At 40.7% G+C, this 288,358-nt stretch overlaps 7 protein-coding genes, 4 long non-coding RNA genes and 3 pseudogenes across 16 annotated transcripts; 7 read left to right on the top strand and 7 right to left on the bottom strand.

The window, feature by feature from the left end:
- Positions 1-16,860: 16,860 nt before the first annotated feature.
- On the bottom strand, positions 16,861-31,851 carry LOC118493268. Its single transcript, XR_004895272.1, has 3 exons — positions 31,759-31,851; positions 30,024-30,027; positions 16,861-16,871 (listed from the first exon to the last, which is right to left on the bottom strand). It is a non-coding gene; the product is annotated as an uncharacterized LOC118493268 (long non-coding RNA).
- LOC116061763 lies at positions 20,898-42,806 on the top strand. Its single transcript, XR_004107806.1, has 3 exons — positions 20,898-20,984; positions 27,384-27,387; positions 42,796-42,806. It is a non-coding gene; the product is annotated as an uncharacterized LOC116061763 (long non-coding RNA).
- A 30,307-nt stretch (positions 42,807-73,113) lies between these two features.
- LOC116061809 lies at positions 73,114-73,428 on the bottom strand. Of its 2 annotated transcripts, none has more exons than XR_004895217.1 (2): positions 73,280-73,428; positions 73,114-73,228 (listed from the first exon to the last, which is right to left on the bottom strand). It is a non-coding gene; the product is annotated as an uncharacterized LOC116061809 (long non-coding RNA). The 2 variants fall into 2 exon arrangements; XR_004107816.1 differs by having other exon boundaries at positions 73,114-73,239.
- Positions 73,429-78,485: 5,057 nt separating this feature from the next.
- On the bottom strand, positions 78,486-135,121 carry LOC116061698 (kinesin-like protein KIF20B). Of its 5 annotated transcripts, XM_035992280.1 has the most exons (36): positions 134,981-135,121; positions 133,944-134,052; positions 132,109-132,198; positions 131,682-131,804; positions 131,271-131,409; positions 130,397-130,581; positions 129,328-129,379; positions 128,928-129,134; positions 128,121-128,232; positions 127,608-127,679; positions 127,295-127,441; positions 125,854-126,016; positions 125,168-125,320; positions 124,896-125,021; positions 124,154-124,293; positions 123,824-123,944; positions 122,366-122,537; positions 121,489-121,673; positions 119,239-119,715; positions 118,515-118,936; positions 117,756-118,475; positions 115,986-116,124; positions 114,193-114,315; positions 113,538-113,592; positions 112,948-113,073; positions 112,596-112,729; positions 112,059-112,214; positions 111,276-111,452; positions 108,507-108,632; positions 106,795-106,902; positions 105,979-106,188; positions 92,914-92,955; positions 84,202-84,276; positions 82,279-82,396; positions 81,172-81,326; positions 78,486-79,951 (listed from the first exon to the last, which is right to left on the bottom strand). In XM_035992280.1, exons 2-36 carry the CDS (start codon positions 134,049-134,051, stop codon positions 79,871-79,873), a joined length of 5,739 nt encoding a protein of 1,912 aa, XP_035848173.1. In that variant the 5' UTR covers position 134,052; positions 134,981-135,121; the 3' UTR covers positions 78,486-79,870. The 5 variants fall into 5 exon arrangements, with proteins under 5 accessions (XP_035848173.1, XP_035848175.1, XP_031171869.2 ...); XM_035992282.1 differs by having other exon boundaries at positions 117,756-118,936; positions 124,938-125,021; XM_031316009.2 differs by having other exon boundaries at positions 106,795-106,906; positions 108,538-108,632; positions 117,756-118,936.
- On the top strand, positions 116,325-137,836 carry LOC116061700. Its single transcript, XR_004107782.1, has 3 exons — positions 116,325-116,335; positions 121,710-121,719; positions 137,785-137,836. It is a non-coding gene; the product is annotated as an uncharacterized LOC116061700 (long non-coding RNA).
- Positions 137,837-138,972: 1,136 nt separating this feature from the next.
- On the top strand, positions 138,973-153,620 carry LOC116061699 (high-affinity choline transporter 1-like). The gene is made up of 8 exons (XM_031316011.2): positions 138,973-139,208; positions 140,329-140,445; positions 150,042-150,197; positions 150,428-150,576; positions 150,715-150,858; positions 151,088-151,241; positions 152,586-152,803; positions 153,001-153,620. The coding sequence occupies exons 1-8, from the start codon at positions 139,025-139,027 to the stop codon at positions 153,490-153,492; spliced, it is 1,614 nt and encodes a 537-aa protein (XP_031171871.1). The 5' UTR covers positions 138,973-139,024; the 3' UTR covers positions 153,493-153,620.
- Positions 153,621-155,938: 2,318 nt separating this feature from the next.
- On the top strand, positions 155,939-162,698 carry LOC116061652 (high affinity choline transporter 1-like). The gene is made up of 6 exons (XM_035992030.1): positions 155,939-156,212; positions 160,189-160,311; positions 160,651-160,806; positions 161,022-161,170; positions 161,313-161,456; positions 162,183-162,698. The coding sequence occupies exons 1-6, from the start codon at positions 156,029-156,031 to the stop codon at positions 162,696-162,698; spliced, it is 1,272 nt and encodes a 423-aa protein (XP_035847923.1). The 5' UTR covers positions 155,939-156,028.
- A 10,862-nt stretch (positions 162,699-173,560) lies between these two features.
- Positions 173,561-181,788, top strand: LOC116044136 (high-affinity choline transporter 1-like). The gene is made up of 8 exons (XM_035992610.1): positions 173,561-173,744; positions 174,911-175,027; positions 177,806-177,961; positions 178,192-178,340; positions 178,483-178,626; positions 180,276-180,429; positions 180,754-180,971; positions 181,169-181,788. The coding sequence occupies exons 1-8, from the start codon at positions 173,561-173,563 to the stop codon at positions 181,664-181,666; spliced, it is 1,620 nt and encodes a 539-aa protein (XP_035848503.1). The 3' UTR covers positions 181,667-181,788.
- Positions 181,789-184,160: 2,372 nt separating this feature from the next.
- LOC116036164 lies at positions 184,161-200,885 on the top strand (annotated as a pseudogene).
- A 7,860-nt stretch (positions 200,886-208,745) lies between these two features.
- On the top strand, positions 208,746-217,602 carry LOC116036160 (high-affinity choline transporter 1-like). The gene is made up of 8 exons (XM_031279654.2): positions 208,746-208,999; positions 210,228-210,344; positions 213,192-213,347; positions 213,573-213,721; positions 213,864-214,007; positions 215,874-216,027; positions 216,351-216,568; positions 216,766-217,602. Exons 1-8 carry the CDS (start codon positions 208,816-208,818, stop codon positions 217,291-217,293), a joined length of 1,650 nt encoding a protein of 549 aa, XP_031135514.2. The 5' UTR covers positions 208,746-208,815; the 3' UTR covers positions 217,294-217,602.
- A 4,792-nt stretch (positions 217,603-222,394) lies between these two features.
- Positions 222,395-242,799, bottom strand: LOC116036163 (high-affinity choline transporter 1-like). Its single transcript, XM_031279656.2, has 8 exons — positions 242,552-242,799; positions 241,311-241,427; positions 239,321-239,476; positions 238,990-239,138; positions 238,720-238,863; positions 238,432-238,585; positions 223,460-223,677; positions 222,395-222,955 (listed from the first exon to the last, which is right to left on the bottom strand). The coding sequence occupies exons 1-8, from the start codon at positions 242,733-242,735 to the stop codon at positions 222,395-222,397; spliced, it is 1,683 nt and encodes a 560-aa protein (XP_031135516.1). The 5' UTR covers positions 242,736-242,799.
- A 6,568-nt stretch (positions 242,800-249,367) lies between these two features.
- Positions 249,368-270,939, bottom strand: LOC116036161 (high-affinity choline transporter 1-like). Its single transcript, XM_031279655.2, has 8 exons — positions 270,692-270,939; positions 269,451-269,567; positions 267,517-267,672; positions 267,186-267,334; positions 266,916-267,059; positions 266,628-266,781; positions 250,433-250,650; positions 249,368-249,928 (listed from the first exon to the last, which is right to left on the bottom strand). Exons 1-8 carry the CDS (start codon positions 270,873-270,875, stop codon positions 249,368-249,370), a joined length of 1,683 nt encoding a protein of 560 aa, XP_031135515.1. The 5' UTR covers positions 270,876-270,939.
- Positions 270,940-280,649: 9,710 nt separating this feature from the next.
- LOC116036162 lies at positions 280,650-285,533 on the bottom strand (annotated as a pseudogene).
- Positions 285,534-286,997: 1,464 nt separating this feature from the next.
- The window catches only part of LOC116036165, an 11,472-nt pseudogene continuing 10,111 nt past the window's right edge, over positions 286,998-288,358 (bottom strand).

Consider the following 288,358-nt stretch of genomic DNA (forward strand, 5'->3'; position numbering starts at 1 on the left):
TGAGTTTTGTTCAGTCAGGGTGAAGCTCATATTCAGTCCCTGGACAAATGTCCTGTTGATGTGTGAATAACAATTTCACACACCGGATATTACACCTCACATCAGTCCTCATCACCAACCCTCTGTTTGTGTGTGTGTGTGTGTGTGTGTGTGTGTGTGTGTGTGTGTGTGTGTGTGTGTGTCTGGGCGTGCGTGCGTGCATGTGTGTTTTTGGCACAGTGCAGCTACTTCACAGTTTGCTGCTGCGGTCAACTCTGTTGCATGTCACACTGCCTGCAGCACACACTCAGGGTTGTAACTTTGGGAGAGGGGTGGGGGGTGTGAGATTAAGGTTGTGAATCTTCACTAATCCAGAGACGGTTTAGAACCGAGACGCCCCAACTCGGAGTAGTTTCCTGTATCTCTGTCACGTGGGCTCTGCCAAGGCCACGCTTCTTTAGGAGACTAGCGGCAGGTAGAGCTGTAATCAGGCCTTAAAAGTTAGGCCCGACAAGGCCCGAGCCCGACAAGTACATTTTGATTGACAGCTTTTTAAAAGCCATTATTGTCATGTGTTGATGTCATGACATTATTCAAATGTGCGCACGCACACAGCTCTTTTGCCTTTTGTCAAGAATGAGTCATTTATACATGTTTTAACATCATTTATTCATGACTAACGGAGGCTATAGGCCACTTGGAAGTTAGATCAAAGAAATAAAATAAGTCCTCCAGAGGCCAGCCTCTGTTTCACCTCCTCAGCATCCATTTTCGCGCTTATCGGAACGCATCACCTGACCACTCATTTACCGCGCAACCCAGAGCCCAGCCTGAGCCCAAGTAAAATGATAGAAATTAAGACAGACCGAACCCGTCGGGTCCTGTCAGGTTCGGGCAAAGATCTTCAGCTCTAGCGGCAGGTCCTGAGTGTGTTGATTCCAATGGGAGAAGTCAAGGTGAACACAGATTATATGAGCAATCCTTTCGTAGTCAGCAAAGTAAATATTGGACCAATTTGTCACGAGCCACATATCTCCAGAACATTCTGACACTAAAATGGCATTTTTCAGACAGACACATCAGGAGGAAATTAACTTTGTTTGAGACCGGTTTCTGTCTCAGGACCAAACTCTCGCGAGATCTGGCAACATCAGCTAACGTTCGTGATCACCCCAACAAAACTAATCTCCGTGATGATAAATACATCTTTTAGCTCTGTAAATATCTAACGTTAGCAAAAGAATATACTAATAAATTATTCAAATATAACTTTTCATCCATCAAACACAACGTTCACTACACGTTCAAATGAGGCCACGCCCCTTTAGGAGACAGGAAGTGTGTATCTTTAGTATAAAGGATCTTTGACTGGTCCCACGATTCAATTCGATAACGATTATCCTGTCAACGATTGGTATCGATATCACGATGCCTCACGATGCGTCACCTCCTCAATATTATTATTATATATTGCTAGGAATGGTTTTCATCTACAAATTTAAGCAGTCAGACATGTATGAGCTCCCCTTTTTATTGTATCAGCTCTTAAAAAAAGACAGTAGTGTAGCGAAGTCTTAACACAGCAGACAACAGACAAAAGGTGGAAACAACCTTCCTCCACAGCGCTGCGTAGGAGGGTCTGGCTAGTCCACACAGCATTTTGGGATGGGAGAAAAACATGCTCTGGTTTGTTGGCATTTCTTTAAACCAATCACAATCGTCTTGGGCGGCGCTAAGGGACCGTTCAGTATTTATGGAATGGACCATCAGAGGAAAATAGGGGAGGGTCATGTCTTTTTATTCTTTGCTGAGGGGAGGGTCATCCAACATTTTTCAGTCCAGAGGGGGGGGTCACCCAACTTTTGTATTCATGAAACAGCAACATTTCAAAGTGGCTTGTTTGGTGCATATGTATCCATGTATCTCTATAGTCTCGGCCCTCCTTCGCTACCAGATGGGTCTGACCGCATACGTGGAGTTTGCTGTGGGGCAGGGGGAGCTGCCCCCTGGTGACTGAAACGGATAATTGCATTGTTTAAAAAATGACTAAAACAACTAAATGGTGGTAGGTAATACATCTGATTTCATATACGGCTTTAGTAAAAAAAATATTACCTGGGTGACGATGGAAGCAGCAGGACGAAAAAAACGAAAGTTACTGTTGCACTATGTCTGGACATCTTGCCGTGCCAACCTTGCAATAAAGTTTTCCTAAATGCCACATTTGATGTCAGCTTACTAATTAATTGCGGGTTTTGTGTCGATTTTGACTTTTATAGTTTATATATATATTCCTCATAGGCGTCGATTTCAGTGGGGACGGTGGGTACACGTACCTACCAGATTTCGTCATGAGTCATTTTGTACCCACCACTTTTTTGGAAAACCTTGAGCTCAATTTAGTTAAAAAAAAAAAAAAAAAGTCCATAAGACATATAATTCTTGAGCGACAGATGCCAAAAAATCCACAACAATCTCTATCCCCACAGGGCAGACACATACACACACACACACACACACACACACACACACACACACACACACACACACACACACACACACACACCCACACACACACACACACACACACACACACACACACACACAGCCGCTCTGCTGCTGCGCTTCTCTGTTCACTACACTGCCTGTCAAGACATTCCGCTTAACATGAAAAAAAGCTTAACGTGGTTTAATGTACCTAAACAACGGGCAATCATCACTAAATTTCTCATGGCCATATCTTGTAATGAACACTTAAGCCTGTCAAAAGAACTAAACTGAAATCCAACGATTATAGAAGTTATCTCACATTAGCGTTGTCTTCTTCATTGGCGCCTATGGCGAGGAAAAAGCTTGTACCTAAACAATGATCAATGATTACCAAATTTCTCTCTCATATTGCTCCTCACAACCACTGAAAAAATGTGGTGATGACTGATCGTTGTTTAGGTACATTAAACCACGTTAAGCCTTTTCATGTTATGACTTATAAACCCCATGAGAACCGTGGGGAGTCAACCCACAGCTGCTCTGCTGCCCTGCTGAAAATGTGAAGCAGAAACGCTTAATGTCAGATAACGTCCATAATAATTGGAGTTTGGGTTCAATTTTTTGTCAGTTTTCAGTGGTTATGAGGAGCAATATGAGAGAGACATTTGGTAATCATTGATCATTGTTTACGTACATGAAACCACGTTTTTATTCATTAATAAGCTACAGGACAGCGTCTTACAAAACATGATCTGCGCAAAAGAGAAAAAAAAAATGAATGCGTCATTGTACCCACCACTTCTGGAAATGTACTTCCGAATGCGTCTCTGTCCCAAGCACATTTCAAACCAAACTGACGCCCATTATTCCACTTTGTTTAAACGTGTGACTAGTGACGAGTCCATAGCAACCAGTTTGTGTGTTGAATGTTACCCAGAATGCCTTGCTGACTGGTCTCAATGTTTTATTGTTTTATTTCACATGAATACTAGTTTACTAGAGGAGTAACTTAGTATTTGAAGTAGTGCAGTAATGCAGGAAGTGTGTTTGTGTCCATGCTTATTGTGTTTCCACAACAATGTTAGTGAGTATATCTACTGAAATGGCCACCACACCATAACAGAGGAGTGGGATGTGTAAGATGAGAATGCAGAGGTTTAGACACATAAGTCATGGCTGTAAATAAAACAATGTGAATCTGTATATCTTTGCCAAGCGCAAAAAAGTACAGAAGGCATCCCTAAATAACTTGGGGGCGGGTCATCCCTTTATTCTAAATTGTTTTGGAGGGTCATAGAATTTTTTTTTACTGGTGAGGGGAGGGTCATGTCTTTTTTGGCTTGAGGTCCCAAAACTCCTCCGGTGGCCCCTTAATTAAATAACGAACAGTCTGTAAGTGCCGGGCAATGGTGCCCCTGCATAATAGCGTCGGGAAGGAACTTGTTTTGGTGGATCATGTGTAACGTTCAAAAGTTGTTTTAGTCGTGCAACAGAAAACTCAGATTGGACATATAGTCTAGCTAGCTGTCTGGATTTACCCTGCAGAGATCTGAGGAGCAGTTAACCATGATAGATTTTTTGATTGTTAACCAAGATTGGTCAGCTTCTTCCCATGATCCTCCAGAAACACACAAACAGTTTTGGTTGTTGCTCTTCAGAGATGTGTGTATTTGTAATTTTTATTTGACTGACTTTAGGCATGCCTATATAATGTTATAGACCAAGTTTTGAAGGGGATCTGTGCATCAGGATGACTGATCTTATTGAAGAAACTTCAAATCAATAAACACAGTTCATGTTGCTCCAACTGGGTCAACTGGGGGTTTTATAGAAAGCCTCCACGTTGCCCTGTGAGTGGGCAGACCAGACATAAACCAAACAAGAAGTCAAACAGAGAAACAGGATGACCAGCTGAGGGTTTCTGCTGTGAGAGGAACAGACAACCACCATCGCTGTGCCAGTCTGGAGACCACGGGGGTTCGGACTGCAGGGTCCTGATCAGGATTCATGTAACACTTCCAAAATACAGAAATACGATATCAGTCACAGTCCTGCATTAAGAACTCACATACAACAGGCTGAGAAACTCTAGACATTTTCAGAAACAGCTTAACTTGAAGAGCATGGCAAAATGGACAATGGGATATGAAATTAATTTCATATCCCATATATTGCTCATTTTAGTACGGCCTCAGGAGGGCTTTGTCACATGTGCGTACAGATGTCACATGTCATTTTGAGGTAACTCACCAAAATAACTGATTGCGTCTCGAAAGAGAAGACCAAGGCCCGCTTAAGCGGTCAGCTCTCCACACAGTAACAAACAGCAATAAAAGGAAAGCCTTTCAGGAAATCTTTCTAATATCTGTTGACCTCTGTTCAGTATGTGAAACAATAAGAAATAGTTGAATTGGCAGCTACTTTTGATAAGTTGTTGTGAATAGATCCCCCTCTGCAGTTAGCAGGAGGCATGTTTAGTTCGTCTGACCTTTTGAGAATAAGACCCAGCACATTTCAGCAGCTACTGTATGGGAAATACAATAACCTTTTAGATTTTGTACAACACTTTCATGGATCACGTTTAATTTTCATCACCCTGCTGCTGCCAGGATAAAGACGCAGGATGAATATGATTACACAGAATGGCTTCATATTTGGTTTCACTTTCATATGGCTCTTGGGGTGTTCAGTGGCCCAAAACCATGACTGGCCAACCGTTTCCTATCCTTTAAAACACTACAGCAGCTGAACCAAAAGTATTTTGATCTGTGTAGTGTTTGGTTGGAATGAAACCATGCATGCTCTTCTCCCTCAGAAGTCGCTCATATCTGACCAACACCATGCCAAGAAAACACAGCCGGGATCATGGCAGCACTGTCAGCTCTCTCTGTGGGAAACAAGCACTCAGGTCTGTTGACTTCTCTTGGTAAGCACCGTGGATGCACTCATTCACTTGAGAACATGACTCATCTGTCATACAAAACAAACATAAACACACACACTGAACTGGCACATATGAGAGTGAAAGCGCACCTGGATTCACTTTTTTACAGCAGATAGGTCTAGTCCATTCACTTCAGAGTTTGTTTTCACTCAAGCTTGTTCTTGGTAATCATTCAAATTAAAATCACATTTCAAATAAATAAGTTACATAATATAATTTGGGCAACCAGTGCAAAAGGTTAATTGCATTGAGCCCCCCAGCTCTCCTCTACAGACCCTTGACATCAGGCGATTTCACATTACATTTTTAGTTGAACAAACATTTGCCCCAAAGCAGCAGAGCGGCTGTCAAGTGGAAATAAAAATCTGGAGGCAGAATTTGTTGAAGCTCGGCCAACTAGGACACCTGGCAAACTTGAGCGACATGAGGGGGACTCCGGCCCAAAGTATAATTAAGTTGTAAATGTCAGGAACATATTTTTCCAACTAACTAACCTAGAAAACATCACATTTATGTTTTTTTTTTAATTTTTTTTTTTTTATTTCCAATAATAATAGAATTTCTAATAATCAACAACATATTTGGATTTTTCTTTTCATTTACTACAAGATTTTTGGAGACATGGAGGACCTATAATAGTGACAATAACACACTTTATACGGCACAAACAATGTTACAAAGTCTTTTATGTGATTGAACCGGGATTAAAACATTTCCTGACTGCAATTAGGCAAATAGAATCAAATAATAAAAATGATTCACAACGGAATAAAATGTCCAACGGATAAAAACAATAATGATACTAATAAACAGATTAAACAAATACAAAAGTACAGCACATACAACAGTATGCTAGCATTAATAATAGGCTTTAAAAAAAAAGATGTGTTTTGATGAGTGATAAAAAATGCCACCGGTTCAGCGAGTCTCTTCATCGGTGGAGGAATTTTCAGATGTGGAGGGAAAGTCAAGAAAACTGTCTTGCCCTGAAATTTGAAAGCATATTGAGGAGTCATATATAAGCTGTAGGTGATTTCCACATATTGACCCAGGGAAACATACAATGAACATTTGACCTATATGAAAAGCATTGCTGAGAACATAAAACAGTTTGAAAGGTCTACTTAATGTGTCATATTATGAGGATATTAAGCTGGGGAACATAGATACACTCCCAATGCTGAGTTCCAGTGCTGAGGGGTCCTGACTGCAAAAGCCCAGTCTACTTTAGTCTTAAACCGCAATTTCAGAACAAAGGAGAAAAAAATCTCAAAAAAGAGTTTTAAGATGCTCTTCAGTTGATAAAAATACGATTGAGAGACGTTGGCTGCAGGTTTGACATTTGTAGACAGGGAGCAAAGCTGTTTCTGTAAAATCTGGGATAGACTTTTGGAGGACCAAAAATTAATACTTTTAGGAAATTTGATATGATGATATGTCTCAGTGGCAGCATGTATACAAAGAACAACAGGGGGCCAAGGATGGAGCCCTGGAGAACACCACAGGTCAGAGGGGACACAGAAGATGAAGCATGTCAGTTAATCTCTGTCCAACACTCAGCCTTCACTTTCTCAAACTGAAATTCGAACAAAATAACATTACATATAATGGGCTGCTGGATTCACCTGCCTTGTTTATACCCTGAACATGATGATATGGATTGCTTCATTATCTCAGGGACAATGACAGTGTAAAAAACGCAGGCCTTGATATACGCATGAGGAATATGGTGCCAACCGGTCAGTTTGTCATTTTGTGGCAACACACACACACACACACACACACACACACACACACAAATACACAACAAAAAAGTATTCTCCCATGATGATAGTCATTCCTCACAAACTCACTGCTGTACTGTTCACTCACACTGTCTGTCTGTGTGTGTGTTTGTGTGTGTGTGTGTGTGTGTGTGTGTGTGTGTGTGTGTGTGTAACACAGTGGGTGGCCGGCTTTGTGTGGGCCCCATAATCTTTTAGCAGGATCACAGTGAAGAGAGACACATATCCTGCTGTGAACCGAGAGCTCCGCCATGTGCCACACACACACACACACACACACACACACACACACACACACACACACACACACACACACACACACACACGTTTGCTCCTTGCTGTTAAACATGGATGTCTCCAACTCATTAGTCAACCAACAACAAGTGACTGGGATGCATCAGACCCCCTCGACATTCCTCATGTACAGTATGCTCAAAGCTAGCAGTTTAAGGCAACTTTAATGAACATAGCGTTTTCTGTTTAAAAGTGAGGATAATGTGGTCCCCAGTTCCTCAGAGACTTTGACAGATTGTCTGTTTTCTGCTCTCTGGGCTTCATTCCCTCCTGGTGTTGACCTCAAGCTCAGTTTGCCTCCCTACCTGCTGAGCCCTTGTTGGATTGGCCAGACCTCGCTGTTTGCCTGCCTGATTTTCACTCACAGCTCATAGTATTTGAAGTAAAGACAAATTTTATCTTTTGTTACTAAAATATGTGTCCAAACTCATTTTGCCTTCCATGTCATATTTTTTATCTGAGGATGATGGTCTGAATCTTTGATAGGTCTATCTGTATTAAGAAGGAAAACTACATTTCCAAGAGTCTGAGGTGATGTCTTCAGTGTGCCTGTTATGTCACTAACCGTCCAAAACCCAAAGATATTCTATTTACATAAATATAAAACAGGGAAAAGAAAAACATACTCTTAACATATGAAAACAGAAAAAAGTACACAAGACTTAGTGATTTAGTGTCAATGTGTGAGAGAAAGAAAGACCAGATAAAGAGAGGAAACACTATAAGGGAACAGCAGACGTGTTTTTTTAGTCTCTTCCCCTTCCATCGAGATTGCATTAACACCATTTCTCATCATTAGCGCGTCCCACTTTTCCTTTAGATCACTGATCATCCCATTAGGCCAACTGCATCCTCTTCTCATGGCATCAATCTCATTATCTAGTCCATCCCCGTCCTCCTCATCCCCGTCCTTCTCTGTGTCCTCGTCCTCCTCTTTGTCTTTCTCATTCTCAGCTGGACTCTGGACTCTGAGCCTAAATCTCCGACGTCCCATTGAGCCTCCTGACATCCAAAAATAATCCCAGTAACAGGAAAGGGATGAGGGATGGTCGGAGGGGAGAGGAGAGGGGGAAGAGAGGCTATGATATGGCTCCAGCAGAATAATGAGGGAGTGAACGAAAGAGTGAAGTGGCATTGGGAAAATAAGTGTATAATGAACAGGAGTCAGTGTGAGAGGAAAAGAGAGAACAGATGGATACTTGAAAAGAGAGAACAGATGGATAATTGGCACTCATCTATGCCCAAGTCATTATATATATATATTTTTACATTTTCACCACTTTACTTCATCAACTTTATTTTCCCAGGGACACTTCATCTCATCAGCATTTCTGTGATTCTGCCAGTTTTTCTCAGCTGGGCTCTTTCTCACTGTATAGTCCCACGGCAAAATGTTAATGCTGCCGAAATCTGCCTAATTCATCAAGTGGGGCTTCACCGGGGAAGAGAATCCAATCTGCACTGCCTGAAACACAAGAGATTCACCTCATTTCCTAAAATTAAATGTAAATGTCTGTTTGAATTAGTCAGAAAATGACAATCCTGTGTAGATTATTAATATGCAGTAGCTCAGTCAGTAGGGAGTTGGGTTGAGAACCGGAGGGTTGATAGTTCAAGTCCCCATACAGACCAAAGTATGGAGGTGGACTGGTAGCTGGAGACCTGGGCACTGCCAAGGTGCTCTTGAGAAAGGCACTGAACCCCCTACTGCTCGGGGCCCCTTTCCATGGGCAGCCCCCTCACTCTGACATCTCTCCATTAGTGCATGTAGAGGTACTGAGCATGTGTGAGTAATACAGGCCTGTGTGTAATGTATGTAATAACAACAGAGTGAAAACATTGTAATTTCCCCTTGCGGGATTAATAAAGTATACATTATTATTATTATTATTTCAGCCGTTTGGAGGCCACTGGGGTGCAAAGTTACCTGTGTCCCGTTTGTAATTTTTTGAACCTCTCATTTCAAGTAATGGAAAACACCTCTCAAGTAAAGACAAAAAAACTGTCGGCGCGTCCACATGATACAAGTTATCTTCACTCGAGTTTCTACGCGGGAAAGTCACCGGACGCCACAATCTTCTGAACGTAGTCACACTGAGAAATCCAGAGAGAGTTGTGTGGAGCTGATAGTCTTAATTAGCTTGTAGCAACTCATTTGACAATGGCTTGAATGTAACAGACGTTCATTAACATCAAAAAGTTACGCACTAAAGTTTCAGTGAAGTTGAACTTTGTTTCTGGTCTATGTTTTTATATGAAGCACCTTTGTTGAGTTTTGTTCTTTCACAACAGAGTAATGTCTCAATCCTATGAGACTAAAACCAATTTGGTCTGTTTTTTAATAGTCATCCTTTTCAATCCTTCAAACTGCAGACTGCAGAGAGTTAATTTCCGGCTTTCCAAAGATTCTTAGACTCTCTGAGCACGGGGGCTGTTTTCAGTCTCTTTAGTCCAGCCCTGTGGCCCACACTCATTACCAACCATCACTCTTCATCATCATCACCAGAAACTACCCTACAGCTCAGTTTACATCCCCAAATTCCAAAGCTATATAAAACATTTCAAACTGCTCTGTAGAATTGCCTCATTTAATCAGCTTTTGAATTAGAGACATTTTAGACAATATCCTGATTTTTTTTTTTAATAAGTCATCATGAACCTTTGGGGTTTTTAAGCCACAATCAGAGGTACATCACAGACATAGTGTAATCTTATATTCAGTTTGTGGATGTGGGACCTGTAGACAGCGAGCTATACATACCTTCCACATCTACATTTTTGCCATGATATTCAGGTTGTGCGTCATGCTGTAGCCGGAAGCCGTACAGGTGTAAGTCCATCAGCGCAGCAAAAGCCACCATGAAATAGTTGCACTGAGTTGCACTGAGTTAGGTGGAAATGTATGGAATAAATTGTCAGCCTGTGATGCATGTAGCGCATTTGGCCTGAAGCCACGAGGTATGGAATACATTTCTGTTCTCACACCGTCCCATGAAGACTTTTTTGTTGGAATTCTTTTTTGAAACAGAGTTTAATGTCTGTGTCTGTAAACAGCTACTGCTCCATTCATGCAGGGCAGAGTGAAAGTAAATTCAGATTTATTTATCTTTGCTGAGGGACCTGCACACACACTACCACCCCTGTCAGCAACACTCTCAATGGTCTAGATGCCTAGATGGTAGTCTATATCGACGACAATTCATTTAGGGGATTGCTCCGGTGACGCCGGAAGATCCACCGGACGTCCCTCACCTTCCTCTTTCTTTGTGTTGGCGTTCTAAACTCCGGTGGATTCCTGAGGACTATGGTTAACTGCTCCTCAGATCTCTGCAGGGTAAATCCAGACAGCTAGCTAGACTATCTGTCCAATCTCAGTTTTCTGTTGCGCGACTAAAAAAAAACGTTTTAACGTACACATGTTCCACCAAAACAAGTTCCTTCCTGAGACTATTTTGCAGAGGCGCCGTCATTGCATCCAGTGCTTAGCACCGCCCATGAGGATTGTGATTGGATTAAAGAAATGCCAATAAACCAGAGTACGTTTTTCTCCAATCCCGGAATGCAGTGTGGACTAGCCAGACCCTTCCTGGGAGAATTTCTGCACACAAAGTTAGTTTAAATTACATCATACTGTATGACCTCTTTAAAGTCAAACAAATCCAGCTCACACACACCTTTGGGCTTAATACAAAAAGCAATAATGCCTCTCTGGAGACTTTGAACTTTCCAAAGTGGTTAGTGCTTAAAGTCTCATTTCATGGCCCACAGCCAAGCTATAAAGCGCAAACCCTCTCCATTTTGGGAGGATTAATGGAGGACTTCAAAGCAGATTAAATCAAATTTGAATCAGCGTTATAAACATAATGAGTGTTGTCTTATATTGTGTTCTGCAGAGGAGTGCTGGTGTCTAAAGGGTGGGTCCTAATGGCTGGGTTTGACAGCTGAGTTAATTACCAATCTGTTCACTCCCGCTCCTCTCTTTTTTTTGTTCCTCTAACAGAGGAATGACAGTGCCTGTTCTTTGTAGGAAAATATGAAGAGCGATTTAAATTTCACGCATCATGAGAGATATTTGTTCAACGCTTTTGGTCAAAGACTTTAGGGCAAAATATGAGTCAGTTTATTAAACAATCATAATATTTGCATGGAGTTACAGACTTTTTTTAATGGGCTTATTTGCAGACTTTCCCTAAACAATAGTTTAAATTGAGACAGCTTTGCAGTGAGTGATGCGAAGTGCCCTGTGGACGGCCTCCAGCATGCTTTCTCCGGTTACTGTTTGCAAATTAAGTTTAGACTGTTATACTGTCATGAATTGCATGTTTTCCCCAGGAACACATGTGGAAAGTCATTTAAGCAATAAGAAAATGTCTTGTTTTGTGCTTTCTGCTGTGCTTGTGTTGTCTATCTTTCTTGTTTATTTTGATTTTAAAAAGACGTCTTAAAAATCGAGACCAGACCTTTTTTTTAGGTCTTCATTACATAGGACAGCTGAAGACAGTAAAGGCGGAGAGAGAGAGAGAGGAAATGACATGCACCAAAGAGCTGCATGTAGGAATTGAACCTGCAGCCGCTGTGGCAAGGATATGTATATGGGGCGCACACTCAACCAGGTGAGCTATCCAGACACCATCACTTTCCTCTTCTTAAATAAACTGAATTGAACCATGCTGTGGCTAGTCTCGCATGTCCAAACCTTCCTCCACCGCTCACAAAGTCTGTGTGATCATTCCTGCCTTCAAATGAGAAAACTGTTTCAGTACATTTCTGACAACAACAACAACAACAACTACTGATCACTCTGTTTTCAATTTGCATGCTTGTTTATCACATTTATCATCTATCCATTTTCATCAAACTACTGCTGTTGTTTCCATCACTTTCTCCCTCAGCTTCCTCTTTATTACCTTTAATGCCTTCTTGTCCTGATTATGATTTGACTTTCACAGTGTGTTTGACGCTGATAATTGTAAAATGCTGGTTCCTGTAAATTTCCCAAATCCCCAAAAAGCCTTAGTTTTACTAAATTTCATTTTTGTGATTCTAGACTTTGCAGTTCTTGTTTGCCTGTTACATCCCTTTCTATGGTACTGGGGACAATAACATGACAGTCAAAATGAGTGACAGAGCCAGGGTGGAAGTAGTCTATATCAACAACGTTTCATTTCCGGGATTGTTCAGGCGCCGCAGGAAATTCCGCCAGATGTCCCTTATTTTCAGACCCTCTTCCACAGCACTGTGGAGGAAGGTGTGGCAATGCGAGACTATTGTGGAAGTGGAAGGGTTTTATTTTTAAATATATGGCGCTATGACTTCAGAAAAGTTTCTACAAAAACTCCTACACTTTGCGCATGGTAATTGGATACTGATTGGATACTTTTCTCAGGCCCTGCTCTAGCAAGAGGGCCGTCACAACTACAGACCGGCTTCCTAATTTGTTCAAGCTTGTTGCACTTCATCCAAACTTTTCTCAGACTTTATGTGAGCCTCTGCTGGCTGTAAGTGCAGTTATCAGAGCTGAGGCAGAGGATGCTGTAATATATACGCCTCAGCTGAAAGGAAGAGATAACACTGAGAAACACTTGTTTTAGTTTTTTATCATCCTTTATTTTGACACAAAAAACACATCACATCTTAACTGTCATTTTCAAGAAGAATTCAATTATTATGGCCCAGACAGTAACTAAAATGTGAGATTTTCTCTCTATGATGGTTTTAATGCACAGTCACTTTTAAGGATACAGAGATACTATCTGATTCACTTAGATTACTGTCTATTTGTTCTCATACAGCCCTGACTGCATTACAATGTGACAACTAAATTAAAGATAGTCCTTTGCACTTGGGACATCAGGAAAAATAGACAGATACAACAGATCTAAATTAGAGTACATTTCCAATTCACTGAATAAAATGAAATTTATGAACCAGCCACTTCCTAGAAATAAATCTAAACTCTTGAGGACATGAAGCGGTGGTGGTGATGGTGCAGTGGATATGACACATGCCTTTGGTGTGGGAGATCTGGGTTTAATTCCCACTGTGATACATCAACCAATGTGTCCCTGAGCAAGACACTTAAGCCCTAGTTGCTCCAGAGGAGTGCAACCTCTGACATATGTGTCAGCGTCAGCTAAATGGCATGTAAAGTAACCTGATGCACAAATGGTTTGTTAACACAGAACTATCTGAGGAGCCGTTATAGGAAACTGTTTGGAAGCGGGCAGGCAAAGAAATACCTGGCAGGTGATTGGATGAACCATCTGTCTATCATTGTTGTTTTGAATGAAAGGTCACGGCCATCACACACACCTAAACCGCTGCCAGTCGCTCCTCAACGGACGCTGATTGGTTCGGTCCGAACCAGAAATAATGGTTATGCAACAAAATATTAGTGCAGTGATTCAAAGTAAAGCAAACCCTTGAGACATTTTTCAGTTTATACAGTAAATGTTTGAGTTTCTAAAGAAAAATGCAAATACTGCCTAACATTCCTTTTTCTTCACTTTCTGTAAAGGTATAACACAAACTTGATCAATTTTGGTCATGTTTGGATTTGGAATTGAATGTGCAGTGTTCCCAGTGCATTGATATTATGAAATTAAAAGCTATTCTAAGGATTTTGAGCATTATTCACTTTTTTAAATCACATTGCTATTATTTTGAACACAACTGTATAAATCCTTAGGGCTAACAGATCCAATATCTATACCATGTGTAAAAACAAGGTCCAAGGTATGCCCACCAGCATGTATGGGGCCAGATATGTGTTGCTTAAAATGAAAAGACTCAGTAAGATTGAGGAAATCAGTGGCATAAGTACTTGTAGAGTCATCGATATGAAGATTAAAGTCCCCAACCATTAGTACCTTGTCCAGCTTTATAAAAGATAATAATAGGTCTGCAAAATCTGATAAAAATGAGCCTATTGGGCCTGGTCGTCTGTAAATTAAAATACAAAACATAGGATTTAGCCGCCCAACTCTGCACACTTGCAGTTCAAAAGACAAGTAAGGCTGGATGCTCACCAGTTGGCATGTAAACTTGTTTCTAAAAACAGTGGCAAGTCCACCACCACAGCCTATTTGCCTGGGTGTACTGATAAAAGAGCAATCAGCAGGACAAAGCTTAATCAAGAGAGAGTAATACATATTTTGCTGAAAAAGAAGTCCTTGCTTTCATTAAAAAATAGGTCATTGAGGATAAATGACTTGTTTCCAAAAGGCCGTGCATTGATCAGAGCCGTCTTGACTGGTGAGGGTGGCACAGCAGCAGAGCAAACAGGAGCACAAGGTAGCTAGCGAAGGTTCTCAGTGCACACATCTTTAATATTGCTTCAGCCTTTTTAACTTTCTCTTGCTCATGAGAACCAACCAACTGATCACCTGAACCCTAACATCTGGTGAATATATTGTGGCAATGTAACTTCACAAGTGGAGGAGGATCGCTTGGATGCCCCATGGAACAATTAATCGATGCACTTTGGTTTGACCGATACACCTGTTCTTTCCTTTCAGCAGAAGGAAAGTGATTCTCAGATGCACTGGACAAGCCTTGTCAGCTCAATTTGATGCAGTCAGTGTAGAAATGCAGCATTTAAAGGTTGTAGCTACATGTGCTTAATATTGGACAAATTGAAAATAATCAATTAATCTGGCAGTTGCTTGACAGCCGCAGCGTGGGCACATTTGTTACAGCTGTCCGTCGCGGTCCTTCTGCACCACATGGGTGAAGTGTCGACCAGGCACAGTTGTTGTTTGAAATATCCAGTTCTCTCTCACAGACATTAACACAGAGAGCTTGACACATTTTTTAAGTTTTGTGGAGGTGACGAGTGTGATCTTCTCAGGGGTCTCAGACTAAAAGACTTAAAATCAGAGGGCTGTGAAATGCGTGCGCTTCTTGACGGATTGAGCTGTCTGCGTTTATTGATGACCTGCTCCAAATGACTTCAGCTGTGAGATACGAGTTACTTTCAGCCTTTGAGAGAGACTCTGACTGACTGCATACAGTTTTAACGCAGTAGAGAGTTAGTAAGGCATCTGTTCAGTTGTGCATTTCTCAAGACTAATCATGGGCATATTGAGGTAGATTTAGAGGGGAGATCATTTCATTTTTGAATGTTAAGATGAATGTCCTCCATGGTTAACAAGTGGTACACAGCAATGTATTGGTATTTAAAAGTGATAGTGTTTTAAAATTAAACAAAACAAATAATCATTGTTTCTGAATCTTTATTTTTCTTTTTTATTGGCTTATGATTGTTCTTATTGCACTACTGCTGTTGATTATGAAATTATGCTGTAAATGTATCCTCATAATAACATAACTAAAGGCCTATTGTCTCACTAATGTCCCTGAGAGGCTGCAGTGCTAATTAAACTCCAATACAAAAGTGTTAGATGGAGAGAAACAATATAGTGATGATTGAGGTGTTCTAAGGTGTGTACCAAGGTGTACTGACGTCATAAGACAAAAACACTAACACTGAGGACACAGAGGAAGGACTACACCCAGAGAGAATAAAAAGGAGTTTGTAGCATTTGCACATAACTGGGAGACACAAGGAGGTGTCAGTTGTGTAGCCCGCATGTAAAGGCCTGCATGTGTATTTGTATATATTTTAAAATGTTGTTACTAAAGAAGTGTTGACTTTATTCTATCGTCTCAGTAATTTATTTCAGTCCACTGGTTAAGTGATCATCAATACGAATACACTTAAGAGGGATAGTTTAGAGTTTAGAGTGTAAGGCAATTGGAATCAGAATCTGGGGATTCCAGATCTTATTTTATCCCTCTTCATTACCTAAAACACAGTTTGTGTGAATGAAAGACCAAATTGCAGATAACAATATAAATATATATGTACTACTTCCATCTTAGCTTTGAGGAGGGCGGCAGCATGAAAAAGATTTTTTACTTAAATTAGATGCTCATTATTGCTTTAGTTACTCTTACTCTGCTCATAATTTAACTCAACATCTGAGAGTAATGCTTCTATCAACATCCACAGGTGAGGATTTTTCCTGCCACAGTTTACTTGTTTATTTATACCCTTCCGTTAATACAGATAGGCCTCCACAGCTGCAATAGTGACATTAATTCAGAGTGACACTGTGTGGTAAAGGAGTAGTGGGACGAGTAGTGCTGGGCTTCTCCATGTGCACCTGAGACCTCATGTCTTATTAAGAAACAAAATGTCGTTTCTGGTTGCACTTCTCTCTGTCATGCGTGAGCATTCAGGAGAAATAGTTTATTTGTTAGTTGCCCTGAAAAAAGCAGTCAAGCTATCTCTTGTGTGTTTCTGTCTGTTTCTCAGGCTGACAGCATGCAGCTGAATGTGACCTGTTCTTGAAAATCTGTCACACTGCTGTGGATTACTGTATCTCCCTGCAGGGACATGTTGATGCACTCACTGGAACTCCTCTTCCAGGAGGAAGGTGAGCTATAACGAGGACAGGATGCAACTCACAGGCTCCTCCAAACCAGAAGTAAACAGCCAACATTTGGTCAACAGGATTTTCTAAAGAATTCAGCTAAAGACAGTGTTGCCCACTGGCAGTTAAGGTGAGCCACATTTATTTGTATAGCACGATTCACACACTGAGGTATGGGAGTTTTTATTTTATTTAGTTGTTAACGTTGGAATTTAACATCATGACAGTTCAATCTGTGCGTAGTATCTAAATGCAGCTTCACAAAATTTTGGTTCTGACTGGAGGCACACCAACTAATGACTAATGTCCAGGGACTAAAACTGGCCAGGGACAACAGATGAAAATTTGCCTGCTGAGCTAACTCTGGCTCATTTACAGTTACTTTGCTGTTGATTAATGATCACTGTCCCTGTCAAAATTAAAAAAAAAAAATTAAAAAAAAGATCTGCTGGGTTTATATTCTTTAAGCATAAATAAAGCATTAATGTATTTTGGCTGTGTGAGCCAGTGTAAAGCTCAAAGAATAGAAGAAATATACTCTGTCCAAACTTCAGCCAAGTGTGTCAGCAGGGATGCACTGGAGGGAGGGAATGAATGAGGGTTGTGTGAAGTATCAAAAGAGTTTGGCTCTTTGGTCGACCAGCTTGAAGACACATACCGCAGTGAACTTAGTTGTAAACCCACACTTTCTCCAGTGCAAATGTGCCAAGTTTGATTCTGTTTAGCGTATCAAGCCTGCGGCGTAAAAACATGAAATGTGAGAAAGTAACAAAGCAAACAGACTTGGCTGACATTCAGTGGCTGGATACAATTTGGCCTCAAGATCTGTTAGATTTTAGAAGCAGTTGTGATCTGGGATTTCTGCCATTAGAGAAGATCAGTTGTCATCCGTAACTGTATACATTTGGTTTATGTGCTGCTGTTAAGGGCCAATGCACAGGATTAGCGTGTTAGCTGCCAAACAGCATTGCTTTACCTGCTATTTAAAATGATAATAAACCTGGAACAAACAGGATAAGCAGATAGAAACTACTGCAGGGGCTTCAGAGTTATACTTGTATTTACTTTCTAAGGGTTCTAGTAGTCTACTGAGTGTTAGAAGTTACTGCTGTAACAACCTGATACTCTCATTAAAGGCAGGATTGGTTATGTAGAAAAGCTAGCAAGGAGTAGCATTATCCTCGGGGCTCCGACCCACGCACAGACGTGCACAAGCATCGCTGCTTCAGAACAGAGCGAGGAAAGGACCGCAATTTTGTTTCATGTCTCATTCATATATTATCATACCAAATGTCAAATTTGACCCTGTCTTTTATATCAGAAATATGGGTTTCTTTTAACCAAAAATAACATGGATGTATGGATGTCCTTTGCAGGTACAATTAATGATTACTACTGAATACAACTTTAGGTGTTTTATTCAATTTTATAGCATTTGAAAACATTTTTTAAATGGTTTCAAAACAGTATCCTGACTAAACTAGACAGTGTGATTCACTCAACATCCTCTGATCATAACTATTAGGCAAAATAATTCATAACTTTTGCATTTTTTTAACTCAAACATTAGGTATAATATCATATAAACTACGTTTATTGACCATGAATTTAAAAAAAAAAGCATTACAAAAAGTGACAAAAACATTTAAAAAAGCGACAAAAAAAGTTAATTTTCTATTTTGACCTGGAAGGATAACTAGTTCATGGTCGACGGGAAGACAACACAAGGGTTAAAACAAACATGACTACTGTTAGTAGGGCTGGGTATGGTTAAAAAAATATTCAATCCAGGTACCAATACCAATACCATGACTTCCATACCGGTTCCTAAAGGGTACTTTTTTCAATACCAATTTTATAAAAGAAAATTAAATTACAACATTACATATCATGGGCACAAATCTTTTATTTATCTTTGTAACCTAGAGTTTTTCCTGTCTGTCTCTGCAACATGTAACGTTAAACAGCCAATCGCAGACATATAAGATCTTGGTAAAAGCATGCTGCGTGCTTATTGGCTCAATGACTCTGATGAGATATACTCCTGTCAGGTTCAGCTCCTACTTTTATTCTGTGTTTTGTTTGTTTATTTGCACTTCCTGTTTTATTTTGAAAATATCATCTATTCTCATTTCAGGTCTCTTGCCTTCCTCCCTTTGTCTGCTTTCCCACCTGTGTGATTACCGTCCCCGCCCCTAATGTGTTTCACCTGTTTGTTTTCAGCTTCCCCAGTTCCCATGCTTAAATACTCACCATTCCCACTTACCTGTGCCAGATTGTAGTTGTACGTAAGTCACTCTCTCCAGCGTTTATTCCTAATGTTTGTTTTCCCAGTGTTTATCTGACTATTGCTTTGTTCCTGACTACGATTATTGCCTGCCACTTTCTGTACCTTCGCCTGCATTGTTCTCTAAACAATAAACTACTTACCTGTGATTCCCTGTCTGAGTCCACCATTGTACCGTGATACTAAGGTATTGAAATTGGGTATTGAATGAAGAGTAATTTTTCGATACTCGATACTTTAGAGGCAATTCGGTCGGTGCTTCAAAAGTATTGAATTCGGTACCCAGCCCTAACTCATTGCGACGATACGCACTGAGCTAAGGCTCGTACATACTTGGGAAGGGTAGAGTACGCGCAGCGGGGCAAGGAGGCATTTCATTGGTTCTTTCCAAGCGGACCACAAGGCAGTGATTGGTGGGTGTTTTTACAGGATTGCAGCACCTACATGTGACAGATCTTTGAAGAACCTTTTTTTCAGAGCCCATATGTTATTTTATTGCTGTTTAAAGAATTTTAATTGAGAAAAGAAATCCATTAACAATCACTTTCCTTTTACACAGCAATCCTTAACTGTCAGTGTCACTGATTTGATCTGGTCCGACTGATAGTGACGGCCTCAACTGTGAACATGAGCAGCAACCCTCTTGTTACACAACCCGATACATTCTCTTAATATCCCCCTGTGTTACCTCTGCATAGTCTCGTAGACAGGTATTCCCTGACGAGGCTCTTTTGCCATGAGTCTGACTGGGCATGTTTTCAAATCACTTTCTTTGACAGACTGCTTCTGAAGTTTGCTGCTGTGCATGAGCTGATGCTGACACAAGTTACATTTACACTACTATCAGCATATGTAGCATCCAGGTCCCTGGACCCAGGTCGTTTTCTACTTAAAGGGTGACTACCGCTTTTTTTTTTTCAACCTGGACCCTATTTTCCTATTTTTTTGTGTCTGACAACATTGTGTAAAGGATTTCTAAGCAGGTCAACCTTTCTGTTGAATAGTAAGATCCTTTTTTTAAACATAAAAACATCCACGAAATTGCGTTCGCTAAACCAACCTGACTCCATGTAAACAAACTCATTCAAAGTCGCTTTATTTAACCTGAATAAATAAAGGTTAAATAAAAAAAAATAAAAAAATAAAAAAGGCGACAGAAACAAAAGAACTCAGAACTCTAGTTTTGGTTGAAATAAACACATAGTTTACCGATTTACATGTGAAAATATGTTGGCCCTATACACGCTAAAAGTATTGCTTTTTTAAATGGAGTCTGGTGTGTTTAGCGCTAGAGACTTCAGAGCTGTTTCTGGTTAAACAGAAAGGTCTCAAAGAGGTTTTAAAGGTCTATCTCTGTAGGGATCCTTTCCATAATGTTGTCAGACACTTAGAATATTAATCCGAGCCTGTCAGTGGCAAAATGAGCACTTTTGTGAAGGTGCTGGACAATTGCCCTATTAACTTACATTGTAGCTTGTTTCTCCGCTGCCGACTGCAGCGATCTTGCTTAATACTGGACCAATGTCAAAGATTGTTGTTCCCATCAGTCACTTAGACACAAAAACATAGGAAAATAGGGTCCAGGTTGAAAAAAAACGGTAGTTACCCTTTAACTTCCATTCCTCCCTCCAGCAACATGAAACAATATAACAAACCATATTATGACCCTAATGGTGTGTAACACACAACATGGTGTCAAGCAGTGCATAGTTAAACATTACTCCAAATATAAATAATAACAATGAATAAATATCAGTGCAACAATAACAGTGCAAAAGCGCAAATCACTATCATCAACCGGGGCCTGTTCTGGCTTTTATCCGCAGCTTTTTAGATGCAGGAATAAATCAGTTTTTGAATTGGTTAGGTTTGCAGCGAGGAACTGTGTGTGTGTGTGTGTGTGTGTGTGTGTGTGTGTGTGTGTGTGTGTGTGTGTGTGTGTGTGTGTGTGTGTGTGTGTGCGCGTGAAAAACAAGCAGATTTAGAGACTCAAGTTTCCTGAAGATTGAGCGATGAGAGTTTGATCAGATCTATAAAAGAATTAAGCAGGTTTTGCTTAAATGCATTGAAGATTACAACCTGAATGATGTGATAAATTGGTTTTTAATGTGTCGCAACTATCTTTTTGAGTTCAGGTGACATGTAATTGAAAAGGCCGCCTTTGGAAGATGAGTAGATCATTTCAATGGCAGTTATTGTAAATTAATTCTTGAAAATTGCTGAATGAATTTATGAACATATTGTGAAAACATTTCTTTTTTTAACTGAGAAAAAAGCATTCTGTGTCCATGTTCCACTTACACCATAGGGCATCAGTGCACAGCAGACTCTAACCGATCGCTCCCGGGAGAGACGATGCAGCATCTGGGGCCAATGTAGGAGGGTCAGTGCGGGTGAAAAAACAGAAGAAAATACTCTGGGTCACTGTGACAGTCCTCAACTTGTTGAGTCCAGGCCTAATGGGGAGGAGGACAAAAGAGTGGGGTCATAGATGATTAGATTAGATTAGATAAGATTAGATTAGATTCAACTTTATTGTCATTGTGCAGAGTACAACTACAAAGACAATGAAATGCAATTTGCATCTAACCAGAAGTGCAAAAAAGCAGAAAAGTGTAATGTGATATACAAAGTATAGACAGGTGGTGCATAGGCAAGGCAAGGCAATTTGTATAGCACATTTCAGCAACAGGGCAATTCAAAGTGCTTTACTAAAAAAAACAAGCAGGACCATATTTCTTTACCATCTCATCCACCACGGGCCCTGCAGGAACCTGTGACTTTGTACTGTTGTTACCCATAACAAGAGTGGAAGTACTTCTCTTTACCTACAATATAGCCGTCTCTATAAGGCTTAGTTTAATCAGGCAAACTTTGCAAAATCCTAAACAGTTCCAACTGTTTTCCTTTAGATTTTATCATAAAAGAAACATATTGCAGTGTTATAAGAGCAGAATAAATATGTAATATGAACAATGTATGAACAACATGTACAGATATGTGCAATGTAGTAGCAGTGACATTATACTAGTAGTAAGGATAATATAGATATATGCAGTGTATTAACAGAATATATAATAAGAAAAACAGAATAAATATGGATATTCTGAATGAACCAGACAGATATGTGCAGTATGTACAGCAATGTGCAGTGTGGTAACATTATAAGAGTAGTAAGAATAAGTGTATGTACAGGATGAATAGTACGAAGAGCAGAAGAATATGGCTATGTATAGGTGTAATTACAGTATGTACATTTCTCATTTGTAAATAAATAAATAGAACAGTATGGGTGGGGAAGGGTAGTGCAAATTGTCCGGGGGGGGATAAACACGGGTACTGAAGCCATTCATCTGCATGTAGGATGGAACAGAACACTGGCAAACTTTCCCTTAAGGTACCCACTAATGCTAGCAGTAGCTAGCTAGCTTGGTTAAATTTTTCTAAACAAATCTAGTTGTAGTCTTGCAATGTGTGACTTGCAAGATCCCCTTTACGTCTTTACGTATTATGAAAGTCTTTAACGTTAGATGTGAGATGGTTGTCTTTAGATGTGAGCTGGTGTGAGTCTGTTCAAAGTCTTCTAGTGTCTGGTAGGCATTAGTTGAAAGTGTTTGGGTGAAGCTCTTGATACCCTGCCATCGGGCTGTCCCGGCGCCACAAATACACAGAACAGAATTCTCTTATCCGCAAAACAGTGTTGGGAGCAAAAGCCACAAGTTTTCCGCTCGGAAAGGAGCTCAGGACAAGTTTACTTCCAAATACAAAACAATACGAAAACAATAGGACCCCAGCGTAACAGCAGCAGGAAGTGCTCAGAGTCTGGAGTTAACATTTTGGCCCATTTGATCTAATTTATCATTAGCATGAAAAAGTGTATTTACTCTCCTGCGTGATTGTGGCGATGTCTTCTGCCTTCATAGGAAAGTTTCCTCTTCAATGCTGTAACATCTATCTCTATTTATTTGCATTGGTATTGAATGGGAGATAATTTAATATGATGTAACACTTGAGCTATGTCTTATGTTATCGGTGGTTGTTTGGCACATGCTAAATGCTTTAGGCTACCGATGTCCTCAGTAGGTAAAATATTTGTTGTGTTTATACTTCTGAATTGCTTACCGGATATGGTCTGTAGAATATTTCCCCTTGGTGGTGGGGTTAGTGTTGTTTAAGGGGGTCATATTAAATATTGCTCTAATATTTTCATGTAACATTGGCCTAATTTTGTCACGTATTAAACAAGTTGTAACATTTGGTCAAACCTTTATGTTCAGCTAAGCAAGAGAAGATGTTTGCATTACTATAAGTTACATTTTAATTGGAACAGCCGAGCGCCTCTGGCTCTACCGTCACGGTCAGTGCTATTTTGACTGTTTTTTAGGCGAGAGAGCTTTGCTTGTATCTAAGGGCAACATGCATTGCTCTACGTAGGGGTTAGGGTTAGCACATGCACAGGCTTATCGGCTTTCATGTTTCACCTTCATTGGCTCATACATCGGTGGATTGTCTTTCTGCGGACTAGCAACTTTCAAGCATGTTTTTTCTCGTCAAGAGTCTACTCCCATGCTCAGGATGAACACTTGTATTTTCAACACAATGTTGATAAATAAAGAGATTTTTCAAGATTATGTTTCAGTATTTTCTCTCACTGGAATATTCAAAAGTAGAGAGAAAACTTGAGGAGAGTGAGGGAGATTGTACGAAACGAAGGTCGCCAGTCTGAACTGAATCAGAGATGCCATGCCGTTCGATGCACCATGTAGCATTCGCCGCATTCTCCTTGGGGTGGCTTTGAGTGGTCGCTAAGAGTTGTGCCATTTACAGTAAATGCAGGTCATTGATTGGCATTACTCCTGCTCAGTCACAGCTCTTGTTGGCTAATCTGTCAATAAGTAGCCCTGTTTGTTGGATATCACATCTTGGAAACAGAATACCAGAAACACTATGCAGTTTTTAACCCTCTAATATCAGTATCTTTTGTATAAATTATCCATACACATCTGGTTTGGGTGTAGCGCTAACAAACCAAGAGAATCATCCATCCGTCTTCTCAGAGCACTGATCCAGACCTCCTCGCTCCATCACACATGTTAGCACTTTTCTTACCGCTGACCTAGAAACACTGAGGTACTTTCAGGTGTCTGCACTACCAGTGGAGAGTGTGTGTGTGTGTGTGTGTGTGTGTGTGTGTGTGTGTGTGTGTGTGTGTGTGTGTGTGTGTGTGTGTGTGTGTGTGTGTGTGTGCGCGTGTGCATGCTTTCATAAAACTTTGCATAAAACCTTGCATAAAACCTTGCATAATGGTGTTTTTTGCAACAAAAAAGAGACAGAGACTAAAGAGAGCTACAGGGATAAAGGCTTGTTTTTGTTCACCATCAGGGACGATGTTACCACATATCAAATTATCACATTCAGTCTCTTTATGCCTTTCGTTCTCCTTCTGTACCTTGTACAGGGTCAGCAGTGTGTGTGTGTTTCTATTTTGGATGGGGGAGGTTGTCCTTTAAGCAAAGTTTCATTGGAGTACAGTAGGTGAATACTATGTCCAGGCTTAGCATACACTGGTGCAAACCTGATGGCAGTTAGTACAAAATAATGACTTAAAGCTTGAATTCATACTGTGTTTGTGATGGCAGCAATGCCTGAGGACACTGGCTCCAATCAGTTTGTCCATTCATCCAATTCAAGACACTGACAGGTGATGGATGAGATTGCCTTTTCTGAGGCCGATTACCATTTTGTAATGCCTAATAACATCTCTTGAAGCACTGCTATTGCTACCCCTTCGTGGAAAGTCAAAGACGATGGATCCTAATGATTTTAGTGACCACTTATACTGAAAAAAAACAACTCGTGGGCAGGTTGTCATGAAATGTACGGAGCTCCTTTACACTATTTTTATTTTAAGGATCTTGTGACCTTTCCTTTAGCATATAACTATTTTGTATGTGGGGTGTAATGAACATTCAGCACCTTTAGGTCATGTTAATGTTGTTCTTTAACCTTTTCAATATGATGGCACGTTGCAAAACTTAGCTGGAGCGTTTTTTGGGGTTGAAACGCTTTGCATGTCTAGAAATGTTGATCAGGTTTTTTTAGAAATGTTGATCAGGTTTTCAGGTTGCACTTGTCCTGGTTGACAATGAGCGCCAATAACTCAAATAATACATCAGTTACATGCTACCTGTTCAGTACATGATATTTGAGTCTGCAACAGTTGCATACCAACAACAATGAAGGGAACTAGGTGAGCGCAGACCACTGACAAGGCAATGGTATTTCTCCGAATGTTAAAGAAAGTGAAAATGATTAAAATTCACTACAAAATGAAATGGGTTCTTGCTTGGCATATGGGGCACTCTTCAACCAAGTTTCTTGAAAATCGGGCCAGTCGTTTTTCAGTGATCATGCTAATTGACAGACAGACAAACAAACCAAACCGAAAACATAACCTCCTTAGTGGAATGAAGAGAGATGCAACTTTATCTTTGTTGTAGTTTTAGGATGAAAGTAACAGATTTAGTTTTAAATTAAGTTATTGAACACTGTTGGCAGTTAGAGGAAACTATCTAAATTGATAGCACTGATTTTCAAAAGCGTATTGTACACATGTACAATGTGTATTACGTGATGACCTTATTTGGCGACTTTCACTGTCGCAACTGAATCTAATTTTTTAAGGGCTGGCCATAAATCATACATTGGTCAAATGTTGGAACAGTGTAGCGGATCACAGGCCTTCGACTCACATTTACAATAATGCCTATAATGAAACCGAAACAAACTGTAATGGAAGCTGAAAGAAACATAGACGTTGGGTCATATACTGATCTTAGTCGGTGCTTTTAGAAACAAGCATCTCACACGGTTTATATTTCTGTTTCAGTGGTACTTTAGTGCCAGTGCTGCTCAGAGTTGTCACCATGTAGAAAATGACAAACTTGGCAAGGGATTGTAGGAATTATGGCAGCTTTATGTCACTTGTTCAGACAAGTGACATAAAGCTGCCATAATTCTTCATATTGTTTCTAGTGAAATCATCTCAGTGCATGTTGCTTATCCGTTTTGGGAAACCTTACTTGACTTTCTATTTCCCAGGTAAAGATAAAGATACATTTTCAAATGTCAGCTTGTTTCGGGACAAAGTGAAACTGTCTTCTAGTATTTTCTTTTTTGCAAGGCTTTCATGTGCTAAGAGGTAATATTGGCATGTTTCAAGTGAAATTAATTGAAATGAGCAAGATTAATGGATCATATCGATGTACTGGAAAGAATAATGTAATAGTTCTGGGCACAGGACAATATTTTTTTAGTTTTTTGTGCACTTCCAGCATATATATTTTTTATATCTGAAGCTGTAAAAAACGTTAATTAAAAAGTTTCTACTTGTTTTGGTCTATGAGAGGTGAAAACTGTAATGCTCATTATCTAAAAGCTGTAACATTGTATTACAATGCTATGCCATGTAATTCTCGCTCTTCCTGTCCCCCTCACTCTGTCTCATATCATTTCCTTTATTCATAGCTTTCTGGGAGCCGGCACAGCATAAACAACTCGCAAGTAATTTAGAAAAACATGAATGAGTGCATCAGCTGAGAAATTGTTCGAACAGAAAGTGTGCATGCATGTGATTCAGAGATAAGGTGAGACCCAGAAAAAAATGAAACATCCTTTCATCACCATCCGGGACATGTTGTATCTGATATAGACTTGTTCTATTTTTTATATCTGAAGCTGTAAAAAATATTAATTAAAAAGTTTCTACTCGTTTTGGTCTATGAGAGGTGAAAACTGTAATGCTCATTATCTAAAAACTACACTGAACCCAGCTGTAACATTGTAATTACAATGCTATGCCATGTAACTCTCTCTCTTCCTGTCCCCGTCACTCTGTCTCATATAATTTCCTTTATTCACAGCTTTCGGGGAGCCGGCACAGCATAAACAACTCGCAAGTAATTTAGAAAAACATGAATGAGTGCATCAGCCGAGAAATTGTTCGAACAGAAAGTGTGCATGCATGTGATTCAGAGATAAGGTGAGACCCAGAAAAAAATGAAACCTCCTTTCATCACCATCCGGGACATGTTGTATCTGATATAGACTTGTTATAAGTCTGTCTTTCTGTTCCCCAGCGTACGGAGCATGGGGCCAGCACTGCTCAGAGCAGTGATGCTCAAACGCAACGCCACTCAGTGAAAACAAAGCGGTGGTGAAATATGAAACCAACATTAGATTTTCATCTCCTATTTTCATGCTACTTGCTGTATCAATTACCACATAGCATACCTCTAAAATATGCAAATATTCAACATATATATACTGTAAAGTGAGAGCGGATCGCAACGTGTCATAAGCTACTCTAAAAAACACGCCTACCGGAAGCGCCACAATATGCTGAAACGCTAACAAAGTGCCTGTAGGTAGCTAAAAACATCAGATTTAAGAATGTCAACGGATTATTTTACCAACCTATGGCCAACCTGTCGTCTAGCAGGGGACAAGTCAGCTGTTAGTAAGCTAATGTTAGCTATGTGTTAGCAAGCTAAGGCACTTGCAAACATAGGCTAATACTGCATAGCTTTCTGATTTTCCTCATTCCACTATAACACAAGCTGCATACTGTCAAAATGCTTTAACTTACTTAGAGAAATATAGTTAGCCTAAAACTTACATTTGGATATTTGACTTAGTAACAAAATGCTTGCTGCATACGTAACATTGGGCATAACGTTAGCTTAGTGTCTTCCCATTCTTCCTGGTGATTCTTCCTGGTGATTCCTTACATCTGTATCTACTTTTGTCTTGCGAAAAGGTGAGTTTTTAGTGTTGGCAGCTTATAAAAATGTAACCCTGTTGGTAGTGCATCCCACAACACAGCCATTGTTAGGCAATTTTCTGTTGTTTGCTAGCAGACGAATTGACAAGGAGGCACCTTCCCGCAATACAAGTCAATGAAGAGCTCTATTTCGACAGGATGTGGCTACAAATTAGTAATATGTCAATAAAGCAGAACATGGATTTGTTCACAAATCAAAGAAACAAGACACATTTCATTCTGATCACATAAATCATATTGCAGCCTCTCTAACATCTTCTTGCGTCTGCCTGGTGGGTCTCGGCCCCCGAGGCTTAGAACCTGCTCAGTTTCTTCCCTCTGTCTCTTAGTTTTAGTGCCTCTTTGGGAAAACACATCTATCATGAGTGTCATGACAATTTCCTGAAGCCAAATTCAAAAGTTTGCCCTTTCTTTCTTTGTGAGGCCATTTTCTTTTTCATCCAGAATTCATTTGTTCATGTAAATTTGAAGGTGGATTCACCCACTCGCTCCCCCGGCACTCACAAAACGAATACATGCAGGACAAATGAGGTCCTGTCGTCTCTCTAATATGAGTCACAGTGTGTGGTGGTGCTGTATTTAAATGACAATGCCTCTAAATGTCATGAAGAATATTTCCTCTTGTATAAACCCATTGAGTTCTATTTAATTATTTGTTAAAAAAAATTGAGAAATCAGGACACATTTAAACCTCCACAGCCTTGAACAAAGCACACAAATACCATTTAGATTCCACATATTATCAAGCATCACAACAAAGTACAGCTTAGATCGGGCCCAAAAAATCAAGCCCGACCCTACCCGAGCCCGTGCACGTTGTGTCCAAGCCCGGCCCGACCCGACACATTAACTGTAATTATGAGCCCAAGCCCAATTTAAACCCAACGCAATGCAACAAGGACAAAGCATGTAAACTGCACTGTTTGTTTATTCAGAATAGAATGGATCGCAGATGGACCCGAATGAAGAAATGTAAAAAAAAAAAAACTCGACCCTAGCTGCTCCCTCAGCTGAATAGTGTAGGTAACAGATCAAGGCAGCAACATAATCAAAGCCCTGGAACCATATAGGAGACTTTCTTGTCTCGATCACCAAATTGGCCGACAACAGTGCTGCAGGGGGGGGGGACGCAATGTAGCCCAGTTTACCTCACACTCAAGTCAGTGCAGGACATCCACCCAGAGCTACGGGAGAAGCTGGAGAGGCATAGCTTTCTCCCCAGCGAATAAGGCTAATAAAGTAATGATTAAAAAAACACAAATGCTTGTTTAAAGGCCCGGCCCAATCCTAGCGGCATAAAATGTCGGCCCGGTTTGGGCTCGGGCAGAGGATCTAAACTCTACAACAAAGTTTAGAATATTAAACATACTTTTGGCAGACTTTTGTCCTAGTTTTTAGAAGTCTTTGTATATGTAGTGATATATGCCAACAAAACAGGAAGTTGTATTTAAATATTATATAATCCACCTTATTGAAATGTTTTATCTTGCACTCTGAGGTGTATACATACATTTATCCAATTAAATGGGGTTTGGGGCGACTAGCTAACCTTTAAAACTACCTGATTTCATTAGCTTGTGGGTTGCAGAAGCTAAAAACATAATGGGAGCGATATCACGGGCTGACCGTTGTCCAAAACCTTGTGTACATTTCCAAAAGTGACAAGTTCTCCACTTCTTGAGCACATATCCTGTGTGAGGGAGGCGTGAAGCATGTGTTGAAGTGTTGCAGCAAACAGTCCTCTAGAACAGATCAATGAGTGATGATAACAGCTCTGAGTCACCGTGGTTGTCCAGAGATGCCATGTCACTTACAAGTACTCAAATGAAATCCCTCCTGAAATGATGCCCTGCACATGCACATATATTTTTTGTTGTTCCTATTAAAGGTTGATGATGTTCTAACTAGCATTTTAACCCTCAGAGGACAAAAGACGCACCGGCGAGTCCAAGCGATGTTTGACAACACTCCTACTCAAAAAGCGATATTACAAAATTTCATTTCAGACATTTATTAACTATTTTATTCATATATTACGCTACTTTTGTGAAGCCAAGACTTTTGTAAACTCATTTCAAACACCAAAACAATTGAGCATATTGTATATCTGGTATGTTTACACAAGAGATTTGAGAAATATTTCTGCTTTAGGGTCAAATTATCTCTTTATACATTGCTCTGGAACAATTTTGGGCATCACTATTCAGAGAGCTGAGATTGTTCTGAAAATGTTGATATATAACACTTGGGAATGAGGTTATATGCAAATACCAATTAAAGGAGAATTCAAAAAGATATCTAAAAACATCCCTTAGACCCCAGGGGGTTTTTAATTGGCAGGTGGCATGTGACAAGTAATTGCAAAAGATTTTAAATAAACAGATGTGTGATTAAAAAAGAGCTTCAGGGCAGAATGTACAAAGTTTGAGGTTTAGATTTTTTAACCTTGATTGGTAGAGCTTTTGGGGGCCAGAGCATGGCTTGCAAGAAACCTCTGCTTTGAGGAATCAGGGGGGTTATTTTATCCGGAGTTGAGCCTCCCAGACTGGATGTAAATCCTGCCTCGTTTGCTGGACTCAAAACTAACTACCCGTAGCCTCTAACTCTATCCTTAAACATCTACATCCTAAAGCATTTGATCAAAAGAGTTTGTAGACAATGTTGGCAGAAGTCCTCCCTGAGAGAATTAAGTCCCTTACCTCTGAGGATTATATATATATATATATATATATATATATATATATATATATATATATATATATATATATATATATATATATACATAATTGTGTCCAGTGTTTAAAAAGGGGGTTTCATACTGAGGTTACAGGAGAAAAGAGCTCACATTCTCACACACACACACACACACACACACACACACACACACACACACACACACACACGTTTACTAAAGTTTAATAGACAATGCAAAGGAAGTAGGTCTAGATTATATGTAATTTGAGTGGTTTATTTTAGAGGTTTTTGTTGCAGGAAACTTACTTAAGGGAATGGATCACACCGAGACATCTTAGCAACATCTCCTCATTTGAAGTGTCTGCTAACCTGAGTGTGATATTATGTGGAGTTGGTCCTCACGTTCATTTTTATACGCCTTTTAGTGTGTAAAACATTACAGTCAATGGCGCGATCACTTCCCGCTGCCTCAAGGTAGCAATACGCCAAGAATTCACCTGAACACACCTCCCTGTAAGACCAGCACGCCCATGGGCGCACAGATGGGCGCAGGTGCGTTTGCTATTTAAACGACGCGGGCGCTGGCCGGGAAACTGACAACTGCGTCGGTCTTAAACTAGCAAAGACACTTGCGTCGGGCTTTGCGTCGGGCTTTGCGCTGCGCTGCGCCAGGTGCAAGATAGGTCCCTATAACTCACTTGTCCATAAAGACGAGAGCCCTCATCAGTTTGAAATCACAGAGGTTTCTGCAGCATTAAAACCATGGTTGAAATGCCTCACCGACACTCTTCCTCCTTTCCCGGTCGTACAACTTCTTTTTGTTTTCTTAATCCTTTTCCTCTTTTGCTGACATCTCCTCTTGCTGATGACTCCTGGCCGGCCGCTGCCTCCCCCCTCTCCCCCCGCCCCCATCCCTTGCTTGCAGGCGCCACCTGGTGCTGATAGGCTGGAATAATGTTGTTTGGCTCGAGCGCACCTTTTCTGTTTGTTTTGCATTTACACAGCACCGGATTTTTTTTTCAGCGCACACAGAAAATAGAGAGCTAGGTGGCCGTGAGGAGATATTCACTAAATTCGACACAAAGTGTAGTGGATTAACATTGCTTGCTATACCCTTAAAGCTTTCAAAACAGTGCCGAGAAAACGTAGTGATGTGTCACAATGTCTCACAGGTAACAGAACAGAAAATCCAACCCCGGTAACAACAACAGAGATACATTAACAAAAAATGTAAGCACGGTTAGTACAGGACCACGGCTGCTGGCGCCACTGGTACTAGTTATTGGTTTCTTTGAAGAGAAAAAATATGTTACATCCTGATGTTGAGACAAAACCCTTGTGAAAAGTCGAGTTGAAAAGGATGTGATTGGACTTGAGTTGTATTCCCCACAGACGTTCTCGCTCCCTCAGTGCCTCCTTCAGACGGAGATAAGAGGGGAGAAGCAGGGCAAAGACAGAGGGTCAAAAAAGAGAACAGACTGAAGTGATCCAACTTGACTCGAGTTTACTGAATTCACGCTTGGAGTCGTTCACCAAGTGAGAGCGGAGCTGACGTTTGACCGCTAGGCCTCATATCTCACGAGAGAGAGAGAGGGAGAAGAAAGTTGTCGAGCCGAGGCCGACCTCGACTATTGATTTCCGGGGAGAATATATGAGCGCTGCAGCCAAGAGTCGCTTCCCTATAGAAAGGAAGAAATATGGAGGCCATTGTGGAGGCTCGTTGGTCGTTATTCCTTCTGGGTCTCGGGTTTAAAAAAGTCTTTCAATGATGTAACAGTGCTGAAAAGTGATATCATGGGAGATGTGTTTTGAAAGAGGTTATTGCTGAGGGAGAAGTGGTCGTATTCAAGGTGGATTCAGTAGAATATAATCGCTGTGCAACCTTTTAATGATGCAACAGTATGAGGAGTGCATCTCCTCCTGCACATGTGCCTGGTGGGAATCTCACCAGACTCCAAGTAATGGTTTAGTTATTGGTATTCATCAGGCGTCCAATAAACTTCTTGCACACGTAAAGTGGTCATTAAGTATATACGGTGGGTAATGAAAATACTCAATTTCTGTCCCCTGTAAAATAGTTCTGTAAGTTTTTCTCTCCTTGAAGCCAGTGTTGAAACATAACTGAGTGTATTAACTAAAGTACGGTATGTACGGAACAATTGTTTTGAGCTAACTGTACTTTATTACTTAGTTATCGATTATATCCACTTGATGCTGCTTTATGCCTAATATAATTTTTTTGAAAGCTTGTATTACTAGATATTTAAACATCTTTATACATATTTCATGTTGTTAAAATGAGCACATAAAATGTAATCTGTTGTAATAATAAGCATGTAAAATGTGATACCGTTGTGATGCATTATACATTACATTAAACTAACCAACAGTAACATTAGGAACTTTAAAAACCTGCTCTACAATATTAAATGTTTTATGAGCATATAGCTCCAAACCTGACCTTAATATTAAAATTATTATTAAAATGCTGCCTACATGCTGATGTCTACGATGTCTAATAATAATAATAATAGGGCTGGGCTAAAATACTTCATTCTCCAATTAAAATCAATATTTGTTTGAGTGGTCTGATGTGGATTTAATAAATCCAGAAATCGATCTTTTAATATGTTAAAAATGTTAATATAATGTTGGTCCTGTTAAGTTAAAAGTAACTGAGAAAGGGGCAAGTGTTAATTTATAATTAGCTTTGCAAAGTGTTTTGTGAATACATTGTACGCCATTGCCTACTGATATGTAATATTTTGGTATTTCTGCTTTCACTCAAGTTAAGATTGTAGAATATTGATAGTTAAAATTGTTTAGTGTTCATGGCAAAAGAGATGCGTGCAGTCATTGAGGAAGAGAAAGTTAGTTTAGGCCTTACATTGCATAAAAGTGCATTGTGCACCAGACAGATAAGCAGAAAAACAGGAAAGTTAAAGTTACGAGAAAGGACGAGGAAGTTGCACCACACAGAGGCCCCAATCCTGGCATGTGTGTGCGTGTGTGTGTGTGTGTGTGTGTGTGTGTGTGTGTGTGTGTGTGTGTGTGTTGAGATAACAGTTTCTTGCTAGAAACACGAAGACACCCCCCTGTGAGGGGAGGATAAAAGCTTAGGGAAATTTAGTCTCCATTTGTGAACCCACAGCTGTGTTGTAACTCTTATGTTGGACTCAGTAAACTTGGCTGACTGAACCCATCGTCTCTGATTGATCCTTGTGTATGGTGAACGTAATTCCAATAAAAGAAGACGCCGGAATTTAATAACAGGAGTCAAATTAATACGGCCTTAGGTTTTGGACAATTCCCACTAGAAGATTCAGAATATTGAACCGCTTAACTCCAATTCCATTTCATGTCCCTGTATCTTTTTAAACAGTTTAATTGAAGCACATCCACTATTCTCTTAAAACAATCCAGCTATCTTCAAAGGAAAAGCACTCTTCAACCCAGATACAACCCCATTCCAAACCGAAAACGATTCGAACTTCACAACTTTGGCGGTTTGGCTTCCAGTGGCTGTTCAACGCAGGCAAATGATTAATTAGTTGTGATATGATTAATTAGAAGTTACACCAAGTAAACAAAGAGGGAATGCAGATTGAAAGCTTACCCTCCATTGCCTCATTAACTAGATCCTTCTTTCCCTTTTGTGTGTGTGTGTGTGTGTGTGTGTGTGTGTGTGTGTGTGTGTGTGTGTGTGTGTGTGTGTGTGTGTGTGTGTGTGTGTGTGTGTGTGTTTGGAATTCATATAAGCATGCAACGTTCTTTAAAATAGTTTGCAAGTTTATGCATGGGATGATGCACAATTACATGCTCGTCTAAACGTGATTTATAGCATTTGTGACTTTGCATATGCAGCATGTAGGTGTGTTTGTGACCATACATTTGTTATCTAATTATTGACACTGTGTGTGTGACATGGCATGATTATGTATGTGCATGCGCTGATAAGCATGTCTGGAGAGACTGCAGTCGTTAATCTATATGTCCGGATCACACATGCTGATTAATGAGTTGCTGGTTATTTTAAAGATCTGAGGCTAAGATACCGTAAGACGGTCTGATTGTGGAGCTTTGGAAACCAACTCATCCTCAAAGATCGGGTAAGAGAGCAAAAAATTACATCTTGCCGGATCAGAGACTACAGGACTACAAAGAGTAGAAGCACTAATTGCTCAGAGGGGGAAGATAGCCTTGATGTCTTTTTTCTTTCCGGTCTAGTCTAACGACGCACAAGGAAATCTCTGTTCCCTTAGAAAGACTTTATTCCTTATCCACGTGAGCTAAAATTTCACCCTCAGTCTTGATTCTCAAAAGGGAAATTGTCTTTTTGTGTCTTTGTATAGAGAAAGGGGCACACAGTTGTGTTGACCTGTGGAAATCCTGAGAGGTGTCCCCTCTATCGCCTTTAACTTGATACTTGAATTCAAAACTGTAGTTTTTGTTGCTCCCGCACTTTTTCTCCGTCTGCCATGTTTCTTTGAGGTAAACTGCGCTTTGCGTGTATTGTCTGTTGTGTCAAGGTCTTTCTATGGATAACTCAATGGGGAAAAAAACTCCCTTTTTCCTTTCCTTGAATGTGTAGTGGATAAATTATTTCTACATGCTTGAGTTCCATGCTCAATATTATCTTTATATTAGGCAATTAAGGCTTTCATGTGCCAAATCTCAGAACACGTGCTATTGGTCTGATGAAGATTTTTCCTTTGGGGGCTATGGGCAATATTTCGGGGGTTCTGGTGTAGCCAGTGTATATCCTCTATAGCAACTTGAGACGTGAGAATGGAGTTGGATTTGAGAGACGATGTCTCTATGAACAGATATCTGCACATGTATGCAGATAACTTTTTTTAGAAAAGCTAATGAAAAGCTATATCGTTATCAGACGAGAGCCGATGGCATTTCGGTCAATGCGTTCTGCCTCTTTTGCTCCCCACACAGACTGTTTACCTGCATGCAACCAAAGTCCACTCAAACACGATTGCTCAATACTACTTGGACTACTAACAGGAACCAGAACGCTTCCGATACCAAAGCCTTGTCCCGTTGCCCACAGGTTCTGCATTCATATGCAGATATCTGTTTATAGAGATTACCCTGCCCCTATTTCATGACAATAAACTATAAAGCTGTGATATAAGTTTAGGTGTAAAGGCAGGTTTCACCCATTTTACACGATTGCACACAACAATCTCTTTGAAATTCAACATGGAATTGCACCAAAAAAGCCCTTTCGGGACTTTGTTTTCGGGATCACTTTGACTATTTTTATTTATTTTCTTGAATAGTTTTTCAAATCAATAAAATGTCATGAAGCTCAAATGATGGCAGATGCTCCACTATTTACATTATCTCGCATGTAAATAATGTCAGTTACCTTTATTTGTCGGAAAGACCATCTGCATTAATTCTGCTTTAAATTCAGCCTGGGGCCTGTTTCACAAAACCAAGATAAGGGATTAAGCCGGGATTCATCATTTATCCTGGATGATTTAAGCCTTGACTCTGTTTCACGAAAGTGGAGGCACATAAATCACCATGGAGATTTATTCTGTGCAGCTAGCCTGCTCCTGACCAGACTAACAGCCAGGATTTATTTAATCCTGGAGCCTTTTCTGATCACCCAGCAGTGGTTTTACCCTATTGTTATCAGCCTGGATCAAAATACAACAGGTGCATATTGCTGTTCATTTAAGTACTGTTATTATTTAAAGTTGGGACCATAATTCTTTTTAATAATTATTCATGTGACAGTCATCGTTACTGTTATATTGCTGTATGAAGACTGCTTTTCATATTGTTGTTAGAAGTTTGATGAATATATTATGGCAGTTGTTGAGATAATTAGATAAAATTTCAAATGTGTTTTAAATGAAGTCTGTTACTAAGGGCAATAAACACAACGCTGTACATTTCTATAGTTGACCAATGCACCTTGAATTAATTTAGTTGATTCATTTTTTTTAATTCTTTAACAATGAGGATCATGTTTGTTCTGCTTCCATGTGCATTGTATTTGGCATTCTTAGCACACAAAGTGTGTTGTCCAGTAAACTGGGACTATAATTTGGGAGGATTGTACAATTTAAAGAACATATCCTAATTGTACAATCCTCCCAAATTATAGTCTTAGTTCACTGGACCAGTAACTATCTAGTGATGTAGGCTACTGTACATTCATGTAACAACAGGGAGAGGACACCCCAATGGTTTTTGACCTTATGTTTTGCTGGGGGGGAAATAACTGATGAATATACTCTGTTCCATTCATGTTTACAGTGTGCATGGAATGTATCACTTAATTATCTTTATAGTTTCTAGATTTTAGAGTCAAATTTCTTCAGTGTCTTTATTTTCTATGTCCACACGGGAGCAAGGCATATAATATGTAGAGAAGGAAACTCATCCTCTATAAAAAATAAAAAATAAAAAAACACAAGAAAAATCGTGGCAGATAATAGCGGACAGACTGAATGAAAGTCTAAAAATATACATGTATGAACTACTGCTCTTAACTGAAACCATTCAATGAGTCACTGTCATTTGCAAAAACGAGCAGTTGTACACTTTGCATTAAAAGCGAGCAGTGGAAGTTAATATGACTTAGGACATTTATATTTTAGCCCATGAGAGAGAGGGAGGAACAGAGTGAAAGAGATAATTACGCGTCACACTATAGCGTGGTAGAAAATTGGTGGTAATGGTAAATTACCTGAGTAACATTATCTTCTGCTTACTTTTGAGGCAAAGAGTACAACTGTTAATGTGTGCAAATGATTAGTAGTCTAATCTTTGAATGGTATGATTATGACGGTTTCAGTTCAGAGCAGTGGTCAGTTAATGTATATTTTTAGGCTACTTACGCATTCAGTCGGTCCGTGATCGTCTGCTACGCTTTCTCTCGCTGTTTCATTACAGCGGCCATGTTTCTTTTCTTTTTATACAAATAATGTGTTTAACGTTATTATACTTCCACAAGAAGCTGCTGCTCACTCTGTATAAAGTATGTACAATGCGTATTCTCCATTTTGGCATCAGTAAATCTGTGATTGACCTCGCAGTCTTTTGAGGAAAGCCGTGGACGCGCATCTATCTGAATTACTTCAGCCTGGCTCAACCTAGTCGCTCCTCCTCAGCCTGGCTTGGCCTTCGTGAAACGCACCAAGCCCGGCTTCACAGATTAGACCAGGTCAAGCCTCGCTTTATCGGTTATCCTGAATTTATATATTCTGCTTTTGTGAAACAGGCCCCTGGTCTCTGAACACGTATGAAATCAATGTTATGTCTTAACCCAACTTTTTCTGCATCGGACACATATTTCTACGAATATCATGCTCGTCCCATGAACTTTGAGGAGGTTTAATTTCTTGAGTCTCTAACCTTTATGCCTTCCTGCCACCTCACTGCTCTCACTGTTAAGGCTGATGATATCCTACAAAATTAGGCGACCACTGGCTGGTCACGTGACACCAGCTGATGGTTGTTTTTAGCAGACATTACAGTTAAGTTTAGCCTACAAAAAGTGAGCGTCATGCGGCGACAACAGTTATGTTAAGGCACCAAAACCGACGAGTTAAGTTTAGCAAAAACATCGTGGTTTAGAATAAAACACCCACCCCGGTGCCCTTGGTGAAAGTATTTTGTTTTCGCCAAAAAAACAAACCCCGCTCACCAGCTTGAAAGCGTTGTGTTATGACCCAAACATCTACCGCAATCTCCTCCCTACGCGTTCTACAGCTTTCTTTTACAGGAGCAGTCAATGTGGTGCATGCAGTAAAAATACATGGAATTCATACGAATTACAGTGCTTTACGTTTCATAGCTATATGTACGAATGGTTCATGAAAACGGTGCCATGTCATTTCTCCGACGCTCCATTGTTCCGACCTCTCAATAACCCAAAAAATTCCCTTTGGTCCTACAGCCCACTAGTCCGACGTCCACCTGCGATATTACGAATCCCACTATGGCCACGCCAAGACCCGCCCTTCAATAGCATTTATTGGCCAGGCGTCCATACTTACGCAAGGTAACGTAACCCCATTTGTTCAGGTCCTATCCCCTGACCAATCGGCTATCCTAACCTTAACCACTCGAGGTCAAATGCTTAACCCCAACCAATCGAGCTGCTTCGTAGGGTGGGTCTTGGCGTGGCCATAGTGGGATTCGTAATTTCGCCACCAAAGGGAAAATGCTGTGTTCAAATAAATGTGTTCAATATGAGTAATTCCTGCTGTTGCATGTTGTGTATCCTCATCCTTCCACTCTTGGAACCTGTTTGAACCCAATACCATTATTTTTAAAATGGCAGGGCATCGGAGAGTGAAAATGAACATTTAAAAACTTTTTCCTAGGTGCCTCTTTCCTGACTGAAGTGTTATTTTATTGAGATTTAGCTGAAGAGGTTCATAGGTTTGAAAAGTCATCTCAGGATTAACAGCCATTTGTAGGGCGGCAACAGCCTGGACTTACAGGCCAAAGTGGAATACAGTGAACATTAAGCTGGATGCATGGGAGAGCATTATGCCTTTTTCATTAGATTCAGCAGTCTGGCCAAAATAGACTTGTATTAATCCATACAGCTGCTAAACTCACACACAAAACCCACATACACATACTATATCAGCAAGCAAATATCACATATTTTAACAGGCCAGAGGAAATGTTTTGGTTGACGGGTTGCCAGACATGTTGGTTTACAACCCTATTTTTTTTTAACAGTAATACGGTGGTTGCATCATTGTGGCGAGAGCAGGCCAGCTGGCTCCAGCTCAAATCTTTCCTCTTTAATAAACACTTTTCCTCCTTAATAAACTGCCGCTGCTTTTCTTTCTTGTGTTTACCAGCAATCCCGTAAGTACAACACACACACCGGCCACGCAGCAGAGTATCATGTCTTTAAATGTGTATTGATTGACGCCTTTAGCACACACCCAACTCGTTATGCAAAGTATGTTAGTTGGGATGGACAGGGATGTGCCCTTTCAAGTTGACGCTGCTGGTGTGTATGCTTACTTCAGAAAGTAACTATTGCGTTACTTTCAAGTACATTTTTAAATGCTCAAATGTGACCCCACCTCCACCTACCCCTCTTTAATGGAACTTGAAATACAGTAGATATTATGTTTATATAGTGGATCGATACAAATAACACAACACCTCAACAGGCCACAACTGGGCAAAATTAAATTATGCTTGTTAAGCACCATACCAAAAATAAATAATAACTATATACACTCTTTGTAGTGCAAATAACGTAAGTGGTCTGATGTTTATACTTGTGCGCTGGTGTGTGCGTCGAGCCGGCGTGTGTGTGTGTGCGTGTGTGCGTGTGTGCGCGGGTGTGTGTGTGTGTGTGTGTGTGTGTGTGTGTGTGTGTGTGTGTGTGTGTGTGTATGTGTGTGTGTGTGTGTGGGGAGTAAGTGATAGAGCGAGGGAGAAGTGAGAGAGTGACGGCGATAAGCTTTTGAGCGAGTAGCGACTCTGGAGTCATATAGTAAGAGAAACAAAGAGTCTCCCCTGTTCTTTCTGACCACGGTGGGAAATCTGTAGCAGGAAAAGTTAACCCTCTCCTTGATTTCATAACGCCATACCTGTCTCTCTTGTTGACTGACTCGCTTGTGTTGTTCTTGCAACATGTCTTCTGTGTCTACTACTATGCATGCTTTCAAACACCCGCCCAACTCTACCTCTGATTGGCTCACCATGACATTTTACTCAACCTCAGCCAATCATCAGCATTTATGCGCTTGCGTCGTGCACTGCCCACTAACCAAGGAAGAACAGTAAAAAAAAGTCTTTGCCTCTCAGCTCAGACTCAGAGATCTAGTTGGTCTGATGAAAAAAAAACAGCTTCAAATATAGTAACGTGCCGCATTTTTTGGCAGTAACGTTAATGCCGTTATTAAGATGGGAAGAGTAATCAATTAGATTACTCGTTACTGAAAAAAAGTAACGCTGTTATTTGTAACGGCGTTATTCCCATCACTGGTCATCTACGACTGCCGCTGCTGTGTTGCCCTTTAGATTTCTAGCTGACAGTTTGTTTATGTTAACTTAGCTGATTCTTCTCTACGTCTAACTAAAGTGTTTGGAGTAGAGATTAGACAAGACACTTTTCAGTCTCACAGTACTCATGAGACTTGGGTTATTTTAACACTTGAGCTGTTTGGTCTGTTTTAACTGAACCCTAGTCTATATCCACAATGTTTTTGCGATTTTGCTCCAGTGCTGCTGGGAAATTCCACCGGATGTCCCTCTTTAACTTCTGCTTTCTTTGTGTTGGAATTCTAAACTCTGGTGGATTTATGAGGACTATGGTTAACTGCTCCTCAGATCTCTGCAGGGTAAATCCAGCTAGACTGTCCAATCTGAGTTTTCTGTTGCACGACTGGAACAACTTTTGAACGTACACGTTCCACCAAAACAAGTTTCTTCCCGAGGCTATTTTGCAGAGGCACCGTGGCTCTGTCCGGTGCTTAGCGCCGCCCAAGATTATTGTGATTGGATTAAAGAAATGCCACTAAACCAGAGCATGTTTTTCTCCCATCCCGGAATGCTGTGTGGACTAGCCAGACCCAAGGTCTGGCAAAGCAAGACTAACCGAACCCTGGAGCGTTTCATCAGATAGTCCGGTTTCGTTTGGGCCGCTGTGAAAGCTCATTCAAACTCTGATGCGAACCAAACAACCGAACTCCGCTTAAAAACAGCAGTGTCGTAGTACTCAAGATTGGTCTTGGTCTCAAGACCACTTGAAGGTCTCGGAATCGGCCACATTTTTACTCTGTCTCGGATAAAGACGACTCAGGATTTTATTTCAAGACCACAGCTGCAGGGATATCACTAAACCGCCTGTGCATTGTCTTGATTTATGTGTTAACACCATTACTGTAATTGGATGTAAAACGTCCTGCTTTAAATGCAGCCAATGACTTGGCTCATTTCTAATTTGCAATTTGTTATGGTTAATCCCTTCTTCCTGGCCCTTTAACACCCACACACAAGAAAGTGAATATGAGAGACAGGAGAAGAAGCTCTAGCTGTCTGGCACTGGTCTGGTCTTGGTCTTGGTCATGACTCGGTCTTGCCATGCCTTGGTCTTGGTCTTGACTCTGTCTCAACCCCTCAAAGTCTTGGTCTTGGTCTTAACTTGGTGTCGATACACTATGGTCTTGGTGTTGACTTGGTTTTAGTTTCAGTGGTATTGACTACATCACTGGAAAACGGGGTCTCAATTCGCTTACAAAGTTTGATTTGCTTTAGGAGAGAACGCAATCCAACCCAAATATAAGAAGTGAACCAAAAACACCCTGCCGTTGCACGAAATTAATAGACCTATGACTCAAGGGATGACAACTTAAGATCCATAAGGTTTTCTGAGCACGCATCGCTGGTCGTCTGTGTGACAACACATCATCTCTCTCTCATCAGGGCCGCCCTCTCCTTCACTCGTTGTCTATCAGCTGCTAACATTGTTCACACTCTGAGAACAGAAGTCATTGAGTTTCACTCTGTTATTCTGTCCAATAGACAGTGACAGTTTCCACTGTGTGACATTTGTTTTCAACGTTTGGTGCGCTTGACAAAGGGAAGTGTAAACGCACACCGAACTAAATAAAAAAATGGAACAATGATGCAACTTCACTCCCAAATCGCAGTAAGTCTACCTAGATATAGGTGTGAAAGCATCCTTTCTCTTACTTCTATTTTTACTGTCCACACACAGTTGTTCCAGGTGTTACCCAGGCTGGATTATCAACAGGGCAAAGTGGGCAGCTGCTCTGGGACCTCAGATCCTCTGGCTTCCCTGTCATCCCCTTGGGTGCCCAAACAGGCTAATCCAAGGTCTCTTTTGCATGTTGGCATGCAGTCAGTTCCCTTTTTTGTGCCTGTGTGATGTTTGCCAGATGTGGCTGCTTGAAGATGTGTGATGCAGCTGCAAATTTAACCTAAATTATTAATTTTTCTAAAGGAAAACAAAAAAAGATGGTCTCATAGGCCCAGAGGGGACAATGATTCTGCATCTGTAGTAAACACAGCAGCAATAACAGTGGGGAAGAGAAAGTAATTATTCTTTTCAGACGAGAGTAAAGTACATTTTATTTATTTATCCCAACATCAGAAATCACAAAGAGGGCTTTACAAAAGATAAAGTTAAATACAGTAGAACACATTTTACTTACCGCACACTCATGCAGATGTTTAATACTCGGCAGATTTCTACAAAATTATCAATTCACACAGAAGCATTCACTATTTCTACATTTATCACAAGAACAGGCAACGGCAAAGAGAAACAATGCCACACCCTGCAACGCTAAAATAAATAACCTTCCAAAATCTTTACACAAAATTGAAAGACTGTTCTCTGAATAAATAGAATAAGAAACCAACCAACCAATCTACCCTACACACTAGGCCTATGTTCAGTTGCAACATTTAGGCTAAACCATACCTGCCAACACTCCCATTTTTTCCCGGGTTTCTCCCGTTTTTTTTAGCCCTATATCCCGGACCCCTCCCGGTTTGTTATTTCTTCCGGGAAACTCCCGTAATTTACATGGCCCAAACTCCTTTATAAATAATCGGACCAATATGTTTGTCTAATGTTGCCAGATCTTGTATGAAACGCATCCTATTCATACAATCCACACACCATATACAATTTTCAACCCATTTGTCACTTCAACCTGGCAACCTATAACCCAGTTGCGCAGTTGATCTCTGCACATGCTTCGCGGAAAGTTCAGACCAGAAAGCGAGCCGATAAAAAAGGCAGGTGAAGGCGGTGTTCCCGCAAAGGAATCGAAATATAGCTGTAAATTTCAACAGTGTTGGGCGCAACAATTTACATGCATCTTACCTAGTCATATCGACAACCTCCACGCTTTTCGTAAGGTGCGTCGCATCGATTTTAATGTAGCGCACGGTGGGAAAAATGACATTACCCAGCACATTAAAACACAGCGGCACCATCACGCAAAAACGTGATGCAAGTCCCCCCCCCCCCCCCCCGGTCGCGCTACCATGCCCCCGCACAAATCTCCCGGATTTTGAAAACCTAATGTTGGCAGGTATGGGCTAAGTGTGTTTCTCCTATCCACACATCACACCAAGAATCTCCCCGGGACAGCTCCCCAGCTGCTATGCTCTATCTTCTCCTATCGCACACACACACACACACACACACACACACACACACACACTTCTTAAATATACAGACAGGGAATAAATCTATTTGTTTCCTGACAAAAGAACTAAACTAGCCTACCGGAGTTTACTTGCTTTCATTGGCGACGCTATTTTACACCAGACTAGCTCGCTTGTTTTTTAAGCCAACAGGATAGCTTGGATATTTTAAAGGGGGCTTGTGTGATGGTGGTCGGCCCACCCTCAGTTTGTAGAAGCCGGCAGGAGTATCGACATGGAAGCGTTGAGTGGTTAATTGGCATTTCTTTAAACCAATCAAAATCTAAGACCCAGATGGAGCAAAGGTGCCTCTGCAAAATAGTCTCGGGAAGGAACTTGTTTTGGTGGAACATGTGTACGTTCAAAGGTTGTTTTAGTCATGCAACAGAAAACTCAGATTGGACAGATAGTCTAGCTAGCTGTCTGGATTTACCCTGCAGAGATCTGAGGAGCAGTTAACCATAGTCCTCAGAAATCCACCGGAGTTTTAAATTATAACACAAAGGAAGCGGAAGGTAAAGGACATCTGGCCGAAATGAGGGACATTCGGCGGAATTTCCGGCGGCACCAGAACATTCCCGGGAATGAAAGGTCGCCGATATTGACTAGGGTGCATCATAAAACACAGTGCTTTCGAGCAGGGGAGCAGAGTTTGTGTTGCAGGAGTACTACTTAAGGGGATTGTTGTTTTAACCCAAACCACAGTCTTCTTTTAATTCTTAACTAGTCGTTTTAGTGGCTAAACTTAAGTTGTCGTCACGTTTTTTTTTACCAACAGTTAATATCAAATCTGTCACCTTTATTCTACATATAAATGCAATCCCATTATCAAATTATTGTGATGCGAGTGCGACTGTCATTCTGTGATGTGAGTGCGACTGTCATTCTTCATTTAAAGACCTTAAAAAAATAATGCCAATAACTGATTAGTCAGCTAACTGGCTACAAAGGGGGCAGCTACACTCCGTCCACCTTATTTATTGAAGCAAAAACTGCTGATGTCACCCTGAACTGCACACAGTATACAGTGCCTAGTGAAAGTCTATTTATTTCCAGTGCCCGCCTGGCTGCTGCTCTGTTCATCTGTTTGGCAGGTGGAACACAATCAGACCGAATGTTTCATCATAAAAGAATTCAGAGGATGAGATAAAAGCCATTCAGTTTGATTTCTCTCGAGGGGGGGGGAATAAAGTTTAGAGTTAGAGTGCATCGTGTCTTCTCTGGGCCTCTGGGGTGTTTTCAGAGGGCAGGTGGCTTCTACAGCCTGGATGTCACAGTCCTTCTCTCGCTTTTGGATGCTGAAGGCAACGGGGACAATATATCTGTTTGCCACATGCTGCATGATGACATCCAAACTGCAAGAGTTTTTTTTTTTTCCACTGTTGTTTTGGCACTCTAGAAACTTTGCACAAAATTGGGCTTTTATTCCTCAGTGCCCTGTGTCAAAGTGTAAATAATAACCTACAACTTATTTGTAACTACATGTAGGTGGTTAAAAGAGACCAAATATGGATGTAGTCTATATCTTCGACGTTTTATTTCTGGGAGGCACCCCAGCCTCCTCCTTGGACGGACCACAACGGTCTTATACAGCAGCAGTCAATGTGGTGCATACGGCAATAAATACGTGGCATACATATGGATTACATTGCATCACTTTTCTGAGGCTGGAGAGGAGCCTTTTCAACCTCTGCTGGGCTGATTGGAGATGAGCTACAGCTGATTCTCACCGTGATTGAAGTATGTGGGGGAGAGGACTGATTACCTGTTATGATCCGCAGCTGGTATGTGTTCCTGCAGGGACAAAGCATTCTCATGAATAGGTTCGTATGATATCATACGAAAAGTTATGCACACTAAAACATATGATATCATACGAAAACTAAGAGACTGCCGGCTGGTCACGTGACATCGGCTACAGAGCTCCGTCAAAGCCAGTCTACGGAAAGCCTTTCCACTCCCTATTCAGCCCCATTGTACCGAATGTGGTTGCAGTTCCACCAGAGTTCCACTGGGGGTGATCACGGTCCAGTGCAAAATGAATGGGAGTCTATGGAGCTAGACGGCTAAATTTGTCTCTTTCGCCTGATTGCCGTTGAGAAATCTCAGATTTGATTGTAGTTTTTGCAAGTTCAACATGGATTATAGGTCGAAAGTTGAATGAACGAGCACTTAATGCCCTTTCGATTTGTTACAGGTTGAGTCGTTGTTGCCCATAACACGCTAGCATTCTGCTAATGAATGCTGATTGGTCAGTGAAGGACTGATTACGATCGGAGATCCCGCTTGACGGCATCCGAAGCAGAACCAGAATGTCAGAGTGAATATTTCGGCGTGGTCTTTAAAACATTAGCAAACCTCTTTCTAGCACGTGTATTGACAGGGAGAGACTAACCTGTCAGCTGTGTTGTCGTGTATTAACAGGGAGAGACTAACCTGTCAGCTGTGTTGTTGTGTATTAACAGGGAGAGACTAACCTGTCAGCTGTGTTGTCGTGTATTGAAAGGGAGAGCCTAACCTGTCAGCCGTGTTGTCGTGTATTGAAAGGGAGAGCCTAACCTGTCAGCTGTGTAGTATTAACAGGGAGAGCCTAACCTGTCAGCTGTGTTGTCGTGTATTAACAGGGAGAGCCTAACCTGTCAGCTGTGTAGTATTAACAGGGAGAGCCTAACCTGTCAGCTGTGTTGTCGATGCCTCGAGAGAACAAAGGAAGCGACTCAGAGCTTGCCGTAAAGCAGTATCTCTGGCCGTATATGTGTATGACGTCATTGACATTTTAAAAGGCTTTTTAGAACAAAAAAGTAATTAAAAAAAAATCTAACACCCAGCAGTGTGTATTTTCTTAGCCTCCCCTTTCGAATGCAACATTCAAATTACTACACAAAAAATTATATCCTGAGAAAAGTGGATTTTGAGTGGTATAGCTCCATAGAGTCCCATTCAGTCTGCACTCGCCTGTGAGCGCCCCCTATGTGGATCAAGAGTGGAACTGCAACCAGTTCAGAAGCCGGAAGTAACAAAAGAGTGGAACTTCTTCCCTTATTAAAAATTATTTGGCTCCATGCTAGAGAGTGGCAGTTGCTAGCTGTTCAAACCGCTACAGAGCCTTGTGACGCCGGCTACAGACCTCCATCACAGCTCGTCTTTTCAGCAGCAGTTAGTAGATGTGTTTAGCCGCTACAGAGCTCTGTGACGCCGGCTACGGTGGTCCACATGGTGCTCCACATGGTCAGTGGTAGTTGGTGGTTTAATACAGTATGTAATGCCCAGGCATACAGCAAACCTTCAATAAATATGGCAAAAATTATGACTTTCAGACCAGTACCATGGATTGTCCAATAATAATTATACAAAAATTTCTGCTATACTTTTTTCTTTCTATATTCTAATTATATATTTTTTTAAAAGGATCTTAATACTTTTTGCTGCACAAATGAGTGAACCTCTCTCATGAGTTCAGTACTGCCTTGAGTCTGGAGTTCATTACAGCTTCCTCCCCACAGGCTGTACAAATCCTGCTCTCTGCGCCCCCCACCCTACCTACTTCCCTTTTTTAATGCTGTTTCAAGGTTAGCTACGTTGTCTTGTGAATGTATATTAACAGAAAGTCTGCTATTTGGTGGCCTCTTTGATCCCATGTGCCATATAGTTACAATTAATGCGTTTTTAGCATTCATGCCACTTTGTAAATCCACTAGGAATGGAAATTTGTAACCCTGAAAGTGTCAATGCTGTGCAAAATGCAGAATATCATCCTGCAATTTCCAAACATCTGCGCTGAAGTAAATTCTGCCACTTCAGGTATGAAAATAAAAAGGTAAGTAAATTACTTGTTCACTTCACATTCTATCCATCTATTTGAGGCTGGCCTTAAAAGACAGACAGTATGTAGGAAAGCGGGACAAAAGGGAGTTTTAACTCAAACACTGAAGGCCTGTTGTCATCCGCATAACACTTTCCTGTGGCATTATGTTTCCTAATAGTTTTAAGCTGTAAATCCAGCAGCATGTGCAGACAGAATCCATCTTACATTGTGACCTTAGATTTGCTGTATTTTTTTCTCCCAGAATTGACATTGTCGTTGTAATCTCCATGTCATCTCAGGGGTGTGGGGGTGTGGGGGGGGGGGGGTCGGTGTCCTGCTCAAGGGCACATTTGCATGGATATAATCATGGACTGTTAAAAATAATGGCGAAAAGCTTCCAGGGCTGAAAGCTGAAGTCAAAGTGGAAGTGCCTTAAACCTGCCATCTATCTCATTTCCAGCAGGGGGCGACTCCACTGGCTCCAAAAAGAAGTCTCTTTCTATAGAAATCTACGGGAAAATGACCTTACTTCTCTCTTGATTTATTACCTCAGTAAACATTTTCATAATGAGTTTAGCTTCTCAATCACTAGTTTCAAGTCTTCAATACAGCAAGATGTTCATTTTGTAAATTATGGCCCCATTTATTTCAGAATAGACGATAAAGCAGATGATGCTTTAGGGGCGTGGCTACACACCGACCTGTCAATCCGGACAGAGGCTTAGCCTTGCTAACCATGGCACTTTAAAATAGTGTTTTCATCTTATACTTTGACCCTGTCACTGTGTATTTTCACTTCATCAAAGTTAACTGGAACATTTTGGACGCCAAACAATCAAAAAGTCTTGTTCAGCGATCTACCAATCAAACAAGATAGCTAGCGCCTGCCGCCCGGTTTCAAAAAACCAAGATGGCAACACCTGTATCACCAAACTCGAGGCTTCAAAACAGCAGTTCACAAACCAATGGATATAATCTAGCTGTGATTGAGATTGTGAAGGTCTTTCTAACAAGCAGATTTCTACCACTTCAATCAATGTTAGTAGATGTTTACCAGAAACATATAAAACATAAAAACTCATGCAGAGCTTAAACTCTGCTGTATTGGGCGTATTGGAAATCATCTTAATGGATCTAGAGCACTTTTCTTCAAGGGCACAGACAACAAGTCTGCATGATTTACACAAAGCCAGATAAGGATGCGCACAACACAAACACACACTCCATCTGAAAATCCTGAGGCCTCGGGGATTGACAAACTGTATCGGGAGCTGGAGTGAGCTCCGAGCAGTTTGTTAGGATTATACAAGATGAAGCTACTGAAAATATCAATAGACTAGATTAGTTATAGTCATTCCTGAGGGAAAATCAAAGCAACAGCAGCAGCAGGTAGTAATGGGATAAATCAAAGAGGAATAGGAGATAAATAAGAGAAGGGCAAATGGGGGTTTTGTAAACATACACAGACAATTTCTGTCAACAGTAGCAGCAGAGCAGAGACTAAATGAGAAATATGTAATATAAATATATAATTATGAAGGAGGAATCGCAAGCGGTAGAGGTTTAAAGTTTTGCAGAACGAGCTAAAATACTGCACTGACATGATACAGTTTAAAAACATTAATTAGCATATCATGTAAAGTTCACTGATGCAAAACTAGAGAATATGAAATTAACAGCAGCGTTGATCATCCGGGTAATTATATACGCGGAAGTTGGAACTTTTTGGGCTTCACGCGCCACTGAGCAACTTTCATAGTAACAAACGAGGCTCCGCCTCCAACGCTCTATCCAGTTCTCTTTACATCCATGATTAAACCGGGAAAAAGAATCAAAGGAAACCAAAGTGTGCGTACAAACAAATAAGGATTTATGAAGGATAAAATAAAAGTATCTACAAAAAGTCGAAAAAGATAAATGAAAACTACTTTCCAGGAGAGGAAAGCAGCACTAAATACACCCAAGCTCTAAGAAACGCGTAATCTTTTTAACGGAACAATAGACAGTAGTAAATACCCTCCCTCCGGATGGGAGCAAGATTACACACACCGGTACACCAGAATTCATTACATTTTACTTTACAGTGTCAAATCATAACAGGAATGATCTCAGGACACTTTACAGGTAAAGTAGGTCTAGACAACACTCTATAATTTACGAAGACCCAATAATTTCCCCCGAGAGCAAGCATTTGGTGCGACAGTTTAAAACTTCCTTTAAACAGGCAGAAATCTCGGGCGGACCCTGGCTCTTACACAGAGACACTGATACAGATATACAGAATTATAATTCATAATAATTATAGCAGTTTGATGAACAATGGCAATTATATTAACTATAGTAACAATTATAGTAATTATTATTATTATTATTTGTTAATTAATTAGGATAATAAAACTATGACTCAAAATAATAGTAGCAGCAGTTCAGGGCGTAGCCGTGCAGGGCGTAGCCGGGCGTCGAGCAGGACCACGGCAGCAGCTGCATACACGATTTAGGTGCCACCACAATCCAAGGAAATCTGTGAGGCCTGAAACATAAGGTGCATCTCACTTTCCTTAAATTGCATCCCCGACTCCTCCACTTGCCTCCCTGTCTCGTGACTTAGTCCCTCCCACCGAGGAAGCATGGGAGAGACGCGAGGAAATTATGGGAGAAGAGAGGAAACGAGGAAATGGGTTTTAGTGGGATAAGATGTCCTTTCCTCTGAAGCATCACATGAATTCATCAGCTGTATGGGCGGAGTTAGCAGCGGCTTTCAGCTGCACGGCTTCTGGGATGGCTGCTCTCGTGTGTCCTCACATATAGCTCCTCGGTGATCCCTCCTCAATCCTCGCTCCTCAGGGCAGAAATAAGAGCTTTGAGATGGCCTTCAAGAAGGAGGGCCAGAACAGCTTCCGGTTCAGCCGAGGACGGAGGACCGGGCAGCTATCAAATAAGGGTATGAGATACACCTAAGGACTACGGGGAAAAGCTCCCCAGAGAACACACAGCTTGGAAGCGACCAAAATGGTCCACACTCTCCAGCTTCTTATACTCCAGACCCTGATTAGCAACGAGCCACACGTGCATGCCACCACTCACTGCAGCAGGGGAGTGCAGCACCTAAAAGCACACAGAAGAGAGAGAGAGAGAGACACACACTAGGGAATGTATATATCATAGCCCCTAATCCTTACTTTAATCATCACATCAACATGCCTAAGCCCAAACCTTACCTTAAAAAGTACCCTTATAACAAGTCTAAACCCTCAAATAGACCTCTTAAAACATGACAACTGGACAAAATGTTCTCATTTTCTAAACATGTCCTGACTATCAAAGTGTGAAACTGAAATTGGTCCAAAACTGTTATCACTCTTTTGGACAGATACACTTGTGATCACTTTGTAAAAGCATCGCAACATTTTTACATCTAAATTATTAAGTAATGATCATTCAGGCTTAAACTACCTGATGAATAATGTCTCTTTACTGTCGTTCTTTTCATGGAAAGTCGACGGCAAACAGGTTTTAGGTTTTTCCCTGACTGAAGCAATATCGTAAGGCAGTAAGGCTGTAATATTACAGCATTTATGCAGGGTGTGCAAACAATATGCTGGTATACAAATGAACAGGGCAAAGTTGTTGAGGAGTGGTGTAAAAATGATAACGCAGTACTGTACCCACGCTGCTTTAAATCTGTATTCTGCATTATTGGATGGAGGACATTAATGAGCGTTAGACGGTGACTTGATTGTTTCAGGACTCTCTTCCTCTCACTTCTTTCTCTGTGACTTTAGGTGAAAAGTGTTTGTCATTGCTCTAATTAAAAATGCTGTTGTGGCTCACTCTATTGGAAAAGAAATTAGCCATCTCAATGGAACTAACCTGAATAAATGAAGCTGAAATTAAATGAAAAATAAATGCATGAATATATTTTCTTTAAGCCTCCTTAAAACCCTCCAAAAACTGATTGTCATTGACTAAGTACAAAATACTGCACAGGGGTCTGTAAAACTTATACTTGATAAACTGAGTTAGTTCTTTATGGATTAGCCAATCGATTAAACGGATCAATCATTTGTCATTAAACAAGTAGACAACTCTGTAGTCTCTTGGCAGGACACTTCACAGCAAGAATTTCACCCGATCTGATACTGTGACCCAGGGGCGGAATGAGGCGGGAGGGGGGGGGGGCTTCTGGGACCACAGCCCCGCATTTGTTTCTCACAAACTCCAACTCTGTGTCATTTCCCCTCAGTCTCTCTGACTACTGGCAAATCAATGGAGCAAAAGTTTTATTACTGGGGAAATAATTATTCCGTGAACTCTACTAAAAATTAGGGTTGGGGAGAAAAAAAATTGATGCAGCATAGTATCGCGATATTTTCTGTGGCAATACTGTATAGATACACAGACGCCAAGTATCGATCTTTTATTATATAAATTGCACATGAGAATATAACCTTTTGGTACTAGAATAATGATAATTGCTTTTTCAGTCCACTAGATGGAAAATTGAAGTGAGATGAACAAACCAGACCTTTTTTCAACAGATGTTGACAAAGTTTTGCTTTGGGGACATAATTTGAAGTTGGAAAAAAAGGTAATGAATTGTAATATATCGCAGAATATCGCAATATGTTTAAAATCGCAGTAATACCGTATTGTGACATAAGCATCGTGATGATATCGTATCGTGGGGCCTCTGGTGATTCCCACCCCTACTAAAGATAGGGTTGTAAGATCAGTAATGCTGTTTACACCAAATTCCTACCCTACCTACGTTATGCAACTTAAAAATAGAATCATCAGACATTTTTTGGAGTGAAAATTAATCTTTCTCAACATGTGTTGTGTTCTCGTTTCAGAATGATGAAGACAGTTGGAGAACAGTTAGATACAAAATAGGATGTCGGCTCTACAGGATTCTTTTAGTTGCTGACTGTCATGTTTTTCCCAAATGATGTACACATTTTAGGCCTTCTATTATCAAATGGCTTGAAAAATAGTGCACGTAGCTGCCAAAAATGGAGCATGAACCCCAAAAGGTTTGGGCTGAGCCCTGAATGTTCACAATGTCTGGCTCCACCCCTGCAGTGACCATCTGGAAAGACTAACCTTGTACAGTCTGTACTGTACCTGCATAGGAAAAAATAAATCATCGCTGAGCACACATGTCAGTATCTTAGTTTCACATTTACACTGCGTTTTCACTTCAAAAAGGGACTTGTCTAACGTATGTGTAGGTGCAAACTACACTGTGTACTTTACCCTTGTTTCTATTTACCCACTGCCTCCACACTCGTCACGATGATGTAGAGCAAAGCAGCACCATGTACGAGAGTTTTACCGCTGAACAGATGGCCGCGCTCCGCCAGAGGCTAAAATAATATAGATTTATTCCAGAAGGATCTGACACCTTTGCAGTGTGATGTTCTCACAAGTGGGAGAACCGCTAATGCACTTGAAGCAGCGAACGGCACATTTTTATTCACACCAGGCGCCGGCACTATTCAAGAAAGAAGGTCAGGGTCAGAGATTGAATGGAATTGCAGTAATTAAGTACATTGAATCACATTAGCATTTATTTTTCAAAAGGAAGAGGATTGCGGAGAATGTTCAGAACCCCAAATTACTCCGACGGAAATGGTTAGAGTTCAACAGCAGACGAAGGAAAGAAGCGCCATATATGATGTTTGCTGGTAATGACTTGTCTCTTTTTCAGTATTATACATTTTTATCTGCTTGAATCAATCATTCAATTCATCGGATAAATGATATTAAAAAAAGATAGATGAAAAAAAAGATGTTGATAAAAAATGTAAGCCAATGTGAAAAAGATTGCTGTCACAACTACCAGATACAAGTCATCAACATAAGATTGCTCCCAGATCAGGACTTGACCCTTGATGTTAAATGTGTTGTGTTTTATAAAAACACTGGTTACAAGCGTGCCTATGTTCCCACAGCCCTGTGTTCCCACATTTCTAAGATTTTTTTCAAAATTAGGCTCTATGTTCCCACATTTCATTTGTCATAAATTTGTATCAGATTGTATCCCCCTAACCCTAACCCCTAACCCTTACCCTTTTGTGGGAGGATTGGGCTTAAATTGAAGGGAAATGTAGGAACAAAAGACCTCATTTTGAAAATGTCCTAGAAATGTGGGAACATAGGGCTGTGGGAACATAGGGCTGACCCCTCCTGAAATAGGGTCAGTGGCATTTGAGCAGTAAGGTTTATTTTACAGTTTTACAAACAGCATGAAAGATTTCTGACGTTGCTTTCACACCTACCTCATTTGGTCCGTTTAAAACTAGTCTATATCCTTGACATTCCACTTCTGGGATTGCTCCGTTGCCGCTGGAAAATCCGCCGGATTTCACTAATTTAAGCCGGATATCCATTGCCTTGGGCTTCCTTTGTGTTGTAATTCTAAACTCCGGTGGATTTATAAGGACTATGGTTAACTGCTCCTCAGATCTCTGCAGAGTAAATCCAGACAGCTAGCTAGACTATCTGTTCAATCTGAGTTTTCTGTTGCACGACTAAAACAACCTTTAAAACGTACACGTTCCACCAAAACAAGTTCCTTCCAAGCCTATTTTGCAGAGGCACTGCTGCTTTTCTCCGGTGCTTAGCACCGCCCAAGACTATTGTGATTGGTTTAAAGAAATGCCAATAAACCAGAGCACGTTTTTCTCCCATCCCCCGAATAATATGTGTAGTAGCCAGACTCTCCTCCAGCGCGCTTAGGAGGAGAGTCTGGCAAAGCGAGACTAGTTTAACACCAACGCTCATCTGAACTCTGGTGCGGATCAAACAAACAAACTCTGGTCCGTTTGAAAACGGGGGTCTCGGTTCGTTTCCAAGTGAACTAGAGTTAGGTTCACTTCAGGTGAGAACGCGATCCGACCCAAATACAGGAAGTGAACCAAAAACAGAGCATTACACAAGCATTTACTAGCCTGCTATTTCAACCTCGCACTCAATTTACAGACTTCTATATGATTTAAGGGATGATAACTTTCAGATCCATAAGCTGTTCAGAGCACACATCGCTGGTCGTCTGTGTGACATCATCATCATCTCCCACTCCTTCACTCGCTGTCTGTCAGCTGATCATTGTTCACCTTCTTCTAAAATATTAGAAACACTAACGCAGAACCAGAAAACCCAAGATGTTATAAATTTGGTGTTTGACAAAATGCAGTGTGAAAGCATACCCAACTAAATGAAAAATGCAACAATGTTGCAACTTTACCCCTGAATGGCACAGAGTCCACCGAACTACAGGTGTGAAAGCGCCCCTGAGAGTGTGTAAGTCTGCTCCAACATTTCCCTCCCCCATCACTGTACCCTTCTCATGCTCCGTGGAGTATGATGAGACACTCTTTATGGATGAAAGCTGATGGGAATGGAGGTCATGTAGAGTGAAACGACAAGTACGGCTGCCCTGAAGCATTGTTGTGAAGCTACAGACATGAAATTAACTTTCCGATGGGAGGCTTAGAAATCTGGACCAAACATGAGTTCATGGTATCTAACAGAGGCAAGGAGATTGTGTTTTGGTTCCTGTGTACACTCAATGCATGCTGGCACGGTGGGAGTGTTTTTTCACAGCACTGCAAGGTAAAAGCTGTTGTCTGTTTCTGCTCGTACTATTCCTCGCCGCAATATTTAACCCTTGTGTTATATTCGGGTCAAATTTGACCCGATGTCTAAATGTTTATATCAGAAATATGGGTTTCTTTGTTACTACCTAATTTGGATTACCCAAAAAATAACACCGATGATTCGCGAGTACAACAAAAGATCAGATCTTTACTTTCATTGAATTTGGGGTGTTTTGTTAAATTTTTTTGCATTTGAAAAAAAATAAACTGAAATGTTTTGAAACAGAATCCCGACTGAACGTTGACCCTTCTGTGATTATCCTTTCTTTAATATTAGTCTAACTAATTCACAATTTCTGCTTTTTTAACTCAAGAATTAGGTATAATTTCCTATAAATGAGGTTTTTTATTGACCATAAATTCCAAAAATAAATAATAAGTGTAAAACTACTAACAACTATGAGTTGGTGTTGGTGGCGTTTATACATGGTAGTGAAAAGAAGCATTAAATGCCAAAAAAGCGCCAAAAAACATTGAAATAAAGTGCCAAAAGTGTCGAAAAAAGAGACAAAAACGTCTCAAAAAGTGTTGATTTTCTTGATTTTCTTATTGAATATGTAGGTCACCCATATTCTATGTTAACTTTATTTAATATGGACATTTACAGTCAATTTCAACTATTCCATCTCCAGACCAGAGTGAAAAAAACAGAATAAGCAGCCAAATATTCTGGATGATGGAAGATGTAGCACTCTGATTGTCGATGTAACACATTAACACATGACTAGATTCATCCATATCTATAATAAGATCTTGTGATCAAACATTTGAAAGTGTAAGATGGAGAGAGATAAGAAACGAATAGCAGCTTGAAAATTTAAAACTAAAATATTTTGTTTTTCTTTTCTTATAATTCTAGAGACGATGAAGGGGAACAGCATGTGACAAACTCATGAATGATGATGAATTGTCATTTGTTTGATTAACTTTTGATTTGGATTCTTTAATGGACTCTGGAGATAATAGGAACATGCTGCGAGTCATCACACAAACTTCTGCTGTTTGATCAGATCTTCTGTTCACGGCTTTTGTTTTGGAACTTTTCTAAAGACTCTTTTCTTTTTTACATGAATTAATAACTTTTTCTATTGTCTGTCTAGTTAACTAATCACCTTCAGATGAACTGAAAGGTTTTTGCGATATTGCTACTTAGCCAGATTCTAGGATCAGACCTTTAGGGGGGCTCAGCCCCTAATGCGAATGTGACACGGATATAGTGCATGCAACCCCGCTAAATCAGTCATTTCAATAGCCGATAATTTGATGTTCACTGTGATGGATTACTTAGGCAAGTTTCAAGAGGGATTTTTTTTAACTGAAACAAAAGGTTGCTTGAGAGGAAGACAAACACATTGAAAATCTAAATATGTGTGCAGATTAGATAATGGATTTAAATATGTAGATTGTTCTTTAACCATCTGCAGTCCAGGCTGATTTTCATTCATATTTTTCTTTGTTTAGCACAGTCCTCACCCCAGATGCATGGTATGCTATTTTTTCAGCACAAACTAAGCTGTGAGTCTGACTCATTTTGTCATTTAAACAAAGTATAATTCTGCCAGGAACCCAAAGATCATGAACTATGATTCAGGTGCCTGTTAAAAGATTCCAAATCTTATACTAATCACCAGAACCAAACGGAATCTGCAGATATTTTTAGGGGTGATCCCGAAAGAAAAACTGCAGGATTTAGCAGACTATATTTTTGCTTGGGGTGGAGATGTGTTAACATTTCGTGTTTTACTAACATTTTTTTAATTTGTTTAAAATCTGTGAAGACTATGCCGTAAATTCGATGAAATTCTGCAACTGCAGATTCTGTGTGGCCGAGATAATCACTCAAAATATCATTAAGGAACAGTTGAACTAGAAAACACAAGACCCATTCCAGTCTGAGGTTCCATACCGTGAGTCTCTGGAAGCCTGGAGTCTTTATGCCACAGGTAATGAGGCGATAGGATCCAGGTGTGCAGTCCAATCAGGAAACACACCCACACAGCAACATAATGCATTCCCTAGCCACTTAACCTAACCTTAACCATCACAACTAAAGGCCTAACCTTAACCCTTACCCTCACCCTAACATAACCTAATTCTAACCCTAATCCTAAAACCAAGTCTTAACCCTCAAACAGCCATTTAAAGTTGTGGGGTCCAGCATTTTGGCCCCACAAAGCTGTCTGGACCCCACAAGTATATTGTATTCCCTGTTTCTGGACCCCACGAATATAGTTAAACAAGAACACACACACACACACACACACACACACACACACACACACACACACACACACACACACACACACACACACACACACACACACACACACACACACACACACACATATTATACCACAGGTAATGAGGAGATAGGATCCAGGTGTGCAGTCCAATCACCAGACACATCGACACAGCAACACACACACACACACACATACACACACACACACACACACACACACATACACATAATATACCACAAGTAATGAGATAGGATCCACGTGGTCAGTCTAATCAACCGGCAACATCTACACAGCAACACACACACACACACACACACACACACACACACACACACACACACAACAGAAAAAAGCGAGAGACAAAAACAAAACAAGAACCATAGCACTGGCTGTGACTCATATTGCTATAAGTAAGCACTTCACACACTCAAAAATGTATTAACAAGATGTTATACAGAAATAAATTACAAGCTGTGTAAAAGCCAACTGGTTTTCATCATATATAAATAACGTTACTGTAAATAAAACATTACGTTCAGCCTATTCACCGATGAATTAGACGGACTCCAGAGGGTTAAATATGTAGGTCACCCATATTCTATGTTAACTTTATTTAATATGGACATTTACAGTCAATTTCAACTACTCCATCTCCAGACCAGAGTGAAAAAAACAGAATAAGCAGCCAAATATTCTGGATGATGGAAGATGTAGCACTCTGATTGTCGATGTAACACATTAACACATGACTAGATTCATCCATATCTATAATAAGATCTTGTGATCAAACATTTGAAAGCGTAAGATGGAGAGAGATAAAAAAATAAAAAAATAAATAGCAGCTAGAAAATTAAAACTAAAATATTCTGTTTTTCTTTTCTTATAATTCTAGAGACGATGAAGGGGAACATAATCAAAAGTTTTTCCCTCAGCATGTGACAAACTCATAAATGAATTGTCATTTGTTTGATTAACTTTTGATTTGGATTCTTTAATGGACTCTGGAGATAATAGGAACATGCTGCGAGTCATCACCCAAACTTCTGCTGTTTGATCAGATCTTCTGTTCACGGCTTTTGTTTTGGAACTTTTCTAAAGACTCTTTTCTTTTTTACATGAATTAATAACTTTTTCTATTGTCTGTCTAGTTAACTAATCACCTTCAGATGAACTGAAAGGTTTTTGCGAATATTGCTACTTAGCCAGGGGCAATTCTAGGATCAGACTTTTAGGGGGCTCAGCCCCTAATGAGAATGTGACACGGATATAGTGCATACGCCCCCCTCAATCTCAATCATTCCCAATCTTGTGGATAAAGTGGATCGTGGATAAATGTTACTTTATATGAATTCACTTGCTATGTACGGAAGTATTTCCAATCCATCAAAACGTTGCTGAACTATTTTGTTCCGCTGCTTTCATGGACTCTCTATGGGCTTCTCCCTTGACTGTATGCCTCCATGTCCCCCCAATTGCCTGCGAGCTTCTCCTGACTTTACGGTAATTTCTCTACTGTGCGACAGAAAGTCGCGTGGTGATGACACAATCGTTAGCCTATTTTTACAAAAACGTCTGCTACGGAGCCATAATGTGAGGTACAAGGTAATGGAGCCTTTTATACATTGTTGTGTTTCTTTAGAAATAAACAATGGACAAATAGAGTCTTTAAACGCTTCAGATGTAAAGTTATTCGCTGTCAAAGTGACGCCAAAATGAATAGCAGTCAATGGAATGCTGGCGGCAGGTGATGGCTTGTTAGCCTCAGAATCTCCCCATAGGAGGTACGCTTTCTGGATGCTCACTTACCCCCTTGGAAATGACCAACTTCTTCTCTTGTGACTACCAACGTTAAACTTCACAACCGCACTCCTGCTCTCCCTCTGATAGATTAGATAGAGACTCAGCCAAAGGTGGGAGTCTGGCACAACCTCCTCCGATTGGCCACTTTTCTGTTAACCCTTTCCTTGACTGGGTTACAGGTGGATAGCATCGGCGAAAGACACAGGTTATTAAACCTGTTTCAAGCCCTTTGAACCTGTAATTGTTTATCCTCTGTCACTAACAAACTCTGTAAACTCTGACTTGAAGCACTAAAATTGATTTTTTTATTTTTTATTTTTTTATATTATAATTTTTAGGGGGGCTGAGATGAAATTTAGGGGGGCTTGAGTCTCCCTGAAAAAGGGTCTAAAATCGCCAATGTACTTAGACAAGAAAGTCTCCGAGTGTATACTGAGCTCAGTGTCCTCTGCATGTACAGTTCCACTTACAGATAAAGAGGGAGTCTCCAGACACAGGTGACCTTTTAATAATTCCACCCAGATGATGACATCAGTCTGACAAGGGTTTCAGAATGGCCGCGTTCCCTTTTGATCCTTAAATCTTTAGGGACTTTACAGTACAATGTGATGACAATCTGGTGACTTTTCACAGCTTTTACTGAGCTCAAGTGAACACGTTTGAGTTCAGATAGGCCGGCAAAAAAGCTGCAGGAGCGTGCGCGCACACACACACACACGCACACACGCACACACACGCACACACACACACACCTTCCTCCTGACATTGAAGCACTTTTGGTGAATATTGGATGGAGTGATTGGGATGCTTTTTGGGGAAGATCTCTGAGAGAGAGAGAGAGAGAGAGAGAGAGAGAGAGAGAGAGAGCACGGATGAAGCCAGGGGGAAAATGCAATGTGACAGAGGCTTTCTCTTTGTCTTCTGTCCTTAAGTGCTAAAGTCCATTCAGTTTAGCTGAATTTAACTACAGGCAGGTTCAGTCTGACAGAGCTTCACATGGACTCCAGTACTGCTGATTAACATGGACGGAGCTTCACAGTAGTCCGGAATCAAAGTAATTGAAGATGGCACATTCATTTCCTCAGTGGAATAACCTGAAAGGTTATTGCTGGAAAACGGATAATCTATCAGTCAATCTTTATTCGAAGGAATTTTAGACATGAACACACTTACTGTTTTTGCCCATTGCTTGGACACTGAAATCTAAAGTATTACACAATTATCAAAACCTTACATTCAAGGAGCAAAACATTGGCCCAGATGTGCACCACTATAAATAAGCACAATGTCAGGCTCACACTTTTTGCAAAACAATACACACAGTGATTTGCAAAACACTAAACACACTTTTATACATAGGCGCCGATTTATGTTTTCCTCCGTGGGTGCTCACGGGCACACGCCCTTTAAAAAAAAAAGTAGTCTGATCAAAAATGTTTGCATTTCAGAACCGTAGGAAATGGATAGCGTCCGACACGAACACACACGCCTATTAACTCGATAATAAAGCCGTAAAGTAGGCTATCTTTCAACTCAGGACAGCGCCACTTCTCACAAATACAGATCGGATTGGAGATGAGAAGTTTAACTGACACATAATCGCGATCAGCTTCGTGGGAAATTAAGAACCAATGCCACCTCTAGTAGCCTAGGCACTGGTGGAACTCGCTGGTGGTGGATATCGATGCACTTGCATCATTAGGTTCTGCTTTTTTTAATAACAAATCTGTCCATTTTAGTCTCACTCTGATTACCTAATGCACATGCACGCACTGTATAGTGGGGGGATGTAGGGGGTTCATTAAAGAGGCGTTTTCATCCGAGAGACGCTGTGATTGGCGGATAGGATATGGAGCAGGGGACTGACAGCAACATAACCAAGCACACTATGACAGACGCTCCACTTAGCACCAACTGCAATGTTTAATTTTAAATGAATGTAGCCTACTGGCAGTCTGGCACACGTGGGTACTCAGTATTTTCCGTGGGTGCTCGAGCTCCGAAGCACCCACAGCAGAGGCGCGGGAACTAGGGGTGCTGCTGGCAAACTGCGCTGACAATAAAATAATAGGTTATAAATATCTCTGGTTGTTGTTTCTGTTCCACAACATTTTGTATGTCATGTTTGGGGTGTGGGATGAAGAGAGGGATAATTTTAGTAATTATTGTATCAGCTCTACATCCACAAACAAGAGGGCTTTTCACTGAGGCGGAACAGCTGATCCACTTGTGCCTCTGTTTACCAGTGTCTTCGCCGCCTGAAAAGCTGGCTCCGTAGCACTATCACTCAGAGTAAACGTTCACACATGGCACTGCTTCATGTCCACAAAGACATTTTGGATGATCTGGATATTCAGGGTCTCATGGTAGAGTTTATCAGCCGAACTCCAGAGCGCAAATCTACGTTTGGTGTACCGAAATCATTGTGATTTATGTATGCCTATTATAAAGAAACAAATAGTCTGTAACTTTGTAGAATTTGTCACATACTGACGGAAAAGAAAGATTTTGCATAGTCTGTTACTTTGTGGCACTTAGGCCTTATTTGGGCCGTTATGCGGTTTATGAACACTTAATCTACTTGTGGTTGTTTTAAAATAAACATACATTGTCATCTAGACAACCGATAACCCCCCCCCCACCCGCCAGCACCCCCTGCCGAAAATGACTTCCCGCGCGTCTGACCCACGGTATCGGCTCCTATGCTTTTATACATTAGACACAGAAGTATATCATGATGTCACTTCCTTGCAATTCCAATGCACTGACTGTCACATTACCACACCTATGAGCCAATCTGTGAAACACAGCCATCAGGTGACATGATTGTTTAGTTGTAGACACACCAATCAGGTTTAAGCACTATAACAATGCAGCAGGTAGGTCTAGTATTTTCTCTACTGTATTTTCAGATCTTTTTTTGTTTTAGTTTTTTACTGTAATTGTAACCTGTACTGGATACAGTATGTTATGTTTGCAGTAGCTTGAAAACTGGGACATGTTTTGTTGTGATTCTCCATGTTGATATGTTGACTGATTTGGGTATATGGAGAGAAATAAATTATATTCTCCTTATATTACCAACAGGGCAACTGCGCCATGGCCAAGGGGGGGGCCACAGTCTTAGAGAGTTTAGATTTAATTTAATTTAATTTAATTAATTTAGGTTTCATGTTTGGGTTTCATTATTTGGGCTTCAGGGTGGATTTGGGCTTCTTCAGTGTAGGAACGTTCTGACCTTATATGACTTATAATCCTGTGTGTGGTCGTTGATTATCATGTTTGAGCTTCTTCCCCATCCACAACTATATGTATGATGATATGACCAATATCTGGAAAACGTGACGTGAGATTGATATGGACTGTTGTGAATCTGTTATATTTCATTCTGTAAAAAAACTCTGAACAAAGTTTCTCTCATGTGTTTTAAATGGTATCATAAATTTGTTTCATAAATTGATACACTGTTTTCCTTCCTGAAGATTTATCTACATGAACGGACCTTGAATGCTCCTTTCCTCTGGAGCCTCTTTCCTATCTACTACTCTCACGTCATCGAAGTGAACGGAGCCATTGGTGTTTGTGTGTCTCATTCAACCTTTAGAGCAGGGGTGTCAACTTCACAAAGGGTCACAATGGAAAATGAGAATTACATTAAAGGCCAGACATGTATAGTTTATTGACATGCTTTTATTTCAAAAAGTAAAATATTTTTGACTGTATTATTGCATGTCTCCTATAGTCTTCTCACTTACAGTTTGGCCCACATAAAGCCCTAAAAACGTCAGCTCAAGAGTTCCTTAGCCATCATAGAGTAGCAAATCAAACGTCAACTAACAGAGGTCAAGCCAGTAGATGATAGGATTCCAACCACAAAACAATGATCAGATTGTTTCGCGCACGCACGCACGCACGCACACTTTATCAATAAGCCAATTTATCAGGCCTAGTTGTATGTCAGCTCTCAAGGATTTTTATTTTAAATATTTGTTCTCACACACACACACATATACATACACACATATACATACACACACATACATACACACACACACACACACACACACACACACTTAAAGACGTGGATACCCCCAGACATTTCATCAATAAAGCATTTTAATGTGGCTGGTTTTTCTGCAGTCAAAGATTTGGCACACACACACACACACACACACACACACACACACACACACACACACACACAGCCAGCCCATTCAGTGCAGCCAATATCCAGGTCTGGGCGGTGAAAGAGACACAAGCATCTTGCCCTGGATTCACTGCCATCCAACATTCACCTCTCGCCGACAATTTTACCATTTGAGAGTCTAATTAATGCAGAACTGTACAGGTTTGTTACTTGAATGGAGGAGATCTCCCGGTTTGAAAAGAAGTGAAACTGACAAAAACAACAAAAAGACTTCAGCGGAGGGTTTATTAATTTAAATAGCTATCCTTCCCCTTTAGTATGATCTTGTTTTCCAACATGGAAAAAAAGTAAAATGACATGTACTTGTGCGTGATCGATTGCACAATTTGTTTTTCAGCAGAGATAAAAAGATTCACGGTTTCGGGGGTGGACTACTTGAATGACAGCTTGTAACTCTCCTGTGTTGGAAACGTTTGAGTCAAACCACTCACAATGTTTTTTGAAAAATGTCAGAAATAATTGGATTTTAATGGGAATTGTCAAGCACCTCTCCCTCCATCTCTGCAGTCATGCAGCCCGTTAGAGAGCGGCGCACACACACACACACACACACACACACACACACACACACACACAGCTCCGCTGGAGGAGGCTGTTCAGTCCCACTCAGGCCACCCACAGGGACCGTGTGTTCAATCCTCGCCATGTTTGCTCCTGTGCTGTTTTTTTTTTGCTTGTCCATGTGAAAACAATGTAATTTAAACTGTGGCACCGGAGAACAACACCTGAAAATGAGAGTCTCTAGCCGTATCTTTGGGGGGGGGGGGGGCTGTCACAGAGTATGTGGTGACGGATCAGCAAGGCCTGTTTAGCTATAAAAAACTTCTGTTATCAGTCCTCTGTATCCCAGAACCATTGTGCGCCGCTTCGAGCTAAAAAGAAAAGGTCACAACAAATTAGCTGTAACGCAAATGCAGTAATCAGAAACCGGGTTACTAGTATTTATCATGTTTACTGGGAATATGAATAACCTTCTCGGTGCTTATGTAAACACAGTATCCCAAATATGATCATACATGCATCATTGCATGCACACCAATATTCTGAATATGACATGTAGTTTTTTCCCGATTAAGACATGTGTGATATGCCGATATTATTCAAGTTGTAGAAGCGTTATTTGGACATGTATACAGCATATTCAGAATCTGTGTCTCAATCGGGGGTTTTACGGCGGTTTGTGACAGTTTACGGCCTCTTGCCCGTTACGGTCAGCTCTGTGCTTTACTATGGTTACTGTACACAACCCAACCAGCCAACAGTTTGAAGTGCTGCGGTAGAGATGCATGGCCAAAAAGAAAAGAAGGAGAAACACAGCTCCTTTTAAACATTATGAAAGACTTCAACAGGTTTTTTGGATATGCACAGACATCGCTACGCTGACGTTTTCAAGAAGCTGGTTGAAGGAATGAAAGAGGGAGGCTGTGTTCACCACCGGAGGAAAAGGTTGAAAAAGTCCTATTTTGCACGGTTGCATGTAAAAGGGAATATTAATGGAAAATTTGCTTTCATTAGCCATGTAAACAGCTTAGTAAGAAAATGTGCGGAGTATTATTGTCTATAGAGCTAAGGGGAAGTACAGATTAGAGTGAAAAATGTTCACTGTTGCAGCTTTAAAGTTTATATTTCAAACTAATCGTAAAACTTATTGAAGAAACAACTCGCATATCCAAACACATTCTTCTATGCAGGTGCATTGGACGATAACATCAACTTAGAAACAAAGGAAAAAATCCCGCACTGATGCTATAGCAAGAGCAGAGTGAGGGATTTAAAGGTCCCATGGCATGAACATTTCACTTTATGAGGTTTTTTAACATTAATATGAGTTCCCCCAGCCTGCCTATGGTCCCCCAGTGGCTAGAAATGGCACTAGGTGTAAACCGAGCCCTGGGTATCCTGCTCTGCCTTTGAGAAAATGAAAGCTCAGATGGGTCGATCTGGAATCTTCCCTTTATGACGTCATAAGGAGCAAGGTTACCTCCCCTTTCTCTGCTTTGCCCACCCAGAGAATTTGGCCCACCCATGAGAAAGAAAGAGACATCATGGCTTGAAAACAAGCGAGGCATGGCAGTTGGTAAAGGCCACACCCCCACCCTCCACCTTGCCCCCCCCCTCTCCTCCTCAATAGCATTTAAAGCTACAGACACAGAAATGGCACATTCTAAGGAAAGCTCATTGTGGGACTGGCTCTAGTGGCTGTAATTCTGCACCAAGGCTGAATTTCAGGAAAGAGACTTCAGATACAGTATTAGGGAACCACTAAGACCTATATAAAAGAGACTTCAGATACAGTATTAGGGGACCACTGAGGCCTATATAAAAGAGACTTCAGATACAGTATTAGGGGACCACTAAGGCCTATATAAAAGAGACTTCAGATACAGTATTAGGGGACCACTAAGGTCTATATAAAAGAGACTTCAGATACAGTATTAGGGGACCACTAAGGTCTATATAAAAGAGACTTCAGATACAGTATTAGGGGACCACTAAGGTCTATATAAAAGAGACTTCAGATACAGTATTAGGGGACCACTAAGGTCTATATAAAAGAGACTTCAGATACACTATTAGAGGACCACTGAGGCCTATATAAAAGAGACTTCAGATACAGTATTAGGGGACCACTGAGGCCTATATAAAAGAGACTTCAGATACAGTATTAGGGGACCACTAAGGCCTATATAAAAGAGACTTCAGATACAGTATTAGGGGACCACTAAGGCCTATATAAAAGAGACTTCAGATACAGTATTAGGGGACCACTAAGGCCTATATAAAAGCATTCAAAAAGCAGCATGTTACAGGACCTTTAAAGTAATCGTTCTCTCTAAATAAAAACCATAACAGTAAAGACTATATAGTGTTAAACAATTACACAAATCAGCGCCTGGGTAGCTCACCTGGTAGAGTGTGTGACCCATGTACAGAGGCTCAGTCCTTGCCGCAGCGGCCGCAAGGTCAGGTTCCAACTTGCGGCCCTTTCTGCATGTCATTCCCGCGTTGTTATGGAACCCACGCAACTAGGCAAGACCCGCCCTTCAATAGCATTCACACACTACTATTGGCCAGGCGTCCATGCTTACGCAAGGTAACGTAACGTCTCCCCTTTCATGTCTAAGCTCTCCTATCAGAATAAAGGCCTAAAATGCCACCAAAAAATCCAAACCAATGCTGCTTTTTTTTTTGTTCTTTTGTTTTTTTGCTTATTCTGTTGATGTTGTGCAGCCCCTCCAGTCCTTTCACAGAGAGGCTGCTTGGTGCCTTGCAGGCTAACCTGCACACTCATCCAAATTCATGTGAGAACAACCTGGCTGGGCGTCACCTTCAATGGTAAACGCCGACTCCCCTTTCTTCTTGTTGATGTCAAGGTTTTCCAACTTCTTTTTGCACTCCTCTACCAGATACTCCTCTTCCAGATCGTGGATGTGCTTTCGTTGCTCCTCCACCAGTCTGTGCAGCTTCTCATTTTCTACGTTCAGTTGGTCTTGGCCAAGGTTGTGGATGGTCGTTTGCACGTCCCTGACTTCTTTAAGTAAGACCGTATTTCCAAGGCACAGGCAAATGTTGTCGTCAATGATATTTTGGAATCTGTTGCAGAGTTCCTCAAATAGTCTGCGGAGCAGCTTGCTGTCTTGGAAAAGTCCCTCTCGTTGCAGAGACAGTCTGGCTTTCAGAATAAACTTCCATCTGCTCGGGATCCATCTTCTTTGTTGTTGGTGCCTTTAACAAACAAACCAGTCGGTTATTTCTTCTGAACACCGAGTGACTGAGGGGTTTGCGAGTTTTGCTGCTCTGAACTCTGGAGTCTTCGTTGAGATTGTGAAGCTAAAACCGGGGGATGCTACATTTACGTGACTATGATGTCACATGGAATCAGAGATCAATGCCAATGGGAAATTGTCATGATGACATCATAGATCAAAGAAAAAGACAAAATGCAAATCTGTATTTTTTGTCAGACTATGCTAACAAGTGCAGTCAGAACGTAGTATGTATTGTATTAGTCTCGCATTGCCAGACCTTTGTTCACAGCGCTGCGGAGGAGGGTCTGGCTAGTCCACACAACATTCCTGGATGGGAGAAAAACGTGCTCTGGTTAATTGGCATTTCATTAAACCAATCACAATCGTCTTGGGCGGTGCTAAATAGCCTCGGGAAGTAACTTGTTTTGGTGGAACATATGCACATAGGGAGGTGAGCAAAAAAAAAAAAAGATAAATATAATTTTATTGTCGGCTCTAGCTATGTTTCCCATATCAACCGGAGTTTAGAACACCAACACAAAGAAAGCGGAAGGTGACGGACATCCAGTTGAACCTCCGGCGACAGCGGAGCGGTCCTGTGAATGCAAACTGGATTCATACAGCCACACAAGAACACAGAAAAAACAGAATATGAAGATAAGATAATCAGTGTATCATTGTGGGACTGCAAGTGTGACAATCATAAGAATGATATGTTTAGATTAGATTCAAAGCACACAGATGTAAGCTGAATACAAATGCACAGAAACAATCTTCCATTCCTTTACTGCTTTTGACTGTGTGTGTGTGTGTGTGTGTGTGTGTGTGTGTGTGTGTTTCAGCAAACCCCATGCTTTGTTTTAATCAAATCCTTTCTTCTTTCTCAAATCTTTCTTTTGATTTTAATCATCTGGTGCGAGAGGGACAAAGGATTTAATATTGCACAAATACTTCTCTAAGAAGCAGCTCATCAATTGAATTGATGGAGGAATCCTCTGTTGTAAACAGTCTTAATGCCCGTGGTTGAAATAGAAAATATACATGACAATAGTTTCATTTGGCAATGGGTGACCTGTAATGAATTTTCAGACAGATGAACTGAAACCAATGGTTGTCTGGAAGACAGAAAATGATAAAGATAAAACAGTCTGCGGTTAAAGAGATAAAACATGAAAAAGCACACATACTGCTGTACACAGATCGACAAAGTAGTTGACTGCAAAATAACAATATGTGCCGTTTTTGAAAATACATAATGCAACATTTTATTTTTTAGGACAGCTTTAGACATGAAAGGGGAGAGAGAGGGGAAACAACATGCAGCAAAGGACCGCAGGTCGGAATCGAACCTGTGATCGCTGCGTCAAGGACCAAGCCTCTGTATATGGGCGCACGCTCTACCAGGTGAGCTACTCAGGGACCCAGGATGCAACTTTAAGTCCTTAGATGATAGAATAATTTTGTCACATAAAAATGCTTAGAGTAAATCTTTGGGGTGTCTTTTATGATACTGCTACTGGGGGTGCCAAAGTCCGAAATCCTAAACTTTCCCTACTTTATTATGATACATATATCATTGTTCAAACTGTGTCTTCAATTTTAAAAAATAAATAAAATCTGATTGCAGATGCAGCGTGACACAGTTCAACTACATTCATATTTGTAATTCAAGAAGTAGCATAACTTTTTTTTGCCATTTTTTTGTAGGGCTACGTGTTTGATGGTATAGTTTCTTAAGTCTTAAATCTTGGTAGTAAAATGTTCTAGGCTGTGACTAAAAACTCCATGACATGACAGATTGTCTTCAGATGTGAGATTGTGTCAGACCTTTCAAAGTCTTTCGGTGCGTGGTAGGCATTATTTACATATTGGAAGGGAGGGTGGTAACGAGGGGCAGGAGAAACACACCAGGGACTAATCAGCCTCAACAGGAAACAAAGCTAGAAAAAGATACATGGAACCAAACACTACAAAATAAAACAGGAAGCAAAGTATGCAAACATACACAAGGAATGGATCTAGGGAAACAAAACAGAGAACAAATGAACACGGGCAAAAGAAAACATAACTACATACAAGGAAGGAAAGTACAGAGACAGGGAGAGAAGAGTCAGAAATGGGAGTGAACGAAATGAATGCAAAAAAAAAAAGGAAACGGAGAACAACTAACAGGGAAACATGAAGCAAGCAAACTTATCAAACCACAACCATGACAGTTACTGTACATCTTCAACGCTGCACACGCTTACACAAGTTACACAGGCTGTTCTCATGAACCATACGTTCGAAAAGCTACGAAAAGTTAAGCACTGTAATTTGTATGATTTACACGTTTTTTTGGCTGTGTGCACCACATTGACTGCCGCTGCGTAGGTGAGGAGGTCGAGGTGGGCGTTAACATACAGAACTTTTAAGCCAGGGAGCGGAGTTCACTTCCCAGGGAAAACTAAAGACTTTCAACCAGGAAATGTGAGTTCCTTGGGAGTGTTTTAAACAGCTAGCAACTGCCGCTCTGTAGCACGGAGCTCTGTAGCCGATGTCACGTGACCAGTCGGCGGCCTCCTAGTTTTAGTGTGCATAACTTTTTGTACGATATCATACAAACCCGTTCATTAGAATATGTTGAGTTACACTATGTACTCAGGGTGTGGTCAGTACGTGCTGACACCACAGTTGGTTTTAGTAAAGATTAGATGTGATTAGAATAGATTCAAATTAAATACAATTTTTAAATCTCTGCTTCCGCATTTCAATCATTTGGATTCTGTTTGAACAGTTCCACATCAGAGCCTCAGGTCCTTTTTTCCGTGATGTCGCCAGCGTTCAGTGTATTAAATGTACCTTTAAAATGCCTCTGTGGCGTCAATCCATTATACAAGAACTGCCTCCTTTCTTCCTCTCTCCATGTTGTAATAACGCACACAGGGCACCTTTAGAAAAGCGGAATGGTCAAAGACTTGAAAGCACTTTTGATCAGAACATGATTTGAGTTTTTCTTCTAAATTTGAATAGCGCACTGATCAAATCACCAGGAAAAATATTCCTGTTGTGAATCCCACCTCATGTTTCAAAGACAGGTGTAGAATAAAAGTTTGAATGTTCAGGACGACATGCAATAAGTCCAGGGTTTGACATCAACTTTTCTGCTCACCAGCCACTGAGGTTACTGGTTTTCCAAAAAGTTCCAAGCCACTTTCACAAGCCACAACTTTTGTGGGAAAATTTACGTTTTATTTGATTAAAGTTGCATATGGTGTGCAACCATTTTCTTGAAGAACTAGATTTACAACCCTTTTAGAAGTGAATGACCATTGTAAACACCCAAATCAAGACTACATAAAATTCAGCTTTGATAAGATTGTGTAAAGGTCCTTTAGTATGCAAACATACAACCGATTAAGCAACCCGTTCTCACTCCCAACTCGTAAAATACTGATGCTTGGTCAGTGTCTCTCAGCGCCAGATAACGATGCAAAAATCCCCCTTTAGCGTCTGTATAGAACGCACCGGGCAGAGCAGCAGCTCGACGTGCTGCTATTAGATGACATAGTATTAAGAGCGACAATGGTAGTGAGTAGTATGAAAGGAAAGTAGGGAGGTTGATTGGAGTGGTGGATGGGTAAAATAACACAGGACATTCACCCAGGTGACCGGGGTTCATGTCCCATTATTGTCCCGCGTGTCACTGAAACTTACATTTAATAAACCCACCCACGATCTTTTTCTTAGTTTTCTGTCTCTTTCCATCCACAGTGGTTATCACTGCTCCTGGTAACCACCCACTTCTTTTTTTCACATTGCTCTTTTTAGAGCTTAGAAGACAGCATGTTTCTCACTGGAAATGATTCACATGTCAACATAGCAACAAGTCCTCCAAAACAAACAGGCTGTTTATTCATACCCTCTAATACGACCCATGGGAGCGTTTCATAATTTAGCAACCTGAGCAGGAAATAAAACGGTCCACAGGAACTTTTTCCATCCTCACATCTTGCAACGGTCACAGTTTTAAAAACGTTTCTAAAGCCGTAGTGCGAAGTTTCTGTCTCCCACATGAGGAATTCTAAGTAATGACAACAATTCTGTCGGTGCATCCACATGATACAAGCCTTCTGTGATCGTGTCAGCTTACTTCCAGCTCTGCTCCGGTCATAATTAAATTACTACGGTCACTACGGCGCCGCTTAACAATAAACATAAATATGGGTCGTAATAGCTGCTTGTACAACAATGAACGATGGGTCATTTTTCGGGGGTCGACAGTCTCCAATAAAGTGAGTAATGAACCAACTTGTTAAAAAGACAAGTTACACACAGGAACATGAGTGTGTGTGAATGTGTGTGTGTGTTTCAGTATACATTTAATTTATAACCTTGTGTGTGTGTGTGTGTGTGTGTGTGTGTGTGTGTGTGTGTGTGTGTGTGTGTTGCGAACAGGGCTGTTCAGACAGCACAAAGGCCCCAGCTGTGTGGGAAGTGATTGCTAAAATTGAATCATGGCAGCCTCTCCATCATTCACAGAATACACGACTGCTTCTCCTTTCTCTCCGGCCTCGGAAAGAGTTCCTGGGCTGCATGGGGGGGCGGGGGAGGAAAAGGAAAAAGCTGCGGATGGACGTGTCCTAATTTGAATTCTCACCTTCGCTGCCATCCTTGCTCACTCTCGTCCTCTCGTCTCACATGTCCTTTGTTCTGTCAGCTCTTTGTCGTCCTGCTTCCCTGATTTATTTTGCACCCTGTCTGCCTTGGCTTTCCTCCCAATGTACCCTCTGTGGGTGTCATTCTCTCTTTCCCTCCATTGTACGGTGATTATGACGCTTTCTCCTAATGATGTCCCTGGATTAAAGTCTTCCTGACACGCGTATAGAATCTGCACTCTGCTGTATGAAGGGTTTCTGGCAGCGCTAATCTGATACAGAGGCGGAAAAATGCAGACTGCAGCCATTTCCAAAACCACAATTCATACCTTAATGATCACAATTGAACTGTTCGGCAGAACCACATGCAGAACCCCAGCATTAAAGCTGCTGTGTGTTTTGAAAGTTTAACCTTCCTCCTGTTCGTTCGGCTAATTTCACACTCCGACACTTGTCACTCCTCTTGATGAGCTGTCTAATGAACTCTGTGCAATCACATAATAATGAAGCGGTTGACATAGTATGGGTACCCGATCTGATGAGCCGTTTAGCGGCCTTGTTTTTATCGTGTTGGCCGATGTTTGTGTTGGTCATAGTCTATATACACGACCTTCCACTTCCCGGGATTGTTCAGGTGCCGCCGGAAATTCCGCCGAATGTCCCTCATTTCGGCCGGATGTCCGTTATTTTGGGCTTTCTTTTTGTTGGCGTTCTAACCTCTGTTAGATTTCTGAGGACTATGGTTAACTGCTCCTCAGATCTCTGCAGGGTAAATCCAGACAGCTAGCTAGACTATCTGTCCAATCTGAGTTTTCTGTTGCTATACTCACACTTGGCGTGTTTTCTAGAAGCCACCAGCGTTTACATTATAATCCTGTGGAGTAAACCGTGTTTTAAAAAAAAGTGTGAGCATTTAAACGCCACCGGCGACTTTTTTACTGCAGCTCGAAGCGTCGTTTTGAAGTTGAAAAAAGTTCAACATTTCTCAAAAAAAACGCCCGACGTCAAGTGCTTTTTGACAGCCGACCAATGACAGGCAGAGTAGCCAGACCTGTTGTTTCCATGACAACAAGAAAAAATGGAGTCGGAGCACAGCGAGTTATACGATATGACCGGGTGCTCCCTGTACAGGGAACTCGCTTTGTTTTATCTAACGTTAGAACCTCTCTCTCTCTCTCTCTCTGTTCTTTCTCTAGCTCGCTCCACCACTTTGTTTTATCTAACGTTAGCACCTCTCTCTCTCTCTCTGTTCTTTCTCTAGCTCGCTCCACCACTTTGTTTTATCTAACGTTAGCACTGCTCCACATAGCGCTCTAGCTAGGATACTGTGGCAGTAGCTGTTGTTATAGCAACAAAAGACACTTTTGGCTGCTTTTTGAAACCAAAAGCTTTCACTACAAAAGCACCCTAGTCAACTTTTTCTTGTCAAAAAATACGTCAAGTGTGAACACAGCCTAAAACAACTTTTGAACGTACACGTTCCACCAAAACAAGTTCCTTCCCGAGGCTATTTTGCAGAGGTGCGTGGCTCCGTCTGGTGCTTAGCAGCGCCCAAGACAGTTGTAATTGGTTTAAAGAAATGCCAATGAACAAGAGCATGTTTTTCTCCCATCCCAGAATGCTCTGTGGACTAGCCAGACCCTCCTCCACAGAATCGAGTATTCACCCAGACCATGGTATAAAACAGGGTAATTGCTAAGATCTGGTAACAAATTGGGTGTCACACAAAAACCACAGTTTACAGCACTTTAATGTAAAATTGGTCCTTTCATTCCCTTCAGCTTGTGTCTGCACACGCTCAGCATATTTAGAGAGATCAGGGCTTGTTAAAGGATTTAAAAAATGTATTTAGCTTCATTAAGTTATGTTCACACAGAATATTTAATTGTTTAAAAAAGTGCTGTCATTTCTTGTCACGAGAAACAGCACACAGTGCACATTGTTTCCATAAAAGAAGGGGAAAAAAAAGGTCATAGTTTATTATTAAATTATTACAACAGATCTTTTCCTCCATGTTTGCAAAGATGAAACGCAAATCCAGGCATCTTGATTATTGTGATTGACAAGCGAAGTAAAAAGGCGGTGGACGTCACTCAAATCTGATGAGCTGAACTGAAGATAATGACGGTGCGGAGTTCTCCAAGGATAATTTTTAAAAATGGTAAGTAACGAAGATTGCATGGCCGAGAAGGACAATGTAATTGGGCTCAATTTTGAACTCGCACTTTTGGAAAACGCTCTGCTCTACCGGATAAAAGCCTGTGGGCGCGAAGCCTTTCGAAAACACATCAAATCACACCCTCAGATAGTTAGTAACACTGTCAGTGTTTGGACAAATGGCCTGAACATCTCTGACATCAGCAACAGCAGATGTGAAACGGACAGACAGACAGAGACACACACACACACACACCTGACAGTCATCCAAAGCAAGTAGATCTGTAATTCATCAATCATCAGTGAGGACTGTGAGGTTAAAGACTGCACATGTAATAACTAAAATAGTCTTAAGGTAATGAAAGAGGGCAATAGGTCCACTGATAATGATGATAATTTGCTCACTGTGAAGCAGCGCTGATTCTTTGAACTAAATTGTCTGAAAATTACAGCCCACACTAAAAGCAGAAGAATTGTTGGAGACGAGCGTGACGCAAAATACTACCGCTCTAAAAGCAACGGATTAAAGCCTTGCTTACAAAAGCTGGAATAAACTGAAGGCTTAATTCTTGGATATTAAGTTATTTTAATCTGTCCTTACATCCATATCCATAGTCAGTGTATTACCTACAGTCACGGATGTATAAATATTTTTTTTTTCATTCATTCCTATGAGAGCTGCTCAGTGGTGCATGAAGCCAAAAAACATCGGCGCTGCTTCCACACTATGATACCCATAGAGCAGGCGCACTACAGACTTCCGCCAGCTACTTCCAGTTTAGCACACTCTAGTCTATATCCATGACGTTCCACTTCCGGGATTGCTCTGGAGCCGCTGGAAATTCCGCCGGATGTCCTTCTTTTCGGCCGGATGTCTGTTACCTTCCTCTTTCTTTGTGTTGGTGTTCTAAACTCCGGTGGATTTCTGAGGACTATGGTTAAAAGCTCCTCAGATCTCTGCAGGGTAAATCCAGACAGCTAGCTAGACTATCTGTCCAATCTGAGTTTTCTGTTGCACGACTAAAACTACTTTAGAACATACACGTTCCACCAAAACAAGTTCCTTCCCGACGCTATTATGCAGCGGCACCGTGCCTCCGTCCCGCGCCGCCCATGACGATTGTGATTGGTTTAAAGAAATGCCAATAAACCAGAGCACGTTTTTCTCCCATCCCAAAGTGCTGTGTGCACTGGCCAGACCCTCCTCCGCAGCGCTGTGGAGGAAGGTCTGGAATGTGAGACTAGGACTCCGCTAACTTGAATAGGAATTAAATGATTTAATCATGCAGCTCTTCTGGACTTCCCAAATGTTATCGGGCCAAATGGATCAAATTCTGATAGTGAAACGAGTCATTTTGCGGAAGTTGTGATGCTCAAAAAAAATTATCCACTGATTTACATAAGTCTCTTTCCCCATGTATATCTATGCGGGAAAAGTCTTTTTGGGCCAGAGGGCATCACGCGACAGACACAAAAGTTGTAATTCCACTGTTTGGCTGCTATGTCAAATTGGCTTCAAAGCCCAGCGCACTTCCAGGGGCCCTGACTACAGTAGATGGCGGTCGGCACGCCCCCAGTTTGGAGAAGCAGGCAGACGTCCCAACATGGAGGCTAAGCAATGTACCGCTGTGGACGGAGGCAGCAGCTAAACGTATATTGTTGAAGTTATAGCTAGCCTGGATGCCAGCCGAACTTAACCCCGCCCACAACATTTGAGGTCGGGAAGTTCGGTCTGGACTTGATCTGTTGTTGAGCAACTACGCTCGAACCAGAGCAGTTTGGACCAATCAAATTGTCAGGGTGGGATTTATAAGATGATGGATAGATGATCAACAGTAACGTAATCAACCACGTCACCAAAGAGCGCTTGGGTTGAATTAATTTACACAAAGATGGCTGCCGCTGGAGAATTGTGATGTGCAGATTCTGCCATCGCATCCGTTATAGAAGATATCGACAGCGCCAGTGCTTAATTTGTAAAGTGGGAGGTCCCGGAGCGCAGAGGAGGGGTGGATCTGGCAACTCAAAATTATTTCAGAACATGCACTGCATGGGTACGAAATGTAAAAAAAATAAAAACAATACACTGCAACAATCGTTTTCACAAGCAGCAATTATCCATTATTAAATTAACCAAAAAACCCACCGTGGTCTCCACATTCTTGATCGGCAGAAGCGTTTTTTGCTTGTTTGGGATCCGACTGGTAAGCTTTTTTGTTAGTTAATTTAAGCAGTTTGGCTCCCTTTAATTTAAGCTCCCTCAGTCCCTCTCCCCCCTCCATCTTACCCTGAAAATTCACCTCAAAACGCATCGAAAATATAAACACAAGATTTTTGTGGAACTTCAATGGGGAATAAAGACTAACAAGACAGATAACAACATTGAACACTACACAAACAGTAATTTGTTCTTTTCATAGGCGATTCATTTTTGAGTGACACAGGATCCAATAAAAAAGGTTCCGGATCCAATGTCGGAGGTGCTGGAACATGTTCTGGCGTGTTCTGGCTCAAATTAAGCCATGGACAGCGCATTCATTTTAAAAGAGGAACAGAGAACCGCGATCAAGGCATTTGTCGATCGGAAAGATGTTTTTGCCGTCCTTCCTACGGGATTGGGCAAAAGTTTAATTTATCACCTGGCCCCGATGGTCGCTAAGAAGCTGGAGCGTCACATACTCCGTTGCTCTGATTGGTTGTAGATCTATCCAATTGAGTGCAGAGGCATTTTCTTTCCTGGTTCGGTTGAAACACGCCCCTTAATCACAGCCCAATGGAGCAGTATCAGATTCATATTCTGACTAGAATCTGAGTATGACCACGTCAGGCTAAGTTTTAGCACCAAAACGTTGCAAATAAATATTTTTTTGCAAGATAGTTTGCGGAAATTTGTTGGCAACGTACGACCTACTCGTCCCTCTCCAACGCGACTGTATTCTACAGCTATATTTCTATAAATCACTAGTTATGGTTTAGTGGCTTTCCCTAAACAATTGTCAATGCAAATGTCTTTATTTGTGCCCACACACACCAAATCAACTCTGAAACTGTTCATCTCCGACACAAGCCCCCTGGGGCACTCGCCGTCAGCAACAAGCTTTCCCACCTCGACACAGTCTTTAATTGCAAACATCAAGGTGCAGAAAGCAAAGTTATACTTGTCTGGTTGTGCAGGTAATTGATATATTGCCTAATTTTAGTACTCTATATGAGTGATTAGTGTTGACAGGCTTTCAGAGTGACGGCGTCCCACTGAGGCTGGCCTACTTTAGAGTAGCAAAATATTTTCAACAGACGATCGCAGGTCTTGAACACGTTTATCAACCAAAGACAAATGTGTATGAATGCATATACATGACATGTGGAACTGCTACTACTTATTTTCATCATCAATACTAATATTTAGGGTATAAAGAGTAATAAATTACAACATTGACAAAGCCCAGAGTAGGGCTGTACCCCCCCTTTTAGTTTTTAGATTAGTTGACTAATCTGTCATTTTGGTCTCAGTCTACCGAGATTTCTTTAGCAGATTAATCATTCATAATTTGTTACGCTTTTTTCATGCTGAATGACTTATTTCCCAAAAACTTCTGAGCACATCTCTGCTAAACACAAGATGTAAAGTAGTGCTTTGCATGATCCTTTGTTGAGAAACTCAGTTTTTACAGTTTACAGATCTGTCGATTAAATCATCTATCATTTCTAAAATAATTTCCGTGAGGGGATCAAAAAATATTCTGAACTAATCAATTAGTCGACAATATGGTATGAGTGTTAAATCGACTAAGAATTTCTTCAGGATTTCTACAGGTTTCACCAGGTCACATTTGAGACTTTTTAAGACCTTAATGAATGAAATTTAAGACATATAGCAAGACATCAAAATCAGAGTCAGATTTCAGAGTCCAGAAACATTGTCTGAATTAATTATAGGACTGGTGTCTAGATTGGCTGCAATATAAGCTGCATGTTGGTCTCATTTGTAGTCGTAATACAGCAAATTATATTTTGGCTAGCGACAGAATTAAGCGAAGAAAAAAAAAAAAAAAAAAAAAAAAACATTCTAAAGCGCTGCAGAAACATTTCATGGAATTAGAGGTAGCGTTACATTGATGTAGGAAAATTAAAACCTGTTTAAATTTATTCAAGACCTAGAACACAATACCTTTTAAGGCCTAAAATTTTGTTTGAGAGCCCCAAAGGGATGGCTTTAAAATGTAACTTTTCTTTGGCCAGTGGTAAATGAAAAAAATGAATCGAAGAAAAACAGTAGACCTCCACATTTGAGAAGCAGTTTTATATTTTTAATTGGTAAATAAGACCAAGGCTACGGAATGAAAGTAGAGAAAATACATGATGGAATGACAGAAAAGTATGCAATAGGTATTTCAAAAATGAGTGAAAGTACAGAAAAGTGCACAATTTTAGAAAATAAAACATCAGGAATGAAACATTTTTCTTTCTTTTTTTTAAACTCAAGCAGCCTTGAAAAAAAATTGTCCTGAACAAAAGAAAGAACTCTCAGCAGTCCTTCATCTTGAACAGAATATAATGATCTACAGAGATCAACATCCAGCGGGCCTACGGTCATCGTCACCTGAACTATTACAAGTCTGCGTGGAAGTTTTTCAGTAACAAGTAGACAGTAGAACCACTGATACTTTTATACTGCATTATCTACCTTTAGTGTACTATCACAGGTTTGTTCTGAGGGAAGAGATAAAGTGCGGTAGAGAGTGAGAAGTGAATACTTTACAAAGTGAACGACAGAGGCATTTAAATACCTGACTTCCTATCTGAACAGTTATGAAAATGAAATGAATAGTTGCTTAGAACAACGCGAGACATTTCCAAAACGCTCTAATAGCAGCTTTCTTGATATCACTTTCAGAAAATAAAACCAGTGAGCTGGTGCTGCACCGCCTTTCACAAACAGGACAACACTGAGACGTCTGAAAAACTGACACCACACTACAACTGTGGTAGCTTCCTCACATTAAGTAAAACATAAAATAATAATAAAATAACCATTCTACAGCACAAGCCCAAACATGCCGAGAGAAAATTGCACTTTAAAGTAAAAAACAACAAAAAAAAAAAGCATCTTTTGTCTATGAGGTGTAAAAGATGTACAAATTCAGAGTGCTTACTATTTAATACGAGTATCTGCAGAGACAGGAGTCATTTGATGATAAATGTGGACAAAATAGCAACAAAGCAGATACTCTCTAGCAGCCAAACGTTGATTAGTATTGTGAAGGAATAGTTCAACATTTCGGGGAATATGTTCCGAGATTTAGATGACACCTTCAACCAACAAAAAAATACACTAAAACTCCGCACTAAACACACAGATGGAAGTGGTATCGATCCTCGCATCGAACTCTCAGCAGAATGGCAAATCACTTTACTTATCCAAAATGTTGAACCATTTCTTTAACTGCCACTATGCCACCTAGTCAGCTGTATATTAGTGACTTTGCTCTATTGTGAAAACAGTATTAAACTATAGATTTTTAGATTAAATAAGATAACTTAGAAGGCATGTTTTAAGACTTTCCAGCCCCCATGAAATAGATATAAAAGGTGTTTTGCAGCTAAATGCGCCCTTCATTTTGTGAAGCTAGTGTTGAGATGATGTAGAGTTAATGTAAGTAGGTTCATTATTTAGCCATCCTGGAGCGAAGGCGCCTCTTAATGATCGAATGGTCACTCTCTCTCTCCTCTGGCTCTCTGCTGATAATCTACAACAAGAGAACAAATTGTTAAAGATGTGGGTTTTTGTGTATGACTGTAGGGGCTTGTGATTAGAGAGGTACAGACCCGTCTTAACAACCAATCAGAAGATCGACAACTGAGTTCAGTGGCTCGGCCAACGCCATAAACTGATCCGAGTGCTTATCGAGTCATAGCGTGTTCCATTTACCTCGGAGCTGGGAATGACGTCACAACCGAGTTGAATGCAAATGTCTTTATTTGTGCCCACACACACCAAATCAACTCTGAAACAGTTCATCTCTGACACAAGCCCCCTGGGGCACTCGCCGTCAGCAACAAGCTTTCCAACCTCGACACAGTCTTTAATTGCAAACATCAAGGTGCAGAAAGCAAAGTTATACTTGTCTGGTTGTGCAGGTGATTGATATATTGCCTAATTTTAGTACTCTATATGAGTGATTAGTGTTGACGGCGTCCCACTGAGGCTGGCCTACTATAGAGTAGCAAAATATTTTCAACATACGATCACAGGTCTTGAACCAGTTTATCAACCAAAGACAAATCTGTGTGTGTATGAATGCATATACATGACATGCGGAACTGCTACTACTTATTTTCATCATCAATACTAATATTTAGGGTATAAAAAGGTCATAATAGTAGTCAAATTACTGAATGACGTCACAACCGAGTTGAAATTTACAAGTCGGATGCTCGTTGTTTTCATTAGCTCTAGCCCGGTTAGCAATATACCAGTTGATAATGTATTTTTTGTGTGCATTCAAACAGCGTAACATGCCTTGAGATATAGAATATGGACAGCACTGCGTGTACGAGTGATTTAGTGAGACACAAATAAGACCGAAGTGCTTATAACTGTAGGTTACTACAGCTGTCACTGCTGTTGGCGCACGGCGCAGCCATGTTGGATTTTTAGCTCGGGGTACTCGGTTGTCCGAGTACCGAGCTCGGAAATCCCAGGTCAGGGGGCGTGTTTCGGACTTTGTACTCGGAAAATCCAAGTTCCGAGTACAAATGAAGTGCGATCACAGAAGGCTTGTATCTTGTACCATGTGGACGCGACGAGTTTTGCCGTCATTACTTAGAATTCCTCATGGGGGCGACAAAAACTACGCACTATAGCTTTGTATACGGATTTAACATTTTTATTTTTAAATCTTAGACTTTTTTAGACCCCGAAACCTTGGTGTACTATGACGACGGTGGGCTGTATAATGACACTTACTGGGTGTGAGGGCATGTCCATGGGGGAGGAGATCTCAGGCCGGTAGAGTTTCTTTTTGTTCTTCTTGGCTCTCAGACTGAGGGAGGAAGAGGAGGCGGAGGAAGCTGGTGAGTCTGCATCGCTCCGGCCGCTCACCAGACTCATCATCTTCTTGGCTGCAGAGACGGAGGCATTTTTCAGAGGAACATGCTGAATTAGATACTTTAGAGAGATTATTTGAAGTGATTGCTTAAATTTATGTTGGTGAACCATTTGATCGTATTAAATGTGCTCTGCATATTAATGTCACTCTGATTCACAGGCAAAAACTTGTTGGCAGGACGCAGTCATTGTCATTTTTTTGTTAAAATTCCAGTATCTTTAAAGCCAACACTGGCATGGCTGTTATTTATTGTTCAGGTAAAAAATGGGATGGGAGGAAGAGAAAGAGATGGCACAGGGAGGTGGGGAAGATCAGCGATGAAAGGAACGGAGAAGGGAAAGGACGGAAAAAGAACAGTGGAGGGAGAGAAGGAATGAGCGATGGAGAGAAAGGGAGAATGAATGAGAAAGAAAAGAGTGAGGTGTTGGAGGAAATTAAATAACAACAAAAGATGATGGAGAAGCAAGCAGCAGAAAGAGAAAGAGAGAGAGAGAGAGAGAGAGAGAGAGAGAGAGATGGAGTGAGGGAGTATCAGATGGCGGCAGACGACTGCACCCTTGTGTTGGAACACCGTGGCGATAATAAATTGACCGAGTGAAACTGCCGGTCCCCGGGGATAAAAACTCGCAGATGACTCCGGTTGATTCCAATATGTTCCCTGTCTCACTTCCTCCTCTAAGCCATCATTACTGTCTCCAACTCGGCCGCCCTTGCCCGGCTACTGTGTCAAACCTGCGTTATCCTTCCAAAGGACTCCGGCAGGACCTCTGAGGTTTGTCATTGTGTGTCCTACGTTGTGTTGCTGCAGGCAATCCGTGAAATTCAAAGATTCTAAAAACCCACTTGGGCCGGGTGATTGTCTTCTATCAGTAAGTGACTGAAGGTGAATGAATATAATGTATGACAATGCACTGGGGAGGATATATATATATATATATAAGCAAGCTTTGAAGAGCCACACTTACCTTTACTGCCGAACAGCGTGGGGGAGCTCTGCAGGAAGTCTCCGATCTTCTGCAGAGTTCCTTCCTTTCTGCTGCGGATGCTGCTCTGGGAGTCACTGCGGCTCGATGGAGAAGAGACCTGATCACAGATGACAGCGAACTGTGCTTAGTCTGTCAGCGTGTACAGTGGGGAAAGCTCCATGTGGCTTACAGTACAAGCATACGGAAAACACAACTGTTGAGGGAGTCCAGTGCAACCAAATGAGCTATACCACAGATCACAAAATCACAAACTGTCCCTTGTAAACATCCATTAGTTGTACTACCTCATGGTTCACCTTTGAACTACTGCACTGAGTAGAGTTGTGCAGGCATGCATTCTAACAAAGCGTATCATTTTTTTTTTTTTTCTCTCGATACCGGTGCTAAAACGATAAATATAAAATAAAACTTAAAAAAAAACGTAGCCTGAACCGATACTTCAGAAGAGCACAAAATGACAGTCGTCGACATTAAAGAACAGCTTGTTTATTACATATTGGACATATGGTCCAATTTAAATAATTTATTTAAAATGTAATAACAACAACAACTTGTTTCACCAGTAAATTAATGTTAAACAACAAAAAGAAAAACCACTAAATGGCAGAAGAGTACAACAGCAGCTTGAGATTCTTGAGAGTGACTGTGGATTTCCACAGGAAGCGGAACGTCTGCAGATCGGCTCCGCTGCGGAACGGCTGCGTGCTCCGCCGTCCGTCAATACCCACCAGGTCCGGATTTGTTGCGTAACGGCTGCGGCCAGCCGACCACGAGATCTCGCGAATTCACGTATGTTCGTGCGATATAACAGGATGTAGTTTCTATAAACAGAACCACAAAACCAACAACAGTTAGTTTCCATCCAGAGGAGTAGAGGGGAAACAACTCTGTGCTGTGTTTTCAAGGTGTAGTGCAGGGAAATATGACCTGCCGTGAGCACGGTGTATTTTATTTTGAAAAGTATCCGGATGTTTTATTTTGTTTCTGTGCTCGACTTCCTGTCCCGCACAATCTGAATTGTGCTGAATTGCTGCGGAGCTCTCACTCGTCCGTCAAAAATAGAAGCTCTGCGTATCTGCTCCGGAGGGCTGCGGACTGACGGAACTGGGACGGAGTAGGGACGCAGACGTTCTGCAGTCAGTGGAAATACACACATTGACTTTAATGGAAACCTAATGACTCCGTCGACGTTCCGCAGACGTTCCGCATCCAGTGGAAATTGCCGGTGACAACTCTGGCAGTGGCCATGGGGACTCGAAAAGTGACGCAAGGCTACACTCTGTCTTTAGCTGCAGACTGTTGTACATCCCGGTGTTGGAATCCCCAGTGAAATACAGCCACACGTTAGACCTTTTAGCTTTTAACATTATAACCGCGTTTAAGCCAGCTGCTAGCTAACGGTAGGCTCAAGTTACTTGCTGCCAGGTGCAACCTTAGCAAGCGTTGTGTGCAGTGATGCTTCTGTTGCCTGTATTGTCCGTTTTGGAGCAACAGAGAGCAGCGCAGGCATTTAAGTGGCACCGAAATCTGCGCCGTCATCCGGTCTGGTAGATAACGGTTGTTTAGGAACAGATGCCATATTGGCACCAGGTTTTGGTACCCAACCCTACAGAGCAGAGGCCATTTGCTGTTTGTTCACCATAACAACTCTGACCTTAGCAACCCTCTAAGTAATTAGGGTAGAAAATTAAATATTAAAATATGAATCACAATGACAGCCAGCCTACGAAAACAGAAGACCTCATGCAAAACAAATGACCTGCTGTATGATGAATTAGTATTCTACCAAACTAGGTTTTCTACATTGAGGCGTCAAGTGTATTATTTGTTAATACATTTATACGAACACATTGTCATGGTTAGGCATGTGTCTGCACGCGTTTGTTTCTGTCTGGTTGTCACCTCCTCTTTGTGTGGGGTCAGCTTTGGCATCACTTTGGTCCGCGTGTTCCTTCTGTTCTCAGCCTCCAACTCCTCCTATCAACACACAAGGCAATATAAAATGAAGACACACACACAAACAAGAGTGCGTACTGAGTCATCTCTACCAGAGGAATAGTAAGAGGCTGACGAGCAGAGAGGTTTATAAAAATAACAACCACAAAATGTTTCATAATGACATGACTGTTTGGTTGAGATGGGGCCCGACAGTAATACGAGGTAGACGTCAGTAGAAAAACATTCAGACACTTTGTGCACCGACCTCAGAGGTCATCAAAGTTCAAATGCACTTATACCATTTTACCGGCCGGCATCATTTTCAAGGAGAGAAAACAAGCTCCAATTTAGTTTCATTCATCTGCCACAGGGGCTTGAAGAGTCTCAGAAACACCCAATTGATCTTCAGTTTTCACTTACAAACACGATTTTGATGTCAGTGACAGGCAAAATTGTCCACGTTATGTAGAAAACCTTTCATTAAGACTAGAAGAAAACAAATACGTGGGTCTGTGATGTATTCTGCAGTTGAATACAATTTCGGAGGGAAGACTTCGGCTTTCAGGGAGAAAGTAAAGGACATTCTTTAACATGTTCTTTCTTTTCATATCCCAGGTATTGACTTTTTCATCGTCAAGTGTGTGACATTTTTCTCCCTGGTCTGCTGTATGAGAGGTGATGAGTTGAATGACATGATGGCGTATGAGTTCATGGAGAATAATTGCATAAAAGTCTAAATTTGGACCTTCACAGATTGTGTCTGATGTGTCAGTTTAAAGTTAGTGCTCTGCTGAAGCTTAAAGTGCCCACATTTTGCTAATTTTCAGGTTCATAATTGTATTTTGAGGTTTACATGGTTTAATTTTCAAAAAACACCACATTTTTGTTGTACTGCACATTGCTGCAGCTCCTCTTTTCACCCTGTGTGTTTTAGCTACAGAGTGAAACATCGCACTTCTATCCCATCTTTGTTGGGAGTCGCACATGCGCAGTAGCTAGGTAAGGATCACATCAGCTAGCTGTTTCTCTAACTTCAGTCAGTACAAGGCAGGATTAGCCGGGAGACTTCTTCTAAACGAGGGCACACTTCCAACTTTGCGTGGAATACCTGCAGAACAGGGACATGGAAGTAGTTCTTTTGTAGATTATGGTGAACTAGTGTGTGTTGTAGCAGTGATTTGCCATTGAGAACGAAGGAGCATGCTAGCGCTAGCATGCTAGCCCCCTCGTTTCGGCTAGTGACGTATAAAAACCCTGCAGATTTTGACCAGCTCACCCAGAGACTGAAGGCAGGACACATTCAGAAACCGTATTTCACTCAAAACATTTTTCCAAGTTTGTATGCGTGTGGAAGCACCAGAGACACAAAATAACACCCCAAATCCCAGAAAAAGTGATTTTTTTCATAATGTGGGCACTTAAAGGGTTATTCCACCAATAAAATGGGACTATTACACAACTGCAGCCTTTATTTTCATACCTGCAAACTCAGAAAAGCTGAAAAAGGTGACATCCACTTATTTTGCTACTATCATGTCCAACAGTCAAACTATTTCTTGACACAAGACTCAAATGAATGTGCTTAACTTTTTGGTATTTTCTTGACTATCTTAGGTTTCCAGTTAGTTTGTCTGATTCCCTGGTCTTATCGCTTTAGTCAATAGCTTGCCAAAATTCAGAATCAAGAAATATTTCTTTTTGTGGTTCATCGACGATTTGACCAAGTCTTATGCATCCCTAGCGGTACCCAGTGGTGCAGGGGCAAAACGGCCTCCCACCAACAGAGGGTCAGGCAGGCTTACAGTGGGAGTCAGCAGTGGCTAAGACCACAGGGGGACCTGGCCACCCCAAATTAGGAGGATAAAGTGTCAAAAATATAAATAAAAAAATATATACAACCTTCATAAACCAACAGACTTTAAGATGTGATATGTCTGTATATTCCTGCATCAGTACAACAAATCCCTGGATATATTTAGGAAATGATGCGATTCTGACTCACAACTAGCTGACCTGAGAGGGTGGCTCACCGACCGCGCAATGGGCAAGGTGGACGCTGTAAACATGCTCCACTTTGAAAAGCAAAAAAAAAGGGTCGAAACACGTGAAGTCATCAGTGACTCAGAGTATGTTTTTAAAAATAATCAGAGGAAGGACGGAAGGGAGGGGGAAAGGGGGGGGGGAGAGGGAGTTAAAACAAGCAAAAATACAGTTAAAAAGGCAAATATAATTCAATTAAAACAAACATTTAAAAGATTGAGATAGAAAATTAAAATAAAGCAATCTATCCATTGTTTTGATGGCGTGTGAAGTCATGTGGGGTAGGCCTTTCGGAAAAGGTGGGTTTTGAGGGAGGTTTTAAAGGTGGGTAGAGACTCTATGGTACGGATGGATAGCAAGAGGGAGTTCCAAAGGCGAGGTTCCAAAAATGTCAAACGAAACCCAGCCCAAACATGAGCTGTTCCATTCATGCAGACGACAGCGCAAAAGAGAATCCTCCATATATACAGGCATCTTTAAGAATACATTGAAATGACTAGCAGACTTTGATGAGTCATCTAAACACTGTGATTTAGAGGACTAGAATACAGGCGGTGAGAACAGAAGAGAAAGGGGGGAAAAAAGCTGTACTCTAAGAAACAGTTATATAGTAAACAGTATATCAGTGTGTATAACTGATCGACTCCACGGTGCCCCTCTGTTGACAGGGCCACACTAACACCAATATCATAAAATCTAAAGAAAGATCTAAGAAAGATTTTCTGGGACAACGGTGATGTCTCCTCTAAAGAAGAGGCATACAATCGTCAATAAATCATTAAGAACTCATCTTCTGAACGGACAGACGTGGCTGGCTGGGAGAGATGAGGCATGAGACACTGAGAGAGGAGGAATGACTGAAAGAGGTTCAAGGACAAAGACAAGAAGAGCGAGAGAGAGAAAAATGGTCAGGACTGATGAGAAAATGATTGTGTGCAAAGAGTAAAATCTGAAGCCGTTTATTTGCTTGTGTGTTCACATTGTGCCAGTTTACACATCCCAACCCGCCAACACTATTATCTCAAAGAAAAATTGAATGGTGCAGGAGTGTGGATGACGGATAACAGGCCGTATCGCTGCTGGGTCGCTGCCTACAGATGTCAAACCCATCTGATAAGAATCCACTTTAGCATTCAACTCCCTGGCTGGGTGTCACATGGATAAAGTACAAGCACTCTATTTAAGAGGGAGCAATTAAATTTACATTATTCCATTGATTCTGACAATATAATTACTTCCAAAAACAAGGCAACTGGCAAGAAGATTGAATGCATCTACTTTGCATTTACTATAACAATATTTTAGAAGCAGGAAGCAGAAAGAGGAACACTTCTCACGTGACAAGCATTTGAAAAATAATCCTCATAAATTATGATTAATAATGCATAAGAAAAACACAAGTACAACATGAATCTTGAATTAAGAAAATAAATATAGATAAAAATGACGCATATCCATTTGCTAAATGTTGGCACTTACTGTAACACCAACATTTGACATGGGACACTTGGATAAACACAATTATGATATCAACAATGTCTTAAGCAGGCATGAAAATGGGTCAGGGGTGAAAAAGGTGAGAAGGATATTACCCCTGTAGGGGGGTCCGGTGGCATGGTCCCCCGGAAGAAAATTTTAAATATTCCATATTTTAAAGCATCAATCTGATGCATTTTGAGATGCATTTTTTGCCAACCAACAGTGTAATATTTCAGTATGCACTCATTAAAGTTAATTTGACTGGCAAAACAGTTAAAGTCCTTCTGACATTACACAATAATAAAAGTCATAATTTTTAAAAACTAAAAAGTTTTGGATCAATTTTTACTTCTTCCAACCATATGTTAAATAAAGAGTACACATTTACATATTGCAATAATATCATAATCCTACAATGAATCATTGTGAAAACTAAACTTTACTACTTTGGCCAGGTCATCATCAAAAAAGAGAATTAGTACATTCATGATTTTGTCCATGTTGATATTAGCTGCTTTATTTACATTTATTAAAAACGTCGCATTGTTAATCTTTTCATATAGCTAGACGTCTAAACTCTGGGACGTAAATACCTGCCATGCTAATTCCAAACAGACAGCGTCAGGGCAGTTTGGGCTTCAGATCGCTTTTACACAGTGGCCGTCGTTAATGACAAATCGCGTTCCTCTATGAACGTGCACACACGTATTGTTTGTATCACGGTCGGTCAGTAAAGGAACAGTCGCAGTAGTAGCGGTAGCTGTCGTTGCCGGTAACTTACACGTATGACAGAGTGCATGGACCGAAGCTATGTGACTAGCAGCACTTTCTTACCGCTGTGTCTTCCTTGAACATGCGCTGCAGAAGCAAGCACCCGGCTCCCTCAATTGGAGGCACCAAGTGCTAAACAGCTTCCCGTCTCCACCCTTTACCTCTTGTCCTCTATTGATGCCCAGCGCCATTTGTTTTAACTACTTTCTCAACTAAAGCTGCCTGTATCTACGTGCTCCTAGTCGTGTTACCACGGAGACCACACCGGCACCGCACTCTCACATTTCGGCAAAGACCCGCCCTATTTTGCATCTGATTGGCTAGAACTCGTTTCATTGGTAGGTGGAAGTTCGATGATTGGTTAAATCCAGCGCATCAAAACAAATCCCATGTGGACTTTTTAATGTATTTATTTTTCTAAAATAGTCATATGCCAGAAATCGGGCACCAGGCCCGAGTACTTACTTGATCCTGCAGAAGAACTGGAAACTTTAATCAGAGACGACTTAGAACTGAGACGCCCCAACTCAGAGTCATTTCCTGTATCGGTGTCACGTTAATTTCGCCACTTTAGGAGACTAGAGGCTGGTCCTGAGTGTTCTGATTCCAATGGGAGTGGTAACGTGAACACATATTATGACCGATTCTTTTTGCCCCGTAGTCACCAAAGTAAATATTGCACTCATTTTTCATGAGCCACATATCTCCAGAACGTACAGACACTAAAATGGCATTTTTCAGACAGACAAATTAGGCGAAACATAACTTAGTCTGAGACCTGTTTCTGTCTCAGCATCAAACTCTCGAGAGATCTGGCAACACAGATTAGCCAACATCAACCAATGTTCTAAAAAGAAACACATTTTTGTAATGCTAAATATGGCTTTTAGCTGTGTAAATATCTAATAAAGAAAATAATAAATTATACAAATAAAACTTTTTATATGTCCACATGACATTCACTACACTTTAAAACAAGGCCACGCCCATTTAGGAGACAGGAAGTGTGTGCCGTTTCATACCACTGGGGCAGCGTGTAATGCTTTCTTATAATCTTTAGCTATAGAGAATCTTTGCTTCAATACACAGTGCTGTGTTTAGCGTGGACTGTGAAGCCCCAACATTATTACATTTGATTAAGTTGTAATTGGCACGGACACTTTCTGTAAATGCAGTAGTACAGGATGAAGTGATTCAAGTAGCGACTCCGCACTCAGCTGGGAGCAGCGTGGGCCTGTGGTCATACAAGCGACCCTGTAATAATAATATTGAACTTCGCCACTGAGTTATCCGCTCAAGTGTCCTTGAACAAGGAACTGAATCCCACCAATTTCCAGGAGCACAGCCCTGTGGCTCAGCCTCAACTCTGACCTCCCTGTATAAGGGAGGAACAGGCTACCGCTAGATTGTATCCCCCCCTCCCCAAAGACATCAAGAGTCCGTGGCAACAGAGGCACGCAGACCAAAGCTTCACTTCACCCGCCCAAGTATTCTCTAGTCCACTTGGTGAAAATAGAGAAAAAAATGCTGTGTACAGAGGAAATCGATGGAAGACTTAAGACACCAACTCTGCTCCCAGTGGCTACATTTTCACACACAACAAAACTGTTTTTCGCGCATAAATCCTCAGAGACTCACCAACCTGATGTTTTTGTTAAAGAAAAAAAGCTCGAGGTGTCTGAGTTTAAATACGTTGGAATCATTCTAGATTCAAATCTTTTTTTTAGATTTTTCCTTTTCTGACAAAACAATCACGAGACACATACACATAACAAGACAACAAACTCATCTGACATTACAATACAAAGTACAACAGACAGGGACGGGAGGGGGATGGGGGCGGCAGAACTATAATAGTAAATTCAGTAAATTCCTAGATTTAAATCTATCATTTAGAAAGCATGTTATAAAAGGTGGCCAGTACCATCAAATTCAACCTGGCTAACTGTAGGCATATAAGACCATATCTAACTATGGAGGCAGCACGCGGTCATCTTGTCCCACATAACATACTGTCTTACAAGCTCATCAAAAGCAAGAATGACAACTCTGAAAACAACTGAGTCTCTTTACAAACATGACAGGCCAACACCTATTACAACACATACTACAAATGAACAATTTATATAATTTTGATCATCCTTTGATGATTCTGCCATCTTTAAAGGGGACTGTGTTGTACAATAAAGACGTTGCCGGTTTGGGCAAACAGTCTTCTCAGTCAAAGCCACCCGTCAGCTAGTCTATATCCTTCGCCTTCCACTTTCGGGATTGCTCAGGTGCTGCAGGAAATTCCGCTGGATGCATGTATTTCCCATTTCCTTCCGCTTTCTTTGTGATGGAATTTTAAATTCGGTGGATTTCTGACGACTATTGTTAACTGCTCCTCAGATCTCTGCATTGTAAATTGAGACAGCTAGCTAGACTATCTGTCCAATCTGAGTTTTCTCTCGCACAACTATTTTGCAGCGGCTCTATGCGGAGTTTAGTACCGCCCATGACGATTCTGACATTTCAATAAACCAGAGCATGTTTTCCTCCCATCCCCGAATGCTATGTGGAGTAGCCAAGGCAAAGCGAGACTACCCATTACATAACCTTTAAACATAAAATTTAGAGATGGCTTTAGCAAAAACAAACTTGCAATTTTGAGAAATCATTCTACATTATCTCTGCTAATTTTGTAGCGTATGCATGTATTTTATTATATTGTGTGTCCTGTGGTAGTGAGGATAGTATATAACCTGCCCACGGACTACAGTTGAAAATAAGCTTATTAGCTAACTCGGGCACATTTCCATTGAGGTGGAAACTGAAATGTTAATAAATGTGCACTGTCCGTGGTGAATGAATAAATTAATGAATAAAATAATGCAGAAGTACAAGCAAGGCGGAGAACATTACACAGCCACACTGATTTAATGTTAATGCATTAATGAGTAAGATACTCCTAATTTAGTTGCATGACTGAATGCAATTATACCATATAAACCCTTATCCAACTATGAAGCAACTGTTTGTTTTGCAACCCAAAGCAATCTATAACCTGAAAAAATGGATACAAGTTGTGCAACATTCTCTTTAAAAGTGATTTCCCTCCCATCTTATAGAAAAAAATAAGACTAGAGACCAGCTCTACACTGTAGCACAGAAGCATCATGGAAGAGATTTGTTTTTGAGGGCAACATGGCATCATGACTTTGCGTAAACATAAACGCCACTTTCCTAAAGCCAAATGGCGTGTTATCTGTACGCATTTTGAGCTATCTACGTGTATGTATACGTTGTATACAGCGGATGTAAACATACACACCACCTGGCGTCACCACGTGCCATGTTATCGCGAGAACGTCAAAAAAATAAATAAAAAAAAGGTTGGGTTTAGGAAAAGAACATTGGGGAAGGCTTTATTAAAATAAAAGGTTGTTAAACGGCACACGTGGGACGCGATCCCGGCTCTCCTGGGTGAAAGTTCTGCGTTTACCCATCCACCACCCCAACCAACCTCTATCCTTTCATACTACTCACTACGGTGATAATTCACAAGTAATGTAGGTCAATGGAAGCCAAACGGCATTGATAAACACGCTAAAAAATGATTATGCGTCTTCATAACACGCAAAAATGGCATACGGATTGGCGTGTCATACATACGATGTACATACATATTGAGGCTAAATGCTGGAGGGAATCTGTGACACTGAGGAATAATGTGAAGGGGGCGTCTTCAGGCATTAGTCACTTTGCTCTGTAACATGGAAATGGGTAAATTAATGGAACGCTCTAACAAGCAACCCAAATAAACATCCTCATTGCTGTGATGCCTTATTCAAATCTAATTATGTGCACGTAAATGTAGTCTCTCTCAACTCCAGAGAGAGAGAGAGAGAGAGAGAGAGAGAGAGAGAGCATGACAGTTAGACCATCTGTTTTCAAATCTCTACTGATGCAGTGAAGGTTGGATGAACACATGCAGTTTTATGCATCATATCCTCACCGTTACTCATTCATTCTTCCATCTACTGTTGGCTAGCAGCCAATGAAGGAACTAGAGGTGAAAACACTGTTAAAGGACAACAACTCAGTGTCTCCTGCATGAAAGGTTTTCCCAGTATTCTCTGCTGGATTTGTGAGGAAAGTTAGGGATTCAGGCCTGCAGCCTTTTGGTCAAAGGCACTCTTAACGCTTATACTACGCTGCTGTTATACTTGAACTTCCTCTATAAATTCCTTTATCAAATAAAGTGACTTTATGATGATGGGTAAGCCATCCGGTTTAAACTATACTAATGTGGATAATGATGATGAATAATGAGGAATGTTTGGTTGTATGCTGAGTATGAAAGGGTGAAAACATGATGCGGTTCTGTAAAAGAAAAATATGTACCTTGTGTGTTGGTCGTCGTTTACTCCTTCTGAAAATGTGAGACTTTAGAAAAGAAAGAACTTGGTTAAAAACAAACCTGTAATGTATACATGGTACACATTTTAATTAAATAATTACCATCTTTTCACTTAGATTTTGAGTTTGTCGTGACATATTGAGACACTAATGAGATGGAATGGAACAGGGTTTATTTGTTTCATATCATTTTGAAAGAAAGCATTAAAAGTTGATAAAGTTCAGGTCCTGATGGGATTGGATACAAAGTGCCACCGGTGCCACCATGGTGTACAGCAGTCTATTTATCAAGCTGTTAGACCCCAAGAGCCCCACGACTCCCTGCTGCGTTCGTGTTCAATGTTTAAAACCAATAGGCTGTGTGTGTTTGAAGATCCATATTACTGTTGTTCACAGAGGGTATATTTCGGAGTCACAGACTTTCCTTCTGTGGGAAAGCCACTAAAAGTTTCAAGAGGAACATACCGAAAGAATGAAAGCCATATATAACCCAAATGGAAGCAGTGGGAGCATTGTTTAAATTGCCTAAATTGTGTTTAAAAGTGCTGGTGTGGTTTCCAGAAGCATTAAGGTTTGTGTCTTGGGTCACAAGACTTTTGCAAATATTCTACATAAGTGCTGAAGAGAGTATTCGTACAGAAAAGGTACTGCAGTTAAGTACCTTAACTGACTATGAGGTCATATTCTGCGCTGTAGTGTTGAGGCCATGATAATGTTGTCCCCCCCATGGAGTGGACACAATGAAAACAACACCTTACAATGTGATGTTATCCAATACAACAGCACCACCCTAACCCTAACTACAGACTGAAAAGCTACCAAGAGATTAAAAAGTAAACCTAAAACCATAAATGAATTTGTCCAAACAAACATGTTACCATTTATACCTTATGGAACTCCACTGTTGGATAACCACAAAACCCTACGTTTGCCTACTTTTCCCACTGCTCATTCCATCACGCGTAACTGTACCAGCACGTCTGGACTCCCTGGAACTGCCCCCTCATAGACATCAACCAATAGCCAGTTGTGATGTAGAACTAATTTTGCCTACGTGCAGGCCTACGTGTAGGCCTGCACATGCTGTACAGTAACTGTACTGTAACTTGCCAGCAGGTGTAGAAATTTAACCTACTACATGTTTCAGAAAAAAATGACAATAAGTGTCAGAAACTTTAGTTTCTTTGCATTCCCAACTTTACTCAAAAGACACTTCAAAACCACGGGATCAATCATCTCTGTCAAATGTTAAACCCCTACTGAGTTAGCAGAACTGGACAGAGCAGAAGGGGCATGTCTGTATCCAGAAACTTCAGTTGAACAATGTTTTCCCCATTAAACACCTCCACAGTAACCTGCCTAAAATTGAAGAGAGCTATCCTACAAATTTACATTCATATATGAGAATGTCAAGAATAAATTATTGTTTGAATTTTTAATTTACATATCTCACATGGATTTTTCTTTTTTTTAGATTTCTTCTTAATTGATGTTGTGTGATGACCAGCTGTCTAGAACATATGGTCTCATATTCAAAGCACTTATACTCAGATAATCTATCAAGAATCACTGATGCAGCAGCAAACAAAACCAACAATTTCCAGATGTAACTTGCTTAGTCAAAGGTACTGAAGAAAATCTAATTTAGCTCCATAAAACAACAAGTTTATTTAATGTGATGTACTCTCATGACTTTCCCCTTTCTTCCACTTTTGCGTTGATGCACCGCAAGCACAAGCAAACTCACGCACCATAAATACTCGGCTACTTTATCTAATTAATGAAGAGCTAAAGAGCGAAGCTGAGATGGATGGGTTGTTGTTTTAAGTTGACTGCCCTTAAACAAAAAAAGTGAAATCTGCAAAACTGGGTTTAATGACTTCACTGTTTATCTGCGTGTTCGGACTCTCACTGGGTTTAAGGACTTCACTGTTTGTCTGTCTGTCTGTGTGTTCTCTGACTCTCACTCTCCTTGACATCTGTGAGGCCCTATTAGGTGTTGCCCCATTAATCAGCGGTGAACCTGCTCTCTGTCTGTGCTCCTGCTGACTCTCGGCAGGATCAAGGATAGGCCAAGATCCTGCTGGCAGACAGATCCACAGAGAGAGAGAGAGAGAGAGAGAGAGAGAGAGAGAGAGAGAGAAGGATGAGATATTCTGTACCAATCACTTTCAGATGATCTAAAAGGCCCCACTGGCGAACATACTGCATGTCTCTTACCCTAAAGTGGTATTGGCTTTGAATAGCTTATATAATAAACATACTGTACAAATTCTCATTTTCAAAATAACTAAATAAAAATGTCATTTTTTTTTAGAGGGGGAATAATTCCTGTGGTTCTTAATCCAAGCCATTTTGGTCGTTTTTTTAAATGGTGGGGGGAAATCTGTATTTTAGTAAGCTCAGGGTCTTCCAAAAACACAATATTAGTAATAGTATGCAGATTCTCTGACAATTGCAAATCCTACAGCTGCCTTAAGCTAGGGGTCAGAAATACAAATGCAGACGACTGGTACACCATTGTCCTATGAAGCTGTATTTGTTAACCTGCTAACAATTGACTATTTACACATCCAGCAGACATAAAGTCACACTATCATTCATTTGGAATTATGTTTGTGTCCATATGATGAACCTAAGTCTAACATCCACTCTCCTTTTAGCTCTGGTTTGGTCTTCACCAACTCCTGGGAAGAATTATATGACTATTTAGCTGTTGGATGTTACTCCTTTTTTCCAGTTAATCTCAAACTTTATTTGCCTGCCGTTGAGTTATTCATTAGAGATCCTGGAGTATGAATAACCCTCTCACATCACACTGAGTCACTTGATTCTATCCTAATATTAAACATTATCACTTAATGGAGATTTCAAAATGTCCTGGTACTACATGCAAATGTCATGCATGTTCTTTTCCAAAATATGACACACAGTTAAATGTTGGCTTTGTAACTGTTAAGTAATTTAGTTATAAATCAAAGTCAAGTCATTTAACAGTGAACACTGAACTACCCAAAGTTATTTTGGCAAGCTCTCAGGAGGATTCTCATTCCATCAAAACGCTCCACCATAACTGGTGACGCAAGCTAAATTTCCAAATACAAAACCTCCTTGGGTAGATCTTTAGCCACAAGAATAATTGTTTTTGTCTTTCCTGGCTGTTACAGTATATATTTAGCAGTTATTTCCATTAAGTTATTACTCCAATGAGACTCTGGGACGACGACTGACGCAGTTGGTAGGAGTTGTGTGATGGAACTACAAAGTTTCTATTACAGGCTGTGTAACTGAAGTGGGAGGGGACAGGGACAGCTAGCTGTGATCAATTACATGCGACTTTATAATGTGTGGTTTTTTTAGTATGCATGCAATGACGCATGCATTCAACATCTGCAGACTTTAGATTTTGTGAGGTTTTCTATAGTGCGATAAATACAGAAATGTCTTTAAACAGTGTATTACTATGTGACTAAGCAATAAATTAAGGCACTATCATGTTTGTTGGGTTTGAACCTGAGCATTTTACAAGTTAATTAGTGCATTCTTTGTATTTTCCCTAAGGTAACTTAAACACATTACATCATGTTTCTGAGAGTTAATTTTAGGCTATATTGCCTGACAATAAGACAACTTGCTGGGTTTCCGGTGATACATACGTATACACATCTTAATTACAAAAAGTGACTGTGTGATAAAGCGAGAACATAAAAGACATATGCTGTGCTAATAGATGTGTACATTAAAGGTCCTATGACATGGTGCTCTTTGGATGCTTTTATATAGACCTTAGTGGTCCCCTAACACTGTATCTGAAATTCAGCCTTGGTGCAGAATTACAGCCACTAGAGCCAGTCCCACAATGAGCTTTCCTTAGGATGTGCCATTTCTGTGTCTGTAGCTATTGAGGTTGTGTGTGGCCTTGACCAACTGCTCGTTTGAAAGCCATGATGTCTCTCTCTCATAGGTGGGCCAAATTCTCTGGGCGGGCAAAGCAGAGAAAGGGGAGGTAACCTTTCCCCTTATGACATCATAAAGGGAAGATTCCAGATCGGTCCATCTGAGCTTTCATTTTCTCAAAGGCAGAGCAGGATACCCAGGGCTCGGTTTACATCTATCGCCATTTCTAGCCACTGGGGGACCATAGGCAGGCTGGGGGAATTCATATTAATGTTAAAAAACCTCATAAAGTGAAATTTTCATGCCATGGGACCTTTAAGTACAGGCTGTGCAGTTAGACACTGCGCAGATCTAAAACTCTCAGCAGCGAACGGTCATCGTTGTGACAGCTTCTTTGACTTTTCACCCTCATCCATTGCAGCTTATTGTTTCTGCTCCTATCCAAGCACCCTAGCCACAACCCCTCCACTTTCATCTTGACATCTAACCTCCCTCCTAATCTCTCCCCCACCCATCTCTGCTTGCCAGCCACTTTCATCTTCCCCGTCTCATCTTAACATCCTCCTCTTCACTCTACTGCTGTTTTCCCTCCGCTGTCATCCTCCATCTATCCTTCCTCCCAGCTTTGTTTCATTTCACTTTCTTCCTTCCTGGCTGGCATTTCCTCACCCTCTCCCCCTTAACCAATCTCTCTCAATTTATTCTTTCTGTGCTACTGCCTCCACATCCCTCTGCACTATTTCCTCAATTTATTTCGGCCCATTCCTGTCTTGGTTGTAAAGCTCACCTTCCCTCTTTGTTTTTTCTACACCTTATTCTCTCCCTTTTTCTGTTGTTGGGTACTAAACTTCACTTCAGCCTCCTTTATTGGCCTGCTAGTGTATGAAAGCAGACAGGGTAATTTAAGGGTCGACACCATGATGACCCTTGACACTTCAATACCCCCCGTATAATTTTTTTCAATGTTCAGATGAGAAAGGCTTTCCAAGTGGAAACTGGGTCATTGCAGCAGCATGAATGGAGGTACTGGTTAGAGAACAAAGTGTACAAAGAGAAAAAGACAGACCATGTCTATGAAGCTGAAATTATTTTTAAAAAGTGTGCATGAAAACAGAAAATGTCTTTATACCCACAGAGAATTTGTCTGGGTCTCCCGTCTTCTCTTCTGAGTCTTTTTCTACTGCCTTTATAAAAGAGATGTGTTCTCGGTCATAAATGTTGACTGGAGTGCCCCAGATCCCCAGAATAAAATCTGATGCAGTCGCATCACTTTGGATGTGCTGCAGAAGCCCTCCCCATCACAAACACGTACATCTTTTTGTGGGCTTTTTATTGAACCCCCCCCCCCTCCCCTCCCCTCCTCCCTCTTGAACCCAGGTCAGTCAGCAGAACCGCAGTCATTAGTGGAATTACTTTGGGGTTTCATCGCAGAGCTTTCCCCCTTGTGTAAATACTCCCACTGCTGGTATCAAAAGAGAAAATGTCGTCATATCAGCAGAGTACAAGGAGACGGAGTCAAAAGAGCCGAGTTAGATTGGGAAGAGTACTTGTGGCCTAATATGTTCCAGCTAACGAGCTTTCAACGGAGTATGTAGGCACATTGCTAACATGCCTTCACATAGTTCTGACGGTTTTAAAATATTGAGGAAGGAAGATGTAGAATATCGGGTCGCCTTCTTCTTGTTGCTCCAAGTCTCTTGGGGAGCTGTCGAAATACTAGAATCCATAAAACTACAGGTTTGGCCCACTCACAAAATTGTTTTAATTACTGTCATTGTCCAATGATCCAGTAAAAGTGACAGTATTCCTCATTGCATTACAATGTACTTGCTAAGTTCTTATATGTTTTTCATTTATTTTCAGTATCACCTTAAAACAAAATAAGTATTCTTAAACACGAGAAAAAAGGTAATTAAAACTATACGTGAACATTCTCTCAACTGTAGGTTTGGCGCGCAACCGAATAGTTGCCTCGAAACCGCCCAGTATTTCCCTAACCCCCAGTTTTATTACTCTTAAATATTGCTGTCAAACGATTCTAATAGTTAATCGCGATTACTCGCATTAATGTCATAGTTAACTCACAATTAATTGGACATTTTTATCTATTCTAAATATCCCTTGATTTCTTTTTGTCCCGCTATTTTTTCTCATTTTAATGCTCTTATCAACATGGAAAAGTGGATCGGCCTGGCTTTGATGAGGGGGCGGAGAATTGGCATCAGCCATGTGCTTGGCCATCAAGTGGTATTTCAGACTGGACGTACTGCGATGATAGCTCAGTTCACAACGAGAAAACACACAGATCACTTTGGTCTTGTCAATACAACCATTTCGCAACTTTTTAAAAGTAATTTTAAAAGTTCAGGATCTTATTGGCATCCATTTCGGCGTCTCGCGCTCGCCATCCACTCAAAACGTAACGTTAGTTAGCCTACTACTCTTTGGCTGGCTCGCAAGCCCAAAAAAGTGTGTGCGGTGTGCTTATTGTTTAGTTTCCGGTCAAGCTAGATCCGGTGTGTCGTTGTAGTTTTTCTAACGTTACTAATTGTTGCAACAGCATGTGAAAAAAACTACAAAGTTTGCTAGGCCAAAAAGAACGTTAATCTCGCGATAAAAAAATTGACGCTTTGATTGCTTTAACGCCGTTAATAACGCGTTTAACTGACAGCACTACTCTTAAATATTTAAGACTTGAGAAGTTTGTTTTCTTTTGGTAAAAGAAAAAGGGGTTTAATACAAAAACATTTTATATTCCTTAAAGGTATCAAATAAAAGTATTTGAAACTGGTGTCGTCTTGGTTCGAGTATTGTTTAGTTATGTGAAAACTTCTTTTGACCTCTACTTTTCAAAATGTTAATCAAAAACACTTAAGTGTGAAAAATGTTTTAAGTGGCTGCATCGCAAAGTTGACTCATTCAGTTTCTAAATAGCTTTCCTCTTGATGCCATCTCAAAGTGATTTTCATCTTTTATTCAGCAAGGTTCACTTTCCGTGGAGTGAAGATGCAGTGCCAAGATGCATCTGGGAAAACAGCCTCAAAAATATTTAGTCAGTACTTACAATTTCAGATACTTTAAGGTATTAAAAAAAACCAAAAAAAAAAACCCAAGGCAACATCAGCGGACCGCTGCAATTAAAATGCCCATCTTTCATTATTCAATCATTTTATTGTGCACACCAGTTTTAGTAGTTTATTTTACCGAAATATAGCATACCGACACCTTTTAAAGTGCCCATATTATGAAAAAATCACTTTTTCTGGGATTTGGGGTGTTATGTTGTGTCTCTGGTGCTTCCACACACATACAAACTTTGAAAAAAATCCACCCATGCTGTTTAGAGTGAGATACAGTTTCTGAATGTGTCCTGTCTTCAGTCTCTGGGTGAGCTGTTCAAAATCAGCACGGCTTGTGACGTCACAAGCCGAAATGAGCAGGCTAACCGCAACCATTAGCTCGTAGCGTTAGCATGCTAACGCTAATGCTAACGCTAGCATGCTACTTCGTTTTCAATAGCAAAGCACTGCTACAACACACACAAGTTCACCATAATCTACAAAAGAACTACTTCCATGTGCGCCCTCATTTAGAAGTCTCCCAGCTAATCCTGCCTTGTAACTGACCGAAGTTGTAGAAACAGCCTTTCTTTTACTGTCTATGGAGCTAGCTAGCTGACATGATCTACATCTGAGCTACTGAGCATGTGCAAGTGAAATCAAAGATAGTACAGAAGAAGAAGAAGAAAAGAGGTCTCACTCTGTAGCTAAAACAGAGACCAGCTGAAAAGAGGATCTGCAGCAGTGAGAGAGAGCACTGCAGTACAACAAAAAGATGGTGTTTTTTGAAAATTAAACCATGTAAACCTATTCTGGTACAACCTTAAAATACAATTATGAACCTGAAAATGAGCATAATATGGCTGCTTTAAGTGCTGAAGCCATCAGATAATCAGCTGCTCTACAGGGCAGCACTGAAAGCAATTCCTGAAGGTAGATGAAATAATCCTCTGCTAAGTAAAAAATCTTGTTTAGGAAGATTACCTACTTTTTTACCTATGGAAAAATAGAATTAGGGTGTGCTATGTTAAATGTTTGCCAGATTTTGCCATACAATGTTATGACATGTATAAGCATCTTTTTTCTACCAATGGTCTTTTTTGTTTGTCCGCTAAATCTCTGAAAACCAAATTTGAGTAGACTCAGCTTTGTCAGTTTTTTTTTCCAACATGGAAAAAGCCTACATGTATTCTGATTTGCATAGCATTCATACCCTTGCCCTTGGTGACAACACTTTATGCCAGAGCGCTTGCTGTTGTCACCAAAGGTGTGAAAACACTGCCAATAAGTCCTTGCGAATGACGTGAAACTGACTTATATCTGCCAACCTGCACCAAGATGGGATGGCACTTTAACAACGATCAACCCAAAAAAATATGGGGGCTTAATACAGTTACACAGCAAGAGTTAAAAGTGTGTGTACTTGACATAAACATCCTGTACGTGAAAAATGCTTGAAAACTGGAGATAGTCTTGTATCACTGGGGGTTATGTAAGGGTTAATGCCTGACGAGGTGTCAGGTATTAATGGACGGCGAGGTGTGAACCGTCCGACGTGCAGCCTCCGCCGAGGTAGGATGAAATAGGAAGGACCTTAGATACGACTTGCCACCCTTAAAGGGGTGATAGAATGATTATATAGGGTATTTCACACTGTTCCTTAAGGTCTCCTAATAGGGTATGTAACATTGATTTGGCTGAAAATGTCCCGGTTGCTATTTTATGGGCCCTTACGCATCCCTGTGTTTTGGTCCTATATGGAACGAGAGCTTTTCTTCCAAATATGGTATGCTCATGAATATTTAGATGAGCTACATAATGATTGGTTGAGCAAACCACATACATATACATTAGAGACGAGACAGCAGGTCTCATATTTCAGACACTGCAATGTTTCGTTACTAAATTCACTTCTGAGACTTTTTTTATGCGAGAAATCAACTATATAAAGCTCAAATATGGGCAGTTTTACGAAAATTGATGGTTTTGGTAAGACGTGTCGGACTTCATGAGCTCCACACAGTCTGACGAGACAGCGGCAGCCCGCTTCGCTCCATACCTAGGGCAAAGTCACCGTTTCTAGGTTACTGGACTACTGGGGCTTGGGGTGCCGCGGAGCTGGCCGGCATAACTATAGTATATTTACAGTTTGAATTTTGTCACGCCACTTATATAACAGCTACCCTAAGGTCTTACAAAGCAAACGCTTGTGTCCGATTTCAATTAAATGCATTTTTGTGAATGTGAGGGGTTTCGTTAGCTGCTAGTGTCCCTTCAATCCTATGTGTACAGATCGCGGCTAGCTAGCTAGCTACACTTTCAGCATTTTTTTTCCCGGTGGATGTCGTCCTCCTCTCCTACTCTTTCTTCGATACCTGACCCTGTCTTTCACTGGTTGAAGCCTGAAAATATTGTAAACAAATTAATAAACATAACTAATTACACTGGTCGGACTATTCAGCTCTGTTTCAGACTGATACCTCTGGTTCAGGCTGGTCCTCATCCTCAACACGTGCATTTTTCAGTTTAAGAGTAAAAAAAATGACATAACATTATTTATAATAAGTTTATTTGATTCACAGCTGCTACATAGTGTTTTGACCTCGACAACCCAACTGCATTTTACCGCAATCTTGCGACTAGTTAACTTTCTAAAGCAGGTGCAATCGCTTGTTTGCTAAGAGATGGGTCAGGACTCCAACATTAACACACTGACAACATTGTATTCACAATATAAAATATTTTCATAGCACTTTTTAATGTGTGATTGTGTAAAGGTGTTGATGAGATACCAACCTTTTGTGAATTTCGCCAGCAGTCTTCTCCTGTTTCTCCTGTCATGGAGACAGACAGTGCACGGGCGGAGGGGCTGTGTGTGTGTGTGTGTGTGTGTGTGTGTGTGTGTGTGTGTGTGTGAGCGAGACGCAAGTGACAGAGACGGAGGAGAGCAGGGAAAGGAAATGCAGCTGAACGAACAAGCTGCATGTTTTAAATAGCGTTTAAAAAAAAAATTAATAACAAAATGCAATGTGCGGCGGCAGGTGTTGATAGAGCGGTGCACCGCCACAAATTACTCTATGTGGGAAACACTGCGGTGTTGATTAATACAATACATATCATCACAATGTGAATCAGCTGGAAGTTGATAAAACTATTCAACTGACAAAAATGAATACAACAGTATGTTTTGTTGGCCAATAATAAAGTAGTCGCTACCGTATTGTGTTGCAGTGACAGAGTACATGAAATGAATAGCAGCTGCCTGAACATTGCAACTTTTATCATGTCACCTCTTAAAAGCTGCGCCACTCAAAGTTCATCTCAACTGTGACGATCAAACAAAACAACGTTTTTGTTGTCCTTTTGATAATATCTTGAGGTTATCATTTCGTCATTCTGGTTTGCCATGCATAAAATTGGCTTTGATGGTTTGTTTTGCAGTTGCTATTAAAGTAACTTTATCAGTAGTAATCTTATAACGGAGCACGTGCAAGCATGAATTACCGGCATTTTTTTTAACCTTTATTTTATGCAGGTAAGTCGATTGAGAACAATTTCTCATTTGCAAGACAACCTGTCACATTCACACAGTTGCACATTCATACCTGGAAGCTGTCCAGTACAACCACAGTCTGATCTGCTGGCCACTGAGCAGCTCCACTGGAGCGGTTGGAGGTTAAGGGTCTTGCTCAAGGGCACCTCAGTGGTGGTAATGAGGGAGGGACAAGCACTGCTCTTTCACTTTCCCCACCCAGATTTTATCCTGCCGGTCTGGGGATTGAACCAGCGACCTTCCGGTCCCAAGCTAGCTTCTTTAACCTTTAGGTCACCACTCCCCCATAATTATAATAATATAATTGCCCCATGCTGCAATAGGTGTGTTTGGATTAAAACTCAGCACCTCCAAAGCACACTGCCTCTTGGGATTATGGTGAAACGAGGACAATTTACATGTTTTAAAAGCAGCCAACACTGTGAAATTACAATAATGAGGATACATAATATGATTGGGCCTTATTATGTAGCTATACATGGAACCATTGAGTGGAGTAAATATCCACGATAGAGCAGTAGGAAAACATTGACTGACTTGATTTGTTCAGAGAGACCTCATTTTTCATATTTGGAAATTTAACACTCAAAATAATAAAGTCAATGAGAAGAAATAATGAGCAGAAATTATGGTGTAAAACCTCCGTTGCCTTTGTACAATCTTGTACTTCACATCTGTCAACACAATTGTTATTTTGGCATTTTTTCCAAATGCAGACATGTAGGTTTTCAAGATGTTTGCCAAAGGGAGAAAAGAAAAAACACGAGTGATTCTGATTTCTCCTCTAAACAGAGAAGTCGTACCAGCTGCAACCAGCGCTAACCTTTGCACACAGTGACAACGTGATGTGACAAGTGAACTGTACCCGACCCCATGTTTCTTCGAGTGGGATGCTTCTTTAATATGTTCTCTGGGGAGACTGTATGCTACCACTAAAGTTACTGTTTTTTTTCCTTGTAAGTGGTATTTATGATTAATGAGATTGCTTTTCTCACCCATATGTGGATGGTACAGTACATGCATGTGAGTGTTTTTACAATCTATACTGTATGCTTTATACCTACAGGGATTAAGGACAAAGGACAAATGAAGGACTATCATATATCATTTCTTGTTTTTTATGTCAAAGATCTTTAGTTGCACAATTAATCAGAATGAAGTTGTGTTCAGATGGCTTCCCTGGCATCGCAGCTGAAATCTTGCGATATCACGAGATTATGCAGCAATCGCGGGATCACATATCAGACGCAAATGCAACTCGCCAGGCTTGAAGTGATGCATTTGTGTCTGGAGTAGCTTGCCCGACTGGTCAGCATCCAGTGAGGAGCACCTGTCAGTTATGGGTGTGGATTAGGTGTGTGTGTGAGACGGCAGCGACTGTTGGTTCAAAATAACAATGGCAGACGTGATAGACAAAGGGTTGAACCAAGTGGCTGTTAGGTATTTCTTGAAAGCGCCTGGCCTTTTCCAAACTGTTTCCAATGAAGGCTTCTCAGATGGTTCTGTGTTAAACCATCTGGCGCATCAGTTTATGGTCAGGTTATGATTTGGCAGAAGTCGCATTTTCTCTTCTATCTATGATTATTTGCTGTGTCAATTCTTAATGAAATGAATCAACAAAACTGAAATATTCTGGTAAACACTGAAAAGGCTGCTAAATTGTGGTGTGTTTAATTTAGCTACCTAATGCTAGATGGACGATTACTGGACATTTGTCTTTGATAAAACGTATACCGCAAAATTATAACTTAGTAGAGAAAATAATCATTTACAAATTGTGTGGCGGTTGTGAAAATTACATGCATTGGGGTTCTAGATCTGAATTATACTATTTTATGGTGTCTTGTAAACAAATGCAGGGAGCCAACTGTGACAGAGGAGTTAGCCTACTCCCCTTGCATTAGTCAGAACAAAACAAATTAACATAAGTGCAGCTCCTCCGCTGCATTTAATCAAATTCCAGTGAGGCGGTGTCCTGAAAACAACCTTTACCCAGTTCACTTTTCTGCACAGTCTGTCTCACAGTCTGGTCTTGTTTCCATGGAGTCTCTTTGGTCTGTTTTTTTTTGTACTAGTCACATATTGCCTACACAGTATATAAATTGCATTTGTTGAGATTCTGACAATTGCATAGCACTCATGTTATTGCATACAACTGTTGTTCTCAGAAGAAGGGTTTAATTAATAATAATTATTGAATTCTCATCTCTGAAAATAAAAAAAGTCAATCTATGAGGCTCATGTTGCACAGTTATTTTTTAAGTTATCTAGTGATGATTTATATTTAGGAAATGTAGAGGGAACAAGGTGTATAAATGCAGGTTTATACAGTAGAGTGGGATGTTTTAAATGATGATAGTAGTAAATGTATCCACAAAGGGGCAAAAGACACGACACTGTTCAATCGATGCAATACTTAAAGCACCGCACTGATGAATTTGCTAATTTATAATTTTCAGGTATCTCTTTCTTTGGAAATGAAAAATGTTTCAACGCCTGATGAGCGTGTGGACGACCTGCTTTTGTTTGACTGGATCTTACCTTCTCCATCTCTCCGCTCTTCCTTTTGCGTGCTGAGCGGGTGATTTTGACGGTGACGGCGTTCTCCTCTCCCTGGCGCCGCAGAGCCATGCGGTTCGGCTGCAGAGGGCTGAAGGAGATCTCCAGCTCCGGACGGGGGAAGCGGCTCGTCCTGCCGTTCTCTGTGGAAATCTCAGAGGATTCGAGCACTGAAGGATAGCCAGCCGAGCTCTGTGGGGAACACACATGATTGACATGAAGGTCATTTCCTGGTCACTCAAGTGAGATGTGATCCAGGCTGGTGTGTCTGTTACTACAAGGTATCGAGGTCAGCTGCCACAAAGGATCCACACAGGTAGCTGAGCGAGATGGCATGGATTTTTTTTTTTTTTTTTTTTTAAATCACCATCGCATTATCAACTGGCGCAATATACATACATACAAATCATATTTTCTTGCAAAGGATTCAACTTTCATGGAGTATTATGATGACATTAACTGGCTCCATTATTCATTTTTGTTATATGTTCTTGGAATATCTTCTACCATGTGAGTTTTAGACTGAGATAATGTGCAGCCAGTTCTGTAAAGTCATTTTAAGCACTCATGGAATGACACCAATCCAATCGCAATTTTGTGTTGCTGTAATTTTAGACTTGCATCAAGTTTAATTAATTATTAGTTAATTGAAAAATATATTTGTGAAAAATTTTGGGAAAAAATGTAAACTTCTAATCCAACGTCATGTGTTCAACATGTCTGCAAAGTTTTGGACTTGATTCATGAAGTATATTACAGCCCCAACTTTTCTAATTCATGTCATCTCATTGAGGTTACCTGACTGCTGACCGACGCTCTGGTATCCCTCCTTCCTCCTGACTTCCTGTTAACGGTTTCACTCTGGGGATTCCCAACCAATGTTGCAGGGCTCACGTTGCCTTTAGTCTGTCATAGGCAGAACAAGAAATTGTAAGTAAGTATAACATCCAAAATATGTCAACACATTCAATGCATTATTACTTTTGTCCTACAATAACTGTTGGCGTAGCCTAGAAATCTAGACGCACCCTAGCGGCAGCAAATGTAATTTGCAGCCAGGGTCGTCTAGCAACTCTCCATTGGCTTGCAAGCTAGAAAAACCAAACTCTAGTCAGGCCAATCACATCACGGGCTTAACATAATGACGGCAGAGTTGCGATGGTTCCGTGTGAATTCCCTGCTACTTGAAAACAAAGAAGATGGCTGCTGCTGCTGGCGAACAGCGGTCTTTGGAATCTGCTTTGGCCGCAACTCTGGAAGATTTGGAGTTCAGCTTTTCTTTGAGAAAAGAACAAAGAACGGCGCTGAAGTCATTCTTAAAAAAAGAAGAGTTTTGCCAACAGGATACGGCAAAAGTTTAATCTATCAACTTGCGTTGCTCTGGTTGGTTGTAGCGCTATCCTATTGCGTGCAGAGGGAATTTGAAAGACAACCGTTTATCCCGCCCCTCGGATTGAGCCCTGCCAATGGTGAGTTCCCAGACCCAACATCTGATGTGGTTCTGGCTTGTCAGGCTACTGTTGGCGTGGCATCGGTGTAGATGCGTGTTTTTAAACAAACAATTGCCAATCAATAACTTGTTGTCCAAGAGCTCAAACTTAGTTGGATATGACGATCTGTTTCTTTTAAATAAAAAACAAAAACCAACAAGATAATAGTTCTTTTTTTAGTCTTACCACGTTATCATACACTAAACCACGTTTTCACCATACACCTAACCACGGTCGAAAAACTGTGACCTTGCTGTGCGCAACACAGCTGAATAAATTAAGCCACATTTAAATAAACTTTTTCCACCCCCAGCATCACACGCTGGTTGCCAATGAAATGGCTCCTACAATAACTGCTAAGTGCAACCACAGCCTCTACGGGTCATTTCAGATTGATAAAGCTATACAGATAATAAAAGTGCCTCCTACGTTCTGGGCCGAGGGTTTCTCACATACAGATGCTGTTAAATCCGGCAGACAGTGTGTCAAAAACAGTTTAACACTAACAATGTCAACATGCAGTGAAAGACGACCAACTTGTTGGACCTTGCTGTTAGGATGTTTAAAACAAGAAATTCACCTAAGGACAATCTCCAGTATGAATGAATAAAGTAGAAAGGTGAAAGCTTCCACAGCCTCCATAGGGGATTGCAGATGCAACACGCAACTTTTTCATGTAAAACTATAAATACAATCATTTTCACTATATGGCTCTCTTTGAAGTTGTTTAGAACACAGTGACTGTTTGGATGGACATGGGATGAATTCACTATGATGCAGTAGTGGTTTGAGAAGCTTCCTAAATAAAGACTCAGCAGTGTTTGAAAAAAAAAAATTAATGTAAGGGCATGCAAACTCCTTTCAAATTGCAATATTATTGATCCACCATGAGAACATGTTTAAGAGACATAAATGATCACTGTTGCTGTTCAAGGATGAAGTCAGAACATCTTTAAACAGCCACCTTTATAACAGTGGTGGTTAAAGGATAGTAAAAAGACATTTTGGGTCAAGCTTCACCTGTGTGACTGTGCGCCCCTGTTCGGCTGTTGTGGCCTTGAGCTCTTCCTTCAGTTGTAGGATCTCCGCCTCTCTTTCAGACAGAGCGGCCTGCAGCTCTGTCACACCGACACCCCCATCACCACTCTGTAACAGGAAGTTCACGGACACTGAGGATATTTCCTGCCCCTGCAGAGTTATGCTTTCCACTAAAAAAAAGTTATCCAGAGCGTGGAACCATTAACGCAATAGCGTGGCCTTAAAGGAAAAGACACTAGTTAGTCCTTTACACTTTCCAATGCATATTGGATATACAAACAACACATTGAAATCAAATATTGCTTTCCTACACAAAGCTGAGGTTGCCATTTAAATGGAAGATGTACATCTCACATTCAGGGAGAAATAAGAAAATAAAGCTAGTGAACATTTTGACGAGCACTGAACCATGGAAACCTAAGGTATACAGGCATGACCAACGTCCGCGGGCAGATGTACAAGACAACACTCAGTGGAAAACTCTGGAAAGATTGTGCTGTATGTGAATCAAGTGATGGAACTGTTCCCAATGCACCATGACTCTGGTCCCTAGCCCTCATCGCACCCTGAAAACCTGACATGCATTAGTTTTGACAGACAGCAGTGTTATCCTGGGGCAGAATATAGTGTTTGCATGGATCGACGTATGGATAAAATGAACGGAACCGAAACAAGAAAAATCTTTTAAATGTATGAACAAACCGACAACTCCGCTGTAGTTGCTATCAATCTTCAAAAGGTTTCCAAGCGTGTCTAAGCACTAACGTTAATCCTCCTCCGATGTGGACATGGGCAACAGTGGATGCTTTCATTGCACGATTCCTTCTAACCTTGAACATGTGATGCTGGGATAATATTGAGTTACAAATCTACAGATCCGGTGTTTTAAGCTGAGCTAGACAGAAAATATTTGGTTAAACTAGATTGGTGATGCTGTATTATCCTCATTGTTCTCAGTGAAGTTAGCTGGTAAATGTAGCCGAATGTGAGTGTCGAGTGAATGCATCAGACTTAAAAAATAGCCTTTTTAAATGCTTGCTTGCCCCCCACCTCCCATTGCTTTCAATAATTCTTGTATGATTAGCAGCTTGGATATTTCACTGCTCTGTCACACGGATCGAGTTTCCTTCATATTATTTGTGTTTTTTCAGATACAAAGAGACACCTGCATTAAATTAGCTGCAATTCGCTCCCAAATTTTTTAATCAATACAGCTCTGCCAGACATTGAGCCGAGCGTCAATTTGATTTGGAGAATCATTACAGCCTGCTCTTCACACTGTGTTCTATAGTTATCCTGGGCAGGCTGCATGGTCACATTGAAAGAAATTATGTTATTTTGAAAAACCAAACAAAAGCTCAGTGAGGACAAAATGTGAGAGTGCAAAGGGCAAAATTACTGAAATGTAACATGTGGAACAGAGATACGGCGCCATGTTAACAATGCTGATTCACTTACCGAACCTCCTGTGATTTACCAGAGAAGGAAAGAAAAAACGAGTCAAACTAGTGGCCCAAAGCCCGCAGAAGTGTGACAAAACTGGAAGAATCTCTGCCACCAAGTACACTCCTCTGCAGTAAGTAGCGAGAGAAGCCGCAAGTAATTCATATTTATCTTAGTCAGTTACTAATCAGTTAAATTCTGTTACAAACTGGGTTAAAATGCTGAAAATCGCTCCCTCCATTCTGTAGGGTTTCAGTAAAGTTGGTGGCTCGTCTGCTCTCCTAATATCTCCTATCTAAAGGGTAAATCAACCAGGGATGCACCAAATCCAGGATTCAGCTTCAGATTCAGCTGAATATTGGGCTTTTTGACATGGTTCGGTTTCTGCTGAACCTTAGAATTTTTTTTCCAGCGAACCGAACCCTACGCTTGCACTACGCTAGTCGACGTTTACATAGGTGGAAAGTGTAGTTTGGCAGTACTTTCAGTCAAAAGAAGGCCATTCAAGTCCAGCTACATGTTCAATTTGCAATGCTGATTTGTCTGGTGGTGGCGAGGACCCTAAACTATACACAACATCACCGCTGTTAACACATTTGGTATGAAACATCCGAAAGAATACGAGTTGTGCATGAAGGAATCTACAGACAGCAGCCAGAATGCAGCAACTTCAGGTACGGCAAAGGAAGGACAGTCACAGCTAAAAACGTGTGTTAACCATTTGTTTACTTCATTAATGTGTTTACTGTGTTAATGGACTGAGGATGGGAGGAGGATTCGGATTCGGCAGAATCTTAACCAGTGGATTCGGTATTCGGCCAAACCCAAAAAATCTGGATTCGGTACATCCCTAAAATCAACAGAAATCCCAAACAGTTGATACTGTTCAAACTTTCAGTTAAGTTTCACCTCTGGATAAATCCAGATCAATGATTTCACAGCAGGTGTTTTGCCTTGATGGATGATGGGAATGAACTTCTCTGACATCATTGATTGGAGTATATACAGAGGTGAAACATACTACTAGGATGTCTAGCAGCTACTTTTTTGTTTCTTGTTGTTTTTTTTTTGTTATTTAAGGTTAAATAATCCAATAAAAGCCTCAAGACCTTATACACAAGAGTGTGACAGTATTCCTCCTTCCTCTTCTGCCATCTCCATCTCCACTTTAACTGAAGCAGATCGAACATTTTAAGATGCAAATTCACCTTGTCAGTCTGTTTGGTGTAAAAAAGCAGCCAGTTCTTACAGTTTACATCTTCAGTGTTGTGGTCCCTGTTTCTGTTATCATCTTTATGTTATACTGACCTCTTGTGGCGGCTGTAAGTTACTTTGGCGAAGCTGCAGGATGAGTTTGTCTTTCTCTGCTTGGCTCGAGAGAAGCTTCTGTAGCTGGACCTCCAAAGCTGCTACCAGAGTGTCTCTCTCCTTCCTCCACCTCTCCATGACCTGCTCCTTCTCAGCCAGCTGGGATGACAAGGACTCCTGACAAAGAGGGAAATGTACACGGAAAAAGAGATACAGAAAGAGAAACTATTATAAGTATTAGAAACCTAAAGAACACAAATTAAAATGTTTTTTTCTCTGTTTGGTGGACATTTCAGAATCAGCTTCTAAGGCTCAGCTCTATAGTGTCAGACTTGGTTCAACTGTTATCAGTCTTTACAGGACCTTTGAGATAAATTCTAACACGGTTTACACATTTGATCTGGTGTTTTAGCGTGATTTTTGGTTCTGCAGGAATAAGAGAGAATAGCAGGGCCGGTGTGTGTGTGTGTGTGTGTGTGTGTGTGTAGTGTGTGGTAGAGCGAGTAAGAGAGTGATGGTGATTATCGTCGGAGCGAGAGCCGACTCTAGAGGCATAGTGGGAGAAACAAAGTGTCTCCCCCCCCCCCCCCCCGGAATCCCGGAAGTGGAACATCGTGGATACAGACTATGGAGAAAGAGACCCCAGCAAGTGAGTAGGGGGAAATGCGACGCTACCAAGCCACGGCCGCGCGGACCAATCATTCAGTCGTTCATTTTATTGTCCATTTAAACGCAGAAATATACATTGGCCTTTAGTGTGTTTGCATATCATCCTCTCCCTACCAACTGGCTCTGTTGTCGAGTGTAGCGCTCTCTGTCTTCAGCAAACTTCCTCATTTCCTGGTTCCTCTTGTCCTCCGCCTCTTTAGCTTGGCCGATCAGGGACAGCTTCTCCTCCAGCCACTTCTTGCGTTCGGCCTGGTGTTTCTCTGCACACAGCTGTACACAAAAGGGTTGTTTTTGTAATGAGGATGTCGGTATTAAGTGCCTGAAACATGCTTTAGCTGAAATGCAACAACAACAAGGGTAGTGCCTACAATAAGTAGAAATATAAGACAAGCTACTCTGATCCGACAATAGGCATCAGTCTTACTAGTTGTTATTTAAGAACCTCAGCACATATGTATATGTGACCAGGGTCATTTGTTAGTTTACTTTAATGAAAAAAGTGGTCACTGAACACACAACACAAACGGATCTGTTTGAAGTATTTCAAAAGGTAGGAATGCAAAGGAGAGATGTACAAATACTGTTGGGCCAACTGGGTGGTTGACTGAGGACCCGCACAGACAATATTTGAAAGTCACTTCCCCTCATTACCTTCAAGCTTTCCTGAGCCTGGGCAGTTTCCCGTTTGGCCAGTTTGAGGTCATCCGATGGGCTGTCGACGAAGGTGCGCGTGTCGTTTCCCCGGCGGTCCTGCTTCAACAACATCCCTTTCAATTTCTCCACCTCTGAAATGGTTGAAACCAGGGAACAAGACACTGAAGAAAAGTGTTTCCACAAAACGAATACGTACATTCAAAGACGAAACTAAGTACTTTTAGTATAACTTTAATATTCGCTAATCGAGTGGCCAGGTTGTTGTTGTTTTTTGCAACTATAGATTTGAGTGACAGACTACATCTTCTTGCTTTGATTTTTTTTTTTTTTTTTTTTTTTAGATCCTTACCGCTGGAGAGCTCCTGGTTGAGGTTGAGTTTCTCCTCCAAGACCTGCTCCATCTGGTCCTGCGTCTCCTCCTGCTCCGTCAGAGCCAAACGCATGGCCTCTATCACACGCTCTTTGGCTTCAAGGTCTACGAATCAACGCACACACAGGCACATGCACAGTACAGGTTTACACGCAGGAAGCCAGATTCAACCTAAAAAATACATATGTTGATCCCTGAGGGAGGTGCTTTTCATAAAACAGGTTAAAGGTCAGCCACAGAGCGTGTTTAGAGTTTTACCCAAAGACCCTCAACAGAAAAGCCGCTCGGGAGATTCACTTTGGGCACAGGGCACACTGTACCTGAAGACTTCTTCTGTTGTATCTGATTATAAATGGAATATTGTTTGCAAGCAATCTGAAGATGTCATCATTCGGCTCTGGAAACTTGTGATGGGACTAACCATCAGTTTGACAATAACCATCAGCTGCAGCGCTACAAAAAAAAAAAAAAAGGACTGGCCATGATGATTTCAAAGGCAGACCGCCTTCCACAAACACGACAAAAACGCTTTTCCGCGAGCAAAGCACACACAAAGACACATCGTTTACCTGTACAGGCCTTCTGGTAGCGCGTCTGGTCAGACTTGGTGTCAGATGATTGTTCCTAGAGGAGGGAAGGAGGAGATGAGGAAATTACTCGAGCATGAAGATGGCAGAGCAATATATCAGTATGGAGCCAGCCAAAGGGAAATCTGTTGGATTGTATGCTGGCACACACACACAGGAAGAGGTCAATGCTCTTTTAGTGAAAACATGCTTAAAGCCTCCAGAGATTTGCAGGGTTTTTCCGGCATTAACACAATTTTGGCACCCCCCCAAAGAGGTTTTAGCCAGCCCCAAAGGAAGATCACCAGCACCAAGCAGAACATGAACTTGAATATGAGAGCTGATCTCAGATTGATCTCCAGAGTCTATATACCGACTCTCCCGGTGATTCATTCAAATATTATTATATTTTTAAGCAGTTTTGTTAATTGGGGTTTAATTTACTTAAGCATAAAATACATTTTTGTTTATCAAATTGGCAGAAATCACAGGTAAATGCATATATTTCTGTCAAATAAGGTAACACAGACTAATTGCCTTCACTGAACGCGGACCGATCATGCCTTCTGCTGTGTGTAGTGCCCCCCCCCGCCCCACTCCAAAAGGCCCATTCTAAGCCTGGTAAATGAAAAAGTGAAAGACCGACAGACTATCTTACCACTTTGAGTTGCTGAATAGCTCGGTCTCTGTTGGCAACATCCGACTGAAGCTGCTTCTTGGCTTTCTCTGCGTCAGCCAGCTTCTGCCTCAAAACCTTTTCTTCTTCCCTCATGGCTGAGATCTTTAGTAATCAAGGAGTTGGAAACAAAAGGTCACACAACATTATAGATAAACGTGATTCAAGCTGTCTGCTGTTTGTATCCAATTAGTATCGCTACACAGTGATCCAATGTTTGTGTCAAAGTTTCCCTGAATGTAACTTTCTTAAACTGAACGATAGAGGTGTGACAAGACGAGACTTTAACACACTACTATAAAGAAAACTTCAATTAAGAGTATGACGGGGAAAAAAGTCTTTACTCCGAGAACCAAGATTACAACGTAACCAAGCGTTTCATTGCAGCAGTAAACAAGGAAGGAGGCTGCTCATTTTAAGACGAGGGGAGAACGTTTCTTTGTTTAATATCATTAAAAGTAAAGTTAGGTTTTGCTTTCTGCTTCCGACTCATTTAAAAAAAAGACAGAACTGTTGAATTTGTTGAATTTAAAACAAACAAAAGAAAGCCAAATTAGCAAAAAGCAATATCTATGTTGCATACTTCAAAATCAACGAGGGCTGCACGATATGAAGGAAAATATACGTTACCGTTTTTGAATATCGTGATAACGATATTTCTTGTGATAAATAAACAGATATTAAAGTGTACTCAGTTTTGCATTTCTGCTGCTTTCAGTATTCTGCTAAAATACAGCACATAGCTGATTGAATTAAAAACAAATGTAAGGAAATGATTTCCAACATTATTTAACAAATTGAACATTGAATTAAATACAGCACCACACAAGAAAGGAGTGTATTTTGCGATAAGTCGCAGCCTTTCGCAATGGGTTTATTGCGCCAGATGATATCATTATGACAAAAAAAGAAAAAAAAATGTTATATGGGGCACCTGGGTGAATCACCGGGGTAGAGCGTGCGCCCCATGTACAGAGGTTGCGTCCTCGCCAAAGTGGCTGCAGGTTCAATTCCGACCTGTGGCCCTTTGCTGCATGTCATTCCCACTCTCTCTCCACTTTCATGTCTAAGCTGTCCTATCAAATAAAGACCTAAAATTGCAAAAACTAATCTTAAAACATTAAAAATAAAAACATAAAAATAATTTTAAAAAAAATAATAAAAAATAAGAAGCACCTGGCGCAGGTGCGTTTAGGGCGTGTGCGAATCCACTTTTGCTGATTTGACGGTGGAAAAAAAGGGTCTGTGTGCCGGGCACATTGTTATAAAGGGTTGTACTTAGTGTCTTCATTAATTATAGGTGTGTTTTGGGCGTTTAGGGCTACGTCACATTGCAATATTTTTATTTTTAATCTTCTGCATGTTTGTGTGCAGCTGTGCGTCCCTGTGTGTGTAACAAGCATAGTGTGCGCAGGCCGTGCACGAGCCTAGGAGCATTTTACTAATGCTCTGTTAAAATAACAATGAAATGCTGCGTTACTGACTTTAGACCAGGTTTTTGTTGGTCAATGGCACGATCACTTCCCGCTGCCTCAAGATAGCAATATGCCCAGAATTCACCTGAACACACCTCCCTGTAAGACCAGCACACCCATGGGCGCACAGATGGGCGCAGGTGCATTTGTTATTTAAACGATGCGGGCGCTGGACGGGAAGTTGACAACTGCGTCGGTCTTAAACTAGCAAAGACACTTGCGTCGGGCTTTGCGCTGTGCTGTGCTGCGCCGGGTGCGAGATAGGGCCCTATGTGTAGGTTTTAAAAACATGATGTGTACCTCTTTCTGGACCTGCTGGATCTGCTTCTTATAGTCAGCTAGTTTCTCTCTGAGGTCTGATGTGTCGTCTTCTTTTCTCTGAAGGTCGAGGCCGAGGCTCTTGACTTTGTCCAAGTTCCGCTTGGCATTTTCTTTTAGTCTGGGAAAGTGAGACAAGATAATGAACTGCAACCAATTACTTATAAAAGACAAGTGAGCACATTGTGTTTCAGAACAACACCACTGCTCCTCAGACTCTTTAATACGGTGAGTGGATGGAGGGATTAATGCAACTCTCCCTGGACACCAAGGTACTTGGAGATGGAAGACAAGGTAATACAGAGAAAATATGTTTCACAATGACAGTAATAGTCTAGTACAGAACCATAAAACAAGGTATTACAGAGAGACCGCATCTCACCATTTATTAGTTTTCTCTGCAGCTCAGGGGGAATAGTCTGAGTCAGAGAAGGATAATGAACAACTCCAGGATAACAGGACAACATACTGTTTGTTTTGTTTCTGAGAGACTGCTTTGTGAATAGATAGAGTCCATTATAAATGGTATTTAGATATTTGACATTTAGCCGACAAAAACTTTCCAGTTAACTTTGATGAAGTCAAAACGCACAGTGAGAGGGTCAAAGTTTAAGACGAAAACACGGAAAAACAAGTTCAGGTCTATTTTAATGTCCACAGTGCCATAGTTAGCATTGCTAAGCCTCAGTCCTGATTGACAGGCCCTAAAGCAGGGCTTCTCAAAGTCCGGACAAAACAGCAAGTCAATCCGGACCCAGCCCATACCTTGTGTAATGAATACAATACGCTATGAAGTGTAACGTTTTCTATTTTGAAATTCTATTGATCGATACCTTTTTGGTGATGTTGAATATACACAAGAAAATCGAAAGAAAAAACAGGAAAAAAAGTAGCAAATTCCATGTACTGGTACCCAAATCGGTACAAAAGTTGAGCAGGAAAATCGAGTACTTAAAGGTCCAGTGTGTAACGTGTTTAGTTGTTCATGATCAAAATCTGTGTTGCCCGTTCACAAACTTGTCCTTTTTCATTAATATTTACCACCACCATCAATTCCAAGTATTCCTTTTGGCTTGAAATTTTACATTTGCATTTGCATGAACTGGGGTAGACGCTCCATATTCATGCTCCATCTTGAAATACGTTAGCCAGTAAGGTACATACAGGACATACTGCTCCGCCTTTTGCGTTTTCGCTGTCACATGATAACCTCACAGGTGCTGCTAATGGAAACATGGAGGACCACACATATTCAAAATCCAAATTCCAAAGTCTTCTTCTTCGCCCAGAAAAAGAAAAAGGATATTGAAAAGAGCAAGAGACCGGCTTTTTGAAGCGTGAAGGCTACCGTAGCTGTAATACGTACTTTGAACTGCGTGGTGCGAGAGAGTTGATTGTGATATATGATCTCAACGCTAGATGGGAGAAATTCCTACACATTAGACCTTTAACTTAAATATATGTAGCTTAAAACTTTGTTGATTTGTTAGTGCCAATCGTTCCGGACATCTGACCCGGAATAAACTTACTTAAAAATAAATGGAACCAACGTTTACAAAATGAACATCATGCTGTATTGAAGAAGACTTGAAACTAGCGATTGAGACCATAAACTCATTATGAAAATGTTTACTAGGGTAACAAATCAAGCGAGAAGTAGGCTCATTTTCTCATAGACTTCGATAGAACCTTTTTGGAGCCAGTGGAGTCGCCCCCTGCTGGAGATGAAAGTTCCCACCCAAACATGCTTACCTGTTGATCTCCTCGGCTTTCTTCCCCAGCTCTTCGTCCTTCTGAGCGATGGCCTCATGCGCCACAGCCAGCAGCTCCCGGCGCCTATCCACCTCCCTGCGCCGGGCCTCCTGGACCGCCTGGCTCTCCTCCTCCTCCCGCTGCTCCCGCGCCTTCTGCAGGTTCTTCTGCAGGGACGTCACCTGTGCCTCCTTCTCCAGCAGCTTTCTCTGCAGCTCCGCCACTCTCTCTGTGGACACTTTGGCCGCCTCGGCTAGCTCCACCTGTTTGTCCTCTTCTTTTAGCATCATCTCCATTTCTGAGGGAGCCCGCTGAGCTTCCGTTTTACTGAGAGTTTCTGCCATGCTGGAAACCTTTGACTTCAGGGATGCAATCTCAGTCTGGAGATCAGAGTTCAACCTCTTGAGATCCTCTTCAGCGGCAGAGCTAGAGGAAATGTCTGAACCGTTAAACTTAGCGTCTTCTAGTTTGGCTTTCAGCAGCTGTGCAGTTTGCTCCCGCTCACTGAGCTTTTGCTTTAGATCATCTAAAGCATCTTTTTGTTCACTCAGTTTGTGTTTTAACTCCTCCAGCTGCTGCTGTGACATCACTTCTTGTTCCCGCAGCTTCTCATTGAGCTCCTGTTCCTGCTTTTCCGAGGCCTGCGACTGTTCCTCAAGTTTTGCTCTCAGCTGTTTAGCTTCTTCTTTGGAAGCACGTTCTTGGCATTCGAGCTCGGACCGGAGGTCATCCAGCGGTTGCTGCAACATCACTTCTTTGTCCTGAAGCTTCTTTCCCAGCTCTTCAACTTGCCGCTTTAAAGCTGCTTCTTGTTGATTCCACTTCTCGGTTAACCGTTCCAGCTGCTGGTCGGAGATCTGCTGCTTGAGTGCCAGCTGTTCTTTTGCCTGTCCTAGCTCACGCTCCAGCTCCAGCATTTGTCTGCGCCGGCTCTCACTTTCCTCCTCTTCCACAGCCAGGTTCTTCCTAAGCTCCGACACTTGCTCTCGCAGCTGATCACGGACACCGTCGGACGATGCTGCTGAAGTCTGCAGTTCCCGTTTCAGGCTTTGGACTTCCTGTGTCAGGGTGTGGATCTGCGAAGTCTTCTCCTGGAGCTCCTTGGAGCGATCATCCAGTTGTGCCTGAGCAGTTTGTAGTTGGACCAACACTTCTTCCGCTCTCTCCGTCTTGCTGGACACCTGTGATCATAAAAATCACTTTCTTTAGACATGCAGCACTCAGAACATTTAATAAAACATAAATAACCATTATTCCAAGACAAAACTCAAAGCTTTTGTCAGGAACACAAATATCAGACTCCGATACATTTCCTGGAAAAATCCCCATTTAACAAAAATAGTATACAGTACCAGTCAAAAGTTTGCACACACTTTCTCATTTAAGTGAATGAGAAAGTGTGTCTAAACCTTTGAATGGTACTGTTGTATGTATATTATTGTTTCACAAATGATTTACAGATTAATATCATACTGTGGGCTACCTGACGCTGTGCGGCTTCCAGTCTGGAAGTCAGCTCTTGGACTTCTTGTCGAAGTGCATCACCCTCCTGTTGCCTCTTTACTCTCTCCTCAACCAGCCGGCCCATCTCCTTCCTCTCCACCTCCAGAACAGACTGGGCGTCCTCTTTGCCACTCCTCTCTTGACCAAGTGCAGCAACCACGTCATCTCGGCTTTGCTTCTCTTCCAGGTGGGCAGCAATGGCATCCTCCTTGGCTCTCCTCTCGGCTTCGACGGCTGCCATTGCGTTCTCTTTGCCTTCTCTCTCCTCTTTAAGGGACGCTAGCAACTCCTCTTTGCCTCGCTTTAGCTCTCCGAGTGTGTCAAGGGCCTCCTCCCTTGCTTTCCTCTCCTCATCTAAGGTTGCGAGTGCCTCCTCTCTTCCCATAGTCTGGTACTCCAAAGCAGCGAGGGCGTCTTCTCTGCCTCTCTTCTCTTTCTCAAGGGCAGCCAACGCCTCCTAGGTGATAGGAGTGACCGTTCATTTCTATTTTAATGTTCAAACAGCTTTAAAAAAAAACTTAACGGTGGGGAGAGTGTCACTAAAAACAGAGATTAACAAGTCTTGCTGGTGAGAAACACTTCATTCATTTGGTCATTTCTTGTTTCTTGTAATTTCTTGTTTTCCTGGTAAAACCAGTAATCAGTAGATTTATTCTTGGTGACTGCAAAATTCTGTCCATTTAGACTCTTTTTCTGTTCAATAAATGTTAAATATTCTATCTGCTAACCTAGGTGAGCCCTAGATACATGCATGGCATAACAAACACCAGGCTAATACTATATAGGCCAGTGACAGCCTGGGGGTTAGAAAGACGAGCTTGGGAACAGGTAATTGGTTTACCTACATCAACAATGGAAATGTCGGTGCACAAAGTGAAAGGGAAACATTTGACCCTCCGGCTGTCAACATACCACTGAAAACGGCATTTACCTCCAACTGATTTTGGAGATGGTCACTGCGCAGCATTAATTAGAAGGGCTGCTTAGTCATGAGGAGGGACATTTTTGGGAATGCACACATCTTTGTCCCGATAAAACACACCACAAACCTTATACTGTAAGTAAGGGTGACCCCAAATAGTCAAGTATTCCATGCTTCGATGTAACGAGCCTGATTCATAATCGAATCTTCGCGGCGCCGTAAAGTCCAGGTTAGACCAAAGATTCTGGACGAGAAGAGTGTAAACTTGCAGCTACCTGCAATGGGCCGGTCTGCAACGTTCTGGAACCTGCCAGTTCACCCCGATGAGACGAGATAAGATGGTGTACGATCTTCATACCACAACGACTCTTGTATTTCCTTCTTAACTTCTGACTTTTAGGTTTTTTTTTAAGCTGGATATAATTTGTTGTGTGGTTAAATATTAGCGGTGGGGGGGAAGAAAAATCGATACAGCATTGTATCGCGATATTTTCCGATGCAATACTATGTCGATACACATACGCCAAGTATCCATCTTTTATTATATATGTGTGTTGGTCAGTTTGTCTGCTTGACAATCCCATTTTGCAGCAATAAAATTGAAGTGAGATGAACGCACAGAGAAATGTTGTTTCCTTTTGGGGACATAATCTGAAATTGGGATAAAATTGAAGTTGGACAAAAAGGTAATAAATTGCAATATATCGCAGAATATTGCAATATGTTTAAAATCGCAGTAATATCGTATCGTGGGGCCTCTGGTGATTTCCATCCCTACTAAATATGAATGTGGACAACGTCAGCGATAGTGAGATGCTTGCTACAGTTGCATTTCTAGAAAAAACAACGCTTTATTTCTCTGATTCATGGCTTTGTTTTAGCAACACTCGCTCTCTTCAGTCCATCTCTAGGTAGCTCGACCATATACGGTGCTTGTGGGCGCTTGTTGAGCCTCCGGGCCGGTTCAGACCGCTACAACTTTTCCCTGCAACGTTCTAAATCGGTTTTGTCTCGTCGCAAATCATTTGAAGCTTTTAATAAATCTTTTTAAAGTGGGTAAATAAATCCAACCGCTCCATGACAGATTTAAGTTTTTACTTTCCATGATCCAAGACCGACGGTCGTCACATCGCCACGATCCGCCCCCACTGCCCCCCACCCACATGATTCAACGATCAGCCAACGATAGGCAAGACTTGACGATTCTGATTTGACTATGAAAATTCTAAGTCGGGGACACCCCTAATTGTAAGAGAGGAGATAACGCTAATTAACAACTGGTTCAGGATACTTCCCTGGGGTTTTTACCTGCAGCCGCTCTCTCTCACGTGGACTCCCCTCCTCGACCAGCAAGGAGCAGCCCTGTGAGCCCGGCTCCGGCGCCCTCTGCAGGCCTCCCACTTGTTTCTCCAGTCGGGCAATCTCTGACGACTTCTCCTGGAGCAGAATGAGAAGCCTCCCTTTCTCTTCTGCATCGACTCCACTGGCTTCACCTAGGAAATAACATACAAATGAAGATATGAAAACAGGATGTGAAATGTAGGCTAGAGGTGTCACGCTGGAATCAAACCATCTATTTTGAAAGACAGACATGTTGCCATTTACCACTTTAAAAATACATTTCGCACTGTCAAACGAATATCTTATAGTACTCAGATGAAGGTTGTTACATTTTTGACATTTCTATATAAAATGCTGTTATTGTCAGTGAAGGGACACGGCCTTCATGGTTTAAGGGTAATCCAGGAAAAAAAATCGATACAGCATAGTACTGCAATATTTTCTGTGGCAATACTATATCAATACACGGACGGCAAGTATTGATCTTCTATTATATAAATTGCACATGAGAATTTACCTTTTTGATACTAGAATGATAAAAGCAACCGTTCAATTCTTTATGATGAAGTTCTCTAATTTCCAGAGACATTCTCTGTCACTCTGGATACATTGTGAACAGTTGGAGAGAAACATAATTGGGATATGAGTGAACTGATCCTTAACTGTGTGCTGGGTCTAACAAAATACCAATGGAGGCCATGAAGTCATGCTGTTGGATTATATTTATCTGTGGATCAGAGCTCCAGACCCCACACACCACGAGTGAAAGGAGCACAGCTCAGTTTGTCTTTTACTCCTCCCATCTGCCTTTCAGACATAGTGATGGATTCATGCGTGTTCTTACCATTGTGTTTGAGAGCCATCTGCTCTTGGAGTTCCAACACCTTTCTCTCCAGCTCCTCCACAAAGTCTCCTCTGTCTGCCTGAGCCCCTGCTCGGCCTGAATCCAGACATTTATGAGCAGCCTCAGCGGCCTTCTTTATGTCTGCCAATTCAGAGGAGTCCAGAGATGTGTCCTGCAGGAGGAAGGAAACATCAGAGAAGTTAGTCCGGGAGATTAGTGAGCACATCGCCATGAGGTGGTTCAACCACACCTAGTCTCGCATCGCATTCCGGGATGGGAGAAAAATGTGATCTGGTTTATTGGCATTTCTTTAACCCAATCACAATCGTCTTGGGCGGCGCTAAGCGCCGGACGGAGCCATGGTGCCTCTGCAAAACAGCTTCAGAAAGGAACTTGTTTTGGGGAAAACCAGTGTACGTTCAAAGGTTGTTGCAACAGAAAACTCAGATTGGACAGATAGTCTATCTAGCTGTCTGGATTTACCCTGCAGAGATCTGAGGAGCAGTTAACCATAGTCCTTATAACACAACACAAAGAAAGTGGAAGGTGAGGGACATCCCGCCGAAAAGAGTGATATCCGCCGGAATTTCCAGCAATGTCGGAGCAATCCCGGAAGTGGAACGCTGTGGGTATAGACTAGACCACACCTGTCAGAGTATCCTGGAACAAATATACTTAACCCATACCTGCTTAAATGGCTACATACAAATGTCTGCTTGGGTAATTAATATAAATTGTCAAAAAGAGATCAAATAACTTGTCTGACTTTGTAGGCAATGTTAAAAAATCTTGCAATTCCCTTTGCTCTCACAGCAAATAAAGTCGGTCTAACAGGAATCATCATTATTTCAGTGGCTTTAGCAAGCCGGTCAAAAACAGGCCATAATTAAGTAATTAAGCGCTGGGCGATATGCCGAATATCACGATAATCTTGACCAAATATATCGATACCGATATTGCGACGATATTGTAGGGTTGACAATTGGTGCTTCCACAAAATATTTTTACAATGAGATGTTAGATAATCATTAATAACGTGGTAAACAGTTTCAAGTGAAATTATATACTGTCTATGTTGACATGCATGCACAAAAAGAGTGTGATGTTAAGACAAATCTGCTAATCTTCAAATGATATTCCCTCAAAATGTTTCACAACAGATTTTCTGAGAAAATTAAGTTAGTATGTGCTTGTTATTATCAATTGTATATCACGATATCTCAATATAGGATTTCATCACGATAGGACTCCATCGAAAGACGATAAATTATCATACTGAATTATTGCCCAGACCTAGTGATCGGTATCAAATATAGATTCATACGTTCATGTTTTAATCATTATATGTTTGTTATCAAAAACCTGTTTTAGCATTGATTCTGACATGTACCCAGCCAACAAATACACAAAACAAACAACACATGGAGTGTGATCCAAGGAAATGAGAGATGGTGTTACCATGGCTTGTGCATCGTGACTGGGTCCAGCGTTGGCCATTTTGTCAATGAGGTTCTTGAAGATCTCCAGCCTCCTTTCTGCTCGCTCCTCCAAGAGTTCTCTCTCCCTCGCCAAGCGGTCACTAAACACACACAAATTATCATGCCCAAATAGTTCCTGGTTACACATAAATAAATTTTATATATATATATATATATATATATATATATATATATATATATATATATATATATATATATATATATATATATATATATATATATAATATATATATATATATATATATATATATATATATATCAGAGACATACACAAACAAAAAAGTCTCACTTGTAGTCATTCTGCATCTCAGAGAAAAGCTCTGAGAACTCTCTGCTGATTTCCTCTCTGACCCGCGCCTCCATGAGCAGGCTCTCTGCTCGCTCCTTCTTCAGCTGAACCTGCAGCTGTTTCAACAGCGCCACCTGCCTCTGAGGAACGGGACACAAAATAGCGACGCACAACAATGAAAAAAAAAACAAAAAAAAAAACTGTTTAAACACTGAAAGGATTTGTGTATCCACTAGTGAATATGTTAAGTACCTGTTCATTAGAAACAAGATGTTAAATCTACCCGTCTATATACTGAGCACCCCCAGGACTCTCCGAGTTAAATGTAAGACTTTTTAATACCACTTAGGATGAAATTTAATGCCAACTTTACAGCAGTATGATGTTGTGTGCAGTGTGTTTGTACTCTAATCACATAAAATATGTAACACATTTAGAGCTCTTATGCTATAAACAAAAAATACAAAATAAAGTCAATTTAAATAAAAATATAAAATGAGAAATAGTATTCAATTAAGTTGTTCTGAATGAAGAGTAATTTACTTACTCAGGGTTACAATCTACCTTGCCACACTTACAGCCTGTTGCTGCTTTACATATATTTATGTTTCCTTATCCCTGATGTTTCAACAATGGTCCTGCTGCTAGTTTTTAATATCTACTTATTTCTTTTAATAAGTCAAGCAGTTAGAGGCAACTCCTTTGTTAAAAGCACTTCATGTAAAAATGGTAAGAGACTGACCTGGTGTGTCTTTTTACCAACGAGAATTCTATCATCACTTGCTTCGCCATCCTCTTCGTTGCCCGTCTGACCCATCGTGTCCTCCATCAGGCTGTTTTCTTCCTCATACTCGTCGTCCTCATCCTCCTGCACAAAGGATTTTAACATCATCATGACTAAATGGACCTAGCGATACTTCAGGCCAAGAATCAAACCGCAGCAGTAGAATATTGCATCAACTGTAATAAAGAAAAGCCAAAGAGCCTCATGATGTGACTCGGCCTCCACCCCACCTGTACATCCTCCAGGCTATTATCCCAGCCAATCAGGGAGCTCCTCCTGCTGCCCCGCAGAGCCTTCCTGTCAGCATTGTTGATGATGAAGGACACCTCACTGGCAGACCTCTGGGGCAGGATGGGAGGGGGCCTGATGGACAGAACCACAACCTGGAAACAGACAAGCAAAAAAAAAAAAAAAAAAAAAGAAGAAGTATATAACAAAATCATTACTGCATTGCATTTCAAGGTTTTGTCTTTTTCAACGTTTTTGTCGCTTTAAGCTAGGTATTTTGGTGCCTTTTTGGTGAAGTTTTCTTTGCCTTTTTGGTGATTTTTCGACATTTTTGGCCTTTTTTGTCGCTTTTTTTAGAAGTACGTTGCACCTTTTGTTTCTCACCTTTTCCAAAGTGTTTTCGTCATTTTTTTTACCCTTTAATGGAACTTTTTTCCTAGATTTTTTGGTGAGACACTGAATTTTGGTCAGTGGCTATTCAATAATGTATATGCATTATAATGATGTATTGACAAATGTACTGCATTTGGTCGTATTGCAGCTTAACAGAGGACTTTAACTGTCCAAACTGTGATGCAATTTTCCAGGTGTGTGTGTGTGTGTGTGCAAAGTCTGCAGCTGAATTAAAAATGAGTACACTCTCAGAGAGCAAAGCACAATAAGAGAGAAAATAAAAGTGCGTATGTACCTTCTGTGCCACAGCAGAGAATCTGAGGACGTTGAGAGTCTCATCGTACATGGAGGCACACTGGTTGATGTTGACGATCATACAGGCTTTACCTCGACCGCAGAAGAAGCCCTGCAGGTAGTGGGTCAGCTTGCTTTCCCTGAAGGGAACATGATGAAGCAGCCTGAGGGAGGGAACAGCTTAGTTAGCATTGATATACTGTCTGTATATTGGGCATTCTGAGCTGTTTTTTGCTGCTACACTCTTGAAGGTGAATTTGTGGAGAATTCTCTTAATCATTTTTTAGGAGGTAGAACAACAACAAGCAGCCATGGCTTGTTTTTGCATGTCTATCCACATTGTTGGAGCCATTACATCACTTTGTTTTGTTTATATAGGCTACCATGTTGGTTATGCCAATTAATATGCAGTTTTATGTTTGAGCACTGGGTGGAGCATTGCCTTTGTGAAGGCATAAAGGTAATCAGCCACAGGTACACAGGTGTGTGGGAAAATGGGGACAGCATACAGCTTTTCACCGTGTCAGTCGTGTCAGTACGTGTCATTGTTTGATTTGTTTGATGAGGAAAATGAATGGAACTAAACCAGAAATAAAAAATGGACTGTAATGCTTGTGGGACGGTGAGCAGGCCGTATAGTAAAATAAATGTGTCACAGCATCGAAATGCAGACAAATTGTGGACATTGATTATTGGCACGCAGAACACGCGTCCAAGCAAGTTCTCCCCTGATCCCACCGTATTGGCCTAATGTAGGAGTTGATAAAAGACTCTACACACATAGACAGGCAACTTTATCATCCTATTAAAGTTTGGTTTGTATCCACTTGATGAATTCAAGTCCAATATACATTCTCCGCAAGGAAAATAGCTGTCTCTTCATCTGCTAGATACAGTTAACCAAAACAAGTGTGCTAAAAAGGAGGATAAAATAGGGCTGGGCGATATGGAGAAAATCAGATACTGCGATATTCTTGTCCTAATACCTTAATGTCGATATTGTGGCGATATTATAGGGTTGACAATTGGTGCTCTAACAAAATATCTTCACAATGCGATTTTAGATAAATAATCTTCAGTAATGTAGATATAATGACTAAGTGGGTAAAGGTAAAAATAACAGAAGAGCTAGAACAGTCTGGTAACAGAAAATGACATCACTTTACTGTAATGCAGCCTATAAAACCAGGAAAAAGACACATAAGCCATTTATGATATTACAATATCCAAAATCTAAGACGATATCTAGTCTCATATCACGATATCAACATAATATTGATATATTGCCCAGCCCTAGGATAAAAGGCTCTAAAGGGTTTCAGAGTTAGGTGTCAACTCTGAGATTTCCGTACTATCGAGCAACCTTTTCATAGTCCATGAAGTATTTTGACTGAAAAGGAATTGAAGACACAGAAAGAACGACGGACAGGTAACAATCTCACTTGGCCTGCTGATTGTGTCGTAGAGCGTTGATGCATTTTCCCAGGATGAGCAGTGAGGTGTTGATGTTTCCGGCCTCTTTCAGGCGCTCTCCTATATTCTGGGTCTTGGCGCATCTCTCCGAGCCAGCCAGGTCACACAGACACAACCTCATGACAAACACATGTATCCACATTAAAGACGTCACTCTTAAACAACGTCTGTACTCTTATGTTCAACATTTCATGCTTTAATGCTGCCTTGTTTCACAAGCATACAGTTACACACAGAAAACATATATCTATATATGCCATCTAGATCTAAAGTGTCACTCACTCGCTGACTGCGTGGACCCTCGGAGTCCCAATATCTTCAATTCTCAATATGCGAATGGAGAATACACTGTGACTGCAAAACGACAAAGAAAATAAATAAAATCAAACACACATTTCAGCTTTAAATAATGATATTAGGCTCAGTGGTCGATGACTGTCAGCCATCAGCTATCGACCAAACCCTTTTAGAAGGGGGTTTAAAATAGACAAAGTAGAGACACATGTGGTGGGTATACATAACAAAATCACTCGTGAATTTGTAGTAAACATGTTATTAACATCAATAACCAAGATACGATAGAATGCATAATATGAACATTCTCTTGCCTAGGGCCCATGAAAGGAGGACATTATCGAGGTAGAATATCTTTGACAGTTTATACCACAGAACATACCAACGGTTCCTTATTGTTCCAGATAAAGCTGGTGATCTAGCAAGCAATGCTTATTTGACTTTTGCACTTGTTACGTTGAAGTGTGAGGCAAACTTAAAGCTGGTGACTTTCACCCTCACCTCCTGCTGGAGAGCTGGTTGAGTCGGGTGGAGGAGAAGCTCTGGTTCTTCTTCCCCAGCTTCATCACCTTGTAAGCCTCTTCTGCACTATTCACCTGAACCCAACGCAGGTCTACGTACAAATGCACGAAAAACGGGATAGTCATAAAAAACTGAAATGGTCCCCAACTGGAGAAACTTCACTCATTTTAAAAACAAGAGCTGCAAGGAAGGTCACTCATTTTCAAACACTTTTGGAAACGGGCAGAACCAAAACCAAACATTATAGTTACTTTAAAGTGATGTGCATTTTGTTCAAACTATTAGCAAATATTTTTCTCTGCATTATTTGAATCAGGGTTTCTGCAAGACAAATTTAACCTTTTGAAGACCATTATTGATGACATTTTTTATTTACATTAAAAGTACAACGAAATGCAGAGTCACTAAAGTAATTGCAGAGTAAATAAATGTATTCAAATTAAATAAAAGCGACACAGTAATAATAATCTGTACATATACAGCAAATTATATTTGGACTATCCAAAGAAAGAATTACAAAACCACGGAATAAAAAAAATTAAAAAGTATTTCAATGAACATTAGAGGTAGCGTTACATAGACGTAGGGAAATTAAGACCTGTTTAAGACCTAGAACACAATACTTATACTAATTTAATACTTTTTAAGGCCTAAAATTTTGATTTTGAAATTTTAGACTTCTTTAGGATTTTTAAGACGCCGCGGAAACCCTGTTGATATAAAAACAACTTTAGACTTCTGTCAGGTTTTGTGGCATGTGTCTGCCCCCCGCCCGCCCCTTCAAACCTTTGACAAAGGCGTTGCCCTTGACGTCCTGTGAGAGGCGCAGTGCGGCCCTCCTCGGGGCCCCGCTGGGTACCACCTCCAGGAGGTCGTGAATGTTCTCATTGTAGATTTCACAGAAAGAAACCCAAACAGAGAACCTGGTGTGCGCTCCCACCGCCACGCTGATTTTGTCCCCCGCTGCGACAGTCGTGTCCAGCATGGAGAAGCCTGCGATGGACACAAACGTTAAAAAAATCGTTGCCTGTGGTAACACGCTGAAGTTGACGGTGCCGTCTATCACAATTAGTACAATAGTATCACATTGCACCGGTGGTTTCAGTGTCAGATTTGCAGCGACCGCAGCACGAAAAACAAAAAGCAGAAAATAATCAATAAATTAAAAGACTAATCTAAATCTTGCCTTCAAGAAGGGTCTTATTGGTCGAGGTCAGGCTGGCATTGCTCCTGTCACTCTAAAAGACAAAGAGTAAAGATGAAAAGGTTAAAAATGCATCAAAGACATATTCTTTTATTTATCATGTATTCAAGTGTATTTATTTAGCACTTTTTAGAGCAATGACAAGAGTAATTATTAAAAACAAATAGGACAAACAAACAAAAAAAAGCTCCTGAGCTGCATTTTTAAAGCATTAACAGTTTATATCTGGGGTAGAGTGAGGTTTACTTTTACTTTACAAGCTTTAAGAAAAGGATGACCAAAAAAACTTTCAGGCTTATTAGCGGCATATGACGGTAACTGACCTTTGTCGATCAAAAAAACAGACAGATTCAGCGTCTGCATGGCCTATTTCTCGCTTAAAATGTTTTCAGAAACACGTTTCGTGAATATTTAGTGTAGGTTGCCATCTATCTGACCTTTTAGAGCTCTAAAAGTCTCTTAAAACATTGAGCAGCCACAAGCATGTCACGCCCAAAAGGGATATTTTGCCAATTTTATTCAGGGTGTGTCATTTGTGTCAGGCAGAACTCTGCTGCTCAGAGCTCCAAGCAGTGGCGACACGGAGGGAGGCCAAACACCGTTCACCAACACACTGCCATGACACAGAGCTTGATTCTAATTCCCTAAATCTCTCTTTAAGGCTTGCCCACTCATGAGTTGTTTTAGCTACATGTTTCAGTCGCCAGTCTCAAACACATCCGACAGATTATCTTATTACACTATTTTACATCAACACAACTGTCTACAAAGACTGCATAATGGCTCCATTTTACTCATGTTTTACATACGTAGCCGCAATCCAAAGCGAACGTTTAAGCTTCAAGTCGATTTTCTTCCATTTTACATGCAAAACAGTACAGTGTCTATGTATTGGGTTCTGAATGCTGTGAAAACACAGGCGACCCGCAATGCAGTGCTGTGCCTGAATGACTCCTATGTAGAAACTTACGAAGGACTGGAGCTGTTGCTCTGCTAACATGCTGCCAGTTATGTTCCTGTGGTCCGCAGCAGCTTTGGATGGATGGCTTACCTCTTTAAGCTGTCTGAAGAAGTTTCTCTTGAACGCCACTTCCTCAGCCTGCTGCTCCACGGTGAGCCTTGTGAACTCTTGGCAGCGGTGAGGTTTGATGCTCATCCCAGTGAAAACCTGTTCATCAATACTGCTGAAAATAACATCGAGAGACCTGGGCAGGATACCGGCATCGGCATCTGGCCCTGGAGTGACAAGAGCACATTGTTGGATCGTTACGAGTTAAGGTGCTTCCATCACTTCCTTAAATCAGTGATTCCCTGAACTGAAAATCACGTAACTCCATGTTAGGGCTGGGTATCGTTTAAAAATGTTCGATACTGGTACTGATACCAATACCGTGACGTTGATACCGGTTCCTAAGTGATACTTTTTGATACCAATTTCATTTTCAACAAAAATAAATTAACATTACAGCACAAATCTTTTTATTTTTTTCTGCTCCTACTACGTGAGCCCCGTCTCTGTGCGTAACGCAGAGTTTTTTTCAGCCAATCACAAGCATTATTAGATCCTGGTAGAAACATGCTACATGCTTATTGGCTCCCTGACGCTGATCAGATTCACTCCTTACTGTAGGTAGTGAAATTGGGTACTGAATGACGAGGCATTTTTCGATACTCGATACTAAGGAGGCAATTCGGTCGGTGCCTAAAAAGTACTGAATTCGGTGCACAGCCCTACTCCATGTGGCTATCGCTTATCAGACACAACATGAGATCTGACATACAGGATGTGGTGGCAAAAAGCTTCCCTGCATCTAATCTGAAACGCACTTCCTCCCGAGACGGATTACGTACCAAACTGCAGCAATAATTGTTTTGCTTAATTTAAATAGCAGCACTGACTAAATGTCTGAGAGAGTGGAACACACCTAAGAACGTGAAGGTCTTCCCAGCATTGGTGACTCCATAAGTGAAAACCAGAGAGTTTCCCCCTTCGAGAACATCTTTCACCAGATCCTTTACGGTGCCCTGAAAGAGCTCTCTCTGTGTTGTCACAGGACCATACACCTAATGAAGGGAGGGAATGAGTAGGACATACGGTCTTATTATTTAAAAAATAATAATGACAACACTCCCATCTTTCATGTCAGGATTTCTCAACCTTTCCTGGCCTGTGGCCCTGTTTTCAGGTCCAGAAACTAAGGGAGGTAGACTAAAATGCATTGCATACATACATACAAGTGACGATATATTCAAAAGGAATTCCCTATTAAAATGTGTATGGCAAAGATCAATATAATAAAGTCTTTTGGTTTTCTTATCTGCCAGGAAACACCAACCTGAGAGAACTGGAAGCGTTGTCCAGTCTGCGGAAGGGATTTGTCAGTGCTAAGCCTCGCTGACAGGGACAAACGTGGAGGCTTCAGCAAAACTGTGTCTGGGGACTCAATGGTAACACAGTCCTGTTATAAACAAAAAGGGAAGAGGGTTAAAAAAAAAGAGGGAGACAGAAGAGAAAAAATAGTCATCTCTCTTGCAGAATTATTCTGTTTCCGTTCACATTTATTTAAGTGGTCTGCAGCATCATCAACTAAGTAATCAGTTATTGACTTTTGACAGCAGAACATTTGAACAGTAAAGCAAAGACTGTTTTGGGGAGTGTTTTGAAGTGTCATTAAGTCATCATTTTCTGAATAAATACCATAAACAGAGTTTCTAAAAAAAAAAAAAACAGCTATAACTATTTTATTTGTCTTTATTTTTTACCTGCGACTCTCCATTATCGCTCTCTGCTGAGCTGAAGGGTCGGATGCGGAGGTAGACCTGAAGGTGTTCCTTCTCCTCGATGCTGGAATGCTGCACAACACACAAGGGTTTAATTAAAGACGGCAAGAGGTAAAGTTAAAGACTACATTGGGCTACACACCCTAAACTTAAATCATAGGTTGACATTTATTCCAGAAGTCGATCTAAAAACAATAGTGAGGTGGCCAAATGAACATTGAAACAGGTTTTTCTTGGTGTACTTCCTCCTGTTTATGCAGGACATTAACAAATCCCTTCCTAATGCACTTTTAATGTAAGGTATGGGGGGGACAAAATCAACAATCCTTCTATGTTCTGCGCGAATATATTTTTATATAGTTTTTCTAACGTTAACACGAGCTGTGAGCACTGGGTTAAACACGTCGAGTGCTTATCTTCCAAAGTCTTTTCAATACAAAAATACTTTTTCTCTTTCTGTTCTTCCGCTGCAGCTCAGGAAAACAAGGTTTCTGCAGGTTTCAACAACTCAAATTTAAGACTTTTTAAGGCCACATGTGTCAAACTCAAGGCCTGGGGGCCAAATCCGGCCCCTTGCAAATTTTGATCCGGCCCAACATATCAATTTAGGTTCACAACTAATATTGGCCCGCCTAGTTGTGCACAACACCAAAAAAGTCAGTCACCCTGTAATTATGTGACACTTAAAGGAGATTTTGGCAGATTTGCTGACTTTGAGCCTCAGAAATTCCCCCACAACCAGAGAGGTTACATATTCAGGCCGTGAAACAGGTTGCTGGGAGTCAGCTGTGCGGTAGCCTGCTTTTAAAAATGTAATCTTTGTTTTTCATGTTTTGCTAAATTCTATGATGGCAAAGAAAGTTTTTTGCCGACTTTTTTAGGGTTTTACATGGCCCAAACTGTATGTTAGAAAGCTATATGAGATATGCAAAAAAAACACTTTGACTTTTTCGGTTAAATACAAGCGTGTCAGTAAACTGTACATGTCCGGCCCTTATTGTGATTCTCATTTCCAGTGTGGCCCTTGGTGAAGTTGAGTTTAACACCCCTGTTTTAAGACCTTTTTAATACCTCTTTAAATTTATTTTTATGACCTATATCACCACATAAAAGTACAACGAAATGTAGAGTCACAAAAGTACTTGCTAAATTAATAAAACACATTAAAATGGAATAAAAAGCGACAGAGAAACAATAATCTGTAAATATACAGAAATTACATTTTGACGAGCGAAAGAAAGAACTACACCACAGAATAAAGAATATAAAAAAAACCTCCAGTGACCATTAGAGGTAGCGTTACATGGACACAGGGAAATTAAGACCTGTTTAAAATGATTTAAGACCTAGAACACAACACTTCAGCAAATTAAAGACTTTTTAAGGCCTAACATTTTTATTTTGAAATTTTAGACTTTTTAAGCTCCCAGCCGAAACTCTGGCAAATAAACACTGGAACACAATGAAGGCAATGAATACAATGAATATGTAAAAAAAAAAAAAAAAAAAAAAAAATGAAAAGCAATATCACAATAGTCTATAGTCCAGTATGCAAGTCCAGTGTCTTCTTCCAGTGATTTCAGATTCTTGAAGAAAAGACTTTTAACTGCATTATTCTTAAATGATGAAACAGGTGCATGTTGTTTAAAACTATATAATGCACTTTATAATGCACTAAATACAGCAGTCATGCTGTATTAGTATATGTGACATAGGTGTATTCTGCCCATAGTCACCTGTATAGAGATACCATACCATGTCATTAATCGCAAATTGATTGTTGGTATCGTTGTGGATTAGCGTCAGTTCCAGGTTACCTGTGGGTCTGGTAGGGTGCTGAACTCCGATGAGAGATCCCTCTTCAAATCGTCGACCACTACGTGTTCCTGTACGTCAGCCTTGGTGTTCAGGCATGATTCCATCATCCTGCAACAAATAAACAAGGAGAAAACTAAAAGGATAAAGAGCAGGGTTTTTCCTCGGTTTGTGTAAGACTTAGGAGCACGTATTTGGCGGGGGGTTTAGGGGTAACTCCCTGAAGAAAATGTTACGTTTTTCTATTTGAAAAAAATGCAATTTCCCTATATATTTTGTGTCTCTTTGTAGTCGTGTTTGGTCTCTTTTTGGTCGTTTTTGTTTTCTTTGGTCATCTGACGTCTCTTTGTAGTCGGTTTGTGTCCCTTTCTGGTAGTTTTGCGTCTCTTTTTCACATCATTTTGGACCATTATTATCACCGTATCTGTGTCTAAAACGTTGGAAAAGCTAGAGCATTTAATTTAAAAACACTCAAAAAGCTTAAAGACAAAAATCGCTTAAGAAGTCTGAGAATAGTCTTTTAGTTACATTTATTCAGCTTAGGTGTTGCACCTTACCTTACAATGGCAGCGAAAACACTGAAAAGTAAACCAAGACAGCACCAAAAAGCCAAACAGTGACCAAACGTTTCCCTAACGTTACACCAAAGACAACGCGAACTTAACGTTAGCTAATTTGATTTAACTTTAAATAATGTTAACAACAGTTAACGTTGATAAGAAAGTGTCGACTATTGAGCCAAACATTGCTTTTAGTGGTGCTTAATTGACGTTATCTGTGTCAGCCAATATATAAATCAGTTTAAAGTTAAATGTTTATTTACAAAAGTTAACTCGTTTCAAATTATGTTCACTAGCTAAACATTTAGCCAGCAAACAAGCTAACTGGTTAGCTAAAAATGTTCAGCTGACGTGCAGCCGCACCTGTCAACCGATACTAGTAACGTTAACGTTAACATGGTTTAAAATGTCGGTTTACTTGTACAAAAAGAACAAAAGGATGACAGTCGAACTGGGATATCAGTCCACGAAACACTTACCTGGCAGTTATGTTTGGGGCATTAGTTACTGAGACAGAATAATATTCTTTTGTGTGATAGCAAGCTAACTAACGTTAAACACAACAACACAGCCGCGGTCTCTGTTTGAAACGGACCTATCGGATTCAAGCAGAAACTGCGCATGCGTCCTTCCTGTGTTTTTCTTTTTCAGGCTACAAACCAACGTTAAGGCTGCATGGCGCCACCTACTGTACCGGAGTATGTAACACAAACTTTAAACAACCATGCAGTCTAATGTAAACAACCAACGCTAATGCATAAAAAATAACTTTATATAGAAGTTATATTATGGATATTTTATATTCATTTAAATATAAAAAAAACAACCTTTTAACCTGTACTTGTTTTCCCCCTGTCTCTAACAGTACTACTTTCTACAACCTATCAGCACATATTCAACAGCTTCCTATCTGACGCTGTCCTTTTCATCCTTTTCTGCATTCAATATTCCTTTTATGGTCAGAAATCATGCTATCTAATGTAAAGTTCCAAATGCAATGTCGTGTTTTTGGTGACTGTTTAGATCCAGACACACATTTGTAAGGAATGTGTTCATTCCTTACAAACACATTACGTGACTCAAAATATACTGAACTTAATGCAATGTGTAAACAAAATGTTGTTCCTGTAATTCACGTTTTTATTGTAAATCATAGCCTACCTATGGATATTGTTGAAAGTATTCTGAATCCCCCCTCCTAAAAGGATAAATAATAATTATCATCATTATCATCATCAGCAGCATTTATATAGACCTAGCGCTTATTATTTACACAAAGCAAATAACTAGGCTTTGCATGCACTTTGCCAAAATATGTAACTTCTACCATAATCCACAGTCTCTGCCCTACCATCATCAAGTTACTTCAAGTATTGTATTTAATATTTCAGAGCATGTCTAATAACCTTGGTGAATGAAGATGTTTCTTCTTTCCTAGCAAAAGTTATAATGAAATACACATTCTTTCAGACTGCATCTGGGTCTGCAACAAAACATATCCCTCACTATAATCAGTATCAGAAAAGGATTTATTGCCGAGTAACACTTACAAGGACAAACACACAACAAATATGTACATTATAACTGTTTTAAAAATAAGAAAAGAAGGCTTTATGGTTAAGTGTGTAATGTCCTAGATGTTGATAAATGTGCAAAAAGTTCAGGAACTATTTTTTTGTGCAATATACAGGTATAGTCCAGGATGTATGTTAATGTAACGTGTAGTGTCTAGGGGTGGGTGGGGGTGTAGAGACTGTGTCAGTGAGGGTCCCGGACCTTGTTAGCCTCATGCCTCCTGAAAAGTTTGTGACCGGGGTGGGAAGGATCAGCCACAATCTTTCCTGCGTGCTTCAGGGTCCTTGAGGGACGGCACATGCAGCCAATCACCTTCTCAGCAGAGTGGATGCTACGCTGCAGTCCGCCCTTGTTCTTGGCAGTGGCAGCAGCGTACCAGATAATGATGGAGGAGGTGAGGATGGCCACTGTGAGGATGGTCGTTTCAGCAGCTGTTGCAGTTCAATTTAGCCAAGAAAAGTTAATAATCATGCGGCGACAACATTTAAGATTAGACACCCAAAACGACTAGTTAAGATTAGAAAAAGGATGGTGGTTTGGGTTAAAAAAAAAAAAGGTCCCCTTAGTACTTCCACGACACAAACACCCGTTTCCTGGGTGAAAGTCTTGAGTTTTCCCTGTATCTTCTTCTGGGACAATAACTTTGCTTCCCAGCTTGAAAGACCTGTGTGTAAATACCAAATACGTGGTAGACACATAGGCGTCGATTTCGGTGGGGACGGTGGGTACGCGTACCTACCAGATTTCGTCATGAGTCATTTTGTACCCACCACTTTTTTGAAAACCTCGATCTCAATTTAGTTTAAAAAAAGTCCATAAGACATATAATTCTTGAGCGACAGATGCCAAAAAATCCACAACAATCTCTATCCCCACAGGGCAGACACACACACACACACACACACACACACACACACACACACACACACACACACACACAGCCGCTCTGCTGCTGCGCTGGCTGCACGCTCTCTGTTCACAACACTGCCTGTCGGTACATTAACGTGAAAAAGGCTTAACGTGGTTTAATGTACCTAAACCACGATCAATGATCACCAAATTTCTCATGGCCATATCTTGTAATGAACACTTAAGCCTGTCAAAAGAACTAAACCGAAATCCAACGATTATAGAAGTTATCTCACATTAGCGTTGTCTTCTTCATTGGTGCCTATGGCGAGGAAAAAGCTTGTACCTAAACAATGATCAATGATTACCAAATTTCTCTCTCATATTGCTCCTCATAACGACTGAAAACTGTCAAAACATCGAACCAGAAATGTGGTGATGATTGGTCGTTGTTTAGGTACATTAAACCACGTTAAGCCTTTTCACGTTAGGACTTATAAACCCCATGAGAACCGTGGGGAGTCAACCCACAGCCGCTCCGCTGCCCTGCTGAAAATGTGAAGCAGAAACGCTTAATGTCAGATAACGTCCATAATATTTGGACTTTGGGTTAGATTTTTTGACAGTTTTCATTGGTAATGAGGAGCAATATGAGAGGGAAATTTGGTAATCATTGATCATTGTTTACGTACATTAAACCACGTTTTTATTCATTAATAAGCTACAGGACAGCGTCTTTCAAAACATGACCTGCGCAAAAAGAATTAATGCGTCATTGCACCCAGCACTTCTGGAAATGTACTTCTGAATGCGTCTCTGTCCCCAGCACATTTCAAACCAAACTGACGCCCATGGGTAGACATACGAATTACAGTGCATTACTTATGTAGCGAGATGTACGAACAGCCTGAGACATTTAAAGAGGTTATAAGTCATACATTTTCTGACTGTCAGGCAAAGATCATAAATCTGTGTGTCTGGCAGGCAGAAGGTGTTAAATATGTAGACAATCTGGCAAGGAATGAGTAGAGATGGGCTGGTATATATACTGCAAGGCTGAAATAGGAAGTAGGTGAGTATGTGGGCAGGGAGGAAGTACACATTTCCTTGTTTCCTCCTTCCTCAAAGAATTGATTTCAAAATACTTTTGCTGGTTTATAAATCACTAAACGGTTTAGGGCCAAAATACATTTCTGATCTGCTAGTACACTATGAACCACCCAGACCTCTCAGGTCATCTGGGACAGGTCTGCTTGTTGTCCCCAGAGTCAGAACTAAACAGGGGGAAGCAGCATTTAGTTTTTATGCTCCACATATCTGGAACAAACTCCCAGAGAACTGCAGGTCTGCTGCAACTCTCAGTTCTTTTAAATCAAGGCTGAAGACCTATCTATTTGATGTTGCCTTTCTTTAAATAACTTCATTTCTTATACTGAAGTTGCATTGTTGACACTGTATGACAATCTATATAAGCATATAAAGAGAAATTCCTATTTTATCTGCTTTTATATATTTAACTGTTTTAATTGCTCTTCAATGTTTCATTTCTTATACTGCACTGTAACTTTTATTCTTGTATTTTATCATATTAGCACCGCCCATGATGATTGTGATTGGTTTAAAGAAATGCCAGTAAGCCAGAGCATGTTTTTCGCCCATCCCAGAATGCTGTGTGGACTAGACAGACCTTCCTCGGCAGCGCTGTGGAGGAAGGTCAGGCAATGCGAGACTATGGTGGAATGGACTAAGACATGAGGAAGGGAAGCAATTGAAGGAAAAGTAGCGTAGCATTAGGCATTAGTAGCATTAGGATGAAAGCACTCCAGACAGTCACAAATAAAGTGATTGAATGAATCATTTCACAACATGCTGGTTGTTTTATATAAGTATATACACTTGTTCAACTGCTCGCTAACACAAATATTTAATAATGGCGTTCTTGTGCCTTGCCAACCACTGCCAAGTAATTCACTAGCTAAACCTGTAACCATCTATTTCACCAGGGGGCTTTAATGAATATATAAAGTTCCTCTGCTATGTTGCTCCTGTCAGTCAGTCAGTCAGACATCAGCTAGTGAAGAAGCCAGTCAGCATCCATCATGGCTGTTAACATCCCAGGAGTGATAGTGATGGTGTTTTTCTACCTGCTGGTCCTTGGGACCGGCATCTGGGCTTCTTTCAAGTCCAAAAGGGAACAGAAGAAAAGTGCAGCCACTGGAACGGAGATGGCCCTGCTGGGAAACCGGAGCATTGGCTTGGTGGTGGGGATCTTCACAATGACAGGTGAGGGGAACACAGCTGACACAACTAGGACGGAAACTGTGAATTACAAGGTTGTGATTATTCAGGAAATATATTTGTAAGATTATAAAATATCTTTAAAGTTCTTTACAGTGGTGTTATAACTGTTGGCTGCAAACTCATAGAAACAGTTTCTATTAAGCAACAAGATGTTTTAAATAAATTTACATGTCTGTCCATATACATATATAATAAAATAATTCTGCATGAAGCTGTAACAATAGAATATAAGTTTTTACACAAACAGCCTAATGAAATATAAGCTGCAAAATATGAGCAAGAATAAGGAATGTATAACAACAAAGGTTACTATTGAGGTTGTTTAGTCTTCTGAACCAGTATAGCAACCCATCCAGGTTGTGGTGTTATTCTGTACTTTCTGTCGGGTGCTGGTCGAGGGTGTGTATGGTTTAATGAAGTATTAAATGTTTTTAATTTAAAAAGAAAAGAGCAGATTAAAAACTATCCCCAAAAAGGGAAAAGGAGTTAAAAAAAAGGCTTTATTACTCATAGTGTCCCGTCTTGCGTGGCCCTGTGTCAAAATCCAGTTCCAATACCTTTATAATGTTCAGTTGATATTTGCCTTTTGCATATTCTTCAATTATTAGTATTAAATTAACACTACAAACAAGGTTCCATCTGACTTGATGGATACTTTAATGCATTTATACACAACGCACACAGAGTCGAGGGAACGAGGCGGTCAATACTCAGACCTCCCTGATATAATTGGGGTGGATAAAATATTGGAAAAACCTCTCAGTATAGCGCACAATAATTCAACAACACCGCAAACAGCAGTCTCCAAAATGATCATAAAGTTCAACAAAGATCTCTCTAAAAACAGGTTTGACAAACTGAACTTTAAAACCTTCTACGGGGTAGGAATTGTTGCAGAGCTCCAGGACTCAATAAATATTAGGATAAGGTAGATATTTGCAAAAGAAAATATTTAAAATGTATGCAATGAACTATCTTCCTCTGTCTTACATCAGACATAGCTCTTTGAATGTGTGAAAGAAAACCTGTAATGAGTCCAAATGGTCCAAATAGCTGCCGTTTGTTCACCAAATGACTTGCTGTGTGTTAATCCATCCCATAGCTACGTTTGTCGGAGGAGGCTTCATTGTTGGCACAGCTGAGATGGTGTACACGCCTTCTATGGGACTAACCTGGGTAATGGTGATGTTAATGGCATTCAGCTCATCTTTTATTATTGGTAAGAGTTTGAAATTACATTTGAAAGGATACTGTATGTATGGACTTAAACAAGAGGAAGTGAGGGAGTGTTTTTACAGTTTAAGGGAAGTCAACTGTGTATTGTAAACACAAGCAAATTGTTATTGCTGCACAACCTGACCCACACAAATGATTCCATGTATCCCTGATGTTACCATAATACACTTCAATAGCACTGCTGTGCTATTGAGGTTGAAGTGTGCCATCAGTGTGCCAACGAGATTTCGGAAACTCACTGAAAACACATCATTGGATGACTTGCGTCAGGAAATGCACCCGTTGTTTGTGTGACAAAGGCGGGCGCATCATGTAAACAAACCAAAACAAAAATACTTCTAATACAAACCCGTTCTCACTCCGAACTTGTAAAATACAAACGTTTGGACAGTGGCAGTCAGCGTCTGAAGTGACGAAAAAAGCGCCCTTCAGCGTGTTTGTATAACGTACCGGGGAGAGCAGCAGCTACACAGGGTTTGAAGATGACGTAACACTAAAAGCGACTACGGTAGCCAGTAATATGTAAGGCTGAAATTCCGCGTATGGAGGTTGGTTGGAGTGATGGATAGGTCAAACAACACAGGACTTTCACCCAGGAGACGGGGAATCGTGTCCCGCGTGTCACATTTCCTAAAGTTGTTTTCTTTTTTTCTAAACCCCACCGTAAGCCCACCCACGACCTTTTCCTTAACATAACTGCGTCAAAAGGGACGCCAATAGTCCCGACCAAGCGTGTTTAGGTAAAACGTGTTATATAACTCTAAAGGAGACTTTTAGCGTCAATAACAACGACAAAGGCACCTGACCAAGCGTCCGTATTTTACGAGATGGGAGAGAGAATCTGTTGCTAATACGTCCCTGAAACAAACCGAGCACCCAGGATATCCTCCGGTGTGCTCGGTTTGTTGTATATACAGTATGTTGAATGTTACATTTCCACTGTTTAGAAACGAAAGTCTGCTCCATTTTTCCTTTTCAGTTTACGCGATGACTTCTGCTTCTTCTTCTCCTCCGGGAAAAAACGGCCGTGTTGCATTGTTATATACGGGAGTAAAATGTAGGGTACATTGTATGTACACTCAAATTAGCAGTGCAATGTGGGTATTTTATAGTGGACTATATAGTGAATGAAATTAACCGCGGAGAATTCGAACAACACTACAAAATGGCGAACACACTATATAGTGCACTATCTCCATGATAGGGAAGGGTTTCAAACACAGCTTACCAGTCCTAAGTAAGCTGTATCATTGAGGTTCATAGGCCACACACACACACACACACACACACACACACACACACACACACACACACACACACACACACACACACACACACACACACACACACACACAAACACTCTTAGCTGTCCATCGTGTTTGATGATGACGCTTGCTCCAGGGATGGAGGTGGGAGGGGGATGGGTTCAGCGACTTTGCCGCCAGGCCCGGATTCATAGACTGTATATAAGAATGGACCAACAGATCCCGTTGCTCTGGGCGGAGACCAGTGAAGGCCAATAGAAGCACTTTTCTGGTGATGGCTAGAGTTACTGCGCAGCCTCCAACTGAGAGAGACGACGTAAATGTGCCGTGAGCAACCTGTCTGAAAGTTGTAAGTCTTCTGGTAGCTGTGCCAAGAGAAATCTCAATCATTCCCAATCTTGCAGAGACGGAGAGCGTAGGTATATGTAAGGATATAACATAGGCACAGGCTAATTATTGCTAACTAAAATGCTAGTTAACATTAGTAATTACACTTAAATGGCTAATGTGAGACGAAACTGCCTGCGCGCTTCTCCTGTACTATACGGTAATTCCTCTACTATGCGACAGTAAGTCGCGTGGTTATGACCCAATCGTTAGCCTATTTTTACAAAAACGTCTGCTACGGAGCCATAACGTGAGGTACAAGGTAATGGAGCCTTTTATACATTGTCGTGTTTCTTTAGAAATAAACAATGGACAAATACAGTCTTTAAACGCTTCAAATGTAAAGTTATTCGCTGTCAAAGTGGCGCCAAAATGAATGGCAGTCAATGGAATGCTAATAGAGGTGATGGCTTTGTAGCATTAAAATGGCGCCATAGGAGGTTCGCGGTCGAGGAGAGTGTCAGTACACGATCCGTTCTGCCTGCACGATCCGTTCTACACATGCGCAAAATGTTCGCGCATGCGCGGTTGTACGAGGATTTACGACACTGCACGATCTGTTCCACGCTTCCGGTCGACAGCAAAGCTAACGTTAGTTTAGCTAACAGCTAATTCGGCTAACCGCTAGCTGATTGTAGCGGTCTGCCGTTAGCCTCCACAGGCAAGCTAACGTTAGTTTAGCTAACGGCTCATTCGGCTAACCGCTAGCTGATTGTAGCGGTCTGCCGTTAGCCTCCACAGGCAAGCTAACGTTAGTTTAGCTAACAGCTAATTCGGCTAACTGCTAGCTGAGACACTATGTAATAACTTTAAAAGACCCTCAAAATAAAACTTGAAAATAAACGTTGACATATATAACAAACACCTAACATATATAACAGCTGTTACGTCAGTTCTACTTTACTTGTGCTCATTTAAAATACAATCACTCAATACTTGTCTTTATTGTTATTACTGTGAAGTCTTATAGTGTGTCTCAAATCGCGCACTTCCGTTAGTGTACTAACTGAAGTGCACTTCGTACACTACGTACTTACTTGCATAGTGCGTAAAATTTGACGGGGCAGTGTTGTCTCAAATCGCGCACTGCCTTATGTACTTACAGGAAATGACATCACAACATCTCAGTCCTCCTTCTTCTTCTGTGAAATTGTGAATTGTACCCAAGGCAGAGCATTCCCAACACTGTTGTCACTCGTGAAAAACACATTTCTGCTTTGTTCATCAAAATGAATGTGATTGTTGTTATTGTTGCTTGTTTTTGCCCTCTGTTTTATGCAACCGTAGACTTACCGGTATGATGATATTCATACTTTTGCTCTTAATTCATTCTAAAAAATAACCCAAAATGGCCATTTTTTGTTATTTTAGCAAAATCTGAGCAATTCAAATGGTGTCCAACTGACATAAAGAACATACATAGAAAATAGTCATATTATATGTTTATATAAGGGTGTTTATTGCAATAGCTATTAATTACAGTGACAATACAAGAGTGAAAGCAGAGGCAACCCAATAGACATTTAAATATATCCCATTGTTCTATTCATTGCTGGCCCTGTACTTTGATGGGGAAAGTGATATGATGGTGGACTTCAGACTCTCCAGGGGGATCCTTTAACGGTACATCCTCGGCACGGCGTGTGACCATGGCTCGGGACCCGTCATCGAGGCCCTTGTCTTCCTCTTTTGGCTAGCCAGCGGTACCTCTTATCGTGGTTTAGCCAGAGCCTTTGCTATGCCCCGGGCCACTGTGCACCGTGCTGTCCACATTACCAGCAGGGAAATCCTCTCTCTCCTCCCCCAGGTCGTTCGCCTTCCAGCAGAGGAGGACTTCCCTCAAGTTGGCAGCATTGACGGCCACGTCTGTGTCCCTAACGATTATATAAGTCAGGACACAAACAGCACTGTTAATACGTTATAACATAGCATACATTAACGTACTGTAACATTACTACTAACGCTCGCAGCTTAATGAATATCTACAAGATCACACATCTAACGCTAAAATCGTTTACAGTGAGGACGATAGTTTAACACAACAAACAACCGTATACCACAACACATGTAACATTAGCTAGGTTATAACTTATTTGCCAGTGGTTAAACCAAAGAGTATAGACGTACCCGTAACTTCTTTAAACTGTGCCGCTGTTAGCTAGCTAAGGTTAGCTAAAGCTAGCTTGATAGCACATCAAATTACGGTACAAATTAACGTTATAATTCGCGGTACAAAAATCATCACCAACTCCAACAGGTGGCTTATATGTTATACAAGTATAGCAAAAGACTAATGTTCAACTTGCATTTGTAATACTCCGTGGGTCTCGCTGTCGCGTATTCGGCCGCCATTATCGAAAGTTTTTCACCTTTTGTTAGCTCCGCCCCTTCCGCTACGTAGCCAAGATGGCGACCGTTGAGGGTGGAAAGTGTCCATCGATCCACACTCAACTTTTTGACCGTTATGAGTGCACCATCCGGGTACTTGTAGTGCACTGCATTTACCACACTTCGACGAGTGACAGATTGCGTGTACTCAAATAGCTAGTATAAGTACAGAAGTGCGCGATTTGAGACACACCTTTAATTTAGCTGTAGCCTGCTTTTCCCATTACGTTTGAGTTAACGTTATTTTAGACTGAATCTAGCTGTCAGCTAGCGGTTAGCCGAATTAGCTGTTAGCTAAACTAACGTTAGCTTCCCGGTGGAGGCTAGCCATAGGCTAGCGTGGAACAGATCGTGCAGGTCGTATCCTCGGTAAAACAGTATTATCTTGCGCATGTGCAGAACGGATCGTGCAGGCAGAACGGATCGTGTACCGACAGAGAGGCTTACCCCCTTGCCCAGATTATCCATAAGGGTACTTGGGCCAGTGCCCAGGGGCACCAACCATTCACAACCTGTGGGGGGGCACCACATGACACAAGCTTTAACAATATTTTCCGTAAATTGTTATATTATTCACTTGAAATTGTTGAAAGACCATACATTACTCGTTTATGAACACTAATTTCACAATAATAATAATAATAATAATAACAATAATAAATTATAAATAAATCAATATTACATGACCACTATCACTCCCCCTCCCCAATCTGTCAGAGTTGAGTTGGTTCACAGGTACGCGCAAATGTATAATTTGGGGGGTGGGGTTTAACAGTAATCAAAAGTGGCCAGTTTAACCCCCCAAAAATGTTATTATAATGATGAATGTAAAATATTAACTGTTATAAAAAATTATAAGTGGTTGGCTTTCTTGATTCAATGTAATTGGCAAGCAAAGAAAAACATTTTTTCACACAAACCCCCCCACCTCTGGGTGAGACCTGGTTGCGCAAACCCTTCTCCGTGTTTTTCAAGCACATAGCACGGCCAGCACGGCCAGTATGCTTCGTGAGTTTATTCAGTATTCAGAGAAGTGTAATAGACCGGTCCACAGTCTGCGCTTCTTTTCCTAGAACTTGTATTTCTTTCAGAGGACTTTGTTCAATAAATCCATATTCTTAGATCTTATATTGATAGTCTTTTTTCCATAGCTTATTCATTTTAGGTCCTTTTATTGTCGTTAGCTGTGATGCTAAAGCAGTTTTAGCTTTCCCATGATGCTTTTGAAAGTTTTTGAACAATCAGAGGAGTTGCTTTCAGGGCCTGTGAAATAAAGTGGGAAAAATACAAATTTGACCTATCCACAATGCAATGTAGTATTGATTTTGGCTTTTTGAATTGATAGACATTTTGAATTGAGTGGTTTCACTGGTCATATGCCTACATGTATGTATCTGGATAAGTTAGAAAATTACATTTGAGAAATCCCCTTGATTATGTCTGGTATTTTTGGCAGGGGGAAAGTGTTGGTTTCTCTTTGCATAATGAAAATGATTTGTTTTTTGTTAGTTTTTTTGGCTTGTCTGCTGGGCTGATGTACTGATGTGTATTGATTTTGACATTTTGAATTGAGTGCTGTGCTTTTTGAATTTGACATTTTGAATTGAGACATTTGAATATAGTGCTCAGTATTTAGTTGGTTAGTTGTAATTGGTAAATTACATTTGAGAAATCCCCTTGATTATGCCTGATATTTTTGCAAGGAGGACCGTACGAGTAAAGGGGGTAGTGGACGGGTTAATACGGGCCTGCTTACCGCTGGTGCCACTTTTCGTGGGCGTTGAGTCCTTGAGCCGCACACTCGTCCACAGATGGAGCAGGGGAAACCAGATGCCAGGGGGGTACCAGCCGCCCGCTGGTGTCTCTTGATGCGCCTCTCGGATCGTCGATCTTGGTTGGTTTGGTGTATTTGAGAGACTGTGGTGGCACAGGTGACCTGCCAGGCGGATATGTCGAGCGCCAGAGATTCAACCTGTGTGAGGGGGATGTTTGCTTGCTTTAGGAGGTCCCTGATGTAGTCCATAAAGCGCCGCTTTTGCCCTCCAGTGGAGCGCTTTGCACCCATTATTTGACTGTAGAGGACTTTGCGGGGCAGGCGGTGTTCAGGCATGTGTATGGTGTGCCCTATCCAGCGCAGATGTTTTTTGGCCACAGCTGCTTCCATACAGATTGAGTCAGTGTTGCTGAGGATGTCTGTATGGGGGATTCGATCTTCCCAGGACAAACTGAGGATCTTCTGTAGGCAGTGGATATGGAAGGCCTCTAGGTTGATGATGTGCTGATGGTATGGGGTCCAAGACTCTGCCCCATAAAGCAGAGTGTAGAGACATACCACGTTGTAAACAGCGACCTTGGTACTAACCTTCAGGTTACGGTTTTCAAAAACCCTGCTGCGTAGGCGTTCAAAAGATATTATGTTAAGGGCATGCTGCATAGAGTCCGGGCTATGAGCTAAGACGGCACAGTCATCAGCATACTGAAGCTCACAGATTTGGCGGGTCTTTGTCTTTGTGCGAGCCTGGAGCCGACGGATGTTGAAAAGGCTTCCGTCAAGTCGGTATTCCACATGGACACCCTCTTCATGTCCCATGACACGGTGGAAGAGGCAGGTGATGGCAGAGAGGAGGATGTTAAAGAGCACCGGAGCCAAGACACAGCCTTGCTTCACCCCAACGTTTACCTCAAAAAACTCTGACTGGAGTTCTCCCGTGAGCACTCTGACTTGCATCCCATCATGCAGTTGCTGTATGATGCTGAGAAACTTGGGTGGTACCCCAAGTTTGGAGAGGTGTTTCCAGAGCAGCTCACGGTTGATGGTGTCAAAAGCTTTGCTGAGGTCGATGAAGGCTACGTAAAGGTCTTTGTGATGTTCTTGGCTCTTCTCCAGCAGCTGCCTCAAAACAAAAACCATGTCTGTCGTGGATCTGGCTTTCCGGAAGCCACATTGCGTTTCCGGAAGCACAGCTTCCGAGATGTGCTCAACCAATCTGCTGAGCATGATCTTGGCCAGGATTTTCCCTGCGAAGGAGAGGAGCGATATCCCGCAGTTGTTGATGCAGACTGCTCTGTCTCCTTTCTGTAAATGACCACGATGTTAGCATCCTTCCAGTCCTGTGGAAGGGTCCCATGTTCTCAGATGTTTTGGATCAGGAGGTGCAGGCGACGTGTGAGGATGTATCCTCCGTGTTTGAAAACCTCTGCAGGGATTCCATCGGGTCCAGCGCTTTTGTTGTTCTTTAGCCCTGCAATGGCTTGCCGGAGTTCTGAGTAAAGTGATGGGGTGTCCATGTGCATGATTGGTGGCAGGTCTGGGAGATTATCCAGAATATGTGGGTCAACAGGGTTGGTGTGGTTGAGGAGACTCTCAAAATGATTTGCCCAACGGGCAAGAATCTCGTGGTGGTCCTTGAAGAGCATGGACCCATCAGTTGATCGAACTGGGGCAATCGGCCGCTTCCTGGGGCCATACAATGCTTTGCCATGAGTGTTATTGCAGTCTGCCAGGTTCTGGATTTCTTGCACCTTTTGCACCCACCAGGTGTCCTCCATAGTCCAGAGGGCTCGCTGGGTTTCTGTTCTTGCAGCAGTAAAGGTGGATTTAAGGATGGGAGATCCAGGGCAGGACAGGAGAGCTTTGTGGGCCTCATGCTTGGTTTTTAGGAGTGACTGTATCTCAGCTGAGTTACAGTCAAACCAGTCCTGGTGATGTTTCCTTGATTGGCCAAGCGCCTCTGAGGCTGCACTATGAATAGCCTGACGCAGAGCTGGCCAGTCGGTTGATTCCTCTGGGATATTGCTGAGGTTTTCAGCAAGGAGCCGTCGGAGGTTATCTTTGGTGGTGAGGCTATTCAGCACTATACAGTTGAGTTTCTTGTTTGGAGCTGTCCTCGGGCCACGTGGTCGAATGCTCATGAGTTTGAATCTGACCATGAGGTGGTCAGTCCAGCACTCAGCTACACGCATACCACGGGTGGTGAGGACATCTTGTCTGTCCTTTTGACGGACAATCACGTAGTCAAGGAGATGCCAATGTTTTGAGCGGGGGTGCTGCCAAGTGGTCTTAAGTCTGTTCTTCAGAAGATGGTGTTTGTGATAACCAGCTGGTGCTCTGCACAGAGGGAGAGGAGTCTGTGTGCCCGTTGTGGTTCATTTTCCCCACACCATGCTGGCCAATGACTTTATTCCATACCAGGTGCTCCGTGCCCACTCTAGCATTGAAATCTCCCATGAGTATGAGCCTGTCCGTAGCCGGTGTTTTCTGTAGGATGGCATCAAGAGCTCTATAGAAATCCTCTTTGATGTTGTGCTCAGCATCAAGAGTTAGAGCGTATGCACTGATGAGAGTGGCGAAGCGTTCCTTAGCCAGGGGAATGCGCCATGTCATCAGTCTTTCATTGATGCCGATGCGGGATTCCGGAATGCGCTGCAGCAGTTTAGACTTCACAGCAAAGCCAACTCCATGGTTACGGCGAGTGCCTTCGGGGACCCCCTTCCAGAAGAAGGTGTACCCAGCACCAACCTCTGTCAGGAAGTCCTCTCCATGTAGTCTGGTCTCGCTGAGTACTGCTATGTCGATGTTGTATCTTGCAAGCTCCAGGGCCACCAATGCTGTCCTGTGGTGGGGCCTTTCAGGCGTTACGGCCAAGTCCGGCAGTGTGCGAACATTCCACGAAGCAATGCTTAGCTTATTTTTCACTTTGATTTTTCGACCGCAAGGTGTGGTAGCACTGGTTGCTATGGTGATTGGGAGGGAGTGGAGGAGGGTGGGCAGATAACATTTTTTTGACAGGTCAAAAAGTTCATTTATTGGAGATTATACCTCTCAAGTTCCTTCTTTAATTAAAAAAAACTGTGAGTCCAATCGGCAAAATATTATTATCACCAGAGAGAAAGGTCTCTGCCGAACGCGTTGATGTGGTTTGTGGTTTCAAATATATGCGACACAGAGCAGGTTAGAAAAATTGCACTGTCTGCCTTCTTTCAGAAATGTCTCGTCTCAGATCTATGGTAGCCTATTGGCCAGTTAGTTGGCAGCCCCGTCGCTTGGAGGCTCACAGCGCCAAATGTTTGAGTCCGGTTGATTCCATAGTTGTAAATATGCATGCATAGTGACTTAACAGACATTTTAATTAAATTAATGTCTTTGAAATTACAGCTTTAATGCTTTTAAGATTAGAGGGAGCCTGTATTCATTTTTTATTGTACATTTCATTGTTTGCTAGCTAGCTAAAAAAAACCTTAGTTAGCCTGTAGCTATATTCCTTAACAAAACTAAACATTGTTTGCTAGCTAGCTAAGTCAAATAGCTTAATGTTACTTATGAGTCGGCAGAGAAACTCTAATGTGTGTGTGTGTGTGTGTGTGTGTGTGTGGGGGGATGTTACCTAAAGTTATTTCTGCTTTTTAAATTTGAATATGGTGAAAATAAATAAATCATGTTAACTTTACACCTTACATGTTTTTCTTGTTTTGTTATTTTCCTCTCACTTGATTACTATTTTTTCTAATTGTGATTTCTTCTGTCCTCTTATAAATAAAGTTGGCTTGGTGTTTGCAAAGCCAATGAGACAAAGAAGGTATGTGACGATGCTGGACCCTTTCCATGCCAAGTATGGAAAAGTACTAACAGCTGGACTCTGTTTGGTTTCACTTTCTCTTAATGTGCTCTGGGTGCCGTTAACACTCATTGCTTTAGGTATGTTATACACATAAGCACTCTTATTATATTGTAGCTATTTATGTAACTTTGTTTACAATTCCTTTATCTGTTAACAAATAACTTTGTGTGTTAAGTGAAATAAATGTATACTTGGATATAAATTCTGACCTACGCTGTGTAGATATGACTTACTTCAATGAATGTAAATGCGTATTAGTCACACAAAGACTGGTTATAAAATGTCACTGATACAATATGTCTGACAGGAGGAACCATGAGTGTGGTCTTGGATTTGTCCTTCACTGCGTGCGTTTGGATCTCTGCTGCTGTTGCCATTACCTACACACTGATGGGAGGTCTCTACTCTGTGGCCTACACAGATATTATACAGCTTGTGCTCATATTCTTCAGCTTGGTGAGTTTGCTTTACGTTTAGTTTTCATAGTGTTAGCTTTTTGTTTTAAGAAAACACTCACAAGGAATAAAACACTCCAAAGGACGTACATAAAAGTTGTGTGTGTTTAAATCTTTCCATTTCTATTTGTCTCTGCAGTCGATCTGTGTTCCCTTTGTTTTGATGAACCCTTACTCCTTGGACATTAGCCAGACACTGATGAACAACACCTTACACGCTCCCTGGATTGGTGCACCAGGGCTGAAAAAGACCTGGATAATGATTGATGACATCTTATTATTCGTAAGGAACCAATAATATGGCTGATATGAAATGGAATGCAATTTGCTCCAGTCTTGATAGATATCATTAGAAAGAGGATAACATCCATATTTAAATAGTTTGTTTTCCATTTTAACTTAAGAATCTGACAGGTTGTAGGCCAAGGCTATTATCTAAAACAGTATGTCTGAGAATGTCGAGGTTGCAACAGGAGTGTTTAATTTTACCAACTAACTGTTTTACTTTTCAGGCACTAGGGAGTGTGGGATATCAGGGCTTCCACCAGAGGACTTTGTCGGCGTCTTCAACATCCACAGCCAAGGTCACTTGCTTTGTCTCTGCTGTCATCTTCCCTGTATTTGGGATACCTTCTGTACTGATTGGGGCAGTCGCTGCATCCACAGGTATTAACAGATTCTACACACTGGGGTAAGCTGTGAAAACTAATATCTTCAAGAAAAAGAAATAAAGTTTCTGTTAGATATTAAGACTACATCCACACCAAAACGATTGTTTAATTGCATTTTAAAATAAAATCAATTTCCGTCCTGACAAACCTTTTAGTAGTGATGTCCAAATTAAGCTTCATGAACCATTATTTGTTCACCCAATAAACCCACAGGACATTGGAACTGTCACAGATTGCTTGAATAATAGCTTGCATCCTGCTCATGTAGGTAGTAGTAGACGTGACTAATAAGACACAATCAGGGAGCGAACATGGGTGTCTGCATCATTGTTTTTCTGCCTGTCCAGACTTAAACACAATCCAGGAGTTATGAAACTAAAATGGGGTCGGCAGCGTTTTCAAATGTCTCCTTTTAAGAGGTAGTAGTATGGACGCCGGATGTAAAAAGTAGCAAAAGTTTTACGTTTTAAAACAAAAACGTAATAAACTGTCTATGAATTTTTCATGTTGGATCAATATAATATAATATTTAAGTCTTCAGGAGCAGAATATCCTTAGATCCCATGTTCCAGACTGGAGTCCAAATGCTCAAGGCCTATATGAGTGCCTGTGCCATTAAAATGAACCAACTGCATGAAGGCGATTTGAATGCCATCTTGTGTGGCAAGCCCCGGGGTGTGGGCTTTCCACGTCACCAGTTCAATAACAAAAGCCAGCACCAGGAGTACAGTTGAACACAGTTGGGAAGTTTTATTCAGGATAATTTACAGCGTAGGAGGGGGATTTTCAACACTACTTCACCGTCCACTGCTTCACCGTCCACAATCCGTTCTCGACGTCTTCTATCCACAGGTAATCCACGAGCGGGTCCTTATCCAAAACAGTTCGGTACACAGGGGGGTAGTCAGCCAGTCCAGATCACACCAGTTAATCACACAGTTTGGTTCAGTATTACTTTCATTACTTTTCTCACTCAGTCTCTTCCCTCTCCTCTTCTGGTTCTCTTTGTTCCCAGTTAAACCACCTGGCTCCCTTTTCCCTCCAACCGAATCACTCAATTAATCCCAGCCTGTCCTTGTTGGGGCAGGAAGTCCATCTAAGGCTCGGGGGTGGAGCCAACGGGCCACAAGATACCTTCCTTCAATTATCACTCCCCTCACCTCTACCTGCAATCTATCACACTTGGTTAAAAAATCAACTGGGCCCACTGTGATCCTTTTATGTTATCACAGAGTACTTAGTTCACTCCTTAGTATATAGAGAAGGCTCATCTCAGAATCCCTCAAACAGATAATGTGACTATTTTTCAGTGTTTCCTTCTTGTGTGTCCATGCCTCAGACTGGAACCTGACTTCCTATGGTTCTCCATCTCCATATGAACGAGGGGAATCAGCTCTAGTTCTGCCCCTGACCCTGCAGCACCTCACCCCGTCCTTCATCTCCATCATCGGTATTGGATGTGTGGCTGCCGCCGCGATGTCATCGGCTGACTCTATTTTGCTTTCTGCAGCTTCTGTCTTCACCTCCAACATATACAAGAACATTCTGAGGCCTCAGGTAAAAAATTAATTTGTTCTCCACCTCCTGAGCCACAAAATGAAGGGAATGGAGTACAGGAGAATATAAATGGAATAAAGTGGCATGAAGGAGAAAGATAGGAGAGATAAAGAAGCAGTGAGAGAGTTCTTTAAAGCAGGACAGTCTAAATTATCTGCTGTTTACCTGTTTTTCTTCCTCTCTACTTTCTTCTGCAGGCATCAGACAGAGAGACTCAGTGGGTGATCCGTGCTTCTGTCTTGGTAGTGGGCTTAGTTTCTACATCACTGACCAACCTGGACAACAGCATCTTGTTGTTCTGGTTCATTAGTGGTGAAGTGGCCTACGTCATAATCTTCCCTCAACTCGTCTGCGTCCTCTTCTTCAACATCTCCAACGGTTACGGGGCTGTTATGGGCTTTCTGGTGGGAACTGTGTTAAGACTGCTCAGTGGAGACCCATCACTAGGGTTAACACCAGTCATTCACTTCCCAGGATGCACTCTTGAGGACGGTGTTTATGTCCAGTACTCTCCAGTTAAGACCATCTCCATGCTGTCTGCCGTTGCTGCCATCTTGTATTTCTCCTACCTTGCTTCTGTGCTCTTCAACAAAGGCCTGCTTCCTGAGAAGTGGGATGTGTTCAAAGTGAAAGTCCAGCACTCACCACAACCACTGACTCCAACAGATGGTGACACAGAACACACATGATTATGAGAATTTGAGCAGAACACAGTCAGATTTTGTTAGTGAAGTTGTAAGTGTTCCTGTGTGTAGCAGTATCAGTTTTCTTGAAGAATAATATAGACTAGTAAATACCATAGACTGTAAAAATAGATGGACGACGCGCAAAGCAGTATAGTAACAAAGTAGAACTACTTCACTACTGTACTTAAGTACTAAAAGGCTGTATCTGTACTCTACTGGAGTATTATTTTTTTTCTCCTACTTCCACTTTTACTTGAGTACATATTTTCGATGAGTTTAATACTTATACTCCGATATATTTTTTATGTGCTGCATCGTTACTCATTACTGTTGTGAATTCCTCATGCTACAGAGACTTTGTAGGTTACAGTGTGAGTAGTTACGGCTACGTTAGTTACGTACGATAATTAAGAAATCCCAGAGATCGCCTCGCGTTTCTTTTCATTACGACGATCGCCTGTTCAGAAGTCAGACACGATCTAAGTTTGTACTCTTTCTATTTAGCTATTGTTGCAGCAGATTAAGCTATTCCTGAGTTCTTTCAGTCTGCAATGAGTACAGAATGTTAACTGTTTTACCCTGTGATGTGAAGCTGCTAGTTTATCTGTATGTTGCTAGCTTGCTAACTTTCCACTACATCACACATGTTATTTCAGTATTTGTTAATAAGTGATTAATAACCCACTGTTGTATCAGATAATAGTAGTTATAACAGCTGTGACATTAATGTACCTTTATGGGCTCATTTCAGAAACTTCCTTCATATCCAGCAATGTACAGCTTGTGACTGCTTGTAATGCACCATCTTAATACAAAGTAAAAAGTTGAACTCCAACAATATGTTTTTCAAAATTTGACTGCTTTCTTTAATAACTATATAACACAATACTTGTACTTGAGTAGTACATTTTAAAATAAACTTCTTGCAATACTTAAGTACAAACATTTTTGAATACTTTAGTACTTCTACTTAAGTGTGGTGCTTAAAGAGCACTTCAACTTCTACTCAAGTCACTTTTTTGATAGAGCACTTGTACTTTTACTCAAGTATGGGTCTCTAGTACTTTATACACCTCTGACGACGCGTCTCCACTTCCTCCCACTGTCCAAAGGTGAAGCCACAATATCTAGGATACAGGTAACGCCATTTTCAAATTTTGGAGTCTGTGCAGAAGTGATAGGGCAGCGGAGCTGCGGTATTAAAGTCCAGCCCATACACCCGCTAAACCAATCACGAGTCAATCCCAGCTGTCAATCATGACGTTTCACACTTTTTATAGCATCAAATAACTAATAAAAACCTTGTACACTTGAACAAACATCAGCATCATAAGAGCTACCTAAAATGACAGAAACAATCTTTGGGAAAAAATGTATTTGAAGTGTACTTTGATGTTTTTAGTTTGGCCCATGTCCTATCGATTAACATAGGGTTTATGACCTTTACTGCAGCGAGCCACCAGGGAGAAAAAAAAATCACAAGGAGTTATTATTGACTTTCGTTTGCATTCAGATTTTTGTTGTTGTACGCTGGCATTAACATTATAACTGTCTGGTACTGTACAATACACAGGTAAAATATTTCTTTACCTAAACTGGGAACTAATTCTAATTTTATATGAACCATTTTAAAATAGACATTCTGTGTCATGGTATGACATGTTTTCTGTCCCCACTGAGAATACCAAGTTATCAAGTTATCCAAAATAAAGCAGGATTTCAAATGTAAACAGTACTTTTGTAGACCTTCAGGCAACATTTAACGTAATAGTATCAGAATATAAACACAATGAAAGTTTCTCCTTTCTTTGCTCCTTCCGTCTTCCCTTCACTTGCTGCCTCTTCTTAATCTCCCACCTCTAACTGGGCTGTCCAAGTGTGAACGGAAAAGTTAAGAGTAGTGGAAGGTCAACTCTGTTTTCAAAAATGATTCTTGGATGATAGTCGTTTCATTTCCAGACACAACAATGTGATGTCATGTGATCCCATACAGCATCTGATCTTTTAACGGAGTAACTTTTGGAGCAGTAGACTCTCAAGGACCAACTGACAGTTTTCCTACTGTATAGAAGTATTTCTACATAGTTGTCAAGGTCGGTAGCGATGAACCTGTTGGTTAAATATGACAGCAAGAGGACCCGGAATTCTTCCCTGCAGCATCATGTGGATAGAGTTTGTAAGTCACCTGGGCTACTGCAGCCGAGCATCACTGCCTTTGTGCCTCTTGTGAGCGCCTGTGTTAACGTGCGCTTGTTGCCCCGTGTGCGCTGATGACGTTTAAACACTTACTTGTTCAACTGCTTGCTAACACAAATATTTAATCATGGCGTTGCACTGCCAAGTAATACACCTGCAAAACCTGTAACCATCTATTTTACCGGAGGGCTTTGATGAATATATACATTCAAGAAACTTTCTGTTTTTCTCTGCTATGTTGCTCCTGTTTTCCTTAAAACTTAATCAGTCAGTCAGTCAGTCAGTCAGTCAGTCAGTCAGTCAGTCGGACATCAGCTAGTGAAGAAGCCAGTCAGCATCCATCATGGCTGTTAACATCCCAGGAGTGATAGCGATGGTGTTTTTCTACCTGCTGGTCCTTGGGACCGGCATCTGGGCTTCTTTCAAGTCCAAAAGGGAACAGAAGAAAAGTGCAGCCACTGGAACGGAGATGGCCCTGCTGGGAAACCGGAGCATTGGCTTGGTGGTGGGGATCTTCACAATGACAGGTGAGAGGAACACAGCTGGGATAGAAACTGTGAATTAGAAGGTTGTGATTATTAAGGAAAAATATTTATAAGAATATAAAATATCTTGAAAGTTCTTTACATGGTAGGGGTTATATCTTCTGGCTGCAAAATTATAGAAACAGTTTCCATTAAAGTTGCAATATGTAATATATGTGCTATGTTAAATCCAAAAATGACTACAATATGTCATCAGATATTAAGGAAACATGCTAAATTACTATCTTTTCTGACAACAAGGCTAGAACCAGTATTTGGCGGATTATCTGTTTGTGTTTTGGCGTGTGTGTTGGTCAGTGTTGGGGAAGTTACTTTTAAAAAGTAGTGTTTGCTCGTTACTCATTACTTCTTAAAAAAGTAATCCGTTATTTTACTTAGTTACCCCCTATGGAAAGTAACTTTTTACTTTATTCGTTACTTTTACGTTACTTTTAAAAGCAGGGGTCTCTGGCAGAGACTGAAGTTAATTATACAAAAACTATCTTTGACCATAAAGCCGATCTCTGGTTTATCAGTGAAGTGTCTGAACTCCACTGCAGACTGGATTCTCTCCTCACAGAGTGACGGCTGATTCATTATGAACGAGTCCAGCGCAGGTTGAATGCACATCAGCAGGTCATCACAGTACACGGTGTTAGTGTATACTATGTAATGTCTGTATCGACTTGTACCGGTCGCGCAGCCACGATGGTCCATGCATTGTCGTAGACACATGCAGCCTCTTTTCTGGAAATCCTTTCGTGTCCATGCAACCGACACAAGTCCACAGCGGTCCGCTAGGTGTATGTATGAGACCATCTCCACCGCATCTATCTGTGAGGTTGTCAGCTTTGTGTCTGCCTGGCTCAGAGCGCCGTCCAGCAAAAAGCCACGAAGTTTAAAAAGCTCTCAAAAGTTAGCTTTGGCTGCTTCTCGCTTGCCATGATTACTCTGCTACCAGCCTCTGTCACGTCCCATATGGAGAAGACAGTGTCGCTGTCAAATCTGTCCCTGGGAAAAGTAACGTGGCGCCGAATTGAAAAGGAACTACGTTTCGTTACCAAATTTTTAGTTTTAGCACGTTACACTACTTTTTACCTGAAACAGTAGTTACGTTACTGTAACGCGTTACTTTGGTTACACCCAACACTGGTGTTGGTATCAACTGCCCATTTGACAGGGTCGCCAGATATACCTGTAAAAACCATAGACTGTATATAAGAATGGACCAACAGATCCCGTTGCTCTGGACGGAGACCAGTGAAGGCCATTAGAAGCACTTTTCCGGTGAGCGCCGAGCGTTACTGAGCAGCCTCCAACTGAGAGAGACGACATAAATGTGATGTGAGCAACCCGTCTGAAAGTTATAAGTCTTCTGGTAGCTGTGACAAGAGAAATCTCAATCATTCCCAATCTAGCAGAGACGGAAAGCGTAGGTATATGTAAGGAGATAACATAGGCACAGGCTAATTATTGATCACTAAAATGATAGTTAACATTAGTAATTAAACTTAAACAGCTAATGGTGTTCTCAATGGTTACTCGCAAAAACAATTGAGAACAACCGTCTTGTGTACTGGGGTAAACTTCTCCACTGCCACTCATGTGGCAGTGCACTCGACCCCAGTGGTTCCTCCCACAGGAGGTGGGCCCATAGGATGGAGAGAAGGGTGCCTTTTAGCTTTTTCTGGCTGTGCTCGGCCGGACTTTGTGGCAAGCCCGGCCACCAGGTGCTCGCTGACGAGCCCTCCATCTGTGCCTGGCTCCAGATGGGGGCCCTGGGCTTCCTCCGTGCTTGGTCACTCTTCCTCTTCCTTGTTGACTCAAAGGTTTTTTTTCAAGGAAGTCAATTAAACTAAAGTAATATTAGTTAAACTTTGACTGCTGCAAACACATTCCATTATGCCACATCGTTTTTCTGCAGCAGCCAAGGCTTGCTTTAAACTCTCTGCCGATTTCAGAGGCTTTCACTTGAATGACGTCTGGAGTGATGGGCACTCCCTCAATTCATTTTTTAATCACATATTCACAAACGCTCCAGTCAATGTTATGCAAGCGGCTGGTTTGGGGGCCACGGTATGCTTTTCTTTGATTGTTTTGCTGTTTTTTTGGGCTCGCCATCTCTGGCATTACATTCTGTGACACCATATTTCTTTGCTGTTGGCAGTTGTTTGATGACTGCTGCATTTATCACCATCATCTTAAAGTTAATTATCACAACTTCTTATTTCTTTGCTAACTTTTGCCTAATTTTGCTAATTTTGTATATGCCCTACCCTTACCAAAAAACACAATGTATAGACTAATACAAAAGTAATCCCTCTCAATCATTACTTATGACAAGTAGGAATGTGTGGCGATGTCTGTAACTGCAGGATTCTCTCTTTTCTTGTTATTTTGCTGTGTGAGGGACTTTTTGGGCCCCACAGCCAATAACAGTGTGCAAGGTGTGCGGACCATTTTTATTCTCAAGAACCCCTGCTTTGTCACGCCCCTTAAAGTCTGATACCGCTGCAGTATAACCGACACACACACAGACAGCATGAAGCTCTGCATTCACACAAAATACGGCAATGCGGCATCTTCCTGCGGAGTTGCAGGGGGGGGGATGGATTGGTTGTCTAGATGACAATGTATGTTTATTTTAAAACAACCACAAGTAGATTAAGTGTTCATAAACCGCATCTGGCCAAGAAAAGGTCTACGTGCCACAAAGTAACAGACTATGCAAAATCTTTCTATTCCGACAGTATGTGACAAATTCTAAAGAGTTACAGACTATTTGTTTCTTTATAATAGGCATACATAAATCAGAATCATACTAGGCTAAATATAGGCTACCATCTGGGCCTGCACGTAGGCGGGAAAAAGACGCAGAGATGTAAGACACAGTGTCTCTACCTTAATGATTTCGGTACACCAAACGTAGATTTGCGCTCTGGAGTTCAGCTGATAAACTCTACCATGAGACCCTGAATATCCAGATCATCCAAAATGTCTTTGTGGACGTGAAGCAGTGCCATGTGTGAAAGTTTACTCTGAGTGATAGTGCTACGGAGCCAGCTTTTCAGGCAGCGAAGAGCTGAGAAAGACCTTTCGGAGCCAGCCGTAGACACTGGTAAACAGAGGCAGAAGTGGATCAGCTGTTCCACCTCAGTGAAAATCCCTCTTGTTTGTGGATGTAGAGCTGATACAATAATTACTAAAATTATCCCTCTCTTCATCCCACACCCCAAACATGACATACAAAATGTTGTGGAACAGAAACAACAACCAGAGATATTTATAAGCTATCATTTTATTTCATCGCAGTTTGCCAACAGGGGGTCCTGCAGCACCAACAGGGGGTCAGCACCTGCAGCACCCCTAGTTCCCGCGCCTCTGAAGTTAGGCTACATTTATACCTTTTGTGTCAATATCTTGTTCCAATACCTTTATTATGTTCACTTGATATTTGCCTTGTGCATATTCTTCAATTATAAGTGTTCAATTAACACCGCAAACCAGGTTCCAGCTGACTTGGATACTTAAACACATTTACACACAACGCACACGAGTCGAGGGGAACAGGACAGTAAATAATCAGACCTCAAAACCAACAACAATCTCTCTAAAAACAGGTTTGGCAAATTAAAACCTTCAAGGGGGTAGGAATTATTGTAGAGCTTCAGGGCTCAATAAATATCCGGATAAGGAAGATATTTACAAAACCACAAAATATTTAAATGTATGCAATAAACTCTCTTCCTCTGTATTACATCAGACAGAGCTCTTTGAATGTATGAAATCAAACCTGAAATAAGTTGTGTTTTCTATTAGTCACAATTTTCTCGGAATCATTAATTTAGACGACAGCAACTGATGACATGGTAGGAATTATGAATGAAGTATTGAATTATTGAATTATTGAATTATATGGTCTAAATAGTCCAAATAGCTGCGGTTTGTCTACTAAATGCTGTGTTAATCCATCCTACAGCTACGTTTGTTGGAGGAAGCTTCAGTGTTGGCACAGCTGAGATGGTGTATACACTCTATTTTGGCCTAACCTGGGTAGTTCTGACGTTAATGGCGTTCAGCTCATCTTTTATTATTGATCAGAGTTTAAAATGACTTTGTTAATTTGACAGAATACTGTATGTATGGACTGAAACAAGGGGAGTGTTTTATCAGTTTAAGGGAAGTCGTTTGTGGCAAAATGTTAGTGCTGCACAACCTGACACACACAAGTTATACCATGTACAGTATTTTGATGTTACCTTAATAAACTTGAGTGATTTCTGCTTTTTATTAATATGCTGTAAATTATTAAATACAGCTTGTTGCTGTATGTGATCTTACACATGTGACCCTTACATGTTTTTATTGGTTTGGTTTTTCCCCCTGAACGGATTCATATTTTTTCGTATTGTAATGTCCTCTGTCCTCTTTTTAAATCAAGGTTGCTTGGTGTTTGCTAAACCAATGAGGGAAAGAAAGTATGTGACGATGCTGGACCCTTTCCATGCCAAGTATGGAAAAGTACTAACAGCTGGAATCTGCTTGGTTTCACTTTTAATGGATGTGCTCTGTGTGCCCTTAACACTCATTTGTTTAGGTATGTTATACACTCACTCTCATTATGTTTTACTAAATATGTAACTTTGTTTACAATTCCTTTATTTGTTAAGGAATCCCTTTATGTTTAAATAAGTGAAATAACTGTATACATGGATATAAATTCTGACCTATGATTAATTCACTGATATATAAATGGGTAATATTCACACAAAGACTGGTTATAAAATGTCACTGATACAATATGTCTGACAGGAGGAACCATGAGTGTGGTCTTGGATTTGTCCTTCACTGCGTGCGTTTGGATCTCTGCTGCTGTCGCCATTACCTACACACTGCTGGGAGGTCTCTACTTTGTGGCCTACACAGATATTATACAGCTTGTGCTCATATTCTTCAGCTTGGTGAGTTTAGTTTACATTTAGTTTTCATAGTGTTAGCTTTTTGTTTTAAGAAAACACTCTTACACAAGGAATAAAACACTCCAAAGGACGTACATAAAAGTTGCGTGTGTTTAAATCTTTCCATTTCTATTTGTCTCTGCAGTGGATCTGTGTTCCCTTTGTTTTGATGAGCTCTTACTCCTTGGACATTAGCCAGACACTGATGAACAACACCTTACACGCTCCCTGGATTGGTGCACCAGGGCTGGAAAAGACCTGGATAATGATTGATGACATCTTATTATTCGTAAGAAATCAGTACGGTTGATAGTAAATGAAATGCAATTTGCTCCAGTAATAGTAAAATACAGGTGACAATTCAAAGTATCAAAATATAATGTAGCCTAATATAAGGCAGTACACTGAACATTTGTTCTCCACAGCCCACAGACCGCTAGACTGCTTATCGGCCCAACGACTAGTGTTAATTCACAGGTTTTCCTGGCTTTGGGGGGTACACATTAAGGGGGGGGGGTAATGGGGTACTTCCCCAGGACATTTTGAGGGTCAAACACTAAATTTCCTGCATTTATGGTGGAGAAATCTTTATTTATGTGAAGGAAAACACAGGTGACAATTACTGTGACTTTCATGTTGTTTTAGATATAAGTAAAACATTATTTTCATTTGGCCTCGTTGGTTAAACCAATCATAAAAATGCCAAATGAAAATAATACGTTGTTTATAAATTAGGGGTGAAGGGAGGATATTGGTGTTAGTTGGGCAGGTGGAGCATTCGGGGTGGCATTGCCCGTGCCCCTGCCTAGAACAAGGCCTGGTTTTCACCTCCTGATCCACAACATGAAAAGAATGGAGTACAGGAAAGTATAAATGGAATAAATTGGCAATATGGAGAAACAAACTAGGAAGAGGAGTGAAAATATAAGAAAAGTATGAGAGAGTTATTTAAAGCAGGACAGTCTCAATTATCTGCTGTTTACCTGTTTTTCTTTCTCTCTACTTTCTTCTACAGGCATCAGACAGAGAGACTCAGTGGGTGATCCGTGCTTCTGTCTTGGCAGTGGGCTTAGTTTCTACATCACTGACCAACCTGGACAACAGCATCTTATTGTTCTGGTTAATCAGGGCTGAAGTGAACTACGATGTAATCTTCCCTCAACTCGTCTGCGTCCTCTTCTTCAACATCTCCAACGGTTACGGGGCTGTTATGGGCTTCCTGGTGGGAACTGTGTTAAGACTTCTCAGTGGAGACCCATCACTAGGGTTAACACCAGTCATTCACTTCCCAGGATGCACTCTTGAGGACGGTGTTTATGTCCAGTACTCTCCAGTTAAGACCATCTCCATGCTGTCTGCCGTTGCTGCCATCTTGTATTTCTCCTACCTTGCTTCTGTGCTCTTCAACAAAGGCCTGCTTCCTGAGAAGTGGGATGTGTTCAAAGTGAAAGTCCAGCACTCACCACAACCACTGACTCCAACAGATGGCGACACAGAACACAATGAGAATGAGAATTTAAAGGTGCTCTAAGCGATGTTGGGTGACGTTACTTCTTGTACTTCTTCTTGTACTTCTTCTTTCTTCCCTCCTCCTCATCCTGTTCCCTCCCTTCTGTGCTTCAGCGCACTAACCCCCCACCCCCCCCAAATCCTTCTTGTCCGTTATTGGCTGAACACTGGAACACGGTTTGTGTATGTTTGCATGGTCCAGGTTGGACCACTTTGTTTTTGTTGGCGTGTGTGGACCCTAGGCTGTCTACAGAGACCATGTTTTTTTACAGTGTGTTTAGGGGACTGGTAGCTCGCGGATAGTGAGGAGATGTTTGCTGTATGTGACAAAACATGTTGTAGCCTAAAAAATGTGTGACATCACTTGAAGATAAATAAAAATAAATAGAAACAACTACCAGACTGAGACAGTGGAGCCAATGATTAGCACAAGTTGTTAGGGTTATTGTGTGTAGTAGTATCAGGTGATAAGAATGTTCTCTTTTTAAAAATGACCAAATAAGATGCCAGCGAGGGGGGAAACAGTGCGGAAATGTAGCCTTACCCCGATCTATTGCTGCATCTAGGGGGCTACATCAACTACTACATTTCGGTTTTAAAACAAATATCTTTTGCTACATTTACGACTCGAGTCCACACTACTCCGGTGTTACAGAGCCCCTAACCAGAGACCGTTGGAAACACTGCTGCCCCTGTTTCGTTGTAGTCTGGAAACAAACTACAGGGACTACAGGTGGAAATTAGCACAAGTGCTACAACCTGCACTGTAAGTAACCCTCCTACTCAATTTCACTTTTTTTGGGGGGGGATTTACCATGTGCATGGGGAATGAATTGGTGAGAGGTTACTAGAATTTAAAGTTAGGATGTATCCACAGCAACTAAAACTTCGGGCATGCGACTCTGCTAAAGTGTAGCAAGGCCTGGTTAGCTTAAATATAGCTATACTGTGTTTGTTTGTTTGTTTTCACTGTGAGCATAAAACTCCCATGCACATATACTTAACCACTATAACCCTTATTTGCAAAAATAAAAAAAATAAAATCACATTTCAATCGCACACACTTAAATATCAGACCACAAAGATTGAATGCTATACTCAAAATGTATTTATATTTATTTCCAGAACCAGGTGAGTTAACCTTTCAAAATGTCCTCATAATCCAAATGAAATGACTGAACAATACCCCGGGGTTTTTTCTACTATGTCTCAGTTTTGTGGTACCACAACATTGGCGCGCTTGTTGGAGCTCAGTGGAAATCTTTCCAGAGAATATTGTCTGTACTCACGGTTCCTTGGTAACAGAAAGATTATAGTGACCATCTATCCGAACCCTTCTGTCCAGTGGTGAGATACACAATGAGGAAACCCGTCCTGAAACTCCGTCCGTCCCCAAACACAGACACCTCCGACCTGCAGCGCGAATCCTGAGCACATCTATTACAGCAACATGGGTGGCAGCATTCAGAAACTCGGTGGCAAAGTGGGTTTCTGAATATGTAGTAGCAGTTCGCGCATGGCTATGGCGTTAGCTCCACTTCAGTGAAATCTCCGTGGTCGATTTAACCTGCTCCAAGACAAAGCTCACTCTCCCGTTTTAACAGGGTTACACACTAACAAAAAAACAAGAAAAAAAAATCCCCCCGGCTCTTAACTTTGATGACCAGTAATGTAATCAATCGTACATAACTTACAACTAGCTCGTAGCTATCTCTACGTCTCTTTTCTCGTCACTTTCTTTTTCCGTCTCTCTTTTTTTTTAGTCCCGCCCCCTAAAAGAAATCCAGTAGGTTGCCAAACTGCGCTCTGGATGGCACTGATTGGATAATAAACAAAACTGACACCTGGCCACCCAATACAAAATAAAATGACAGAAGGTTCAAAGGTTACTCACAACAGAGGATATTGTCGGTACACGATCCGTTCTGCCTGCACGATCCGTTCTGCACATGCGCAAGATAATACTGTTTTACGTATCCATACGACCTGCACGATCTGTTCCACGCTAGCCTATGGCTAGCCTCCACCGGGAAGCTAACGTTAGTTTAGCTAACAGCTAATTCGGCTAACCGCTAGCTGACAGCTAGATTCAGTCTAAAATAACGTTAACTCAAACGTAATGGGAAAAGCAGGCTACAGCTAAATTAAGACTTCACAGTAATAACAATAAAGACAAGTATTGAGTGATTGTATTTTAAATGAGCACAAGTAAAGTAGAACTGACGTAACAGCTGTTATATATGTTAGGTGTTTGTTATATATGTCAACGTTTATTTTCAAGTTTTATTTTGAGGGTCTTTTAAAGTTATTACATGCTGTCTCAGCTAGCAGTTAGCCGAATTAGCTGTTAGCTAAACTAACGTTAGCTTGGCTGTCGACCGGAAGCGTGGAACAGATCGTGCAGTGTCGTAAATCCTCGTACAACTGCGCATGCGCGAACATTTTGCGCATGTGCAGAACGGATCGTGCAGGCAGAACGGATCGTGTACCGACAGATATTTCAACACCTCACAATTATATAACTCGATAACAAATATGAATTAATATTAAATATTAATAACAAAAAAGGTATTACACAACAGGAACAATTGAACTGGCCCATATTTCAGGATATACTGTATTTCTGGTAACAGGACACAAAATAAACAATATATAAATTTAGCAGGGTGCTACACACATAAAAATAAATGGACAGGGAATTGAACAAACTCAGAAATAAGATATAGGCTACCTGCTCTATTTATAAGTGTTTCTCCCTCCAGACAATTGCACTCAGTCTGTAATTAAATATGTATTTTAAGTTTAATTTTTGCTGTAAATCAAAATAAATAAATACCTGGTGGTCAATGCTGGCAAGCCTCCACAAATAAATCTATGTATACTACTGTTACAGTAATGTTCAAATCTCACCCTAATTCTTTAATCCTTGTTTAGGCAAGATGGAAGAAAGGAGGATACCAAGATAAGAAGATCAAGAAGATAAAGAAAGCTAAAGTAAATAGATGTTCACCCTACAGTATCACACGTTATCATCTGTACCTTACCACATCTTTCTCACCCATGTTATGGCTCTCATTCTGTGTTCAGTTTGACAAGGATCAACAGACCAGACAGCTCTCCCACAGCCAGCCTGAGAACCTGCTTTACGGTCTGAATAGCCTGGGTGAAGTTGAAGACTCGTGCATCAGATGGCTGAGAAAAGGATAGCCCAGAGCAAGAGGGAGCCCAGCAGAGGCAAGAAGGAGGCAGCAAAGGAGTTCACAAACCCACATACAGCTAATGGAGGTACCGAATGACAGGTCCATTTCAGAAAGCAGGTTTAGTGAAAACTCTGAGTTTGTTAATCCTGAGATGAGGGTAATTCTGGGTTTTCCGTTTCAGAAAGAGAGGTAACCTAACCTCGGACTCTGTGAACCTAACCTAGTCGGGAACAGGTTTTCTTCTTTCAGTCTCCTCCCTCTGACACAGCTCTCTTTCATTTCATCATTCATAATTGCAGTCTGTATCAGGCGCATTTTAGCGCAGTTTGTTATCGGCATGAATAAAAAAACAGGGTTGGTTTATTAACCATGTTAGGCAGATTATAAAACGTTTTTTTTCTCAAAACATGCAATGTCCTTTTGTCGACGATCCCGGTGATGTAGAAGCTGTATTACTTTGCAGGGAGTTAAACATACGTCAGGAGATGATATTGAGGCCCCGACGCATTTTAATTTCCAGATAAATACCTATTTGAGCGGTACCCTTTTTTTCTTCCCAGTCTATCAGTTATGTATCCTACATAACCTTATCATCCTCATATCACTAACGTAACCCATCGTGGACATGCTCTACATCCCAGCACATTATTTGTGTCACATTACATTTTTTTTGCAAACAACAGTTTTCTTTACAACATTGATGATGTGGAGCATATTAGTAAAGCTACTGTAGCAAAGCGCCGTCAGAAGAGTGCGACTCACTCTGAAAGGTTTTTTAAACGTTTGTGTAGTGTTCCCTGGACACAAACCAGTAAGAGCCATTAAAAAGGAGTTCCACAGGATTGCAGGTGAATGATGTAAACCCTTTGAAATATAAGATTATGAATTATAATTCTGTTAATGATGGTGCTGCAGCCTCAGAATGGGATTAGTAGGCCTAGGACTTTTATAGATTATAGGTTCAATACCATTTCACCAGTAATATTATACTTATGATTAAATATGATATACACTATATTGGAACTAACGCATTTACTCTAGCAGCAATTTTCTCCCACGCAAATTCTCTCTTTTAAAGCAGCCGCTGTGTTGCTTTTTTTAACTGAATACATGTTCAAACTCGCTGTATGTGCAGTATTTCTGCCCACCAGTTTGTTTGTGGTTGTTACCATGGTGAATCGTAGTATCATGGCTCCATTCATGCTGCCTGAAACTGAAAACTCAGAGTTTCCCATCTCAGGGTAAATCAACTCAGATATCAGGGTTACACTCAGAGTTTGTTAAACCTCCTTCCTGAAATGGGCCCCTGCATTGTTAACGGTTGCTTTACCTGGTCTGTGCTTGTAAATAAAAACGAACCGGACGTGGATTTGTAACATTGTTACACCTTTTTTTGTTGGTACAGCCTTACTTGAGTCTAAACACAGTGACTTGGGACTTGTTCAAGACGGTGAAGGTTAAGATTTGTGACTTGCACATGTGTGACTTAAGACCGTTACACACTGGGGGCGTGACGAATAAGCGACGCCAATATGCAAAATAATCGCCTGTGAATATTTCACATCAAAACTTTTTTTTCTGCAGTTTGACAACAAATAAATGCAGCAGCTCCTCAAAAGCACCAAAAGGTGTCCTGTCTGGTTTCCAGGCTGCTGAGTGGAGGGACGGGGGCTAGCTTCGGATACGTCCCAGGAAAAGCTGTAACACTAAGCTACTGTAAGCTATTTATTGAGTTTCCTCTAACTCTAATTGAGTATACAGTTAATACTCAATTGAATTCCCTCTGCAAAACAGCGTAGCATATGTCTCGGGCTTATTGTGAAAGGTAAAAACGGAAAGAATGTTTCTGGCATACGCTGCCATTGTAAAGGTTGAAAGGAGTAATAAAGTTTGCTGACGTACAGTCTGTAGTTGGGACAGCAGCCTCCGTGTTGTTGTTTGGTGATCCTCATAAGTAAACACTACTTGTGACAAAAACAACAGTTCGAAAAAATATATTGACATGCGAAATAATCGTCCCTGGTGTGCAATGGTCTTTAATCTGACCTGATATTTTTGATTAAGAGCTACTCTCTGGCGAAGCCACAAACCAGAAATGTAAGACTCAAACTATGATGTCATGAGAGACGAGCTGCTGCACGTCATCCACAAGCGACAGCAGTCGGCGGGGACGAGGCAGCCGGCAGCTCTGTAGGTGTGTCTCAAATCGCGCACTTCTGTACTTATACTAGCTATTTGAGTACACTCAATCTGTCACTTGTCGAAGTGTGGTAAATGCAGTGCACTACAAGTACCCGGATGGTGCACTCATAACGGTCAAAAAGTTGAGTGTGGATCGATGGACACTTTCCACCCTCAACGGTCGCCATCTTGGCGACGTAGCGGAAGGGGCGGAGCTAACAAAAGGTGAAAAACTTTCGATAATGGCGGCCGAATACGCGACAGCGAGACCCACGGAGTATTACAAATGTAAGTTGAACATTAGTCTTTTGCTATACTTGTATAACATATAAGCCACCTGTTTATGTATATTTGGTTAATTTTGGAGTCGGTGATGATTTTTGTACCGCGAATTATAACGTTAATTTGTACCGTAATTTGATGTGCTATCAAGCTAGTTTTCGCTAACCTTAGCAAGCTAACAGCGGCACAGTTTAACCAAAGAAGTTACGGGTACGTCTATAATCTTTGGTTTAACCACTGGCAAATAAGTTATAACCTAGCTAATGTTACATGTGTTGTGGTATACGGTTGTTTGTTGTGTTAAACTATCGTCCTCACTGTAGACGATTTTAGCGTTAGATGTGTGATCTTGTAGATATACATGAAGCTGCGAGCGTTAGTAGTAATGTTACAGTACGTTATTGTATGCTATGTTATAACGTATTAACAGTGCTGTTTGTGTCCTGACTTATATAATCGTTAGGGACACAGACGTGGCCGTCAATGCTGCCAACTTGAGGGAAGTCCTCCTCTGCTGGAAGGCGAACGACCTGGGGGAGGAGAGAGAGGATTTCCCTGCTGGTATTGTGGACAGCACGGTGCACAGTGGCCCGGGGCATAGCAAAGGCTCTGGCTAAACCACGATAAGAGGTACCGCTGGCGAGCCAAAAGAGGAAGACAAGGGTCCCCAGCCATGGTCACACGCCGTGCCGAGGATGTACCGTTAAAGGATCCCCCTGGAGAGTCTGAAGTCCACCATCATATCACTTTCCCCATCAAAGTACAGGGCCAGCAATGAATAGAACAATGGGATATATTTAAATGTCTATTGGGTTGCCTCTGCTTTCACTCTTGTATTGTCACTGTAATTAATAGCTATTGCAATAAACACCGTTATATAAACATATAATATGATTATTTTCTATGTATGTTCTTTGTCAGTTGGACACCATTTGAATTGCTCAGATTTTGCTAAAATAACTAAAAATGGCCATTTTGGGTTGTTTTTTACAATGAATTAAGAGCAAAAGTATGAATATCATCATACCGGCAAGTCTACGGTTGCATAAAACAGAGGGCAAAAACAAGCAACAATAACAACAATCACATTCATTTTGATGAACAAAGCAGAAATGTGTTTTTCACGAGTGACAACAGTGTTGGGAATGCTCTGTCTTGGGTACAATTCACAATTTCATAGAAGAAGAAGGAGGACTGAGATGTTGTGATGTCATTTCCTGTAAGTACATAAGGCAGTGTGCGATTTGAGACAACACTACCCCGTCAAATTTTACGCACTATGCAAGTAAGTACGTAGTGTACGAAGTGCACTTCCGTTAGTACACTAACGGAAGTGCGCGATTTGAGACACTATTGAGGCCTCAGGTGAAAAATTCATTTGCTTTCCACAGCCCCGGTTCTAGACTGCTTTGAATGGGTTGGCAGTAAGAGATGTTGGTTGGGCACTAACGACTAGTATTAATTTCTTGAATGAGCCTATGGGGGGGACACATTAAGTCCGTAGTTACTCCCACAGGAAATTTTGAGTGTCAAACACTTCATTTCCTGCATTTAAGGTGGAAACATCTTCATTTATGTGAGGTAAAATACAGGTGACAATTAAAAGTATCAAAATATAATGTAGCCTAATATAAGGCAGTACACAGAACATTTGTTCTCCACAGCCCACAGAGCGCTAGACTGCTTATCGGCCCAACGATTAGTGTTAATTCACAGGTTTTCCTAGCTTTGGGGGGTACACATTAAGTGTGTGTGTGGGGGGGGGGTAATGGGGTACTTTCCCAGGACATTTTGAGGGTCAAACACTAAATTTCCTGCATTTATGGTGGAGAAATCTTTATTTATGTGAAGTAAAACACAGGTGACAATTACTGTGACTTTCATGTTGTTTTAGATATAAGTAAAACATTATTTTCATTTGGCCTCGTTGGTTAAACCAATCATAAAAATGCCAAATGAAAATAATACGTTGTTTATAAATTAGGGGTGAAGGGAGGATATTGGTGTTAGTTATAAAAAGAATGGAGTACAGGAAAGTATAAATGGAATAAAGTGGCATGATGGAGAAACAAACTAGGAAGAGGAGTGAAAATATAAGAAAAGTAAGAGAGAGTTATTTAAAGCAGGACAGTCTCAATTATCTGCTGTTTACCTGTTTTTCTTTCTCTCTACTTTCTTCTACAGGCATCAGACAGAGAGACTCAGTGGGTGATCCGTGCTTCTGTCTTGGCAGTGGGCTTAGTTGGTACATCACTGACCAACCTGGACAACAGCATCTTATTGTTCTGGTTAATCAGGGCTGAAGTGAACTACAATATAATTTTCCCTCAACTCGTCTGCGTCCTCTTCTTCAACATCTCCAACGGTTACGGGGCTGTTATGGGCTTCCTGGTGGGAACTGTGTTAAGACTTCTCAGTGGAGACCCATCACTAGGGTTAACACCAGTCATTCACTTCCCAGGATGCACTCTTGAGGACGGTGTTTATGTCCAGTACTCTCCAGTTAAGACCATCTCCATGCTGTCTGCCGTTGCTGCCATCTTGTATTTCTCCTACCTTGCTTCTGTGCTCTTCAACAAAGGCCTGCTTCCTGAGAAGTGGGATGTGTTCAAAGTGAAAGTCCAGCACTCACCACAAGCACTGACTCCAACAGATGGCGACACAGAACACAATGAGAATGAGAATTTAAAGGTGCTCTAAGTGATGTTGGGTGACGTTACTTCTTGTACTTCTTCTTGTACTTCTTCTTTCTTCCGTCCTCCTCATCCTGTTCCCTCCCTTCTGTGCTTCAGCGCACCAACCCCCCACCCCCCCCCAAGTCCTTCTTGTCCGTTATTGGCTGAACACTGGAACACGGTTTGTGTATGTTTGCATGGTCCAGGTTGGACCACTTTGTTTTTGTTGGCGTGTGTGGACCCTAGGCTGTCTACAGAGACCACGTTTTTTTACAGTGTGTTTAGGGGACTGGTAGCTCGCGGATAGTGAGGAGATGTTTGCTGTATGTGACAAAACATGTTGTAGCCTAAAAAATGTGTGACATCACTTGAAGATAAATAAAAATAAATAGAAACAACTACCAGACTGAGACATTGGAGCCAATGATTAGCACAAGTTGTTAGCGTTATTGTGTGTATTAGTATCAGGTGATAAGAATGTTCTCTTTTTAAAAATGACCAAATAAGATGCCAGTGAGGGGGGAAACAGTGCGGAAATGTAGCCTTACCCTGATCTATTGCTGCATCTAGGGGGCTACATCAACTACTACATTTCGGTTTTAAAACAAATATCTTTTGCTACATTTACGACTCGAGTCCACACTACTCCGGTGTTACAGAGCCCCTAACCAGAAACAGTTGGAAACACTGCTGCCCCCATTTCGTTGTAGTCTGGAAACAAACTACAGGGACTACAGGTGGAAATTAGTGAAAATTATAAGTGCTACAACCTGGTAAAATGCATCTCTCCTGTCTAAGGTTAATGTATAATGTACATTGTCCCTGTTTTAAATAAATAAATGCAAAAAAAAAAAAAAACGGAGACCTTTGGAAACGACGATGCCGACGCCCGCATTCGCCTCCTGATTGGGTCTTGATTGTGTTTTAATGATTTGGTTGTGCATTTCTGTTGATTTAGTGTTTATGTTTATTTACATGTATTGGTGTTACCATGACCGTGACCTGGGTGGAGATTGATTTGATGGCCTCTGGGCAAGGAGTGTGTGTTCATTGTCAATTAAATATCTTAGAAATCTGAATCTCTGTTCCCTGAGTGAATCAACCCACTTCTGACTGCAACATCAATAAAACACACCTCAACTAGGACAGGAAGAGTTCAGAACACAGTCCCATGAGCCTTTGCACTGCTTCAGCGCAGAACAGTCAATAGGGGAGAGTGGGGTAAGATGAGCCAGTGGGTAAGTTGACCCATCCCCTATTTTTAGGCAACTATGCACATTTTGTGTCATGTGACCATACATTCTGAAGGACTCCATCATTTCTATTTTGCTGTGAAGAGGAGAAGCACATGGGACAAAAGGTAAGATTGAGAAGATAGTTACGCAGAAACTACCAGATGTGTTTCCAGGTAAGAAGTTACAAGATGAAATATATCATTTGTAAAGTATTACCTTGAAACAAAAGTGAAATGTTTGGAACATGAAGGGTGGATGAATTTCAGCATTATAATATGGTAATTATCAATTTTAAACTCCAAGAAGTCTTATCTAATTTGGAAGGTATTGCGCTGATAGTAGCCTATAATACTGTTAAAACATCAACATATATTACCGCATTATTACCATGTTATTACAATATTAATAGCACTATATTGCCATTACCCAGATATACATATGGTTATTATCAAACCCTTTCCTACTTATTACATTGGTAATTGCATGTTATTACATGTTACCTTCTTATCACCTTATTACCCCAGTATTACATCTTATTACTGTGATGTATTACCCAGTTATTACTTTGGTAATTACATGTTATTACCTATATATTATCTCTTTATTATGACATTGTTACCCCACTATTACCATCTTATTACCGTACCGTAATATGCAGTGCTACCAAGGTAAGTATTATTAAATGATTTTTTTAAAGAGGCAAGTTATTTTTTTTTATTATGCTTGCATTAAAACGTGAAAAATAGGATGGTCAATTTACCACCAGATGGCTCAATTTACCCACTGACTGGGATCAACTTACCCCTAGCCTGGGGTAGGTTGAGTCACAACACTTTTTTCTGAGGTCATATTTTCAAAGCTCTTTGTCATAGGTGCATTCTTATATTTTCAGTTGATAGGCAACATCCCAAATTAACAGTAGATGTCTTCATTGTACTTCTGTCTCAATTTCCCTTGCCTGGAGATCCACATAAGTAAAAACTGGCTCATCTTACCCCACTCTCCCCTATAGGGTACAACGGCGTCCTGCCGAACGTTACAGTGTGTTGTATACACTCACTTGTTCAACTGCTTGCTAACACAAATATTTAATCATGACGTTGTTGTGCTTTGTCCACTCCTGACAAGTAACTAACTAGCCAAACCTATAACATTCTATTTCACCAGAGGGCACTGACAAATACTTAAAGTGGAGGAGCTTTCCTTTTTTCTCTCTTTTATGTTGTCCCCATTTTCTTTAACAGTCAGTCAGCCAGTGAGTCAGTCAGTCGGTCAGACATCAGCTAGTGAAATAGCCAGTCAGCATCCATCATGGCTGTTAACATCCCAGGAGTGATAGCGATGGTGTTTTTCTACCTGATGGTCCTTGGGACCGGCATCTGGGCTTCTTTCAAGTCCAAAAGGGAACAGAAGAAAAGTGCAGCCACTGGAACGGAGATGGCCCTGCTGGGAAACCGGAGCATTGGCTTGGTGGTGGGGATCTTCACAACGACAGGTGAGGGGAACACAGCCGACACTGTGATTATTAAGGAAATATATTTGTAAGATTATAAAATATCTTGAAAGTTCTTTACAGTGGTGTTATAACTGTTGGCTGCAAACTCAAAGAAACAGTTTCCATTAAGCAACAAGATGTTTTAAATAAATTGACATGTCTGTCCATATCAATAAATAATAAAATAATTCTGCATGGAGCTATAACAATAGAATATAAGCATTCCACAGAGTTCTTACACAAACAGTCTAATGAAATATAAGCTGCGAAATATGAGCAAGAATAAGGAATGTATAAAAACAAAGGTTACTATTGAGGTTGTTTAGTCTTCTGAACCAGTATAGCAACCCATCCAGGTTGTGGTGACGCTTCACAAACTGTATTGCTTCTTCAGAGGGTTATGGTTAGGCTGTTCAACAGCACCACAAACAGCAGTCTCCAAAACGATCCAAAATGATCATCAAGTTGAATAAAAATCTCTCTAAAAAAAGGTTTGACAAAAACTAACTTTGTATGCTGTGTGTTTACAAACACCAACCGACAAAAGTTAGGCTACATTTTATACCTTTTAGCACAATATCTAATCAAAATGATAAGGTATATAAAGTGGCTCCTGCCTTATTAGTCATAGTGTCCTGTCTTGCGTGGCCCTGTGTCAAAATGCAGTTCCAATACCTTTATAATGTTCAGTTGATATTTGCCTTTTGCATATTCTGAAATTATTAGTGTTAAATTAACACTACAAATTAACACTACAAACAAGGTTCCATCTGACTTGATGGATACTTCAACGCATTTATACACAACGCACACAGAGTCGAGGGAACGAGGCGGTCAATAATTCAACAGCACCGCAAACAGCAGCCTCCAAAATGATCATAAAGTTCAACAAAGATCTCTCTAAAAACAGGTTTGACAAACTGAACTTTAAAACCTTCTACGGGGTAGGAATTATTGCAGAGCTCCAGGACTCAATAAATATTAAGATAAGGTAGATATTTGCAACAACAAAAACATATTTAAAATGTATGCAATGAACTATCCTCTGTATTACATCAGACAAAACTCTTTGAATGTGTGAAAGAAAACCTGTAATGAGTCCAAATGGTCCAAATAGCTGCCGTTTGTTCACCAAATGACTTGCTGTGTGTTAATCCATCCCATAGCTACGTTTGTCGGAGGAGGCTTCATTGTTGGCACAGCTGAGATGGTGTACACGCCTTCTATGGGACTAACCTGGGTAATGGTGATGTTAATGGCATTCAGCTCATCTTTTATTATTGGTAAGAGTTTGAAATTACATTTGAAAGGATACTGTATGTAGGAGAGGAAGTGAGGGAGTGTTTTTACAGTTTTAGGGAAGTCATCTGTGTCTTGTAAACACAAGCAAGTTGTTATTGCTGCACAACCTGACCCACACAAATGATTCCATGTATCCCTGATGTTACCATAATACACTTGAGTCATGCTGTGTTACTGAGGTTGAAGTATGAAATCAGATTAATTAATAATAATTAAAATAATAATAATAATAATACCAAGTTTAGGTTTATCTTTAATTCAACAGATGTGTCTTTAAATGAAATAGAATCTGTATTTATAATGCAAAGCAGGAGACACCAGTAATGTGAAATTGATGTTGACACATTAATAAATGGAACTAGAACATTTCACAATTTTTTTGACAGTGTGCCTGCTACGTGATGGACGTAGCTGTATATTACAGTTTTGTTAGAAACCATTCCCTCATTCACTCACTCACTATTCCACATATATACCGTGGATAACTTGAGCAATACTACAAAATGGCGAACACACTATCTCCATTATAGGGAACGGTTTCGAACACAGCTTACTAGTCCTAAGTAAGCTGTATCATTGAGGTTCATAGGCCAGGTGTGTGTGTGTGTGTGTATGTGTGTTTTTGTTAGGCCTGGCAAACTCGATTCCTTTTAAGGATTCGGGTTACTCTGAGTCACTCACTAAACTGATCCGGGTTGTGCGAATCACTTGAGTCAGTATTAGTACTATGAAAAGCCGAGGCGAGCTTGCAATGTTTCGGACTGTCTGCTCGACCTAATTGCATTTTAAAATACTACATTTATACACCAAAACCACAGTAGGCCTAGCTAGGCTACGTGCAAAACATTGTATGTTATTTCAGAAGTGAAAGAATGGCTTTTCTTGTGGATTTGTTTTACCCTGACTCGAGGAGAAACTTCACTGGCTTGTCCGCTACAGATCCACTCACGACAATGTAGCCAGCTGATTCGTGCGAGTGACTCATGAGTTGCTACATATGTCAGAGGATGCGTGCCTCTGGGGAAACTATGGTTTAAGTGTCTCGCTCAACGTTGGTTGATGTATCACAGTGGGAATTGAACGCAGATCTCCCACACCAAAGGCATATGTCATATCCACTGTGCCATCACCTCCCTCCGGCTCTCACTCTGTGGGTCGGGAAGTTCCTATAACCTGTCTCGGACTGTCTCTCTGCTCACTCAGTCGCTTGAGTTGACTTGTGGAGTTGTGGTTGCCTTTCGAAATTGTAAGTTATATAACACTTTTGGCAGCTAAGATGGCTAGGACTAGTAGCTAATGTTGTAAGAGGTTTGTGTGTGGCGCTGTTATCATTTTAGATTGAATTGTAGTAGAACTCCGAGTTAATGATACTAGAGACTCGTGACTCATGAGTTAATTTAAAGAGTCTGGTGAAAGCTCCGAGTGAGTCACGACTCAAACAGATTTAGTGTGTGTGTGTATGTGTGTGTGTGTATGTGTGGTAGCAGCAGCACTGGTTGCTATGCTGATTGGGGTACAGTGAGGGAGTGGAGGAGGGTGGGCAGACAAAATTTTTTTGACAGGTCAAAAAGTTAATTTAATGGAGATTATACCTCTCAAGTTCCTTCTTTAATTAAAAAAAACTGTGAGTCCAATCGCCAAAATATTATTATCACCAGAGAGAAAGGTCTCTGCCGAACGCGTTGATGTGGTTTGTGGTTTCAAATATATGCGACACAGAGCAGGTTAGAAAAATTGCACTGTCTGCCTTCTTTTAGAAATGTCTTGTCTTAGTTTCTATGGTAGCCTATGGCCAGTTAGTTGGTTGTAAATATGCATGCATAGTGACTTAACAGACATTTCAATTAAATTAAAGTCTTTGAAATTACAGCTTTAATGCTTTTAAGATTAGCGGGAGCCTGTATTCATTTTTTATTGTACATTTCATTGTTTGCTAGCTAGCTAAAAGCACTTAGTTAGCCTGTCTATATTCCTTAACAAAACATTTCATTGTTTGCTAGCTAGCTAAAAACGGGAGCGTGTCTATGTTCCCAGGGTCCTATGTTCCCCGGGTCCTATGTTCCCTGGGTCCTATGTTCCTCTCTTTGTATGAGACTGGGGAACATAGGACCCGTTTTCAAAAAAAGGGTCTTATGTTCCCCGGTCTGTTACTTTTTCCACCATTACTGCCAAATTCCATGGCAAATAGGCCTATGTAGGGTTAACCCTAACCTAACCCTAACCCCCCTAACCCTAACCCGCTCGGGGAACATAGGACCCTTTTTGGGAAAAACGGGGAACATAGGACCTTTTTTCTAAAAAGGGTCTTATGCTCCCCGATATGTATTGCTACAGGGGAACATAGGGATGATCCCCTAAAAACCACTTAGTTAGCCTGTAGCTATTCCTTAACAAAACTAGCTAAAACCATTTAGTTAACCTGTAACTATTCCTTAACAAAACATTACATTGTTTGCTAGCTAGCTGAAAACCACTTAGTTAGCCTGTAGCTATAGTCCATAACAAAACTAAACATTTGTTTGTTTGCTAGCTAGCTACTGTAAGTGTGTGTGTGTGTGTGTGTCTGGATGTTACCTAAAGTCATTTCTGCTTTTTAAATTTTAATATGGTGGAAAGAAATAAATCATGTTAACTTTACATCTTACATGTTTTTCTTGTTTTATTATTTCCCCCTCACTTGATTACTATTTTTTGTCACTTGATTACACTTGATTTAATATTTTCTAATTGTGATTTCTTCTGTCCTCTTATAAATAAAGTTGGCTTGGTGTTTGCAAAGCCAATGAGAGAAAGAAGGTATGTGACGATGCTGGACCCTTTCCATGCCAAGTATGGAAAAGCACTAACAGCTGGACTCTGCTTGGTTTCACTTTCTCTTGATGTGCTCTGGGTGCCCTTAATACTCATTGCTTTAGGTATGTTATACACATAAGCACTCTTATTATATTGTAGCTGTATATGTAACTTTATTTAGCATTCATTTATCTGTTAACAAATAACTTTATGTGTTAAGTGAAATAAATGTATACTTGGATATAAATTCTGACCTACGCTGTGTAGATATGACTTACTTCAATGAATGTAAATGCGTATTATTCACACAAAGACTGGTTATAAAATGTCACTGATACAATATGTCTGACAGGAGGAACCATGAGTGTGGTCTTGGATTTGTCCTTCACTGCGTGCGTTTGGATCTCTGCTGCTGTCGCCATTACCTACACACTGCTGGGAGGTCTCTACTCTGTGGCCTACACAGATATTATACAGCTTGTGCTCATATTCTTCAGCTTGGTGAGTTTGGTTTACATTTAGTTTTCATAGTGTTAGCTTTTTGTTTTAAGAAAACACTCTTACACAAGGAATAAAACACTCCAAAGGACGTACATCAAAGTTGTGTGTGTTTAAATCTTTCCATTTCTATTTGTCTCTGCAGTGGATCTGTGTTCCTTTTGTTTTGATGAACCCTTACTCCTTGGACATTAGCCAGACTCTGATGAACAACACCTTACACACTCCCTGGATTGGTGCACCAGGGCTGGAAAAGACCTGGATAATGATTGATGATTTCTTATTCTTTGTAAGGAAGCAATAATATGGCTGATATGAAATGGAATGCAATTAGCTCCAGTCTTGATAGATATCATTAGAAAGAGGACAACATCCATATTGAAATAGTTTGTTTTTCATTTTAACTTAAGAATCTGACAGGTTGTAGGTCAAGGCTATTATCTAAAACAGTATGTCTGTGAATGTTGAGGTTGCAACAGGAGTGTTTAATTTTAGGGTGAGGCTATTTGCATCCCTGGTACATTTAGCAGTGTATGCTATTCGTACCCTGGTGTAATTAGAAGTGCTATTCATACCCTGGTGCAATTAGAAATGAATGCTATTCGTACCGCTGGTGCACACAGCAATATGTTCTATTAATACCGCGTCTGGTACAAATATCAATGTGTGCAATTTGCACCCCTGTGCATTTATCATGGCATATATTTACGCACAGTTATCCATACTACTCACGTATTCCACCTTTTTGGAATATTATCGTTGCAGTGTCCAATATTTCGCACACTTCACAGAGACGCTGATACATACATTTGTGTGGGCCACGATATTTTTTTTTACAGGGTGGTAGGGGAAGATTCATGAATATTCATTAGGGAACTCATCACTGATTGGCTCGCCCTGACTTTAAACCAAAGTTTGGTCTTTGAGTATTTATTTACATTTGCAAATGTAGAGAAAACAGTTTCACAAGTACTCATGGCACATCTGAAAGGGTCTTCTGACCAGGCCAACAATTTCATACATCTATATAGCAGAAACTCCCTTAAACCACCCCCCTCAAGGATAAGTTTAGCAGCTACGCAGATGAAAAAACACCATAAACAGTCACAATGCTTTTACAACCTTCCTCTTCTCCTGTCCTCTCTTTTAGCCTAAACATCTGTTTATCTCAGAGGACAGAAGGAGCCACTAGTTCAAATGTTATGGCCCTTTTCCCCCTTATCTGCTAAAGGTAAACAGTAGGAACACTGAGTTCCAAAAAGAGAAGGATATTCTCAACTAGGCCAGAGTTTATGATGCCAGTTGCTTCTCCCTTGGAGTCTCTAAGTGTATAACACAACTAAGAATATATGAGAATCTTGTAGAATATTAAACTTATCAAATAAAATAAAATTTCCCACTACAGTTTTCCCCTACCACCCTGCAAAAACAAATTTTACATTTGCAGGCCTTGACTTGCACAATGGCATGCAAATTATCCAATCCAAAATTTAGAAAACAAGACCTCCTCACTGGGGAACCAAACCCCAGACACCCAGACCATAGCTCAGTGTTCTAATCACTCATCTAACAGTTCTTACGGGATTTTCTGGAACTGTTTACCACTTGGTAACTATTTATTATTACCACAATAAATAGGTACTAACTAACAAACTAACGGTTGTATGCTTTCACTGAAGACAGAAAGCGCAACTGTAGTATCCATTTTCGGCTAGAATTTCAATTGTTATAAACTTTAGAGACAAAACTTTCTTAATATGCCAGTTTCTGCTGTCAAGGAAGATGAACGTCGGCCATGATTTTGGTGCATGCGAGCAACGTGTTTTTGTTGTTACGTCACAGGGTGTGAATAGCTCAGCTGTGTGGCCGAGGCTATTCGTACTGGGGGTGCAAATAGACCCTCCGTTAATTTGACCAACTAACTGTTTCAATTTTCAGGCACTAGGGAGTGTGGGATATCAGGGCTTCCACCAGAGGACTTTGTCGGCGTCTTCAACATACACAGCCAAGGTCACTTGCTTTGTTGCGGCTGTCATCTTCCCTGTATTTGGGATTCCTTCTGTACTGATTGGGGCAGTCGCTGCATCCACAGGTATTAACAGATTCTACACACTGGGTTAATTTTTCATGTTGGATCAATATAACAAAGTGTTCAGGAGCAGAACATCCTTAGATCCCAGGTTCCAGACTAGAGGCCAAATGCTCAAGGGCCTATATGAGCGCCTGTACCATTAAAATGAACCAACTGCATGAAGGTAAATTGAATGGTATCTTGGTTAAAAAATCAACTGGTCCCACTGTGCTCCTTATATCTTATCACACAGCACTTAGTTCACTCCTTAGTATATACAGTAGGCTCATCTCAGAATCCCTCAAACAGATAATGTGTTTCCTTCTTGTGTGTCCAATGCCTCAGACTGGAACCTGACTTCCTATGGTTCTCCATCTCCATATGAACGAGGGGAATCAGCTCTAGTTCTGCCCCTGACCCTGCAGCACCTCACCCCGTCCTTCATCTCCATCATCGGTATTGGATGTGTGGCTGCCGCCGTGATGTCATCGGCTGACTCTGCTTTGCTTTCTGCAGCTTCTGTCTTCACCTCCAACATATACAAGAACATCCTGAGGCCTCAGGTGAAAAATTAATTTGTTCTCCACCTCCTGAGCCACAAAATAAAGGGAATGGAGTACAGGAGAGTATAAATGGAATAAAGTGGCACGAAGGAGAAAGATAGGAGAGATAAAGAAGCAGTGAGAGAGTTCTTTAAAGCAGGACAGTCTAAATTATCTGCTGTTTACCTGTTTTTCTTCCTCTCTACTTTGTTCTGCAGGCATCAGACAGAGAGACTCAGTGGGTGATCCGTGCTTCTGTCTTGGCAGTGGGCTTAGTTGGTACATCACTGACCAACCTGGAAAACAGCATCTTATTGTTCTGGTTCATTAGTGGTGAAGTGGGCTACATCATAATCTTCCCTCAACTCGTCTGCGTCCTCTTCTTCAACATCTCCAACGGTTACGGGGCTGTTATGGGCTTTCTGGTGGGAACTGTGTTAAGACTGCTCAGTGGAGACCCAATACTAGGTTTAACACCAGTCATTCACTTCCCAGGATGCACTCTTGAGGACGGTGTTTATGTCCAGTACTCTCCAGTTAAGACCATCTCCATGCTGTCTGCCGTTGCTGCCATCTTGTATTTCTCCTACCTTGCTTCTGTGCTCTTCAACAAAGGCCTGCTTCCTGAGAAGTGGGATGTGTTCAAAGTGAAAGTCCAGCACTCACCACAACCACTGACAGTAACATATGTTGCAACAGAACACACATTATTATGAGAATTTGAGCAGAACACAGTCAGATTTTGTTAGTGAAGTTGTAAGTGTTCCTGTGTGTAGCAGTATCAGTTTTCTTGAAGAATAATATAGACTAGTAAATACCATAGACTGTAAAAATAGATGGACGGCGCGCAGAGCAGTATAGTAACAAAGTAGAACTACTTCACTACTGTACTTAAGTACTAAAAGGCTGTATCTGTACTCTACTGGAGTATTATTTATTTTCTCCTACTTCCACTTTTACTTGAGTACATATTTTTGATGAGTTTAATACTTATACTCCGATACATTTTTTATGTGCTGCATCGTTTCTCATTACTGTTGTGAATTCCTCATGCTACGGAGACTGTGTAGGTTACAGTGTGAGTAGTTACGGCTACGTTAGTTACGTACGATAATTAAGAAATCCCAGAGATTGCCTCGCGTTTCTTTTCATTACAACGATCGCCTGTTCAGAAGTCAGACACGATCTAAGTTTGTACTCTTTCTATTTAGCTATTGTTGCAGCAGATTAAGCTATTCCTGAGTTCTTTCAGTCTGCAATGAGTACAGAATGTTAACTGTTTTACCCTGTGATGTGAAGCTGCTAGTTTATCTGTATGTTGCTAGCTTGCTAACTTTCCACTACATCACACGTTATTTCAGTATTTGTTAATAAGTGATTAATAACCCACTGTTGTATCAGATAATAGTAGTTATAACAGCTGTGACATTAATGTACCTTTATGGGCTCATTTCAGAAACTTCCTTCATATCCAGCAATGTACAGCTTGTGACTGCTTGTAATGCACCATCTTAATACAAAGTAAAAAGTTGAACTCCAACAATATGTTTTTCAAAATTTGACTGCTTTCTTTAATAACTATATAACACAATACTTGTACTTGAGTAGTACATTTTAAAATAAACTTCTTGCAATACTTAAGTACAAACATTTTTGAATACTTTAGTACTTCTACTTAAGTGTGGTGCTTAAAGAGCACTTCAACTTCTACTCAAGTCACTTTTTTGATAGAGCACTTGTACTTTTACTCAAGTATGGTTCTCTAGTACTTTATACACCTCTGACGACGCGTCTCCACTTCCTCCCACTGTCCAAAGGTGAAGCCACAATATCTAGGATACAGGTAACGCCATTTTCAAATTTTGGAGTCTGTGCAGAAGTGATAGGGCAGCGGAGCTGCGGTATTAAAGTCCCGCCCATACACCCGCTAAACCAATCACGAGTCAATCCCAGCTGTCAATCATGACGTTTCACACTTTTTATAGCATCAAATAACTAATAAAAACCTTGTACACTTGAACAAACATCAGCATCATAAGAGCTACCTAAAATGACAGAAACAATCTTTGGGAAAAAATGTATTTGAAGTGTACTTTGATGTTTTTAGTTTGGCCCATGTCCTATCGATTAACATAGGGTTTATGACCTTTACTGCAGCGAGCCACCAGGGAGAAAAAAAAATCACAAGGAGTTATTATTGACTTTCGTTTGCATTCAGATTTTTGTTGTTGTACACTGGCATTAACATTATAACTGTCTGGTACTGTACAATACACAGGTAAAATATTTCTTTACCTAAACTGGGAACTAATTCTAATTTTATATGAACCATTTTAAAATTTTTAAAAACAAATGTTTAAAAACATTCTGTGCCATGGTATGACATGTTTTCTGTCCCCACTGAGAAGACAGTTATCCAAAATAAAGCAGGATTTCAAATGTAAACAGTACTTTTGTAGACCTTCAGGCAACATTTAACGTAATAGTATCAGAATATAAACACAATGAAAGTTTCTCCTTTCTTTGCTCCTTCCGTCTTCCCTTCACTTGCTGCCTCCTTTTAATCTTCCACCTCTAACTGGGCTGTCCAAGTGTGAACGGAAAAGTTAAGAGTAGTGGAAGGTCAACTCTGTTTTCAAAAATGATTCTTGGATGATAGTCGTTTCATTTCCAGACACAACAATATGATGTCATGTGATCCCATACAGCATCTGATCTTTTAACGGAGTAACTTTTGGAGCAGTAGACTCTAAAGGACCAACTGACAGTTTTCCTACTGTATAGAAGTATTTCTACATAGTTGTCAAGGTCGGTAGCGATGAACCTGTTGGTTAAATATGACAGCAAGAGGACCCGGAATTCTTCCCTGCAGCATCATGTGGATAGAGTTTGTAAGTCACCTGGGCTACTGCAGCCGAGCATCACTGCCTTTGTGCCTCTTGTGAGCGCCTGTGTTAACGTGCGCTTGTTGCCCCGTGTGCGCTGATGACGTTTAAACACTTACTTGTTCAACTGCTTGCTAACACAAATATTTAATCATGGCGTTGCACTGCCAAGTAATACACCTGCAAAACCTGTAACCATCTATTTTACCGGAGGGCTTTGATGAATATATACATTCAAGAAACTTTCTGTTTTTCTCTGCTATGTTGCTCCTGTTTTCCTTAAAACTTAATCAGTCAGTCAGTCAGTCAGTCAGTCGGACATCAGCTAGTGAAGAAGCCAGTCAGCATCCATCATGGCTGTTAACATCCCAGGAGTGATAGCGATGGTGTTTTTCTACCTGCTGGTCCTTGGGACCGGCATCTGGGCTTCTTTCAAGTCCAAAAGGGAACAGAAGAAAAGTGCAGCCACTGGAACAGAGATGGCCCTGCTGGGAAACCGGAGCATTGGCTTGGTGGTGGGGATCTTCACAATGACAGGTGAGAGGAACACAGCTGGGACAGAAACTGTGAATTACAAGGTTGTGATTATTAAGGAAAAATATTTATAAGAATATAAAATATCTTGAAAGTTCTTTACATGGTAGGGGTTATATCTTCTGGCTGCAAAATTATAGAAACAGTTTCCATTAAAGTTGCAATATGTAATATATGTGCTATGTTAAATCCAAAAATGACTACAATATGTCATCAGATATTAAGGAAACATGCTAAATTACTATCTTTTCTGACAACAAGGCTAGAACCAGTATTTGGCGGATTATCTGTTTGTGTTTTGGCGTGTGTGTTGGTCAGTGTTGGGGAAGTTACTTTTAAAAAGTAGTGTTTGCTCTTTACTCATTACTTCTTAAAAAAGTAATCCGTTATTTTACTTAGTTACCCCCTATGGAAAGTAACTTTTTACTTTACTCGTTACTTTTACGTTACTTTTAAAAGCAGGGGTCTCTGGCAGAGACTGAAGTTAATTATACAAAAACTATCTTTGACTATAAAGCCAATCTCTGGTTTATCAGTGAAGTGTCTGAACTCCACTGCAGGCTGGATTCTCTCCTCACAGAGTGACGGCTGATTCATTATGAACGAGTCCAGCGCGGGTTGAATGCACATCAGCAGGTCATCACAGTACACGGTGTTAGTGTATACTATGTAATGTCTGTATCGACTTGTACCGGTCGCGCAGCCACGATGGTCCATGCATTGTCGTAGACACATGCAGCCTCTTTTCTGGAAATCCTTTCGTGTCCGTGCAACCGACACAAGTCCACAGCGGTCCGCTAGGTGTATGTATGAGACCATCTCCACCGCATCTATCTGTGAGGTTGTCAGCTTTGTGTCTGCCTGGCTCAGAGCGCCGTCCAGCAAAAAGCCACGAAGTTTAAAAAGCTCTCAAAAGTTAGCTTTGGCTGCTTCTCGCTTGCCATGATTACTCTGCTACCAGCCTCTGTCACGTCCCATATGGAGAAGACAGTGTCGCTGTCAAATCTGTCCCTGGGAAAAGTAACGTGGCGCCGAATTGAAAAGGAACTACGTTTCGTTACCAAATTTTTAGTTTTAGCACGTTACACTACTTTTTACCTGAAACAGTAGTTACGTTACTGTAACGCGTTACTTTGGTTACACCCAACACTGGTGTTGGTATCAACTGCCCATTTGACAGGGTCGCCAGATATACCTGTAAAAACCATAGACTGTATATAAGAATGGACCAACAGATCCCGTTGCTCTGGACGGAGACCAGTGAAGGCCATTAGAAGCACTTTTCCGGTGAGCGCCGAGTGTTACTGAGCAGCCTCCAACTGAGAGAGACGACATAAATGTGATGTGAGCAACCCGTCTGAAAGTTATAAGTCTTCTGGTAGCTGTGACAAGAGAAATCTCAATCATTCCCAATCTAGCAGAGACGGAAAGCGTAGGTATATGTAAGGAGATAACATAGGCACAGACTAATTATTGCTAACTAAAATGCTAGTTAACCTTAGTAATTAAACTTAAACAGCTAATGGTGTTCTCAATGGTTACTCGCAAAAACAATTGAGAACAACCCTCTTGTGTACTGGGGTACAAGTCAAGCCACTCATGTGGCAGTGCACTCGACCCCAGTGGTTCCTCCCACAGGAAGGAGGGCCCATAGGATGGAGAGAAGGGTGCCTTTTAGCTTTTTCTGGCTGTGCCCGGCTGGACTCTGTGGCAAGCCCGGCCACCAGGTGCTCGCTGACGAGCCCTCCATCTGTGCCTGGCTCCAGATGGGGGCCCTGGGCTTCCTCCGTGCTTGGTCACTCTTCCTCTTCCTTGTTGACTCAAAGGTTTTTTTTCAAGGAAGTCAATTAAACTAAAGTAATATTAGTTAAACTTTGACTGCTGCAAACACATTCCATTATGCCACATCGTTTTTCTGCAGCAGCCAAGGCTTGCTTTAAACTCTCTGCCGATTTCAGAGGCTTTCACTTGAATGACATCTGGAGTGATGGGCACTCCCTCAATTCATTTTTTAATCACATATTCACAAACGCTCCAGTCAATGTTATGCAAGCGGCTGGTTTGGGGGCCATGGTATGCTTTTCTTTGATTGTTTTGCTGTTTTTTTGGGCTCGCCATCTCTGGCATTACATTCTGTGACACCATATTTCTTTGCTGTTGGCAGTTGTTTGATGACTGCTGCATTTATCACCATCATCTTAAAGTTAATTATCACAACTTCTTATTTCTTTGCTAACTTTTGCCTAATTTTGCTAATTTTGTATATGCCCTACCCTTACCAAAAAACACAATGTATAGACTAATACAAAAGTAATCCCTCTCAATCATTACTTATGACAAGTAGGAATGTGTGGCGATGTCTGTAACTGCAGGATTCTCTCTTTTCTTGTTATTTTGCTGTGTGAGGGACTTTTTGGGCCCCACAGCCAATAACAGTGTGCAAGGTGTGCGGACCATTTTTATTCTCAAGAACCCCTGCTTTGTCACGCCCCTTAAAGTCTGATACCGCTGCAGTATAACCGACACACACACAGACAGCATGAAGCTCTGCATTCACACAAAATACGGCAATGCGGCATCTTCCTGCGGAGTTGCAGGGGGGGGGATGGATTGGTTGTCTAGATGACAATGTATGTTTATTTTAAAACAACCACAAGTAGATTAAGTGTTCATAAACCGCATCTGGCCAAGAAAAGGTCTACGTGCCACAAAGTAACAGACTATGCAAAATCTTTCTATTCCGACAGTATGTGACAAATTCTAAAGAGTTACAGACTATTTGTTTCTTTATAATAGGCATACATAAATCAGAATCATACTAGGCTAAATATAGGCTACCATCTGGGCCTGCACGGAGGCGGGAAAAAGACGCAGAGATGTAAGACACAGTGTCTCTACCTTAATGATTTCGGTACACCAAACGTAGATTTGCGCTCTGGAGTTCAGCTGATAAACTCTACCATGAGACCCTGAATATCCAGATCATCCAAAATGTCTTTGTGGACGTGAAGCAGTGCCATGTGTGAAAGTTTACTCTGAGTGATAGTGCTACGGAGCCAGCTTTTCAGGCAGCGAAGAGCTGAGAAAGACCTTTTGGAGCCAGCCGTAGACACTGGTAAACAGAGGCAGAAGTGGATCAGCTGTTCCACCTCAGTGAAAATCCCTCTTGTTTGTGGATGTAGAGCTGATACAATAATTACTAAAATTATCCCTCTCTTCATCCCACACCCCAAACATGACATACAAAATGTTGTGGAACAGAAACAACAACCAGAGATATTTATAAGCTATCATTTTATTTCATCGCAGTTTGCCAACAGGGGGTCCTGCAGCACCAACAGGGGGTCAGCACCTGCAGCACCCCTAGTTCCCGCGCCTCTGAAGTTAGGCTACATTTATACCTTTTGTGTCAATATCTTGTTCCAATACCTTTATTATGTTCACTTGATATTTGCCTTGTGCATATTCTTCAATTATAAGTGTTCAATTAACACCGCAAACCAGGTTCCAGCTGACTTGGATACTTAAACACATTTACACACAACGCACACGAGTCGAGGGGAACAGGACAGTAAATAATCGACCTCAAAACCAACAACAATCTCTCTAAAAACAGGTTTGGCAAATTAAAACCTTCAAGGGGGTAGGAATTATTGTAGAGCTTCAGGGCTCAATAAATATCCGGATAAGGAAGATATTTACAAAACCACAAAATATTTAAATGTATGCAATAAACTCTCTTCCTCTGTATTACATCAGACAGAGCTCTTTGAATGTATGAAATCAAACCTGAAATAAGTTGTGTTTTCTATTAGTCACAATTTTCTCGGAATCATTAATTTAGACGACAGCAACTGATGACATGGTAGGAATTATGAATGAAGTATTGAATTATTGAATTATTGAATTATATGGTCTAAATAGTCCAAATAGCTGCGGTTTGTCTACTAAATGCTGTGTTAATCCATCCTACAGCTACGTTTGTTGGAGGAAGCTTCATTGTTGGCACAGCTGAGATGGTGTATACACTCTATTTTGGCCTAACCTGGGTAGTTCTGACGTTAATGGCGTTCAGCTCATCTTTTATTATTGGTCAGAGTTTAAAATGACTTTGTTAATTTGACAGAATACTGTATGTATGGACTGAAACAAGGGGAGTGTTTTATCAGTTTAAGGGAAGTCGTTTGTGGCAAAATGTTAGTGCTGCACAACCTGACACACACAAGTTATACCATGTACAGTATTTTGATGTTACCTTAATAAACTTGAGTGATTTCTGCTTTTTATTAATATGCTGTAAATTATTAAATACAGCTTGTTGCTGTATGTGATCTTACACATGTGACCCTTACATGTTTTTATTGGTTTGGTTTTTCCCCCTGAACGGATTCATATTTTTTCGTATTGTAATGTCCTCTGTCCTCTTTTTAAATCAAGGTTGCTTGGTGTTTGCTAAACCAATGAGGGAAAGAAAGTATGTGACGATGCTGGACCCTTTCCATGCCAAGTATGGAAAAGTACTAACAGCTGGAATCTGCTTGGTTTCACTTTTAATGGATGTGCTCTGTGTGCCCTTAACACTCATTTGTTTAGGTATGTTATACACTCACTCTCATTATGTTTTACTATATATGTAACTTTGTTTACAATTCCTTTATTTGTTAAGGAATCCCTTTATGTTTAAATAAGTGAAATAACTGTATACATGGATATAAATTCTGACCTATGATTAATTCACTGATATATAAATGGGTAATATTCACACAAAGACTGGTTATAAAATGTCACTGATACAATATGTCTGACAGGAGGAACCATGAGTGTGGTCTTGGATTTGTCCTTCACTGCGTGCGTTTGGATCTCTGCTGCTGTCGCCATTACCTACACACTGCTGGGAGGTCTCTACTCTGTGGCCTACACAGATATTATACAGCTTGTGCTCATATTCTTCAGCTTGGTGAGTTTAGTTTACATTTAGTTTTCATAGTGTTAGCTTTTTGTTTTAAGAAAACACTCTTACACAAGGAATAAAACACTCTAAAGGACGTACATAAAAGTTGCGTGTGTTTAAATCTTTCCATTTCTATTTGTCTCTGCAGTGGATCTGTGTTCCCTTTGTTTTGATGAGCTCTTACTCCTTGGACATTAGCCAGACACTGATGAACAACACCTTACACGCTCCCTGGATTGGTGCACCAGGGCTGGAAAAGACCTGGATAATGATTGATGACATCTTATTATTCGTAAGAAATCAGTACGGTTGATAGTAAATGAAATGCAATTTGCTCCAGTAATAGTAAAATACAGGTGACAATTCAAAGTATCAAAATATAATGTAGCCTAATATAAGGCAGTACACAGAACATTTGTTCTCCACAGCCCACAGACCGCTAGACTGCTTATCGGCCCAACGACTAGTGTTAATTCACAGGTTTTCCTGGCTTTGGGGGGTACACATTAAGTGGGGGGGGTAATGGGGTACTTCCCCAGGACATTTTGAGGGTCAAACACTAAATTTCCTGCATTTATGGTGGAGAAATCTTTATTTATGTGAAGGAAAACACAGGTGACAATTACTGTGACTTTCATGTTGTTTTAGATATAAGTAAAACATTATTTTCATTTGGCCTCGTTGGTTAAACCAATCATAAAAATGCCAAATGAAAATAATACGTTGTTTATAAATTAGGGGTGAAGGGAGGATATTGGTGTTAGTTGGGCAGGTGGAGCATTCGGGGTGGCATTGCCCGTGCCCCTGCCTAGAACAAGGCCTGGTTTTCACCTCCTGATCCACAACATGAAAAGAATGGAGTACAGGAAAGTATAAATGGAATAAATTGGCAATATGGAGAAACAAACTAGGAAGAGGAGTGAAAATATAAGAAAAGTATGAGAGAGTTATTTAAAGCAGGACAGTCTCAATTATCTGCTGTTTACCTGTTTTTCTTTCTCTCTACTTTCTTCTACAGGCATCAGACAGAGAGACTCAGTGGGTGATCCGTGCTTCTGTCTTGGCAGTGGGCTTAGTTTCTACATCACTGACCAACCTGGACAACAGCATCTTATTGTTCTGGTTAATCAGGGCTGAAGTGAACTACGATGTAATCTTCCCTCAACTCGTCTGCGTCCTCTTCTTCAACATCTCCAACGGTTACGGGGCTGTTATGGGCTTCCTGGTGGGAACTGTGTTAAGACTTCTCAGTGGAGACCCATCACTAGGGTTAACACCAGTCATTCACTTCCCAGGATGCACTCTTGAGGACGGTGTTTATGTCCAGTACTCTCCAGTTAAGACCATCTCCATGCTGTCTGCCGTTGCTGCCATCTTGTATTTCTCCTACCTTGCTTCTGTGCTCTTCAACAAAGGCCTGCTTCCTGAGAAGTGGGATGTGTTCAAAGTGAAAGTCCAGTTTCTTCTTGTACTTCTTCTTTCTTCCCTCCTCCTCATCCTGTTCCCTCCCTTCTGTGCTTCAGCGCACTAACCCCCCACCCCCCCCAAATCCTTCTTGTCCGTTATTGGCTGAACACTGGAACACGTTTTGTGTATGTTTGCATGGTCCAGGTTGGACCACTTTGTTTTTGTTGGCGTGTGTGGACCCTAGGCTGTCTACAGAGACCATGTTTTTTTACAGTGTGTTTAGGGGACTGGTAGCTTGCGGATAGTGAGGAGATGTTTGCTGTATGTGACAAAACATGTTGTAGCCTAAAAAACGTGTGACATCACTTAGAGTACCTTTAAATAGAAACAACTGCCAGACTGAGACAGTGGAGCCAATGATTAGCACAAGTTGTTAGGGTTATTGTGTGTAGTAGTATCAGGTGATAAGAATGTTCTCTTTTTAAAAATGACCAAATAAGATGCCAGAGAGGGGGGAAACAGTGCGGAAATGTAGCCTTACCCCGATCTATTGCTGCATCTAGGGGGCTACATCAACTACTACATTTCGGTTTTAAAACAAATATCTTTTGCTACATTTACGACTCGAGTCCACACTACTCCGGTGTTACAGAGCCCCTAACCAGAGACCGTTGGAAACACTGCTGCCCCTGTTTCGTTGTAGTCTGGAAACAAACTACAGGGACTACAGGTGGAAATTAGCACAAGTGCTACAACCTGGTAAAATGCATCTCTCCTGTCTAAGGTTAATGTATATTGTAAATTGTCCCTGTTTTAAATAAATAAATGCAAAAAAAAACAACTTCTGACTGCAACATCAATAAAACACACCTCAACTAGGACAGGAACAGTTCAGAACACAGTCCCATGAGCCTTTGCACTGCTTCAGCGCAGAACAGTCAATATAGGGTACAACGGTGTCCTGCCGAACGTTACAGTGTGTTGTATACACTCACTTGTTCAGCTGCTTGCTAACACAAATATTTAATCATGACGTTGTTGTGCCATGTCCACCCCTGACAAGTAACTAACTAGCCAAACCTGTAACAATCTATTTCACCAGAGGGCATTGACAAATACTTAAAGTGGAGGAGCTTTCCTTTTTTTTCTCTTTTATGTTGTCCCCCTTTTCTTTAACGGTCAGTCAGCCAGTGAGTCAGTCAGTCAGTCAGACTTCAGCTAGTGAAGAAGCCAGTCAGCATCCATCATGGCTGTTAACATCCCAGGAGTGATAGTGATGGTGTTTTTCTACCTGCTGGTCCTTGGGACCGGCATCTGGGCTTCTTTCAAGTCCAAAAGGGAACAGAAGAAAAGTGCAGCCACTGGAACGGAGATGGCCCTGCTGGGAAACCGGAGCATTGGCTTGGTGGTGGGGATCTTCACAACGACAGGTGAGGGGAACACAGCTGACACAACTAGGACGGAAACTGTGAATTACAAGGTTGTGATTATTAAGGGAATATATTTATACGATTATAAAATATCTTCTTTACAGTGGTGTTATAACTGTTGGCTGCAAACTCATAGAAACAGTTTCCATTAAGCAACAAGATGTTTTAAATAAATTGATATATCTGTCCATATTAATATATAATAACATAATTCTGCATGGAGCTATAACGATAGAATATAAGCATTCCACAGAGTTCTTACACAAACAGTCTAATGAAATATAAGCTGCAATAAGCTGCTCATAGTGAGAGAAACAAAGTGTAGTTAAATTTTTTGAGAGGTGCACGTCAGGCTACGGCGTAGGGTCTGGCATAGGTTTGTGTCTTCATGGACCTACATGCGTAGCAACGGCGTAGATTTTACGCAGAAGCATAAAACGACCTTTAGGCTGTTCAACAACACCACAAACAGCAGCCTCCAAAATCATCCAAAATGATCACCAAGTTGAATCAAAATCTCTCTAAAAAAAGGTTTGACAAAAACTAACTTTGTACGCTGTGTGTTTACAAACACCAACCGACAAAAGTTAGGCTACATTTTATACCTTTTAGCACAATATTTAATCAAAATGATAAGGCATATAAAGTGGCTCCTGCCTTATTAGTCATAGTGTCCTGTCTTGCGTGGCCCTGTGTCAAAATGCAGTTCCAATACCTTTATAATGTTCAGTTGATATTTGCCTTTTGCATATTCTGAAATTATTAGTGTTAAATTAACACTACAAATTAACACTACAAACAAGGTTCCAGCTGACTTGATGGATACTTTAACGCATTTATACACAACGCACACAGAGTCGAGGGAACGAGGCGGTCAATACTCAGACCTCCCTTGATAAGGCAATCTCCTCCCTGAAGTCCTCTAAGTCTCCAGGGACAGATTGGCAGGGGAATGGTATGAATCGCTGAAGGAGCAGTTGATACCAATGCTACATAGAAGCTTCAATTATACCGTGAGGGAGGGGGTCCTCCCCCCATCTTGGAGGGAGGCTACTCTCTCAGTGATTCCAAAAGAGGGCAAGGACCGGAAGGAATGCGAATCATATAGACCTATCAGTGTTTTAAACCAAGATTACAAATTATATGCAGCTATTTTAACCAAAAGACTGGAGGAAGTGATGCCTTTTTTGATTGATGAAGACCAAACCGGGTTTATTAAAGATAGACAGACTCAGGACAATATAAGGAGGACCCTCCACACTATTGAATATATAAAAAAGGAGAAAATTGGAGCTATCCTACTTAGTATGGATGCGGAAAAAGCATTTGACTCGGTGGGGTGGGGGTTTCTTTATACAGTTATGGGAAAATTTGGTTTCCATCATAAGTTCATTAAAGGCATTGAAACATTATACACGTCCCCCATAGCCAGATTTAAGGTAAATGGAGGCCTGTCAGGAACTATTCACCTGCAACACAGCTGCCGCCAGGGCTGCCCAGCCAGCCCAACACTCTTTAATCTTTTTATTGAACCTCTTGCTCAAGCCATAAGGCAGAATCCCGACTTGGAGGGCATCACAATAAAAGATAGAGAATACAAAATATGTCTCTATGCGGACGACGTCTTGGTCAGCCTAAAGAATCCAGAGTCGGGAATACCGAGATTAATGGATTTCCTGCGGTTGTATGGAACCCTGTCAGGCTACAACCTTAATGTTGATAAAACACAAGCATTGACGTTCAATTTTGTGCCATCATTAGATCTTAAGGATAAGTACAAGTTCAGCTGGGACTCTACTTCTATTAAATACCTGGGAGTTAATTTAACAAAGGACATACCACAGTTATTCTTGGAAAATTATGTAAGTATTAATTCACGGATACGGGAAGACCTAGACAGATGGGCCTCCCTTCCCCTGGAAATTGGCAACAGAATCCTGACAATAACGACAAATATCTTTCCCAGATTACTTTATCTGTTCCAGTCCCTACCCATTTGTGTCCCTGATAGTCAGTTTAGAGAATGGGATAAGATGATATCCCATTTTATCTGGAATGGCAAAGCCCCCAGGGTGAGATATAAGACTTTACAACTGCCAAAGTGCAGTGGGGGGATGAGCTTACCAAGACTCAAAGATTACTATTTAGCGGCACAAATAAGACCATTATTGCTCTGGTGCAATATAGACTACTTTGCAAAATGGAAGGAGGTGGAGTTATCACTGTCAGACAGACCTATACAGAGTTTATTAGGATGCCCAATGTTGGCTAAACAGTATGATATCCCGAGCCAGTGGGTTAGATTCTCTTTAGAAACCTGTTTTGGCCTGGTGAAACAACTTAAGATTCAGAAAGAAATTTGAGTTTTAATGTGGCCAACAAACAACCTAGATTTCCAACCAGGTATGAGTGATGGAGGCTTCACTCAATGGGCGTGGAAAGGACTCTCCACGCTATGTCTATTAGTCGAAAACCAGAATTTCATAGACTTCAAAACCATCTCAGACAGATACGGCCTTGCTCGGCAGGACTTCTATAGGTACCTCCAACTCCGGCACTACTTTGATAAGAACATTAAAGGACTTATACAGGAAAATATATCAGGCGTTACCAAAATGTTTATCAAAGCCTATAATACAAAACTGTCCAGAAAGATCATTGGAGAACTATACAGATATATAGCTGAATTAAGAGGCCACTCAAGCAAGGCGAAATGGGAAAAAGAATTGGGAACAGTAATTGCTTCTGAAGACTGGACAAATATAATTAACACACAAATCACCACTACGGCCTCACAAGTGTGGAGAGATTTATCCTGGAAAAATTGCATCAGATTCTTTATAACACCAAAGCAAAAGTCTAGGCAGACAGGACTACTACCTACATGTTGGAGAGGATGTGGGCACAGTATGGCGGATCATACACACATATTTTGGAGCTGCCCCGCTCTTAAACCCTTCTGGGGAGGAGTGGAAAGCATAATGAGGGAACTCTTGCAGTATAATTTTAATTTGGCTTGCTTATCATTCTACCTGGGTAATATGGACACTGAATTACCAAAGAAAGACAGATACCTCCTAAAAATCTTCATGGCTGCGAGCAAAAAAGCCATAACAAGAAGATGGCTCAACACGGAACCTCCCACGGTTAACCAGTGGAGAGTCATAATTAAAGATATTCAAACTATGCTACTGACTTTTAGCCTCAGATTACAAAGGGACGAAGGTGATGCCTGGTGCATGGGAAAAATGGAACGCCTATATTATAAGAAGGGTTGATAGCCTGCCTTAATGCCTTGTATATTTTGGTTAAGGAGAACAATGGCCATATCGCTGTAATCAATGGTGACCTACTCGCATCCCCACAGTTCTCTCATGTTTCGTTCTTGTGAATGTATGCAAGCGTATGTGTGCAATTATGTACATGAGTATGTTTCAACTTTTTGGACATATGGTAGTAAGTGAACACGTGCATGTATGCATTCAGGTGCGCAGGCATATGTGTGCATTTCTTCTGTTTTTGTTTCTCGTTTTTCCCTTTTTCGTTGTTTCTTTTGTTTCAATAAGGGCACTACATGGCTAGCATCTGATTTATATTGTCACATCATATTGCAACCATACTTACTGGTACTTATTGTATTGTTGCTGCCCATTCTTTGTACAAAAACTTGAAAAATAAAGTATATAACAAAAAAAAATACTCAGACCTCCCTGATATAATTGGGGTGGATAAAATATTGGAAATACGTCTCAGTATAGTGCACAATAATTCAACAACACCACAAACAGCAGCCTCCAAAATGATCATAAAGTTCAACAAAAATCTATCTGAAAGGAGGTTTGACAAACTGAACTTTAAAACCTTCTACGGGGTAGGAATTATTGCAGAGCTCCAGGGCTCAATAAATATTAGGATAAGGTAGATATTTGCAACAACAAAAACATATTTAAAATGTATGCAATGAACTATCTTCCTCCGTATTACATCAGACAGAACTCTTTGAATGTGTGAAAGAAAACCTGTAATGAGTCCAAATGGTCCAAATAGCTGCCGTTTGTTCACCAAATGACTTGCTGTGTGTTAATCCATCCCATAGCTACGTTTGTCGGAGGAGGCGTCATTGTTGGCACAGCTGAGATGGTGTACACGCCTTCTATGGGACTAACCTGGGTAATGGTGATGTTAATGGCATTCAGCTCATCTTTTATTATTGGTAAGAGTTTGAAATTACATTTGAAAGGATACTGTATGTATGGACTTAAACAAGAGGAAGTGAGGGAGTGTTTTTACAGTTTAAGGGAAGTCATCTGTGTCTTGTAAACACAAGCAAATTGTTATTGCTGCACAACCTGACCCACACAAATGATTCCATGTATCCCTGATGTTACCATAATACACTTGAGTCATGCTGTGTTACTGAGGTTGAAGTATGAAATCAGATTAATTAATAATTATTAAAATAATAATAATAATAATAATAATAATACCAAGTTTAGGTTTATCTTTAATTCAACAGATGTGTCTTTAAATGAAATAGAAACTGTATTTATAATGCAAAGCAGGAGACACCAGTAATGTGAAATTGATGTTGATACATTAGTAAATGGAACTAGAACATTTCACAATTTTTTTGACAGTGTGCCTGCTACGTGATGGACGTAGCTGTATATTACAGCTTTGTTAGAAACCATTCCCTCTTTCACTCACTCACTATTCCACATATATATATATATATATATATATATATATATATATATATATATATATATATATATATATATATATATATATATATATATACAGTGGATAATTTGAACAATACTACAAAATGGCCGTTCCCTATCTCCATGACAGGGAACGGTTTCAAACACAGCTTACTAGTCCTAAGTAAGCTGTATCATTGAGGTTCATAGGCCAGGTGTGTGTGTGTGTGTGTGTTAGGCCTGGCAAACTCGATTCCTTTTAAGGATTTGGGTTACTCTGAACAACTCACTAAACTGATCCGGGTTGTGCTAATCACTTGAGTCAGTATTACTACTATAGGCAAGCCAAGGTGAGCTTGCAATGTTTCGGACTGTCTGCTCGACCTAATTGCATTTTAATATACTACATTTATACACCAAACCCACAGTAGGCCTAGCTAGGCTACGTGCAGAACATTGTATGTTATTTCAGAAGTGAAAGAATGGCTTTTCTTGTGGATTTGCTTTACCCTGATTCGAGGAGAGACTTCACTCGCTTGTCTGCTACAGATCCACTCACGACAATGTAGCCGGCTGATTCGTGTGACTGACTCATGAGTCTTTACAACAAAGCGACTTACAGTTGCTATATATGTCAGAGGATGCGTGCCTCTGGAGCAACTATGGTTTAAGTGTCTCACTCAACATTGGTTGATGTATCACAGTGGGAATTGAACCTAGATCTCCCACACCAAAGGAATGTGTCATATCCACTGCGCCATCACCTCCCCCCGGCTCTGACTCTGCAGGTCGGGAAGTTCCTATAACCTGTCTCGGACTGTCTCTCTGCTCACTCAGTCGCTTGAGTTGACTTGTGGAGTTGTGGTTGCCTTTTGAAATTGTAAGTTATATAACGCTTTTGGCAGCTAAGATGGCTAGGACTAGTAGTAGCTAATGTTGCAAGAGGTTTGTGTGTGGCGCTGTTATCATTTTAGATTGAATTGTAGTAGAACTCCGAGTTAATGATACTAGAGACTCGTGACTCATGAGTTAATTTAAAGAGTCTGGTGAAAGATCCGAGTGAGTCACGACTCAAACAGGTTTAGTGTGTGTATGTGTGTGTGTGTGTGTGTGTGTGTGTGTGTGTGTGTGTGTGTGTTTGTGTGTGTGTGCATGTGTGGTAACAGCAGCACCAGTTGCTATGCTGATTGGGGTACAGTGAGGGAGTGGAGGAGGGTGGGCAGACAACATTTTTTTGACAGGTCAAAAAGTTAATTTAATGGAGATTATACCTCTCAAGTTCCTTTAATTAAAAAAAACTGTGAGTCCAATCGGCAAAATATTATTATCACCAGAGAGAAAGGTCTCTGCCGAACGCGTTGATGTGGTTTGTGGTTTCAAATATATGCGACACAGAGCAGGTTAGAAAAATTGCACTGTCTGCCTTCTTTTAGAAATGTCTTGTCTTAGTTTCTATGGTAGCCTATGGCCACTTAGTTGGCAGTCCCGTCGCTTGGAGGCTCACAGCGCCAAATGTTTAAGTCTGGTTGATTCCATGGTTGTAAATATGCATGCATAGTGACTTAACAGACATTTCAATTAAATTAAAGTCTTTGAAATTACAGCTTTAATGCTTTTAAGATTAGCGGGAGCCTGTATTCATTTTTTATTGTACATTTCATTGTTTGCTAGTTAGCTAAAAACACTTAGTTAGCCTATCTATATTCCTTAACAAAACATTTCATTGTTTGCTAGCTAGCTAAAAACGGGAGCGTGTCTATGTTCCCCGGGTCCTATGTTCCCTGGGTCCTATGTTCCTCTCTTTGTATGAGACTGGGGAACATAGGACCCTTTTTCAAAAAAAGGGTCTTATGTTCCCCGGTCTGTTACTTTTTCCACCATTACTGCCAAATTCCATGGCAAATAGGCCTATGTAGGGTTAACCCTAACCTAACCCTAACCCTAACCCTAACCCGCTCGGGGAACATTTTTTTTTTTTTTGGGAAAAACGGGGAACATAGGACCTTTTTTCTAAAAAGGGTCTTATGCTCCCCGATATGTATTGCTACAGGGGAACATAGGGATAATCCCCTAAAAACCACTTAGTTAGCCTGTAGCTATTCCTTAACAAAACTAGCTAAAGCCATTTAGTTAGCCTGTAGCTATTCCTTAACAAAACATTACATTGTTTGCTAGCTAGCTGAAAACCACTTAGTTAGCCTGTAGCTATAGTCCATAACAAAACTAAACATTTGTTTGTTTGCTAGCTAGCTACTGTAAGTGTGTGTGTGTGTGTGTGTGTGTGTGTGTGTGTGTGTGTGTCTGGATGTTACCTAAAGTAATTTCTGCTTTTTAAATTTTAATATGGTGGAAAGAAATAAAACATGTTAACTTTACATCTTACATGTTTTTCTTGTTTTATTATTTCCCCCTCACTTGATTACTATTTTTCTAATTGTGATTTCTTCTGTCTTCTTATAAATAAAGTTGGCTTGGTGTTTGCAAAGCCAATGATGCCGCCGTGATGTCATCAGCTGACTCTGTTTTGCTTTCTGCAGCTTCTGTCTTCACCTCCAACATATACAAGAACATCCTGAGGCCTCAGGTGAAAAATTCATTTGCTTTCCACAGCCCCGGTTCTAGACTGCTTTGAATGGGTGGGCAGTAAGAGATGTTGGTTTACCAACGACTAGTGTTAATTTCTTGAATGAGAACACATTAAGTGGGGGGTCCGTAGTTACTCCCACAGGAAATTTTGAGTGTCAAACACTTCATTTCCTGCATTTATGGTGGAAACATCTTCATTTATGTGAGGTAAAATACAGGTGACAATTAAAAGTATCAAAATATAATGTAGCCTAATATAAGGCAGTACACAGAACATTTGTTCTCCACAGCTCCGGCGCGAGACTGCTTATCGGCCCAACGACTAGTGTTAATTCACAGGTTTTCCTGGCTTTGGGGGGACACATAAAGTGGGGGGGTAATGGGGTACTTCCCCAGGACATTTTGAGGGTCAAACACTAAATTTCCTGTATTTATGGTGGAAACATCTTTATTTATGTGAAGGAAAACACAGGTGACAATTAGTTTCGACCATTCGACTTTCATGTTGTTTTATATATAAGTAAAACATTATTTTCATTTTGCATTTTTATGATTAGTTTAACCAACAAGGACAAAATGAAATACATTGTTTTGAAATTAGGGGTGAAGGGAGGATATTAGTGTTAGTTGGGCAGGTGGAGCATTCGGGCCATTGCCCGTGCCCCTGCCTAGAACAAGGCCTGGTTTTCACCTCCTGATCCACAACATAAAAAGAATGGAGTACAGGAAAGTATAAATGGAATAAAGTGGCATGATGGAGAAACAAACTAGGAAGAGGAGTGAAAATATAAGAAAAGTAAGAGTTAGTTATTTAAAGCAGGACAGTCTCAATTATCTGCTGTTTACCTGTTTTTCTTCCTCTCTACTTTCTTCTGCAGGCATCAGACAGAGAGACTCAGTGGGTGATCCGTGCTTCTGTCTTGGTAGTGGGCTTAGTTGGTACATCACTGACCAACCTGGAAAACAGCATCTTATTGTTTTGGTTCATCAGGACTGAACTGAACTACGTCATAATCTTCCCTCAACTCATCTGCGTCCTCTTCTTCAACATCTCCAACGGTTACGGGGCTGTTATGGGCTTTCTGGTGGGAACTGTGTTAAGACTGCTCAGTGGAGACCCATCACTAGGGTTAACACCAGTCATTCACTTCCCAGGATGCACTCTTGAGGACGGTGTTTATGTCTAGTACTCTCCAGTTAAGACCATCTCCATGCTGTCTGCCGTTGCTGCCATCTTGTATTTCTCCTACCTTGCTTCTGTGCTCTTCAACAAAGGCCTGCTTCCTGAGAAGTGGGATATGTTCAAAGTGAAAGTCCAGCACTCACCACAACCACTGACTCCAAAAGATGGCAACACAGAACAGAAAGAGAATGAGAATTTAAATAGAAACAACTGCCAGACTGAGACATTGGAGCCAATGATTAGCACAAGTTGTTAGCGTTATTGTGTGTAGTAGTATCAGGTGATGAGAATGTTATCTTTTTAAAAATGACCAAATAAGATGCCAGCGAGGGGGGAAACAGTGCGGAAATGTAGTGTTGTGTCTTGTGTTGTCAATGCGTGAAGAAGAGTAATTCGCCGGAGACTGTTCTTGATTGTAAAAGGTTTATTACATCAAAGATTACAGCATCCATTTACAGACTCCATGGAAGGTCTGGAGAACACACTGCCAATATGCATTCTAAATCTAACTCTAAAACCCACAGTATATATTGGGTATCTTGGTAACATGTTAGATAACATATGGAACATTCAAGTTGACATAGCATAGGTTAGTGTCCTCTTCAGGGGCTTCCTATAGTTTTGTTAACCCCTCAACCTTCATTTGGTTGTGCATTTCTGTTGATTTAGTGTTTATGTTTATTTACATGTATTAGTGTTACCATGACCGTGATCTGGGTGGAGATTGATTTGATGGCCTCTGGGCAAGGAGTGTGTGTTCATTGTCAATTAAATATCTTAGAAATCTGAATCTCTTTTCCCTGAGTGAATCAACCCACTTCTGACTGCAACATCAATAAAACACACCTCACCTAGGACAGGAAGAGTTCAGAACACAGTCCGATGAGCCTTTGCACTGCTTCAGCGCAGAACAGTCAATAGGGGAGAGTGGGGTAAGATGAGCCAGTGGGTAAGTTGACCCATCCCCTATTTTTAGGCAACTATGCACATTTGGTGTCATGTGACCATACATTCTGAAGGACTCCATCATTTCTATTTTGCTGTGAAGAGGAGAAGCACATGGGACAAGAGGTAAGATTTTTTTTTTTTTGTTAAAGTTAATTTTCTGCATTGCAGGTATACTAGCTGTTGTGCCACAGCAAATGTATCTAGGTCTAAAGTTGTGTACGGTACATGTTGGTGATTTGTCACCATATAAAACCATGTGAATCATTAAGCTAAAGGTTAGCCTGAATTGCTAAGCTAGGCCGTTTTTATCAAAATGGTGACTATGGGGCAAAGTGAGCCAGATGATGTGGGGTAAATTGAACACGTGGTTCAACTTACCCCTAACTTAAGGCACTGAAGTTAAGTTACGTTTTAAGCATAACATTGTTTTAAATATAGTATTACACAACTGTTAACCATATATTACACATTGCATAAAAGCTATCATGCCAAGAACCTACAAAAGAAGAACCAACTGGGGATCCCTTAGAAGAGATGGAGAGAGCAGCCATTGATGTTGAGGGCGGAAAATCCATCAGATCAGTGGCGAAGGACAGAAATATTGACAGGTACATAAAAAAGAAGGAAGTAAAGACAGTCAAAACCAAATGCAACAGTTACCATTATATTGGCTTGGTTGAGAGCCTTGAGGGCAATGAAGTCAATGCAAGATTCCTCAGAAGAATCCGAAGGAGCACTGGCAAAGACAAAGCCACCTTTGCATTTGAAGAAAATGATGTGGGATCTGTCCCACTGAATGATGTGCTGAAGAAGCTTCCTAAACCTCAAAAGGTTGGAGGAACTGCAAGGAGGGAGCAACAACTCATATTTCCCTGCAACCTTGATGGATGGAATGTCCAATAGTCATTTTCATTGTGCTGAGGTCTAGAAGTTCAAACTGTTCTTTTCTTCTCACAAGTTCAGAACTGTGAAACTGTTTAACAAAATTGGAAATTAGAACTGAACACACTGGAGGGACGTTCTTTCTGCCAAACACGTTTATATGTGTGTGTGTGTGTGTGTGTGTGTGTGTGTGTGTGTGTGTGTGTGTGATTGGACATGACTTAAATAACAGCATATGAAATACAGCATATAACCATATTTCTTGCTCGTGAAAACTATGCTGGCAGTCCTTCACTTAACAGAAATGTTTAAAACTATTGTTCACCAATACAAAAAATAAAAGATTAAAGGGAAAATTAAACTAATTGGTTTGTTTTGTGTTGTTTGAGGTAGCTTTAAAAACAAAATTAACATTGTTTGGAAAGGTAAGGGTAGCACTGCATATTACGGTACGGTAATAAGATGGTAATAGTGGGGTAACAATGTGATAATAAAGAGGTAATATATAGGTAATAACATGTAATTACCAAAGTAATAACTGGGTAATACATCACAGTAATAAGATGTAATACTGGGGTAATAAGGTGATAAGAAGGTAACATGTAATAACATGCAATTACCAATGTAATAAGTAGGAAAGGGTTCGATAATAACCATATGTATAGCTGGGTAATGGCAATATAGTGCTATTAATATTGTAATAACATGGTAATAATGCGGTAATATATGTTGATGTTTTCACAATATTATAGGCTACTATCAGCGCAATACCTTCCAAATTAGATAAAACTTCTTGGAGTTTAAAATTGGTAATTACCATATTATAATGCTGAAATTCATCCACCCTTCATGTTCCAAACATTTCACTTTTGTTTCAAGGTAATACTTTACAAATGATATGTTTAATCTTTTGACTTCTTACCTGGAAACACAGCTGGTAGTTTCTGCGTAATAACCATGAATCAGTGACGCAAAATGCAAAACTGGCTGTTTCTATTGTATTACATGGTAATATTAGAATAACAGAGGTGTAGAGATTACCTGGAAATGCTTTTGGTAGTTTCTGTGTAACAACCATGAATCAGTGCCACAAAATCCAAAACTGCCTTTTTCTATTTTATTACATGGTAATATTAGAATAACAGAGGTGTAGAGATTACCTGGAAATGCTTTTGGTAGTTTCTGTGTAACAACCATGAATCAGTGCCACAAAATCCCAAACTGCCTGTTTCTATTTTATTCCATGGTAATATTAGAATAACAGAGGTGCAGAGATTACCTCGAAATGCTTCTGGTAGTTTCCACCTCTGTTATTCTAATATTACCATGAAATGTGTCTTTTCCTTCATGCATGTAACCCTGTGCAATCTGACCAGCAGTTAAACACCTTCCACCATCAAGCACTGGAGACTGGGATCGTCGTAACTCAGTTTATTTGACTTAGAAAGGGTCAAACTGGGAAATGAAACACAATGACCAGTTGCTTACATATTGATGAGTCACAGACATTATACAATCATAATTGTAAAAACAATATAACTACACGACTGTAATGCAGTAGTATATACAGTAGCTAACATGTAAGCTGAAATAAAGGAAATACGTAATGTATTGTTATACAGTGTACATAGTATAACCTATATTGTTTATCTAAATAAACTAAAATATACTTACATGTAGCACAACCCAAGATAACAGTGGCAAACTAGCTTAAACGTACAATATGTAACTTTCTGCCGCTAGGGGTCTCTCAATCAAAACAATGGATTGTAAACACAGACGTTTGATGACATTGGGAAGTTGCGTGGAATTATGGGAGTTTTTATTGCTAAAGGCTATTGTCGATTAGAATGCATCTGTGCATGGACAAGTTTACCCATTCAAGTTTATTCACGTTACGTTTAGTAACGTTTATTCATGTCATGCTAATAAAATAGCTGCAGTTTCCCCAACATAATTACGTTTTCCTTGATTCAATCTGTATTGGTAGCTAGCTGACCAGTTAGCTAGTTAGCCAGGGCTAATGTTAGCAGGTTTTAGCTGCTGGCTAACGATTAGCAAAGGTGCAGAGATGTGACAGCTATCATCCAGAATGAAGTCTCTTTGTGCCCGGGGAGTGAGACAGGCAGAGCGGGTTTGTGCTAGCTGGCTATATTAGCATTAGATTAATCGTCTATCTATACAGCTAACGTTAACGTTACTAGTGAACTTATTTGCTGCTTTTATCCATGGTCAAAACAATTATACTACTAATAACTTTATAAGCATGATGAACGATGTTGTAACCCTATAATGTTATCCACCAAGCATTAGCTAGCATTAACGTTAGCTACTTGTCAACCAGCACATACATTGTAGTAACATTAAGCTGGATTAATATTGATATGTATCAATAAATAAGGTTTCTGCTGTATTATTGTGTTGCAAAGTGGCATGTAATTAATCACAAAATGATGCCTTTTGGCAGAAAAAGCAGTGTTACCCGTATTTTTTTCTGTGACATTGTATGATTTACAGTTACTCTCGAACGTAGCATCTGGGTGCCAGTGTTTTGACGGAAGTACGAGTAGCTAGATGGTGAAAGGTTATACGACGCCACTGACGGGCGACTAAATGAAACGTGACGTGTCTGAAAATAAAATAACAGATTTCTCTGGGTTTGCCATTTGGTGGCAACATTTGGGATAGTGTAACTACACAACTCAAAAAAATATAGAACATAGGTATGGTCTTTTTTAGACATTTTATAGCAGAAAAGCTACATATTGTGCCTTTAATGAAGCATACTGACAGTCTAATATGAGCTATCAATCATCATCAAAAACATACATATTGCACATCAAACTTTCTGACAATAACTAACAACGATATCAGAACAGTATGTCAACATCTGTTTCACATACCGAGAATGCTACCAAAGGCATGGAACGTTGAAGATTGATGCGGATAGAATGGAGAGATGATAACACGAGGCTGCCATAGACTGCATATAAGAATGGACCAACAGATCCCGTTGCTCTGGACGGAGACCAGTGAAGGCCGTTAGAAGCACTTTTCCGGTGAACGCTGTGCGTTACTGCGCAGCCTCCAACTGAGAGAGACGACGTAAATGTGCCGTGAGCAACGTGTCTGAAAGTTGGAAGTCTTCTGGTAGCTGTGCCAAGAGAAATCTCAATCATTCCCAATCTAGCAGAGACGGAGAGCGTAGGTATATGTAAGGAAATAACATGGACACAGGCTAATTATTGATCACTAAAATGATAGTTAACATTAGTAATTACACTTAAACATCTAATGTGAGACGAAACTGTACTATACGGTAATTCCTCTACTATGCGACAGTAAGTCGCGTGGTTATGACCCAATCGTTAGCCTATTTTTATAAAAACGTCTGCTACAGAGCCATAACGTGAGGTACAAGGTAATGGAGCCTTTTATACAATGTTGTGTTTCTTTAGCAATAAACAATGGACAAATAGAGTTTTTAAACGCTTCAGATGTAAAGTTATTCTCTGTCAAAGTGACGTCAAAATGAATGGCAGTCAATGGGATGCTAACGGGGGGTGATCGCTTTGTAGCATTAAAATGGCGCCATAGGAGGTTCGCGGTCCGAGGAGAAGCTTACCTCTTTGGAAGCTGCCCTGCTCACATTCAACTTCCTGACTAAATCCCATGGTGCAAAGGTCCTACAGTTCTTAAAGGAACACACACACACATGTGGATCAAACTATATACTATATCTGGGTAATGGTAATATAGTTATATTAATATTGTAATAACATGATAACAATGGGGTAATATATGTTGATGTTTTCACAGTATTATAGGCTACTATCAGTATAATACCTTCCAAATTAGATACAACTTCTTGGAATTTAAAATAGGTAATAGCCATATTATTATGCTGAAATTCATCCACCCCTTTATGTTCCAAATATTTCCCTTTTGTTTCAAGGTAAAACTTTACAAATGATATATTTCATCTTGTAACTTCTTACCTGGAAACACATCTGATAGTTTCTGTGTAACAACCATGAATCAGCAAAAAAAACTACCTGTTTCTATTTCATTTTGTTCTGTCCCCATCAGGACATTAGTTCACTTAAACGCTTTTCTTCTCCCATTGCTGGCAGTAGTTTGTTCCACATGTGTGTGGGTTCCTTTAAGAACTGTAGGACCTTTGCACCATGGGACTTGGTCAGGAAGTTGAATGTGAGCAGGACAACCTCACGTGTTATCATTTCGCCATACAATCCGCTTCAATCTTCGACGTTCCATGTCTGTGGTAGCATTCTCGGTAGGTGAAACAGATGCTGACATACTGTTCTGATAACTTTGTTAATTATTGTCAGAAAGTTTGATGTGCAATATGTATATTTTTGATAATGATTGATAGTTCATAATAGACCGGCAGTATGCTTCATTAAGCTAGTTTGCCACTGTTATCTTGGGTTGTGCTACATGTAAGTATATTTTAGTTTATTTAGATAAACAATATAGGTTATACTATGTACACTGTATAACAATACATTACGTATTTCCTTTATTTCAGCTTACATGTTAGCTACTGTATATACTACTGCATTACAGTGTTGTGTAGTTATATTGGTTTTACAATTATGATTGTATAATGTCTGTGACTCATCAATATGTAAGCAACTGGTCATTGTGTTTCATTTCCCAGTTTGACCCTTTCTAAGTCAAATAAACTGAGTGATCCCAGTCTCCAGTGCTTGATGGTGGAAGGTGTTTAACTGCTGGTCAGATTGCACAGGGTTACATGCATGCAGGAAAAGACACATTTCATGGTAATATTAGAATAACAGAGGTGCAGAGATTACCTGGAAACTACCAGAAGCATTTCAAGGTAATCTCTGCACCTCTGTTATTCTAATATTACATGTAATACAATAGAAACAGGCAGTTTCGCAATTTGCAGCAATGATTCATGGTTGTTACACAGAAACTACCAGAAGCATTTCCAGGTAATCTCTACACCTCTGTTATTCTTATATTACCATGTAATACAATAGAAAAAGGCAGTTTTGCATTTTGTGGCACTGCTTTATGGTTGTTACACAGAAGCATTTCCAGGTAATCTCTACACCTCTGTTATTCTAATATTACCATGTAATACAACAGAAAGAGGCAGTTTTGCATTTTGCGGCACTGATTCATGGTTATTACGCAGAAACTACCAGATGTGTTTCCAGGTAAGAAGTCAAAAGATTAAACATATCATTTTTAAAGTATTACCTTGAAACAAAAGTGAAATGTTTGGAACATGAAGGGTGGATGAATTTCAGCATTATAATATGGTAATTATCAATTTTAAACTCCAAGAAGTTTTATCTAATTTGGAAGGTATTGTGCTGATAGTAGCCTATAATACTGTGAAAACATCAACATATATTCCCGCATTATTACCATGTCATTACAATATTAATAGCACTATATTGCCATTACCCAGATATACATATGGTTATTATCAAACCCTTTCCTACTTATTACATTGGTAATTGCATGTTATTACATGTTACCTTCTTATCACCTTATTACCCCAGTATTACATCTTATTACTGTGATGTATTGCCCAGTTATTACTTTGGTAATTACATGTTATTACCTATATATTTCCTTTATTATCACATTGTTACCCCACTATTACCATCTTATTACCGTACCGTAATATGCAGTGCTACCAAGGTAAGTATTATTAAATGATTTTTTTTAAAGAGGCAAGTTATTTTTTTTTTATTATGCTTGCATTCAAATGTGAAAAATAGGATGGTCAATTTACCACCAGATGGCTCAATTTACCCACTGACTGGGATCAACTTACCCCTAGCCTGGGGTAAGTTGAGTCACATGAACACTTTTTTTTCTGAGGTCATATTTTCAAGGCTCTTTGTCATAGGTGCATTCTTATATTTTCAGTTGATAGGCAACATCCCAAATTAACAGTAGATGTCTTCATTGTACTTCTGTCTCAATTTCCCTTGCCCGGAGATCCACATAAGTAAAAACTGGCTCATCTTACCCCACTCTCCCCTATAGGGTACAACGGCGTCCTGCCGAACGTTACAGTGTGTTGTATACACTCACTTGTTCAACTGCTTGCTAACACAAATATTTAATCATGACGTTGTTGTGCTTTGTCCACTCCTGACAAGTAACTAACTAGCCAAACCTGTAACATTCTATTTCACCAGAGGGCACTGACAAATACTTAAAGTGGAGGAGCTTTCCTTTTTTCTCTCTTTTATGTTGTCCCCATTTTCTTTAACAGTCAGTCAGCCAGTGAGTCAGTCAGTCGGTCGGACATCAGCTAGTGAAATAGCCAGTCAGCATCCATCATGGCTGTTAACATCCCAGGAGTGATAGCGATGGTGTTTTTCTACCTGCTGGTCCTTGGGACCGGCATCTGGGCTTCTTTCAAGTCCAAAAGTGAACAGAAGAAAAGTGCAGCCACTGGAACGGAGATGGCCCTGCTGGGAAACCGGAGCATTGGCTTGGTGGTGGGGATCTTCACAACGACAGGTGAGGGGAACACAGCCGACACTGTGATTATTAAGGAAATATATTTGTAAGATTATAAAATATCTTGAAAGTTCTTTACAGTGGTGTTATAACTGTTGGCTGCAAACTCAAAGAAACAGTTTCCATTAAGCAACAAGATGTTTTAAATAAATTGACATGTCTGTCCATATCAATAAATAATAAAATAATTCTGCATGGATCTATAACAATAGAATATAAGCATTCCACAGAGTTCTTACACAAACATTCTAATGAAATATAAGCTGCGAAATATGAGCAAGAATAAGGAATGTATAAAAACAAAGGTTACTATTGAGGTTGTTTAGTCTTCTGAACCAGTATAGCAACCCATCCAGGTTGTGGTGACGCTTCACAAACTGTATTGCTTCTTCAGAGGGTTATGGTTAGGCTGTTCAACAGCACCACAAACAGCAGTCTCCAAAACGATCCAAAATTATCATCAAGTTGAATAAAAATCTCTCTAAAAAAAGGTTTGACAAAAACTAACTTTGTACGCTGTGTGTTTACAAACACCAACCGACAAAAGTTAGGCTACATTTTATACCTTTTAGCACAATATTAAATCAAAATGATAAGGTATATAAAGTGGCTCCTGCCTTATTAGTCATAGTGTCCTGTATTGCATGGCCCTGTGTCAAAATGCAGTTCCAATACCTTTATAATGTTCAGTTGATATTTGCCTTTTGCATATTCTGAAATTATTAGTGTTAAATTAACACTACAAATTAACACTACAAACAAGGTTCCATCTGACTTGATGGATACTTCTACGCATTTATACACAACGCACAGAGTCGAGGGAATGAGGCGGTCAATACTCAGACCTCCCTTGATATAATTGGGGTGGATAAAATATTGGAAACACTTCTCAGTATAGCGCACAATAATTCAACAGCACCGCAAACAGCAGCCTCCAAAATGATCATAAAGTTCAACAAAGATCTCTCTAAAAACAGGTTTGACAAACTGAACTTTAAAACCTTCTACGGGGTAGGAATTATTGCAGAGCTCAATAAATATTAGGATAAGGTAGATATTTGCAACAACAAAAACATATTTAAAATGTATGCAATGAACTATTTTCCTCTGTATTACATCAGACAGAACTCTTTAAATGTGTGAAAGAAAACCTGTAATGAGTCCAAATGGTCCAAATAGCTGCCGTTTGTTCACCAAATGACTTGCTGTGTGTTAATCCATCCCATAGCTACGTTTGTCGGAGGAGGCTTCATTGTTGGCACAGCTGAGATGGTGTACACGCCTTCTATGGGACTAACCTGGGTAATGGTGATGTTAATGGCATTCAGCTCATCTTTTATTATTGGTAAGAGTTTGAAATTACATTTGAAAGGATACTGTATGTATGGACTTAAACAAGAGGAAGTGAGGCAGTGTTTTTACAGTTTAAGGGAAGTCATCTGTGTCTTGTAAACACAAGCAAATTGTTATTGCTGCACAACCTGACCCACACAAATGATTCCATGTATCCCTGATGTTACCATAATACACTTGAGTCATGCTGTGTTACTGAGGTTGAAGTATGAAATCAGATTAATTAATAATAATTAAAATAATAATAATAATAATAATACCAAGTTTAGGTTTATCTTTAATTCAACAGATGTGTCTTTAAATGAAATAGAATCTGTATTTATAATGCAAAGCAGGAGACACCAGTAATTTGAAATTGATGTTGACACATTAGTAAATGGAACTAGAACATTTCACAATTTTTTTGACAGTGTGCCTGCTATGTGGTGGACATCCCAATGCTTATATTACAGCTGTGTTAGAAACCATTCCCTCATTCACTCACTCACTATTCCCTATATATATACCGTGGATAACTTGAGCAATACTACAAAATGGCGAACACACTATCTCCATTATAGGGAACGGTTTCAAACACAGCTTACTAGTCCTAAGTAAGCTGTATCATTGAGGTTCATAGGCCAGGTGTGTGTGTGTGTGTGTGTGTGTGTTTGTGTTAGGCCTGGCAAACTCGATTCCTTTTAAGGATTTGGGTTACTCTGAGTCACTCACTAAACTGATCCAGGTTGTGCGAATCACTTGAGTCACTTGAGTCAGTATTAGTACTATGAAAAGCCGAGGCGAGCTTGCAATGTTTCGGACTGTCTGCTCGACCTAATTGCATTTTATATACTATACACCAAACCCACAGTAGGCATAGGCTACGTGCAAAACATTGTATGTTATTTCAGAAGTGAAAGAATGGCTTTTCTTGTGGATTTGCTTTACCCTGACTCGAGGAAAAACTTCACTGGCTTGTCCGCTACAGATCCACTCACGACAATGTAGCCGGCTGATTTGTGCGACTGACTCATGAGTTGCTACATATGTCAGAGGATGCATGCCTCTGGGGAAACTATGGTTTAAGTGTCTCGCTCAACATTGGTTGATGTATCACAGTAGGAATTGAACCCAGATCTCCCACACCAAAGGTATATGTCATATCCACTACGCCATCACCTCCCTCCGGCTCTCACTCTGTGGGTCGGGAAGTTCCTATAACCTGTCTCGGACTGTCTCTCTGCTCACTCAGTCGCTTGAGTTGACTTGTGGAGTTGTGGTTGCCTTTCGAAATTGTAAGTTATATAACGCTTTTGGCAGCTAAGATGGCTAGGACTAGTAGTAGCTAATGTTGCAAGAGGTTTGTGTGTGGCGCTGTTATCATTTTAGATTGAATTGTAGTAGAACTCCGAGTTAATGATACTAGAGACTCGTGACTCATGAGTTAATTTAAAGAGTCTGGTGAAAGATCCGAGTGAGTCACGACTCAAACAGATATAGTGTGTGTATGTGTGTGTGTGCGTGTGTGTGTGGTAGCAGCAGCACTGGTTGCTATGCTGATTGGGGTACAGTGAGGGAGTAGAGGAGGGTGTGCAGACAACATTTTTTTGACAGGTCAAAAAGTTAATTTAATGGAGATTATACCTCTCAAGTTCCTTCTTTAATTAAAAAAAACTGTGAGTCCAATCAGCAAAATATTATTATCACCAGAGAGAAAGGTCTCTGCCGAACGCGTTGATGTGGTTTGTGGTTTCAAATATATGCGACACAGAGCAGATTAGAAAATTGCACTGTCTGCCTTCTTTTAGAAATGTCTTGTCTTAGTTTCTATGGTAGCCTATGGCCAGTTAGTTGGCAGTCCCGTCGCTTGGAGGCTCACAGCGCCAAATGTTTAAGTCTGGTTGATTCCATGGTTGTAAATATGCATGCATAGTGACTTAACAGACATTTCAATTAAATTAAAGTCTTTGAAATTACAGCTTTAATGCTTTTAAGATTAGCGGGAGCCTGTATTAATTTTTTATTGTACATTTCATTGTTCGCTGGTTAGCTAAAAACACTTAGTTAGCCTGTCTATATTCCTTAACAAAACATTTCATTGTTTGCTAGCTAGCTAAAAACGGGAGCGTGTCTATGTTCCCCGGGTCCTATGTTCCTCTCTTTGTATGAGACTGGGGAACATAGGACCCTTTTTCAAAAAAAGGGTCTTATGTTCCCCGGTCTGTTACTTTTTCCACCATTACTGCCAAATTCCATGGCAAATAGGCCTATGTAGGGTTAACCCTAACCTAACCCTAACCCTAATCCCCCTAACCCTAACCCGCTCGGGGAACATAGGACCCTTTTTGGGAAAAACGGGGAACATAGGACCTTTTTTCTAAAAAGGGTCCTATGCTCCCCGATATGTATTGCTACAGGGGAACATAGGGATGATCCCCTAAAAACCACTTAGTTAGCCTGTAGCTATTCCTTAACAAAACTAGCTAAAACCATTTAGTTAGCCTGTAGCTATTCCTTAACAAAACATTACATTGTTTGCTAGCTAGCTGAAAACCACTTAGTTAGCCTGTAGCTATAGTCCATAACAAAACTAAACATTTGTTTGTTTGCTAGCTAGCTACTGTAAGTGTGTGTGTGTGTGTGTGTGTGTGTGTGTGTGTGTGTCTGGATGTTACCTAAAGTCATTTCTGCTTTTTAAATTTTAATATGGTGGAAAGAAATAAATCATGTTAACTTTACATCTTACATGTTTTTCTTGTTTTATTATTTCCCCCTCACTTGATTACTATTTTTTGTCACTTGATTACACTTGATTTAATATTTTCTAATTGTGATTTCTTCTGTCCTCTTATAAATAAAGTTGGCTTGGTGTTTGCAAAGCCAATGAGAGAAAGAAGGTATGTGACGATGCTGGACCCTTTCCATGCCAAGTATGGAAAAGCACTAACAGCTGGACTCTGCTTGGTTTCACTTTCTCTTGATGTGCTCTGGGTGCCCTTAATACTCATTGCTTTAGGTATGTTATACACATAAGCACTCTTATTATATTGTAGCTGTATATGTAACTTTATTTAGCATTCATTTATCTGTTAAATAACTTTGTGTTAAGTGAAATAAATGTATACTTGGATATAAATTCTGACCTACGCTGTGTAGATATGACTTACTTCAATGAATGTAAACGCGTATTATTCACACAAAGACTGGTTATAAAATGTCACTGATACAATATGTCTGACAGGAGGAACCATGAGTGTGGTCTTGGATTTGTCCTTCACTGCGTGCGTTTGGATCTCTGCTGCTGTCGCCATTACCTACACACTGCTGGGAGGTCTCTACTCTGTGGCCTACACAGATATTATACAGCTTGTGCTCATATTCTTCAGCTTGGTGAGTTTGTTTTACATTTAGTTTTCATAGTGTTAACTTTTTGTTTTAAGAAAACACTCTTACACAAGGAATAAAACACTCCAAAGGACGTACATCAAAGTTGTGTGTGTTTAAATCTTTCCATTTCTATTTGTCTCTGCAGTGGATCTGTGTTCCCTTTGTTTTGATGAACCCGTACTCCTTGGACATTAGCCAGACACTGATGAACAACACCTTACACGCTCCCTGGATTGGTGCACCAGGGCTGGAAAAGACCTGGATAATGATTGATGATTTCTTATTCTTTGTAAGGAAGCAATAATATGGCTGATATGAAATGGAATGCAATTAGCTCCAGTCTTGATAGATATCATTAGAAAGAGGACAACATCCATATTGAAATAGTTTGTTTTTCATTTTAACTTAAGAATCTGACAGGTTGTAGGCCAAGGCTATTATCTAAAACAGTATGTCTGTGAATGTTGAGGTTGCAACAGGAGTGTTTAATTTTAGGGTGAGGCTATTTGCATCCCTGGTACATTTAACAGTGTATGCTTTTCGTACCCTAGTGTAATTAGAAGTGCTATTCGTACCCTGGTGCAATTAGAAATGAATGCTATTCGTACCGCCGGTGCACACAGCAATGTGTTCTATTAATACCCCGTCTGGTACAAATATCAATGTGTGCAATTTGCACCCCTGTGCATTTACCTAGGCATATATTTACACACAGTTATCCATACTACTCATGTATTACACCTTTTTGGAATATTATCGTTGCAGTGTCCAATATTTCGCACACTTCAGAGAGACGCTGATACATACACTTGCGTGGGCCGCGATATTTTTTTTTACAGGGTGGTAGGGGAAGATTCATGAATATTCATTAGGGAACTCATCACTGATTGGCTCGCCCTGACATTCTTACCCGAACCATAACCAATCCCACTCCTCTTGCCTAAACCTAACCAACTCAACGAGAGCAGGCAACGAGTACTAGCCATTCAGGGATGAGTCCCCTAATGAATATTCATGAGTCTTGTAGTGGAAGTTTTTCTTGTTAGCAGCAGGAGTGCGTATCAAACCCCAGATGAAACAAATAAGGACGATTTTAGGATTAAACCAAAGTTTGGTCTTTGAGTATTTATTTACATTTGCAAATGCAGAGAAAACAGTTTCACAAGTACTCATGGCACATCTGAAAGGGTCTTCAGACCAGGCCAACAATTTCATACATCTATATAGCAGAAACTCCCTTAAACCATCCCCCTCAAGGATAAGTTTAGCAGCTACGCAGATGAAAAAACACCATAAACAGTCACAATGCTTTTACAACCTTCCTCTGCTCCTGTCCTCTCTTTTAGCCTAAACATCTGTTTATCTCAGAGGACAGAAGGAGCCACTAGTTCAAATGTTATGGCCCTTTTCCCCCTTATCTGCTAAAGGTAAACAGTAGGAACACTGAGTTCCAAAAAGAGAAGGATATTCTCAACTAGGCCAGAGTTTATGATGCCAGTTGCTTCTCCCTTGGAGTCTCTAAGTGTATAACACAACTAAGAATATAAGAGAATCTTGTAGAATATTAAACTTATCATGTTAAAATAAAATTTCCCACTACAGTCTTCCCCTACCACCCTGCAAAAACAAATTTTACGTTTGCGGGCCCTGACTTGCACAATGGCATGCAAATTATCCAATCCAAAATTTAAAAAACAAGACCTCCTCACTGGGGAACCAAACCCCAGACACCCAGACCATAGCTCAATGTTCTAATCACTCATCTAACCGTTCTTACGGGATTTTCTGGAACTGTTTACCACTTGGTGTCTTCAAGCCTCAGTTGCTAAGTAACCATACTGTATACAAAAAATAGGTACTAACTAACAAACTAACGGTTGTATGCTTTCACTGAAGACAGAAAGCGCAACTGTAGTATCCATTTTCCGCTAGAAATTCAATTGTTATAAACTTTAGAGACAAAACTTTCTTACTATGCCAGTTTCTGCTGTCAAGGAAGATGAACGTCGGCCATGATTTTGGTGCATGCGAGCAACGTGTTTTTGTTGTTAAGTCACAGGGTGTGAATAGCTCAGCTGTGTGGCCGAGGCTATTCGTACCGGGGGTGCAAATAGACCCTCCGTTAATTTGACCAACTAACTGTTTCAATTTTCAGGCACTAGGGAGTGTGGGATGTCAGGGCTTCCACCAGAGGACTTTGTCGGCATCTTCAACATACACAGCCAAGGTCACTTGCTTTGTTGCGGCTGTCATCTTCCCTGTATTTGGGATTCCTTCTATACTGCTTGGGGCAGTCGCTGCATCCACAGGTATTAACAGATTCTACACACTGGGGTAATTTTTCATGTTGGATCAATATAACAAAGTCTTCAGGAGCAGAATATCCTTAGATCCCAGGTTCCAGACTAGAGGCCAAATGCTCCAGGGCCTATATGAGTGCCTGTGCCATTAAAATGAACCAACTGCATGAAGGTAAATTGAATGGTATCTTGGTTAAAAAATCAACTGGTCCCACTGTGCTCCTTATATCATATCACACAGTACTTAGTTCACTCCTTAGTATATACAGTAGGCTCATCTCAGAATCCCTCAAACAGATAATGTGTTTCCTTCTTGTGTGTCCATGCCTCAGACTGGAACCTGACTTCCTATGGTTCTCCATCTCCATATGAACGAGGGGAATCAGCTCTAGTTCTGCCCCTGACCCTGCAGCACCTCACCCCGTCCTTCATCTCCATCATCGGTATTGGATGTGTGGCTGCCGCCGCGATGTCATCGGCTGACTCTGCTTTGCTTTCTGCAGCTTCTGTCTTCACCTCCAACATATACAAGAACATCCTGAGGCCTCAGGTAAAAAATTAATTTGTTCTCCACCTCCTGAGCCACAAAATAAAGGGCATGGAGTACAGGAGAGTATAAATGGAATAAAGTGGCACGAAGGAGAAAGATAGGAGAGATAAAGAAGCAGTGAGAGAGTTCTTTAAAGCAGGACAGTCTAAAATATCTGCTGTTTACCTGTTTTTCTTCCTCTCTACTTTCTTCTGCAGGCATCAGACAGAGAGACTCAGTGGGTGATCCGTGCTTCTGTCTTGGTAGTGGGCTTAGTTTCTACATCACTGACCAACCTGGAAAACAGCATCTTATTGTTCTGGTTCATTAGTGGTGAAGTGGCCTACGTCATAATCTTCCCTCAACTCGTCTGCGTCCTCTTCTTCAACATCTCCAACGGTTACGGGGCTGTTATGGGTTTCCTGGTGGGAACTGTGTTAAGACTGCTCAGTGGAGACCCATTACTAGGGTTAACACCAGTCATTCACTTCCCAGGATGCACTCTTGAGGACGGTGTTTATGTCCAGTACTCTCCAGTTAAGACCATCTCCATGCTGTCTGCCGTTGCTGCCATCTTGTTTTTCTCCTACCTTGCTTCTGTGCTCTTCAACAAAGGCCTGCTTCCTGAGGAGTGGGATGTGTTCAAAGTGAAAGCCCAGCACTCACCACAACCACTGACAGTAACATATGTTGCAACAGAACACGAAGAAGAATTTGAGCAGAACACAGTCAGATTTTGTAAGTGAAGTTGTAAGTGTTCCTGTGTGTAGCAGTATCAGTTTTCTTGAAGCATAATACAGACTAGTAAATACCATAGACTGTAAAAATAGATGGACGACGCATCTCCACTTCCTCCCACTGTACAAAAGTGAAGCCACAATATCCAGGATACAGGTGCCACCATTTTGAAAGTTGGGAAATTTTGGAGTCTGTGCAGTGATACGGCAGTGGAGATGCGGTATTAAAGTCCCGCCCATACACCCGCTAAACCAATCACGAGTCAATCCCAGCTGTTAATCATGAGGTTTCACACTGTTTTTATAGCATCACATAACTAATAAAAACCTTGTACTGTTGAACGGACGTTCAGTTGAAAACCCCAAAAAACAGCTGTATTACTGCTTTAGAAATGTATTTAATTTATACTGTTTATTGATCCCCAGTGGGGAAATTACAATTTACACTCTGTTTGTTAGAAATTACTACACACAGGCCTGAAATACACACACATGCTCAGGACCTATTCATGCACAAATGGAGAGATGTCAGAGTGAGTGGGCTGCCAGTGCCCTGAGCGGTCGGGGGGGTACGGTGCCTTGCTCAAGAGCACCTGGCAGTGCCCAGGAGGTGAACTGGCATCTCTCCAGCTACCAACCCACACTCTGTACTTTGGTCCGTACTGGGACTTGATGCAGCGACCCTCCGGTTACCAACCCAACTCCCTACGGACTGAGCTACTGCCACCCCAAAAACAGCTATAAATATATTACTGCTTTAGAAATGTATAAACTATGGTTCTACTTAGGAATGTAATCATGCTGAAAACTATGTTGCTAATATTACTATATCTACTTGCTTAGAAACATACTTAGAATGATGATAGTGTGGATTGCTTTGTGAATATCTGCCGGAATATGAGAACTGCAGCTGATGCAGAAGTTCATGTGTGGAGCACTGAGTTCATGTATGAGAGAGAGTAGTGGGGACATGATGTAAAACATATGCACTCGTAATTAATGTTGTCCTGCTTTTGCTTGGAGAGGGGAGTCAGGCAGTCATATATGATTTAAAAGTATTATAGCTAGCCTGTGTAATGTATAAGGCTGTTGGTTGTGTAATGCATAGATATGAAACATGCTCACATGTGAAACTTCCTGCCTTCTAACCTGTATTTGCATTAAATGATGTTACCCTATAAGGTCATATGAAGTGGTGAGACAACCCTTGCTGCACCTGGGGGAGTGAACCAGTCAATGTATGTAATATATAGGGGTGACTCGCAGACAGACACAGAACTTTTTGGGGCATTTTGTGCTTCGGACGCAAGGAGTTTAACAGCTCAGCATTTACTTTGTTAGGGACGTAGTGCATTTTTTCATTTTCATTTTTTCATTTTCTTTCAGTTTAGCTTATTTGCTTTTTTGACTTTCTGCTTCAACTAAAATAAAAATACCTGAGCTTGTCTTGAGCTAGGGAACAAAAACCCTCATCAATCTTTTGTGGATTTTTGGAAGACTTTTTCTCTTTTCTCTCCACCCCTGCCGTACGAGAGGGTGACAGGTATAAAGGGAGTTGGCTTTTAAAGTGATACGAAGCCTCGATAACTGTCACATCGCTCATCAGTACACTTGAACAAACATCAGCATCATAAGAGCTACCTAAAATGACAGAAACAATCTTTGGGAAAAATGTATTTGAAGTGTACTTTGATGTTTTTAGTTTGGCCCATGTCCCATCGACTAACATAGAGGGGGCAAGGTTTATGACCTTTACTGCAGCGAGCCACCAGGGGGCGACAGAGATGTTTTCCTTTTCTTCACTTATACAGTCTGTGCATCAATATAGTAAAGAGCTCAAAGTACATCACTCTGGAGATGTTTGCATCCACAATGTATCATCAAAAGTAAATACTGTATTCCAAGAAAGTGCCCATTCATTTCAGTTAAAGTTGATCGCCCACAATGTATGGCTAAAATTATTTTAATCTTTCTGATTGGCTTGCTTTGTGCGGCTCATTTTTCATGCACATTAAGTTTTCTGAGTTTTAAAATGATTTAATCTGCTTAAAAAGAAAATCACAAGGTGTTATAATTGACTTTCGTTTGCGTTCAGATGTTTTTTGTTGTGCGCTGGCCACTGGGACAAATTGGCAGCAAGGTGTAATGAATATTCAAATAAAACTACAAAAATGTAATCCCAATGCAGTGTGATGTGTATAGATATATTGTTATAATGTTCATAAAATATATTACATTAAACAGTATAACTGTCGAGTACTGTACAATACATGGGTAAAATATTTCTTTACCTAAACTGGGAACTAATGCTAATTTTATATGAACCATTTTAAAATAGACATTCTGTGCTATGGTATGACATGTTTTCTGTCCCCACTGAGAAGACAGTTATCCAAAATAAAGCAGGATTTCAAATGTAAACAGTACTTTTGTAGACCTTCAGGCAACATTTAACGTAATAGTATCAGAATATAAACACAATGAAAGTTTCTCCTTTCTTTGCTCCTTCCGTCTTCCCTTTACTTGCTGCCTCCTTTTAATCTTCCACCTCTAACTGGGCTGTCCAAGTGTGAACGGAAAAGTTAAGAGTAGTGGAAGGTCAACTCTGTTTTCAAAAATGATTCTTGGATGAGAGTCGTTTAATTTCCAGACACAACAATGTGATGTCATGTGATCCCATACAGCATCTGATCTTTTAACGGAGTAACTTTTGGAGCAGTAGACTCTCAAGGACCAACTGACAGTTTTCCTCCAATTGTTTCTTTTCTTTTATATTATGTTTTCTTCTTCAATTTGCATCCATAATCCTGTTAGTCTCTTTACTATTCAATATGCCCTTGGTTATCTCTGGAGCCTGGCAGATAGAGAATTACAGAAGTAAAAATAATAGGTTGATTATAAAGCACTGTACCTTACACTGAGATAAGACTGGACAAATTTTACCAGTCTGAGCTCATGTTTAGGACCAAGTGAACATTTTGGTTACAACAAACACACAATTTTAATCCAAGGCAGAAAGGTATGTGGCTTCAGTCTTATTCAGACTTGTGTCCTCAGTTCCAACCCATTCTCCCTCCCAACTCGTAAAATACGGACACTTGGCGTGTGTATGGAACGCACCGGGCAGAGCAGCAGCTCAGTAGTGCATGAAGATGACATAGTATTAAGAATACTAAGAGTAAGTAAGAGTATGAAAGCCCGAAATTCTGCATAGGGAGGTTGGTTTGGGTGGTAGATGGGTCAAACAACACAGGACTTTCACCCAGGAGAACGGGGTTAATGTCCTGTATGTCACATGAAAGTTAATTTTGTAACCCCATCCACGATCTTTTCCTAAACCCAACTGCGTCAAAAGTGACAACAATAGTCCTGACCCAGCGCGTTTAGATAAAGCTTGTTTAGATTTGTAAAATGTTATACATGGCATAAACCCTAGTTCAAAGTCTAATCTCAATCGCTTCACAAGAAAGATGGGGGAAGTGACAACACATTCTCACTCCCATGGTGTAAAATATGGACGCTTGGTTAGGTGCCTTTGGTGTGTCAATAACAACACTAGGGTTTGTTTGAACTAGGGTTTGTCCGTTGTATAACATTTTACTCCAGGGTTGTTTTGTTGTAACGTGATGGAGTTCTGGGAATGGCTGCTGGAAATTATTTTTAAGAAACTAAAAAGAGATGTCTGTGAATGTTCTCAGTCATCCAGTATCAAAGGAACGTTAAAGTCAAGGGCAACTGGACTTGGTTATGGTTCTTGAAGACGTTTTGGAAGAGGGATAAGGGACGAAACATCTTCAAAAACCTTACCAAGTCCAGTTTCCCCTGACTTTATCCTTCCTTAGATACAAAGAAAGATGTTAAAAACACAATTTAAAGTGTCCCACTATCCACTAAATCACAATATCTGTAGGAGGTGTTCATCAATATTATTTTTTATCCAATTAAATAACATTAATTGCAAGATAATAAAGTAGCAATCATACAAATAGTTAAACAGGAGTTTAATAGCAACAAGTCATTGAGCTGGCGTCAATGGATGATTAGTAGTATTAGTATTGTACATCTTGTATACCTAATATCTTCATATAGATAGATAGATATTTGAAATTAAATTTGTTTTCACTGTCTGTTTCATGCACATGGCAATATACACGGACAAATACATCAACAGATAACATAAAGACAGGTATGTAGACACTTAGAAACAACCACATTTACAACAGCGACGCCGGATCTATACAATGTCAGAGAGATAGGTTGTTCAGCAATACTATGGCTGAAGCAACAAAACCTCTGCCAAAGCGAGTCCTTCCACACCTCAGAGTCCTGTATCTGCGGCCCGATGGCAGTAATGTAAGTTGTGGATATAGAGGGTGATTGGTGTCATTGACAATGGTGAGGGCAAGGTGTATGATGGCTCTATCGTTTAGGTCTGAGATATTGGGTGTAGGGGAGCTGATCATTTTGGAGGTGACGTGTGTGATCTTGGTGAGTTTGTTTTTGTTAGAAATGGTGAGCATTTTGTAGAAGCGGGAAACAGTACAGAAGGATGGGTTGGATTATGCTTATATATTAAAAACATGATCTTGACTGTAGGGATGTCACCAGAGATACAGTAGGGCTGCATCTTTTGGATATTGTGAGTGGCAACCAATCACAATCGTCTTAGAAGGTGCTAAGTGCTGAGCGGAGCCACAGTTCTGCTGCAAAATAGCTGTGGGAAGGAACTTGTTTTGGTACGTTCAAATGTTGTTTTAGTCGTGCAACAGAAAACTCAGATTGGACAGATTTGTTGTGTGCCGCGTTGCGAGTCACGTTAAGCGAAAATTTTGTTTTTATTAGTTATTTGATGCTATAACAACAGGGACAACGGTCACAATTAACAGTATGGACAGGACTTGGATTCCGTGGCTCCACTACCCGATCACTACTGCGCATGCTCCAAAATTACAAGATGGCCACCCTGTGTCCGGAATATTTCACTTTTGTACAGTGGGAGGAAGTGAGACACATCATACATCTTTTTTATCATTTTGTTTTTTTTACAGTCTATGTTATTTACTAGTCTATATTATGCTTAAAAAACCTGATACTACTACACACAATAATGCTAACAGTTTGTGCTAATCATTGGCTCCAATGTCTCAGTCTGGCAGTTGTTTCTATTTAAATTCTCATTCTCTTTCTGTTCTGTGTCGCCATCTGTTGGAGTCAGTGGTTGTGGTGAGTGCTGGACTTTCACTTTGAACACATCCCACTTCTCAGGAAGCAGGCCTTTGTTGAAGAGCACAGAAGCAAGGTAGGAGAAAAACAAGATGGCAGCAACGGCAGACAGCATGGAGATGGTCTTAACTGGAGAGTACTGGACATAAACACCGTCCTCAAGAGTGCATCCTGGGAAGTGAATGACTGGTGTTAACCCTAGTGATGGGTCTCCACTGAGAAGTCTTAACACAGTTCCCACCAGGAAACCCATAACAGCCCCGTAACCGTTGGAGATGTTGAAGAAGAGGACGCAGACGAGTTGAGGGAAGACTATGACATAGGCCACTTCACCACCAATGAACCAGAACAATAATATGCTGTTGTCCAGGTGGGTCAGTGATGTACCAACTAAGCCCACTACCAAGACAGAAGCACGGATCACCCACTGAGTCTCTCTGTCTGATGCCTGTAGAAAAAAAGTAGAGAGGAAGAACAGGTAAACAGCAGATAATTTAGACTGTCCTGCTTTAAATAACTCTTTAACTGCTTCCTTATCTATTCACTCCTCTTCCTAGTTTGTTTCTCTATAATGCCACTTTATTCAATTGATACCGTCCTTTACTCCATTCCTTCTATTTTGTGGCTCAGGAGCTGGAGCGGTCATCCACCAATCGGAAGATTGGCGTTTCGATCCCTGGCCCCTGCAGTCTACTTGTCGAAGTGTCCTTGGGCAAGATACTGATACTGACAGTGAACCTCATATGTGCGTGAATGTTTATCTTAGGAGCAGGTGCGATCTTGTATGGTAGCCTCGGCTAATAGTGTATGAATGTGTGTGTGTGAATGGGGTGAATGGTGCAATCCATTTACCTTTCAAAAGGAACGTCAAACCTTCACAATAACAAGCAGTGCTTTAGGTAGCTTTCTTTGATGCGGTGTACCAAACTAAAAGAACAAATACATTTTTCACCTGAGGCCTCAGGATGTTCTTGTATATGTTGGAGGTGAAGACAGAAGCTGCAGAAAGCAAAACAGAGTCAGCTGATGACATCACGGCGGCAGCCACACATCCAATACCGATGATGGAGATGAAGGACGGGGTGAGGTGCTGCAGGGTCAGGGGCAGAACTAGAGCTGATTCCCCTCGTTCATATGGAGATGGAGAACCATAGGAAGTCAGGTTCCAGTCTGAGGCATGGACACACAAGAAGGAAACACTGAAAAATAGTCACATTATCTGTTTGAGGTATGCTGAGAAGAGCCTACTATCAACTAAGCAATGTAAATATTAATTTCATTTATTAATTTATTAATTTATTAATTTATTAATTTATTAATTTATTAATTAAAATTAATTTATTAATGTATTAATGTATTAATTCATTAATTTATTAATTTATTAATTTATTAATTTATTAATTTATTAATTTATTAATGTATTAATTTATTAATTTAATTAATTAATTTAAATAAACAAATGGGAAAGGCAGCAGACCAACTTAGTGCGCAACAGGATCTACAGTAAATGATGGTAAGTATAGCATTAAAATATCTCATACATCATATCTTTACAGTTTTTTACAATCACTTTGCTACTAATTTCAGAACCTTGATGTCATTGTTCAAAACTCTAGACACAAAACTCAAAACGGTCATCACTTGTAACACAGGCTTTCCAATGTTCAAAAATTGCATTGTGCATTCATATCTTTAAAGAAATCTTGCACTTGCACAATCATCGGTTCAAAAAACGAATTGATTGTGAAATGCCATTGAAACGTTACTTTAGATCACCCACACACAAGCTACCCATAGTTCCACTGGGTCATCGTTCGTACATCATTAAATATTGTAGTACAAAATAGCTGATACATGTTTCATTATGGTAATAGATGTAAATGCATCCCTGTAAAAGTACTGCAGTAGTAGAGAGAATACTACAGACACAGTGGAATCATTGAACAAAATGTGAAATGTATTGATGAAAAACAATACATTACGATCACAACATAGGGTTATTTGAATCAAAGCAAAATAATTAGCTACAAAATAGAAAAGAAAACACAGTACTGTAAAACATCAAATGCAGTGTTCCTCAACTTGCTTGTACTGTAAAAAGCAAAACAGTAAAAAAGAAGTGATTACTGTACTTCTACATCTTCATCAACTCTGTCTTGTGGATTTGGCCACAGGTTCTCATCTACATTGCAATTAGCCAAACATCTTGGAAAAAATCTTTGGGCATGGCGAACAATGTGGTATGAGTATATATGTATATATATATATATATATATATATATATATATATATATATATATATATATATATATATATATATATATATATAAAGTTTATATCTCAATCATCAGTAACAAGTTGGCAGAATTGGACAAGCAATTCCAAGGGCCTGCATGCATACAGTGCAGTACTGTCAATACAGTAAATAGTCTGAAAGGTGGTACATGGGACCATAGAAACAGTATCTGATACAGTAAACAGTAGTACATTACAGTAAAGAATGATGATGAAATATTACATCCACAGATCATGTAGTCTAATTGGTTCATGCTCCACGCTAGTTGGTGACAATGAATCTTGTTATCTTGAAACTTTCATGATCTAAACATGGAATATTATTTGTCTGTTTCCATACAACTATGCATTAAGAGTAATGCAACAGTTACTTATCATTTTGAGCAGTTGTATCGATTGATAGTTAGATCATTGTAATGGAATGAATAGACAATCATCTGAAATGTAATATGTGAATTGCTTTTTGAAATAGTGAAAAAGTGTTTTAGTTTAGAAAAATGTGCATTTTGATAGAGTTTTGAAAAATGACGTCAAGGTTCTGAAATTAGTGCCAAAGTGATTGTAAAAAACTGTAAAACAGGAGGCAGTCAGATCAAGTTGTGACCACACCGTGTAGCCTTAAGCTACTAACATTAAGATTCATTATATAGGCTATTTATGTTAGTAGCTTCAAGCTTGATGTTATAGGCTACTTAAAATGTGAAAATATCACAAACCATTTATTTATAGGCTGGATACGAAATTGTTACACAAGATTATGGATAATCAGTTATAGAAAACATACAATATAAGGCCAGAAGTATATGCTAACCCAAACAACACACCTCTTTGTGATTATTGGCCATCTCATGTGTGTCCACAGAATTGACAATAATGTCAATTGCAGGTGCAAATTAGGTGAGCCCATCAAGCCAAGTTTGCAGTCAATTTACTCATTAGTACTATCAGTATATATGCTTTGCAGAAGTTACAACAGTGTTGGAAGTAGGGAGAAAAGTTTGTTTAAAAAAGATAAAAAAGGAAGAACAAAAAAAAAGAATGGATCCAAAACTCGTTAAAGAAATTATGGACTTCATAGTCCATAATTTATTCCCTTTGGGTTTAACAAAACAGCAAAGATACACAATTAAGGGAAGAGCTTCAAATTTTGTACTTAAGGGTAAGTTCAAATGTCATATTTCCTCAATCACAATGATTTTTTTCTGTTATATTTAGAATAAATTGAGCTTTTTTTGACCAGATGGAGTTCTTTACTATATATGCCAGAGATGGCAAGACAAGCAGGAGCATCTTGCAAAAGTTGTTACATCAGCCTCGGCCTGGAATGGAGGCTGATATCTGCAAATGGGTAAGTTAAAAGGGTCACCCAAAATGACCTCAGTTTATTTACATGAAGGCCAACTGAACAAATCAATCTGTCAAATTGAATTAATAATTAAATGGATTCTATTAAAACGCACGTGATCTTTTTCCCTTACTTACTGTTTCTGCTTGACCAAATGCCTATGATATACATTCATTTGAATATTATTTGGCTTCAAATTAGTCAGTGTCCTGGTTGCCAGGCAAAGCATGCAGTCTAAAAGAAAAAAAACAGTAAAACCCAATAGAGGTGAGGTTATTTGTGCAATGAATATCCCATGCAGCTAAATGTGCGTACAAGCTTCCTGTACCGGTGTTTAATTATCCAACTCTTAACTTTTAGGTAACAGAGCCATTTGAACTGGTGGGGATGGACCTCATGAAGCTGACTGTAACTGAGGGTGGTAATCAATACATTTGTGTAATGGTTGATTATTTCACAAAGTGGGCAGAGGCCTATCCTCTGAAGAATAAATCAGCAGATGAGGTGACCAATTGTATTCTGGATTTTGTATACAAATTTGGTGTATCTCAGAGACTGCTTACAGACCAGGGGACAGAGTTCAAAAACCAGGTGAACACTCATGACAAACATTGCTTATTTCTTACTGAGCCGTACTGTAAATGCTGACCTTTTTTCTGCAAAATTCAATTTAAGGTGAATGGCTCTTTAAAGCCCTTGGCATTCAACGGAGCTTCTATTCCCCATACCACCCTCAAACCAATGGCTTGGTTGAGAAGCTTAATGGCACCATCCACAGGTCTGTGCATTGTTTAATTGGCCAATTTACACCTACACAGCATGAGTACTATGGACTTAATTAGGAACCTAAAAATGCCTGCTGTTATGTTATTCAATGCAAAAAATGTCAGGTCTCTCAACAAAATGGCCAGGAACACGCCAACACAATGGGACCCATTCCTCCAGCCAGTCACGTTCGGACTTAGGACAAGAAAACAGCTGACCACACAGTATAGTCCATATTTTTTTACAGTTTGGAAGGGAGGCCAGATACCCATCTGAGGTGCCAGAAGAGTATGAGGTACGTTGCTGTATTTGTTTTGGAGTAAGTGGTCATAATTACTTGGATAAATAGTTCGGAATACAACACCATGTGGTATGTTGGTACCTTAGGTGACAACAGAAGAAGTGGAAGAACTTATTCTGAGGGAGGAGGTGTTTGATGAGGGAAACGAGCATTGGCAACAAGTGTACCAGAGAGTGCAGAAAAATGCCGTGAAGAGTCAGGAAACCATAAGAAAACGCAAGTTGGAGAAAGGTTGTGAGGACAATAGTGGAGATTTTGTCCTCAGAGAGAACATCCGACAGCAACAGAGGAAAGGAGGAAAAATGGAGAGTGACATGCTTGGTCCATTTAGGATAACCAATATTAGGGGGAAATTTGTAGGCCTACAATTGGTTGGTCAAACAACAGAAACTGTGGCCAACATTGACCAATTGATCCATTTTATAGAGCCAGAAGAGAGGATTCCTGCCAAGTTAAAAAAAGGTTAGCAACTCTCCTTTGGCCTGCCCATCTCCTTCACAACAACCAAACACCCACTCCAGCTCTGCCACAAATCTCCCCTCAAACTCTCAACCCCATACACCTGCCATCAACTCCTCTGACCCTCTACTAGCCACATCCCCAGGAGAGAGTCCTCTCCATAGTAATGTGAAATCAAGTATTATAATGCTATATATTCTTTTAAATGACTGACATGTTCTGTATTTCCAGTTCTCGGACATAATTCAGAAATAGGGGAGATTCTATTGGCTAAGTTGGGCTCCTATAAGCTTTTTACAACTGATTGTAACAACTTGGCTCCTGGGAGGGAATTGGAGAGTGAGTTAAGTCTTGTATTGTAAGCTGCTGTAAGACTTTTACTCTTTGATATTTACATTAATAATTTTTGTGTAGATTGTCAATGCTTATCTGTTGTGGTTGACACAACGGATAACCGAAAAGCAAATCAAGGTGATTGACACCCTCGAAATGACATCTGGAATGGGACATCAAAGGGGATGAGAACGGTAAGGATAATCATCAACAGTAGTTGCTTTTAAAAGGTGTTTGGTACAATTATGACATCTAAAACTAATGATCACTTGCAGCTTGATGTTACTGAGTGGGACGTGTTGATTGGGGCTGTCTGCAAGGACAGGCATTGGACCTTCGTAGTAAGTGCATTCTAATCAATCAACCCAGTCTCATATAAAAACTACCCTGACTACGTTGGTCCAAAGTGCAATAACGTAGAGGGGTTACAATAATGGCCCTTGAATTGTATAACTGTTACATTTTTCCTGCCTATTCTTTTCCTATTGTTTTGCGTCCAAGTCACGTGACTTTCAAGATTCTGGCCATGAGAACAAAAAACATGCCGGACATTTCTCTCATTTTTAGTGAAAAAATCTATATTTTGAGTTAGTTTCTGCATAAAAATGCGTTTTGATTACATTTCTAGCAAGAAATATATATTTTATTTTCATAATATTCACTCAGTGAATGTACATAATCACTCGCTTGCTCGTTGTTGCGAAGATTTTTCAGATATCGCCAGAATAATGTGAAACTGACACGTTTTGGTTGCTATGGATGCTGCTATCGCCTAGCATAGCTGTGGCCCCAGATTCCACATAGGACTCCCTTGCGATTTTGCTCCGTCTGATGGATCAAACCCTCGCCCACTACATGCGTTGCGTCTGAGGTTGATTTGATGATCAACACATTATTCCGTGGCAAAGGGAGAAACTAATGTTGACAAAGTGACGAGTTACGATCCGCTGTGTATAATTTTGAAATCTACCGGATCCTCTGTGCATTTAACCTTTAAATACCTTTAAAGTTATTTTCATGGATAGTGCATTATTTATAAAGACTAAATCTAATTTATATATTTTCTTTCAATTGTGTTAGATTGAACATCATGCACCCAATGGTTTCATTGGCTGTGTGTAGGACGTCCCAATGTGGATGAGGACTTTTTGTGTCCTGCATGCACATCACCCTCATGAATGTTCATGACCTGTCACTTATAACACCCACCACTGCAACCTCTATGCATTAGTCATCTGGCCCTCGTTACACACTCAACGTTTAACTCACTGGTACTAACGAATTTACAAGTCCTTGCTAGCCCCACTGTACCAGGTGCTCATATTGTGCTTTTTGGCTGTTTCCCTTTCCTTTGTTGTGTTATATATCTTTCTTGTGCATATTATAGGTTTACAAAGTGAAAAAGCCCAAAGTCCACCCCAAAGGGACTTACCATCTCCAACAGAAAACACTGTTCACAAACTGCTCCAAACAGCTCTGTTGTAGTCCAGCCTTTACTTCCGTGACGAATGTGCGTCACTTTGTAACACACGTTATAATGTTTGCATAGCTGCTAGCGTGGCACGCCCTCATACTCTGCTTCTGACTGGCTAGTAGTCCTTACCTAACTACTGTCAGGACACGCCCTCATACTCTGCTTCTGACTGGCTAGTAGTCCTTACCTAACTACTGTCAGGACACGCCCTCATACTCTGCTTCTGACAAGCTAGCAGTACTTACTGCGCATGTGTGACTCCAAACAAAGATGGTACAGAAGTGAGATGTCTCACTCTGTAGCTAAAACAGAGAGCTCAACACACAGGGTGAAAAGAGGAGCTGCAGCAATGTGCAGTACAACAAAAATATGGTGTTTTTTGAAAATTAAAACATGTAAACCTATTCTGGTACAACCTCTAAATACAATTATGAACCTAAAAATGAGCATAATATGAGCACTGTAAGTCTAGGATCGGTTTCCTATTCCACAACAGGGCCTCCTTCACTCATGCTGCCAAACTCGCCTTGGTGAATAACAATTTATTCAACAATTTTACCAATTCTCGATTTCAGTTATGTCATTTACCGAACTGCCTCAAACTCTCTCCTGAAAAAATTGAATGTTGTCTACCATAGTGCCATATGTTTCATGACCAGAGCCCCTTATAACACCCACCACTGCAACCTATATGCATTAGTCGGCTGGCCCTCGTTACACACTTGTCGCTTAACTCACTGGTACCAACTCAATTACAAGTCCTTGCTAGGGAAAGCCCCGCTGTACCTAAGCTCACTGGTCACAATAGCTTTGCTCACCCACAGCCTGCGCTCAAGAAGTTACATCTCCTTGGTCACCCCTAAAGCCCACACCTCCTTTTGGCCGCCACTCCTTTCAGTTCTCAGCTGCCAATGACTGGAACAAACTACAAAAACCACTGAAACTCAAAACCCTTATCCCACTAACTGCCTTTAAAGCACGTCTGTCTGCGCTCCTGTAACATCACTGTATGTGCTAACTGTTCTCCATCTGTACTGTACTATTCATCCTGCACATACACTTATTCTTACTACTCTTATAATGTTACCACACTGCACATAGCTGTATATACTGTACATATCTGTCTATATAGTTAATACATAATATCCATATTTATTCTGTTTTTCTTATTATATATTCTGTTAATACACTGCATATATCTATATCTATTATTCTTACTACTAGTACAATGTCACTGCTACTACTTTGCACATATCTGTACATGTTCAGACATTGTTCATATTACATAGCTATATTTATTCTGCTCTTATAACACTGCAATATATTTATTGTCCTGCCTATGCACCACCTGTCTTTTTTTTGCACTTCTGGTTGGACGCTAACTGCATTTCGCTGTCTTTGTACTCGTACTCTGCACAATGACAATAAAGTTGAATGTAATCTAATCATTCATGCTCTGTTTTGCACACCCTTATTCCATTATCTCTGCTATGCCCCTTTGCACAGTTGCACAAATGCACATCCTCACCTGCACTGCTTTCATATCTGTTTACGCTCTTTTGCACTATTCATCTGCCCTGGCATGTTCAACTGTTCTCCTTTGTTGTCATACAATTTGTGTACATCTACTGTTCTACATCACTATCTAGACCAGTGGTTCCCAACCTTTTTTCCTTGGCGCCCCCCCCTACTGATGTCTAAGAAAAGCTGAGCCCCCCATCCGAAACCGAAGTTGAGGTAACTTTCCCTTATTTTCTTTTTTGATACAGAGGAGTTATCAGCACTTTTACGTTTCTCCGCCATGTTTCATTCATAAAATAGTGATGCCGTGGCGGCAGGAAAAACGAGGATGATAGCAGCTAGCAGCTAGCAGCTAGCAGCTGACCTGATGACAGCAAGGGTCCCAGGTTAAGAGGTCCCGGAGGTTTGGTCTACTAAGTAGCCTGCCTACAAGTTTAAGCGAGAACAAAAATATATAGTTTTATACAGACTTTTGTATACATTATATATTCTAGTGTATTATCATAATTTGTTTAACATGTGCAAAAGGACATTAAAAGCTTCATCCAAAAGGTTCAGCAGAGGATGGAGGCCTACTTCCCCGACTGTAATTCAAGCCAGGTTTTTTATTTATTTGGACTATTTTTTTCTAAATAGGACTATATTTAACGTCAGTGTTTAACATCCCTTACCGTTCTTGGAAAGTGGCCTTCCACTGCTCGATTCTATGCATTTTTGCCTTGAATTTCTTTATTCATTGTGAAGCTGATGTGGGATCTTTTAACTTTAGCCAAGTATTACCACATCAACATTTCATTGATTTGCAGCGATATTATGGTTTCAATTATCTGAGTTTAAATGGCTGTTATTTGTGTTGGAAACCAGTAAAATACCAAAATGGTCTTATGTGCATGGACAGTGTGGTCACAACTTGATGACTGCCTCCTGTTTTAAAGATATGATGTATTGGATATTTTAATGCTATACTTTTTACTGTAGAGCCTGTTGCACACAGAGTTGGTCTGCTGCCTTTCCCATTTATTTTCCCACAATGGCACAAGTTTGAATCCCGTGATGTTTCTTTCTTTATTAATTTATTCATTATTTGGTTTATCTGAGATGGACATTTGAGTTTGAAGTTTATTTCTATGTGCTTACCATGGAAAAACATACCAGTCATGTGCATTTTGTGGGAATCAAACAAATAAAGACAATTTCTGAGCAATTTCTGCATGCAGTGTGGTCACAACTTGATCTGGCTGCCTCCTGATTTTAAGAGACTCTGTGTGACGTTGGAGTTCATATCATGCCATGCCCATCAGTTAATGATGCGATGTGACGGCGCACTGCGTTAGACTGCTGAGTCTCATATATTTTCCCACAATGGTACGAATTCGAATCCAAGTTGTTTATTAATTTATTTTCTACTTTTAAAAGGGCTAAATAGTTTTCTATGTGACATTGTTTACTTAAACAAGCTCTGAAGACGAATAGGTGTATTCAATAAAACGTATTATAGACATTAACAGGAAGAGCAACGCTGTCTTCCTTTTTTTCTTAACAGCAAGCCACATTTGAAACGCAACTGACGAGTTTCCTCAGATAAGACTCTAAAGACAAATCAGAGAGGTAACGTAAACGTTGTTATGTTTTAACATTTTAATGACAACTTAACAAAAAGGCATTCACGCGGACAGCTACGTATTCTCTTCCCGTTTTCAACAGCTGTCGTCACTACGACAACAACAGACGCATTTGGCTGACGGGCGGCAGTTAATATGGTCTCTCGTTAAACCGGAACACCAGCCTCATCTCTGTCTTTTTCCACAACAACTTCACTAAAGTTAACGTTAGCTACCGTTAGCTACCGTTAGCTGTGACTGAGCGTAGCTGGTTGAAGGCAACGATTCTTCCAAGCTAACATTGGCTAGCTCCTCGACATCCTCCTCTTCATCATTCCCAGCTCTTTTAAAAAAGCTATTTATTCGTGGGACACTTTTTATAGCAGCCGCTTCTTTCGATTCCTTTTCCACACTTTCACTCGCTGATACACCCCAATCTGACCGGGGATCTGTTACAAATTAATTCCACTCTTTCAATCTCAACTTGTTCTTAGAAAACTGATCTTGAATCAGTACGATGTAAACAACCTGCTCTATGCCCACCCACCTTTACCATTAGCCAATCTACACAGAGCATGCAGCCTTCTCCCAATCATTACCTGTCCAGTCATCCAACTGACTAAAACACACAATCACGAGACTTAATTTTTTGTAAAAAACTTTTATTTTATTCTGACTGGATAATTATCAAGACTTTGCTTGGGCCCCAAGTGCTCCTGGGCCCCTGGGCCCGTGCCCATAATGCCCATTGGGTAATCCGGGCTTGGATAGCATTGCTACCAGTAGAGTTAAAGCTGTCTCTGGTAAGAAAAAATCTTCATGGAGAAATGCCACACTGGTAAGATCAGAAAAGCTGAACAAGGCCTGCAATGACTTCGCCATCACAATTCAGAAAATTAGACAAACTGTCAATGCCTCCATATCAAGTACAGGATGTGTCCAGCTAAAACAAAGTCCAATATGACACAATTTCCAACCCAGTCTCATGGCAGTTTGTGAAATGGTCACGTTATTTAATCTATTGATTTGTGTACATGGGGACGTTTTTCTCGTTTTTTTTCGTAGTGGCCAGCACAAAAATGTAAACTAATGTATTTAAATGGGAAGCATATGTCGTGATCACAGCACAACTACAGTAGCGAGTAGTATGAAATGCCGAAAATCAGCGTAAGGAGGTTGGTTGGGGTGGTGGATGGGTCAAACAATTCAGGACTTTCACCCCAGAGGCCGGGGATCACGTCCCGCGTGTGACGTTTTGTTTCCCTGTTAACCGTCCCGTTATCGTCGCGTGTTCCCTGTGGTCGTCTCCGGCATGTGAGGCGTCCTCCCCCGCGCTTGTTTCCTGGTGTGTGAGGCGTCCTTTCCCCGTTGTTTTTTTCCTAAACCCAACCTCCGCCATCCCGTTATTGTCGTGCCTCCTCCACGGCCATTTCCCGGTGTGTGAGGCGTCCTTTCTCCGTTGTTTTTTTCCTTAACCCAACCTCCGCCATCCCGTTATTGTTGTGCGTCCCCCACGGCCATTTCCCGGTGTGTGAGGCGTCCTTTCTCTGTTGTTTTTTTCCCTAAACCCAACCTCCGCCATCCCATAAATTGTCGCGTGTCCCCCGCGGCTGTGTCCCGGGGTGTGATGTTTGCTTTCCCTGTTAATCTCCGTATAGAGATGGTGCTGGCCACCACGAAAAAAATTTGATTAACGTGTTGTACACGAATCAATAGATTAAAAATAATGTGACAATTTCACGAACTGCCGTGAGACCGTGTTGCAATTTCATACGATCAACCACAATAACCTGGAGGACCAGAAGCGGAGTGGCAATCAGGAGAGTTGGGACTTTTCCCGGTGGGCCCGTAGTGTTTCGCGGCCGAGAGGGCCGGTCTCATAATAGTTATACATTGCAAGTTCTTAGCAGTTCTAACCCTGGTGTGTGGCCGCTGCCCGCTGGTCAAACTGTGCAGCCTCTGCTCAACCCGTACGGCGGGCTGCAGCAGCCTCTTATTTCAATACAAACACAAGCTAATCAGAAAGCACTAACAAAGTGCAGGTCACAACCATGTCTAGGACTTTCAGAAATATAGGGGGATCAGTGAGTGGACCCTCCCCAAATGGCATAGCCCTTGTCGGTTTATAACGTATAACACCTCTTTTTTTCCTCGTCACGTTTGGAAGTCTATCGGTAACGTTAACAGACAGAGTCTAAGTCTAAGGCTCTGCTGTGGGCATGCTGCAGCAGATGTGTCGCGTTTGTGCTCTGTGTATTTCTGCAGTAGTTTCGGTTTTCCACCTTCGATGTAGAGCAGCGTACAGCCACTTCCCTAGCTAAACAATCACGTAATGCACAGCAGACTACGGTGCAGGTAGATTATTTTCTGAAATATAGTGTCTGTATCAAAATATCAGAATTCCTCCAAATCACAGAGAACACAGATATATTTTTGAATGTGCAAAAGTTTTAGACATGAGCAAAAATCTTGCTCAAAACACATCTGAAATATTACAGTCCAGGAGTTTATTAATTCATTAAAATTAATTAATGTATCATTAAGGTGAATAATTGTATATGCACATTTAAGGAGGTTACTTCCCCAACAAAAGATGCAAAAGAGGAGGGAGGAGTAAATGATGCCTAGGCTGCATGTATTCTGACTCAGAAAAGTCGATCTGCCAGAGAATAAATAGTTGAAAGCAATACAGAATGCCTCAGAGCCTTATTGCAATATATTCCATTATGTTTTTATTTTTTTAATGATCCCCTATGTTTCCCTTTACATAAATATATGTCCAGCATAAATTGATTCAGAAAAAGGTAGAAATAACTCCCACAAAAATTCACCTGAATGTAGGAAATTAAGTGTTTAACGCTCATCATTTTCTGGGGGTGGACCCCCAGACCCCCGGCATAATAAGTCACCACACAGATCTAAAAAAAAACATTGGCCTTTGTGTTGCCAGGCCAGTTATGATTAGGCCAAATGTTGGTGCCATCTAACTAACATCTACAAACTGGGCCGGTGGTCTGCGAAATTCCCTGGTGAATTTTTCCCGGTGAATCTAATGATAATTAGAAAAGGCTGATACAGTTGCAAATGTGTTTTAAATGAATTCAGTGATGAAGGATATATATAAAGTGCTATACACATGTTAGTGGTTCCAACAATAGCAGACTGGTCAGGGACAAATACAACTTTAACTATTTTAGTTGATTTATTTCTTTTAGTATTCTTTAACAAAGGACCATGTATGTTCCTCTTCCATGTGCACTGTATTTGGTATATAAGTCGCGTGGTTATGACACAATCGGTAGCCTATTTTTACAAAAACGTCTGCTACGGAGCCATAACGTGAGATCCAAGGCCTTTTATACATTGTCGTGACAAATAGAGTCTTTAAACGCTTCAGATGTAAAGTTATTTGCTGTCAAAGGGACGCCAAAATGAATGGTAGGTAGACCAGACGTCCCCGGCTTCCGGGGACAGTCCCCGGTTTCGGTGACCTGTCCCCAGTTTCGGTGACCTGTCCCCGGCTGGAGCTGTCCCCGGAAATGGCCCCGGTTTTCACTGTGACTGACAGACCCGAAATTGGAATGAAAGAAAGAAAACAGTGACCAAACGTATAGTCGCGCACCTACATGCGCAGGCTCAAGACAGCCAGAGCAGCGCTGCTCAGAGCTCAACTTCAGTAAAGTTAGAAAGATATTCACAGATTTGAACTTCCGGGATCAATTAATCTGCAGTGAAATGTTATTAAATCACAAACAACACATCTACCGTAGTAAGGTAAACAACGAGCTACAAACTCATTTTCATCAAAACGAACCGTCCTCCAAGCTGGAGAAATGGCAGTAAGACGAGTGCTTCTACAAACTACCGTCTACAGACTACAACACCGAAAAGAGATACAACAAAAATATTTATTAATTTAATGATTAAATAAGGTAGTGTCTCCAAACCTACCTCAATTATAACTGGTCTCCTGCTAGTTGTACTACAGCACTTACTTTTCAAAAATAGGCATATGCCTAATTTTGGGGAATATTTTTTGCCAATAAAAATGTAATATATGTCATAATTACAGAGAGTCATGTCTCCAAAACTACTCCACACATAGAAGCCCCCCCTGCTGGTTGTACTACAGCACATACCTTTCAAAAATAAGCATAATTTTGGGGAATATTTTTTGCCAAAAACATTTCATATTTTAATAATTAAATTGAGTTGTGTCTCTAAACTTACCTCACACATAATTAGTGTTCTGCTGGTTGTACTACATCACAAAGTTTTTTTTAATATATGTCATAATTACAAAGAGGCATGTCTCCAAAACTACTCCACAAATAGAACCCCCCCCTGCTGCTTGTCTGAATTTGTTTTCAAAGTGCACCAGATTGATGCATTTAAACAGGGGGAGCATGCCTATGGACCCCCCTAGGGGGGCTTGTGCCCCAGTGCAGCTCTAGGTCTAGTGACGCCCCTGGGGCAGTGTCCCCGTTTTGAGTTTACAAAGATAAAAACATTACCTATTTTGAAGGTATTTACGCTTCTGAGCTGAAAATATCCCCGGATTTTGTCTCAGAAATCTGGTCACCTTATAATATGGGCACTTTAATGCCTGGGGGACTATAGTCCAATACAAAAACTGACTAAGTGCATTGAACAAATTAACGACTGGATGTGCCAGAATTTTCTTAAATGAAATGAAGAATAAACTGAGGTGGTTGTTTATGGAGCAAAAGAGGAAGGATTAAAAGTCAGCGCACAGCTTCAAACGACAATGTTAAAAACAACAGACAAAGCCAGAAATCTTGGTGTAGTCATGGACTCAGACCTGAATTTTAACAGCCACATTAAGACAACTACAAAGTCAGCCTATTACCACCTTAAAAATATATCAAGGGTTAAAGGACTTATGTCTCAGCAGGTTTTGGAAAAACTTGTCCATGCTTTTATCTTCAGTAGACTAGACTACTGTAACTGAGTCTTTACAGGTCTCCCTAAAAAATCAATCAGACAGCTGCAGCTTATTCAGAACGCTGCTGCTCGAGTCCTCACTAAGACCAAAAGAGTGGATCACATCACTCCAGTACTGAAGTCTCTACACTGGCTTCCAGTGCCTCAAAGAATTGATTTCAAAATACTAACGCTGGTTTATAAATCGCTAAACGGTTTAGGGCCAAAATACATTTCTGATCTGCTGCTACAGTATGAACCACCCAGACCTCTCAGTCTTCTGGGACAGGTCTACTTGCTGTCCTCAGAGTCAGAACTAAACAAGGGGAAGCAGCGTTCAGTTTTAATGCTCCGCATATCTGGAACAAACTTCCAGAAAACTGCAGGTCCGCCGCAACTCTCAGTTCTTTTAAATCAAGGCTGAAGACCTTTCTTTTTGATGTTGCCTTTCTTTAATTTCTTATAATTTCTAAATTTGCTTTTTAATGTTTAATGTTTTATGTAAAGCACTTTGAATTGCCCTGCTGCTGAAATGTGCTATATAAATAAAATTGCCTTGCCTTGCCTAGGAATGTTGCAGGATAGTGATATACTGTAATCAAATGGCTTTTCAATAACTACATATTTGCCATATCTTATTATATACAGTACATAAAGCCTGGAACAAAACAAAACATAGAACTTATGCACAGAAGCGGGCAAATAGAGTAGATCTTGCAGAGAATCATTTTGCCTAGTGTATGAATGTCTTAGCGTACTTAAGTAAGCACACAGTCTATTTCTGTCTGTCTGTCTGTCTGTATGTCTGTCTCTCTTGCTCTCGCGCCAGTCTGTCCTTCCTTACTACTTATTTGTAGTACCTATTCATTCATTCATTCATTCATACCTGTGGATGCAGCGACTGCCCCAAGCAGTATAGAAGGAATCCCAAATACAGGCAAGATGACAGCAGAGACAAAGCAAGTGACCTTAGCTGTGGATGTTGAAGATGCCGACAAAGTCCTCTGGTGGAAAGCCTGATATCCCATACTCCCTAGTGCCTTAAAGTAAAACAATTAGTCAGTTAATTCCTCATGAGCATAAATGCTGTAACATTTTTCCTTCACACTGAAGATACAGCATCTATCAAGAGAATTAATTGCATTTGATTTCAGCCATATTGTTGCTTTCTTACGAAGAATAAGAAATCATCAATCATTATCCAGGTCTTTTTCAGCCCTGGTGTACCAATCCAGGGAGCGTGTAAGGTGTTGTTCATCAGTGTCTGGCTAATGTCCAAGGAGTAAGAGCTCATCAAAACAAAGGGAACACAGATCCACTGCAGAGACAAATAGAAATGGTAATATTTTAACACAAAAAACTTTTAAAGACGTCCTTTTTTTATTCCTGGACTATTACCTTAGAAATAACCTAAAACTAAAATCTAAAAGTATATCAAACTCACCAAGCTGAGGAATATGAGCACAAGCTGTATAATATCTGTGTAGGCCACAGAGTAGAGACCTCCCAGCAGTGTGTAGTTAATGGCGACAGCAGCAGAGATCCAAATGCACGCAGGGAAGGGCAAATCCAAGACCACACTCATGGTTCCTCCTGTCAGACATATTGTATCAGTGACATTTTATATTCATTGAAGTAAGTTATATCTACACAGTGTAGGTCAGAATTTATATCCAAGTATACATTTATTTCATTTAACATATAAAGGAATGTGTTAACAGACAAAGGAATTGTAAACAAAGTATAAGTTAAGAGCTTATTTATGTATAACATACCTAAACCAATTAGTGTTGTGGGCACCCAGAGCACATCAAGAGAAAGTGAAACCAAGCAGAGTCCAGCTGTTAGTACTTTTCCATACTTGGCATGGAAAGGGTCCAGCATTGTCACATACCTTCTTTCTCTCATTGGCTTTGCAAACACCAAGCCACCTTAATTTAGAATAGGACAGAAGACATCACAATTAAAATGTATTTATTTGCTGAATTGCAACATTTAAAAAAAAAAAAAAGTTATAAAACACTCTGGTCCTAAATAAGTAATAACCCAAGGACAGATTAGAGAATTAACTGTACATACAACACACTGAGACAGGAGACAGAGATGAATAACAACTTGGGGAACAGAGCTAAGGGACGATGTAGGCTGTGGTGAACAGGTGATATTTGAGGAGTTTTTTAAACATATCCAGGGATGAAGTATTGCGGATACTTGCAGGAAAGGTTTTCTAATCGGTCAGGGCTGCAACACTGAAGAATCTTTCTCCGAAGGCACCGAGTCTGGTGTGGGGAATGGAGAGCAGGCCAGCGTCTGAGGACCGTAGGTTTCAGGGTGGGGTGTACAGATGGAGGACGTCGGAAAAATAGTGTGGGCCAAGGGCATGGAGGGATTTGTAGGTGAGAAGGATTTTGAGCTGAAGGCTGATGGGGGATTGTTGTCAATTTTCCTGGTGGAAGTCACTAAGGTAGTCAAAAAACTCCACAGTGGCAAAGCCCCTGGGATTGATGTATTGTATGACTGGGTCCACCGGGAGATACTGTGAAAGGGGCTGCAGGAATATGGGGTGAGGTGGTCCCTTCTCAGGGCTATCCAATTTCTGTACGTCCAAAGTGAGAGCTGTGTCCGGGTTCTCTGTAGTAAGTCGGAGTCGTTTCAGATGGGGGTTGTCCTCCGCCAGAGCTGTCACCTTTCCTGTTTGTGATAATCATGGACAGGATATTGAGGGGTATTCATAGAAGTAAGGGGTTGTAGTTCAGTGGGCTGGGGATCTCATTGCTGCTTTTTGCAGATAATGGGGCCCCGATTGCATCATCGGCCCGTGAATCGGAGCAGCTGGGGCAGTAACATTTGCTTTACTGAATGAAAAAAAAGCTGAGCCGGAAGGCAAAGCTCTCGATCTACCTGTCAATTTTTGTTCCTACCCTCACCTATGGCCATGAAGGCTTGGTCATGACCCAAAGAACTACATCACAGATACAAGCAGCCAAAATGGGTTTTCTCAGGAGAGTGGCTGGCTTCTCCCTTAGAGATAGGGTGAGAAGCTCAGTCATCCGTGAGGAACTTGGAGTACAGCCGCTGCTCCTTTGTGTCGAAAGGACGTTCAGGTATCCAGGTAAGGATGCCCACTGGGCGCCTCCCTAGGGAGGTGTTCCAGGCCCATCCAGCTGGGAGGAGACCTCGGGGAAGACCCAAGTCTAGGTGAAGAGATTAAATCTCCACACTGGCCTGGGATTGATTACTTTTTCTCTCGGCTAAGATTGGCCAATAGGGGGCGTTACAAATACGAAAAGATTATTTCTCATGAAGGGTGCGTGCGATTTTTACGAAACTTGAAGGGTATGATCTAGGTCCACTCCTGAGGCCACGCCTACAATGTTGTACTGATTGGTCACAATGGACGTGGCCTGTTAGAATGGATGTATAAAATGAATATAAATGGGAAGCCTGCATTTTCAATTTACTACAGACCTTGGAGCTCAGGCTTGCAATATTGCGCTTTAGGTTTGACTTGCAGATTCTGCTGTTCCTCTGGGGCAACTCTGGGAAAGCTAGGACTCCGTCATAACTGCTTGCAGTTCTAGTTATTATTATCTATTATTATTATTATTATTATTATTAATAATAATAATAATAATAATAATAATAATAGATAATAATAATAATTAATTATTTAATCTGGTGGCACAGTTCAACTTCATGACTCTCAGATTTATTGTTTAGGTCTATACATACAGTATTTTGTCAGATGTAATTTCAAACTCTTACCAATAATTAAAGATGAGCTGAATGCCATTAACATCACCATTATCCAGGTTAGTCCCATAGAAGGCGTGTACACCATCTCAGCTGTGCCAACAATGAAGCCTCCTCCAACAAACGTAGCTATGGGATGGATTAACACACAGCAAGTCATTTAGCAGACAAACAGCAGCTATTTGGACAGAGGACAACAGGTTGGGTGATTATTCATCATCATTGATACACTTTGAGTGAGATCATCTCATGATGATATGATACCATTCTATCAGTTTTAAAAATGCTGTCGTCGAAATGAATGATTCCAAAACATTTGGACTGAAACAATTTATTATTACAGGTTTCACACATTTAAAAAGATCTGTCTGATTTAATACAGAGGAAGAGAGGAGAGGGGAAGACCTTTGAATAGGGTAAACATTTTAACTAATAGATATCACCATGAAACTTCCAGTTGATTATTGACATTAAGACAATATTTTTTGTATTACAAGTTTCCGGGAATGTCATGTTAAAATATGCAAATTATGTAATATATTGTTACATATGTGCTCATCTCCATACATTTCTATAATCTGAATATTGGATAACACCAGGTTTAACATTCATGTTTCATTTTTGTAATACATAATAAATACATAATAAATACAGTTGAATGAATGAATACAGTTTGATTATAACTTTTATTTTGTTGGGAACCGTTGTTGTATTTTACTCTCGAGGGTTTGATTTAATGTCATATTATTGGCTGGTCAGTGATGCTTAGGGACCTCGGTGCAAGCGCCTTGGAATAAAAAATAATGATCACCATTTTATCTTAATTGTGAAACAATGATTAATTACGCTCGTGAAATGTTTCTGCCTTTCTTGGTATTCTTAACTATGTTTTAAAAGACTAAACAACCTCAATGATGACCTTGTTTTTATACATTCCTTAGTCCTGCTCATTCTTCGCAGCCTATATTTCATTGGGCTGTTGTGGGCTGTTTGTACAGGAACTCTATGCAGTGTTTTCATTATAATGTTACAGCTTCGTGCAGAATTTGTTTAAATATGTATTTATTTATTCAAAACATCAACCACGTTGCTTAATGGAAACTGTTTGTATCAGTTTGCAGCCAGCAGATATAATGCCTGATCTGTAAAGGACTTCAAAGATATTTTATAATCTTATAAATATATTTCCTTAATAATCACAACTTTGTAATTCACAGTTTCCGTCCTAGTTGTGTCAGCTGTGTTCCCCTCACCTGTCATTGTGAAGATCCCCACCACCAAGCCAATGCTCCGGTTTCCCAGCAGGGCCATCTCCGTTCCAGTGGCTGCACTTTTCTTCTGTTCCCTTTTGGACTTGAAAGAAGCCCAGATGCCGGTCCCAAGGACCAGCAGGTAGAAAAACACCATCACTATCACTCCTGGGATGTTAACAGCCATGATGGATGCTGACTGGCTTCTTCACTAGCTGATGTCCGACTGACTGATCGACTGAGTGTTATAGAAAAGAGGGCTGACATTCCAGAGGAAAAACAGGAACACTAGAAAGCTTTAAAAGTACAGTCATGCCCTTTGGTGAAATAGCTGCGTACAGGTACTTGCAAGCACAGATTAATGTCATGTGTGCATCTTGAACATTTTAAACTGAATTGAAAACTTGCTGCTTTACTAGAAGTGAAGTTAACAAATTGCTAGTTGCTGTTTACGTACAACACTTGAGATAGTTTATGTTTTCTAGCGAGTGCCAGTTTCTAAACCCCTGTACTCTGAGAAACAATTTAATTTTGGCTTTAGTTTTTCATAGAATAAGTCAAATTTGATTCACACAAATATTCAAGAGAGCCTACATTTTGCTAGCACTTCTGGTTTTTGTCTATTTGATCTTGAAGAAGAGGACACAGATGAAATTGAGGGAAAGTGGGCCTCTGCGGTGTCAAGAAACCACAACATTAGAAAGCTGTTCTTCAGGTTGGTGAGTGATTATTAGTAATTTGAAACCAGGCCGTCCTCACCCAGAAAACTGTATATGTCGATCGTGCAAGTGTTTTTTTGTGTGCGCAAACTAGACAGTAAGTTACAAAAAATACTTGGCGCACATGCAGTGAGGGAGTGGAGCTCTGTCTCAACAGGTTTTAGATCTCAGTGAGAACACAGCTTCTGTTCTTCTGTGTCTCACTCTGCACGTCAGTGCTCCCTCTTTCAATACAAAAAGCTTCTATTTCAAATCTGTTTTATTCAATCAATCCATAAATACGAGGCAAAATGTACATACATCTTCAGCAATAAAAAATACATCTGATCTAAACAGCAGAAAAAGTAATTTAGTAGATTGTAGATAGTTTGGTAGATTATTTCTCTGTGGTAACAATGCTTTTTGGCAATAAATCTTATACCGTTGGAAAGCCTGTTCAGTTCCCTTTCAAATGGTGCCCCATTTGTAAGGAACATGCATTTGTGGGATGAGCAGCAGCTGTGTTATCTCTGCAGAGATAACACAGCGGAGCAGCAGCTGTGTTGAGATCTGCAGAGAGACAGAGCTCCACTCCCTCACTGCATGTGCGCCAAGTATTTTTTGTCACCTTACTGTCGTGTTTGCAACGGTATAAGATTTATTGCCAAAAAGCATTGTTACCACAGAGAAATAATCTAACAAACACAAATGTCCTTACTTTTTGTGCTAAGTTTAGATATATTTATCAAGAACTGTTTTATCCTCAAATACACTTACTCAAAAATCCTCTGAACCAACACTGACTTTTCAGCTTCTTCCCTCTCACACTGGAGGGTGTGTCTGTGTGTGTGTGTGTGTGTGTGTGTGTGTGTGTGTGTGTGTGGGTGTTTATAGCTGGGATGTCAGGGACATATGTGGCAGAGCTGAGGAAAGTTGACGCTCTTTGGCTACGTTCAGACTGCAGGGAAATCGGATTAGTTTGCTCAAATCAAAATAAAATCAAATTTTTGGGCATTTTAGGCCTTTATTTCTGACAGGACAGCTTAGACTTTAAAGGGGAGAGAGAGAGGGAATGACATGCAGCAAAGGGCTGCAGGTTGGAGTTGAACCCGTGGCCACTGCATCGAGGACTAAGTCTCTCTATATGAGCACGTGCTCTACCAGGTGAGCTACCCAGGCACCCTCAAAGTAAATCTTTAAGACAGACTGTCCGCACTGTTGCAAGTGATCAGATGGGATTTCTGTGTATAGACAACACATTTCCACTCCCATCGCGTCAAAAAGGTATCCTTGGTCAGGTGCCTTTGGCGTTTGCTTGGTCGGGACTGTTGGCGTCACTTTTTGATGCTCTGGGTCGGGACGTATGTTTCACGCGGCACACGAACGGGACACGATCCCCGATCTCTGGGGTGAAAGTCCTGTGTTGATTGACCCATCCACCACCCCAACCAACCTCCTTACGCAGATTTCCTGTCTTTCATACTACTCGCTACCGTTACCGCTCTTAATACTACATCATCTTACAGCGCCGCGGAGCTGCTGCTCTGCCCGGTGTGTTCTATACAGACGCCGAAGGATGATCTTTGCGTGGGTATCTGACGGTTAGAGCCACTGACCAAGCGTCAGTATTTTACGAGTTGGGAGTGAGAACGGGTTGGTCCAGACCTATCTCTGTAGGTTGCTGTGGTAACTCTGCTGCCTCTTTAGTGAAATGTGTGGTGATTTTAAGTTGGGGTTTTATTGTGAAAGATAAAACTGAAGAGTTAAGCTGTGCTGCCGACTACACGAGTGACGCAAAAGACACTTTGAAATCTGATTTAGGCGGCTTGAGCGTCCAGACTGAGACACATTTGTAGAAATCTGATTGGAATCCGCACCTCCAAATGTGGTTTGGATCTGATTTGCATAAATCACATTTCCTGTGTCTTTTTGAAAAAAATTTGGGCTGGCAGTCTAAACAAGGTCTTTTTGTATCACTGAGGTGACCTTTGATACGTTGTTTGAACCTGAGATGCTCAATGACATTACTAGAATAGGCTAGTGGCGCTCGGCCCTAACCCTAACCCAAAAATCGCCAAAGGTTTTGAAATTTTGACTATATCCAAGTGTTCTTATTACTGTATAGATTTAATACTTCATTGCTATGGAAATAAGCCTGTTGTTCAAATGAACCTGATTCTGCCCTCGGGCGCACGAGTAAATAAATAAATTAAATATGTGGCAGCCTATAACCAGTTATAGTTTTATTGCTAATAGCACTATTAAGAGGTGCGGATTAATTCAGGTAGCACTGTGTGTAGACATATTTTATTATGTGTATTATGAGGTGGTCCGCGGAAATTTTTGATTACAAATAGTGGTCCACACGCACAAAAAGACTAAACCTACAAAACAAATGCCTGTTTAATCTTTGAGGTTTTAGGAAAATCATGGTTGGCGATGAAAAAAAAAAATGAAATTGTTTTTCAAAATGATAAGCTGTATACAGCTTTGCTATTATCGGTATTTTTAGCCCAATAACCGCTGTTTTAATCAACATTTATTCACCAGATCTTATCATGGTTTACATGTATTTCTTTTAATGTTATTATTTCGGTCTTATTGCCAGGGAAGCTGGATTGCTTTGTTTATTGATGTTTTTAAAACTATAATGCTACATCTATCAACATTTATTCAGACCTTATCATGGTATTCATTTTTTCTATTTAAATATTATTATTTCGGTCATATTACCGAGGAAATATTATAACAGAACACTACGATATGCACCGAGCTGGGCACATGCGAAGGCCATATCCCACAATGCAATGCGGGCATTCATATCAGAGACTTAGACAGTGATCAGCGGGACTTTAACGCCAGTATCGCTTCAATGTACACATTTAATCAGTGGTTTTGTCACCAGCAATAACACCTTGCTTAGTTTTGTCCCAGTAAGTTATGAACCGTAACAATGTAAAAATCAGTGGAATACTCCGGAAGTGACGTAGTAACACTGCTCTTCGTCTGGGAAAGAATGTTGCACGTTGAACATGACAATTTATACAATACAAATACCTATAATTGTACTGTTGTGAAAAACAAGACAAACTATTTACAAAGAGAAGCATTTTTTATTTTATTTTCCATGCATCGTTATTTAAAAATGCAATTTTCTAATTTTGCGGTTGATGAATGTTAACAGCAAAGACTAAAGGGAAAAAAAAAACATGAGCATATTTATGTATGGGACTTAGTTTGATTTAATATCACACTGCATTATTAGTTGTTTTAAATAAATGACTTTTTTTAAATATCAATTTATGGTAGGCCTAACATATTAATTATTATATTCAAAAAATGATCCTCATATCAATCACCGTGGTTACAGGTTGTAGCCATCCTAACCTTTGTAGCTTTTACTGAGACTACCTTTTCAAAATTAAGAAGGGACTAGTTTTAGGAAATTAAAAGGATAATCAGATTGTTGCCGAGGTTTTTGTTAACAGAGTAAGATGTATATAGCTTTGTTTGGGTATGTGTACATATACAACATGTGTTTTGGCATTTTTGGCACACTTCTACCTCAGCCTACTGCACACAGACACAAGTACTTTTGCATATTCTGCTGAAATAGAGACCTGTGGTACCATGCCAACAATCTCATTCAACCATTTCACAAACTGAGCAAAGGGTCGTGACATGGGTCAGAGGGTATCAGAGGTCATAAATGATGAACCAATCAATCGGCTCTGCTGCTATAGGCACCTTGGAGTTTATATTGACAACAGCTTTGGCTGGAAGGCCCGTGTTGAACTCTAACCCTAACCCTAACACCAGATACTGACTGGTTTTTGGACCCCCCCAATACAGTAAAACTGCACATTTTAAGGGGTGATAGAATGCAAACCCGATTTTACCTTGTCATAGTTGAATAATGACAGTTTAGTGGGTAACTAGTAGAGATGAGCGAGTACAGCATTATCTGCATCTGTATCTGTATCTGTTAACCATATGAATTATCTGTATCTGTATCTGTACTCGGACTGGGCGGGGCCTAACCCGGAAGTGGGCGGGGTTTAACCCGGAAGTGGGTCGTGTTGTCTTGAAATGGGTGGGGCTTTAACCGGTATGTTATTTTAAGCATGCAATTGATATGGGTTGATCAGAAATTGTTATATTTATTGCTGATTAGAAAACTATTTACATGACAGCATCAGCATTGAGCTTCAGATCAATGGTTTTGATCACAATAACAAACAAACTATATACAGAACAAGTTTTGCAACAGTGAATACAACACATGCGGTTGCAATTATGAAGTAAAATGTAATGAACAAGAGTTTTCATACTCAACATAACTTTCTTTTTTTAACTTTAAATTTTTTATGATCAGTGCGATTTTTTTTCTTTTTTGGTTCTTTTTTTTTTTTATTTCCACACGAGGTATGTGTGTGTGTGTGTGTGTGTGTGTGTGTGTGTGTGTGTGTGTGTGTGTGTGTGTGTGAGTGAGTAAGAGAGAGACAGAGAGAGAGAGAGAAAGAGAGAGAGGGGGGCGGGGGGGACTGTGTTCTACGGATCAAATAGTCCGACGCTGTTTTTCAGATCTGTTTAGAGCCAGCTGACGGTTTAAAAAAGAAAAAAAATCTCCGACAGGCAGAGACGCAACACGAGTCGCATTCTACCAAGCACCATGTCTGAACAAACCCCACGTTTACCAGAACTCTACTGGTTAATAAGTAAGTACTACAAACCGAAGTAAAAAACAAACCTGAAGCTGAAGAAACCCTCAACGTTAACGGAAAAGACCCGCGAACCTGAGTGACTGAGGGAGAGACAGAGACAGAGAGAGTTGTTCTGTGTGAGTGAGCAGAGCGGGACACAGCAACACAATAAATCTGTATGTGTGTAAGGGAGGGGCGCTGTGACGACTAGCCTATCACAGAACGCAGACACAGTCAACTACCCAATGAGGATTTTTATTCAATCCGAGCACAGATATTGACTCGTATTACTCGTATAATACTCGTACTTGGCAAAAGTGCTTTATCCGTACCGGATACTCGTTTCAGCTGAGTATCCGGCTCAATTCTAGTAACTAGGACATACATAGAACCTCAAAATCCTATTGACACCTCTTTCTTCTGCAAATCTCACAATTTGAAACCTGCCTTCCTTCACAGACCCCGGCCTGCTGGGAGATAGCTGGAGCTCCGTCACGGCTAGCAGCCCACGGCACTCCATACCCGCGCAAAGTCACCGTTTTTTGGGTTAATGGACTACCAAACGCCGCTGCCCTAACAGAGCTCCAGGGCCTGCAGCTCCCCTCTTCCTGCTAAATGGCCGGTGTGTGTGAGTGAGAGCGCGGTCAGCGAGCTTGTTACGTCCGCAATCTCTTACCACAGGTTCCAGTTAATCTTATAATGTGTGTAATTATAATGTGAGTTGAGTTATTTAAACAAACGATCGGGGGAAATAAACGCCTCTTGTCCGCGAGTCTCATTGATAGAGCCTGCGGCTGGATGGAGCTCTATCAATGAGAGCTAGCTAGCCTACTTTTAGAATTCCTCTGAAATTCACAAAAATGCATTAAATTGAAATCGGACACAATTGTTAGTTTTATAAGACCTTGGAGTAGATGTTATATAAGTGGCGTGACAAAATTCAAACTGTAAATATACTCTAATTACGCTGAAAATGAAGCTAACTAGCCGCGATCTGTACACAATAGGATTGAAGGGACAGTCGCAGCTAACGAAACCCCTAATGTTCATAAAAAATCATTAAATTGAAATCGGACACCATTGTTAGCTTTATAAGACCTTGGGGTAGATGTTATATAAGTGGCGTGACGAAATTCAATCTGTAAATATACTCTTTTTTTTTTCACAATTAACAGTTGAGATTGACTCACAATTGGTTTGAAGGGTGTATGGACAGGACTTGGATTCCGTGGCTCCACTACCCGATCACTACTGCGCATGCTCCAAAATTACAAGATGGCCACCCTGTATCCGGAATATTTCACTTTTGTACAGTGGGAGGAAGTGGAGACACATCATACATCTTTTTTTTTACAGTCTATGTTATTTACTAGTCTATATTATGCTTAAAAAACCTGATACTACTACACACAATAATGCTAACAGTTTGTGCTAATCATTGGCTCCAATATCTCAGTCTGGCAGTTGTTTCTATTTAAATTCTCATTCTCTTTCTGTTCTGTGTCGCCATCTGTTGGAGTCAGTGGTTGTGGTGAGTGCTGGACTTTCACTTTGAACACATCCCACTTCTCAGGAAGCAGGCCTTTGTTGAAGAGCACAGAAGCAAGGTAGGAGAAAGATAAGATGGCAGCAACGGCAGACAGCATGGAGATGGTCTTAACTGGAGAGTACTGGACATAAACACCGTCCTCAAGAGTGCATCCTGGGAAGTGAATGACTGGTGTTAACCCTAGTGATGGGTCTCCACTGAGAAGTCTTAACACAGTTCCCACCAGGAAACCCATAACAGCCCCGTAACCGTTGGAGATGTTGAAGAAGAGGACGCAGACGAGTTGAGGGAAGGCTATGACATAGGCCACTTCACCACCAATGAACCAGAACAATAAGATGCTGTTGTCCAGGTGGGTCAGTGATGTACCAACTAAGCCCACTACCAAGACAGAAGCACGGATCACCCACTGAGTCTCTCTGTCTGATGCCTGTAGAAAAAAAGTAGAGAGGAAGAACAGGTAAACAGCAGATAATTTAGACTGTCCTGCTTTAAATAACTCTTTAACTGCTTCCTTATCTATTCACTCCTCTTCCTAGTATGTTTCTCTATAATGCCACTTTATTCAATTGATACCGTCCTTTACTCCATTCCTTCTATTTTGTGGCTCAGGAGCTGGAGCGGTCATCCACCAATCGGAAGATTGGCGTTTCGATCCCTGGCCCCTGCAGTCTACTTGTCAAAGTGTCCTTGGGCAAGATACTGATACTGACAGTGAACCTCATATGTGCGTGAATGTTTATCTTAGGAGCAGGTGCGATCTTGTATGGTAGCCTCGGCTAATAGTGTATGAATGTGTGTGTGTGAATGGGGTGAATGGTGCAATCCATTTACCTTTCAAAAGGAACGTCAAACCTTCACAATAACAAGCAGTGCTTTAGGTAGCTTTCTTTGATGCGGTGTACCAAACTAAAAGAACAAATACATTTTTCACCTGAGGCCTCAGGATGTTCTTGTATATGTTGGAGGTGAACACAGAAGATGCAGAAAGCAAAACAGAGTCAGCTGATGACATCACGGCGGCAGCCACACATCCAATACCGATGATGGAGATGAAGGACGGGGTGAGGTGCTGCAGGGTCAGGGGCAGAACTAGAGCTGATTCCCCTCGTTCATATGGAGATGGAGAACCATAGGAAGTCAGGTTCCAGTCTGAGGCATGGACACACAAGAAGGAAACACTGAAAAATAGTCACATTATCTGTTTGAGGTATGCTGAGAAGAGCCTACTATCAACTAAGCAATGTAAACATTAATTTAATTTATTAATTAAAATTAATTTATTAATTTAATTAATTCATTTAAATAAACAAATGGGAAAGGCAGCAGACCAACTTAGTGCGCAACAGGATCTACAGTAAATGATGGTAAGTATAGCATTAAAATATCTCATACATCATATCTTTACAGTTTTTTACAATCACTTTGCTACTAATTTCAGAACCTTGATGTCATTGTTCAAAACTCTAGACACAAAACTCAAAACGGTCATCACTTGTAACACAGGCTGTCCAATGTTCAAAAATTGCATTGTGCATTCATATCTTTAAAGAAATCTTGCACTTGCACAATCATCGGTTCAAAAAACGAACTGATTGTGAAATGCCATTGAAACGTTACTTTAGATCACCCACACACAAGCTACCCATAGTTCCACTGGGTCATCGTTCGTACATCATTAAATATTGTAGTACAAAATAGCTGATACGTGTTTCATTATGGTACTAGATGTAAATGCATCCCTGTAAAAGTACTGCAGTAGTAGAGAGAATACTACAGACACAGTGGAATCATTGAACAAAATGTGAAATGTATTGATGAAAAACAATACAGTACGATCACAACATAGGGTTATTTGAATCAATTAGCTACAAAATAGAAAAGAAAACACAGTACTGTAAAACATCAAATGCAGTGTTCCTCAACTTGCTTGTACTGTAAAAAGCAAAACAGTAAAAAAGAAGTGATTACTGTACTTCTACATCTTCATCAACTCTGTCTTGTGGATTTGGCCACAGGTTCTCATCTACATTGCAATTAGCCAAACATCTTGGAAAAAATCTTTGGGCATGGCGAACAATGTGGTATGAGTATATATGTATATATATATATATATATATAAAGTTTATATCTCAATCATCAGTAACAAGTTGGCAGAATTGGACAAGCAATTCCAAGGGCCTGCATGCATACAGTGCAGTACTGTCAATACAGTAAATAGTCTGAAAGGTGGTACATGGGACCATAGAAACAGTATCTGATACAGTAAACAGTAGTACATTACAGTAAAGAATGATGATGAAATATTACATCCACAGATCATGTAGTCTAATTGGTTCATGCTCCACGCTAGTTGGTGACAATGAATCTTGTTATCTTGAAACTTTCATGATCTAAACATGGAATATTATTTGTCTGTTTCCATACAACTATGCATTAAGAGTAATGCAACAGTTACTTATCATTTTGAGCAGTTGTATCGATTGATAGTTAGATCATTGTAATGGAATGAATAGACAATCACCTGAAATGTAATATGTGAATTGCTTTTTGAAATAGTGAAAAAGTGTTTTAGTTTAGAAAAATGTGCATTTTGATAGAGTTTTGAAAAATGACGTCAAGGTTCTGAAATTAGTGCCAAAGTGATTGTAAAAAACTGTAAAACAGGAGGCAGTCAGATCAAGTTGTGACCACAGCGTGTAGCCTTAAGCTACTAACATTAAGATTCATTATATAGGCTATTTATGTTAGTAGCTTCAAGCTTGATGTTATAGGCTACTTAAAATGTGAAAATATCACAAGCCATTTATTTATAGGCTGGATACGAAATTGTTACACAAGATTATGGATAATCAGTTATAGAAAACATACAATATAAGGCCAGAAGTATATGCTAACCCAAACAACACACCTCTTTGTGATTATTGGCCATCTCATGTGTGTCCACAGAATTGACAATAATGTCAATTGCAGGTGCAAATTAGGTGAGCCAATCAAGCCAAGTTTGCAGTCATTTACTCGTTAGTACTATCAGTATATATGCTTTGCAGAAGTTACAACAGTGTTGGAAGTAGGGAGAAAAGTTTGTTTAAAAAAGACAAAAAAGGAAGAACAAAATAAAAGAATGAATCCAAAACTCGTTAAAGAAATGATGGACTTTATAGTCCATAATTTATTCCCTTTGGGTTTAACAAAACAGCAAAGATACAAAATTAAGGGAAGAGCATCAAATTTTGTACTTAAGGGTAAGTTCAAATGTCATATTTCCTCAATCACAATGATTTTTTTCTGTTATATTTAGAATAAATTTAGCTTTTTTTGACCAGAAGGAGTTCTTTACTATATATGCCAGAGATGGCAAGACAAGCAGGAGCATCTTGCAAAAGTTGTTATATCAGCCTTGGCCTGGAATGGAGGCTGATATCTGCAAATGGGTAAGTTAAAAGGGTCACCCAAAATGACCTCAGTTTATTTACATGAAGGCCAACTGAACAAATCAATCTGTCAAATTGAATTAATAATTAAATGGATTCTATTAAAACGCACGTGATCTTTTTCCCTTACTTACTGTTTCTGCTTGACCAAATGCCTATGATATACATTCATTTGAATATTATTTGGCTTCAAATTGGTCAGTGTTCTTGTTGCCAGGCAAAGCATGCAGGCTAAAAGAAAAAAAACAGTAAAACCCAATAGAGGTGAGGTTATTTGTGCAATGAATATCCCATGCAGCTAAATGTGCGTACATGCTTCCTGTACCGGTGTTTAATTATCCAACTCTTAACTTTTAGGTAACAGAGCCATTTGAACTGGTGGGGATGGACCTCATGAAGCTGACTGTAACTGAGGGTGGTAATCAATACATTTGTGTAATGGTTGATTATTTCACAAAGTGGGCAGAGGCCTATCCTCTGAAGAATAAATCAGCAGATGAGGTGACCAATTGTATTCTGGATTTTGTATACAAATTTGGTGTACCTCAGAGACTGCTTACAGACCAGGGGACAGAGTTCAAAAACCAGGTGAACACTCATGACAAACATTGCTTATTTCTTACTGAGCCGTACTGTAAATGCTGACCTTTTTTCTGCAAAATTCAATTTAAGGTGAATGCCAGGCTCTTTAAAGCCCTTGGCATTCAACGGAGCTTCTATTCCCCATACCACCCTCAAACCAATGGCTTGGTTGAGAAGCTTAATGGCACCATCCACAGGTCTGTGCATTGTTTAATTGGCCAATTTACACCTACACAGCGAGTACTATGGACTTAATTAGGGACATAAAAATGCCTGCTGTTATGTTATTCAATGCAAAAAATGTCAATTCTCTCAACAAAATGGCCAGGAACACGCCAACACAATGGGACCAATTCCTCCAGCCAGTCACGTTCGGACTTAGGACAAGAAAGAAGCTGACCACACAGTATAGTCCATATTTTTTTACAGTTTGGAAGGGAGGCCAGATACCCATCTGAGGTGCCAGAAGAGTATGAGGTACGTTGCTGTATTTGTTTTGGAGTAAGTGATCATAATTACTTGGATAAATAGTTCGGAATACAACACCATGTGGTATGTTGGTACCTTAGGTGACAACAGAAGAAGTGGAAGAACTTATTCTGAGGGAGGAGGTGTTTGATGAGGGAAACGAGCATTGGCAACAAGTGTACCAGAGAGTGCAGAAAAATGCCGTGAAGAGTCAGGAAACCATAAGAAAACGCAAGTTGGAGAAAGGTTGTGAGGACAATAGTGGAGATTTTGTCCTCAGAGAGAACATCCGACAGCAACAGAGGAAAGGAGGAAAACTGGAGAGTGACATGCTTGGTCCATTTAGGATAACCAATATTAGGGGGAAATTTGTAGGCCTACAATTGGTTGGTCAAACAACAGAAACTGTGGCCAACATTGACCAATTGATCCATTTTATAGAGCCAGAAGAGAGGATTCCTGCCAAGTTAAAAAAGTTTAGCAACTCTCCTTTGGCCTGCCCATCTCCTTCACAACAACCAAACACCCACTCCAGCTCTGCCACAAATCTCCCCTCAAACTCTCAACCCCATACACCTGCCATCAATTCCTCTGACCCTCTACTAGCCACATCCCCAGGAGAGAGTCCTCTCCATAGTAATGTGAAATCAAGTATTATAATGCTATATATTCTTTTAAATGACTGACATGTTCTGTATTTCCAGTTCTCGGACATAATTCAGAAATAGGGGAGATTCTATTGGCTAAGTTGGGCTCCTATAAGCTTTTTACAGCTGATTGTAACAACTTGGCTCCTGGGAGGGAATTGGAGAGTGAGGTAAGTCTTGTATTGTAAGCTGCTGTAAGACTTTTACTCTTTGATATTTACATTAATAATTTTTGTGTAGATTGTCAATGCTTATCTGTTGTGGTTGACACAACGGATAACCGAAAAGCAAATCAAGGTGATTGACACCCTCGAAATGACATCTGGAATGGGACATCAAAGGGGATGAGAACGGTAAGGATAATCATCAACAGTAGTTGCTTTTAAAAGGTGTTTGGTACAATTATGACATCTAAAACTAATGATCACTTGCAGCTTGATGTTACTGAGTGGGACGTGTTGATTGGGGCTGTCTGCAAGGACAGGCATTGGACCTTCGTAGTAAGTGCACTCTAATCAATCAACCCAGTCTCATATAAAAACTACCCTGACTACGTTGGTCCAAAGTGTAATAACGTAGAGGGGTTACAATAATGGCCCTTGAATTGTATAACTGTTACATTTTTCCTGCCTATTCTTTTCCTATTATTTTGCGTCCAAGTCACGTGACTTTCAAGATTCTGGCCATGAGAACAAAAAACATGCCGGACATTTCTCTCATTTTTAGTGAAAAAATCTATATTTTGAGTTAGTTTCTGCATAAAAATGCATTTTGATTACATTTCTAGCAAGAAATATATATTTTATTTTCATAATATTCACTCAGTGAATGTACATAATCACTCGCTTGCTCGTTGTTGCGAAGATTTTTCAGATATCGCCAGAATAATGTGAAACTGACACGTTTTGGTTGCTATGGATGCTGCTATCGCCTAGCATAGCTGTGGCCCCAGATTCCACATAGGACTCCCTTGCGATTTTGCTCCGTCTGATGGATCAAACCTTCGCCCACTACATGCGTTGCGTCTGAGGTTGATTTGATGATCAACACATTATTCCGTGGCAAAGGGAGAAACTAATGTTGACAAAGTGATGAGTTACGATCCGCTGTGTATAATTTTTAAATCTACCGGATCCTGCATTTAACCTTTAAATACCTTTAAAGTTATTTTCATGGATAGTGCATTATTTATAAAGACAAAATCTAATTTATATATTTTCTTTCAATTGTGTTAGATTGAACATCATGCACCCAATGGTTTCATTGGCTGTGTGTAGGATGTCCCAATGTGGATGAGGACTTTTTGTATCCTGCATGCACATCACCCTCATGAATGTTCATGACCTGTCACTTATAACACCCACCACTGCAACCTCTATGCATTAGTCATCTGGCCCTCGTTACACACTCAACGCTTAACTCACTGGTACCAACGAATTTACAAGTCCTTGCTAGCCCCGCTGTACCAGGTGTCTGGTTAGACAGTTCCCTCTCCTTCCAGCAACATATAAACCACCTTCAATCTAAAGTTAAAGTGCTCATATTATGCTTTTTGGCTGTTTCCCTTTCCTTTGTTGTGTTATATATCTTTCTTGTGCATATTATAGGTTTACAAAGTGAAAAAGCCCAAAGTCCACCCCAAAGGGACTTACCATCTCCAACAGAAAACAACAAACTGCTCCAAACAGCTCTGTTGTAGTCCAGCCTTTACAAATGTCCGTCACTTTGTAACACACGTTATAATGTTTGCATAGCTGCTAGCGTGGCACGCCCTCATACTCTGCTTCTGACTGGCTAGTAGTCCTTACCTAACTACTATCAGGACACGCCCTCATACTCTGCTTCTGACTGGCTAATAGTCCTTACCTAACTACTGCGCATGTGTGACTCCCAACAAAGATAGAACAGAAGTGAGAGGTCTCACTCTGTAGCTAAAACAGAGAGCTCAACACACAGGGTGAAAAGAGGAGCTGCAGCAATGTGCAGTACAACAAATATATGGTGTTTTTTGAAAATTAAACCATGTAAACTTATTCTGGTACAACCTCTAAATACAATTATGAACCTAAAAATGAGCATACTATGAGCACTGTAAGTCTAGGATCAGTTTCCTATTCCGCAACAGGGCCTCCTTCACTCATGCTGCCAAACTCGCCTTGGTGAAAATAACAATTTTACCAATTCTCGATTTCAGTTATGTCATTTACCGAACTGCCTCAAACTCTCACCTGAAAAAATGTAATGTTGTATACCATAGTGCCATATGTTTCATGACCAGAGCCCCTTATAACACCCACCACTGCAACCTATATGCATTAGTCGGCTGGCCCTCGTTACACACTTGTCGCTTAACTCACTGGTACCAACTCAATTACAAGTCCTTGCTAGGGAAAGCCCCGCTGTACCTAAGCTCACTGGTCACAATAGCTTTGCTCACCCACAGCCTGCGCTCAAGAAGTTACATCTCCTTGGTCACCCCTAAAGCCCACACCTCCTTTTGGCCGCCACTCCTTTCAGTTCTCAGCTGCCAATGACTGGAACAAACTACAAAAACCACTGAAACTCAAAACCCTTATCCCACTAACTGCCTTTAAAGCACGTCTGTCTGCGCTCCTGTAACATCACTGTACGTGCTAACTGTTCTCCATCTGTACTGTACTATTCATCCTGCACATACACTTATTCTTACTACTCTTATAATGTTACCACACTGCACATAGCTGTATATACTGTACATATCTGTCTATATAGTTCATACAGAATATCCATATTTATTCTGTTTTTCTTATTATATATTCTGTTAATACACTGCATATATCTATATCTATTATTCTTACTACTAGTACAATGTCACTGCTACTACTTTGCACATATCTGTACATGTTCATACATTGTTCATATTACATAGCTATATTTATTCTGCTCTTATAACACTGCAATATATTTATTGTCCTGCCTATGCACCACCTGTCTTTTTTTTGCACTTCTGGTTGGACGCTAACTGCATTTCGCTGTCTTTGTACTCGTACTCTGCACAATGACAATAAAGTTGAATGTAATCTAATCATTCATGCTCTGTTTTGCACACCCTTATTCCATTATCTCTGCCATGCCCCTTTGCACAGTTGCACAAATGCACATCCTCACCTGCACTGCTTTCATATCTGTTTACGCTCTTTTGCACTATTCATCTGCCCTGGCATGTTCAACTGTTCTCCTTTGTTGTCATACAATTTGTGTACATCTACTGTTCTACATCACTATCTAGACCAGTGGTTCCCAACCTTTTTTCCTTGGCGCCCCCCCTACTGATGTCTAAGAAAAGCTGAGCCACCCATCCGAAACCGAAGTTGAGGTAACTTTCCCTTATTTTCTTTTTTGATACAGAGGAGTTATCTGCACATTTACGTTTCTCCGCCATGTTTCATTCATAAAATAGTGATGCCGTGGCGGCAGGAAAAACGAGGATGATAGCAGCTAGCAGCTAGCAGCTAGCAGCTGACCTGATGACAGCAAGGGTCCCAGGTTAAGAGGTCCCGGAGGTTTGGTCTACTAAGTAGCCTGCCTACAAGTTTAAGCGAGAACAAAAATATATAGTTTTTATACAGACTTTTGTATACATTATATATTCTAGTGTATTATCATAATTTGTTTAACATGTGCAAATATTTTTTTTTTTACCTCAACCTCAAACCAGATAAAGACTTGCGCCCCCCCTGTGATCTTTGCCGCCCCCCTTAGGGGTTCCCGGAGCCCAGGTTGGGAACCACTGATCTAGACCACATTTTGCACTAACTGTATACTGACTTTTTACTACATTTCAGCATTTATATAGTCTGTCTACTCATGTATATCGTGTTATTACTGATCTACATCATTACCTAGTCCACTATTTGCACTAACTGTATATTGACTCTTTACTACATTCAGCATCTATATACACTGTCTATTCATGTTTACGCATATCCATAGACTTACTTACACCTCCCTTTGCGCCGGCTTTGTAATGCCTACTTAATCTATACTTTATGTAGCCTATTGTATTCTGTATTATTTTATTGTATTGAATGTGAAACTGCATGTTGTCCTGCACGCTTAAGCTTCTCTTGGCCAGGTCGCCGTTGCAAATGAGAACCTGTTCTCAACAGCCTACCTGGTTAAATAAAGGTTAAACATTTTTTTTTTTTTTTAAAACACTGGAGTCCTTCAACTTCATAAATAACATCACCCAAAAGGACATTAAAAGCTTCATCCAAAAGGTTCAGCAGAGGATGGAGGCCTACTTCCCCGACTGTAATTCAAGCCAGGTTTTTTATTTATTTGGACTATTTTTTTCTAAATAGGACTATATTTAATGTCAGTGTTTAACATCCCTTACCGTTCTTGGAAAGTGGCCTTCCACTGCTCAATTCTATGCATTTTTGCCTTGAATTTCTTTATTTATTGTGAAGCTGATGTGGGATCTTTTAACTTTAGCCAAGTATTACCACATCAACATTTCATTGCTTTGCAGCGATATTATGGTTTTAATTATCTGAGTTTAAATGGCTGTTATTTGTGTTGGAAACCAGTAAAATACCAAAATGGTCTTATGTGCATGGACAGTGTGGTCACAACTTGATGACTGCCTCCTGTGTTAAAGATATGATGTATTGGATATTTTAATGCTATACTTACCATTTTTTACTGTAGAGCCTGTTGCACACTGAGTTGGTCTGCTGCCTTTCCCATTTATTTTCCCACAATGGCACAAGTTTGAATCCCGTGATGTTTCTTTCTTTATTAATTTATTTATTATTTGGTTTATCTGAGATGGACATTTGAGTTTGAAGTTTATTTCTATGTGCCTACCATGGAAAAACATACCAGACGTGCATTTTGTGGGAATCAAACAAGACAATTTCTGAGCAATTTCTGCATGCAGTGTGGTCACAACTTGATCTGGCTGCCTCCTGATTTTAAGAGACTCTGTGTGACGTTGGAGTTCATATCATGCCATGCCCATCAGTTAATGATGCAATGTGACGGCGCACTGCGTTAGACTGCTGAGTCTCATATATTTTCCCACAATGGTACGAATTCGAATCCATGTTGTTTATTAATTTATTTTCTACTTTTAAAAGGGCTAAATAGTTTTCTACGTGACATTGTTTACTTAAACAAGCTCTGAAGACGAATAGGTGTATTCAATAAAACGTATTATAGACATTAACAGGAAGAGCAACGCTGTCTTCCTTTTTTTCTTAACAGCAAGCCACATTTGAAACGCGACTGACGAGTTTCCTCAGATAAGACTCTAAAGATAAATTAGAGAGGTAACGTAAACGTTATGTTTTAACATTTTAATGACAACTTAACAAAAAGGCATTCACGTGGACAGCTACGTATTCTGTCGTCACTACGACAACAACAGACGCATTTGGCTGACGGTCGCCAGTTAATATGGTCTCTCGTTAAACCGGAACACCAGCCTCATCTCTGTCTTTTTCCACAACAACTTCGCTAAAGTTAACGTTAGCTACCGTTAGCTACCGTTAGCTGTGACTGAGCGTAGCTGGTTGAAGGCAACGATTCTTCCAAGCTAACATTGGCTAGCTCCTCGACATCCTCCTCTTCATCATTCCCAGCTCTTTTAAAAAAGCTATTTATTCGTGGGACACTTTTTATTGCAGCCGCTTCTTTCGCTTCCTTTTCCACACTTTCACTCGCTGATACAACCCAATCTGACCGGGGATCTGTTACAAATTAATTCCACTCTTTCAATCTCAACTTGTTCTTAGAAAACTGATCTTGAATCAGTACGATGTAAACAACCTGCTCTATGCCCACCCACCTTTACCATTAGCCAATCTACACAGAGCATGCAGCCTTCTCCCAATCATTACCTGTCCAGTCATCCAACTGACATATAAAACACACAATCACGAGACTTAATTATATAATTAATTATATTTTATTCTGACTGGATAATTATCAAGACTTTGCTTGGGCCCCAAGTGCTCCTGGGCCCCTGGGCCCGTGCCCATAATGCCCATTGGGTAATCCGGGCTTGGATACCATTGCTCCCAGTAGAGTTAAAGCTGTCTCTGGTAAGAAAAAATCTTCATGGAGAAATGCCACACTGGTAAGATCAGAAAAGCTGAACAAGGCCTGCAATAACTTCGCCATCAAAATTCAGAAAATTAGACAAACTGTCAATGCCTCCATATCAAGTACAGGATGTGTCCAGCTAAAACAAAGTCCAATATGACACAATTTCCAACCCAGTCTCATGGCAGTTTGTGAAATGGTCACGTTATTTAATCTATTGATTTGTGTACATGGGGACTTTTTTCTCGTTTTTTTTCGTGGTGGCCAGCACAAAAATGTAAACTAATGTATTTAAATGGGAAGCATATGTCGTGATCACAGCACAACTACAGTAGCGAGTAGTATGAAATGCCAAATGGTTGGTTGGGGTGGTGGATGGGTCAAACAATTCAGGACTTTCACCCCAGAGGCCGGGGATCACGTCCCGCGTGTGGCGCTTTGTTTCCCTGTTAACTGTCCCGTTATTGTCGCGTGTTCCCTGTGGTCGTCTCCGGCATGTGAGGCGTCCTCCCCCACGCTTGTTTCCTGGTGTGTGAGGCGTCCTTTCCCCGTTGTTTTTTTCCTAAACCCAACCTCCGCCATCCCGTTATTGTTGTGCGTCCCCCACGGCCATTTCCTGGCGTGTGAGGCGTCCTTTCTCTGTTGTTTTTTTCCCTAAACCCAACCTCCGCCATCCCATAAATTGTCGCGTGTCCCCCGCGGCTGTGTCCCGGGGTGTGACGTTTGCTTTCCCTGTTAATCTCCGTATAGAGATGGTGCTGGCCACCACGAAAAAAATTTGATTAACGTGTTGTACACGAATCAATAGATTAAAAATAATGTGACAATTTCACAAACTGCCGTGAGACCGTGTTGCAATTTCATACGATCAACCACAATAACCTGGAGGACCAGAGACAGAGTGGCAATCAGGAGAGTTGGGACTTTTCCCGGTGGGCCCGTAGTGTTTCGAGGCCAAGAGGGCCGGTCTCATAATAGTTATACATTGCAAGTTCTTAGCAGTTCTAACCCTGGTGTGTGGCCGCTGCCCGCTGGTCAAACTGTGCAGCCTCTGCTCACCCGTACGGCGGGCTGCAGCAGCCTCTTATTTCAACACAAACACAAGCTAATCAGAAAGCACTAACAAAGTGCAGGTCACAACCATGTCTAGGACTTTCAGAAATATAGGGGGATCAGTGAGTGGACCCTCCCCAGATGGCATAGCCCTTGTCCGTTTATAACGTATAACACCTCTTTTTTTCCTCGTCACGTTTGGAAGTCTATCGGTAACGTTAACAGACAGAGTCTAAGGTTTATAAAGGACGCGCTCTGCTGTGGGCATGCTGCGGCAGATGTGTCGCGTTTGTGCTCTGTGTATTTCTGCAGTAGTTTTGGTTTTCCACCTTCGATGTAGAGCAGCGTACAGCCACTTCCCTAGCTAAACAATCACGTAATGCACAGCAGACTATGGTGCAGGTAGATTATTTTCTGAAATATAGTGGCTGTATCAAAATATCACAACTCCTCCAAATCACAGAGAACACAGATATATTTTTGAATGTGCAAAAGGTTTAGACATGAGCAAAAATCTTGCTCAAAACACATCTGAAATATTACAGTCCAGGAGTTTATTAATTCACTAAAATTAATTAATGTATCATTAAGGTGAATAATTGTATATGCACATTTAAGGAGGTTACTTCCCCAACAAAAGATGCAAAAGAGGAGGGAGGAGTAAATGATGCCTAGGCTGCATGTATTCTGACTCAGAAAAGTCAGAATACTAATAATAATTAATAATAAGTATCTGCCAGAGAATAAATAGTTGAAAGCAATACAGAATGCCTCAGAGCCTTATTGCAATATATTCCATTATGTTTTTATTTTTTTAATGATCCCCTATGTTTCCCTTTACATAAACATATGTCCAGCATAAATTGATTCAGAAAAAGGTAGAAATAACTCCCACAAAAATTCACCTGAATGTAGGAAATTAAGTGTTTAACGCTCATAATTTTTTGGGGGTGGACCCCCAGACCCCCGGCATAATAAGTCACCACACAGATCTAAAAAAAAAACATTGGCCTTTGTGTTGCCAGGCCAGTTATGATTAGGCCAAATGTTGGTGCCATCTAACTAACATCTACAAACTGGGCCGGTGGTCTGCGAAATTTCCCGGTGAATTTTTCCCGGTGAATCTAATGATAATTAGAAAAGGCTGATACAGTTGCAAATGTGTTTTAAATGAATACAGTGATGAAAGATATATATAATATATAGTGGTTCCAACAATAGCAGACTGGTCAGGGACAAATACAACTTTAACTATTTTAGTTGATTTATTTCTTTTAGTATTCTTTAACAAAGGACCATGTATGTTCCTCTTCCATGTACACTGAATTTGGTATAGAAGTCGCGTGGTTATGACACAATCGGTTGCCTATTTTTACAAAAACGTCTGCTACGGAGCCATAACGTGAGATCCAAGGCCTTTTATACATTGTCGTGTTTCTTTAGAAATAAACAATGGACAAATAGAGTCTTTAAACGCTTCAGATGTAAAGTTATTTGCTGTCAAAGGGACGCCAAAATGAATGGTAGGTAGACCAGACGTCCCCGGTTTCGGTGACCTGTCCCCGGTTTCGGTGACCTGTCCACGGCTGGAGCTGTCCCCGGAAATGTCCCCGGTTTTCACTGTGACTGACAGACCCGAAATTGGAATGAAAGAAAGAAAACAGTGACCAAACGTATAGTCGCGCACCTACATGCGCAGGCTCAAGACAGCCAGAGCAGCGCTGCTCAGAGCTCAACTTCAGTAAAGTTAGAAAGATATTCACAGATTTGAACTTCTGGGATCAATTAATCTGCAGCGAAATGTTATTAAATCACAAACAACACATCTACCGTAGTAAGGTAAACAACGAGCTACAAACTCATTTTCATCAAAACGAACCGTCCTCCAAGCTGGAGAAATGGCAGTAAGACGAGTGCTTCTACAAACTACCGTCTACAGACTACAACACCGAAAAGAGATACAACAAAAATATTTATTAATTTAATGATTAAATAAGGTAGTGTCTCCAAACTTACCTCAATTATAACTGGTCTCCTGCTAGTTGTACTACAGCACTTACTTTTCAAAAATAGGCATATGCCTAATTTTGGGGAATATTTTTTGCCAATAAAAATGTAATATATGTCATAATTACAGAGAGTCATGTCTCCAAAACTACTCCACACATAGAAGCCCCCCCCCCCCTGCTGGTTGTACTACAGCACATACCTTTCATAAATAAGCATAATTTTGGGGAATATTTTTTGCCAAAAACATTTCATATTTTAATAATTAAATTGAGTAGTGTCTCTAAACTTACCTCACACATAATTAGTGTTCTGCTGGTTGTACTACATCACAAAGTTTTTTTTAATATATGTCATAATTACAAAGAGACATGTCTCCAAAACTACTCCACAAATAGAACCCCCCCCTGCTGCTTGTCTGAATTTGTTTTCAAAGTGCACCAGATTGATGCATTTAAACAGGGGGAGCATGCCTATGGACCCCCCTAGGGGGGCTTGTGCCCCAGTGCAGCTCTAGGTCTAGTGACGCCCCTGGGGCAGTGTCCCCGTTTTGAGTTTACAAAGATAAAAACATTACCTATTTTGAAGGTATCTTCAAGCTTCTGAGCTGAAAATGTCCCCGGATTTTGTCTCAGAAATCTGGTCACCTTATAATATGGGCACTTTAATGCCTGGGGGACTATAGTCCAATACAAAAACTGACTAAGTGCATTGAACAAATTAACGACTGGATGTGCCAGAATTTTCTTAAATGAAATGAAGACTAAACTGAGGTGGTTGTTTTTGGAGCAAAAGAGGAAGGATTAAAAGTCAGCGCTCAGCTTCAAACGACAATGTTAAAAACAACAGACAAAGCCAGAAATCTTGGTGTAGTCATGGACTCAGACCTGAATTTTAACAGCCACATTAAGACAACTACAAAGTCAGCCTATTACCACCTTAAAAATATATCAAGGGTTAAAGGACTTATGTCTCAGCAGGTTTTGGAAAAACTTGTCCATGCTTTTATCTTCAGTAGACTAGACTACTGTAACGGAGTCTTTACAGGTCTCCCTAAAAAATCAATCAGACAGCTGCAGCTGATTCAGAACGCTGCTGCTCGAGTCCTCACTAAGACCAAAAGAGTGGATCACATCACTCCAGTACTGTAGTCTCTACACTGGCTTCCAGTGCCTCAAAGAATTGATTTCAAAATACTAACGCTGGTTTATAAATCGCTAAACGGTTTAGGGCCAAAATACATTTCTGATCTGCTGCTACAGTATGAACCACCCAGACCTCTCAGTCTTCTGGGACAGGTCTACTTGTTGTCCCCAGAGTCAGAACTAAACAGGGGGAAGCGGGGTTCAGTTTTTACGCTCCACATATCTGGAACAAACTCCCAGAAAACTGCAGGTCTGCAGCAACTCTCAGTTCTTTTAAATCAAAGCTAAAGACCTATCTTTTTGATGTTGCCGTTCTTTAAATAACTGTTCATTTGTTATACTGAAGTTGCTTTGATGACACTGTATGACATTCTATAACTGCTCTTTAATGTTCAATTTCTTATACTGCACTGTAACTTTTATTCACGTATTTTATCTCTCAGTTCTTTCATTTCTTATACTGCACTGTCAATTTTATTCTTGTCATTATCTAGTGGTATTTTTGAACAGATAACGGACATATTTCTGAGAATTTCTCCAACGCGGGTGTGACATAGATTAAAAACAGGATTTAGAGGAGGAAGAGAAAAAAATTTCCTCCGGCTATGAGAGCTATGCGAAAGCCTCTAAAATACAGATAACGGACATATTTCTGAAATATTACCTCTCAAAAAATACGGGTGTGACAATAGATTATCCATAGAAGGACCACGTCTGTGAACTGGTCAGATTTAGTCTGTGAACTAGGTTAATAAGAAAGACAACGTCTGTGAACTTGTCAGATATTTAACTTATCAAGAGACAGACTGTGAACTGTTCCGGATTTAGCAAGGTTTACCGAGATTAAACTAAGCTTTGTAGCGACGGCTACATCGTAGTGAAAAGTAGAACTACTGAGCCAAAAGGACCTGTGGTCGGAGAAATGTTTTTTTTTTATTTATTTATTTTTTAAATGTGCTATACAAATAAAGCTGCCTTGCCTTGCCTTGCCTTGCCTTGCCTTGCCTTGCCTTGCCTTGCCTTGCCTTGCCTTGCCTTGCCTTGCCTTGCCTTGCACTACGAACCACCCAGACCTCTCAGGTCATCTGGGACAGGTCTGCTTGCTGTCCTCAGAGTCAGAACTAAACAAGGGGAAGCAGCGTTCAGTTTTAATGCTCCGCATATCTGGAACAAACTTCCAGAAAACTGCAGGTCCGCCGCAACTCTCAGTTCTTTTAAATCAAGGCTGAAGACCTTTCTTTTTGATGTTGCCTTTCTTTAATTTCTTATAATTTCTAAATTTGCTTTTTAATGTTTAATGTTTTATGTAAAGCACTTTGAATTGCCCTGCTGCTGAAATGTGCTATATAAATAAAATTGCCTTGCCTTGCCTAGGAATGTTGCAGGATAGTGATATACTGTAATCAAATGGCTTTTCAATAACTACATATTTGCCATATCTTATTATATACAGTACATAAAGCCTGGAACAAAACAAAACATAGAACTTATGCACAGAAGCGGGAAAATAGAGAAGATCTTGCAGAGAATCATTTTGCCTAGTGTATGAATGTCTTAGCATACTTAAGTAAGCACACAGTCTATTTCTGTCTGTCTGTCTGTCTGTCTGTCTGTCTGTATGTCTGTCTCTCTTGCTCTCGCTCCAGTCTGTCCTTCCTTACTACTTATTTGTAGTACCTATTCATTCATTCATTCATTCATACCTGTGGATGCAGCGACTGCCCCAAGCAGTATAGAAGGAATCCCAAATACAGGCAAGATGACAGCAGAGACAAAGCAAGTGACCTTAGCTGTGGATGTTGAAGATGCCGACAAAGTCCTCTGGTGGAAAGCCTGATATCCCATACTCCCTAGTGCCTTAAAGGAAAACAATTAGTCAGTTAATTCCTCATGAGCATAAATGCTGCAACATTTTTCCTTCACACTGAAGATACAGCATCTATCAAGAGAATTAATTGCATTTGATTTCAGCCATATTGTTGCTTTCTTACGAAGAATAAGAAATCATCAATCATTATCCAGGTCTTTTTCAGCCCTGGTGTACCAATCCAGGGAGCGTGCAAGGTGTTGTTCATCAGTGTCTGGCTAATGTCCAAGGAGTAAGAGCTCATCAAAACAAAGGGAACACAGATCCACTGCAGAGACAAATAGAAATGGTAATATTTTAACACAAAAAACTTTTAAAGACGTCCTTTTTTTATTCCTGGACTATTACCTTAGAAATAACCTAAAACAAAAATCTAAAAGTATATCAAACTCACCAAGCTGAAGAATATGAGCACAAGCTGTATAATATCTGTGTAGGCCACAGAGTAGAGACCTCCCAGCAGTGTGTAGGTAATGGCGACAGCAGCAGAGATCCAAATGCACGCAGGGAAGGGCAAATCCAAGACCACACTCATGGTTCCTCCTGTCAGACATATTGTATCAGTGACATTTTATATTCATTGAAGTAAGTCATATCTACACAGTGTAGGTCAGAATTTATATCCAAGTATACATTTATTTCATTTAACATATAAAGGAATGTGTTAACAGACAAAGGAATTGTAAACAAAGTATAAGTTAAGAGCTTATTTATGTATAACATACCTAAACCAATTAGTGTTGTGGGCACCCAGAGCACATCAAGAGAAAGTGAAACCAAACAGAGTCCAGCTGTTAGTACTTTTCCATACTTGGCATGGAAAGGGTCCAGCATCGTCACATACCTTCTTTCTCTCATTGGCTTTGCAAACACCAAGCCACCTTAATTTAGAATAGGACAGAAGACATCACAATTAAAATGTATTTATTTGCTGCATTGCAACATTTAAAAAAAAAAAAAAGTTATAAAACACTCTGGTCCTAACCAGGACAGATTAGAGAATTAACTGTACATACAACACACTGAGACAGGAGACAGAGATGAATAACAACTTGGGGAACAGAGCTAAGGGACGATGTAGGCTGTGGTGAACAGGTGATATTTGAGGAGTTTTTTAAAGATATCCAGGGATGAAGTATTGCGGATACTTGCAGGAAAGGTTTTCTAATCGGTCAGGGCTGCAACACTGAAGAATCTTTCTCCGAATGCACCGAGTCTGGTGTGGGGAATGGAGAGCAGGCCAGCGTCTGAGGACCGTAGGTTTCAGGATGGGGTGTACAGACGGAGGACGTCGGAAAAATAGTGTGGGCCAAGGGTATGGAGGGATTTGTAGGTGAGAAGGATTTTGAGCTGAAGGCTGATGGGGGATTGTTGTCAATTTTCCTGGTGGAAGTCACTGAGGTAGTCAAAAAACTCCACAGTGGCAAAGCCCCTGGGATTGATGTATTGTATGACTGGGTCCACCGGGAGATACTGTGAAAGGGGCTGCAGGAGTATGGGGTGAGGCTATCTAGTCAGGGCTATCAAATTTCTGTACGTCCAAAGTGAGAGCTGTGTCCGGGTTCTCGGTAGTAAGTCGGAGTCGTTTTAGGTGGGGGTTGTCCTCCGCCAGAGCTGTCACCTTTCCTGTTTGTGATAATCATGGACAGGATATTGAGAGGTATTCATGGAAGTAAGGGGTTGTAGTTCAGTGGGCTGGGGATCTCATTGCTGCTTTTTGCAGATAATGGGGCCCCGATGGCATCATCGGCCCGTGAATCGGAGCAGCTGTTGCAGTAACATTTGCTTTACTGAATGAAAAAAAAGCTGAGCCGGAAGGCAAAGCTCTCGATCTACCTGTCAATTTTTGTTCCTACCCTCACCTATGGCCATGAAGGCTTGGTCATGACCCAAAGAACTACATCACAGATACAAGCAGCCAAAATGGGTTTTCTCAGGAGAGTGGCTGGCTTCTCCCTTAGAGATAGGGTGAGAAGCTCAGTCATCCGTGAGGAACTTGGAGTACAGCCGCTGCTCCTTTGTGTCGAAAGGACGTTCAGGCGCCTCCCTAGGGAGGTGTTCCAGGCCCATCCAGCTGGGAGGAGAACTCGGGGAAGACCCAAGTCTAGGTGAAGAGATTAAATCTCCACACTGGCCTGGGATTGATTACTTTTTCTCTCGGCTAAGATTGGCCAATAGGGGGCGTTACAAATACGAAAAGATTATTTCTCATGAAGGGTGCGTGCGATTTTTACGAAACTTGAAGGGTATGATCTAGGTCCACTCCTGAGGCCACGCCTACAATGTTGTACTGATTGGTCACAATGGACGTGGCCTGTTAGAATGGATGTATAAAATGAATATAAATGGGAAGCCTGCATTTTCAATTTACTACAGACCTTGGAGCTCAGGCTTGCAATATTGCGCTTTAGGTTTGACTTGCAAATTCTGCTGTTCCTCTGGGGCAACTCTGGGAAAGCTAGGACTCCGTCATAACTGCTTGCAGTTCTAGTTATTATTATCTATTATTATTATTATTATTATTATTATTATTATTATTAATAATAATAATAATAATTAATTATTTAATCTGGTGGCACAGTTCAACCTCATGACTCTCAGATTTATTGTTTAGGTCTATACATACAGTATTTTGTCAGATGTAATTTCAAACTCTTACCAATAATTAAAGATGAGCTGAATGCCATTAACATCACCATTACCCAGGTTAGTCCCATAGAAGGCGTGTACACCATCTCAGCTGTGCCAACAATGAAGCCTCCTCCAACAAACGTAGCTATGGGATGGATTAACACACAGCAAGTCATTTAGCAGACAAACAGCAGCTATTTGGACAGAGGACAACAGGTTGGGTGATTATTCATCATCATTGATACACTTTGAGTGAGATCATCTCATGATGATATGATACCATTCTATCAGTTTTAAAAATGCTGTCGTCGAAATGAATGATTCCAAAACATTTGGACTGAAACAATTTATTATTACAGGTTTCACACATTTAAAAAGATCTGTCTGATTTAATACAGAGGAAGAGAGGAGAGGGGAAGACCTTTGAATAGGGTAAACATTTTAACTAATAGATATCACCATGAAACTTCCAGTTGATTATTGACATTAAGACAATATTTTTTGTATTACAAGTTTCCGGGAATGTCATGTTAAAATATGCAAATTATGTAATATATTGTTACATATGTGCTCATCTCCATACATTTCTATAATCTGAATATTGGATAACACCAGGTTTAACATTCATGTTTCATTTTTGTAATACATAATAAATACATAATAAATACAGTTGAATGAATGAATACAGTTTGATTATAACTTTTATTTTGTTGGGAACCGTTGTTGTATTTTACTCTCGAGGGTTTGATTTAATGTCATATTATTGGCTGGTCAGTGATGCTTAGGGACCTCGGTGCAAGCGCCTTGGAATAAAAAATAATGATCACCATTTTATCTTAATTGTGAAACAATGATTAATTACGCTCGTGAAATGTTTCTGCCTTTCTTGGTATTCTTAACTATGTTTTAAAAGACTAAACAACCTCAATGATGACCTTGTTTTTATACATTCCTTAGTCCTGCTCATTCTTCGCAGCCTATATTTCATTGGGCTGTTGTGGGCTGTTTGTACAGGAACTCTATGCAGTGTTTTCATTATAATGTTACAGCTTCGTGCAGAATTTGTTTAAATATGTATTTATTTATTCAAAACATCAACCACGTTGCTTAATGGAAACTGTTTGTATCAGTTTGCAGCCAGCAGATATAATGCCTGATCTGTAAAGGACTTCAAAGATATTTTATAATCTTATAAATATATTTCCTTAATAATCACAACTTTGTAATTCACAGTTTCCGTCCTAGTTGTGTCAGCTGTGTTCCCCTCACCTGTCATTGTGAAGATCCCCACCACCAAGCCAATGCTCCGGTTTCCCAGCAGGGCCATCTCCGTTCCAGTGGCTGCACTTTTCTTCTGTTCCCTTTTGGACTTGAAAGAAGCCCAGATGCCGGTCCCAAGGACCAGCAGGTAGAAAAACACCATCACTATCACTCCTGGGATGTTAACAGCCATGATGGATGCTGACTGGCTTCTTCACTAGCTGATGTCCGACTGACTGATCGACTGAGTGTTATAGAAAAGAGGGCTGACATTCCAGAGGAAAAACAGGAACACTAGAAAGCTTTAAAAGTACAGTCATGCCCTTTGGTGAAATAGCTGCGTACAGGTACTTGCAAGCACAGATTAATGTCATGTGTGCATCTTGAACATTTTAAACTGAATTGAAAACTTGCTGCTTTACTAGAAGTGAAGTTAACAAATTGCTAGTTGCTGTTTACGTACAACACTTGAGATAGTTTATGTTTTCTAGCGAGTGCCAGTTTCTAAACCCCTGTACTCTGAGAAACAATTTAATTTTGGCTTTAGTTTTTCATAGAATAAGTCAAATTTGATTCACACAAATATTCAAGAGAGCCTACATTTTGCTAGCACTTCTGGTTTTTGTCTATTTGATCTTGAAGAAGAGGACACAGATGAAATTGAGGGAAAGTGGGCCTCTGCGGTGTCAAGAAACCACAACATTAGAAAGCTGTTCTTCAGGTTGGTGAGTGATTATTAGTAATTTGAAACCAGGCCGTCCTCACCCAGAAAACTGTATATGTCGATCGTGCAAGTGTTTTTTTGTGTGCGCAAACTAGACAGTAAGTTACAAAAAATACTTGGCGCACATGCAGTGAGGGAGTGGAGCTCTGTCTCAACAGGTTTTAGATCTCAGTGAGAACACAGCTTCTGTTCTTCTGTGTCTCACTCTGCACGTCAGTGCTCCCTCTTTCAATACAAAAAGCTTCTATTTCAAATCTGTTTTATTCAATCAATCCATAAATACGAGGCAAAATGTACATACATCTTCAGCAATAAAAAATACATCTGATCTAAACAGCAGAAAAAGTAATTTAGTAGATTGTAGATAGTTTGGTAGATTATTTCTCTGTGGTAACAATGCTTTTTGGCAATAAATCTTATACCGTTGGAAAGCCTGTTCAGTTCCCTTTCAAATGGTGCCCCATTTGTAAGGAACATGCATTTGTGGGATGAGCAGCAGCTGTGTTATCTCTGCAGAGATAACACAGCGGAGCAGCAGCTGTGTTGAGATCTGCAGAGAGACAGAGCTCCACTCCCTCACTGCATGTGCGCCAAGTATTTTTTGTCACCTTACTGTCGTGTTTGCAACGGTATAAGATTTATTGCCAAAAAGCATTGTTACCACAGAGAAATAATCTAACAAACACAAATGTCCTTACTTTTTGTGCTAAGTTTAGATATATTTATCAAGAACTGTTTTATCCTCAAATACACTTACTCAAAAATCCTCTGAACCAACACTGACTTTTCAGCTTCTTCCCTCTCACACTGGAGGGTGTGTCTGTGTGTGTGTGTGTGTGTGTGTGTGTGTGTGTGTGTGTGGGTGTTTATAGCTGGGATGTCAGGGACATATGTGGCAGAGCTGAGGAAAGTTGACGCTCTTTGGCTACGTTCAGACTGCAGGGAAATCGGATTAGTTTGCTCAAATCAAAATAAAATCAAATTTTTGGGCATTTTAGGCCTTTATTTCTGACAGGACAGCTTAGACTTTAAAGGGGAGAGAGAGAGGAAATGACATGCAGCAAAGGGCTGCAGGTTGGAGTTGAACCCGTGGCCACTGCGTCGAGGACTAAGTCTCTCTATATGAGCGCGTGCTCTACCAGGTGAGCTACCCAGGCACCCTCAAAGTAAATCTTTAAGACAGACTGTCCGCACTGTTGCAAGTGATCAGATGGGATTTCTGTGTATAGACAACACATTTCCACTCCCATCGCGTCAAAAAGGTATCCTTGGTCAGGTGCCTTTGGCGTTTGCTTGGTCGGGACTGTTGGCGTCACTTTTTGATGCTCTGGGTCGGGACGTATGTTTCACGCGGCACACGAACGGGACACGATCCCCGATCTCTGGGGTGAAAGTCCTGTGTTGATTGACCCATCCACCACCCCAACCAACCTCCTTACGCAGATTTCCTGTCTTTCATACTACTCGCTACCGTTACCGCTCTTAATACTACATCATCTTACAGCGCCGCGGAGCTGCTGCTCTGCCCGGTGTGTTCTATACAGACGCCGAAGGATGATCTTTGCGTGGGTATCTGACGGTTAGAGCCACTGACCAAGCGTCAGTATTTTACGAGTTGGGAGTGAGAACGGGTTGGTCCAGACCTATCTCTGTAGGTTGCTGTGGTAACTCTGCTGCCTCTTTAGTGAAATGTGTGAAGTGATTTTAAGTTGGGGTTTTATTGTGAAAGATAAAACTGAAGAGTTAAGCTGTGCTGCCGACTACACGAGTGACGCAAAAGACACTTTGAAATCTGATTTAGGTGGCTTGAGCGTCCAGACTGAGACACATTTGTAGAAATCTGATTGGAATCCGAAAAAAATATGGGCTGGCAGTCTAAACAAGGTCTTTTTGTATCACTGAGGTGACCTTTGATATGTTGTTTGAACCTGAGATGCTCAATCTGAACTTCAGTAAAATAAACTAGGACAATCTGAACAAGATGAACTTTGTCTGAAGGTTGTCTAGACCAGTCATTCCCAAACTGTGGTCCGCGGACCACTAGTGAGGGTATTGCAGGTGGTCTGTGGAAAAAAAGCAAAATAAAATATTAAATAATAGTTTTTTTAATCTTCATTTTAATAGGAAATTCCCATAAAAATGAAGAATATGTATATTGATATAAAATTTAAATTTAAATTAAATTGTCAAGTTATTGTGTGATTACTAGAATAGGCTAGTGGCGCTCGGCCCTAACCCTAACCCAAAAATCGCCAAAGGTTTTGAAATTTTGACTATATCCAAGTGTTCTTATTACTGTATAGATTTAATACTTCATTGCTATGGAAATAAGCCTGTTGTTCAAATGAACCTGATTCTGCCCTCGGGCGCATGAGTAAATAAATAAATTAAATATGTGGCAGCCTATAACCAGTTATAGTTTTAGTGTTAATAGCACTATTAAGAGGTGCGGATTAATTCAGGTAGCACTGTGTGTAGACATATTTTATTATGTGTATTATGAGGTGGTCCGCGGAAATTTTTGATTACAAATAGTGGTCCACACGCACAAAAAGACTAAACCTACAAAACAAATGCCTGTTTAATCTTTGAGGTTTTAGGAAAATCATGGTTGGCGATGAAAAAAAAAAATTGAAATTGTTTTTCAAAATGATAAGCTGTATACAGCTTTGCTATTATCGGTATTTTTAGCCCAATAACCGCTGTTTTAATCAACATTTCTTCACCAGATCTTATCATGGTTTATGTTATGTATGTATTTCCTTTAATGTTATTATTTCGGTCTTATTGCCAGGGAAGCTGGATTGCTTTGTTTATTGATGTTTTTAAAACTATAATGCTACATCTATCAACATTTATTCAGACCTTATCATGGTATTCATTTTTTTTATTTAAATATTATTATTTCGGTCATATTACCGAGGAAATATTATAACAGAACACTACGATATGCACCGAGCTGGGCACATGCGAAGGCCATATCCCACAATGCAATGCGGGCATTCATATCAGAGACTTAGACAGTGATCAGCGGGACTTTAACGCCAGTATCGCTTCAATGTACACATTTAATCAGTGGTTTTGTCACCAGCAATAACACCTTGCTCAGTTTTGTCCCAGTAAGTTAAGAACCGTAATAATGTAAAAATCAGTGGAATACTCCGGAAGTGACGTAGTAACACTGCTCTTCGTCTGGGAAAGAATGTTGCACGTTGTACGTGACAATTTATACAATACAAATACCTATAATTGTACTGTTGTGAAAAACAAAACAAACTATTTACAAAGAGATGCATTTTTTATTTTATTTTCCATGCATCGTTATTTAAAAACGCAATTTTCTAATTTTGCGGTTGATGAATGTTAACAGCAAAGACTAAAGGAAAAAAAAAAAGATGAGCATATTTATGTATGGGACTTAGTTTGATTTAATATCACACTGCATTATTAGTTGTTTTAAATAAATGACTTTTTTGAAATATCAATTTATGGTAGGCCTAACATATTAATTATTATATTCAAAAAATGATCCTCATATCAATCACCGTGGTTACAGGTTGTAGCCATCCTAACCTTTGTAGCTTTTACTGAGACTACCTTTTCAAAATTAAGAAGGGACTAGTTTTAGGAAATTAAAAGGATAAGCAGATTGTTGCCGAGGTTTTTGTTAACAGAGTAAGATGTATATAGCTTTGTTTGGGTATGTGTACATATACAACATGTGTTTTGGCATTTTTGGCACACTTCTACCTCAGCCTACTGCACACAGACACAAGTACTTTTGCATATTCTGCTGAAATAGAGACCTGTGGTTTCTACACTAGATGCTTATCTGACAGTGCTATAGCTAAATTTAAGGAAGCTATTCCAACAGCACTTAACTCAATGTCATGCCTTAATATAACAGAGGACTGTTATGTTAACTCTAGTCCCTCCCAACTTGATAACTTTGTAGACGCTGCTACGGCCTGCCTACGGACTACTTTAGACTCGGGTGCTCCTCTCAAAAAGAAGATGATGAAGGAAAGAAAACTAGCACCTTGGTATAACTCCCAAACTCGCAAATTAAAACAAATCTCACGAAAACTTGAAAGTAAATGGCGTTCCACCAAACTGGAAGAATCTCGTGTGGATTGGCAAGATAGTCTAAAAAATTATAGGAGGGCCCTCAGAAATGCCAGATCAGACTATTACTCAACACTAATAGAAGAAAATAAGAACAACCCAAGGTTTCTTTTCAGCACTGTAGCCAGGCTGACAGATAGTCACAGCTCTATTGAGCCATCTATTCCTATAGCTCTGAGCAGTGATGACTTCATGACCTTTTTTAATGATAAAATTATAACAATTAGAGAAAAAATTCATCACCTTCTGCCCACAGCTTCCAACGACTCACCATTGGGCGCAGGAGGGCTAGAGAGAACGATAAGACCTGATACTTATTTAGACGGCTTTTATCCTTTAGACCTCCAACAATTAATGTTAAGGGTCTCTTCAGCTAAGCCAACTACCTGTCTCTTAGACCCCATTCCAACGAAGCTACTTAAAGAAGCACTACCCGTGGTCAACACCACATTACTAGATACGATCAATATGTCCTTATTAACGGGTCACGTACCGCAGTCTTTTAAAGTAGCTGTGATAAAACCTATTCTGAAAAAACCCACCCTCGACCCTGAGGTCTTAGCCAACTATAGACCTATATCTAACCTCCCGTTTCTCTCCAAAATCCTTGAGAAGGTAGTCGCTAATCAATTGTGTGACTTTCTGCATAGAAATAGTCTATTTGAAGACTTTCAGTCAGGATTTAGAATGCATCATAGCACAGAGACGGCACTGGTGAAAATCACTAACGACCTTCTAACTGCTGCTGACAAAGGACTTGTCTCCGTACTTGTCTTATTAGATCTTAGTGCTGCATTCGACACTATTGACCATACCATCCTCTTACAGAGACTGGAACATTTAGTTGGCATTAAAGGAATCGCACTAAGCTGGTTTAAGTCCTATTTTTCTGAGCGATCCCAATTTGTTAATATTAACGATAAACCATCCAAATACGCTAAAGTTAGCCATGGCGTTCCTCAAGGCTCAGTGCTTGGACCAATTCTATTCTCTTTATATATGCTTCCTCTAGGCAATATTATTAGGAAACACTCAATTAACTTTCACTATTACGCAGACGACACCCAATTATATCTGTCAATCAAGCCAGACGAAAGCGGTCAGTTAGCTAAACTTCAAGCGTGCATTAAAGATATAAAATCCTGGATGACCCACAATTTTCTGATGTTGAACTCAAACAAAACGGAAGTTATTGTGCTGGGACCCAAGCACCACCGAACTTCATTATCTAAATATATAGCTACCCTAGATGGTATTGCCCTGGCCTCCAGCACTACTGTCAGAAATCTAGGAGTCATTTTTGACCAGGATCTATCCTTTAACGCCCACTTAAAACAAACCTCAAGAACAGCCTTTTTCCATCTTCGTAACATTGCCAAAATCAGGAACATCCTGTCTCAAAACGATGCTGAAAAACTAGTCCATGCATTCGTAACTTCCCGGCTGGACTACTGTAATTCTTTACTATCAGGCTGCTCAAATAAGTCCCTCAAGACCCTCCAGCTGATCCAGAATGCTGCAGCACGTGTTCTGACAAGAACTAACAAAAGAGATCACATTTCTCCTGTATTAGCTTCTCTGCATTGGCTTCCTGTAAAATCCAGGATTGAATTTAAAATCCTTCTCCTGACCTACAAAGCACTAAATGGTCAAGCACCATCATACATAGAAGAGCTTTTAGTACCTTATTGTCCCACTAGAGCACTGCGCTCCCAGAACTCAGAGCTACTTGTGGTTCCTAGAGTCTCTAAAAGTAGAATCGGAGCCAGAGCCTTCAGCTACCAGGCTCCTCTCCTGTGGAACCAGCTCCCAACTTGGGTTCGGGGGGCTGACACCGTCGCCACATTTAAGAATAAACTGAAAACCATCATCTTTGATAAAGCTTATAGTTAGGGAGTGAGGAGTTGCAGCATAGTAGAGTAGAGTAGAGGGAGGCAGGAAGTACAAGCCCGTTCCGGCAGGGGAGAGTACGAGCCCGGTCCAGGGCCCCTCTCTTTAGCCTGCCTCTCTTAGTTATGCTATTATAACTCTAGACTGCTGTGGGAAGCTCCTTCCAAGGACACAATGAGCCGCTCCCTCTTCTCTCTTTTCACTTGTCTCCTTTTGTGTGCATCTTAGTCCCAGAAATGCCTGTTACTAACCTAGCTCTGGGGAGTTTTCTCCCCGGAGTCCCTTTGCTTCTTCTTCACCCAGAACATCGCCTTGGAATTGGGTGGCACCTACACCGGGGTCCTGGGTGCAGCTGACGCTATGGACTTACTACACCCTGCTACGCTCTGCGTTTCCCCGCAGTGTCCGACTGCGTCCTGCCGCGTCCAACCGCGTCCACCCAGGCTGCTGTGCCACACTACACCCCGTAACGCCCTGCTGTGCCCTACTATGACATGAACTACTATGACTACCATTGTGATCACTGCTTCACTATCTTTATTATGACTATTATTGCCACCATTCACCACTCCCCCAACTGGTGCCGTCAGACACCGCCTACCAAGAGTCTGGGTCTGTCCGAGGTTTCTTCCTAACAAAAAAAGGGAGTTTTTCCTTGCCACTGTCGCAATAGCTACTTCTAATGCTTGCTCTTGAGGCAACCACTGTAATAGTTGGGGCTTCGTAAAGTACAGAGTTTGGTCTAGACCTACTCTATCTGTAAAGTGTCTCGAGATATCTCTTGTTATGATTTGATACTATAAATAAAATTGAATTGAATTGAATTGGTACCATGCCAACAATCTCATTCAACCATTTCACAAACTGAGGAAATGGTCGTGACATGGGTCAGAGGGTATCAGAGGTCATAAATGATGAACCAATCAATCGACTCTGCTCCTATAGGCACCTTGGAGTTTATATTGACAACAGCTTTGGCTGGAAGGCCCATGTTGAACTCTAACCCTAACCCTAACACCAGATACTGACTTGTTTTCGGACCCCCCCAATACATACATACATAGAACCTCAAAATCCTATTGACACCTCTTTCTTCTGCAAATCTCACAATTTGAAACCTGCCTTCCTTCACAGACCCCGGCCTGCTGTGAGGTAGATGGAGCTCCGTCACGGCTAGCAGCCCACGGCACTCCACTCCACTCCGCAAAGTCACCGTTTTTTGGGTTAATGGACTACCAAACGCCGCTGCCCTGACAGAGCTCCAGGGCCTGCAGCTCCCCTCTTCCTGCTAAATGGCCGGTGTGTGTGAGTGAGAACGCGGTCAGCGAGCTTGTTACGTCCGCAATCTCTTACCACAGGTTCCAGTTAATCTTATAATGTGTGTAATTATAATGTGTTGAGTTATTTAAACAAACGATCGGGGAAATAAACGCCTCTTGTCCGCGAGTCTCATTGATAGAGCCTGCGGCTGGATGGAGCTCTATCAGTGAGAGCTAGCTAGCCTACTTTTAGAATTCCTCTGAAATTCACAAAAATGCATTAAATTGAAATCGGACACAATTATTAGTTTTATAAGACCTTGGGGTAGATGTTATATAAGTGGCGTGACGAAATTCAAACTGTAAATATACTCTAATTACGCCGAAAATGAAGCTAACTAGCTGCGATCTGTACACATAGGATTGAAGGGACAGTAGCAGTTAACGAAACCCCTAATGTTCACAAAAATGCATTAAATTGAAATCGGACACCATTGTTAACTTTATAAGACCTTGGGGTAGATGTTATATAAGTGGCGTGATGAAATTCAAACTGTAAATATAGCTACTCTAGTTATGCCGGCAGCTGGCAGCCAGCCAGCTCCTGGAATACTCGGAATACTCTGAATACTCGGGTAAGCCCCGAGTATTCCAGCAGTCCAGTACCCAGGGACACGGTGACTTTCACTGGGTATGGAGGTTGCCGCTTTCTCGTCAGACTGTGTGGAGCTCCTAGCTAAAGTCCAACACGTCTTACCAAATTTGCAATTAGCCATCAATTTTCGTAAAACGGCCCATATTTGAGCTTTATATAGTTGATTTCTCGCTTAAAAAAGTCTCAGAAGTGAATTTAATAACGAAATAGCCCGACAAACAATGTACAACTTTGCAGTGTCTGAAATATGAGACTTGCTGTCTCGTCTCCAATGTGTTTCTATGTGGTTCGCTCAAACCAATCAGCGCGCAGCTCATCTAAATATTCATCAGCATACCATATTTGGAAGAAAAGCTCTTGTTCCAAATAGAGCCATATTCACAGGGTAGTTAAGGGCCTAATAAAATAGCATTCGGGCAATTTTCAGCCCAACCAATGTTACATACCCTATTAGGAGACCTTAAGGAACAGTGTAAAATACCCTATATAATCATTCTATCACCCCTTTTAGAGTGGCCTTTTATTGTGGCCAGATCGTTGAGTTCAGCTCATGAAAAATGGGGGCAAAAACAAAAGTGTTGCGTTTATAATTTTGTTCAGTGTAGATGGATAGATATTTGAAATTAAATTAAAATATTTTGAGATAGTTTGTTCAGCAGTTCTATGGCTGAAGCAACAAAACTTCTGCCAAAGCGAGTCCTTCCACACCTCAGAGTCCTGTATCTGTGGCCCGATGGCAGTAGTGTAGATGGCAGTAGTGTAAAGTGTGGATATAGAAGGTGATTGGTATCATTGACAATGGTGAGGGCAAGGTGTATGATGGCTCTATCGTTTAGGTCTGAGATATTGGGTGTAGGGGAGCTGATCATTTTGGAGGTGACGTGTGTGATCTTGGAGAGTTTGTTTGTTAGTGAGTTATCTGCTTAGCACTTCTCTCACTCTGGATTTGTAGCCGTCGTTGTGAGTCACGTTAAGCATTCTGTTGAGTTGCCTCAAAAATGTCATTTTTATTAGTTATTTGATGCCATAACATCAGGGAGAACGGTCACAATTGACAGTTGGGATTGACTCACAATTGATTTGAAGGGTGTATGGAAAGGACTTGAATTCCGTGGCTCCACTACCCGATCACTACTGCGCATGCTCCAAAATTACAAGATGGCCACCCTGTATCCGGAATATTTCACTTTTGTACAGTGGGAGGAAGTGGAGACACATCATACATCATTTCTTTCTATTTTTTTTTTTACAGTCTATGTTATTTACTAGTCTATATTATGCTTAAAAAACCTGATACTACTACACACAATAATGCTAACAGTTTGTGCTAATCATTGGCTCCAATGTCTCAGTCTGGTAGTTGTTTCTATTTAAATTCTCATTCTCTTTCTGTTCTGTGTCACCATCTGTTGGAGTCAGTGGTTGTGGTGAGTGCTGGACTTTCACTTTGAACACATCCCACTTCTCAGGAAGCAGGCCTTTGTTGAAGAGCACAGAAGCAAGGTAGGAGAAAAACAAGATGGCAGCAACGGCAGACAGCATGGAGATGGTCTTAACTGGAGACTACTGGACATAAACACCGTCCTCAAGAGTGCATCCTGGGAAGTGAATGACTGGTGTTAATCCTAGTGATGGGTCTCCACTGAGAAGTCTTAACACAGTTCCCACCAGGAAACCCATCACAGCCCCGTAACCGTTGGAGATGTTGAAGAAGAGGACGCAGACAAGATGAGGGAAGATTATGACGTAGACCACTTCACCACTAATGAACCAGAACAATAAGATGCTGTTTTCCAGGTTGGTCAATGATGTACCAACTAAGCCCACTACCAAGACAGAAGCACGGATCACCCACTGAGTCTCTCTGTCTGATGCCTGTAGAAAAAAAGTAGAGAGGAAGAAAAACAGCTAAACAGCAGTTAATTTAGACTGTCCTGCTTTAAAGAACTCTCTCACTGCTTCTTTATCTCTCCTATCTTTCTCCTTCATGCCACTTTATTCCATTTATACTCTCCTGTACTCCATTCCCTTCATTTTGTGGCTCAGGAGGTGGAGAACAAATGAATTGTTCACCTGAGGCCTCAGGATGTTCTTGTATATGTTGGAGGTGAAGACAGAAGCTGCAGAAAGCAAAACAGAGTCAGCCGATGACATCACGGCGGCAGCCACACATCCAATACCGATGATGGAGATGAAGGACGGGGTGAGGTGCTGCAGGGTCAGGGGCAGAACTAGAGCTGATTCCCCTCGTTCATATGGAGATGGAGAACCATAGGAAGTCAGGTTCCAGTCTGATGCATGGACACACAAGAAGGAAACACTGAAAAATAGTCACATTATCTGTTTGAGGGATTCTGAGATGAGCCTACTGTATATACTAAGGAGTGAACTAAGTACTGTGTGATAAGATATAAGGAGCACAGTGGGACCAGTTGATTTTTTAACCAAGATACCATTCAATTTACCTTCATGCAGTTGGTTCATTTTAATGGTACAGGCACTCATATAGCCCTTGAGCATTTGGCCTCCAGTCTGGAACATGGGATCTAAGGATATCCTGCTCCTGAAGACTTTGTTATTTTGATCCAACATGAAAAATTCATAGACAGTTTATTACGTTTTCGTTTTAAAACGCAAAACTTTTGCTACTTTTTTACGTCCAGCGTCCATACTACTACCTCTTAAAAGGAGACATTTGAAAACGCTGCCGACCCCATTTTAGTTTCATAACTGCTGGATTGTGTTTAAGTCTGGACAGGCAGAAAAACAATGATGCAGACACCCATGTTCGCTCCCTGATTGTGTCTTATTAGTCACGGCTACTACTACCTACATGAGCAGGATGCAAGCTATTATTCAAGCAATCTGTGACAGTTCCAATGTCCTGTGGGTTTATTGGGTGAACAAATAATGGTTCATGAAGCTTAATTTGGACATCACTACTAAAAGGTTTGTCAGGACAGAAATTGATTTTATTTTAAAATGCCATTAAACAATCGTATTGGTGTGGATGTAGTCTTAATTTTGACACAAACTTTATTTCTTTTTCTTGAAGATATTAGTTTTCACAGCTTACCCCAGTGTGTAGAATCTGTTAATACCTGTGGATGCAGCGACTGCCCCAATCAGTACAGAAGGTATCCCAAATACAGGGAAGATGACAGCAGAGACAAAGCAAGTGACCTTGGCTGTGGATGTTGAAGACGCCGACAAAGTCCTCTGGTGGAAGCCCTGATATCCCACACTCCCTAGTGCCTGAAAAGTAAAACAGTTAGTTGGTAAAATTAAACACTTGTGTTGCAACCTCGACATTCTCAGACATACTGTTTTAGATAATAGCCTTGGCCTACAACCTGTCAGATTCTTAAGTTAAAATGAAAAACAAACTATTTAAATATGGATGTTATCCTCTTTCTAAAGATATATATCAAGACTGGAGCTAATTGCATTCCATTTCATATCAGCCATATTATTGCTTCCTTACAAAGAATAAGAAATCATCAATCATTATCCAGGTCTTTTCCAGCCCTGGTGCACCAATCCAGGGAGCGTGTAAGGTGTTGTTCATCAGAGTCTGGCTAATGTCCAAGGAGTAAGGGTTCATCAAAACAAAGGGAACACAGATCCACTGCAGAGACAAATAGAAATGGAGAGATTTAAACACACACTTTTCTACTTACTACTAGCACACTGTTTTGCTGACACAGACGAAATTTAGGGAATGGGGGCCACTTTGGTGTCAAGAAACCACAACATTAGAATGCTGTTCTTCAGGTTGGTGACTGATGTACCAACCAAGACCACTACCACCAAAGCAACACTTTTCACTTGAAAAATGTTATCGAGACACTCACCAATATTACAATACCCCTTTGCAACACTGCAACATTTAGTAAGATACATATAAGTCATTTGAAACCAGGCCGTCCTCACCCAGAAAACTGTATAGGTCGAAAGTGCAAGTAATATTGTGTGAGCAAACGAGACAGTAAGGGCTCCTGCACACTGGCTGCGTGGCGTGAGCGTGGCGTTTCTGTTGCGTGGCGGCTGCGTGGCGTTTTACTATGTCATTTCACACCAGAAACGTGTCTGACGTGGCGCTGCTGCTGCTAGCCTTGTCTATACACATGTATGTTTCCATTACATTACATTACATGTCATTTAGCTGACGCTTTTATCCAAAGTGACTTACAATTAAGTGCTTTCAACTGTAAAGGTTCAAACTCCAGACAACAAGTAATAAGTGCAAATACATTAGCTTTAAATAAGCAAAGCTACAAAGAGACATATGAAAGTGCAGGTTCAAGAATTTTTATTTATTGTAGTCGGAAGAGATGTGTTTTTAGCCTTCGGTGGAAGATGTGTAGGCTTTCGGCCATTCTGATGTCGATGGGGAGCTCGTTCCACCATTTAGGAGCCAGGACAGTGAACAGTCAGGATTTTGTTGAGTGATTAGTTCTCCCTCGCTGTGAGGGGGCAGCACGCAGGTTGGCTGATGCAGAACGAAGTGGGCGGGTTGGGGTATATGGTTTGACCATGTTCTGGATGTAAGCGGGTGCTGATCCGTTCGTGGCCCTGTATGTAAGTACTAGTGTCTTGAAGCGGAAGCGGGCCGCAATTGGTAACCAGTGAAGAGAGCGGAGGAGAGGTGTAGTGTGAGAGAACTTGGGGAGGTTGAAGACAAGCCGAGCTGCTGCGTTCTGAATGAGCTGCAGGGGTTGGATGGCACATGCAGGCAGGCCAATCAGGAGGGAGTTGCAGTAGTCTAGACGTGAGATGACTAGAGCCTGAACCAGAACCTGAGCCGCCCTCTGCGTTAGAAGGGGACGTATCCTTCTGATGTTATGCAGCATGTATCTACACGATCGGGTGGTTGCAGCAATGTTAGTAGTGAAGGAGAGTTGGTCGTCAAGTGTCACACCCAGGTTTCTAGCAGTCTTGGTGGGGACTACTATAGAGTTGTCAATTGTTATAGTCAGGTCTTGGGTAGGAGAGCCCTTCCCTGGAAGGAAAAGGAGCTCAGTCTTGTCGAGGTTGAGTTTCAGATGGTGTGTGGACATCCAAGAAGAGATGTCAGTCAGACAGGCCGAGATACGTGCTGCTACCTGAGTTTCAGACTCAGGAAAGGAGAGAATTAGTTGGGTGTCATCTGCGTAGCTGTGATAAGAAAAGCCGTGCGACTGAATGACAGACCCAAGAGAGTTGGTGTACAGAGTTGGTGTACAGTTTCCCATTGATAAAATGAAATAGTAGCGTGTTCTTCAACTTTATTTTGTCAATATTTTTGTGTTTGTACATTTGTTTGCACATATTTCGATATATATATATATATATATATATATATATATATATATTTTTATATTTCAATTCACTTCCCTGAGATAATAAAGTCCATGTTATTGTTTTATCAGAATCCAATTGAAATACAATTTAAAAATGAGTTCAACAGATTTTATATCTGCATTTGTGTCAAAACCTAGAGATCACAATGTCATTTATTAAATGTATTTGTGTCAAAATGACATATAAACATCTTTTCATATTCTATTTTGCCTGGAAATGCTTCCAACATGCTTGCATGTCGCGTGAAAAATAGGCGTCGGTCCTATTTCTAGCATGCACGCATTTCGGCACGGCTCAAGCCACACCTGAGACGTGTGTGTCACGCAGGCAGTGTGTAAGCTCTAACCTGTTAACATGGGAGCCGAAATAAAAATGGACACGCCACGCAGCTGACACTTTTTTGCTGTCCAGGCTTTCTAAAATTAATCTGAATATGCCAAAGAAAACAGATTTGGGCTGGCAGTCTAAACAAGGTATTTTTGAATCACTGAGGTGACCTTTGATACGTTGTTTGAACCTGAGATGCTCAATCTGAACTTCAGTAAAATAAACTGGGACAATCTGAACAAGATGAACTTTGTCTGAAGGTTGTCTAGAGTAAACTTACAAACAAATGTCTTTGAGGTTTGAGGAAAATCAGGGTTGGCAATGGAGAAAAAAAATAACTGAAATTGTTCTTCAAAATGATGAATGGTGCTTTAAATTTAAAGGAAAAAGTATTATTGCAGCCGAGAGTAAGATGAGTCAAAGGGTCAAAAGGTTGATTTTGATGCTGATCCCCAACATCAATAAAACAAGTGTAAGTGGAGAGATTCTTCACATCCTGATCCAAAAACATTCTATACCCTCGCTCATGTCTCAATCTTAAAAATGCACAAAACCAACGAACTTGGTTAAACTCGTCTGAATGTTTTAAGTATAACAACACACATCATCTACCAGTAAGAAGAGGCTCAGTCCCTATATTTTCTAACTTTTCACACTGACTTGGAGTCATTTTATTTAAACCATGGGCCATTGAGGCTCTGTGCCAAATTTGGCCTAAATCAGCCATTAGGTAGCGCTGTTTACATTTTTTGGGCATTTTGGGCCTTTATTTCTATAGGACAGCTTAGACTAGACAGGGCAGAGAGAGGAGGGAATGACATGCAGCAAAGGGCCGCAGGTTGCAGTCGAACCTGTGGCTGCTGCGACGAGGAGTAAACCTCTATATATGGGTGCGTGCTCTACCAGGTGAGCTACCCAGGTGCCCCTGTTTTAATTTTTTATAATAATTAGCTAAATCGCGATGTATGCGAAACCTACTTTTTGTAACTCCTCCTACGGCGTGAGTCCGAACTGCACAAAATATTGCATGTATACACGGTGGACCCTTATGACAAAAAGTTATCAAAAGAATTTTGATAGTTAAAAGAAATGCGCAAGTTATAGAGGACCAACTTCCTGAAGGTGGCAGTCAAAACAGGAAGTGTTGCATATTTTGGCAACAGTTATTCTGAATTATAAGAAACTTGGCGCAGTTGTTCCCCATGCTCCGCTGAGGATGTGTTTAAAATGTAACCCTCCTGTTGTCCTCGGGTCAAATTTGACCCATTTTCAAAAAGTTTCTACATCAGAAATGTGGGTTTCTTTCAACCAAATTGTCGAAGAAAATAACGTGGATGCTTCCATACGATGCTCTTCACAAGTAAAATAAATGAGCAGTTCGCTACTTTCAGTGAATTTGGGTGTTTTATTAAATTGTATAGCATTTGAAAAAAAAATGACAAAACGCTGAAAAAAGTGTCAAAGTCCGGAAAAAGCTTTAGAAACGCAGCGAAAAACAGAAGAAAACATCAATAAAGCGGCGAAAAAAATCTACAAAAACATTGTAAAAAGTGACAAAAAACTTGGAAAAAAACTCCGACAAAAATACCGGGAAAAGTGACAAATGACGAACAACTAAAATTTTGACCCAGAAGAACAAAAAGTTGCATGGTCGACAGGAAGACAACACAAGGGTTAAAATAAATCCCCCAAGGATCCCGCCAGTACCCCCAACGTGCCGGGAGGGGCGAGGGCACGTTCATCGCTGCTTGCAGCTTTGATTAAATGTATTTTGGCACTGGAGTCAATCCACAGACTGTTGATCCAATGGGACTGTGAAGACAGCGTGCCAGTTGTTTTCATTAGTTAGTAAATGAAAATTGATGAATTCTAAGTTAATATAATCGGTTCAAACCTGACCATAGCAATTAACCAAACCAACCATAGTATAACTCGACAGTCGCTCAGATATTAAGTGTATAGTATTGAAATAAATCAATCAAACCCAATAAATCGATTGCTGACAGTAAGTCAGTAATCAATAAATAAACCTCAATGTGGTATCGCTGACTTCAAACTTAGCTTAAAGTAACAATAAAAAAAAAAGAAGAAAACATCTTCATGCTGTCAGCCGAGACATTGTCCAGCAAAGTTTGGCGATTCAATGAATCTATCGGTGCTAATGATCACATTATTAACAACATCCTGATTAGAGTTCACAGTATTAATTAAAAGGCTCCTTCAAGTTCCTGCCGCCACATGTGAAAATTTTACCTTGACAAAAAACAGGACGGTTCAAATCCCTGAACCAGATAATGACTGATGCTCTATTAGTTAAGATGTCTTCCAGCACCCAAACGCTCCAGCTGAGCCAACTTTAGATTATTTTCCTGAGGGGGTCGATACCTGTCAGTCAGCATGCGAGACAGTTTGAATGTGACGTGAACCCTCGGCACAGCCTCGCTGGATAAACAGCTATTTAAAAACAGACTTGTGTGCTTCGTGAGCCACAGTATGATCATGACTAGAATGGGCTAGAGCCAGTAGATCATGTGTCTGGATATCATGTTGAAGTCCTGCTTTTACTGGAATGTTGGGTCATTGGTTGGCCTTGTCCTTGCTGCTGAAGTTACACAGGAGGCTCTTGGCTCCGTTCTGCCACGCGTACAGCGTCTCCAGTGGAGTTTTTCCGTCCTGCACAGGATAAATAAATGCATAAGAGTGCAAAGTGTTAAAGTGCTCATATTATGCTCATTTTCAGGTTCATAATTGTATTTAGATGTTATATAAGAATAGGTTTACATGGTTTAATTTTCAAAAAACACCATATTTGTGTTGTACTGCACATTGCTGCAGCTCCTCTTTTCACCCTGTGTGTTGAGCTCTCTGTTTTAGCTACAGAGTGAGACATCTCACTTCTGTTCCATCTTTGTTGGGAGTCGCACATGTGCAGTACCTAGGTAAGGACTACTAGCCAGTCAGAAGCAGAGTATGAGGGCGTGTCCTGACAGTAGCTAGGTAAGGACTACTAGCCAGTCAGAAGCAGAGTATGAGGGCGTGCCCTGACAGTAGCTAGGTAAGGACTACTAGCCAGTCAGAAGCAGAGTATGAGGGCGTGCCCTGACAGTACCTAGGTAAGGACTACTAGCCAGTCAGAAGCAGAGTATGAGGGCGTGTCCTGACAGTAGCTAGGTAAGGACTACTAGCCAGTCAGAAGCAGAGTATGAGGGCGTGCCCTGACAGTAGCTAGGTAAGGACTACTAGCCAGTCAGAAGCAGAGTATGAGGGCGTGCCCTGACAGTACCTAGGTAAGGACTACTAGCCAGTCAGAAGCAGAGTATGAGGGCGTGTCCTGACAGTAGCTAGGTAAGGAC

This window comes from Sander lucioperca, chromosome 15 (genome assembly GCF_008315115.2).
Source record: "Sander lucioperca isolate FBNREF2018 chromosome 15, SLUC_FBN_1.2, whole genome shotgun sequence".
Lineage (NCBI taxonomy): Eukaryota > Metazoa > Chordata > Actinopteri > Perciformes > Percidae > Sander > Sander lucioperca.

Excerpts from the sequence above, each read along its gene's own strand:
- LOC116036160 (XM_031279654.2), top strand. The coding sequence starts at position 208,816 with ATGGCTGTTAACATCCCAGGAGTGATAGCGATGGTGTTTTTCTACCTG. Across the intron at positions 213,348-213,572 it reads CTTAATACTCATTGCTTTAG|GAGGAACCATGAGTGTGGTC; the intron begins GTATGTTATACA and ends TATGTCTGACAG. Across the intron at positions 213,722-213,863 it reads TGCTCATATTCTTCAGCTTG|TGGATCTGTGTTCCCTTTGT; the intron begins GTGAGTTTGTTT and ends TTGTCTCTGCAG.
- LOC116036163 (XM_031279656.2), bottom strand. The coding sequence starts at position 242,735 with ATGGCTGTTAACATCCCAGGAGTGATAGTGATGGTGTTTTTCTACCTG. Across the intron at positions 241,428-242,551 it reads GGGGATCTTCACAATGACAG|CTACGTTTGTTGGAGGAGGC; the intron begins GTGAGGGGAACA and ends TCCATCCCATAG. Across the intron at positions 222,956-223,459 it reads AGAACATCCTGAGGCCTCAG|GCATCAGACAGAGAGACTCA; the intron begins GTGAAAAATGTA and ends TTTTTTCTACAG.
- LOC116044136 (XM_035992610.1), top strand. The coding sequence starts at position 173,561 with ATGGCTGTTAACATCCCAGGAGTGATAGCGATGGTGTTTTTCTACCTG. Across the intron at positions 173,745-174,910 it reads GGGGATCTTCACAACGACAG|CTACGTTTGTCGGAGGAGGC; the intron begins GTGAGGGGAACA and ends TCCATCCCATAG. Across the intron at positions 178,627-180,275 it reads TTGATGATTTCTTATTCTTT|GCACTAGGGAGTGTGGGATA; the intron begins GTAAGGAAGCAA and ends TTCAATTTTCAG.
- LOC116036161 (XM_031279655.2), bottom strand. The coding sequence starts at position 270,875 with ATGGCTGTTAACATCCCAGGAGTGATAGTGATGGTGTTTTTCTACCTG. Across the intron at positions 250,651-266,627 it reads GGCAGTCGCTGCATCCACAG|ACTGGAACCTGACTTCCTAT; the intron begins GTATGAATGAAT and ends TCCATGCCTCAG. Across the intron at positions 249,929-250,432 it reads AGAACATCCTGAGGCCTCAG|GCATCAGACAGAGAGACTCA; the intron begins GTGAAAAATGTA and ends TTTTTTCTACAG.
- LOC116061652 (XM_035992030.1), top strand. The coding sequence starts at position 156,029 with ATGGCTGTTAACATCCCAGGAGTGATAGCGATGGTGTTTTTCTACCTG. Across the intron at positions 160,312-160,650 it reads ATCTTTTATTATTGATCAGA|GTTGCTTGGTGTTTGCTAAA; the intron begins GTTTAAAATGAC and ends TTTTAAATCAAG. Across the intron at positions 161,457-162,182 it reads TTGATGACATCTTATTATTC|GCATCAGACAGAGAGACTCA; the intron begins GTAAGAAATCAG and ends TTTCTTCTACAG.
- LOC116061699 (XM_031316011.2), top strand. The coding sequence starts at position 139,025 with ATGGCTGTTAACATCCCAGGAGTGATAGTGATGGTGTTTTTCTACCTG. Across the intron at positions 139,209-140,328 it reads GGGGATCTTCACAATGACAG|CTACGTTTGTCGGAGGAGGC; the intron begins GTGAGGGGAACA and ends TCCATCCCATAG. Across the intron at positions 140,446-150,041 it reads CAGCTCATCTTTTATTATTG|TTGGCTTGGTGTTTGCAAAG; the intron begins GTAAGAGTTTGA and ends TTATAAATAAAG.
- LOC116061698 (XM_035992279.1), bottom strand. The coding sequence starts at position 134,051 with ATGATGGAATCATGCCTGAACACCAAGGCTGACGTACAGGAACACGTA. Across the intron at positions 124,294-124,895 it reads TTGGTAAAAAGACACACCAG|AGGCAGGTGGCGCTGTTGAA; the intron begins GTCAGTCTCTTA and ends CCCGTTCCTCAG. Across the intron at positions 82,397-84,201 it reads TGACCCCACACAAAGAGGAG|GTCTCTTCTCCATCGAGCCG; the intron begins GTGACAACCAGA and ends ATCTGTGATCAG.